Source organism: Nicotiana tabacum, chromosome 20 (genome assembly GCF_000715075.1).
Source record: "Nicotiana tabacum cultivar K326 chromosome 20, ASM71507v2, whole genome shotgun sequence".
In the NCBI taxonomy this organism is placed as follows: Eukaryota; Viridiplantae; Streptophyta; class Magnoliopsida; order Solanales; family Solanaceae; genus Nicotiana; species Nicotiana tabacum.
Window position 1 is genome coordinate 86,606,767 of NC_134099.1, and position 288,358 is coordinate 86,895,124.

Here is a 288,358-nt window from a genome sequence, read left to right on the forward strand (position 1 = left end):
TTATCCCGCCACAGCTAGACTTCGTTTCTTCTGCACAAATAATACAGCTGAATATGAAGCCTGCATTATAGGCATACATATGGCAATCGATCAGGATGTCAAAGACTTACTGATTAGGGGAGATTCTGACCTGATCATCCGGCAAGTTCAAGGCGAGTGGAAAACTCGGGATGTCAAGCTTATCCCATACCGACAACATGTAGAGGACCTCAGCAAGCGCTTTACCTCAATAGAGTTCAGGTATATTCCGAGGTGTCACAATGAACTGGCAGATGCACTTGCTACTCTGGCTTCTATGCTACCCTACCCGGGCAACGCCCACGTCGATCCTTTGGAAATCCAAATCAAGGAAAGACACGGTTACTGCAGTGTAATCGAGGCGGGATCAAATACGCAGCCTTGGTACCATGACATCAAGAAATTCCTGAAGACACAAGAATACCCCGAGCACGCAACTGGAGATCAAAAGAGGACCATTAGGCGACATGCAAGTGGTTTCTTTTTGAGCGGTGAATTGTTATATAAGAGGACTCCGGACCTCAATCTCCTAAGATGTGTCGATATCGAGGAAGCGAGAAAGATCATGCACGAAGTACACGCAGGTGTGTGCGGACCTCACATGAACGAGTATGTCTTAGCGAAGAAGATCCTTAGAGCGGGTTATTACTGGATGACCATGGAAAAGGATTGCTTTAGCTTTGTCCGGAAGTGTCATCAGTGTCAGGTGCACGGTAATTTGATTCATGCACCTCCCACGGAGCTGCATCCCATGTCCGCACCTTGGCCATTTGTCGCTTGGGGCATGGACGTCATTGGACCAATTGAACCAAAGGCTTCGAATGGACACAGGTTTATACTGGTTGCCATCGATTACTTCACAAAATGGGTAGAAGCTGTCACTCTCAAATCGGTCACCAAGAAAGCTGTAGTGGATTTTGTACACTCAAATCTTATCTGTCGCTTCGGTATTCCTGCGACCATCATTACAGATAATGCAGCAAACTTGAACAGTCACTTGATGGGAGATGTGTGCAAGCAATTCAAGATAACACACAGGAATTCCACTCCTTATCGGCCAAAAGCCAATGGTGCTGTGGAAGCTGCAAATAAAAACATCAAGAAGATTTTGAGGAAAACAATACAAAGTTCCCGACAGTGGCATGAGCAGTTACCTTTTGCATTATTGGGGTATCGCACTACGGTACGCACATCGGTGGGAGAAACTCCTTATATTTTGGTTTATGGGACCGAAGCTGTAATACCGGCAGAGGTGGAAATTCCTTCGCTTCGAATCATTGTCGAGGCAGAAATCGAGGACAGCGAGTGGGTTAAGACTCGGTTAGAGAAATTGACGTTGATTAATGAAAAGCGGATGGCTGCAGTTTGTCACGGACAGTTATACCAACGAAGGATGGCCCGTGCTTACAACAAGAAAGTCCGACCCCGGAATTTCGAATAGGTCAGCTGGTACTAAGGCGTATTCTGCCGCATCATGAAGAAGCAAAAGGAAAGTTCGCTCCAAATTGGAAAGGCCCATACATCGTAAGGAAGATATTGCCGAGAGGAGCACTGTATTTAGGCGATATCGAAGGAAATGACCCCGACACAGCAGTAAATGCAGATGCAGTTAAGAGGTATTACGTCTAAATCATACTCCAGTGGTCCTGACACGTTGAAAATGGCGAAGGCGTTTGTTCCCCACTACTTCCCAAAACACTACCCAATCCTCTCCACCAACTTTTGAGCCACTTACAAAACAAAAAAAAACAAAAAAAAGAAAAAGAAAAGAAAAGAGAAAACAAAACAAAATTTGATTGAGGCCTGAACTACGTTTGACTTGATTCCGAAAGGATACGTAGGCAGCCTCTCCATGAGGTTCAATCACACCAACAATAAAATCCCATCCACCCTGAAATTGAAAACCGGGGCACATCGAGTAGTTGAGAAGTTAGTATCACTACCCCTCTTTACCAAGCACGAGCCTTCAAATCAATTACCAAATATGGTGGGGAATCAATAAGCGTCACAAACGAAGACCGTCACACTCTGAATGGAGAGAGATAAAATGAGAGAGTCTCGGCGGTGAAAACCTTCGGGCACCACGAGGCGACGGGAGTAGAGAAACCAAAATGAGAGAGCTTGTTTAGTAAAAACTCGCAAAGAGTGCTATCAAGCGATGACAGGAAGAGAAATGAGAGAGGTCAACCAGCGAAAACCCGCAAAGGGCGCTGTTGGCCGAAAAGGAATGACGCCACCCCAAGAAGGTCTCGGCAAAGTTCCACCAGTTTTGGAATCACAGATCTGTTCTGGTTCAGGAAAACACAAGTTCATGGAAGGTCGGACGTCCAGTCCAAAGAGCATGTCATGTCATTTAAAGCCAGCGTTATCTTCCTCAGATAAGTCTTTCTCGTCCCGAAAAGGGTATTCCTTTTCTGATTTGTTTTCCCCTTCTTTGTTTCTTTTCAAATCCCTTTTGCATTTTAACCCCGAGTTCAGGACACACCGGAAAGAGCAGGTGGCAGGTTTGTTTGCACGGAATCCCGTCTCATGAAGGAAAGCACCTCATCTCGTTGATATGATTACCCAAGCATGATGAATCATGACGTCCCGGAGTAGAGGAAAAAGAGAGAAATCTTGAAATCTTCCCCAGCAAGTCCACCTTCGGACAAATCCCCACAGAGTCTCCCCCTGTACAAAACCCCACAGAGTCTCTCTTTTTGTACAATCTCCCACAAAGTATCCCCAGTAAAAAAAAAAAAAAAATCCCTGTTGGAATTTCATCAGCACATCCCCAGCGAGTTCTTTTGTAAATATTCCCCAACAAGCTTACCCCAACAAACCCTGGGAAACCCGTTTTGAAACCAAAACCCAGCATACCCCATTGTACAGAATCCGCACAAAGAATCCACTTTGTAAATATTTCTCCCACATAGCTTCCTCTTGTACAAGTTCCCACAGAACACCTCCAATAAAATCCCCGTTGAGAACCTTCAATCAAAACGGGACAAAAAGAAAAAAAGGGCCTTACGAGGCAAATCATCACAGAATCCGGAAATACAAGCCTGAGCAGTCTAAAGGTTTCGCCGTTCAATTCGAATCAATGGCGGGATTTCGCAACAGAAGTAAAGACGCAACGAAGCAATTGGGAACGATCAAGGTCACCAAACCGACCGTCATTTTCGAACTAACAATTGTTCTTTGTCTGAGAAATTGAAACAGGTGTTAATCCAAGACAACCGTGCAAGAAGCAGGTGTCGCCCAAAGAAGAAGGTACACGGGTACAAGAAACATTTTGGCAATAAGGAATTCACTCGAAAGGTAGGTTTCCACGAAACTCCCTTTTATCTTCTACTAAAACAAGAAAATTCAAAAAAAGAGGTCGCTTAACTTTGTCCCCAGCCAATCAGTATTAGGGTTTTAAACCCTAAACTGAATTTTCCTTTTAGTCAGCATTAGGGTTTTAAACCCTAAACTGAACTTTTCCCTTTCAGCCAGCATTAGAGTTTTAAACTCTAAACTGAGCTTTTCCATGCAATCAGCATTAGGGTTTTAAACCCTAAACTGAATTTTCCTTTTGGTCAGCATTAGGGTTTTAAACCCTAAACTGAACTTTTCCCTTTCAGCCAGCATTAGAGTTTTAAACTCTAAACTGAGCTTTTCCATGCAATCAGTATTAGGGTTTTAAACCCTAAACTGAATTTTCCTTTTAGTCAGCATTAGGGTTTTAAACCCTAAACTGAACTTTTCCCTTTCAGCCAGCATTAGAGTTTTAAACTCTAAACTGAGCTTTTCCATGCAATCAGCATTAGGGTTTTAAACCCTAAACTGAATTTTCCTTTTAGTCAGCATTAGGGTTTTAAACCCTAAACTGAACTTTTCCCTTTCAGCCAGCATTAGAGTTTTAAACTCTAAACTGAGCTTTTCCATGCAATCAACATTAGGGTTTTAAACCCTAAACTGAATTTTCCTTTTAGTCAGCATTAGGGTTTTAAACCCTAAACTGAACTTTTCCCTTTCAGCCAGCATTAGAGTTTTAAACTCTAAACTGAGCTTTTCCATGCAATCAGCATTAGGGTTTTAAACCCTAAACTGAATTTTCCTTTTAGTCAGCATTAGGGTTTTAAACCCTAAACTGAACTTTTCCCTTTCAGCCAGCATTAGAGTTTTAAACTCTAAACTGAGCTTTTCCATGCAATCAGCATTAGGGTTTTAAACCCTAAACTGAATTTTCCTTTTAGTCAGCATTAGTGTTTTAAACCCTAAACTGAACTTTTTCCTTTCAGCCAGCATTAGAGTTTTAAACTCTAAACTGAGCTTTTCCATGCAATCAGCATTAGGGTTCTAAACCCTAAACTAAATTCTCCTTTTAGTCAGCATTAGGGTTTTAAACCCTAAACTGAACTTTTTCCTTTCAAGCCAGCATTAGAGTTTTAAACTCTAAACTGAGCTCTTCCATGCAATCAGCATTAGGGTTTCAAACCCTAAACTGAATTCTCCTCTTAGTCAGCATTAGGGTTTTAAACCCTAAACTGAACTTTTCCTTCCAGCCAGCATTAGAGTTTTAAACTCTAAACTGAGCTTTTCCATGCAATCGGCATTAGGGTTTTAAACCCTAAACTGAATTCTCCTTTTAGTCAGCATTAGGGTTTTAAACCCTAAACTGAACTTTTTCCTTTTTAGCCAGCATTAGAGTTTTAAACTCTAAACTGAGCTTTCCCATGCAATCAACATTAGGGTTTTAAACCTTAAACTGAATTCTTCCTTTGTTTGGCGTTAGGGTTTTAAACCCCAAACCGAACCTCTCCCCAGCTAGCCGGTGTTAGGGCTCCAGCCCTGAAGTGAGCATGCATATCCTCTTTCATCAATTTTATGAACTTCCTGGTGAATAATTAACGAAATTTACCTAGTGAAACTGGGGCAAAAATTTCGTTCGTTTGTTTGTTTTTTCCCGCAGGTCTAACCTCGAGCCACACGGATCGAAATGACCCACGAGATGAGTCTCAACTCAAAATCAAAGAAGAAAAAGAGGTGTCCCAAGATTCGGATTAAATGGAAGGCGGATTGACTCCAGCATTTAATTAAGGTCCTGAACCCTGCCAGTCGCGCCTCACTCAGTATCCCAGAGATTAAACAGGTCACCACAACTCGCAAGCATCAAGATTCAGATCGGAGTCTGCAAGCAGAATCAGCTAAGACCCAAGATCAAGTCGTAAAAGAATCATAGATAGGAATCTTGTAACTAGTAGTTGACATACACACAAGTAGTTAGCTCAATTTCCAATTTCCATTTGGTTGTAATAAGGCAGTCAGTAACGTAGCAGTGACAACAGCAGCAGCAGTAGCAGCAAGCATTGCAATCCCATGGTAGTCCCAGCTACCAAAACCTCCCGAACTACATTGACCTGATTCCTGTTTAGCCCAGGATATGTAGGAAATCTTTGAAGCAAGATTCGGTCAGATCTTTCAAAAAATGCTTCATACGGAGTGGTCTATAGGCAAAAATCGCTCATACACGCTCACTTTATCTTTGCACGAAAACCCTTCGTGTTTCCGAACAAAGAGGGGCAGCTGTGAGCACGTGATTTTTGTTTTCGCACGACAATTGCTCCAAAAAGAAATAAAAAAATATAATTGGCCCTGCTGTACAAATTTTGGTTTCCTGTGCGGCACCTTGTTGATTTATTTGTGACTTCGGCCCATTTTTATTTATTTACTTTATTAAAACAAAATTCAAAAAATATATGTGTCCTGCATAATTCGAACCGTAATCCGGTCGTTGAATAGAAAATCACGAATGGGCATCTTCGTCCGTGATTTTATTTTGTTTAACTTTACCTGTTTTGAAATATGTTAGTGTGTGTGCAAATAATTGTATTGAGTGTGTGTTTAATTTTAATTTGATTTTTTGGCTTAGTTTTGTTTTAAAATAAATAAGAAAAAAAAATATATTGAAAGGACCCCTTCCCTCCCGGACTTGGGCCAATTTTAACAAAATTGGCCCAAACAAACAGCCCAAAACCCAGGCCTGCCCGGTCCAACACCACCTGATGCCCAGGGAATCCAAACGACGTCGTTTTGGTACAGGTTGATCTGGGCCGTTGATCTCAAATTGATCAACGGCCAAGATCAATTCCTCATAACCCACCAATAAACCCGACCCGTCTCACCCGGACCGACCCCAACCCTTTACCCTTGAAACGACACCGTTCCACTTAAGCTATCAGATCCAGACCGTAGATCTAGATTGATCTAACGGTCGAGATCAGCCGCCTATTCCATATATAAGCCTATAACCTTACCCTGCCCCCCATCAGATACCCCAGCTCCCGTCTTCAACCTCATCCCCATCAAACCCTAGAGCCGCCCCTGTATCCTCCACCATGAAAACCGGCGGCATGGACGCCGGTGACCTTCCCCTTAACACCCTAGAACCCCCTTGCCATCCTGAGCATGAATCCATTAACCCTGTAGTTCGAATCCCTCCCCACCTTCTCGAATCTTCATTTGAAGGTTCGAGTCGAAACTCGATCTACACGGTTCAACCCTAGCTTCACACCAGATACTCCCCAGACCCCCTCGTGACCAAACCATACTTGGTTTGGTCCGAATCTGATCAGGGAAGCCTGAATCCCAGATCTAAGTTTGAAAGGTTTTGTGTCCTTCGTCACTGGTTCATACCGGTTCAACCGAAGAGATTAAGGTCTAATGGACTTCAATCAAAGTGTTTCTCATCTGAGAAACACTTCGATTAAAGTCCATTCAGCCTTAAGAAAGTTTGTCCAAATCCAAGTTCAAACTGTTAAACTTTTCAAGTTTTAAGGTAAGTCTGCTTTCTTTTCCTTTATTTGTTTTTAGTCCGTATGATTTGTTTTAAAAGACTGTTCATATTTGTTTTAATTTTTATCAACTTTTGTTTGTCCACTTTGTTTGAACATCTGTGTTTGTCTGAATCCCTCTCCTCCTATTCTGATACGGCATGCGTATTGGTTGTATTCCAATTTGTACTGACTAACTGATTCCTCGAAGTACCATTCTATTTTAATCAGTATAAGTCGAGTCATGTGTCCCATACTTCTGAATGTCTGATTTTCGGCTACGATTGTGTACGTTAATGCTAATATAGTCGAGTCGACATGAGTCGTCAATTAGTTTCAACTGTCTGAGCATAGCAAATCGATTTGCTTCTGTCGAACATTTTTTGAATCAATTGAGAAACAATTTTGTTTACTTATAGCTGTTGATTTAGATCAGTAATGTAAAAGGGATGTTTGGTTTAAATGCTGAATTGGAGGGCATGTGCACTCTTGCACAGCATTTGCATTGGTGCACCTCATGTGCATTGGTGCACCTCATGTGCTTTGTGCACAACCTGTGGCCTGCATAAAGGTCCTTGTTTAATTTTAAAATGGTTTGACAGCATATGCTGTCAACATATCCTACTGCCCATACTTGCTTTTAGTTAAATAAAATGGAAAAGCTAAATCTGCCAGGGAATGATGGGGTTTTTTATACCTAATTAACTAAAGTGGAACTGAAAAAGTTTAAAGGCACATGGGAGGGGTATGGTAATAGTCTGAACAGGCTGTTTAAAAGGGATAGTGTTGAGGCCTATAAGAGGGGCAGGTGAGGAGTTTAAGAGGGACGGGGATTTTTCTGAAGGGAGGAGAGACAAAAAAGGGGACTGACTTTTGAAGGTTTAAAAAGAAAAACACACTGTGAAGAGTTTAGGGAGGAGAGCTGGAAATACATACAAATAGATACACATAGACAGAGAGAGTTGAAGGGATAGAGGGGATACAACCAACAATCAGAAGCTTTTTCCTCCTATTATTACTGGATTTCAGTTGTTCAACTTGTTTCAAATCAATTCTGATTCTTTGAAATTCCAGTTGTGTCTATTAGTCGAGTGTTTTCATTGGTTTACTACTGGTCTGGTCTGTTTGGATTTCTGTTTCTATTCCACTGGGTGTTGCTGCTATTTGGCTATTACTTTCTATTGGCCATATTTGCATCTCTGCCCTCGAGCCTGTTTCTTGCTGTATTGTTTTGCCTGCTGCTATTCTGCCCTGTTGCTGTTGGTGCTGTTACTGCTGCTGCATTTGTTCATTGTTACTCTACTGATTGCCCTTTTTCTTCAATTGCAAATATTCCCAGGTACACAACCTTTGAACCTTGTATTGTTGAAAGTTTGAAGTTGAAGCAGAAATAAAGAAATGAACACCATTTTATGTTATAGCATTGGTGTAAAAAGATAGTTCGAATGTTGGTTGGGCCTGTATTCTTACTGTGAACTGCAAATATTCTGTATAAACTAGCATACGTTCTGTTTAAGATGAACTGTTAGATAGCATGGCTCAATAGTAATGACAGTATGACATAGACAGCATGTTTTGATTTAGTATACATTCAGTTCAGTATAACACTTGTTTGATTTAGTATGACTGTATAACATAGAGTCATGGTAAGCATTGTATGTATTTTGCCTAGACCACTGAATTGACAAAACTGTGATACTGGGTCCGGGATAAATGTATCCCCAAACAAACTCCCATACAGTCACACTAAGAGTATGGCTATGAATGACAATTCTCTTGTCAGTTTATTCGTTCCAATACAAGTTCGATACTGGGTTTCGGTACAGATTTCTATTTCGAAATGATGTAATGATTGCTGAGAAAAACTAATAATCATTTTTGAGTTCAATTAGTAGTAATTTTTCCTAATAAAACAGCCGATTTCTTTTATCAATTTCAAATAGGTTAGAGTGTTAAGAATAGAACTTGGAGGTCGTTAAACATAACTCAATATATGTTGTTAGTTTGTTTGCAATCTCACTTAGCGAATCAATAAGCATATTCACTTGTTGAAGACAAAGCATGCCATAGCTCTCATCTCATGAACAATCAATCAGGTAATCAAACAAGTTTAGGTTCGGCAAACATAATAAGGATTCAGTCCGTATTTGTCTAAACCAGCAAAATTCGGCATCATCCTTCTCTTTAAAGATGAATGTAGTAAAAATGTAGTCCTTGTAGGGTACCCTTCTAAAATAATGAGACGAGTCTCGCCGAATCAAAAGGCAAATTGCGGGGCCCTCAATAATTGGTCATAATAAATACTTATAATTTGGGACGGGCTGTTTAGTGAATTCCACTGCCCTCCCCGAAGACAATAACGCGTTAGATTCTCTAGGCGCGACTTAATCAAATTACATTTTTAAATTCGAGTGCGCATTTATGTGACCCAAATTCAAATCTCAACGGAGTCGAAATGTGTTAACAACTACGGGTGCATTGATTGTGACGTGGTTCGAGATACATTTTCACGACGTTGCAATTCTATAAAAAATAAAAAATGATAATAATAAAAGCGGTTAAAACTCAATAAAAGCACATAAGTCACAACATATATTTAAATCAGATATTTAGCCATTATAACAACTTAAGCGACCGTGCTAGAACCACGGGATTCGAGGGTGCCTAACACCTTCCCTCGGGTCAACAGAATTCCTTACTCAGAATTTCTGGTTCGCAGACTTCATTTGGAAAAGTCGAAAATTTCCTCGATTTGGGATTCAAGATAAACCGGTGACTTGGGACACCAAAAGCCAAACCTTTCCCAAGTGGCGACTCTGAATTAAATAAATAATCCCATTTCGAATATTGTCACTTAAATTGGAAAAACTCCACCCGCGCATTTTAACCCTTCGGGGCGGGGCGCGCAAAAAGGAGGTGTGACAAGGATATGCCAAGGCCTGCGGACGCCTGCAGGACTACCTCGGGTCTCCAAATGGACTGAAGGCAGCAACCCCAAGCTAAGGTCTGTATGCTCCAGTACCAGGATCTACACAAAAAAGTGCAGAGTGTAGTATTAGCACAACTGACCCCATGTGCTGGTAAGTGCCTAGCCTAACCTCGGCGAAGTAGTGATGAGGCTAGGACCAGACTACCAAATAAATATGTGCAGTTAAATAATATACAACGAAAAATAAAGGCAGAACTTTACAATTAAAGATAGGACAGGGGAATTATGCTGCGGAGAAACAACAAGTAACAACAGAAAGCCAAAAGTTAAATGTAAAGAATACCATAACTCAATTGTCAGTGAAAATCAGGAAATTAAAGACAAGTGCACGGCATCACCCTTCGTGCTTTTACCTCACAAAATCATGGCACAGAATGATCCTTCATGCATTATCACTCATATAAAGACACGAAATTGTACATCATGCGGCACGACATCATCCTTCATGCTTTAACCTCACAATATCGGCACGACATCACCCTTAGTGCATTAACACTCTCTCACAAATATCATGCACGACATCACCCTTCGTGCTTTAACACTCTTCCTTACCCAAACAACAATCACAAAGCAATAAGGGCAAGTGAATCAATAAAATCACAATAAAATCCCGGCAAGGGAACAATAGTACAACAATCATATCCCGACAAGGGAAACAATATCAAAAGCAATAACATCCCGGCAAGGAGATAACATTAAAAGCAACAACATCCCGGCAAGGGGGACAATATCATAAACCTCTTCTCTTTTTCACATTTACTTCACAACTTTAGCCAATGCTCTAAAATGTTCAATTGCCAATAATACTTCCACAAATCATTTTACAACTTGAGCCAACGCTCTTCAATGTTCAATTACCAATATTACTTCCACAGGCCTTGTTCAACAATAGAAATCATCACATAAGGTATGCACAATACAAAACAGAGTCACATTAATCATAGTATAAGACTCACATACATGCTTGACACCAATGTATAGATACTCGTCACCATGCCTATACGTCGTACTCAACAACTAACACATAGCAACTGGGAGGACATAACTCTTAATCCCTCAAGCTAAGGTTAGACCAAACACTTACCTCGATGCCACGAACACAATTCAAGCCTCAACTACCGTTTACCTCTTGATTTCACCACCAATTCGCTTGTATCTAGCCACAAGATACTTAACTATATCAATAAAAGCTAAATGAATCAATTCTAATGCATGAAAATAGGTTTTCTAAAGTTTTTCCCAAAAAGTCAAAAATCGACCCCGGACCCACATGGTCAAAACCCGAGGTTCGAACCAAAACCCATTCACCCATGAACTCAAATATATAATTTGTTTTGAAATCGGACCTCAAACCGAGGTCCAAATCCCCAAAATTTGAAATCCTAAGTTCTACCCAAAACACCCAAGTTCCCCCATGATAATGTCACGACCCCGGTTCGCCCTCTGTGAACTGTCGTGACGGCACCTAGTCTCTACGACTAGGTAAGCCTAACAAATGCGGAACATAAATGAAACTTGCAGAAGAAATAATCAAAACCAAAATAACTAAATGGAAACAATAGTTATAATGTCGCTCGGCATATACAACGCAACATTCTCAAAACCAAGTACACTATCCCGAAACCCGAAAATTCACGGAAATACAAGACTTTGGAATGTCTAACAGTCTAACTCCAGAATATCTAACAAGAAAGAAAATACAAAGGGGCAATGTTTAACAACTAGAATAGAAAGGGACTTCTTGGTCTGCGGACGCGGCAGATGTACCTCGAAGTCTCTAAAGTAGTCGCCTCCCTCAAGGATGGTAGGCCTGAGTAGCGGTACCTGGATCTGCACATGAAAAAACATACGCAAGAGAGGCATGAGTACACCACAACGGTACTCAGTAAGTGTCAAGCCTAACCTCGGTTGGATTGTGACGAGGAAAGGTCAGGGCCCTACTGAGGTTAAATAAAATATAAAGATCAACAGTATAGAACGGAACAGTATAAATAAGTACAACAGTAAAATAACACAGGATGAACAGAATAACAACAACTATACAAAACAAGGTAAACATGGAAAGGAAATACAGCTCAGCACCAATAGTAACAATCGGGGATCTCCTAGGATACCGTCCTATAGTCCCATCTTTACATATCCAGTAAATCTCCCGGGATATCGTCCCGTAGTCCATCATATACATATGTCCGAAGGATCTCCTGGGATCCCGTCCTGTAGTCCAACTCATAATGCGCGGGGATCTACCGAAATCCCGTTCCGTAGTCCCAAATGTAAATACCTAGTACTGGGGGAATCTACCGGGTGCATTCCCGTAGTTCCATATAATTGTGCAGGGGGATCTACCGGGAATCTAACTCGTAGTCCCAAAGTAAATGTGCAAGGGGATCTACCGAGAATCGAACCCGTAGTCCCAAAGTAAGCAGACAAGGGGGAGCTACCGGAATCCCACATTCGCAGTCCCAAAATAAATACACAGCAGCAGGAAGATGTACAGAAATGGCAAAAGTTCATATTAAGGCAAAAAGTGATTCTAGCCTAGCAGCTGCACAGAATTCAAGTAAGGCAGGTTGAGTCAAATAAAGCAAATTATGTCACTTAGACATGCTTTCCTAAGCTAACAACAGGCTTAATAGTGCAAGAAATAGAAACAGGAAAGGAAACATACTAGTAATTACTTAAGAAAATCGGATTTCCAACAATTAGCACAAGTACGCACTCGTCACCTCACGTACAGGGCATTTCAATTACCAAATATACCAATCCTAAGGGGAAGGTACCCTACACAAGGTTAGACAAGCCACTTACCTTTAACCGGCTCAAAATCAATCCAACACCACGTCTTTGCCACGAGTACTCGACTCCAAGTGGTCCAAATCTATTCAATTCAATTGCATAGTGTAAATAACACTTCAAGTAACTGATTCTACAATTAAATTCTAAGCTAATACGCGAAATTATGTAAAATGATCAAAATGCCTTTCGGGCCCATGTCTCGGAATCAGGTAAAATTTATATTTTCAGAATCCTCATACCCTCACGAGTCTAACCATACCAAAATTATCCAATTCTGATACCATTTGGTCCTTCAAATCATCATTTTACATTTTTGAAAGATTTCACAAGTTTTCTTCCCAAATTCCATCCCAAATCACGAAGTAAATGATGAATTCAATGATGGATTCATGTACTCAAGCCAAATGTGAGTTAGAATCACTTACCCCGATGAATTTCTTGAAAAACCTTTGAAAAATTGCCAAAATCCGAGCTTTCTAGGTCAAAATATGAAATAAAACCCAAAACCTCATATTTATAGAGCACCCCCCGGATTTCCACCACTGCAGACCGCATAAAAACGAGTGTTTTCCGCACAAAACCAGTGCAGTCCGCAAAAAAACGAGTACTGTCCGCACAAGTTTTGACTGCAGAGATAAGCTTTAGTATTTTGGCCATAACTTTCTCTACAGATGTCAAAATTGTTATTTCTTTACTTTTGTGAAAACTAGACACGAAGGGCTACAACTTTTGTTTTTTAGTCATCCCAAAATTCCTTGTAGATCACAAGATATGAGCTTCCGAAGTAGGACTAGTGAAATTTTCCTCACCGCGGACCGCACTGCATTTTGTGCGGCCGCACAGCCCCCACCGCGGATGCACTGGATTTTGTGCGGACTGCACTGGTGGGTTCCGAGGCCTGCAACTCTTCTGGTCCTGCAACAGCTATGATTTTCGACCTAAAACATCCCGGAACCTACCCGAAACACACCCGAGTCCCCGGGGCTTCAAACCAATTGTACCAACACGTCCCATCACATCGTTCAAACTTGTTCAAAACTTCGGAATGCCCACAACAACATCAAATCACCAATTTAATATAGTATTCAAGCCTAAGAACTCTAAGAACTCTTAACTTATGCTTTCGATCAAAAAGTCTATCAAATCTTGTCCGAATGACCTGAAATTTGGCAAGCACGTCACATTTAACACTACGGAGCTACTCCAATTTTCGAAATTCCATTCCGATCCTTAGATCAAAATCTCACTATCAGACTGGAAACTTCAAAAATTCGACTCTTGCCATTTCAAGCCTAAATTAGCTACGGACCTCCAAAACACAATCCGATCATGCCACTAAGCCCCAAATCACCCAACGGAGCTAACAGAACCATTGGATTTGTATTCCGAGGCCGTCTTCACACTGTTCCGACTACGGTCAACTTCCCAACACTTAATCTCTCATTCTTGGACTAAGTGTCCCAAAACTCCCCGAAACTCAAAACCGAACATCTCGGCAAACCAAAATAGCAGAAATAAACTCGGGAAAGCAATTAATAGGGGATTAGGGCGTTAATTCTTAAGACGACCGGCCGGGTCGTCACATCCTCCTACACTTAAACATTCGTTCATCCTCGACGAGCATAGAGACATACCTGAAGTAGTGAAAAGATGAGGGTAACAGCTGTGCATATCCTGCTCGGTCTCCCAGGTCGTCTCTTCGACCGGATGGCCTCGCTATTGAACCTTCACCGATGCAATGTTCTTTGACCTTAGTTTTCTGACCTGCCTGTCCAATATTGCCACTGGCTCCTCAACATAAGATAGATCCTTGTCCAACTGGACTAAACTAAAATCTAACACGTGCGACGGATCACCGTGATACCTCTGGAGCATCAAAACGTGAAATACGGGATGAACTCCTACCAAGCTGGGAGGTAAGACAAGCTTATAAGCAACCTCCCCAACTCGCCTCAATATCTCAAAAGGGATAATAAACCTCGGACTCAACTTCCCTTTCTTCCCGAATCTTATAACGCCCTTCATAGGTGAAACCCGAAGCAGAATCCGCTCTCCAACCATATAGGAAACATCACGAACCTTCCAGTCCACGTAACTCTTCTGTCTTGACTGGGTTATGCGGAGTCTATCCTGAACCACCTTAACTTTCTCCAAAGTATCCTGAACTAGGTTTGTGCCCAACAATCTGGCCTCACCCGGCTCAAACCAACCCACCGGGGATCTACACCGCCTCCCATATAAAGCCTCATACGGTGCTATCTGAATACTGGACTGGTAGCTATTGTTGTAAGCAAACTCCGCCAATGGCAAGAACTGATCCTAAGACCCTCCAAACTCAATCACACACGCACAGAGCATATCCTCAAGAATCTGAATAGTGCGCTCGGACTGTCCATCTATCTGAGGGTAAAATGCTGTACTCAACTCCACCCGAGTACCCAACTCATGCTGAACGGCTCTCCAGAATCGTGATGTGAACTGAGTGCCTCTATCTGAAATGATGGACACTAGAATACCATGCAGACGAACAATCTCCCGGATGTAGATCTCCGCCAGCCGCTCCGAGGAATAAGTAGTACACACAGGAATAAAATGAGCGGACTTGGTCATCCGATCCACAATCACCCAAATATCATCGAACTTTCTCAAAGTCCGTGGGAGCCCAACTACAAAGTCCATTGTGATCCGCTCCCACTTCCACTTCGAAATCTTTATCTGCTAAAGTAACCCACCCGGTCTCTGGTGCTCATACTTCACCTGCTGACAGTTGAGACACTGAGCTACGAATATAACTATATCTTTCTTCATCCGCCTACACCAATAGTGCTGTCTCAAATAAGTATAGCAGTAAAATAACACAGGATGAACAAAACAACAATAACTATATAGAACAAGGTAAACATGGAAAGGAAATACAGCTCAACACCAATAGTAACATTCAGGGATCTCCCAGGATACCGTCCTGTAGTCCCATCTTTACATATCCAGTGAATCTCCCGGGATACCATCTCATAGTCCATCATATACATATGTCTGAAGGATCTCCCGGGATCGCGTCCTGAAGTCCAACTCATAATGTGCGGGGATCTACCGAAATCCCGTTCAGTAGTCCCAAATGTAAATAACTAGTACTGGGGGAATCTACCAGGTGCATTCCCGTAGTTCCATATAACTGTGCAGGGGGGTCTACCGGGAATCTAACCCGTAGTCCCAAAGTAAATGTGCAGGGGGATCTACCGGGAATCGAACCCGTAGTCCCAAAGTAAGCAGACAAGGGGGAGCTACCGGAATCCCACATCCGTAGTCCCAAAATAAATACACAGCAGCAACAGGAAGATATACAGAAATGGCAAAATTTCATATTAAGGCAATAAGTGATTCTAGCCTAGCATGCTGCACAGAATTCAAGTAAGGCAGGTTGAATCTAATAAAGCAAATTAAGTCACTTAGACATGCTTTCCTAAGCTAACAATAGGCTTAATAGTGCAAGAAATAGAAACAGGAAAAGAAACATACTAGTAATTACTTAAGAAAATCGGATTTCCAACAATTAGCATAAGTACGCACTCATCACCTCACGTACAAGACATTTCAATTACCAAATATACCAATCCTAAGGGGAAGTTCCCCCACACAAGGTTAGACAAGCCACTTACCTCGAACCGGTTCAAAATCAACCCAACACCACGTCTTTGCCACGAGTTTTAAATAATCATTTTACATTTTTTGAAAGATTTCACAAGTTTTCTTCCCAAATTCCATCCCAAATCACGAAGTAAATGATGAATTCAATGATGGATTCATGTACTCAAGCCAAATCTGAGTTAGAATCACTTACCCCGATGAATTTCTTGAAAAAACTTTGAAAAATCGCAAAAATCCGAGCACTCTAGGTCAAAATATGAAATAAAACCCAAAACCTCATATTTATAGAGAACCCCCCGGATTTCCACCACTGCAGACCGCACAAAAACGAGTGTTGTCCGCACAAAACCAGTGCGGTCCGCACAAAAACGAGTGTTGTCCGCACAGGTTTTGACTGCAGTGATAGACTTTAGTATTTTGGCCATAACTTTCTCTACGGATGTCCAAATTGTGAATTATTTATCTTTCTAGAAACTAGACACGAAGATCTACAACTTTTGTTTTTTAATCATCCAAAAATTCCTTGTAGATCAAAAGATATGAGCTTCCAAAGTAGGACCAGTGAAATTTTCCTCACCGCGGACCGCACTGCATTTTGTGTGGCCGCACAGCCCCCACCACGGAAGCACTAGATTTTGTGCGGACTGCACTGGTGGGTTCCGAGGCCTACAACTCTTCTGGACCTGCAACAACTATGATTTTCGGCCTAAACATCCCGGAACCTACCCAGAACTCACCCGAGTCCCTGGGGCTTCAAACTAATTGTACCAACACATCCCATGACATTGTTCAAACTTGTTCAAAATTTCGGAATGCTCACAACAACATCAAATCACCAATTTAACATAGGATTCAAGCCTAAGAACTCCATGAACTCGTAACTTATGCTTTCGATCAAAAAGTTGATCAAATCTCGTCCGAATGACCTAAAATTTTGCAAGCACGTCACATTCAACACTACGGAGCTACTCCGATTTTCGGAATTCCATTCCGACCCTTAGATCAAAATCTCCCCATCGGACCGGAAACTTCAAAAATTTGACTCTCGCCATTTCAAGCCTAAATTAGCTACGGACCTCCAAAACACAATCCGATCACGCCACTAAGCCCGAAATCACCCAACGAAGCTAACAAAACCGTCAGATTTGCATTCCGAGGCCGTCTTCACACTGTTTCGACTACGATCAACTTTCCAACACGTAAGCTCTCATTCTGGGACTAAGTGTCCCAATACTCCCCGAAACTCAAAACCGAACATCCCGACAAATTAAAATAGCAGAAATAAACTTGGAAAAGTAATTGATAGGGGATCGGGGTGTTAATTCTTAAGACGACCGCCGAGTCGTCACAGAAAACCCTTGATTTTGGATTGAAATCATATGAAAGCAAAATCACTGCTATTCAGGAATCAAAAAATATTGCTACCCTCAAGTTGGATGAACTGATTGGAAACCTCACTGCCTATGAACTGAGAAGGCAAACCATGAAAATGGATGTATCCAAGAAGGAAAGAAGTCTAGATCTCAGAATAGCTGAAGATTCAGATATGGAGGATGATGAAATGGCTATGATCACAAGAGATTTCAAAAAGTACCTGATGAGAGGAAAGGGTTCTTCAAGAGGTACAACCTTCAACCAACCAAGGGCTCCTGAGAAACAGACCAACGAGGGCTGCTACAAATGTGGTAAGACTAATCATATGATCAAGAACTATCCTCAATGGGAAATTGAGTGGAAGAAGGAAAGGGCTGAACGAAGGAACAGGAAGAAGAAACAAGTTCAACCAAAAAGGAACAAAGGATCAACAAAGGCTATGGTTACTGCTTGGGGAGAAACATCAGATGAGGACTCAAAAGATGAAGCTGAAGATGAACAAGCAATTTTGGCCATCGGAGAATTAGATAATGAACAAGAGGTAAGTATCCTTCATCCCAAAGACAAGATTAAATTTCTGTCTAAATAAAGGTTGTCTGAGATATTGCTAGACTTCATTGATGAGTCTGAGATAATTAACAATGAGAAGGAAGATCTGTCTAGGGAATGTGTGATCCTAAAATCCAAGTGCAAAAATCTAGAGTCTAGGGCTAATGAGAGTGATAGTAAAAATGCTGAGTTGAAGAACCAGGTTCTTAAACTTGACACCAGTGTCCTAGAACTTAGGTCTGAGAACTTAAAACTGAACCTAGGAACAGGTAAGAAGAAGTTGATCACACATATCTCACTCTAGAATAAAACTTAGGAAAAATGAAAGATGAGTTGTACAGGAAGGATGAGCAGATAAAAGTCTTAAAAGAAGATCTAGGGAAGGTAAAACATGAACTAGACAGAACTTGCAAATGGAACAAGGCTTCTGATGCACTTTCCTGGCTACAAGAACATCACAGTAGCAACAAAAGAGGACTTGGCTATGGGACTCAAGCACCTAAGTGGGACCCTAAAAGCAAGTACCTCACTCTTCTTGAAAACAAAATCTGCACACACTGGGGCAAGACTGGCCATTACAAAAATGAATGTAATGCAAAAGAAAAGGCCAGTCAAAAGAACAAAGCTTTTGTTCAAGAGAAAAATAGGCTGCCTGGGTGGGCTAAAAGGAATTTGATTTATCTCTTTGCATATAGAAAGGGACCCAAACTAGTTTGGGTTCCTAAGACTAACCCTTAATTTCTTTTTGCAGGTCCAAGTGAAGGGAAGTAGCCAAATATGGTACATGGATAGTGGTTGCTCAATAAATATGACTGGAATCAAGAACCGTTCCTTTCACTTAAGGACCTAAAGAGAGGTAATGTCTCCTTTGGAAATGGGAAGAAATGTGAGATTATTGGGGTTGGAAAGGTAGGTAATATAGATTCTCACTCTATTGAGAATGTCTACTTGATAGATGGCTTAAAATACAGCTTGGTCAGTGTGTCACAACTGTGTGACAGAGGTAACATTGTAGCATTTACCTCTACTAAATGCTTTGTGATTAACCTTACCACTGACAAGATTGTTTTGCAAGGAAAAAGAGTTAACAATATTTACATTGTAGATTTGTCTCCTCTTTCAGAAAATGAACTCACCTGTCTAAGTGTGTTGGATAATGATCCCCTTCTGTGGCACAAAAGACTTGGTCATGCTAGTCTGAATCAGCTAAACAAATTAGTCTCTAAGGACTTGGTGATAGGGTTACCTAGCATCAAGTTCAAGGAAGACAAAGTTTGTGAGGCCTGTGCAAGGGGGAAGCAGGTAAGATCATCCTTCAAAAGCAAGAAAATGGTAAGCACAACCAAGTCATTGGAACTGGTCCATATGGATCTCTGTGGTCCAATGAGAACCATAAGCAGAGGTGGAAAGAAATATGTAATGGTACTTGTTGACGACTATTCTAGATTTACCTGGGTACTATTTCTAACATCTAAGGATTAAGCATTTGACATGTTTACTGCTTTTGTTAGGAAAACTCAGAAACAATTAGGAAATCAACTTGCATCTATTAGGTCTGATTATAGAACTGAATTTGAAAATGCTAAGTTTGCTGAATTCTATGATGAGAATGGTATAGATCATAACTTCTCTGCTCGTAGGACTCCTCAACAAAATGTATTAGTTGAAAGAAAGAACAAGACTCTTGGAGATATGGCTAGGACTATGCTTCTTTCTAGTAAACTGCCCCACAGCTTCTGGGCAGAGGCTGTAAACACTGCATGTTACATTATCAATAGATGCATGACTAGACCTCTTGTAGAGAAGACTCCCTATGAGTTACTTAAAGGGAGAAAACCAAATATATTCCATCTTAGGGCATTTGGATGCAAGTGTTTTGTGCACAATAATGAAAAAAACTCCCTAGGTAAGTTTGATCCCAGAAGTGATGAGGGAGTATTCTTGGGATATTATTCACATAGCAAAGCATATAAAGTGTTTAATAAAAGAACTTTGTGTGTAGAAGAAAGTGTGCATGTAGTGTTTGATGAAACTAACATTCTTTCTGAGAGACAGGAACATGAAGATGAAGCCATTGGATTGGTAAAGGATTTGACTGAAGCCTCATCACAAGTTAAAGTGGCACCAAAAGAAGGAACATGTGATGGAACGGGTTCTTCCATTCAGGGCAACCTGACAGGGGGAACTGATCGAAGAGGAATTGAAACAAACCCTCTAAAAGAACATGTTCATGACCCTGTTCCTCAGCAACAGAACATGGGAGAAACATCTAGCAGAAACCAGTTGGTTATGAAACCTCACAAGTATCAAAGTTCTCATCCTATTGAGAACATTATCACTGATTCAACATCTGGAGTCAAAACTAGATCACAATTAAAGAATCTATGTGCTTTTGATGCCTTTTTATTTTTTATTGAACCTAAAAATATTGTTGAGGCTTTACAGGATGCAGATTGGGTGAATGCAATGCAAGATGAACTCAATCAGTTCGAGAGAAGTCAAGTTTGACATCTAGTTCCAAGACCCAAAGACAGATCAGTTATTGGTACAAAATGGGTCTTCAAAAACAAACTTGACGAAGATGGAACAGTTACAAGAAATAAGGCAAGACTGGTGGTCCAAAGTTACAGCCAAGAGGAGGGCATAGATTATGATGAGACTTTTGCTCCAGTTGCAAGAATAGAGGTAATACGACTCCTCATAGCCTTTGCAGCACACATGGAATTCACTCTTCATCATATGAATGTCAAAAGTGCCTTCCTGAATGGTTACCTGAAAGAAGAAGTGTTTGTGAAACAACCTTCAGGGTTTGAGAGCAAGGAATGTCCTGAGCATGTGTACAAATTAGACAAGGCTCTCTATGGACTCAAGCAGGCTCCAAGAGCATGGTATGAACGATTGTCCAAATTTCTGCTTGAACATGGGTACAAAAGAGGTAAAATCGACAGTACCTTATTCTTAAGGGAAAAAGGTAAGGATCTCCTTGTGGTACAAATATATGTTGATGATATAATCTTTGGGGCCACCACTGATAAGCTAAGTAAGGATTTTGCAAAATTAATGGGGAGTGAGTTTGAAATGAGTATGATGGGTGAGCTTAACTTCTTCTTAGGCTTACAGATCAAACAAAGCCCAAATGGAACCATGATCCATCAGCAGAAGTATGCAAAAGAGCTTATCAAAAAGTTTAAAATGGAGGAATCAAAGGAAATAGACACACCCATTGCAACTGCCACAAAATTAGACATTGATGAACCTGGTTCATCAGTTGATCAAAAGTTATATAGGGGTATGATTGGTTCACTCTTGTATCTTACCGCTAGCAGACCTGACATAGTCTTTAGTGTAGGGCTTTGTGCTCGCTTCCAGGCCAATCCAAAAGAGTCTCACTTGACTGCTGTCAAAATGATACTAAGATACTTGAAAGGCACCACCGATCTGTGTCTTTGGTATCCCATAGGTAGTAATTTCAATCTAGTAGGATATGCTGATGCTGATTATGCAGGTTTCCTTGTGGATAGGAAAAACACCTCAGGTATGGCTTACTTTCTTGGTTCATGTCTTGTATCCTGGGTCACTAAAAAGCAAAATTCAGTGGCATTATCCACTGCTGAGGCTGAATATGTTGCTGCTGCATCTTGTTGTGCTCAATTGTTATGGATCAAACAACACCTGGTAGATTTTTGCATTGAAGTTGGTTTCACTCCTATATTTTGCGATAACACTAGTGCTATAAGTATGACAAAGAACCATGTTCATCATAAGAGGACTAAGCACATAGATGTTAGACACTACTTCTTAAGAGATAACTATGAGAAAGGATTGATCTCCATAGAATTCTGTGCTACTGATAAGCAAATTGCTGAAATCTTCACTAAAACACTGAGTAGAGAAAACTTTGAGAGGAACAAGTTGGAATTAGGGATGATTAAGATCACCTAATAGGTCCAGCTCATAATGCACAATGAAAAAAAATTGGCTAGGAATTCTGAACTTGTGTAATTATCTAGATTAATTCTTACTCTGCTTCATACTTTAATTAGTATACTCCTATGACATGTGTTTATATGACTCATTGATCTCTTACAAAATTTTCTCTATTATGGCATTTGAGGCATGTTCAAGAAAGTTCTAAATGAAGAACCTGGTTCATCAGTATGGGCTCATATGAAAGCTCAGGTATGTTTTCTATACTCTGCACAATTAAAAAGATTAATAATTCAATCATGAGCAGAAGTCATATACTTGTCAAATTCCTAAAAAATTCTATCTGTTAGCATTGAACTAGTTTCGTCCACCTAGAACTCTAAACCGTAGTTTTTGCCTAATATCTAGGGAAGCCAAATCGATCATTCAAAATCAGAATTTCAGGTTGATTAGACCTCTAATTGACCACTACAAAAGGCTGTCGTTACTTATCAAATGTGTATTTGTCTTTAAATACACATCAACTCTCCTACCTTCATCATAATTTTAAACCGTCAAAAACTTTTCTTCAATTTCACTTGCCCTCTTCTCCAAAATTCCCAAATTCTCTCAAAAAACCTACAATCATGTCTAACCCACAAGACAATCCTGGAACTCCTCCACCTCCATCTCCTTCCAATTCATCCTCAACTACTCCTCCCAATGCATCTCCAAAACCTAGACTACGAAGGGTAAAAATGGTTACTCGAAAGACTGTAGATTTGGGGCTATGAGGAAGGCTTTAAATGAAAGGTTAAAAGCAAGCCATGTGAAAGAAAGCCAAGCTCCAAATTTCGACTCCAGCTCTGAGTCTGAATCCTATAAATCCTCTACTGAGGGGGAAGGACATGGGTCTTCTGACTCTGAAAAGATTCAAGAATCTCCTTCTGAAGTAAGTTCATCTGTGATTGAAAATCAAGAGACTAGGTTTATTCTAGTTGGAACAATTAGGGATGTCGAATTGCTTGGGATACGTAGGAGTGGAGGTAAAAAGAATTTTGAAATAGAAAGAGAGAGAGAGAGAGAGAGGGTGCATGTGGTGAAGAGAGGGCAATTGGGAAAGGTGTAGTGCCTGCTATCTGTGGGTTTGAACATGAAAGGGTAGAAAAGAGTGGCATGAAGTCAGGGGGAAGTGGTTCTGGGGAAGCTGCTAAGGGGTTGGTTCATCTGAGCACATAAAGAGATGAACCTGTTCCATTTACTAAAGAGACCATATTTGATATACTGAAAAAGGTTGGGGCAAGCTATGACCCAAAGAAATGCAGAACTCCTACAACAAAAGCCCCAAATGTTCCTAAGCCTTCTAAGAAAAGAAAGGCTTCATCCCCAACACCTACTGCCTCCTCATTGCCAAGGGGTAGAGCCACAAGAAGCAAGGTGAAATAGAGTGAAGCTGATCTACAAAGGGCCTTAGAAGAAAGTAAGAAAAAGAGAAAGGATAAAGGAAAGGGAAAGATTGCAGAATCCTCAGAGGTTGTTGAGGAAGAAGATATGGAACTGGTCCATCAAAAAAGGGGTACAACAGTGGAGGTTTCTACACCCAAGCCTAAAAATCCCAAGACCTCTTCCAAGAAGTCTTCCTCTGTGCTTGTGACTGATGAACCCACACTAGACAAGAGGACAAGATCTGCAGTGAAAACCAAACAATCAAAAGTTTTTGATGATGATGACTGGAATGGAGAAGAAGAAGAAAACGATTCTGAGAAGGAACAGTACAAGCTTGCCATTTTTGGTAGAAGAAATATTTTAAAGGGTAGACTGTTGAAGGACCTAGTGGAACCAGGAATGATGAGATTGGTGGATGCCTTAGCTGCTCAGGGATGGAAGGACATGGTCCTTCAGATGGATGGTTAGCTAGCCAGAAATGAGTTGATTGAATTTATGGCTAATGTTGTTGTTAAGGATGGAGTTGTCAGTAGCCTGGTGAAAGAAGTCCAAGTGCAGTTTGATGCAGAAAAACTGGGAGAGATCCTGGACATACCCTATGAAGGGTTTGATGACTATACAAGGCAAAGGTGGCCATGACTGGACTCCCTCCCTACTGCCCTTGCAATCACCAAGAGGTTTTGTGATTCAGAAGAGGTGAATGAAGCCAGGGCTGTGCAGAAAAGTCAGATAAGGCCTGAGCACAAGGTTGTGTTTGAATTTGTCAACAAGGGCTTATTGCCCAGACATGAGAGAAGGCACACTGCTAACTACATGGATCTAGTTCTTATAGAGTGCCTGGAGAGAGGAAAGCAAATCAACTAGCCTGCCTTCATTATCAAACTGCTAGACAGGGTCATAAATGGCTCCAAGGCTCATGCTACTCCATATGGCTTTATACTAACCACAATTGTGGACAGGTTAAATGTGCCTATGAAGAAATGGGAAATGGCCTCTAGCAAGGAACACTTTGGCATCAAAACCCTTCTTGCCTGTGATTATCCAGTCAATGCCATCCCAATTGAACCTGGTTCATCCCAGAAGACACCCATCAACAGCAAAGTTAAGACTCTAGTTCAGGAATGTGCAGCCAAGGATGCTGAAATTGCTAGGCTCAAGGCTCGTGTGGTGGAAGTGGAAATTGAGAGGGATGGTCTCAGAACTGAGCTTGCCAAACAAAAAGGAGAATAATTATGGAATTCTTCAGGACAAGCTGAATCTTCTCCAAACTCAAACCTAACCCTCCAGTTCCTCCAAGCCTTAGGACTAATAGCTTCTGTCTCCTGAACTTGTTCAGTACCCCCAGTGACCCAGATTAGGGATTTTTCTATTTTTTCTCATGGTTTGAATGTTTTTCTTTCTTTTTGTGGATTATAGGTGGCAACATATCTTTATCAATGATAACTATTGTTTCTCTCTTGATCAATGATTAATCTGTCCTTGATAGTTTAAATATGTTTGTTGATTACTGATGATTGCACTTGCAGTTGCCCCAGTGGCCATGAGTATTTATTAAAATATGGTATCACACATCGTATGCAACTTTTCGATGATGCCAAAAGTGGGAAGAGATATTGTGATTTACATATTCTGAAAATATGTGATATGTATAACCTAATTAACCTGGTCCTTGATGATAAGTTAATTTTCTAAGTTTAGTGTTGATGGTTATGCTGAGTTCCTACAGGTTCCAAATAAGTAAAAAGTACAGAGTTTGTCATCATCAAAAATGGGGAATTTGTTGGCCCAAGAACAGGTGAAGTTTTGTAGAATTACAAATGAACTCAGTCATGGACCATGTCCATCTTGTGAAGCACAGTCATGATCAACCTATACATGTGAGATGCACGTGAAGAAGATAAGTCGTACTGATCAAGCACCAATATCTCCTGATCTGATCGAAAATGTTGCATATTAGATAAGGGGAGAAAGTCTCCTTATATGAGATAGTGTTAGAGTTTGAGATCTTCATGAACTCTTCTACGATAGAAGATCAGCAATTGAGTCCCAATCAAACTCTGATTACTAACCTATTAAATAACAGTGATTGTTCTCTTTTACAAGTAATGCACATATGCAAAAGTTAAACTAAATTGAGAGCAGAAGAGCGAGGCAATTTTGCAAGCAATTTATGTGTGATTTGAGTGTGCACTCCTGAAGCTACTTGAACGAGATAGAAGAATCAGTTCCATTGTGTCTATCTTTTATTCTAGTTCAATTGTAGTAGGTGGTTTAAAGTTGTACCTTTCAGCTTTCATAGAAGCAATTGTATTAGGTACCTAGAGTGTTCAAGTTATAGCTAACTTGAAGTTGTCGCAACAGTTGAGGCTGTGTGCCACAACGGGATTAGAGTTAATCCTTAGTTTTACAAAGAGTTTTTGTAAATGCTGTTTTGGCTCAGTGATTTTAGTGGAAGTTTGGGAAAATCCTACTAAGTAGTAGGTCGTGATTTTTTTCACCTTTTGAGTCAGGTGTTTTTCACGTAAAATTGTTGTGTTCTTTATTTTCTATATTTATTATTCCGCAAATAGTAGTAGTTAATATCTCAGAACAATACCAGCCCCTCGGGCTATATCTCACATCACAATGGGTACCCACGCTCACTGGAGGTGTGCAGACTCCTGGAGGGGCCCCTTACGTCCCAAGCGCAATATCAAGCCATCTCGTGGCATCATCACTAGGCTTTCGGCTTCATATCAACAAGCCACCTCGTGGCGTACAATCTCAAGTCATCGGCCTCATAATCAATATCAAATGTTTCCTCACAACATAGGCCCTCGGCCTTAGTTAGTCAAAATCCTCACAAGCCACTCAGGCAATAGTAAAACATGATTCTCATCCCAAAATATCATTTAAAAGGTTATTTAAGTGTTAAAATAGAGTAAACATGGCTGAGTATGAAAACAATGAAATATAACATGACTGAGTTCAAGTATAAAGTCAAAACAGTGAGGAAATATCAATAAAAGTCACTTAAGGGTTCAAATAGTTGGCATTCAGCCCAAATGTGGGATTCAACCCAAAAAATGATGATAGAAAATAGATTTCAGTCAAATACGCGGTAAAATAGTCATTCGGGATGGACTAAGTCACAATCCCCAACAATGCATGACCCCACGCTCGTCATCTAACGTGTGCGTCACTTCAATATAGCACAACGATGTGCAATCCAGGGTTTTATACCCTCAGAACATCATTTATAATCATTATTCACCTCAATCCGGTCAAATCTCTAGCGCGTGGCGACTTTGCCCCTCGAATCGGCCTCCACTCGCGCCGAATCTATCCAAATCAGAAACATGGCGTCAAAATATGCTAAGGGAATGAAGCCCAAGTGAAAATAATCAATTTACAACATAAATCCCAAAATTACCAAAACCCGACCCCTGGGGCCACGTCTTGGAATTCTATAATTTTTACATCAATAGATTCTTTATCTCCCCACGAGTTCATACATATCAAAAGTTCTGAAATCCGACCTCAAATAGTCCTTCAAATCCTCAATCAAAAGTCTAAGTTTCCAAGCCCTAGTTTCCCCAAACTTTGATCCTTAAATTCCATTACAAGCCTAATCCATGAAATAATACCATAGAAATGAGTTTTAGGTCCAAAATCCTTACCTCAATGAAGTTCCCCTGAAATCCCTCTACAAAATCGTCCAAAATGCTCCTAAGCCGAATTAGAAATGGTGAAAATAGCTCAAAATCACGAAGGACACAATTTATACCTTCTGCCCAGGCATTTTTGCATCTGCGGCCATATACCCACTTCTGCGGTACCGCATTTGCGGTTCTTGAACCACTTCTACGGAAATCACTTAAACGGCCAACTCCGCATCTGCGGTCAACACTCCGCACCTACGCCTTCGCAGGTGCGGTCCCACAACCACATCTGCGGTTCCTGCCATCTTCCCAACTTCCACTTATGCGACCGCTTTTCCACACATATAGCATCGCACCTGTGGTCCCCAATCCGCAGGTGCAGAAATACCAGAAGCAGCAAAAAATCTGCAATTTCACCAAGTCTCAAACTCCTCCGTCAACCATCCGAAATCACCCCGAGGCCCCCGGGACTTCATCCAAAAGCACAAACATATCCCATAACCTTATTCAAACTTGTACCAATTTTCAAAACACCTCAAACAACACCGAATCAACCAAAACACATCGGATTCAAGCCTAAGTTTCCAAAATCTTCCGAATTCCACTTTTGATAAAAAAACCAACCAAAACACGTCCGAATGGCCTGAAATTTTGCACACACATCCCAAATGATACAACATATTTACTGCAAATGTCGAAATTCCATTCCGACCCCTATATCAAAATCTCGCCTACCAACCGAAAATCGCCAAAATCTCAACTTCGCCAATTCAAGCCTAAATATACTCCGAACCTCCAAAACTCATTCTGATCACGCTTCTAAGTCCCAAATCACCTTCCGAAGCTAACAGAACCATCAAAACTTACATCCGAGCCCTCTAACACATAAGTCAACATCCAATTGACTTTTCCAACTTAAGCTTCCTCAAAAGAGACTAAGTGTCTCAAACCTTCTCAAAACCTTTCCGAACCCGATCCAACTAACCCGATCACTCATAGAACCTATAGACAAAGCAGTAAGAAGTAGAAATGGGGGAAATGGAGCGGTAACTCATGAGACGACTGGACGGGTCGTCACATCCTCCCCAACTTAAACAAATGTTCGTCCTCGAACGAGTCAAGAAACATACCTGAAGCCTCAAACAGGTGAGGATATTTGCTCCGCATCTTCCGCTCGGTCTCCCAGGTAGCCTCCTCTACGGACCGACCTCTCCACTGCACTTTCACTGAAGCTATATCCTTTGACCTCAACTTTCGAACCCGACGACCTAAAATGGCTACTCACTCCACATCATAGGTCAAATCATTATCCAACTGAATTGTGCTGAAATCCAGAACATGAGACGGATCCCCAATATACTTCCAGAGCATAAAAACATGATATACCGGATGCACGCTCGACAAGCTGGGTGGCAAGGCAAGCTCATAATCCACCTCCCCAATCCTCTGAAGCACCTCAAAAGGACCAATGAACCGCGGACTCAATTTCCCTTTCTTCCCAAATCTCATAACACCCTTTATGGGCGAAACCTTCAACAGAACCTTTTTACCAACCATGTAGGACACATCTCGAACCTTCATGTCAGCATAACTCTTTTGCCTCGACTGCACTGTATGAAGCCTCTCCTGAATCACCTTCACCTTTTCTAAAGCATCCTACATCAAGTCTGTCCCCAATAGCCTAGCCTCACCCGACTCGAACCAACCAACTGGAGATCTACACCGCCTCCCGTACAAAGCCTCATATGGAGCCATCTGAATACTCGACTGGTAGCTGTTGTTATAAGCAAACTCTACAAGTGGTAGAAACTGATCCCATGACCCTCCGAAATCAATGACACAAGCACGTAACATGTCCTCCAATCTCTAAATAGCGCGCTTGGACTGCGCATTCATCTGAGGGTGAAAAGTTGTGCTCAACTCAACCTGAGTACCCAACTCTCACTGCACAGACCTCCAAAAATGTGAAGTAAACTGAATGCCCCTATCTGAAATGATGGAAACTGGGACGCCATGCAAACGAACAATCTCCTAGATATAGATCTCTGCCAACCGCTCTGAAGAATAGGTAGTACACACAGGAATGAAGTTAATGGTGTACTGTGGGTCGGGCCTGAACTGGACTGGACCGGGCTCGCGGTCCTAACGGGCCGGTCCTCGTGGGCCGGTCTTAACGGGTATTTAAAGCCCGTGGCGGGCCGGTCTTCCTAGAAAGCACACGAGCCCGGGACCGGCTGGTGGGCCTGGGCCGGGCCTAACGGCCAGTTTTTTTTAAAAAAAAAAATTTAAAAAAAATTCCAACGGTTAAAATTTAAAAAGTAGCCGTTTGGGCTACAATTTTGACCGTTTGGATGTTTAGAAAATAGCCATTTGGCCCCCAAACTTTATATAATTACACTTTTTTCCAATTCTCAACTATAAATACCCCCTCATTCTTTCATTTTTACTCACCAATTCATCAATCTCTCTCAATCTCTCTACTATAATTGCTTATTTTATTGTTGAAATTTCGTGAAAAATTGTGAAGTTGGTGAATTGAAGTATTCAAGTCTTCAACGATTTTCAATTTTCAAGAAGTTGTTCGGCAATTCGGTAAACGCGTTCCAACTCTTAAGTTTTAATATTATAGTTTTGTTAGTTTTATTTAGTATAATTATAATTAATATGGCATTTTCTTTGAAAAATATTTTTGATGGTAAGGGTAAAGCTAAAATTGGTGAAAGTAGTGGCCAACGTACTACCCTTCCCCCGGCTCCCCGACCCAGACCTGGTAGACGTCTTGCTGTTCCTATTATTCTTGATATTGATAACCCCTGTTTTCAATTTTCCGATAGTCAATTTTGTCATAATGTTGCACCAAGTCAAAATCTAGATGATGAAACTATGAATGCTCTTTATCCTAATGAAAATATCTTTGAAAATGATGATTTAAATGAGGATGAAGATGAAACCCAACCGGATTTAGATATTACACCTACTAGTCCTGTTAATAACCCAACTGATGTACCGTCCGACCCACCTATAGAAACCCCTAGTTTTAATAGACAACCTTCTAAACGCCTAGAAACATCATTAGTTTGGAATTTTTTTACTCAAGTAAGAGAACAAAATAAGGCTAAGTGTAAAACATGTGGGAAATTACTGGCGCATAAATATACTGGAGACCGTAGCGGCACGGGTAGTTTGACTAGGCACATAAAAACACACCCTAGAGATAAAGCTAGATATTTACAAATGAAAGCGCAGCTAGAGGGAACACATGTAGATTCTGATGTTAACCCTAGTACAGGTTCAAATCTAGTTCAACCAGGAATTAACACTGTGACCGGAGGTATTTTATATTACGATCCAAATAGAGATCGTGAAGAATTAGCAAAGATGGTTACCGTTATGTGCTTACCCTATTCTTTTCCCTCTAATCCTAATTGGGTGCATTATATTAGAAGAGTTTTTAATCCTACTTATAAAGGTTGGCCTCGCACAATAGTTAAGAGCGATATTTATAAATATAAACATGAATATGAACAATATTTACGGTATTTGTTTACTCATATAAGTAATCGGATTTCTATTACTACTGATATTGGTAGAAGTGGCAGTGATTGTGATTATCTAACTATTACAAGTCATTGGATAGATGAGGAGTGGACAATGCAAAAACGCATTATTGCGTATAGAATAATTAATTCATGTCACACAGGTAAGTTTATAGCTAACATTGTTGCACATATTTGTAGATATTTTTGCTTTAGAGATAAAATAATGTCAATTTCTATGGATAATGCTTCTAGTAACACTAGTGCTATAGGCATACTTACAACAACACTAAATCCCGCATTTAGAAATATATTCCATGTTAGATGTATTTGTCATATTTATCATTTAATTGTCGGTGATGGTATGCGAATTTTAAATTTAGAAATTGAAAAGGTTAGAATGGCTCTTAATTGGCTTTTTTATTCAAACCGTAGAAGTAGACTAAGAGAATATTTTAAAAAATGTGATGAATATGGCCTTAGAGAAAGAAAAGTTCCTAAACCTTGCCCGACTAGATGGAATTATATGTACGAAAGTTTAGTAGTTGCATGTGAATATAGAAACCCAATTAATGCAATGTTTAATGCTCGGGTAGGTGGTGAGGATGATGATAAAATGCTTACTACTCAAGATTGGACGAATGTTAAAATTCTTATAGATTTTTTAGAACACTTTCAAATTGCTACAAATGCATTTTCTGGGCAATATTATCCGACTATTTCAAACTGTTTAGTTTATATTGCAGCACTATGTGATTTGTAAGAAAGATATGCCATTTTTGGTAATAAAAATTATAAGACATGCCCTTGAATATCTTTTTGCAATATTTTTTTGTCTTTAACTTGCAATTATTTATAAGCTATAATATATATACATAACATACAATATATACTACAAGAAAATATATAAGGTAATATATATACATAATTATAAGCTATAATATATATACATAACATACAATATATACTACAAGAAAATATATAAGGGAATATATATACATAACATACAATATATACTACAAGAAAATATATAAGGGAATATATATACATAACATACAATATATACTACAAGAAAATATATAAGGTAATATATATACATAACATACAATATATACTACAAGAAAATATATAAGGTATATACACATAACATACAATATATACTACAAGAAAATATATATATATATATATATATATATATATATATATATATATATATATATATATATATACATAACATACAATATATACTACAAGAAAATTTATAAGATAATATATATACATAACATACAATATATACTACAAGAAAATATATAAGGTAATATATATACATAACATACAATATATACTACAAGAAAATCTATCTATCTATCTATATATATATATATATTATATACTATACTAGTATACTATATATACTACAAAACAAGATTTTTCAAAATTCAAAATGGGGGCCCCACCCCCAATGACCACCAAGGCACCAACGGCCATATTGCACAAATAGCCATTTTTTTTTCAATTTACAAAACTAACCTTCTCTAACACTATAAATACCACCTCTTCTTCATTTCAATACTCAATACTCATTTCTCAATCTAAATTTCTCTCAATCTCTCAATCTCCAATTTTTAAGACTTCAAGTCTCAATCTTAATTTTCAAGTTACATCATGCCTCGTTCGGAAAGAGTGCGCTTATTTGTTTCGCACTACTATGAAGTGCTTGAAGAAAATGAAGAAGGCCAAATATTAAAATGCAAGAACTGTGGAAGAGTCTTAAATTTTCGTTCAGGGTGTACCACAAGCATTTTAAGGAGGCATATAACGTATTGTGTTGATGGTATTTATCCGCAAATTCGTCTTTAAGATATTTCAACAATTTGTGTTATTTTAAAATTATTAGATGTATTTATGCTTCATGTTGTACTTTCTTAATAATTTATTATGCATGGTAATTTAGTTTTACTATTGTTTTGGTATTTTACTTTTTCGTCAAGCACTTTAATAATTTGATTTCTACATATATATTACATATATATTATTTATATAGTCATGATATGGTTTACAAGAAATTGCCTTAAAAAAAATAAACCGGAAATAAAAAAGCCCGTTAGGCCCGCTAAGCCCACGAGCCCGACCCGTTTAGCCCAGGACCATATGGGCTTAGGCCCGTCACGGGTTGGTTCCACCCGTTGAGCCCACGAAGCCCGTGACCGTGAGGCCTGGGACCGCTAAGCCCAGGCCCGTTAAGTCCGACCCGTTTGGCCCATTTAGGCCCGAGCCCGGCCCAGAATACAGCACTAAATGAAGTGCACGAACTTGGTCAACCGATCCACAACCACCCAAATAGCATCCAACTTCTTCAAAGTCCGTGGAAGTCCAACTACAAAGTCCATAGTGATTCTCTCCCACTTCCACTCTGGAATATCCATCCGCTGAAGCAAGCCACCCGGTCTTTGATGCTCATATTTCACCTGCTGACAATTAAGACACCGAGCTACAATTTCCACAATGTCTTTCTTCATTCTCCTACACCAATAGTGCTGCCTCAAATCCTGATACATCTTTGCGGCACCCGAATGAATGGAATACCGCGAGCTATGTGCCTCCTCCAGAATCAACTTCCGAAGCCCATCCACATTGGGCACACATATCCGACCCTGTATCCTCAACACCCCATCATAACCAATGGTCACATTTCTGGCATCATCATGCTGAACTCTATCCTTAAGGACAAGCAAATACGGATCATCATACTGGCGCTCTTTGATGCGATCATATAAGGAAGACCGAGAAACCACACAAGCTAATACCCGACTGGGCTCCGAAGTATCCAACCTCACGAACCAATTGGCCAATGCCTGAACATCAACTGCAAGAGGTCTCTCCCCAACTGGAATATATGTCAAACTCCCCATACTCACCGCATTTTGTCTCAAAGCATCTGCCACCACATTGGCCTTTCCCGGATGGTACAATATAGTGATATCATAACCCTTTAGCAACTCCAACCATCTCCGCTGCCTCAAATTAAGATCCTTTTATTGAACAAGTGCTAGAGGCTACGATGATCAGTAAACACCTCACAAGACACACCATACAAGTAATGCCTCCAAATCTTCAACGCATGAACTATGGCGGTCAACTCCAAATCATGAACAGGGTAGTTCTTCTCATGGGGCTTCAATTGACAAGAAGTATAACCAATAACTCTACCCTCCTACATCAACATACACCCAATACCAACTCTCGAAGCATCATAATACACAGTATATAAACCTAAAGCTGATGGCAGAACCAACACTAGAGCTGTGGTCAAGGCTGTCTTGAGCTTCTAAAAGCCCTCATCACACTCGTCTGACCATACAAATGAAGCACCCTTCTAAGTCAACTTGGTCAAGGGCGATACGATAGATGAGAATCCCTGAACAAACCGGCGATAATAGCCTGCCAAACCAAGAAAGCTGCGAATCTCTATGGCTGAGGACGGTCTAGGCCAACTCTGAACTGCCTCTATCTTCTTCGGATCAACCTGAATACCCTCGCTGGACACCACGTGCCCCAAGAAAGTCACTAAATTGAGCTAAACTCACATTTGGAGAATTTTGCATAAAGCTTCTTCTCCCTCAATCTCTGCAACACAACTCTCAAATGCTCCGCATGCTCCTCCTGGCTACGCGAGTACACCAGAATATCATCAATGAAAACTATGACAAATGAGTCGAGATAAGGCTGGAACACGCTGTTCATCAGATGCATGAACGTTGCTGGGGCATTGGTCAGCCCAAAAGACATCACCAAGAACTCATAATGATCGGGTCTTGAAAGCCATCTTAAGAATATCTGAGTCCCTGATCTTCAACTAGTGATAACCTGAACGAAGATCAATCTTGGAGAACACTCTCGCTCCCTGAAGCTGGTCGAATAAATCATCAATGCGAGGCAAAGGACACTTCTTCTTAAATGTTAATTTGTTCAATTGCCTATAATCAATGCACATCCTTATAGTGCCATCCTTCTTCTTCACAAATAGAACCGGCGCACCCCAAGGTGACACACTAGGCCGAATGAACCCCTTATCAAGGAGTTCCTGAAGCTGCTCTTTTAACTCTTTCAACTCCGCTGGTGCCATACGATATTGTGGAATAGAAATGGGATGACTGCCCGACACCAAGTCAATACCAAAATCAATATCCTTGTCCGGTGGCATACCCGACAGGTCTGCAGGAAACACATCGGGAAAATCCCTCACAACTGGAACAAAATCAATATTGGGAGTCTCAGCACCGACATCCCTCACAAAGGATAGATACGAAAGACAAACCTTCCCAACCATCCGCTGGGCTTTCAAGAATGAGATCACTCTACTGGGAACATAATCAGTCACACCTCGCCACTTAGTCTGTGGCACAGCCGGTATAGACAATGTAACTGTCTTAGCATGACAGTCCAGAATAGCACGACACAGAAATATCCAATCCATGCCCAAAATGACATCGAAATCCACCATACAGAATAATAAAAGATCCACATGGGTCTCCAAACCCCTAATAGTCACCACACATGACCGGTACACACGGTCTACAACAATAGCATCGCCCACTGGGTAGATACATGAACAGGTGAAGCAAGAAACTCACGGGGCGTACCCAAATAACGAGCAAAATATGATGACACATAAGAAAAGATGGAACCAGGATTAAATAATACAGAGGCATCTCTGTGGCAGACTGAAACAATACCTATAATAACAACATCTGAAGTAATAGCATCAGGTCTACCTAGAAGTGCATAGAAACGGGCCTGACGGCCACCTGATTGACCTCCCCCTTCTGGGGAGGCCCCTAGCTAACTGACCCCCACCTCTAGATGGCTGGGCGGGTGATGGTGAAGTAACTGGCGCTAAAGCCGATGACTGACCCCTCTATTGAGATGAACTCGTAAGACGATGAGGGCACTGCCTCCATATATGACCCATCTCACCATACTCATAACAACTCCTAGGTGTTGGAGAAGGGGACTGAAGGGAACCCCTCACGCCAGAGTGACTAGCAGATACACCTGACATAGAAGAGCCCTGAACTGATGGAGCACGAGACGAACTCTAAGTTGGAAGGGCATTAAGTGATGACTGGCCCTGATGAGAATTGTGAGAACCATGACCCGTTGACGCCCCACGATAACCTGGGCGAGCTGGCTGAGCATGCCTGAATGGACGGCCTCTATTGTGCTGAAACTAACCTCTCGAAGGAGTACTACTATAACTACCAGATCCTCGAGGCCTCTTGGCCTCCCTCTTCTCGCGCTCCTGACGACGAACAGACTAAATCTCCCGAGTAATGTCTACAACCTCCTTAAAGGTAGCACCAATCACCCTCTCCCTGGTCATGAGAATACGAAGCTGATAAGTGAGGCCATCAACAAACCCTCTTAATCCTCTCTCTATCCATCGGAACCAACCAAATAGAATGACGAGCTAACTCGGAAAACTTCATCTCATACTGCATCACAGTAATCTCTCCCTGACGCAACCACTCAAACTCCATACGCAGCTCCTCTCTACGAGACTGCGACACATACTTCTCCAGAAAGAGAACAGAGAATTGCTGCCAGGTAAGGGGTGCTGCACTAATAGGCCTACGCCTCTCAAAAGCCTCCCACCAAGTGAAGGCAGCTCTAGAAAACTGATAAGTAGTGAAACCAACCCCGCTGGTCTCTAGAATACCCGCTGTATGAAGCATCCTCTGATACTTATCCAAGAAGCCCTGGGAATCCTCACCCTCAGCACCACTAAAGGTCAGAGGCTGAAGCCTACCAAACCTCTCCAATATACGCAGCTCATCCTCTGGCATGGTAGGAACTACATAGTCTTGAGCATTTGCAACCGGCTGGGGATGCGCCCCCGGCATCTGAAGTCCCTGAACGACCTGCTCAGGTGTGCGAGCGGTGGGAATCTGATTGTCTCCCCCGGCCTCAGAAGTAGCTGCGGCTGTAGTGACTGAAACTGCCTGAGCTAGGCTAGTGCAAACTGATAGAATCTGAGCCAAGGCCTCCTGAAGACCCGGAATCATAATGGGCACAACTGGTGCCTAAGCTGGTGCTGCCGGAGCGTCCATAGCTGGGACCTGATCCTAAACTGGAGCGACTGGTGGATCTGCAAGTGCTACCCTAGCTGCTATGCGGGCCACATCTCTACCCCTACTGCGACCACGACCGCGTCCTCGGCCTCTAGTGGCCACGGTTGGTGGTACCGGTGGTCGTCCATCCTAACCGGTAGTGCATGTCCTCACCATCTGTAAGAGAATAGAATAACAGAAGTTTAGCACTCGGATCAACAAATTCGCACGACAAGAATTTCAAGAATATGAAGTTTTTCCTAAAGGATCTGCAGCCTCTCGAGGATAAATACAGACGTCTCTGTATCGATCCGCAAGACTCTACTAAACCTGCTCATGACTCGTGAGACCTATGTAACCTAGGCTTTGATACCAACTTGTCACTACCCTAAACCCGAACCTGGTCGTGATGGAGCCTCTCGTGAAGACAAGGCCAGTCGACACTTCCCATTTTGGTATTTAACAGTTAAACAGTAAGAAACAGTCTAGGCATGATAAAATAATCCAAAGTTTAAGCAGATAATAGCATAATTTGCGGAATACAACCCAACGCAGCCCGATACCGGGGTGTCACTAGTCATGAGCATCTAAACAATTCAGAATACTCAGAGAAATCTACAGAGTTTAATACAGTAATTAAGAACGTGGAGAATAAGATAAGGAAGAAGCTCCGAGCTGCGAACGCCGACAGCTACCTAGAGTCTCCTCGGATCCGCCTAAACTGGAAAGATCAGCACTCGGGAGAGGGACCAGATGCGCCTGAATCTGCACACGGGGTGCAGGGATTAAAGTGAGTACTCCAACTCAGTGAGTAATAATCATAAATAAGGACTGAAAGCAGAAAATCATGTAAAGCACATTTGCAGACTATAATGAAGCAGTAAAAATAGTGAAAGATATGTGAAAGTCATTTAACTCGAATTAAACTTCACGAAAACTTTTTTCAACAATTTAAGTAGGTAAATGACAGGCAATTAAGGAAAATAAACACATAAAGTTTCGCCCCTCGAGTACAATATCAACAAATCCACCTCTCGGGCAATATCTCAAAACAATATTAGCTCCTCGGACTATATCTCACATCACAATGGGTACCCGCACTCACTGGGGGTGTGCAGACTCATGGAGGGGCCCCTTACGGCCCAAGCGCAATATCAAGCCATCTCGTGGCATCATCACTAGGCCCTCTGCCTCATATCAACAAGCCACCTCGTGGGATACATATCTCAGGCCCTCAGCCTTATAATCAATATCAAATGTTTCCTCACAACATAGGCCCTCAGCCTTACTCAGTCAAAATCCTCACAAGCCACTCGGGCAATAGTAAAACATTATTCTCAGCCCAAAATATCATTTAAAAGATCATTTAAGTGTTAAAATAGAGTAAACATGGCTGAGTACGAAAACAGTGAAATATAACATGATTGAGTTCAAGTATAAAAGCAAAGCAGTAAGGAAATATCACTAAAAGTCCCCTAAGGGTTAAAATAGTTGGCATTCAGCCCAATGTGACATTCAACCCAAATAATGATGATAGAAAATAGATTTTAGTCAAATACAAGGTAAAATAGTCATTCGGGACGGACTAAGTCACAATCCCCAATAATGCACGACCCCACACTCATCATCTAGCATGTGCGTCACTTCAATATAGCACAACGATGTGCAATTCGGGGTTTCATACCCTCAGAACATCATTTGCAATCATTACTCACCTCAATCCGATCAAATCTCTAGCTCGCAACGAGTTTGCCCCTCGAATCGGCCTCCACTCACGTCGAATCTATCCAAAATCAGAATCACGACGTCAAAATATGCTAAGGGAACGAAGCCCAAGCGAAAATAATCAATTTACAACACAAATCCCAAAATTACCAAAACTTGACCCCGGGCCCATGTCTTGAAATTCAATAATTTGTACATCAATAGATTCCTTATCTCTCCACGAGTTCATACATATCAAAAGTTCTGAAATCCGACCTCAAATAGTCCTTCAAATCCTCAATCAAAGGTCTAAGTTTCCAAGCCCTATTTTCCCCAAACTTTGATCCTTAAATTACATAAATTACAAGCCTAATCCGTGAAATAATACCATAGAAACGAGTTTTAGGTCCAAAATCCTTACCTCAATGAAGTTCCCCTGAAATTCCTCTTCAAAATCGTCCAAAATGCTTCCAAGCCGAATTAGAAATGGTGAAAATAGCTCAAAATCGCGAAGGACATAATTTATACCTTCTGCCCAGGCATTTTCGCATCTGCGGCCATATACCCACTTTTGTGGTACCGCATTTGTGGTCCTTGAACTGCTTCTGCGGAAATCACTTAAACGACCAACTCCGTATCTGCGGTCAACACTCCGCACCTGCGCCTTCGCAGGTGCGGTCCCACAACCGCATCTGCGGTTCCTGCCATCTTCCCAGCTTCTGCTTCTGCGACCATTTTTCCGAACATGTAGCGTCGCACCTGCGGTCCCCAATCCGCAGGTGCGAAAATACCAGAAGCAACAAAAAATCTACAATTTCACCAAGTCTCAAACTCCTCCGTCAATCATCCGGAATCACCCCGAGGCCCCCGGGACCTCATCCAAAAGCACAAAAATATCTTATAACTTTATAAAAACTTGTACCAATCTTCAAAACACCTCAAATAACACCGAATCAACCAAAACACATCGGATTCAAGCCTAAGTTTCCAAAATCTTTCGAATTCCACTTTTGATAAAAAAACCCAACCAAAACACGTCCGACTGACCTGAAATTTTGCACACACATCCCAAATGACACAGCGGAACTACTGCAACTGTCGAAATTCCATTCCGACCCCTATATCAAAATCTCGCCTACCAACCGAAAATCGCCAAAATCTCAACTTCGCCAATTCAAACCTAAATCTACTCCGGACCTCCAAAACTCATTCCGATTACGCTCCTAAGTCCCAAATCACCTCCCGAAGCTAACCAAACCATCGGGACTCATATCCGAGCCCTCTAACACATAAGTCAATATCCGGTTGACTTTTCCAACTTAAGCTTCCTCAAAAGAGACTAAGTATCTCAAACCTTCTCAAAACCTTTCTGAACCCGAGCTAACCAACCCGATCACTCATAGAACCGATAGACAAAGTTGTAAGAAGCATAATTGGGGGAAACAAAGCGGTAACTCATGAGACGACTGGCCGGGTAGTCACACTTTTAGGTATGAGTTGAACTTTTAGGATATAAATTGAACTTTTAGTTTATGTTTAAACTCGTAAGATATAAATTGAACTTTTAATTTATTTTTAAACTCGTAGGATATGAATTGAATTTTTAGTTTTTAAGTTTTGTTCTTGTGAATTGAACTTTTAAGATATGAATTGAACTTGTAGGATATAAATTGAACTTTTAGTTTATGTTTAAACTCGTAAGATATAAATTGAACTTTTACTTTATATTTAATATAATTTAATTTTTGGTGTAGTTAGGAAAAAATAATTATTTTGAATTAACTAAAAAATATTTAATTAATTTATAATTGTAGAATAAATTATAAATGTTCTTGTTTTAATTTGTATAGATGGAACATCATACTTGGATGTACAATAGGAATTATCCTAATCGGCGGGGATTGCGAGATTTTGTAGAAGGGGTTGATGACTTTATTAGACATGCATTGTCACTTCCACCATACCAAAGTAAAGGAGTAATTAGGTGCCCTTGTGTTAGGTGCGACTTTATGAAGTTTGAAAAACCGGAGAAAGTTAAGCTTCATATTTATAGGAAGGGGTTTATAGAGAATTACTTTGTGTGGACTAATCATGGAGAGATCGATGGTAGCCGTGGAATATTTCATAACATGGTTGTTGGTAAAAGTAGTAGGTCGGTGGAGAATACAAATCGTGATTCTAGAATTCATGATTTGGTTACGGATGCTTTTGGGATGCACTTCGGGGGTGAGCCCAATAAAAATGTTGCACAAACTCCTAATGATGACGCAACATAGTTTTATGAACAGTTAGAGGAAGCTAGTCGTCCACTACGTAAAGGAAGTCCGTACTCTGAGTTGTCTGTTGCAGTTAGATTACTAAGTATAAAATCTGATTGGAAAGCCATGGACTCTTTCATTGACCTTATGAGTGAATTAGTTGACCCTAATATCAAGTTACCTGGTGATTTCTATAAGGCAAAGAGACTGGTTTCTAAGTTAGGACTTTCGTCAATGAGAATTGATTGTTGTGAAGATGGTTGCATGTTATATTATGAATACGATGTAACTTTTGACAATTGTAACTTTTGCGAAAAGCCTCGTTTCAAGAGGCTTTCCATTGGGAATATTGTCGCTATCAAAGAGATGCATTATTTACCTCTTATACCTAGGTTAAAGAGGTTATATGCGTCGATGAGTTCTGCTCCTCATATGAGATGACACTTTAAAAATAGAAGACCACCTGGTGTTATGTGTCATCCTTCAGATGGAGAAGCTTGGAAGCACTTTGATAGGACATATCCAGATTTTGCTAGTGAACCGAGGAACATTTGGTTAGGTCTATGTGCGGATGGCTTCACGCCTTTTTCTGTATCTATGACACCATATTCATGTTGGCCTGTCTTTCTTATACCTTATAATCTACCACTCGAGTTGTGCATGACTAGTCCATATATATTCTTAAATTGTATTATCCCCGGTCCACATAATCCGAAAAGTTTGATTGATGTATATTTGCAACCTTTGATTGATGAGCTAAAACAATTGTGATGTGATGGTGTTGAAACATATGACATTTCAACCAAGCAGAATTTCAATTTGCGTGCTAATTTAATGTGGACTATTAATGATTTTTCTACGTATGGAATGTTGTCTAGGTGGATGACTGCTGGGAAGCTAGCCTGTCCTTACTGCATGGAAAATAGTAAAACGTTCACTGTGAAACATAGCCGAAAGCAATCATGATTTGATTGTCATCATCAATTCTTGCCTCATGATCATGAGTTTAGAAGGATGAAAAATGCATTCGAAAAGAATAAAATGTAATATGATTCTCCACCTCCGATACTTTCAGGAGAGGAAATTTGGGAGAGGGTCCAGAACTTTAGTAAAGTTACTGAAGCTCTACCTTATAGATTCCTCGGATACGGTGTTACTCATAATTAGACGAAACAAAGTATATTTTGGGAGTTGCCTTATTGGAAGGATAATCTTCTCCATCACAACCTTGATATCATGCATATTGAGAAGAATTATTTTGATAATTTGTTCAACACAATGATGGATGTTAAAGGTAAGATAAAGGATAACCCGAAGGCTAGAATGGACTTACAAGAAAATTGCAGGCGGCCTGAATTATACTTGCAGACAACAAACAATGGTAAGGTGTTCAAACCCAAAGCAAGTTACACATTCATTTTGGAGGAAAGACGGCAAATTTGTAATTGGATTACGAAATTGAAGATGCCTGAGGGTTATGCGTCAAATCTTAAAAAAAAAGTAGATATGGAGGTAGGGAAGTTGAGCCATTTGAAAAGGCACGACTGTCATGTTTTCATAGAGACTTTAGTGCCTATTACATTTTGTGGTTTGCCTGAAAGAATATGGAAACTCATCACAGAGATTAGTTTGTTTTTCAAAGACTTGTGTTCTACCACATTAAGGGAAGAAAACCTACTCCGGATGGATCAGAACATTCATGTAACTTCTAGTAAGATGGAAAAGATATTTCCATGTGGTTTTCTTGATGTAATGGAACACCTTCCAATCCACCTTGTACACGAGGCACGACTTGGAGGGCCTGTTCAATGCAGATGGATGTATCCCTTTGAGAGGTAATATTATAAGTTTGATGTAATTTTCTATTTTATTTGAATGTTCTTGACTAACATGATATTGTGTAGGACAATTGACAAATGCAAACATTTTGTTAAGCAGAAGAATAAGATTGAAGGATCTATATGCGAAGCTTATCTTGCAAAGGAAACTGCTCATTTTTGTTCTTATTATTTTGAGAGTAACGTGCTATGTTCTAGGAATAGGCCCAATATGCACACGGTCGAATGTGTGAATAATCCATTATATCCGCCAATGTCCATATTCAATCAACCAGGCCGATGTTCTAAGGATGTTAGAAAGAGAAGTTTGAGTGATATCACTACTAGAAAAAGGCGGATTACCTAGGGATATTTACCTGGGGATAAAATCCCTAGATTTACTTGCGGATTTTCTTGCCGAAATTTAAAATTCTTAAATTGTAAAATATTATAAATGGGAATTTAATTTCCCCCGATAAATCCGTAGGTAGTTTTGGCGCCATTAGGCGCAAACATATTACCTGGGGAAATAATCGGCAAGTCCTCTATCCATAGGTAAATTCGCAGGTAAATTTTATTTTTTTCGTTTATGAGTCGGCAGATACTTACCTAGGTAACTGTCATGCGGAGTTTGCTGCGGACTATATCATGAGGATGTACCTGGGGATTTAGTTTTCCAAGGGAATTACCTGGGGTTATCTTTTTGCGATTTTACATGGGAAATATTTCCTGGGGAATTACCAACGGATTTATGTACCTAGGGAAATACCTCGAATTTATTGTTTGGGTTTTGCCTGCGAATATTTTCATGAGGATTTATGTGGGGACTTATATATCTGGAAAATTACCTGGGGATTGTCTATTGCGGTATTACTTGGGAGTTGGGAATTCTTTTATAGGGATTTGCCTGTTGTTTTAGTTACGTAGGAATTTCTTTTGGGGATTTGCCTGCGTATTTATTTACCCGGAAAAATTAACTGGGAATATCTTGAAGCGGTTTCACCTAAATTTCTCTATGGCGAAATATCCGAGGATTTAATTTCTTGTGTTATTAGCTGGAGATTTTTTTTATTGCGAATTTAGCTAGAATATATTTTAATTTTTTTTTTCTTGCATAGGGATATTTTACTTGCTCCGAGCTTGAGTCAGAATATTGTCTTTGAAAATCACAGATGTTCGTATTGAGAATTTTATAACTCACTGAATTTTTTTTGATATGATTTAGCTGAAAATTTATTATCTCTTTGTGGTTAGGTTTATTATATAACTGCGAATAAAAAAAAGGTACCATAGCATTATTTGTTAAATTTTGTGTGAGACAAACAATGAAATAAACATAAATATTGACATAAAATGTAGAGATCATCGTTGATAAGTTTCCAATATAAATGGGCATGGGAATAATTAAGTTACAAGTAATACTAAAGAATTATTTTACCTTAATTAACAGTAAGATAAATTAAAATTTATGCTTGGAAGAACATATTAAAGAAGGTCGATAGTAGAGAAAGTGTATAAGTTTATTCTATGTACATATTTTCTATATACACATCCCCATTCTTCTTTATTAGGACCCTAGATAGATCATATTAACTAGTATGAACAATAAATGATCATCGTTGTGTAGGTAATGAACGTGAGGAAGATAGCAACTGTATAAATATAGCGATTTCGAGAAAATCATGGAGTACACACAAATTTAAGAAACATTTCAATTTGATTTCATAGAGTCTACAAAAAATTGTTTTGTGGGAAGAAGTTACTAATGACTTAATTATGTTGAAAAAGTAATATTTTTGAAATATAGTTATACCAAGCTTAGTGAAATTGTTTTGGTTTGAAGAAAATTTGATATGACATTCCCACAAAAAAAAATTCATTATTATCGGGATAAAATATTTTTATTCAAACAATTGAATTCATTTTCTAAGAAATATAAATTATCTTTTGTTATGTTCAAATGACATATATGATCATATTTAAAATTTTAAAATTACAAAAGTAATTTTTGAAAGTTTATGGTTATAATCAACTTTTAAAAATTTATTCATAATTTACTTCCAAAATAATAAAAGCTTTAGTATATACATATTTCTTTACAACTGAAAATAAAAGAGAGAACATAAGGGGGGAAATTTTCGCCGGTGCTTTTGCTCTGTCTGCCTCCTCCACTCGCTAAGCTCTGTCACCTCCATTTTTTCTAAACCCGTAAGCCTCTCTCCTTTTCTCTATCTCTTTATCTTTTTTATGGAATCATAAATATTGGTCAATTTTGTTTTTTATTTTGATGTTCAATTACTGCTTTGGCCAATCGTCTATGTTTTGTTCATCCCATTCTTTGGCTAAGTGAGTATGAATTTCTAGGTTTTTTCATCACCCTTGATTATTTTATATATATATATTTAGGGATTGAAATTTCTAATTTACGAAAGAAAAGACTGAGAATTTTAGGATACAATCTAGAAAACTTTAGTTTTCAAAAGATGCATAATCTAAAGTTATGCATCATCAATTCTGAGTTAGGAAATCATCAAGTACATCGAGTTTGTAGGATTCAGATACTAGTGGCACATTATCTTCTCCGTGGCCAACAACAAAGTTGAATTAGAAGCCAGATTTTGAGGCAATTTCTGCTGTAGCAATTACCAAACCAATCTTTGATAGCCCTCAAAACCAATTATTGTGTGAAAAAGCAAGACTGCTGTTGATTAGCAATTATTTTTGCATATCTTGTTATCCAACACATAGAAACTGAATATTAGAACTATAAAAGTAAAACACTAATGCTTACTTAGTCCTAGAACTTTATCTTTTCTTCTATTTATTTTGGTTAGAGGATGCTCATATTTTCCATTGCTAAAATGTGAAGTTTATCCTTGGAGTTAAGAATTTTTAGTAGTGCAGCAAAGATACTTTGTAATAGAATTTTTTTTTGCATGGTAATGCTTCATGAACCTTACACATCCTATGTAGATTACATATTTAGGTATATTTATCTATAATTGGGGAACAAAATATTGGTTAATAATATATTAGATATTCTTTCTGCATATCTTAATTCACATGATTTTAGTTTATCCAAGGTAGACCAATCTTCTGCCACAATGCTTCTAGACTAGAGAGTGAAAATAATTTACATTGCTTTGGTCATTTGTTGCCTAAAAATGCTGAAAGCAGACCATGCTTGCCATGTGCACTATATTTTGATTAATTTTTGACCGATATGTTAGATATGCAGTTGTGCTTTTTTCTTATTGGATTAAATAACAGATAGAAGAAGCAAATATGAATTGTGGTGATATTTTTAGTGGTAATTGAAGTGTTAAGTGCCACATGGCTTATTTTTTCTTCAAAAGTTTTTGCTATATTACATTTTACTCTTCATCTTTTGCCCACCTGGTTAGCTCTTTTTATTTTTTATTTTTATTATACTCACATTGATCTTACACACACATATTTGTGGTGTTTATATTTCTCTAAAAAACTCGTGTTGCCTGACTAGAGGATGCATTTTCTGTGCAAACCATACAATCTTTTAAAAGCACAACAGGGAGTAAAAGTAGATTAAGTGGACTGCCAGAACTAGGTTGTGATGTACGCATGTCAGTACATGTAAATTTCATGAGACTGGGCCTGTTTTTTGGGCAGCCAAGAATTCCAACACTAACTGCTTTATGTCTAGTGCCTAAATGCTATTATCTATATTTTTAACTATATTTGTCTTTTGGTTCAGAAAATGAAAATTCCCGAGCATCGAAAATGGATGGAAAGTAGACTTCTTCCCCGTCGAGCGGGATATACAGATGAATTTTTAAGTGGCATGGATGAGTTTATTAAATTTGCTTGTAGTCAACCTAAGTACTTGTCCGAGGGAGTCATAAGGTGCCCTTGTAAGCGTTGTAAAAATATGAAGCACCTAAAATGCGATGAAGTTATTGTGCATGTTTTTCAAAAAGGGTTCACGCCAGGATATTGGTATTGGATATCGCACGGAGAGGAAGCACCTCCAGTTGATTTGAATGAACATATCTATTCAGGTGCTTCGAGTAGTCATCAAGGGTATAACTTTGACATACCTTCAAGCAGTCAAAGTAATATTCCTGGGGAAGACTATGAACATGTAAATAGATATCAAAGTATGATTTATGATGCTGCTGGTGTACAATTTGGGCATCAATTTGAACCCAATATAGAAGAGTCCCCGACTATGGATGCTACCAGGTTTTACAAAATGTTGAATTCAGCTCAACAACCTTTATGGCCTGGATGTAAATATTCGGAGTTGTCACTGGATCTATTCCTCCCATAATACTACCACGACCGCGCCTATCTCATACTGGTCCACTTCATATAAATGACACTTCTCTGCCTCATCCTATTCTTGAAGTCAGTCAATCCCAGCCTCATAACACTACATCTCAACCTCAATCTAATGAATCTCAACTTGTAAATCAAGAAACTGAACCGATGATGTCTCCACCGGCCAATATGACTCCAGCCACCTCATCTAGTACGGTTGGCAATGACGATGATGAGCATCGAATGTGGATTAAACCTGAAGCGGATGGGTAATTATACTAACTTGTATTTTTATTATTATATAAAAGAGTGAAAGATTCGACATTTTTATTCATGACTTATACACTGTTTTGTGTGTGTATAATATATATATATTGGATTCACGTGAACCCATATGTCATACTATAGAACAGCCTTTGCATTGGAAGATTGATTATGTATATATTCCCAGATGCTCCTCGAGTTTTATTGGTGAGCTGAGTTGAATTGATGTTATTCTATCTGATAAATGCATACTGTATATCTGTATGAATTATTTGCTAGCCAGAGGGATTCTAACTGAGGTTTTGAGTTGATAATTGTGTTACTAGTTCTGCATGCTGGAAAAACTTAATTGCAGAATTTCTGTATTTACTTGCATTCAGTGGATTGAGTGGGTATTAAAGTTAGATATTGATGATTATCTTTATATTGGAGTTCAATATCATAGCTCGAGGAGTTGGGTGTCAGCTCAAGTGTTAAACCGGCAAAATTCTAGTGCTGCTTCTTTTTATGGTTGTTGATATAGATCACGCTGTGTCTTAAACTTCAGTTCTTTAATTTTTGTTCGGTAGTAAGTGTCAGTTGCATATGTACTACTATTAATATGTTACTGTGCTCTATTCTATGTGAATTCCAGTCTGAAAAGCTAACAAATGATAACATATGCTGGAAACTTAATACTGTACTAGTGGAGTTTGCTGTCAGATAACTCCTTTAATTATCTGCTGGTATAACTACTATACTTTATGTAGGTTTGATCCTCATAAGCCAGTTATTGAAGGTATTGCTATTTGCATTCGTAGTAAATTTGAGCTAGCTAAACCTTCTTGGAAGAAGTTCTCACAATCTATTCGCGATATGTGGTTTGAGGAATTCAGGTTAAGGAAATTTATAATCTGGTTCATATTCAAATATTGTTGGTATGATATTGTATGGCTAATGCAATTTTAATTTGATACATGCAGAAGAAATTCAAATGGCTACCTCAGTATAATGTAGCTATACTGGACAATTTTGAGAAAAGAGCAGCGGCAAGAATGACCCAACTTTTTCAAGATATTAGAAAAACTTGCCTGTGAAACCAAATTGGATGGGGGATGATGTATTCAAAGAGATGAAGGAGTATTGGGAGTCTCCTGAATTTAAGTCAAAGTCCGAACATAACAAAAAGAATCGTAATTCAAATGACGGCGCCTCAATTCATACAGGTGGTTGTATATCTCATCGAGTGGTGATTTGGAAGAGAATGGTAATATATATATATATATATATATATATATATCTTTTTAAATTTATTTCTTCAAGAAAATAACATCATATTCAGTGTTGATAATATTGTATTTTCCTTTATTTCCAGAAAGAAGCCACCGGAAAAGAACCTTCAATTGCGAATTTTATTTTCAGACTCATCACACAAAAAATGAAAAATGTTGGGTAAATGAGAAAGCTGAAGCTGCTTATGTAAGTGTTCCTTCTTTTACTTTTTTCCGTAGCATTACCTCAGTGACAACATTATGATACAAACAGATATGCCAAGGGTTTAAAATTGAACTACCTTAGTGCCATTATGAAACTAGATAGTAAGTTTAAAGTCCGTTATATCTTAAAATAGAGTTCAATTTTCAGATCAAACAATTGCTCAACTAAACCTCAACAAGAGCACACGTTATTTCTGAATTCTGTGTAAACTTGAATCCGCTGCTCGTTAGATGCTGGCCTGCTGCTCGTTAGAAATTTAAAATGATTTCCTTTTAATGAATTCTGTTGCTGACCTACTGTTGCAAACTTGCAATTGCAATTGTACTGGTGGTTGTTCATTCTTCCTTATCAAACTTTTTGGCCTTCTTGCTTAGATTAAGTATATTTCCTAAGGCTTACTTCATGTACTATCGTTATGGACATAACTTTTTAAGTTATGGATGATGAGAATTGAGAAAGGAACTTTATTTACATAGAACAAAATACAACAGTGCTTTACCGTGGAGAAAGTGCCGCTTAATATTCTTCTTTAATTGCCTGGTTCCATATATTTCACGCACAATACTCATCTGTGAAATGCTTTATACAGAGTGCTAGCTTAGCACAGCGTGTCCAATGTCCACTCTCTATCTACATCATCTATTTACATTTGTAAAACATTTCCTTTTATTGGCATTATATAATTTCTCAAATAACTTACTTTGATGCAGAATAATTTTGAAAGAACGAAACAAGAACTATCAGCTTCTCAAAGTGCATCAACTGAGGTAGGTGACACTAATTCAGCAAGCCAATTAAGTGAAATGGATATTTGGGTGCAATCAGTTGGTGGAAAGAAAAAAGGAAGGGTTGCGGGCCTTGGCTCCTTGGGTCGATCTGTAAAAGCACTTAAGCATTCAACATCTACTTTACCCGGAGAAATTGACGAGATGATTAAATCTCAGGTGCATGCTTCCAATGCTAACTTATATGCTCAGTTGCAAGAAGAGCGGCGCAAAAACAAAAAGATGAGGAAAGAATTAGACTTATTGAAGAAGTACGTGAATTTCAATGCATCTTCTTCAAATGAGTTATCATCTCAAGAAGACAATCAAGGATCTGAGGATGAAAGTGACAATGACTTTGATAATGTGAATGAAAGTGGTTCTAACCTTGGTAACGTGAATGAAAGTGATTATAATTAGGATTGAGATGCTCATTAGACTATTAAGTTTTATATTTGGGATATTTTGCTTTTTGATGAAGGATTATATGTTATTAATATTAATGTTATGAATTATGTTTTTTTCTTTGTTATAATTATATTAGACATGTGTGGAATGATTGTGATAATATAGGTGAATTGTAAGAATATAAGCTAGATTAAATAAAAAAAATATTTTAAAAATGTATAGATTACTTGCGAATTTTTATGGGAAAATATTTTGAAACGCGTTAATTTTATATGCAATATTACATACGAATTTTCCTACGATATCACTTATGGATTTTTTTGGGGATTTCAAATAATTCTTTTGTTTCGTTGGAAATTTTACATGGTGATTTACCTATGAATTATTACTTGGGAATTTTACTGGGATTTTACATGCAAATATTTCATGGGAATTTTCTTGCGAAAATATACTCCTGCGGATTTTACTTGGGATTTTTAAAGGAATTTTCCTGCGGAATATTTTTCATAAATATTCACAAGAAAATCCCTTTCGTCCATAAATTTTCACCTCAAAATTTCCTACGGACTTACTTGAGGATCTTCATGGGGAATTACCTGTGGATTTCTTCCTACATAATTTCCTAAGAAAAATCCTTTTGTTTACGAATTTTTACCAAAATACGCCTGCGATTTTTTTGATATGTTTCGCTGATAAATCCGCAAGTAAGTTACACGGGGACACAAAATCCCCAGGTAATATACCTGGGGAAATTTTAATTCGTAGGTAATAATTACCTACGAAGGTTTTTCCAACGGATTTATTTTGGTAGGAAATTCCGCAGCAAATCATATTTCCTGCGGATATTTTTATATTATCCTTAGGAAAATCCCCATGTAATCGACATTTTTCTTCTAGTGTATGGAGTACAAGTCAGCTACACTTCATCTGTTGCTAAATTGTCCCGAAGTTGTACCATTTCTCAAGTAAGTATTGATTTATTAGTTATTAAAATATAAAATTTACTGTGATTACATCTCGATGCAACTACTAAAAATATTTGATGTGTCATAGTCACTTCGTGGGTCAATTTGGCCATGATGCTGTATATACGAGATTTGATACGTGGGTCAAACAATTTGTAAGTTTATCCTGATAATGTTCTAACACTATGTAGGTAACTAATGTTTGTAAGTTATGCTAACTTATGAATTTTTTTAACACTATGTAGGTAAATGATCCAAATAATGGTGTAAATCAATTTTTGATAGATATATCTTGGGGACCTGGGCTTGAGGTCACAACAATGTCTAAGTACGTAGTGAATGGTTATAAGTTCCATACAGAGTATTGATCTAAGAATAAAAATAGCAACAACAACGGGGTGTGGGTTCAAGGTGGTGATGGCAACCAAGTTGGAGATATTAATTATTATGGTGTTGTAATAACCCGAAATATTTTGATATACTTATTAATTGTGAGATTGAAGAATTAACTTCTTTTCTTTTAATATAGTTATTAGGCCTAAGCTAGTGGAAGAGAATTTACTATTATATATAATATAGTATATTAAATAAGTGGCTAGTGGGTCAATTACATATTATAAATAAGGTAAGTAACTTAATTTATTAAGTAATATGTAAAAGTTTATCAAGTGGTTCAAGCCCAATAGGTTAATGCCAGCATATGGGATTGTAGTAGGAGTTAAGTACATTAGGGCTTATAATTGACAAGGGATTATCAGCTCATAGAGACGGGTTTCCCGGGAGTTGCTGCGGCAATAGTGAACTGACAACGTAAGAATTTATAGACTCAGGTATTTATTTTGATTCAATAGCATAGATTTTGACTCTACATGTATGTATTGCAGTGATGTTCTTTTGTTAATGATAGTAAAAATAATGAGTCAATTATATATATTAAAGATTAGGAAATATAATGAGTAGGCAATGATGGGTAATATGGGATTGGAAATAAAAATAAGATTTCAATGGAGAAATCAGCAAAGTTGATGTGCAAATTTAGAACTGATCGAACCTAAACCATACATATACTGTCGATTTTCTAATTTCTTTTGCATACCTCATAATTATGATTTTTGGACTTGAATGTCGATATATTGGACTTGTATATTAAACATTGAGTTTAGATTGAGATATTAGGATATGTCTTTACCTATAAAAATATGGTATTTAATAGGCTGAATATTCAGATTCAACTCTAACCTTGAATGTTAGGGATATTGAGATTTGACCCGATTAGCATAATTGATCTTGTTAATTAATATTTTATATAGATTGAGGTCATTGAGGCTGATTGATTGGTGTTCTAGACGTTGCAAGATTGGGAAACTTCCCGTTAGAAAGGTAAATGAGACTTTAAGCTTTGATACTTGCTTTTCTAAAATTCGTTTTGAAAGTGTGTTTTCTCTGCCCGGCCCATGTGTTGGGACAAGCGTGCGCTTGGCAGAATCGGTGGTCGTTGACCAGCCACAAATATATATTATTTTGTAAAATGATAAAATTATTTAATGAGTGATTTGTGATGTGGCATAGCCTCGTGCAATGTCATTGGGGCATTAGAATTTATTCCTTCGCTGCCGTAACATATTTTGAGACATTGTGTATGCCGCCGTTATAAATTTGGGGCATTGTGTATGCTGTCGTGGACTCGTCAAAGTGTTTGGTTAATTTCCTGCACTGCCGTTAATGACTAGTCCTTAATATAGATTGTGTTGAGATATAAATAGTGTTGTTATTGAATAATTGTTTAGACCTTATAGAGTAATTATATGGTGAAATTTTTTTTGTGCATATTATTTTTGTGCTCTTTGTGTGTTTGTATTTTGTAACACTTGTTCCACATGTATTTAGAGTGGCGAGTCGATGATCTTACTGGGTTATATTTACGTATAACTCTCTCCTTACATGCGTATCCATGCAGATACTATTGGTGAAGTCGGAGCTTGTAGCCGACGAGTTTGCTAGAGTTGATTCAGTCATTAAGGTGAGCCGCCACATTGTACGTGTAAGCTGCCCAAAGTGTCTTTATCATTTATTCATATGAGGTTTTTTGTAATTCTCTTAGATGCTCCACGGTCTAGTGTGGGATTTGGGGTTAGAGTGTTAATCTTATATTTTGAGATATTAATTGTCCGTAATAGTAATCAGATTATTTGGATACTCAATTTAATTAATCAAATGCTGTAAATTAATGGCTAAGGTAAGAAAGTATGGTTCGCCCGACAGGTGGTGTTAGCTGGGTGCCAGTCACGTCTAGGGGGTAGTTTGGGATGTGACAGGTGTGCTCAAAGAATTAATAGAACTAGAATATATAGGTTGGCCATATAAGAAGTTGATACTCTTTAGATGCAGGTGGTTTGACCTAAATCCAACAAGAGGTACAAGAGTGCACAACCAATACAACATAATTGAGGTTAATCATACGAGGAAGTATGATCGCTATGATCCTTTCATAATTGCACATAATGTCAGGCAAATGTATTATGCTCTTTATCCATTGCGACAGAATAAGTCTGATTGGTGGGTTGTAATAAAAACTAAGCCTGTAGGTAGGGTGGAGGCAGAGAATGTGTTAGATGTTGCATATCAAAACGATATCTCTAGTATTCACCAAATAGTGGACGATCAACTAGAAAATGATTTGGAACATCCTGAACACATATTGGAAGAAGTTGATAGAAATGAAGTAACAATTATAGAAAATGAGGACGAAGAATCAACTGATGAAGCTCAAACAAGTGAGGACGAAGAATTCTCGGATGAGGAACAATACATCGATGAGCTTTAAAAAGTTGGTTTTTTAAATAATTCTCATTTTATAGCTAGTTTCTTATATGTTTCAATCTAAATATATATTATATTATGCAGATGGCAGGCAAGGGTCAAGGTAACAATGAACCTACTGATTCTCGGGGTCGAGAAAAGGCTAGGAAGGAAAAGAGAAGGGTAGAAAATAATACTCCATCTGCTCCACCCTCTTCAGAGATGCCTATGCCTATGTCTTATCCTCCACCCCACGGCTATACTGAGCTGCCACAACATCACGAGCCTTACATCTTTGTGCAGACACCAAGTCTTTCATCACATGGCCATAGGACTATATGTCCGACATGCAGTCCAGCTGCCTCACAACCACGTGGATCGCATTCATCCATGTCACAGCCACATGGATCACAGCCGCTCGGGTCACAACCATCAGTATCACAACCACTTGGGGTCCATCCAGCTATGTCGCAGTCACAAAGATCGCATCCATCTTCATCATCGACTCCATCTATTTCAAGCCTCTGCCTGCGAGGTAGTAGCTCTGACCCCCTACACCGTTCACACATGCCTTTGATATACATACTTCGGACGATGATGCTGATGATGACGAGGATGTGCAGTATGATCGACATGGCAGGATCATCATAGTCCCTGAGGGTGATGGGTAAGAGTTATTTGTTATTTTTGCGTCTATTGTTTTGTAAAGTTTTTACTAAGATATTAATGTGTTTTTATTGTTAAATTGCGGGTTCATACCGAGTAATAGGACTACGAGGATAATCACCAAAGCCATCAGAAAGCTTTATGATGTCCCTTATGCGACTTGGACTGATTTTCCATTCTCGCTGAAGGAGCAAATTTTCAATCAATTTAAGGTATAAATGTTCTTTTAAGCAGTTTAATAATTTATATTTATGATATTTTTCATACAATATTTAACTTTTGAAATACACAGCAACTGTGTATGGGAACACCGCTATAGCGCGGAAGTGGATGCAAATTTCCATCACAAAGCTCGCAAGCGATTGTCGCATACTTTCTTCAAAGCTAGAAAGAAGAACAAGAAGCCTAACTGGTTACTTCAAAATTTATGGGATGATTTGCAAAGGCAATGGCTTACCTCAAAGTTCGTAGAGAAGAGCGAAAAAGGAAAGAAAGCTCGCGCCTCTGAGAAGAAAGGCTCCTTGCATACTAGAGGTGCGATCAACGTAGGGACAATAAAAAGAAGATTGGTACGTAATTGCTTAAATTATTTTAATTTTCAAAGTATATCTATTCTATTTATTAACTAAATTAATTTGTTTTCAGGAAGAAGTTGGGGCATCCATTGAATCATGATGAGCTATTCAAGGAGACACATATTGTAAAGAAGAAGAAAGAGACGGATCAAGAAAGGTGGCTCCAGGACCAGGCCTCGACTGTATATGTAAGCTTTCACTTTTCTTTAAGTATTTTAATTTACTTTTATATAAATTTTGAAATACTAATTCAATTTAAATTTTCGTATAGGGTCGCTACCAAACTAATGTGGAGGAATTCATCCGCACTCAGTCAGCTGGTGAATCGGGCGAGCCAACCCAACCTTCGGACGAGGATGCTGAAAGAATATGGATGGAGTCTGCTGGCGGTCCAAAATGGGAGAAGGTATACGGGCTTCCTACTAAGAAATTCCATCGATATAAGTGTGAAATGAAAGGAATAGGGACTTCCTCGCAAGGCGATCAACTTGATGGGGAGAGCCTCTCCGCTATGCGGGTGACTATGACAAAGCTCACATCCGAGCTAGAAGCGGCCAAGGAAAGAGAAAGTGTTAGAGATGCTAAGTTCCTTGGCATGCAAGCTTAGATCAGAACTCTCCTATCTACTGAAGCTTTTCCGTTGCCTCGGTCTCGTGAGTCATCGCCAGAGGATCAACTTGAACGTGAGCGTTCCTTCCATCCTTCCCATGATCGTCCTCCCGTCCTTCCCGTGGTCGTTCTTCCTGTCCTCCACAAGACCCTTTCCGATACCGTCTTTTAGATGAAAGTTCATCAGACGGTGATGATGTTGTTGTACAAAACACTCCTTGACTTTTATATACTTTGCACTAGACAAATAGAATCGGTTTTGAACTAGTTGTAATAAGTTTTAACTTGTTTTTGGATTTTTTAGTTCTATTGAACTTTAATTTGTTAGTTTTAATGTATTTATTGAATTGTGTTGTTGTTGTTGTTGTTGTTGTTGTTGTTGTTGTTGTTGTTGTTGTTGTTGTTGTTGTTGTTGTTGTTGTTGTTGTTGTTGTTGTTGTTGTTGTTGTTGTTGTTGTTGTTGTTGTTGTGTTGTTGTTGTTATTGTGTTGTTGTTTATGGATTTGGTATGCTAGCAGGTGGTGCCAAAACAGGTATTTTATGCCAAAATTAAAACCTAGAAAACCGACCAAAGTTGGTCGGTTCCTAATTAAAACAAAATTCTGCTGATTAGCAACCAACCTTGGTCGCTTAAGTTTTAAAAAAAATTAAAAGTTACCGATCAAAGTTGGTCGGTTAATGAACAAGGATTACCTAGATTTCAACTTTACCGACCAACTTTGGTCGGTATGGTTAATTTTTTTTTTTTTAAAAAATATATATTTTACTTTACCGACCAACTTTGGTCGCTAATTTTTAAATTTTAATAATTAATAAAATAACGTAATTTAACTATACCGACCAACTTTGGTCAGTAAAATTAAATTATTAAAATATGTTACCGACCAAAGTTGGTCGGTATGTGCTTTAAATTGCACAGTTGGTCCTTTTACCTTAGCGACCAACCTTGGACGGTATACTAAAACGACCACCAAAATAGCGACCAAGTGTGTTTGGACGAGTTTTGGTCGGTAATTTACCAAAACCGACCAACGTTGGTCGCGTTTTTGGGTCGCTAATTACCGAATTTCTAGTAGTGTTAATTATGGTAGAAGAAACTTTTTCATCATCCCCATATTGATTCCTGCTATCTTCATCAAAACAAGAGGTAGATTAGATTGTCAAGTTGCGCTAGAATAGCGCCAAGATCTCTTCTCTAACGTATTGTAAATATACACGTCCAAGGAAAACTTGACGAAAAGAGTCTGCAAGCACCATAGAAATAAATATATCATTTAACTCACATCATAGTTGTTCTTTGATGAGATGTTCAATAATATCTATAAAAAAAGGCTAACTGTAACCAATATTACAGACTTACACAAAAATTCTGTCCATCGTGAGCAGCTATGGAACCTAAATACATCCTTCGTGAATTGTCCTAGTTGCCTTTGAAAGATGCCAAAGAGTTAGTAGAATGTAGCCAAGAAGATCTATTATCCTCGAGATAATAACTTGAATATTCTGCTGCGTTTTGTCTCAATCAATCAAGAATGCCTCAAATTCACTTATTTCACACAATTCTTCTGGTTATGCCTTTTCCTCTTTACTTTCTATAATGGTAGTGACTGCATTTTTCGGAAAGAAAGATAGTGTCAAAATGATGTTAATCAAGAACTGACGTCTCATGCCAACCCCGTCTGCAGTTGCTACTACACTGTTACATCGAATAAAAGTTAGGATTTGGCAAAAGCATCTTTTTGGATCGAATAGGCTTTTGTGATAAATTGCGGAATTTGATATATGGATGTTTATGTAATGAGGACTTTGGAGTGCGGATCGCTCGCCAGCTAGGTCAGATTGGAGCAAGATTCCATTGGCAGGCAATCGTATTTTTCACAGGATTTTTCGTTACTCACATCATTCTCACTTCTGATATCTCTGGGTCTTGTCACCAAAAACCTTCTCCGATTGACATAGCGTTCTGCTACTAACACTTGAAAAAGCAGTTTTCAAGGTCTCGTCTCTGTTTATTTTATTTGATTCTTTGGTCGCAGAAAACGAGTTAAAACTCCATTTAAAGCCATTGAAAGCTCGCTTATAATTGGATTTGATAATTGGAGTTTTCGAAATTGAAATCTATTCTAAGTAGCTGTAATTGGAATAGATTAGGAAATTGAAATATATTCTATGTAGGTGTTATTGGAATAGATTAGGAATATCTCAAGCAGTTTGAATCTCAATTATGGAAAATTTGGTGGAGTTTTGAGGTGATAAGAATTAAATTTTGAGCCAAATTCGAAGTAGAAGATGAAAATAAAAGAAAATGAGATATGAATCTGTGTATTGTCGAGTATCATTTGTGTACCATATATATTAGAGGAAAAATACATAAGATGCACCCCGAACTTATCCTGAAAAGTCATTTTTTCCACACAACCTTCACGGAAAACTTTCTCACTCAATACTGATCCAGACTGAATTGAAAACCCCTTAATGGTAATATAGCAGAGAAGGTGGTTTCACTATACCAAACTCGAGTAGAATCAAGAAAAGAATGTTAATCACATACTAAATTTTACATATATTATATTTTTTGACATTACATATTTAAATTAACTTAATTATTTGTGGGATCCCACTTTCTTTTTCTCCTTCTTTATCTTATTTTTTCTTTCTCTTTTGTTGTTTTTTTAGCAAACAGGAAATAGATATATTAATAACTAAGGAACGTCTAGTACATGATTAATATAAGATGCATCACGAAGGATGCATTGATTCTCTATGCTTGCTAATTGTTGGCAAACTTCATTGCATAGCAGTTTTTTATGGGTAGTAGTTTCTAGTCTCACTTTCCACAAAATCTATTACATCAAAGGGTGGTTCAGCAAAAACTTTTTCTGGTCTTCTAAGCATTACTTCTTCCTGCTACTCCAAAAACTTGATTATCCCTTCCTAGGCTCCTTTTTGCCAGTTGGTGAGCACTCATATTCCCCTGCCTGAAAGTGTATTGGAGAGTAACCCTCTGCTGGTGCATTAAGGACCTGGATTACCTCTGAGCAGTCTGTCTTTATTTCAAGTGGGAAGAGATTCCACTCCTTTGCTGTCCTTAGACCTTCTCATAGAGCTTTCAATTCTGCTGCTAATGAGCCATTTGCATGGGATAACTTTGTAAAACCAACTACCCAGCTACCATTTGCGTTTCTAAAAATACCACCTAAACCACAATTTTGGTTATAGCTGTGAAAACTGGCATCCACATTCAGTTTGAACCAACCCCTAGAGGGTTTGAACCGGTTGATTTTTATTAGTAATTTGGGAGGGTGAATAGAGATTTTTTTCGTGAATAATTTAAACTCCATAGCCCTTTGAATGATTTGGTAACCACTGATTTGGTTGGAAGTGTTATTGTGATTATTACTGTTTCTATTAACCCAGATATGCCAAATGATGAAGAGAAAGTGTTCCATTTTAGGAAATCATGTTTAAGAGGAAAGTTGAAGTCCTTTATTTGGATAAGCTAATGCGTCCCATTTTGGTTAGGAAGGTGGCTCCATTGAAGGTCGGTCCAGAGTTTTTTGACAGCTTTGCATTCTAGGAAGATATGCTCGATTGATTCCTCATAAGAGCTTTTACAGATGGGACAATTAGGGTCAATGTTTAGTCCAATTTGTGAAAGGTATTTTTTGCAAAGGATTCGATTGTGAAGGCATTGCCATAGGAAAAATCTGATTTTATTGGGACAGTCCAATTTCCAAATCTACTCGAAGTCTAGGTTAGTATTATTAGGAGATTCGATAAGCGTATAACAAGATTTAGTAGTAAAAATCCCCTTAGTGGTGAGAGACCAAATAGGTAAGTCGATTGAGGGGCTCTTAAGACGAACTTTTATTTTAGTGATATTAGCTAATAAGTCCGTAGGAAGAGACAGGGTTAAGCAGTCTAAATTCCAATTGGAACCATCAAAGATATCTCTGATTTTTGTGGAAATATCCTTGGCCGAAGATGGGCCTATTGCATGGTTCCTTAGCCCAAAATTTGGTATCCAATCGGTCTCCCATAGGTTAAGATTGGATTGAAGGTGGGGGACCATATGATGCCTTTGGAGCATATGTCCCACCCTTTGCAAATGCTTTTCCAAATGTAGGAGGATCTATTCGTAAAGGAACTATCACAATAGTAAGATATGATAAGCTTTGCCCATGGAATTAGAATATTTGTGAGAAGTCTTCAACTTAAGTTAGCTAGAGTGTAAAGATTTTTATTAAGAGCATTATGGATGCCTAATCTACCATATTTTTTGGGTTGGCATATGGTGGGCCAGTTCACCATGTGAATTTTCCTTCTCTCTATAGTGCTACCCCATATGAAGTCCCTTTGGACTTTTTATCATGCTCTTTTAGGGTTTTCCTGGGGAGGAGGATGTATTACATGTAATGGTTTGAGATGGAATTAAGGCATGATGCTGCAAGAGTTGTTCTTCCTGCCAAACTAAAGAATTTCATTTTCCATGAGGTAAGTTTAATTCTCATCTTATCAATTAGGAATTGATAGTCCCTAGGTTTTGGGCTATGGTGTAAGATAGGAAAACCTAGGTATATGCCAAAACTGTTACTTTTTTAATTCCTAACATAGTGGAAATGTCTCTGATAATAGTATGGTTGCAATTTTTTGAGAAAAGTAATTTTGACTTTGCAGTGTTAATACTTTGACCTGATAGAGAGCAAAACTGGTCAAGGCCATTTTTAATAGCTTGGCAATATTTAGCATTAGCTCTAGCCATTAGTGTAAGGTCGTCAGCAAATAGTAAATGAGAGATTTTTGAACAATTATAACCTAAAGATATAGGGTCCCAATTCTTGATGTCCAATTGATGTTTTATATATCTAGTAAGCATTTCTAGACAGAGGATAAAGATATAGGGTGAGATGGGATCTCCTTGTCTAATACCTCTACTTAGTTGAAAGTAATTTGTAACAGATCCGTTGACTAAGATTGCTATTTTACTAGAAGAAATGCAATTTAGTAATAATTTGGAGAATTTTGGAGGGAAATTAAAGTAATCCAGGGTGTGGCGAACAAAAGACCATTCTAAACGATCAAAAGCCTTTTCTAAGTCAATTTTAAGAATCATATGGCCCTGCTTTCCTTTTAGTTTGTTGAACTTATAAATCATTTCCTGGATGATGATAGCATTATCAGACGCTCTTCTATTTTTCATGAAGCTAGCCTGATATGGACTAATCAATTGATCTAGGAAAGGTTTAAGACGGTTGGCTAGAATCTTGGTGATTAGTTTATAGATAGTATTACACAAGCCAATGAGTCTGAAATTTTTAATATTATTGGCATTATGGATTTTGGGAATGAGGCAGAGAAAAGTTTTGTTAATTTCCGGAGGGATTTCCTGATTTTTAAAAGTATCATGGCAAAGATTACTAACTGAATGCCCTATGTGATACCAATATTTCTGAAAAAAGAAGGGGTGTAAACTGTCTAGACTACGAGACTTAAAAGGTTTGAACGAGAAGATAGCACTTTTAATCTCATTATCTAGAAGGGGGGTATCCAGATTGTCTAGGTTAATCTTATTACATCTGAATTGGGGATTTAGGGGGTTTACCCGAATAGAATGAGAGTGAGAAGAAGTAAATGTAGAGGTAAAGTAATTTTGAACATGAGACATAATTTGGCTATGATCATTTATCCAATTACATGCCTCATCTTTGAAATAATTAATTTTGTTTCTTCTTTTCCTATTAGTGGTTGAGACATGGAAGAATTTTGTATTTGAATCACCATCATTAAGCCACATGATCCTAGACCTAAGTTTCCAGTAATCTTCCTCTATTTTAGAATATCATTGAACTCATTTTGAAGGTATAATTCTAATTTTCTAAGGAAAGAACTGGTAGCATAGCTATTACAAGATTGGATACCTTGGAGTCTGGCTAACAATTTTCTCTTCCTTCCCATGATATTACCAAAGGTACTATCTTTCTAAGGTTTTAACTTATCAACAAAATTGAGGCTAGCTTTAAAGTAATCACTATCATTCCAATTATTTTTAACAATTATCTGAAACTTCGGATGTTTATACCAAAAGGTTTCTTGTCTAAAAGGAACCTTATGGAGAGACATATTCCTTGGAATCAATTCAATATGGATAGGATTATGGTCAAAGTGAGTTCTAGGCAAGTGAATAATAGAGATTTTAGAAAAGAGTTCAATCCATTCCTCATTTCCAAAGACTTTGTCAAGTCTTTCTAAAATAAGACCCTTCTTGTTACGTCTATTATTTGTCCAAGTATATTTGCTTCCTTTGAAGCCTAGATCAACCAAGTTACATTTGTTGATTTTGGACCAAATATATCTAGCTCTACTATCCTTAATAGGTTTGCCACCAAATTTCTCACTAGCGGTTAAAATGTCATTAAAGTCACCACCAACTAACCAAGGTCCTTTATAAGAATTGTTAATTCTTTCTAGGTGATCCCACGTAATATTTCTATTATGAATACAGTACTAGCATATATGGAAGTAAAAAGCCAATGTTTACGTATAGGAATTACATCTATGGTTGCATGGATCTCTTGACCCCTACGAACAACATTTTGAACGTTGATTATGTCGTCCTTCCACATCATTACCATACCACCAGACTGCCCTTCTGATGGAACTTCAATCATCTCAGTGAACCCAAACTCATTAAGCATGGTTACCCATCCTTGTTTCCAACAACGTCACCATACACGACCTATGTGTGTCTAACATCTCCCTAAAGTTTCTCCTGAAATTGTCATTATTCCCTCCCCGTATATTCTATATTATGAAATTTTGGGCTGATTCATGACTAAATTAGATTTAGGGTTGACCATCTCTCCATTCTCCCTTATCCCTCCCACTTGGACAAGATTGCTTCTCATCGACGGAACTAGAATCATCGTCTTGTTGCCCACTGTTGGGTCGTGAGGAGGATGTATATCCATCGAACACTTGTATAGGGCCAACTGGTAGCTAAATACATGCCTCTTCTTGTGCCTCTCCATGAAGAGAAAATATTTTATTCTGTCTAGGTTTGAGAGTTCTAGGGTTGGCCCTAAGTGTAAGTTTAGAGGGACATCGTCCTCCTCTATTTTTGCATCCATTGGATTGGGTATGGGGTCGTCTTGTTATTGAGCTGGGGGTACTGGAGGGGGTGGAGGGGGGTTCTATCTCTTGGTTCCCCTGGTTGATGTACCAAGGGAGAAAGATGGGGTTGAGTTGAGTATACATCTCTGTTGGAAAGAAGGGAAGATACATTGGGGCATTTTAAGGATTTATGGGGTTGAGCCGGGGTGGCATGCTCCATTGTTCTCTCATAGTTTGAGCCATTTGAGGATTTATTGATGGAGCCATCAGGTGGATAATATTGTTGAGCCATACTTGATTGAGATAGTTGTTCATGGCCAAACTCATTCCCTCCGTGATGAGTTGTGCTAGATATTGGGTGTTGTGGAGGATCACAATAGCCTCTTGGCTATTGATTGGGACCGTGAATGATAGTGCATAGCCCATAAGACCTAGTTCCATCCAACTCGTGGGTTAGTAGTCTTGGGATTGGGGTGATTGAGCGTAAATTATCTGGGGTTGTTCTTGAGGATGGAGAATGTTTTCCATGTTGAGAGGACGGTGTTATCTTAGGATTTGGATTAGGCGAGTTCTTCTTCTTAGGGTTGAAGGAACTCTTGGCATTTTGGGTAAGGGAAGAAGTAATAATAAACTGGAAGTAGGCATGGGATTTTGGGTAGGAGAAGGGGTTGGCAGATTGGTTGGAGAAACAATGATTGTTTCTTTCAAGTTTCTGTCTTTTGGTTGTTCTAGGTCTTGATATATAGGGCACTTAATAGCTTTGTTTGAGTTTTCTAAGAGAATGTCCATTTGGCTACTCCCATCTACAACCATTGCATTTGGCCAACATGCATGGTGGGAGGGATCTTGCCATATCTTAAGGGAGGATCTTGTGGAGATCCTTTGGATAACAAAATATTTTGGGTAGATTTTTGATTAAGGGGTGGGCATAGGGCAGTAGGGGTAGGATTTGAGGGAGGTTAGAAACGCCCATGCTAGGGCCAATTTGCATGGCATTGATATTATCTATTTGGTTAGTAACAGTAGAAGCCACAGGTAAGTCACTCATACATGTGTCAATATTTTCTAGTGCCAAATCATCATTTAAATGAGTAAATTTATTATTACTAAGAAAATTATTATTAGCCATGGTGGGTTTTGGCAAAACCATTTGCTTATTATCTATGTAGTGGTTTTTAGAAGGAGAGTTGTTTTGTTCATTAGGATTGTTAGGTTGATCGGTGGCTTTTGTGGGTTGTTAGGGGAAGGGTGATCTTTATATTGAAGCAGTTGGGTGTCCAAGTATTTACCTGTATTAGCATTGAAAAGTTTAACAGAAATACTTGGACCATGGTTGCCTTTAACCTGGTTGATGGAAGGTTGAAGAGGAAGTTTTCTGCCTTGATTTTTCTTTTTGTTGAATGAAACAGTGATCTATTCATCCACTTCCACTTCATTTGTAGCCATAGGTTGATGAGTTTATCCCGGGGAGATTCAGTGCATTGTTTCTTGATGTAACTGCATTGCCTCATTGTGTGACCAAAGCGACCATAATTTTTGCAAAGAAAGTCTCCCCCTTCATGATGAATATTTTGCTTATGTTGTCCAACAAAAAGGTTGGGTTGGACTGGAACTTCCAAAGGAATTTCAACACAAATTCTTGCATATTAACCTCTAAGGGTAGTTGATGTACATATGTAAATTTTTAGTAGGCATCCTATTGCATTGCCGATTTTTTCCAAGATTTTTCCATCGTAAAACTCTATTGGCAACTGAGGAAGCCTAATACAAATAGCTGAGGTGGTTAATTTTTTCAGCCACAAAGTTTGGTTTCCATCTGGAGATGGACAGGAAGTGGTCATTTATGAACCATGGACCTAAGTGGATGGCTTTATCCATGTTCTCCTTCTTCTTGAATTTGATAATACAATAGTCTTCTCCAAGATCAATGAGAGAGAAGTCTTCTATTGGATTCCATAGAGCTTGAATTTTCTTTTTTAAATAATGATGTAACATACGTTTTCCTACTAATTTGATAATGATGGAAAATTTCCACGGTTCATAAATACGTTGTCTATCTTCCGTTGAGAGGGGAATTTCTATCACACCATTCTTTTTGCCTTCTGGATTGTGCACAATTTTCTTCTCATCCATTGATTTGGTAGTGAGGAGTATGTATTCTTGTTCAATTGTAGGAGCAAAATCCATTGGGTTTGATTCCATCAATTTGTCCTTGAAGGATGTTGGATTTTTCAAAACATCTTGAGGTAGGTTGTGATGGATTATGTCAGGGGGTTTAGGCATGGTACAGTAAAACAATTGTTGAAACATGGTGTTATTTCCTTGGAATATATAAGATCCGAAAGAAATTTGGCGGATCCTTTAACAAAGGGTTTGGCAAGGAGAATTATCCTTGAAATGTCGAGGGGGATGGGGCTAAAGCCCATAGATTGAGGAAGTATGGTGGATACCCGTTTGTGGTCAAACGAAGCCATATAAGACATCAATATGCACTACATTTCCTATCCCTATGGCGTGTGGTAATGCTTTATAAGGTTGAACTTATTTTGCTCTTAATGATTCCATAGCCTTAAGGTAGTCTATATGTAGATAGACTTGATGGAATCATTTACGTGAGTGTAAAGGTGCGGTCGCCTTTTATGAAAGACTTGGGATGTCTTTCTATAGCACTCATGAGACCCAAGGTATATGCATGACCATAAAAGCACTTTGTTAGTATCGCAGAGTTTGCATAAAATTAAGGATATAGTATGTGTTGTGGGGGTCTAAATTAATGTCCATTCAGTTCAAAAGTACTTCATTTTGTGGATGTTAGTTGTTGCCTCATTTCACTACGTGTCAATTCAAATCGAAAGATATTGACACTTAAGTACATGTTCATTCCTTTGCCCAGAATTGTTCTATTTTTAACTTTGCATTAGTGGGAGATTGTTGGCATTATTCATAATGCAAATTCAAAAAATTTCTTTTTGAAATTCCATTTACAACCAATAGCCATGAGTTTTTTATTTATGTCCTATCTATTTCCAAGTGGCCTCTTGCATGAAGCCTTAAAGCCAAGTGTTGAATGGCTTTGACAAATGGCTATGCAAATCTACCATATGTCTTCATGCATGGAAGACAAAATACACTTGTCAATATTGGAGCCAAGTGGACTAATATAATGGGACAAGTGTCAAAAGTCTCTCAACACATGTCATACATGCAACCTCCTTAATTGCCTATAAATAGGTTATGGATTATCCATCATAATCACTCAATTCTTAACCAAGAATTCATCTAGCTAATCATTACTTTCTTCCTAGTCTACTTTGTAAATTATCCAACACATAAAATACCTTCATCTTCTCTTCTTTCTGGACAACTGTTTTGTGCAAATTCTAAACTTTCAGCCACGAGTACACGTGTTTGGAGATGTGAGCACGTGATTTTTGCCCTATATGAAATACTCCTATAAAATCCCAAGAAAATAGATTTTTGTTAATTATTTACCATTTTAGGAATTTTGTAGAATTTTATTTAATTGTTTGCATTTTTGTGCACGTTTAAGTTTTATTTAAATCATGAAAAATACCAAAATATCACGCATTGCATTTAAGATTTAATTTTATATTTTTAGATTAATTAGTAAATTAGTGTTTTATAAAAATTAAAAATCACAAAAAAATAACTTATTTTTGCATTCTTTATTGTTTAATTTCAAATTTTGGTAATTTTATTTTAATTTGGCACTTAATTAGTTGTGGTAATTATCATTAAGAGTTAATTAATTTAATTTTGTAGGATAATCTAGTTTTGATATTTTAATTTAGGTTTTTATTTGGAAAAAAGGAATTAAAAGAATTTGAAAATAAAAAGAAAATGAAGAAGAAATGAGAAGATTCGGATTTTTGGGCCAAAATGTTGAAATCCCTAGCCCAAATCAATTCTACCCGTACAAACCTGTTAATCCGACCCAGACCACCCCATACCCGGTCTGCACCACTCAATGACCAAATGACGTCATTTCCATTACCCTTTGATCAGGACCGTCGATCTTAATTGATCGGACGGTCCGGAACTGAGCCTTATCTCATATAAAATTGTTCGAACACTGCCCCCTAACTCATCTCCTCCGTCTCTTTCACTTTTAGAACACTCCCCTAACCCTAAAGCGCCGCCCTAAAATTCCACCATCTCAGGCCGGCGGCGTCACCCCCAATCCATCCCCGATTTACACCATAAGAACCTCACTGTTCCCTCTTTCCATGGCTTAAAGGCATTTCCTTCGAATCCTCCTACATCTCGTCGAATTTCAAATCAAAGTTGGGGCCCTAAACCCCAAATCGCTTTGCCCTCAGATCTGTGGCATGCATGACCTAGGCCTCCGTTTCATTGTGTTCAGAAGTCGGATTTAACGCAAAATTAATGCTGTTCATTTGTTCTTCATAAAGAACAAGCGATTAGCATCAGTTTTGTTTAACTCAAGGAGTCCAGTGTTGGTTACGAGTTTAGTCGGTAAGTTTTCTTTATTTTTTCTGTCCATTTTTGTTGTTTTACCTCTTATTCTTCTTCTTTTCCTCCCTGTGTATTTGAGTCTATCTTCTGACCGAAATTCTGAATGGTTTCGAACCTGGTTTTTCCTTTTAAGTTAATTTGTTTGGTCGTATTTATTTCCGTTCATTTTTTTAGTTTTCTTTCAATCTTTAAAAGCTGCGCTTGATTTTGCTTGTTCACTCGTTTAGTTTTAGGTTTATACTTCTGATTTTGCCTTGTTATTTTGGTATCATAGTTTAGTTAATTATGTTTATTTCAATTGGTTAGCTTAGTTAATTCCATATTAAGTAGTCAATTAGTGTAGGTTTTAGTCTTCGAAATCCTTAAGTATCTTCCGTGTGTTTGTTTACTGATTTAATTTAGTTTAGCTTTGCTGCTTGGGCTTTGAGGCCGGTTTGGACTTTACCTCAAGGGGTTTGTTTGGTTTCTTGGGTCGGATCTGAGCCCAGGTCTGGTTGAGCTATTGAGTCAATTCGACCCATTTGGTTTCCTAAGGTAAAAACAGAGGGTCTGGGGGTTAATTTAGGAAATCTAAGTTGGGGAATCTGATGTAAATAACTTGGGAAGCTTCCTAGAAGCTAGCCTTTGGGACTATTCTGAAAATTTGAGTTTTAACCTAGGGATTTCTAAGCAAAAACCAAAATTCCAAGAGGGTCTAAATGCAAATTTGATTTCTTTTAGGCTGCCCTAATAGCCTGTCTATAAAGGCATTGCTACTTGAAGCTCAAGTCAGATTAGAATTTAGAGACTGATCCCAAAAATTGTAATGGCTAAGTTCTTTGAAAAAGTCTGAATTCCATTGCTGAAAACTACTAAAATTCTGTTTTGGTTTTGGATTCTTGAGTCTTCTGTTAGCTAGAACTTATGAAGAATTTCATAATCATATTGCTGGGATTAAGAAACGGTTTGAATCTAGTTTGAGGTTGGATTTTTGGTCTACTGGATATCACTGTACCATTGCTGGATTGAGCTGGGTTTTTGCTGGTTGTTTCTTGTTGCTGGGTTTTGTTCTACTGTTGTTGTCTATTGATCTCTTACTTCTTTCATTTCCTTTCTTATTTCCAGGTATTTCTCATTTCCTTTATATGTAAATTGGAAGAACATGGAGTTGTGTGATTGAGCTGAGATCTATAGAATATCAATTTGTTCAATGTTGTTCCCGCATTCTTGAAAATCGTCAGATTTTTTAGTTAGTTTTGATTTTCCTTTGTCATGTTTACTCTTTGATGTTTAGTTTTAAGTCTGTTGTTTTTTGTAATATTGGGTGAACCATGAACTTTAGCCATTTAATGAGTTTGAATTCGTGTTAAGGGGTCATTAAGGTTATGGTTGCAGAAGTTTCAGTCAATTTGTTATAGGTTTTAGACTTTGTTTAAGTTCTGGTTGAAACCAGTGCTGTTGTCTAGTGTGAAATTCTATTTAAGCTTGTTGAAAACCACAAGTTTTCTTTTGCTTGCATAGAGTTTGAAGCATAATTCAATGATTTCTAAGTTTGTCTTTAGTTTTACCGTTGGTCATGTAATGAGCACTTCGAACCTTTTAAAGGGACTAAGAATGGAAATTGAGTTTGATTTGAGTTAACTCTCTACTGGGGGTTTTCTTTAAAGTTTCAAGTTATATGATTTTGTTTAAATATGTTAGGCTGAAATCAGAGGGTAGTAGGAAGGTTAATCTTTAAACCTTTTATGTTAAATGAAGAGTAAAAGCTGCCAGTTGTTTTGTTTCCTTTTGAGATCCTTCATTTAGCGTGCCTCGATTAGTGGAAAATAATCTTAATTGGGCCTTCAGCATAGGCCCAGTCGTGCAAACAATTCCCTCTGTTGATGCTGCTTGTATATTGGGTTTCATGAGAGCCCAGTAGTGCCCAAAGCATTTCTGGCTCGCTACAATGTGATCCCTCTAAGCTGAGCTTGGGTTGTGGAGTTCAAAATACCAAGGGTTCACCTCTGAAGGGATTCGAATTCCTGCTCCCTCAGCATTGGACCTGAATCAGATTTGGGCTCATTTTGGGTTTGAGCCCGAAAACATTTGCAACAAATGGGATTGTTTACGTTTATCATTTAGGCGTGTTTGCTTTGTCGGTTCAGTGCTTTCGTTTGGTGTTCGTTATGGATGTAATGTTCTTCTTTAGATACTTGCCTGTTTGATGTGATGCCTATTGGCAGTTAATTGAGCTCGAACTTTCAGCATAGAGTGTTAATTAGAATTCTGTAGGGCTTGCCTTAATTTAACTAGCCTCTTTAAAAATGGGTTTGAGGTGTGCTATAGTAAATGACATCAATAGTCTATGTCCCTCATGGTTTTAAAAATAAGGAATTTTGGATAATTAGTCAAGGAGCGCTATATTAAGCAAAATATAGTTATGGCCCTCAAGAGCTTAGTTTGAATTCCCTTTAAAATTGGAATTGAGGTGCGCCGTGCCAAATAAAATCCCAAAATGCATGGCCCTCGCTTAATTACTATTTTAATCCTTATAAATCGAGGTGTGCCATTTAGTTAAATTTCCATGGCCCTTGAAACTTGAAAGTGTGTAGTTGCTTTAGGCACGCTATTTTAAAAATTACCTTTCCTAAACTCGGGTGTGCATTTCATGTGACCCAAATCCAAATCTCAACAATGTTAAATAAAATATGACGTGGATCACGGGTGCATTTCATGTGGCGCGGTCCAAAGACATGTTTTAGATAACGTTGAATCTTCCTAAAATGATTAAAAATGGTTAATAAGTTTAAAATATACCATAGGCTAAAACATGTATTAAATTCAGATAATATGTCAATTATAATGGTTTAAGAGACCGTGCTAGAACCATGGAATCCGGGGGTTCGTAACACTTTCCCTCGGGTTAACAAAATTCCTTATTCAGAATTTCTAGTTCGCAGACTTCAAAAGAAAAGTCGAATTTTTCTCGATTTGGGATTTTAAAATAAACCGGTGACTTGGGACACCAGAAAACAAACCATCCCAAGTGGAGACTCTAAATAAAAGTGAATAAATAATCTCATTTCGAATAATATCACTTTAATTGGAAAAACTCCCTATATATACCCTCGGGTGGGTAAAAAGAAGGTGTGACAGCTCTGGCGACTCTGCTGGGGAGCATACCCAGAATCTCTAGTTCAGGGTTCAAGAATTCGAGCTTAGAATAGCTGTTATGATTGGCTTTATATGTTATCTGATTTTCCTACATATTTGAGCCTAATGTGCTAAATGTTTTTACCGCTTTGATATTCTGTGAACTGTTTATAAATTGCTACGAAACCCTTCCTCTCTCTGAGTCTTCTAAATCATGGAGAAGGGTGCACTTCGTGTGACTTATCTTCTGTCTAGAGTCTTATCCCATTTTAGAACAAGGTTTGGACAAGTTGCTAAGCCGGTGAAGCTTCTGTATTTCCGGTACGCTGCCCTCCCCCTCGGCTCGAGTTGTCCGCTCGGGTAAGCCAGGTCTAGAACAATAAACCCAGGTTTTTAACCTAGTATAACAAAGCCTCATGTCGGATACCTAGTAGGAACGTTTGTTTGCATCACGTGCATTTGACTTAGGAGACTCAACACAAGGGTTGGGTCTGTCTAGGACAGGTGTACCTGAAATGAAAAGACCATCCTGATGCATTCTACTTGCTACTTGTGCATTTATTTGCTTCGGATTTGCATGTTGACTAGCTTATGGATAATAGAATAAATTAGGAAAAGAAAATAATAGTGTGAAGGCTTAGAGAGATAGTTACTTGTTTTGAAAAATCAGTGTCCAAAATATACTGAAACTCTGCCAAAATTTTGAAAAAAAAAGAAAAAAAAGAAAAAGAAAGTTTTGTCTTTAAAATTAGTTGGTTTTCATTTTTGTCAAATCTGCCCAAACTACGCCAGTTTGATTCTCACCGGATGTGGGATACGTAGGCAACCCACATCGGGTCCAACTTCCCTATTGCAAAAATAGCCCAAAAACAACAAAATTTTATTTTTGTCACAAATAAGTAGGGTGATGCCATTCTTGTTTAAAATAAGCCGAATGTCCCCAAAAGGGCGCAGGAAGGTTGTTTTTACAAGAACAACCACCTTTGGTCATTTTTTTTATTTTTTTGACCGGTTAGCAGGCGCAGTCTTAAAAGCTTCTTCCTCGAAGTGCTGAAAGGCCGTATCTGCAAAATCGAGTTTTATTTTATTTTTTTTAAGTAAAATTTTGAAAAAATGGTGTTATTCTTTTGGGCCAAAATGAGTTAGTAAATCACCTTAATAAATGTGCAGGATGAGCACAAATGAAATTGAACCCTTCACAGCCTTTAAAGAGATCCCTTTACAGCTCCACATGTGGTGGAATGATCTAGGAAAAGGCAGTAGAGAAACCATGGTAAAAGTTATGGGAGGTCTCGTCGGACTATTGAACGTCAAGCCAAGGTTGGACGTAATTGAAGCATTAATACCTTTTTGGGACCCAACTCGCAATGTGTTCCATTTCTCTGACTTTGAGCTCACACCCACACTGGAGGAAGTTGCAGGTTATGCGGACCTTAATGGAAACTTTAGAAGTCGATATCCATTGTCACCAAGACTAGTATCTCCCCACAGATTTCTGGATTTGTTGAGTATTAGTCGGGATATCCAGGATGGAAATTTATCTGAAGGTTATTGCACTCTCCAGTTCTTGTATCAATGCTATGGTAACTCCCGAGATTTCAAAGAGTCGAACATTGGTCTGACCCATGACGGGAATAAAGACAAATGTGAGACAACGCGGGGTTTGGCTTTTATAGTAGCCTTTTTGGGTGTTATAGTCTGTCCGCGAAAAGATGGTAATATAGAGGTGGGTCTCGTAGGAATGATCGATGTTGCAATCAAGAAAGTTAGCGGCACTGTGGTTACCCTGATCTTATCCGAAATCTACCGAGCCTTGACTATCTGTCGGGAAGGGGAAAAGTTCTTCCAAGGTTGCAATTTGTTACTACAATTATGGATGCAGGAGCATCTCTGCCACCGGGTTGGGTATATAAATTACGGTATGACCGGTTTTAGTTGCATTGTAGAATTTGAAAGCCGAGTAGTGGGTATTGAATTCCCTGAGGGTACTGAATCTTGGCTTGAACATTTGAGCTCCTTGATTGCCGATAAAATTGAGTGGGCATTCGGATGGCTTCCTGTCACTGAAGCAGTATACATGTCAACTGAAGTGTGTTATTTCCTCCTGATGGGCATCTGGAGCATCCAGCTCTATGCTCCCCATAGGAAGATTTCAAACCGTCTCCCATGACGAAGATTTGAGTAAACATGTCATTGAATTGGGCCCAAAAGCCGTATTTTCAGAAGGGAGAATTCACCAGGTGTGGAATGAATGTAGATTTCTTGAACCTAAGACTATGGTGCGGGATCTAGCTAGAGGTGAAGTAGATCCCAAGTACATTATTTGGTTCGGTAAAAGGTTCCAGATTCCGGAGAGACCTTCTAAGAAAGCTCATGTTCAGCAATTCACCAACGACTCGCAAGAGCAGTGGGGTTGGTTGGAAAAAGAAGAAAGCTATAAGGCCAAAATAAGTAAATTAGAGGGACAAATCAGTGACCTCAAGTTTGGCAACAGTATCTAGGTTGCCGCAGATGAAGGGGAAAAGAAAAAACTAACTCAGGAAAACGAAGCCCTCAAAGCTCAAATCCGGAAGATGAAAATAGCTGCTAGAAACCCGGAAAGAAGTCGAGTGGATAAAAGTCTTATAAGCATTCTGAAAAAGAAAGCCCTTGAGTATCAAGATGACTTAGAAAAGTCTGAGGCCAGTCTATCAAAAGCCCAGGCTCAATTAGCGGAAAATGCAAAAGGTCGGACACAGTTTGTGCAACAACTGAAGAGAAAGTATGAAGGGACAATCACCAGCCTGAGAAGAAAGGTAACTACTCTTGAGAATGAGGCAGCCAAGCAGGCTAAAGACTTCAAAGCTGACAGGGAACACTGTTATGATTTGATGGCTCAGATGGAGGAAGGAATACAATAGTTGCAAAATCAACACCTTCACGACTCTGAGGTATTAGAAGCCAAGAATCAGCAGATAGGGTGATTGCTTCAGGAAAAGGGCAGAATCCGAAAGAGGATCAAAGCCATTGCTGATTACATTACCGTGAAGTGCCAAGCGTGAGAGGACATGACTCGTACCACCTTCTTCGCTGCAGTGATAACTTTCGTTCGCCAGATAATGAGTGATTTAGAGCGGCTGCAAGGGGATCTCGCATATAGGCCCGCGACGAGACAGAATGATGTCCCGAGGGCCCTAGGAGCATTAATGTATTTCTCATTTTCACTTTAGTCTGTTTCTGTTGGAGTCTGTCAGTTTATTTTCGAGTCTATATTTTCTTTCTGTCAGAGTCTGTTAGTCGGTTCTTGAGTCTGTATTGTCATCTTGCTATTAGAGTCTGTTGATTTCCTTTTCAAGTCTATTAGTTTTGAGTCATTGTAATTAAATCATTTTCTTTTTATGAAAAATTTAAAAATCCCAAAATATTTTGTCATTTTTTTACATTTATTATCCCCAGAACTACGCCCGGTCTGATTCATGCAGGGTCATGATACGTAGGAAATCTACATAGGATTCGACCATAACCAAAAAAAAGGAAAGAGTGGGAGCGGAAATAAGAAAATGGGAAAGAAAAAGAAAAGCCGGAATGAAGCATGTTGCGAAACATGTAGAAATACATTTAACTGTATAGGTGCATCACACCCCAATGTGCGATTATCTGTCTGTTATTTGTTCCAAACTAACCATTTGCTGATATTACATCCAGTCTAGGTTTCATAGAAAGGTGGTTGGTTTTGTGTTAGTCTGGCTTCGCATCCATACTTCACGAGGTCGAAGGGAAGCATTGAAATGTCTTCAGAAATGACTCTGAAAACAGTTCCTATTGCAGATGAGATCTTGGGCATCCCAACCTCAGAATCGACAATTGCCGAGGAAAATAGGTTACTGCGTCTTCACCTGATGGAAATGTGGGACGCTTGGGCAAATGGAAGAGTGCCACCAAGTGCAATCCCAGGATTCCCCGAACTCTTTCCTAGAGCAAGCGGTACCTCCACTGTCCAGATCAGTCACCCAAACACACCATTAGGACATCCAACTATCTCGCCCCATTTTGTGAGAACACCTTCTGAGGTTCGCCCCCAGGTGTTAATGTTCGGTGCAACCTCAAATATCTTCACTGCTCCACCTTGCTCGGCCACGACATAACCTACACTGCCCAGGCCTGGTTTTGACCCCTCAACTTTCACCTTCCAAACACCCACATTCCCAATGGAACCTCCTCAGTTTCCCACTTATACTTACTCTCAACCACCCCGATATGAATTCACTGTGGGGAAAGAAAAGATCACCAAAACCCCTAAGCAAGAAGAGATTACGAAGAAGATGAGGAGTGTGGAACATAGTCTCAAAATCATATACGGCTTGAGTGGACAGAAAAGTGTATCATATGCCGACTTATGTATATTCCCTCATGTGCATCTTCCATTGGGATTCAAAACCCCAAAATTTGAGAAGTATGATGGACACGGTGATCCTATTACTCATCTCAAGAGATATTGCAACTAGCTGCGAGGAGCCGGTGGGAAAGAAGAAATCCTCATGGCCTATTTCGGAGAAAGTCTGGTCGGTATCGCATCTGAGTGGTACATGGACCAAGATATATCCCGCTGGCACATTTGGGATGACTTGGCTAGAGATTTCGTTAGGCAGTTCCAGTACAACATTGATATTGCTCCAGATATGAACTCATTGACAAACTTGAAGAAGAAATCCTCGGAAAGCTTCCGAGAGTACGCAGTTAAATGGTGTGAACATGCCTCCAGGGTAAAGCCTCCAATGGATGAGATTGAAATGGTCATGGTTTTCCTACAAGCTCAAGAGGCTGACTACTTCCAAAATATGATGTCCGCAATGGGTAAACCGTTCGCTGAAGCTATCAAGATTGGCAAAATAGTGGAAAATGGGTTGAAAACGGGTCGAATTCTAAGCCAATCCGCCATCAGAGCTACCTCCCAATCCATTCAACGTGGGTCTGGAGGAGTGGCGAAGGGAAAGAAAAAGGAAGAAACATCCATGGCAACATCAGGTGCAAGAAAACACCGTACTCCCAGATCCTTTTTCTCAGAAAGGATCCCGCAACACTACTACCCCCACCAAGACTTAGCTTATGCTCCTCAGCCATACCCGGTCATGAATTCTCAACCTTATGTCCGGCCACAACAACAAGCCAACCAAAACCAAGCTCCATTTCCTAGAAACCAGCCTCCTTACCAAAACCACTACAACCCCTGGCCTCCACAAAACAATTTCCACCCTCGTGAACCACCCCAGAGGCCAAATTTTACACCAATTGGCGAACCCTACTCCAGTATGTTACCAATGCTTGTTCAAATGGGTCTGCTACAACCTGTTCCTCAAACCAGGCAAAACCCAGCATCACCCGCTTACAGAGCCGGTACCCGATGTGCCTATCACTCAGAGGCAGAAGGGCACGACACGGATGACTGTTGGACTCTAAAGAGAGCCATAGAAAACTTGATAGAACAAAGGAAGATAGTGCTAAGGGATGAAGATATTCCCAATGTGACTAACAACTCGCTGCCGGCCCACAACAATGGGCTAGTAATCAGAATGATTTGTGAGGACAAGGAATTTGACCCAGCATTGAAGGCCATCATTGCCATCGCTGATGTACAAAAGAAACCAAATGCTGCCCCGAAGCAAGACAAAGGGGAGAAAAAGAACAAAACCACCCCTCCAAAGTCAGAAAAGAAAGTTGAAGTGGAAATTGGGGCAATGCCTCCCAAAGATGTTGTTCTCTATGTCCCTCGAGGCCGCAAAGAAAAGCAGATGGCTTTGAGTCCTCCCAGGAGATTCGAACTAAATAAGACAACCCAAATGTATATGCCCAAAGGAGTTTATGTGATGCGGGGGCCAATTAATCTACCAAGGCTGAGTGAGCCCATGGTTATTGGCCGCGCACCACAAAAGCCCATGACGGATTCTACCGCTATGCCCTGGAATTACAACAAATCAGTGGTGACTTATAAAGGCAAAGAAATCTCGAGAGAAGTTCAAGAAAATAACCCGTCAGAAAAGTATTTCAATCTGGAAGAGGTGAACAATGCCACTAGAAAGCGTTTCCCATATAAGAAGCCCGTAAGTGCCGAAGAAGCGGATGCCTTCTTTCAAAAGATGAAAATGACGGATTATGAAGTGATCAACCAGCTTCAAAAATTTCCCGCACAAGTTTCCTTGTTATCTCTATTGATGAATTCCACCGAACATCAAAAGGTATTGATCAAGACCCTTAACGAAGCATATGTGCCTGTTGAGACTTTTGTAGATCAGTTGGAGAGAATGGTTGAAGGATTTTTCACAATTAACCAGATCTCCTTCAGCAAAAATGACTTGCCCTCAAAAGGGGCCGCACATAACAAAGCCCTGCACCTGACAGTCAAATGCGAAGGGTACTACGTGAAAAGGGTTATGTTGGACGGAGGCTCTGGGGTAGACATTTGCCCACTCTCAACTTTGCAGTGTATGAAAATTGGTACCGAGAGAATCGACCCAACAATGTCTGTATACGTGCCTTCGATGGTATCAAAAGGGACACAATTGGAGAGATTGATCTTTTTCTGACCATCGGCCCAGTAGAGTTTGAAGTAACCTTCCAGGTTCTGGACATAGACACGTCCTACAATTTTCTGTTGGGAAGGCCGTGGATTCACGCAGCGGGGGCTGTGCCTTCTACTCTCCACCAGATGGTGAAGTTAGAACATGAGGATCAGGAGATTGTGATTCACGGGGAAGATAAGCAATCGATTTATCGAGACCTGTCAGTCCCATGTCTTGAAGCAAGAGAAGGAAGTGAGCACATAGTCTATCAGGCCTTTGAAATCGTGGTCGTTGATCAGTGTGAAGAAGGAAAACCTTGTCCATAACCCTTCCTTTCTAATGCATCAATCATGGTGGCCAAAGAAATGATCAGGCACGCTACAAACCTAGGAAAGGGCTTAGGAAATCGTTGAAAGGAATAGCTGAACCTATTACCCCGACCGCTAGTGAAAGTTCTTTGGGGTAGGCTTCTGGCCTACTCCAGCTGATGTAAGATGGGCAGATGATAAAAAGAATGATGGTTGGGTCTTGCCTCAACCAGTGCCGCATCTATACAGAACATTTGTCAAGCCGAAATACAATGAAGAAGAGGAGGATAAGGCCTTTACGGTCGAAGAAATCGATGAAATCTGTGGGGCCATGAGGAAGATACTATATGAAGCCCACATGGTTCAACCAGGGGAAGGCTCAAGCACCGCTGAGGTGCTGCATATGGGACCTAATGCCAAACTGCAGAATTGGAAGGCTACGCCATTCCCAATCAGGAGGGAGTCCCGGTAGACCTGTCGTGCCACTTTTTCTGCATCACGAGTTATTCCAGGGTGTAACTCAGATGTTTTCTTTAGTTTCCTATCTTTTAATTTCCAATGTAAACCCTGTTATCTTCAAATTCAATGAAATGAAATCAATATTTCATCTTTCATCTTTCTTTATTCTTTCTGATTTGGTTATTTTTCTTTTTTATTTCTTCTTTCAGTTCTAATAATGTGGCTTTAAATAACATGACATGCTTGCGGACTTCATGCCCAAATCCAAACACGCTGTCTAACTGTGAAGTAATGAACCAAGAACCAGAATATGACGAAGAACAGGCTTTTAGGGAAATAAATCGAGAATTGGAACAATTTGAGAATAAACCTAAGCCGAACTTAAATGATACTGAGCCGGTTAATTTGGGTACTTCTGAAGAAATCAGGAAAACCAAGATAAGCATTCACACAAATGAGAAAACTCGGGATGCATTGATCCAACTTTTGTTTGAGTTCAAAGATGTGTTTACTTTATCATACGATGACATGCCAGGACTAAGTATTGATTTGGTGGTTCATAAGTTGCCAACTTACCCCTATTGTCCCCCTGTACAGCAAAAGCAAAGAAAGTTTAAAACCGATATCAGTGACAAGATTAAAGAAAAGGTCACAAAATAGTTGAAAGCGGGGGTGATCCGAGTGGTTCGATACACCACATGGTTAGCCAATGTAGTTCCAGTGCCAAAGAAGGACGGGAAAATTCGAGTGTGTGTGGATTATAGAGATTTAAACAAGGCAAGTCCCAAAGATAACTTCCCTTTGCCGAACATCCACATCCTTGTTGATAACTGCGCCAAATATGAGATACAGTCCTTCGTGGATTGTTACGCAGGATATCACCAGGTGTTGATGGATGAAGAAGATGCAGAAAAGATAGTTTTTACCACACATTGGGGTACATACTGTTACAGAGTCATGCCATTTGGTCTGAAGAATGCCGAGGCAACCTACATGAGAGCCATGACTGCCATTTTTCATGATATGATGCACCAAGAAATAGAGGTGTATGTGGACGATGTAATCATCAAATCCAAAACTCAGGACAACCACGTTCGGGACTTGAGAAATTTTTTTGAGCGATTGCGCAAATATGATTTGAAGCTGAACCCAGCCAAATGTGCATTTGAGGTACCATCCGGCAAACATTTGGGATTCATAGTCAGTCGGAGGGGCATCGAGTTGGACCCAGTAAAGATAAAGTCTATTCGAGATTTGCCTCCTCCAAGAACCAAGAAAGATGTTATGAGTTTGTTGGGAAGATTGAACTACATCAGCCGATTCATTGCTCAGTTGACATCCACGTGTGAACCCATATTCAAATTGCTGAAGAAAGATGCGGAAATCAAATGGACAAATAAGTGCTAAGAGGCTTTTGATTTAATCAAAGAATATTTGTCGAATCCGCCGGTATTGGTCCCACCTGAGCTAGGGAGGCCTCTGTTCTTGTATCTGACAGTCTTGGAAAATTCTTTCGGTTGTGTCCTCGGGAACATGATGTGACCGGAAAGAAAGAGCAGGCCATTTACTATCTGAGCAAGAAGTTCACCAGTTATGAAGCCAAGTACACTTTATTTGAGAGAACTTGATGTGCTTTAACTTGGGTCGCTCAGAAGCTGAGGCATTATTTGCAAGCTTACACCACTTACCTCATAACCAGGTTGGATCTTTTAAAATACATATTTCAGAAACAAATGCCCACTGGGAGATTAGCAAAGTGGCAGATCTTGCTCACGGAGTTTGACATAGTCTACGTCACTCGCACGACAATGAACGCCCAGGCATTAGCAGATCATTTGGCTGAGAACTCGGTTGATGATAAATACCAACCTTTGAGCACTTACTTCCCAGATGAAGAGGTAAATTCAATTGAGTCAATATCTGAAGACACCCATACTTGGAAAATGTTCTTTGATGGGGTGGTAAACGCAAAAGGTGTTGGAATTGGGGCAATCTTGATCTCACCCACCGGCCGGCATTATCCAGCCATAGCCCAGCTTCGATTTTTCTGCACAAACAACATCGACGAGTATGAAGCCTGCATTATGGGTATGAACATGGCAATCGACCAAGATGTCAAAGAGGTTTTAATCACGGGAGACTCAGATCTGATTATCCGACAAGCTCAAGGAGAATGGGAAACCCGAGATGTCAAGCTTATTCCTTATAGACAACATATGGAAGATCTTGGCAAGTGATTCAAGTCAATAGAGTTCAGGTACATCCCTCGTTGCCATAATGAACTGGCCGATGCGCTTGCTACTTTGGCCTCGATGCTGCCAAACCCAGGCAATGCCTATATTGATCCCTTGGAAATCCAAATTAGGGAAAGGCATGGCTACTGTAATACAGTTGAGGCAGATCCAAATATTCAGCCATGGTATCATGACATCAAAAGATTTTTGAAAACCAAAGAATACCCCGAGCAAGCTAGTGGGGACCAAAAGAGAACCATTAGACGACATGCAAGTGGTTTCTTTTTGAGTGGTGATGTCTTGTACAAAAGGACCCCAGACCTCAACTTGTTAAGATGTGTTGGCGCCGAAGAGGCTGGAAGAATCATGTATGAAGTACACGCAGGAGTGTGCGGACCCCACATGAATGGGTAGGTTTTGGAAAAGAAAATCCTCCGAGCGGGTTATTATTGGATGACTATGGAAAAAGACTATTTTAGTTTTGTTCGGAAGTGCCATCAGTGTCAGGTGCATGGGTATTTGATTCATGCACCGCCCACAGAACTGCATCCCATGTCAGCACCTTAGCCATTCGTCGCCTGGGGCATGGACGTCATTGGGCCAATCTAGCCAAAAGCCTCAAATGGGCATAGATTCATATTGGTCGCCATCGACTATTTCACGAAGTGGGTTGAAGCAATTACTCTCAAATCTGTCACCAAGAAAGTTGTGGTAGACTTCGTGCACTCTAACCTCATCTGCCATTTTGGTATTCCTGCAACTATCATTACGGATAATGCTGCAAATTTGAATAGTCATTTGATGAGGGAGATATGTGAACAGTTCAATATAACATATCGGAACTCTACTCCTTATCGTCCCAAAAGCAACGGTGCTGTTGAAGCAGCAAATAAGAACATCAAAAAGATTTTGAGAAAGGTGATTCAAAGTTCCAGACAGTGGCATGAAAAGTTGCCTTTTGCATTGTTGGGATATCACACTACGGTGCGCACATCGATCAGAGCAACCCCGTATCTTTTGGTTTATGGCACTGAAGCCGTAATACCTGCGGAGGTCAAAATCCCCTCCCTCTGGATCATTGTAGAAGCTGAAATTGAAGACAGTGAGTGGGTCAAAACCCGTTTGGAACAACTGACCCTGATCGATGAAAAGCGGATGGCCACAGTCTACCACGGGCAGTTGTACCAATAAAGAATGGCCCGTGCTTACAACAAGAAAGTGCGGCCTAGAAATTTTGAAGTGGGGCAACTCGTTCTAAGGCGTATTCTTCGCCATCATCAGGAAGCAAAAGGGAAATTTGCTCCCAATTGGAAAGGCCCATACATCATCAGAAAGATATTGCCCAGAGGAGCATTGTACTTGGGAGATATCGAAGGAAATGATCCCGAGGCAGCTTTGAACGCAGACACGGTCAAAAGGTACTATGTCTAGTCTTTCTGTAGCCATAGCACTATCTGATTGGGATGACAAAGGCTTTCATTCTCGCTATCCCAAACACTCCAATCCTTTGCTAACCCATTGAGCTGTTTATTTTTCTTTCATTACCCTCTTTGGAACTTGAAGATGTTTCGATAAAAACAAAACATAAAAAAACAAAATATTTTCCTGAACTATGTTCAACGTGATTCCGAAAGGATACGTAGGCAGCCTCTCTCTGGGGTTCAGTCACACCAAAATAAAAATTCAAAGTTCCCCAAAAAGTGAAACTGGGGCAGATTTTATAATGGTTCGGCGATGATCCCGCCCGAATGGCTCCAAAGTTGTAATTCAATCCAAATTCTTTTTACCCCAAACCTTGTTCAAGTCCTTCCGATCAATCGGCGAAAGGTTTTCAAAATTGGAAAACGCAGTTGTTTGGATCAAATGCAATCAAAATGAGAGAAATAAAATGAGAGAGTCTTATTGGTGAAAATCCACACGGGCACCATGAGGCGATGGTAAGCAAATAAATGAAAAATGGGAGATCCTTAGGTCTGCTACGTGGTCCTCCTGATGCTTGGATTTTATGATCACATCGTCCACGTATACCTCAACTCTTTATGTATCATGTCATGAAACACAGTAGTCATTGCTCTCATGTACGTTGCCCCAGCATTCTTCAAACCAAATGGCATTACCCGGTAGCAATAAGTCCCCCACAGCCTAATGAAGGTCGGCATTTTCCGCATCTTCTTCATCCATCAGAATCTGATGATACCCAGCATAGCAATCCATAAAAGACCCGATCTCATGTCCGGCACAATTATCGATCAAGATATGGATGTTGGGTAATGGAAAGTTGTCCTTGGGGCTTGCCCTGTTCAAATTGCGGTAATCAATACACACTCTGATCTTCCCATCTTTCTTCGGCACTGGCACCACGTTAGCCAACCAATCAGGATATCGAGAATAAAATAGATGGATCTACCATTTTTTAGTTATACAAGGAAATTATGTTTGTGAGCTAGAACATTAACTATATCTCAATCTATTTTTTAAATCGTGTATATTGTGGGATAAATTTGATAGCTTAGCTCCTGCTCCTGGATGCTATTGCGGGAAATCTAGAGAGTGTGTTGAGTCATGCAAAGAAAAAAGTTGCAAGAAAATATTATTTTTGTTATAAGTAATATTTTATTTATGGTGAATGTCTATATTTTAGAGAGCTTTTAGGGAATGTCTATAAATAGAGGAGTTCTATTCTATTGTAATTCATCCCAAAATTAATAGGAATTCTCTCTCTCTCTTCTTTGATTGTTTCATAACACGTTATCAACATGAGACTTTAACCAATTGAGTAGAGGCACCTGTTTTGGTCACCATGCTTTGGGATAAGTGCATGGTGCTCAACTTGTACATAATATTGAGCATAATGATTGTCAATTGATCCATGAACTTCCTTCGAAAATAATTCTGGATTTAATGTAAGTATTTTACCTTACTTTTCTCTGTTAAATTCTTGAAATTCTATAATTTGATTTTAAATACAAGCAAAGACAATAAATTTTGATTATAACTCTAATAGAGTTTGTGAGAAATTATAACCACCCGAAGTGGTAAAATTTCTATATCTTTCCATGATCAAATTCATGTATGATTATGAGCAAAAGAAGTGGAAACTCGTCCCATTGAATTTGCTTCATTCTCATTTCCTTAAGAAGAATGTTGTAGCAATATGTGATAAGTCTTAAACAAGACAAAATTATTACCGTGAAGGTATCAATGGATGTGGACGTGGCAACGGACGTAATTATAATCGCCATCATTTTGGTAATGAGAATAATAAGGATTCTCAAAATTATCCTTCACTTTGTGAAAGTATTGTTTGTCATCGGTTTGACATGAGATTTTGTAAATCACATATAGATGATTATAGTATATTAATGATGTGAATGTGACAAAATGTGATTTATGAATATATATTCATTTTTGGAAGAATATGAACGTGCTAGTGGTGGTGAATATATCACACCCACATCTAGAAAGAGGTTTGAGATGAAATAAGAAAATAATTTCATTATTATGGCATGAATGGTCATTGATCATGTAACTATTGTGGTTATGCCAAAATATTATGGCAATGTGATTATTATAGGACAAAAGTAATAAAAGCAACATATCTTGCCTATAATGATTTTGATCATGACCATAATGATATAACTTTCTCCTTGAAAGAGATATTCACCATATAGATATTGATGAATATGTGGTAGTACAAAATTAATTGAGAGCTCTGGAAGAGCCAATTATACTATTTTGGAGAAATAAATTGATTTTAAATAAGGTATTGTGTCGTAGTTAGTTTCAAAGAAACTTATTCAATTTCTAATGTATTCGCGGAAACGGTTGGTTATATTGAGACTATAAATAGAGGAAAAACTTAATATCTTCTATTACTACAACTTGTAGCAGGATAATATGTATGTGAAAAGCTACCCGCTTTATTCTCCAATTTATACTACACAACGATAATTAGAAGTTTATTGATTTAAAACCCTTATCATAATAAATTTAGAGTTTATTGATAATTGCACATGCCATGGTGTAAACCTGAAGTTTAGATAATTTATGCAGTTGTCACGACCCCAGTTTGCCCTCCGTGATCTATCGTGACGACACCTAGTCTTTATGACTAGGTAAGCCTAACAATTTGCGGAAAAAAGAAAACAACAGATAAAACTAATAGAAATTGCGGATAAACATAATGAAAACGTTTAAGATGTTACTTGGCATAGATAAATACACACTCTCCACTGAAAAGATCTCCCAAAACCCAGAATCTCATGAAATCACAAGCTATGGATACTACATAGTATTCTAACCCCGAAATGTCTAAATCAAAGTAAATACAGAAGGGCTATAAATACAAGAGAGAATGGAGAGGGACTCCTTGGTCTGCGGACGCAAAAAATATACGTCAAAGTCTCTGAAGAATTGCCGCACCTCAAGGATGGTAGGGCTGAGACGCAGAACCTGGATCTGCACATGAAAAATATACGCAGGAAGGGCATGATTACACCACAGCAGTACTCAGTAAGTGCCAAGCCTAACCTCGGTCGGGTAGTGACGAGGAAAGTCAGGGCCCTACTGATTATATATGAAAAACAAGGTAAAACAATATAGAATACGACAATATAATTAAAGTGCTAACAGTCTATAAAGAATAAGAACACAGAAAGAATCTAACTCAGTACACAGAAATAGCAACAGGGGATCTCGCGGGATACCATCCCGTAGTTCCAAACATAAATGTCTAGAGGATCTCCCGGGATACCGGCCCGTAGTCCGAATGATAAAGATATAGGGGAAACTCCCGGAATACCAATCTGTAGTCCCAAAGTAAATATCCAGTACAGGGGATCTACCGGGTGATGTCTCGTAGTCCCAAATATAAAGGTGCAGGGGGATCTACCGGAATACCGATTCGTAGTCCCAAAGTAAACAAACAGGGGGATCTCCCGGGATATCATATTGTAGTCCCAAAGTAAACACATAGCAGCAACACGAAGAATGTTCAGTTCAATCCAACTTCATACCAAGGTAAAATAGCTATTTCTAACCTAGCATGCTGCATATAATTCAAATAAAGTAGTTTGAACAAGTAAGACAATTAAGTCACTTAGACATGCTTCCCTAAACTAACAGTAGGCTTAAATTACAAGTAATGTACAACAAGGAAGAAAAACACAATTATAGTTACTTAATTAAAATAGGATTTTCAACAATTAGCATATGTACGCACTCGTCACCTCACGTGCAAGGCATTTCATATATCAACAATACCAAATCCTAAGGGGAGTTCCCCCACACAAGGTTAGGCAAGCCACTTACCTCAAACCAGCTCAATCAACTCGATATCACGTTCTTGCCACGAGTACCCGACTCCAAATGGCCCAAATATATTCAAAGTAATTGCATAAGGTAAATATAACTTCAAGTAACTGATTCCACTAATTAATTCGAAGCTAACACGTGAAATTAGGAAAATCGCCCAAAAGGTCCCCAGGGCCCACATCTCAGAATCGGATAAAATTTGCAAAATTAGAATCCTCACACTCTCACGAGTTCATATATACCAAATACACAAAAATTGGACCACAAACAACCCCTCGAATCCCTAATTCCAAATTTCCATTTTCAAACCCTAAACCCCAAATTTAACCCGTATTTTCCATAAATTTCTTGCCAAATTAGTAGAATAAAACCATAATAACGAGTTTGGGTTCCAAAAATCTTACCTCCTCAAAGCTCCCTTGAATTCCCTCTCAAAAACCTCCCAAAAAGCTCAAATCTCGGATAAAAATGGTGAAAGAATGGAAAAAAATCGAGACTGAAACCTTATATAGGTTCTGGCCCAGGGTTTCTACACTTGCGGCCTTTTCCTCGCACCTGCGGACCAGCACATGCAGTCCCAAGTGCGCATCTACGAAATTCCACTTAAAGTACTGGGCCGCATCTGTGCTTCTTCTACCGTACTTGTGGTCTCGCAGGTGCGCTCCAGCTCCCGCACCTGCGACTTCAGAACTCCAAACGCCCACCCGCATCAACAACTTCTCCGTCACTTCTGCGGGCCCGCACCTGCAGTCTTATGCACGCAGGTGCGGTTATGATAGATCCAACCAACTTCAGATTTCTCCTAAGTCCAATTCTACTTCCGTTAAGCACCCGAAACTCACCCGAGGCCCTCGGGACCTCAACCAAACATGCCAACCAATCCTAAAACATCATACGAACTTATTCCAACCCTCGAATCACATCAAACAACGCTAAAACCACAAATCACTCTCCAATCCAAGCCTAAGGATTTCCGAAACTTCTAATTTCCGCTTTCGATCAAAAGGTCTATCAAACCACGTCCGAATGACCCGAAATTTTGCACACACGTCACATTCAACACTACAGAGCTACTCCAACTCTCGAAATTCCATTTCGATCCCTAGATCAAAATCTCACTATCGAACCAAAAACTTCAAAAATTCAACTTTCAGCATTTCAAGCCTAAATAAGCTATGGACCTCCAAAACATAATACGAACACGCCCCTAAGACCAAAATCACCCTATGGAGCTAACGGAACTCTCAGAATTCCATTCCGAGGCCGTCTTCATATTGTTCTGACTACGTTCCAAATTCTAAAGCTTAAGCTTTCATTTAGGGACTAAGTGTCCCAAGACACTCCGAAACTCCAAATGAATCCTCCCGGTAACTCACAATAGCAGAAATAAACACGGGAAAAGTAGTTAATAGGAGATCGGGGCGTTAATTGTTAAAATGACCGGTCGGGTTGTTACATCTTCCCCCTCTTAAAACATTCATTGGTCCTCGAACGAGCATAGAGACATACCTGAAGTGGTGAAAAAATGAGGGTAATGGCTGCACATATCCTGCTTGGTCCCCCAGCTCGCCTCCTCGACCGGCTGACCCCACCACTGAACCTTTACTGATGCAATGTTCTTTGACTTCAACTTCTGAACTTGCCTGTCCAATATTGCCACTGGCTTCTCAACATAAGATAGATCCTTGTCCAACTGGACTGAACTAAAATCCAATACATGTGACGGATCGCCGTGATAATTTCGGAGCATCGAAACATGAAATACTGGATGAACTCCTGCCAAGTTGGGAGGTAAGGCAAGCTCATAAGCAACCTCCCCAACACGTCTCAATATCTAAAAAGGAACAATAAACCTTGGACTCAACTTCCATCTCTTCCCAAATCTCATAATGCCCTTCATAGGTGAAACCCGAAGCAGAACCCGCTCTCCAACCATATAGGAAACATCACGAACCTTCCGGTCCGCGTAACTCTTCTGTCTGGACTAGGCTATACAGAGTCTATCCTGAATCACCTTAACCTTCTCCAAAGTATCCTGAACCAAGTCTACGCCCAATAATCTAGCCTCACCCAACTCAAACCAACCCATCGGGGATCTATACAGCATACCATACAAGGCCTCACATGGTGCCATCTGAATGCTGGACTGATAGCTATGTTGTAGGCAAACTCTACCAGTGGCAAGAATTGATCCCAAGAACCTCCAAACTCAATCACACACGCATGGAGCATATCCTCAAGAATCTAACTAGTGCACTCGGACTGTCCGACCATCTGGGGGTGAAATGACATGCTCAACTCCACCCAATTACCTAACTTATGTTGTACGGCCCTCCAGAACTGTGATGTGAAGTGAGTACCTCTATCTAAAATGATGGAAACTGGAATACCATGCATGAGAACAATCTCCCGGATATAAAACTCTACCAACCGCTCCGAAGAATAGGTAGTACACACATGAATGAAGTGTGTGGACTTGGTTAGCCGATCCACAATCACCCAAATGGCATTGATCTTCTTCCAAGTCTGTGGGAGCCCAACTACAAAGTCCATGGTGATTCCCTCCCACTTCCACTCCGGAATCTCTATCTGCTGAAGCAGCCCACCCGCCCTTTGGTGCTCATACTTCACCTGCTAGCAATTGAGGCACCAAGCTACAAACCCAACTATATCTTTCTTCATCCGCCTCCACCAATAGTGTTGCCTCAAATCCTAGTACATCTTTGCGGCACTTGGATGGATAGAATACCGCGAACTATGGGACACCTCTAGAAGAAACTCCTGAAGCCTATCAACATTGGGTACATATACCCAACCCTGCATCCTCAATACCCTGTCATCACCAATAGTCACATCTCTAGCATCACCGTGCAGAACTTGTCCTTGAGGACGAGCAAATGAGGGTCATCATATTAACACTCCATGATACGATCAAATAAGGAAGATCGAGAGACCATGCAAGCTAGAACCCGACTAGGCTCCGAAAGATCCAATCTCACAAACTGGCTAGCTAAGGCCTGAACATCCATCGCCATGGGCCTCTCCGCTGCTGGTAAATAAACAAAACTCCCCAAACTCTCCGCCTGGCGAGTCGAAGCATTGGCCGCTATATTGGCCTTGCCCGAGTGATACAAGATAGTGATATCATAGTCCTTCAGTAGCTCTAACCATCTCCTCTAGCGCAAATTAAGGTCCTTCTGCTTGAACAGATGCTGTGAACTCTGGTGATCAGTATAGATCTCACAAGGAACACCGTACGAATAATGACGCTAGATCTTTAAGGCGTGAATAATAGCAGCTAACTCCAGATCATGGATAGGATAATTCTTCCTATGTACCTTCAACTGTCTGGATGCATAGGCAATCACTCTACCATCCTGAATCAATACCGCTCCAAGGCCAATCCTCAAGGCATCACAATAGACGGCATAAGACCCCAAACCTATAGGCAATATCGAAATTGTGGTTGTAGTCAAAGCTAACTTGAGCTTCTGGAAGCTCGCCGCACACTCTTCCGTCCACTGGAATGGAGAACCCTTCTGGGTCAGCCTGGTGATAGGTGCTGTAATAGATGAAAACCCCTCAACAAATCGATGGTAATAACCCGCCAAGCTAAGAAAACTGCGGATCTCTGTAGCTGAGGATGGTCTGGGCCAACTTTGTACTGCTTCCGCTTTCTTCGAATCCACCTGTATACCCTCACTCGATACCACGTGGCCCAAGAATGCCACGGAATCCAACCAAAACTCACATTTTGAGAACTTTGCATATAACCTCCTTTCCCTCAAAGTCTGAAACACTATCCTCAGGTGCTGCTCATGAGCCTCCCAGCTCCGGGAGTATACCAGAATGTCATCAATAAAGACAATGACGAACGAGTCAAGATATGTCCGGAACACACTGTGCATCAAATGCATGAAGGTTGTAGGGGAATTGGTCAGCCCAAATAACATAATAAGGAACTCGTAATGACCATACCGAGTCCTGAAAGCAGTCTTCGGGATGTCTGTCTCCCGAATCTTCCACTGATGGTAACCAAAACGCAAGTCAATCTTAGAAAACAATCGTGCACCCTGTAGCTGGTCAAACAAATCATCAATACGAGGACAAAGATACCGGTTCTTCATTGTAACTTTGTTCAACTGACGATAATCAATGCACATACGCATTGAACCATTCTTTTTCTTCACAAACAATACATGAGCACCCTAAGATGATACACTAGACCGAATAAAATCCTTATCAAGCAATTCCTGTAACTACTCCTTCAACTCTTTCAACTCATGAGGAGCCATACGATATAGAGGAATAGAAATTGGCTGAATGACTAGCAACAGATCAATGCCAAAATCAATATCTTTTTCGGGTGGCATACTCGGAAAATCAGCTGGAAACACATCAGAGAAGTCCTGTACTACTGGGACTGAATCAACTGTAGGGGTATCAACACTAACATCCCTCACATAGGCCAGATACGCGTCACACCCCTTCTCAACCATTCACTGAGCTTTAAAAAAGGAAATAACTCTACTGGGAGTGTGATCTAAAGTACCCCTTCACTCTACTCGCGGTACACTTGGCATAGCCAGTATCACGGTTTTAGCATGACAATCAAGAATAGAAAAATGGGGCGACAACTAGTCCATGCCCAAGATAACATCAAAATCTACCATGCTAAGCAATAACAAATCGACTCTGGTCTCAAAACCATTAAGATCAACCAAACACGACCGATAAACGCGGTTCACAATAAGAGAATCTCCCACAGGAGTAGAAACATGAATAGGGGAACTCAAAGAATCCCGAGATACGCCTAAATGTGGGGCAAAATAAGAAGACACGTAAGAATAAGTGGAGCCTGGACCGAATAAAATCGATGCATCCCTATGATAAACTAGGATAATGCCTGTGATTATAGAATCAGAGGCGACAGCCTCGGTACGGGCAGGAATGGCATAATATCTAGCCTGGCCTCCCCCTTTAGGGTGACCTCTACCTCCCCGACCTCCACCTCTAGCTGGCTGAGAGGGTGGGGTAGCAATTGGTGCTGGAACCATAGCTTGAGAACTCTATGGGTAACGTTGCGGCTGAGGAGGCTGTGAAAGTGCACCCCTCCTATGTCTGGGGCAATCCCTCACCATATGGCATGTGTCAACGCACTCAATACAAGCTCTAGGATGACATGGTAGCTATGACTGGCTCGGGCCAAGTCTGCTAGACTGACAACTAAAAGCACCCCGTGCAGGAGGCGCACTAGATACTAGAGGTACATAATAAGGATCTTGAGGTCTAGGAGGAGATGGAATACCACTGGCTGCTGGAAGAGCTGAATGAACGGGGTGACTCATATAACCCTTACCATGACGAATTGTAGCTGGAACACGCGCACCAAAATAATGGTCTGACTCTCGAGACCTTTTGGCCTCCCTCTCCTCTCGATCCCGAGCATACATACCCTCCACTCTTCTAGAAATGCTCTACTACCTTCTGATAAGAAATATCCATCTCCAACTCACGATCCATGCTAGACCTGATGCTGGGAATGAGCCCCTCAATAAACCGGCGAACCCTCTCACAAACTGTAGCAACCAAGGCTGGTGCATGCCTAGACAAGTCATTTAAATGGACAGCATACTCTGAAACAGTCATAGTACCCTGGCACAAATGCTCAAACTCTACACGCCATGCATCCCTAAGGCTCTGAGAACAAACTCTCTCAGGAACATATCTGAAAACTGAGTCCAAGTAAGGGATGCTACCTCAACTAGACCGTCCAACTCAAAAGTACGCCTCCACTAGTAGGAGGCTCCTCGAAGCTGAAAGGCAGTGAAAAAAACCTCACTCGATCCTAATATACCCATAGTGCGGAGGATACGGTGACACTCCTCCAAAAATCCCAAGGTATAAACTGATGCTAAACCACTCAATATAGGAGGCATATACTTCTTGAACCTCTCAAGCCTCTATTGCTCATCCTCTGAAGTCGCTGCCAAGTTCTCGTGCTGATCTGGGACTGTAGGCGGTGCCGGTATAAGCTCTAGGATCTGATCAACCTGGACCCGCTTCTCAGGAGTGCGGGCGGCAGGAGTCTATGCTCCTCCCCCAGTCTTGGATGTGGCTGCAACAAGGGGAATCAACCCTACCTGAGCTAGAGTGGTATACATGCTCACGAACTGTGTAAGAGTCTCTTGAAGAGCTGGAATAGTAGTAGCAGTAGGCGTATCAGGTGCTTGTACTCTGGCTGGAGTTGCTGGTGGCTCCTCTATGGTAGCTCATGTGGGTGCTCTAGCTGCATCACGGGCGCGTCCTCAGCCTCTACCCCGACCCCTACCTCTGACGGCTCTAGAAGGGGGTGCGGGTGCCTGGTCATCTCTGGTGGCACGTGTCCTCACCATCTGTGAGAGAATAGAAGACAGAAGTTTACAATTGTAATATCAAAAATCTCGCACGACAAGAAAATCAAATGAAGTGAAATTTTCCTAACAGTTACATAGCCTCTCGTAGATAAGAACAGACGTCTCTATACCGATCTGCGAGACTCTAATAAACCGGCTTGTGATTCATGACTCTTATAAACATAGAGCTCTAATACCAACTTTTCAGGACCCCAGTTCTCCCTCCGTGAACAATTATGACAGCACCTAGTCTCTGCGACATGGTAAGCCTAACAATTTGCGAAAGAAGAAAACAATAGATAAAACTAATTGAAAATGCAGATAAACATAATGAAAACATTTAAGATGCCGCTCGGCATATACAAATACACACTCTCCACTGAAAAGATCTCCTAAACCCGAAATCTCATGAAATCACAAGCAATGGATACTACATAGTGCTCAAATTCCAGAATGTCTAAATCAAAGTAAATACATAATGGCTATAACTATAAGAGAGAATGGAGAGGGACTCCTCGGTGTGCGGATGCGGCAGATATACCCCAAAGTCTCTGAAAAATTGTCTCGCCTCAAAGATGGCAGGGATGAGCCGAAGAACCTAGATCTGCACATGAAAAACATGCGCATGAAGGGCATGAGTACACCACAGTAGTACTCAGTAAGTGCCAATCCTAACCTCGGTCGGGTAGTGACGAGGAAAGTGAGGGTCCTACTGATTATAGATGAAAAACAAGGTAAAACAATATACAATACGACAATATAATTAAAGTGCTAACAGTCTATAATGAATAAGAACATATAAAGAATCTAACTCAATACACAGAAATAGCAACAGGGGATCTCCCGGGATACCATCCTGTAGTCCCAAACGTAAATGTCCAAAGGATCTCCCGGGATACCGTCCCGTAGTCTAAATCATAAAGATGCAGGGGAAACTCCTGAAGGACCAATCCGAAGTCCCAAAGTAAATATCCAGTATATGGGATCTACCGGGAGATGTCCCATAGTACCAAGTATAAAGGTGCAGGGGGATCTATCGGAATACCGATCCGTAGTCCTAAAGTAAACAAACAGGGGATCTCCCAGGATATCGTCTCGTAGTCCCAAAGTAAACACATAGCAGCAACACAAAGAATGTTCAGTTCAATCCAACTTCATACCAAGGTAAGACAGGTATTTCTAACCTAGCATGCTACACAGAATTCAAATAAAGCAGTTTGAATAAGTAAGGCTATTAAGTCACTTAGACATGCTTCCCTAAACAAACAGTAGGCTTAAATTGCAAGTAATGTACAACAAGAAAGAAAAACACAATTTTAGTTACTTAATGAAAACATGATTTCCACCAATTAGCACATGTACGCACTCGTCACCTCACGTACAAGGCATTTCATATATCAACAATACCAAATCCTAAGGGGAGTTCCCCCACGCAAGGTTGGGCAAGCCACTTACCTCGAACCAGCTCAATCAACTTGATATCACGTTCTTGCCATGAGTACCTGACTTCAAATGGCCCAAATCCATTCAAAGTAATTGCATAAGGTAAATATAACTTCAAGTAACTGATTCCACTAATTAATTCAAAGCTAACACACGAAATTAGGAAAATCGCCCAAAAGGTCCCCTAGGCCCACGTCTTAGAATATGATAAAATATGCAAAATTAGAATCCTCACACTCTCACGAGTTCATACATACCAAATACACGAAAATTTGACCAAAAACAACCCCTTAAATCCCCAATTCCAAGTCTCCAATTTCAAACACTAAACCCCCAAATTTAACCTTTATTTTCCATAAATTTCTTGCCAAATCAGTAGAATAATACCATAATAACAAGTTTGGGTTCCAAAAATCTTACCTCCTCGAAGTTCCCTTGAATTCCCTCTCAAAAACCTCCCAAAAAGCTCAAATCCAAGGTGAAAATGGTGAAAGAATGGGCAAAAATTGCGACTGAAACCTTATATAGGTTCTGGCCCAGGGTTTCCGCAGTTGCGACCTTTTTCTCGCGCCCGAGGACCCGCACATGCGGTACCAGGTGCGCATCTGCGAAATTCCACTTAAAGTACTAGGTCGCACCTATGCTTCTTCTACCACACCTGTGATATCACATGTGCCAGCTCTCGCACCTGTGACTTCAGAACTCCAAACGCCCCGCCGCATCTTCATCTTCTCCATCGCTTCTGCGGGCCCACACTTGCGGTCCCATGCATGCAGGTGCGGTTATAATAGATCCAGCCAACTTTAGATTTCTCCTATGTCCAATTCTACTTCCATTAAGAACCCGAAACTCACATAAGGCCTCCGGGACCTCAACCAAACATGCCAACCAATCCTAAAACATCATACGAACTTATTCCAACCCTTAAATTCCACTTTCGATCAAAAAGTCTATCAAACATCTGAATGACCTGAAATTATGCACACACGTCACATTCAACACTATGGAGCTACTCCAACTATCGGAATTCCATTCCGACCCCTAGATCAAAATCTCACTATCGAACCGGAAACTTAAAAAATTTAACTTTCGGCGTTTCAAGCTTAAATAAGCTACGGACCTCCCAAACACAATCCGAACATGCCCCTAAGCCCGAAATTACCTAACAGAGCTAACGAAACTCTCAGAATTCCATTCTGATGCCGTCTTCACATTGTTCTGACTACGGTCCAATTTCTAAATCTTAAGCTTTCATTTAGGGACTAAGTGTCCCAAGACACTCCGTAACTCCAAATGAGTCCTCCTGTCAACTCACAATAGTAGAAATAAACATGTGAAAAGCAGTTAATGGGGGATCGGGGCGTTAATTCTTAAAACGACTGGCCGGTTCGTTACACTAGTTGGCATAATTGGTTTAGCCATATTAATTTAAGTATGGTGTGCAAAAACAAAAGAGAATTCACATAGGTAAATATTAAAGAACTAAAAAGTTCTTTATGAATTCTCTTATGTTGCTTGTTCTGATTAAGTAATAGACCAACTGAAATTGGGATTGAATCTCATGAATGCTGGAAATATCAAAGGTGAATATGGACTCATTCACCTGCCATGTATACCACATAAGATGCATCTATGAGATAGTTACATGTGTGATTATTAATTCACAACCTGTATTTGCAAGGTAACTTGCTCAATAATTTAATTTATAGTATAATTTTCATATTTTCTATTCAAAAACATTCATCTTGATAAGTTGGTTTGCATAAAAATTAGTTTAGCAAAATAATTTAGTGAGTGTCTCCACTTAATATCTAAACTATTTCTTATGAGAACAAATTTATCTATATCAGTTTTATATATATTATATACAAAAGTATATTATATTCTCCCCTCACAAGTGGTTCAGGATCATGAACCAAAATTATTGATGCGCAGTGTATATTTTGATTAACACCATAATGCACAAAGGTGGATTTTCAAAGTTGAAGAAGCAAGTTAGATTTTATAACATGAGGAGAAGACATGATAAACAATTGAGAAAAAGTTACGTGAAATAAATTATCATTTGTACATCTAGATCCTCGAATAAGATAATATGAATTTGAAGTTCATAGAAAGATAATTCATCTGTAGTATGTTGTAAAGCATGCCAGATGCATTTGCTGAACAAAAAAAGTAACTATATTCTCACGACAAATACTCCTATTAGAATAAGTCCTAGAAGGAGAAAGTCTATGATACGCTTAAAGCATACAGACAAATCGGTTTCAAATAAAATTCTTGATAAAGAAGATGAGAAAATGATCATAATAAGGAAGCAAGTGATCTAGAAGATCACATGACATAGTATTTCATAAAACCTCAGGAGAAGTTCAGGTACCTCAAATGAATGAAGAGATTTATATGTTATGTCTTTATGGAAAAATATTGGAACTAATATAATATGTTCGTCGATGACATCGATGATAACACTAAGTATAGATGAGGATCTTAATTGGCTAAATGGAAGAGATACAATTCAAATAGAATTGTTTTCATATGAAAGACATGTAGTTTGGAACATGTAGCTCAAGTACTTGAAAGTATAAAGGCAACAAAGTGTGCAATCACTTTTATCTATCTTATTTGTCTAGCATGACATGAAAACTCGATATGCATCTAAACTCTATTTATATGGGTTATATGACTTAACCTATATAACAATCCCTAAAGGATTTAAATCGGTTAAGGCATATACAACTCTCGGTACTTAAGTACCACATTTTAAGTGCAATTTGTCCATATATGTATCTTGCTAGTTGCTATAACTATAAGCATTATAATGTGATAGCGATAAGTTTTACCCTATGGAGATATTGAAGGTCATTCCACAACATTATATGAATACATTAAATATCTATAAAGAATGTTAATTTCAAGGTGCAACATATTCATTCAAGTTGATATGGCTTACTTGTTTATCAAATCTCTACCAATGATCTTTTGTAGATGATGCACAAGATTGGAATGGGAAGGCTCAAGGATGTGAATTGATGCTCTCATCAAGGGGAGTTAATACGCGTTGTACTTTGTTTTTCCTTACAAGGTTTTGTCCCACTGTATTTTTTTGCAAGGTTTTTAACGAGACAACCAAAAGGCATATTTTTAAACATGTGTTCTCTTTTTCGTTCTCTAAAAATTTTTCCCACTAGGTTAAGGTTTTAATGAGGCACATTATCTAGTGAATAGACATTCAAGGGAGAGTGTTGTAAATAATATTTTATTTATGGTGAATGTTTATATTTTAGAGAGATTATAGAGTTTGTTACTTGGTGGCTAAGACATTTTTCTGTCACGACCCAAATTCCGTATAAGGACATGATGACGCCCAATATCGTTGTTAGGCAAGCCAACACTAATCAACTAGTAAATCCTCATTTGAATAATTAATACGTGATAACTTTCCCTTATCGATTAAGAAATTTGGAGTTTAAAATTTAAGCACAATTAAATGGAAGTAATAAATACAAAATGAAACCATGAAAGCAAACCAAAAATCATAAGTCTACTATAATGGGTGTGTCAAGACCTGGTGGCACAAGTGTGTGCGAAATATAGTAGAATATATAAAATCATACTATCCTACTATCTGGAAAAGAAATAGACAGAACATAAAGACAAAAGAGAGACTCCAACTGCTGCAGAATGGCTCAAAAGGGTAGCTCACCGAGAAGTCTCAAGCTGAGGAGTCAAAAACTACGCGTCGGACTGATGACCAGATGCACATGCCTCAAATCCTATACATTCAAGTACATATGTGTAGAGTGAGTACATAAAAATATGTATCGAGTAAGTATCTTGTCTAACCTCGAAGAAGTAGTGATGAGGGGTCGACTCCGACACTTACTAGGGTCAGTAATATAATAATATGAAGTTCAATATTATAATTCACAATGTATGTAGATAGCAACAAGCTCGAACAAGAATAATAATGAAAAATCTTTTCATCAAATTAAGAAATCAAGGAACTTTCTTCAATTAAAAACAAGTGACCTTTCAAGCAACAAATCATATGAATTATAAGGAGTTCCGGTTCTATTATCACACACAAATACCATCAAGTACGTGCAACCTGATCCAACATAAAAGTAACTGCCGAGGGTCGAACGGCCTGAACCATATATACATTTATTAACCTATTGAGGCGAACGACCCGCTCCCATGAGAGTAGTGAAAATAATCACCCCGCTCATGGAATATACTTGCGACGCGGTTAAATATAAATATTACGTAATGTTTCCTCAATTCTTTTCAAAATAATAATCTACTTGAAATCTTTGAAATCGTGATATCTTTAACTTAGTTCTATTCAATGCAAATCAACAAATATAATCATATAGCGGTGCCCATAAAGCATGATGTAAGCCTAGAACTAGCAGTACATAACAAGAATAGTAGCTACGTACGGACTCTTATCACTTCGTGCGTAGCTCCCACAATTAATCATATATTAATTAAGTTCACCTATGGGGAAATTTCTCTCTTGCAAGATTAGAAAAGAGACTTACCTTGTTTCGAGCCTACTAGTAACTCAAGAATGCGCTCAAACCTTCAAACCGAAGCCACACAATTCGAAACTATTCAAATAGTGTAAAACCAATCATTATAGGATTACAAGTTCATATTCTAGCTATTAAAGTGATTATCCAACCCAAAGGTAAGATTTCTAAAATTCACCCCTTGGCCCACGTGCCTGGATTCCGGAAATATTTGAAGGAAGTTGTTACCCATAACCTAAGGATTAAGAATATATAATTTTTACTTCATTCCATAATGAATTTCGTGAATAAATCTTGTTTTTATCAAAAATCTAGGTTTTACTCGAATCCCATTATTTTCACTAATCTTTACATGTTAATCCACCCACAGTCCAAGTATTTAACTCACATATAGTAGGAATTACTTACCTCCAAAATCTTGGTGAAAATTCCCTCTCAAGAAGCTCAAAATCGCCCAACAATGGAGTGAAATGAGCCAAAAATGTCTAAGGCCCGTATTAAATGAAGGCTACTGCTTTCAATGATTTCTGCACCTACGGTCCTGGGCCGCACCTGTGCCCCCGCATCTGTAGACAATGGTCCACTTCTGCGGAACTCCACCTGGGCCGCTTCTGCGGAAGGCCCAGCGCTTCAGCAATTCTGCTTCTGCGGATAAATGGCTACATCTGCAGTTTCTGGGTTGCCCACCCCTGGCCACATCTGTGAGTCAAGGCCCGCACCTACAAGCTCGCATCTGGGGGGCCCCGCCCAAACACACCCACAAGTATAAAATGATAAAACGGACTCGCTCGAACCCTCAGAACACCCGAAATAACATTAAAACTAGGAACACACTCTAAAACCAATTGATTCAAACTTATGAACTTCAAGTTCTTCAATTTACCTCAAATGTGTCGAAACATACTTATACTACTCGGATTGACACCAAATTTTGCATGCAAGTCTTAAATGACATTACAAATGTGATGACTCGGCCGGTTGTCTTAAGAATTAATTCCCTGATCCCCTATTAACTACTTTCCCCAAGTTTATTTCTGCTAATGTGATTTGCCGGAATGTTCGGTTTTGAGTTTTGGGGAGTTTTGGGACACTTAGTCCCTAATTGAGAGCTTAAGTGTTGGAAAATTAACTGTAGTCGGAACAGTGTAGATACGGCCTCATAACGGAAATTCAATGGTTTCGTTAGCTCTGCTGGGTGATTTCGAGGTTAGGAGCGTGTTTGGATTGTGTTTTGGAGGTTCGTAGCTAATTTAGGCTTGAAATGCCGAAAGTTGAATTTTGGAAGTTTCCGGTTCGATAGTGATCTTTTGATCTGAGGATTGAAATGGAATTCCAAGAGTTTCAGTAGTTTCTTTATGTTATTTGGGATGTGTGTGCAAAATTTCAGGTCATTCGGACATGGTTTGGTTGGGTTTTTGATCAAAAGCTGAATTCGGAAGATTTTTGAAACTTAGGCTTGAATCCAATGTGTTTTGGTTGTTTTGTTGTTGTTTAAAGTGTTTTGAAGATCGGTACAAGTTTGAATAAGGTTTTAGGATATGTTGATGCCTTTTGTTGGGGTTCCGGGGGCCTCGGGTGTGTTTCGGATGCTCAACGGATCATTTCAAGTTGTTAAAAAGTTACAGGTTTTTGTTCAGCTATTGCAGAGGGATTTTACTGTTCGCGTTCGCGATGAAGTCTCTGCGTTCATAGAGGGTGGTGATGTCTGAGCATCGCATTAGCAGGAAGGGTATTGCGTTCACGTAGAAGGAAGTGGTCAGCTGGGTTCGAGGCGAAATTGCTCTTCGCGTTTGCGAGAGGCGTAACGCGTTCGCGAAGGGTTGGCCAGTGGAAGCATCGCGTTCGCGAGAGCAGTGTTGCATTCGCATAAGAGGACTTTTGGTCAACGACTTTATGTGCTTCGAGAACGCAAGGCCTTGACCGCGTTCGCGAAGAAGAAATTAAAATACCTAGGCAGAATGTTTAAAAAGGATTATTTTGCGAATTTTAGCCTAGTTTCCTCCATTGTTAGGCGATTTTGAAACTTTTTGAAGAGGGTTGAAAAGGGATTCAAGGGGAATCACTTGGAGGTAACATTTTTGACTTCATAACTAATTTTTATATGATTAACGACCTAATTAGTGGTGAGAAATTTGGGGAAAATGGGTAATTAGGGCTTGAGTTTAAGAAACATTTAATTGAGGATTTGAGGGGTCATTTGGACTCCGATTTCAGTGTTCTTATTATGTATAGACTCGTGAGAGTACAAGGTTTCTGAAAATATAAATTTTACCAATTTCGAGACGTGGGCCCAAGGGGCGTTTTGGTCATTTTACATAATTTCACGTATTAGCTTAGAATTTAATTATAGAATCAGTTACTTGAAGTGTTATTTACATTATACAATTAAATTGAATAGATTTGGGCCATTTGGAGTCGAGTACTCATGGAAAAGATGTGGCGTTGGGTTGATTTTGAGTCGGTTCGAGGTAAGTGGTTTGTCTAACCTTGTGTGGGGGACCTTCCCCTTAGGATTCGTATATTTGGTAATTGAAATTCTTTGTACGTGAGGTGACGAGTGCGTACTTGTGCTAATTGTTGGAAATCCGGTTTTGTTTAAGTACTTACTAGTATGTTTCGTTTCTTGTTTCTATTACTTGCACTATTAAGCATGTTGTAAGCTTAGGAAATCATGTCTAAGTGACTTAATTGCTTCATTTGATTTAACCGCCTTGCTTGAATTCTGTGCAGCATGCTAGGCTAGAATCACTTAATGCCTTAATATGAATTTTGCTATTTCTTTATCTTCCAGCTGCTGCAGTGTATTTATTTTGGGACTACGAATGCGGGATTCCGGTAGCTCCCCCCTGTCTGTTTACTTTGGGACTACGGGTTAGATTCGCAGTAGATCCCCCTACACATTTACTTTAGGACTATGGGTTAGATTCCCGGTAGATCCCCCTACACAATTATATGGAACTACGGGAATGCACCCGGTAGATTCCCCCAGTACTGGATATTTACATTTGGGACTACAGAATGGGATTCCGGTAGATTCCCATGCACTATGAGTTGGACTACGGGACGGGATCCTAGGAGATCCTTCGGACATATATATGATGGAATACGGGATGGTATCTCGGGATATTTACTAGATATGTAAAGATGGGACTACAGGACGGTATCCTGGGAGATCCCCGATTGTTACTATTGGTGCTAAGCTGTATTTCCTTTCCATGTTTACCGTGTTCTGTATAATTGTTGTTGTTCTGTATATCCTGTGTTATTTTACTGCCATACTTATTTATATTGTTCTGTCCTATATTGTTGACCTTTATACTTGTTTAACCTCATTAGAGCCCTGACCTTCTTCATCACTACCCAACTGAGGTTAGGCTTGACACTTACTGAGTACCGTTGTGGTGTACTCATTCCCCTTCTACGCATGTTTTTCATGTGCAGATCCAGATATCGCTGATCAGGCCTACTATCCTTGAGGGAGGCGACTGCTCTAGATACTTCGAGGTACATCTGTCGCGTCTGCAGACCGAAGTCCGTTTCTATTCTTGCTTTTAGTATTTAGCCCTTCTATACTATCTGTTCTTATTAGACAAATTCCGGAGTTAGAGCTATGTAGTATTTCCTTTTTCTTAGCTTGTGATTCATGAGTTTCGGGGTCTTGAATTTAGATATTGGTTTTGAGATCTATTTAAATATGGTGTATGCCGAGTGGCACAATTAACATTGTTATTGTCTTATTTTTGTTTTTAAATTGTTTTACTTCCGCAAGTTTTGGTTATCTTCCACAAGTTTAGGCTTACCTAGTCGTACAGACTAGGTGCTGTCACAATGGTTCACGGAGGGCAAACCGGGGTCGTAACAACAAAACTATTCCCGATCTCGGAATCCCGTTCGGACCTCAATATCATCAAAACCCGCTCTAAACCAAATTTAAAGAACTTTTAGAAATCTTCAAGAACCAACTTTCACTATTATGCGCTAAAATGATCCTGGGTCATCCAAAACCCAATACGAACATACGTCCAAGTATGAAATCATCATACGAACCTATTGGAATCGTCAAATCCTGATTCCGAAGTCGATTACTCAAAATGTTGACCGAAGTCAAATCTGGCTTTTTAAGCCAACCTTAAGGAACCAAGTGCTCCGATTTCAACACAAACTCTTCCAAATCTCGAACCAACCATCTCCACAAGTCATAAATCAGTAAAAGCAAGCACGAGAAGTCTTATTTAGGAAAACAGGGTTCTAGAAAGCAAAACGACCTGTCGGGTTGTCACATTTTTCCTATAAATAAAGAAGTTCTATTCCATTGTAATTCATTCCAAAATCAATAAGAGTTCTCTCTTTTATTTTATTGTTTCATAAAAAATTTTAAATTTACTATTATATTTTACAGCCGCATGAATGCCCAAATAAATTCACCAGTATCATAATAAATTCCTATGACAGTCGCATGTCATAGGATTATGATGTGGGTTTTTACCTAAAATTAATTAAAGGAGGTCAAAATATACTAGAATAAAGTGTATATGACTTTACACATTTAAAGTGTAAAGTATGACGACAATTAACATTTTAAGTCCATATACTTTAGGGGTCGTTTGGTAGGATGCGTTGGATAAAATAATATATGCATTAGCTTTCTGGGTTATTAATACCTTATTTGGTACACTTTAAGCATTAGTTATACACCCTATTTGGTGTTATCCCATGCATAATTAAATGAATAAGAAACCATGGTATTAATAATGCAATAAATTTTAATACATGCATTAATTTAGTTAAAGACAAAATTGCCCTGCAAAAATTTTGCTTTATTAAAATATGCTATTATATTATTGCAAGTTTGATATAAAGTTTGATATAGAAACTGCTCCCGCTATTTATATCTATACTCTGCCAATTTCTTAATTGTAAATTTATAAATATGTAATCTACTACTACGCACTAGAATGTACTTGTAATCAATTTATTTTCTTTTTATTTTCTTAATTCAAACTTTTTTTGCCTAATAATGCGATGACCCAAAAGGTCATCACTTGTTGTAGAAATAAATTATGTGTTCCGAGGCCTTAAAACCTCCTTTTTATCTAACCTCGATTTGCGTGCGCAATCCGGACGTGTATCCGAAAAGCCATTATGTGAAAATCTGTAAAAAAATGGTAAATTTTGCTTTTAAAATGAAATTAGGTTGACTTCGGTCAATATTTTAGGTAAACGGACCCGGACCCATAATCTAACGGTCTCGGAGGGCCTGTAGGAAAATATGGACTTGGGCGTATGCCTGGAATCGCATTCTGAGGTTCCAAGCCCGAGAAATGAATTTTTAAAGAAAATTATTTTCTAGAATATATATGTATTTTTGGAAATGAAATATGTTTGAATTTGATGGTATCAGACCCGTATTTTAGTTTCGGAGCCCGGTACAGGTCTTATGTGTGATTTGAGCCTGTAAAATTTGGTAAGAAACAGACTTAAAATGACATGAATCGGACCTTCGGTTGTTAAAATTTGAACTTAAGAGTTCATGAGATTTTTCTTTGATTTTGATGCTAAATTCATAGTTATTGATGTTATCTTGATGATTTGATCGCACGAGCAAGTCTGTTTGATGTTTTTGGATTTGCGTGCATGTTTGGTTTGGAGCCCCGAGGGCTCGGGTGAGTTTTGGATAGGCCACGAAGTAAAATTTGGACTTAGAAAATTGCAGGTATGTTGCAGGTCTGCAGGCTTTGCAAATGCGAAGCCTGGCTCGCAAATGCGAAGAATGATCGCAAATGCGAAGAAGGCCTGGGCAGGCCTTGATCGCAAATGCAACCACTGGATCGCAAATGCGGAGGGCCATAGTCACAAATGCGACGTATGCCCTTGTCACGACCCCAGTTCGCCCTCTGTGAACTGTCGTGACGGCACCTAGTCTCTACGACTAGGTAATCCTAACAAATGCGGAAAATAACAAAAACTTGCGGAAGAAATAATTAAAAGCCAAAATAACCGAATGAAACGGTATTTAAAATGTTGCTCGGCATATACAATACAACTTCTCGAAAACTAACAACATTTTCCAAAACCCGGAATCTCATGAAAAAACAAGCCTTGGAATGTCTACCAGTGTTTAACTCCAAATTATCTAATAGGGAACAGAAAATACAGAAGGGCTAATACAATAGGGAGAGTAGAAATGGACTCCTCCGTCTACGGACATGGCAGATATACCTCGAACTCTAGAACAGTCGCCTCACCTCAAGGGTGATAGGACTGAGTCAAAATACCTGGATTTGCACATGAAAAATATGCACAGAAAGGGCATGAGTACACCACAACAGTACTCAGTAAGTGCCAAGCCTAACCTCGGTCGGATAGTGACGAGGAAGGTCACGACCCTACGGAGGTTAAATAAAATATAAAGTTCGACAGTGTAGAACAGAACAGTGTAATTAAGTACAACAGTAAAAGTAACACATGATATAGAGGACAACAACAACTATTACAGAGGCAAGGTAAACACAGAAAGAAATGCAGCTCAGCACCAAAATAACAATCGGGGATCTCCCAGGATACCGTCCTGTAGTCCCAAATATACATATCCAATGGATCTCCCGGGATCCCGTCCCGTAGTCCAACTCATAGTGCGCGGGGATCTATAGAAATTTCGTTCCGTATTCCCAAATGTAAATACCCAATACTAGGGGAATCTACCGGGTGCATTCCCGTAGTTCCATATAACCGTGCAGGGGGATCTACCGGAATTCCACATCTGTAGTCCCAAATGTAAACAAACAAGGGGGGAGCTACCAGAATCCCACATCCGTAGTCCCAATGTAAATGCGCAACAGCAATAGAAAGATATTCAGAAATGTCAAATTTCATATTAAGGCAAACAAGTAATTTTAGCCTAGCATGCTGCACAGAATTCAGGTAAGGCAGTTTGAGCAAATACAACAATTAAACTTAGACATGCTTTCTAAAGCTAAAAACAGGCTTAATAGTGCAAGTAGTAAAAACAGAAAAGGAAACATACTAATAATTACTTAATAAAAAAATCGAATTTCCAACAATTAGCACAAGTGCACATTCATCACCTCATGTACAAGGCATCTCAATTACCAAATATACCAAATCCTAAGGGGGAAGTCCCCCACACAAGGTTATGCAAGCCACTTACCTCGAACCAGCTCAAATCAATCCGAAACCACGCTCTTGCCACGAGTACTCGACTCCAAATGGCCCAAATCTATTCAATTAAATTTTATAATGTAAATAACACTTCAAGTAACTAATTATACAAAGCAATTCTAAGCTAATACGCGAAATTAGGTAAAATGACCAAAACACCCCACGGGCCCATGTCTCGAAATCAGGTAAAATTTACAATTCAGAATCCTCACACTCTCACGAGTTCAGTCATATCAAAAGTACCAAAATCAGACCTCAAATGGTCCCTCAAATCATCACTCAAAGGCCTCTAATTAATCAAGCCCTAACCCACAAATTACCACTAATTTTCCTTAATTTTTCATGCTTAAATTGATAAAAATCATTCCAATAACGATTTTAGGGACCAAATACCTTACCCCAATGAATTCCTTTAAAAATCCCCCTTGAAAAGTGCTCCCCAAGCTTCTTCTCGTTTGAAAAGAAGTGAAAAATGGCTAAATTTCGCGAAGGCAAGAATTTATATGTTTCTGCTCAGTTATTCCTCTTCTGCGGTCCCGCTTCTATAAGGACATGGTCGCATCTATGACTTTTCACTTAAAGCCCAGCTTCCGCATCTGCGGTTAACTCTTCGCAGATGCAGGGTCGCTTCTACGGTCCCTGCTGGCTTCTCTCTTTTCCGTTTCTGAGATCTCGCTACTGCTTCTACGGATCCACACCTGCGTAGTGTTGGCTCAACACTACGGAGCTACTCCAACTTCCGGAATTCCATTCCGACCCTCGGATCAAAATCTCACTATCGAACCGGAAACTTCAAAAATTTGACTTTCGGCATTCCAAGCCTATGGACCCCCAAAACACAGTCTGATCACGCCCCTAAGCCCAAAATCACCCAACGGAGCTAACGGAACCATCGGAATTCCATTCTCAGGTCGTCTTTATGCTGTTCCAACTACAATCAACTTTGCAACACTTAAGCTTACATTTAGGGACTAAGTGTCCCAAAACTCTCCGAAACTCAAAGCCGAACATCCCGACAAATCAAAATAGTAGAAATAAATACGAGGAAAGTAGTTAATAGGGGATCGGGATGTTAATTCTTAAGATGAGCGGTCGGTTCGTCACAGCCTCACAAATGCGAAGCCCTCATAAATTTTTGGGTGGTCGCAAATGCGATAATATGTGACGACCCGGCCGATCGTCTAAAGAATTTACGTCTCGATCCTCTATTAACTACTTTCCCCAAGATTAATTATGCTATTTGATTTGCCGAGATGTTCGATTTTGAGTTTTAGAGAGTTTTGGGACACTTAGTCCCTAAATGAGAGCATAAGTGTTGGAAAGTTGACCGTAGCCAAAACAGTGTGAAGACGGCCTCGGAATAGAAATCCGATGGTTCTGTTAGCTCTGTTGGGTGATTTCAGGGTTAGGGACGTAATCGGATTGTGTTTTGGAGGTCCGTAGCTAAATTAGGCTTGAAATGCCGGAAGTTGAATTTTTGAAGTTTCAGGCCCGATAGTGAGATTTTGATCCGAGGGTCGAAATGGAATTCCGTAAGTTGGAGTAACTCCATAGTATTGAATGTGATGTCTGTGCAGAATTTTAGGTCATTCAGATGAGGTTTGATAGAATTTTTGATCGAAATTGTATTTTGAGAATTTTAGAGTTCTTAGGCTTAAATCAATGGTTAATTCGAGGTTTCGATGTTGTTTTAGGTGTTTTAAGGATTGGTACAAGTTTGGATAGTGGTTTGTGACTTTTTGGTGCCATTGGTTGAGGTCCCGGAGGCCTCGGGATGATTTCGGATGGTTGACGAAAATATTTTGGAAATTAAGTTGCAACTTCAGCTACTGGTTCTGTCATAACCGCACCTGCGGTATGGGTTCCTCATGTGCGGCGCCACAGAAGCGGCTAACAGGCCGCAAAATCGAAATTTATGGAGGTCAGCAGGTTCCGCAGATGCGGGGGATTTTCCGCTGAAGCGAAAATTGGGGACTTTTTCAGGAACCGCAGAAGCGGTTATAATTCCGCAGAAGCGGTACCGCATCTGTGGATTGAGAGTTCGCAGATGCGGATTGGCCATTAAGTAAAAAGTCGCATATGCAACATTAGTTCTGTAGAAGTGGGATTACAGAAGCGGTCCTAGGGCCGCAGATGCGGAAGTCGCTGGCCAGAACATATAAATAGTTGACTTCGCGAATTTGAGCTATTCTTTCACCATTTTCATCCGGGTTTGAAGCTTTTGAGAGAGATTTTTGAGGAAAACAAAGGGGAATCACTTGGAGGTAACACACTTGACTTCATAACTCATTTTTATGTGATTAAAGACCTAATTAGTGGTGAAAGATTTGGGAAAAAATGGGTAATTAGGGCTTGAGTTTAAGAGACCTTTGAATTGGAGATTTGAGGGGTTATTTGGACTCCGATTTCAGTGCTCTTATTATGTATAGACTCGTGAGAGTACGAGATTTCTGAAAATATAAATTTCACCTGATTTCGAGATGTGGGCCCGAGGGGCATTTTGGTCATTTTACCTAATTTCACGTATTAGCTTAGAATTTAATTGTAGAATTAGTTACTTGAAGTGTTATTTACATTATGAAATTGAATTGAATAGATTTGGGCCATTTGGAGTTGAGTACTCCTGGCAAGAGCGTGGTTTTGGATTGATTTTTGAGCCGGTTCGAGGTAAGTGGCTTGTCTAACATCGTGTGGGGGACCTTCCACTTAGGATTGATATATTTGGTAATTGAAATGCCTTGTATGTGAGGTGACGAGTGCGTACTTGTGCTAATTGTTGGAAATCCGGTTTTTCTTTAAGTAATTATTAGCATGTTTCCTTTCCTGTTTCTGTTACTTGCACTATTAAGCCGGTTGTTAGCTTAGGAAAGCATGTCTAAGTGACTTAATTGTTTTATTTGTTCAACCTGCCTTACTTGAATTCTGTGCAGCATGCTAGGCTAGAATCACTTGTTGCCTTCATATGAAGTATTGCCATTTCTGTATATTTTTCTGTTGCTGTTGTATATTTATTTTGGGACTACGGATGTGGGATTCCGGTAGCTCCCCCTTGTCTGTTTATTTTGGAACTACGGATGTGGGATTCCGGTAGATCCCCCTGCACAGTTAGATGGAACTACCGGAATGCACCTGGTAGATTCCCCCAGTACTGGATGTTTACATTTGGAACTACGGAACGAGATTCTGGTAGATCCCCTCACACTATGAGTTGGACTATGGGACGGGATCTCGGCAGTTCCACTGGATATGTACATATGGGACTACAGGACGGTATCCTTGGAGATCCCCGATTGTTATTATTGGTGTTGAGTTGTATTTCCTTTCCATGTTTACCTGATTTCTATAGAGTTGTTGCTGTCTTCTACATCCTGTGTTATTTTACTGCCATACTTATTTATATTGTTTTGTTCTATACTGTTGATCTTTATATTTTATTTAACCTCAGTAGGGCTCTGACCTTCCTTGTCACTACCCAACCGAGGTTAGGCTTGGCACTTACTGAGTACCGGTATAGTGTACTCATGCCCCTTCAGCGCGTGTTTTTCATTTGCAGATTCAGGTACTGCTACTCAGGCCTACCATCATTGAGGGAGGCGACTGCTCTAGAGATTTCGAGGTACATCTGTCATGTGCGCAGACCGAGAAGTCCCTCTGTATTCTAGTTGTTAAACATTGACCTTCTGTATTTTTCTTTCTTGTTAGATATTCTGGAGTTAGAGCTATGTAGTATTGATCTTAGCTTGTGATTCGTGGCTTTTCGAGTCTTGGATTTACGTTTTGGTTTTGAGAGTTGAATATGGTGTATGCCGAGTAGCATATTTAAACACTGTTATTACTTTATTACTGTTTAAAGTCGTTTTACTTCCGCAAATTTTGGTTTTTTCTTCCACAATTTAAGCTTACCAAGTCGTAGAGACTACGTGTCGTCACAATGGTTCACGGAGGGCGAACTGGGTCATGCCATAATTCCGTTGTTTACATAATGTTGGTTCTTAATTGTTAAAGGATTAAAATGGGAAAAGGTAAACAATACAAATGGTTGGCTTGCCTAGCTTTCACTAGTAGGCGCCATCATCACTCCTGAGGGTGAGAAATCCGGGTCGTGACAAATAATCCAAGAAAGTGGAAAATAAAATTATATCACTAGTAGATAAATAAATACTTAGCATATTTCCTTTTTATAAATAAATATTCAATTTAATACTAAAATAGGTAGATAAATCAAATAATTTTCTTAAAACTTTTTTCATATAAAAGTATTGCTTATTTTTTTATTTTAAAAGATAAAGTAATTGACTGGGTATGAGGGTATTTTTGTAAACAAACAATCCTTTTAGAAATTGTGCAATGTTTTAACCAAATAATAGATAAGAAATATGTCAGTGTAATCAATGTCAGTATAAATAATAACAATATTACTAATACACCATATTTAGCATTATTCTTATGCACTCTATGAAACGAGCCCTTACTGTACAAAGAGGATGGCACCTCACTTAACTTATTTGACGTGGAATTGGCCAATCATTGTTGATAGAAGATTCTTAAACAACAATAATTGACTATTCAATGAAGTTAATTATTTCCTCCGGTGCACTTTAATTAATATTTTGGTTATTTTTGGTAGTTCATAATATTTTATTTTTTCAGAAATCAAGAAGTAATTAATTTTTTTTTCAAAGCTGCCCTTGAAATAAAGAGTCTGGAAGTATTTGTTACATTTCCAATGAACAAATTAAAGTTAATAGTCAATTTTATTATTAATTAATATTAAAAGATGAATCACTTGTGTGAAATGTTTAAGAAGTTGATTAGTTCAATCATTGATGATGCTTTAATACATAAGATAAGCAGTATTTTTCAGCTATGCTTTTATAATCAGTAATGGACAACTTATAATTGATATTATCTAACCTCTATTTTGTGTCTGGGCAAACCTTTCAATTTTGGCGAGTAGATCTCCCGAGAGGAGCTTTTAGAATTAGAGAAGTTGTCAATTAGGTGTTTGAATTTGTTGTCTAGGGGCATATCAAAAGCAGAAAAGGGAAGAAAAAGAAGAAGAAGAGAAGTATATGGTGTGCCATTTATGTTTTTGAAGTACTTTCAACCACATCTTTTTCAACATTTAACTTCATTTTCTCTCTAAAGTTTTTTACCATTTTAGTTTCACATTAGCTGGACAAAAGATAATAGTGACACCATTTGCTCTCCAGCCTTTTTTTTATAACAGTAGTGTCCGAGCCATTTTGTGCTCCAACTTTCCTCTCTTTCTTTTGTTTTTCTTTTTCTGTGTAAGTTGGGAACATCAATCTTCAGATTTGTAAATTGGGAATTTGTATTCTCTTTATCTATCACAATATGGAATTTCCACCATCGAGACTGTGATGACGCCTAACATTTTACTTGCTAGGCAAGTCAGCATTAGAACAATTTATCCATTTTCAACAGTTTAAATTAAATAATGAGAAAGAACTGAAATAACTGTAATAATCCAACGTAAAGTGCGAAACCTATAACAACAAAAATAAATGATACAACCTTGGACCTAGTGTCACAAGTGCACAAGCTAAGACAATGGTACAAATAAAGAACTGAATAAAACATAAAGTTGTCTGAAGAAAAGTACACAGCTAAATAGAAAGGAAAGGGTACTTTAGGAGCTACGGACTTTAAGCAGTTCTACCTCAATTCTCCAAAAGCTGGCCAATCAGAGCACACTAATAACCGTCGCTGAGACCGACTCCAAAATCTGCACAAGAAGTGCAGAATGTAGTATGAGTACAATCGACCCCATGTACTCTGTAAGTGCCGAGCCTATCCTCGACGAAGTAGTGACGAGGCTAAGGCAGGTCACCTACACTATAACCTGTACGTAGTATATAATAAAGACAGGAAAGGAAAAAATACAAAACGAAATAAGGAAATTAACTAAATAAAATAGATAAATCCTCAAAGAAGAACCAGTGTCAATCAAAATTACCAATCCTTAAAGTTCCGTAAGAAAATACCGAAAACCAACACAGCTCAAGGAAAAAGAAACACATAGATTGTTGCGGCGCGCAACCCAATCCCACCATACAACATAGAATCCTCCCTTATTCCACTGTAACAATATCAACAATCATAAATAAATATATATGTTGCGGCGCGTAACCCGATCCCACCATACAACAAAATTGGTATCATAATTCATCCTTATTTTACCGTATCAATCCACCCTTATTTCACCTGTTGCGGCGTTCATCCCGATCCCACCGTATAAATATAAATTCACCCTTATTCCACCATATCAATCTACTCTTATTCTACCTATTACAGTGTGCAACCCAATTTTGTCACGACCCGAATTTTTTACCTTCGGGACTGGGATGACGCCTAACATTGTACTTTCCAGGCAAGCCAACGTTATAGATTATTACACCTCTTCCCTTTATCCTTTTATAATTAAAGTTTAACAAAACGAAATCAACGGAAGTACATAATTTAATTAATTACTCATATACTATTAACGAAAGCTGAATAGATACCACCCAGAAACTGGTATCACACCTCACAAACATTCTATGAATACTACATGTAATGATTTGAAAGAAAATACATCTGTATCGAAGAAAGTAAAATAGAAATGAAGTAAAGATAGAAGGGGACGTTAGGGCCTTCGGACGCCTGCAGGTCTACCTTGGGTATCCTGAATGTAGAATCGGCAGCCGACCTCTCGATTAGCCATTACCAGCTCTGAAATTTGCACAAAAAGTGTAGAGTGTAGCATCAGTACAACCGACCCCATGTACTGGTAAGTGCCGAGCCTAACCTCGATAAAGTAGTGATGAGGTTACGGTGGGGCATAACAGTATATAACCTGCAACAGTTTATACTAAGACAGAAATGAATCGCAGAATGAAATATGATAGTAACTTGCATTAAATAAATACGGAAACCAGGCCTTCTACCGGTACTCAGCTATAACCAATTCTTAAGAGATTTTCAACACTACAATAATGAATTTCAGCAGAAAAGAATATATAGATAACACTTGATGCACCGCACATCCCAATCCTACCATATAATCGACAGAAGTGTAAACATTCACCCTTATTGCTCCTTGTTGCGGTGTGCAACCCGATCCCACCAGTCTACCCTTATTGCTCCTCAATACTTATCACCTTTATTCCTCCTGTTGCTGCGTACAACATGATCCCACCTGTCCACCTTTATTACGCCTTGTTGCACCGTACAACCCGATCCCACCAGACAATCACATTTCATCATTATTCCTCATGTTGCGGCGTGCAACCCGATCCCAACATTTTTGTACCAATAACAACATAAGAACAGGTATTTCACAATTTAACTTAGAATCTTCCACAATATTTATACCTCAAATCATAACAACAGGAGGTCTATGCTATTATGAAACTTCAACAGTTAATACTACACAGCGAGACCAACCAAAGTATACCATGAAGCACCAACAAACCAACTTCAACCAACAAGGTAATAAAATGAAACTATGAAATAATAAATACTTCAATAGAGAAAACAATAGTTAATATGAAGCAATTAGACATGGAAACATTTATGATCAAGTAGCAATTAAGACAAGAAACAATATATTAGGAACCAGGAAAGGGAACATGATAAAATGATAATTTGGTGGCGCATAGGTACTCGTCACCACACCTATATGTCACACACATGGAATTTCACATAGCAAATAAGTTGGGGATCCCTAATCCCTCAAGTCAAGCTTAGACCAAATACTTACCTCAAGTCAACGGGTATTTTAAAGCTCAATTACCACTTCACTTCTCGATTTCACCTCCAAACCACTCGTATCTAGTCATAATTAACTTAATAACATTAATAAATGCTAAAGAAAATAATTCACATGCATAATTATAGGTTTCCCAACATTTTCCAAAAAGTCAAAACCCGACCTCGGGCCCGCTTGATCCAAACTCGAAATTCGGACCAAAACCCGATTACCCATTCTCCTCCGAGCCCGGATATATAATTGGTTTTGGAATCCAACCCCAAATCAAGGTCTAACTCCCCAATTTATAAAAATTCTGAGTTCTACTCAAACCCCCAATTTCTAACATAGAAATGTTATATTTTTGGTTGGAAATTCAAGAAATGTGATGGAAAAGTGAAAGAAAGTGGGTTAGGATCACTTACCAAAGTTTGGGGAAGATTTGGTCTTGGGAGAATCGCCGCTAGGGTTCTAGGATTTGAAAATGTGAAGAATGGGTGAAAATCCCATCTAAGTTATGTTTTGAACAGTTGCAGATGTCGCATTTGTGACACGAGCTTCCCAATTGCAAAGCTCGCAAATGCGAGACTAGCATCGCAAATACGAACCTGTCGTATTTCTGCTACCGTCACTATTGCAAACAATTGGTCGCAATTGCAATAATCCCCCTCCCCCTCCCTTCCCCGACTACTTCGCAAATGCGAAGGTTGTTCGCAATTACGAACATAGGCTGGCCAGCTTCCTTCGCATTTGCGATGGAAGCCTCGCAAATGCGACCTCCACAGTGATTGCAAATGCGAACCATGACCTCGCATTTGCGAGGTCTGAGGCCTGCAACACAGCTGAACATACCAGCTATTTTTCTATGTTCCAATTCAATCTGTAAGCTATCCAAAACTCAGCCGATCCCTCGGGGCTCCAAACCAAACATGCACATAAGTCTGAAAACATCATATGAACTTGCTCGCGTGATCAAATCGCCAAAATAATATCTAGAACTATGAATTCAACACCAAAACTCATGAAATTTTCAAGATAGTTTGAAAATTTCTATTTTCTCAACCAAAGGTCTGAATTACATCTAATCACTTCCGTGTTTCACCAAATTTCACAGATAAGGTCTAAATAAAATAACGGACATGTACCAGGCTTCAAAATGAAAATACGGGCCCGATACCAACAAGATCAAATCTTTTAAACTATTACATTTTCAGTCTTATCAATTTCTTTCAAAAATTTATTTCTCGGGCTAGGGACCTCGGAATTCGATTCCGGGCATACGCACATGTCCCATATTTTACTATGGACCCTCCGTGACAGTCGGAATATAGGTCTGGGTCCGTTTACCCAAAATATTGACTGAAGTCAACAAAAATCATCTTTTTAAGCTAAAAATCATCATTTCTTAATTTTTTTCACATAAAGGCTTTCCGGATACACGCCCGGATGGAGCACGCAAATCGATGAGGGATAAAATGAGGTTTTCAAGGCCTCGGAACATGGAATCATATTCTAAAACAGAAGATGACCTTTTGGGTCATCACAGATTCTACCATATCAGTACCTAATATTCAATAAGTACAGTTAAATCAACAACTCAAATCGCAATAACCTTTACGATTGACGAATAAGAAGTCGAATCAGAAAAGAAGGTCCATACCAAATTGAGGACTCACATATTTAATATTTCACAATAACACAAGTCCGGCAAATGACAATTAAAAGGAGTAAGTAAGTCAATTAAGGCAATAACAGCGAGTCATGAAAGCATGAAAAGGTCTAATATTTTTAAAGGGAGAAACAATGATTAGCAAGTAGAAAATAAAGCATGGAAGGCACTTAGAGCACATAACAGTTAAGGCATGGAAGGAAATAATTAAGTAAAAGCAGAAAATCAGGGAAACAAGTAATTCGGTAGCGTATAGGCACTCGTCACCTCGCATATACGCCGCAAGACATGAAATTCACATAGCACATAGTCCGAGGGTTCCGAATTCCCTCAAATCAAGGTTAAACTCAACACTTACCTTGCTCCAAAATCGACTCAAAGTTCAACCATGGCTTTGCCTTTCGAACAAGCCTCCTAACCAACCAAATCTAGCAAATTATCAACCAAAATTCAACATAAGCCTTAGGAACTACCAACAAATGCAAAAGATTCAATTTAGGTCTTTATTTAAAAAGTCAACAAAAGTAACTCTCGGGTCTGCTTGGTCCAAACCCAAAATTCAGACCAAAACCCGATTACCCATTCACCCCGAGCCCGGTTAAGTAATTTATTTCAAAATCCGACCTGAATTTAAGGTCTAAATTCCAATCTTACAAAAATTTCTAATTCTACCCAAATCCCCAATTACTACCATGAAAATCTTATATTTTAGGTTGAAATCTCATGAAATGTAATGGGTAATTGAAAGAAAGTAGGTTAGAATCACTTACCAATGAATTGGGGAAGAAGGGCTCATTGGAAAATTGCGAACCTGAGGAGATCGCAAATGCAACCCCAGATCTCCCAATTGCGAAAGTCTACCCCCAGCCCCTGCTCGCAAATGCGAAGCTTCCTTCACAAATGTGAGGCTTGCATTTACGATCCAGGCCTCACAAATGCGAGATCTGCATCAGACACCAGAAACCAGTAATTGTTTCTAAGTTATAACCATCCGTAGCTTATCTGAAACTCACCTGAGCCCTCGGGACTCCAAACCTATCACGACCCCAGTTCGCCCTACGTGAACTATCGTGACGGCACCTAGTCTCTACGACTAGGTAATCCTAAAACAATTGCGGAAAGGAAATAATTAAAAATCGAGATAAAAAAATGAAACAATGTTTATGATGTCGTCTGGCATATAAAAATATAAGAATCTCAACCTAACACCCCCAAAATCCGGAAGCCCATGAATCACAAGATAAGAGATACATAAAAAGCTCTACTCCAGGAATGTCTATCAAAAGGAAAATACATAAGGGCTATATTAGTACAGAAAAATAGAAAGGGGCTCCTCGGTCTGGGGACGTGGCAGATATACCTCGAAATCTGTACAAAAGCGCCTTGCCTCAAGGATGATAAAACTGAGTGGAAGTACCTGGATCTGCACATGAAAAATATGTGCAGAAAGGGCATAAGTACACCACAGCGATACTCAGTAAGTGCCAAGCCTAACCTCGGTCGGGTAGTGACGAGATAGGTCAGGGCCCTACTAAGGTTAAATGAAATATAAGGTATAACCGTGTAGAATAAGATGACATAATTAAGTACAATAGTAAGAAATAACACAGGAGAAAAAGAACAACAGCTAACACAGAGACAAAATAATCACAAAAGTTATACAGCTCAACACAGAGATAACAACCGCTGATTTCCCAGGATACCATCCTATATCCCCAAATATAAATATCCGGTGGATCTCCCGGGATACCGTCCCGTAGTCCAACTCATAATGCGCGGGGATCTCCCGGAGTACCGATCCGTAGTCCCAATGTAAATACTAAGTACATGGGGAATCTACCGGGTGTAGTCCCATAGTTCCAATATAAAAGTGCAAGGGGATCTCCCGGAATACCGATTTGTAGTCCCAAAGTAAACATGCAGGGGGATCTCTCGGGATACCGTCTCGTAGTCCCAAAGTAAACACACAGCAACAACAAGAAGAATACACAGTTCAATTTAAATTCCATTCCAAGGTAAAATAGGTATTTCTATCCTAGCATGCTACACATAATTCAAATAAGGCAGTTTGAGCAAGTAAAGAAATTAAGTCAATTAAACATGCTTCCCTAAGCTAACAACATGCTTAAATTGCAAGTAGTATAAACAGGAAAAGAAACACAATTATAATTACTTAATAAAAAATCGGATTTTCAACAATTAACACAAGTATACACTTGTTACCTCACGTACAAGGCATTTCAAATATCAATAATACAAAATCTTAAGGGGAGTTCCCCCACACAAGGTTAGGCAAGCCACTTACCTCGAACCATCTCCAAATCAACCCGAAACCACGTTCTTTCCATGAGTACTCGACTCCAAATAGCCCAAATCTATTCAATTCAATTGCATAATGTAAATAACACTTCAAGTAACTGATTCAACAAATAAGTTCTAAGCTAATACAAAAAATTTGATAACATGACCAAAACTCCCCTCGGGCCCATATCTCGGAATCGGGTAAAATATACATTTTTAGAATCCTTGTACTCTCACGAGTCTAACCAAACCAAAATTATCCTAATCCAATATCAAATTCCCAATCAAAACTCGCAATTTAGGTCTAAGAAATTTCCCCAAATTTCTCCCAATTTTCATCCCAAATCCAAAATTGAATGACAAAACTAAGATTAGATTATAGGAATACAACTAGAAAGGGATTAGGAATCATTACCCACTGATTTTCTCTTCAAAATCCTCCCAAAATCGCCCTCTCCCGAGCTCCAAATCAATTTTCTAACTTTTGAAACTAAACCCTCAAAATTCTTATTTCTGCCCAGCCAATCCGCATCTGTGGTCCAATTTCTGCATTTGGGAGACCGCTTTTGTGATCTAGGGAACCGCTTCTGCGATTTCCACTTAAATCCCATTCGTCGCACCTAAGACCCAGAATCCGCATCTGTGGTCCAGCAGGTGCGGTACCTCTTCTGCTTCTGCCGTTTCAGCTCTTCTTCCTCCTGGCCGCTTCTGCGGCTTGATTCCGTATCTGCGGGAGTTGCACCTACGACCTCTCAACCGCAGATGCTGTTATGACAGCAGCCATAAACTTCAGTTGCAACTCCAAATTCCTAACTTTCCGTCAATCATCTGAAATCATCCCGAGGCCCCCGGGGCCTCAACCAAAAGAACAAATAAGTCATATACCACTATCCAAATTTATACCAATACTTAAAACACCTAAAACAAAATTGAAACATCGAATTAACCATGGATTCAAGCCTAAGAACTCCAAAAACTCTCAATTTACGCTTTCGATCAAAAAGTCTAACAAACCTCATCTGAATGACCTGAAATTTCACACACACGTCACATTCAACACTACAGAGCTACTTCAACTTCCGGAATTCCATTCCTACCCCGATATCAAAATCTCATCGAACCGGAAACTTCAAAAATTCAACTTTCGGCATTTCAAAGCTAAATTAGCTACGAACTTCTCAAACATAATTCGAACACGCCCCTAAGCCCGAAATCACCGAACAGAGCTAACGGAACTGTCGGAATTACATTCTGAGATCGTCTTCACACTGATCCAACTACAGCGCAAATTCTACGACTTAAACTCTCACTTAGGGACTAAGTATCCCAAAACTCTCCCAAACTCCAAATAAACCCTCCCGACAACTCACAATAGCAGAAACAAACACGGGGAATGCAGTTAATAGGGGATCGGGGCATTAATTCTTAAAACAACCGGCCAGGTCATTACATCCTCCTACACTTAAACATTCATTCATCCTTTAACGAGCATAGAGACATACCTAAAGTAGTGAAAAGATGAGGTTAACGGCTGCGCATATCCTGCTCGGTCTCCCAGGTCGCCTCCTCGACCGGCTGACCCTGCCACTGAACCTTTACTGATTCAATATTCTTTAACATCAGCTTTCAAACTTGTCTGTCCAATATCTCCACTGGCTCCTCAACATAACATATATCCTTGTCCAACTGGACTGAACTGAAATCTAACACATGCGACGGATCACCGTGATACCTCCGGAGCATCCAAACATGAAATATCGGATGAACTCCTGCCAAGCTGGGAAGTAAGGCAAGCTCATAAGCAACCTCCCCAACATGCCGCAATATCTCAAAAGGACCAATAAACCTTGGGCTTAACTTTCCTTTCTTCCCGAATCTCATAATGCCCTTCATAGGTGAAACCCGAAGCAGAACCCGCTCTCCAACCATATAAGAAACATCATGAACCTTCCGGTCCGCATAACTCTTTTGTCTGGACTAGGCTGTACGGAGTCTATCCTAAATCACCTTAACCTTCTGCAAAGCATCCTGAACTAAGTCTATGCCCAGTAATTGTCACGCCCCGAACTTGGGGGGCGAGACCGGTACCCAGTGCCTCACCTATCTTTGCGTACCAACTTGCAACTAAGGGACTCTAAACATATGATGTCATACTTTGGCCATGGGCCACATACAAGACGACTACGAATGCTGACTAAATGTTAATATAAAACTGGGCCTACAAGGCCGTCATAGTTATTACAGCTGACAAACCAACCAAATATACATACAAGGCCTAAAAGCCCAACATACTGCACCAACTGACAGGATATGTCTACAAGCCTCTACTAATGGATATACTGTGATCGGAACAGCTCTCTGACCTACTCATAACATATATACGTATATATACAATATGTACATAAGGTTCTATACCCAGAAACTCCGAAAGGCATGAAGCTTACCGATCAAGCTGAACTTGGGCAACACTTAATGAAGAGGCCAACCCGTCTATCTGTCTGAACCTGCACGCATGAAATGTAGCGCCCCCAAAAAAGGGACGTCAAATAATGTATCGAGTATGTAAAGCAATATACTGAAAGCTTAAACTGAACTGATAATATAATAACTACAAGTAGCTAGAAGTCAAAGATAATCTGAAGATATGCCTACCTGCTAATATTGACTCATCTCTCAGAATATAGTAAGTATAATAGTTGTCCGGGCCTATAAGGCTCGGTATATATATAACTGCTTTGTTGTAGTAGGCTGACTCATAGACGCTCGGCCATACTAGGCTCTGTATCTTGATCAATTGGTCTCGCTCATAGGCGCTCGACCATAGTAGGATCGGTATATAACTTACCATCTGATCAGAGGTTGCCCAATAGGGGCTTGCCCATCGATTATAGCTTGATGGTAATAAAATTACTTTAATACTGTATATATAAATTCTATTCTCTCTTGACTGGAAGAAGAAAAATACTCAATTGAATATGAAGTCCCGAAAAAGAGAATATTGTAACTTACAAAACTAGAAAAATATACATAATTTGCGAGACTAGCAAAATATACGTAAATTCCGGGATATGAATTTTTCTTTATGCCTCGTTATCAAACTTGTGTAATTACGAGATCATGCAAAATGAAAGAAGAGCTTAGCCTTAACATACCTGGGGTAAATAAAAATCCGTATGATATTCTTGAAAAAGGTTGCACTATATTCCTTTAGAATCGCAAAATCTCACATTGCTATGGAGCTAAGAAATCCAGTTGGAATTGTTTCGTTTAAAAATTAATGTCGTTCTTTGTTGGAATAAAATTTCCTGTTCTTTCTAATCAAATGGAGACGACAATCCATTCTTGAATTTGTTTGGATTTAGAAAGAAGTATTCTAATCAATGAAGACTACAATCCATTCTTGAATTGATTTGGACTTTGTACGTAAGTGTCATTGCAAATGACACTTAGATGCCACCTTTTAAATTGTGAGCTAAGTCATTCCAATTGCATGGTGGGCTACCACATCATGTAATTTAAAACTTATCCAATATATCCTCAATTAATTAGGTAATGTCCTGTTACCCGGTAATTAATCAATTACCCGTAAAATTGGTCATCTAGTACCTTTTATAATACTAGTCCATAAATATTGGGTATTTTAGCTCGGGCCGTATTTTATCCCAAAATGCCAAACTTGGACAAAATATATTTTCTTTGACTTGCTCCCCCTTTCACCTTCATGAATTTAGTAATCGCTTGTGAAATAGCATAATCCTTATAATCTCCAATTAATCTTTTACTTGGACTGAAGACAATTACCTTATGACAAATTTAACATAAAATACTTCAGGGTGCAACATCGTCGTAACTTAATACTGCGAAGCATGACATCACCGTAATGTAATACTGCTGGGTGCAACACTGTCGTAACTTAATACTGCGAAGCGTAACATCACCGTAATGTAATACTGCTAGGTGCAATCCTTTCGTAACTTAATACTGCAAAGCATAACATCATCGTAATGTAATACTGCAAGGCATAATATCATCGTAATATAATACTGCAGGACATAACATTATCGTTATATTGCGGGGTGTAACATCATTCACCCCTTTGGAACATCATCGAATGTTGACTGATGCACTTATCATTTTCATAACCTATATCTTCCGAATACTTTAGAACTTCCCTTGCCATCTAGGCGACTATTCTGTGAATGAGTCCAAAGTCTAGGGCATTCCCCCCCCTTTTGGCCTCCTTCTCACACCACAACTTGAAGTCGGAATCCTTCCAATCTCGTAACTATTGTTACCTTTCATCATGCAGCCTGTAAAATTTTGACCTTGTAAGTGTGCCCAATCTCTAGGCTTCATATGTAGAGCTTGATAAGATGTCCCTTTGGGCATCTATGAGTATACTGAAGTTCTTCGCTTGGTACTTTGTTGAATTCACGAATATTTATCTCATTGCATAGGTCCGTTTAGCCATCCGTATGAATTTACTGCCATAACTCTTATTTTAATTTATCATTGCTGAGGTATGCTGCCAAATGCCAACTTACTCTCGTTGCTTATTCCATATGTATAAATTTAAGTCCTTTAATGCTTCCTTATTACTGCTCATCTTTTGAATGACGACCTAATCTCATCTCATACTTTATGATTTTTGTCCATCCATTGTTGATTCACCTAAATATTGATCTACAATATACCACTGATAACTTGAAACTTTTTACGTAATATTTTGCCCCTAGAGCTTACGTTACATCAAGGAATATTCGAAGTGATTCCCATAATCGTATTTCATAGTGTCTCAATGTGATTCACCTTATGGGGGGTATCCTAATTTCGTGTCGCCAGCAAAATATTTTCTCCTTCTCGTCTTTTTTTTTATTTTTCAAATCATTATTCAAACGAAGGCCCAAAACATCATCCTTTAGCTGTCACAATTATACCCTCAATTTATTACCAAGTCAGCATTTCATTCCTTGTAAATGCTATTAATCTTAGACTCCTTTGAGTTCACTTAGGCTATACTGAACTTTCAATAACTTAGAGAAACCATTATCTCTCTTGTTTTCATGGACTTAATCCTGAGGACTTATCCATTCTCGTCACCTTTTTACTTGCCTTTCTTCATCCTTACTCATATTTCCTTAAAATATTGTCGCTTTGCCATACTTTAGCTTGCGACCTATACATATCCATTTATACTACTCGCACCTTTCCTTTAACTTGCTTGCACCATAGATTTCCTTATGTTATTCTGGAACGTCAAGCGAAACATTATATCGTCTCCAACTTTTCTCTATTCTCTTAGCTAGATCTCTCAGTACTTATAAACCATAGGCTAGAAGACATGCCGCCGATGATGCCGCTATCCTTCCCGGTTATTGGTTCCCCAGGCTTATAGCCTTTTATCTTAAGTATGGACTATTCATAATCTTCTGCCTTTGAGTATCTCGTACGTTGTTCACCTTTACCTTACTTACCTTAAAATCTCGCATCATATCTTCTATCTCTTTCCCGACCTCCCTTTCACCTAGGTGTAATTCACGTCCATAACTTAAAGCTCTATTATAATGCTCACACCTCTGGTACATACACAATTTGGTGGGAGCTTCGTACTAACTTCTTATGAGGCTGGTACTTCTTCTAACTGGATTCCTTGTATAGCCATTATAGATTATGGTTGTTGTGTTATTTCTCTTGTACATCTGATATTAAGAGTGATTCTGTCATGTTCTCAAGCACAACTTCTATAATTTCTCTAGGTCCAATAATCAGACTCCTGATTTACTGAGGTTATGTAATTCTTTAGTTTCTTTTTCTTCTAATTAGGCTTTATGTAGGCTCAACCTATCTTCCGATCTGTGGCTCATGGCATTTAGTTATTACTTTCGCCTTTTATGGATGCTATAGAAAACCATGATATAGTCTTCTAATGATTCATTCCTTTGTCTATGAGCTAGACCGAATTCCTTTTTTTTGCTTATACCGGAGTCTTCTACGGCTGATCCTTAATCGAATAATTCCTTTCGTTCCATTTCAGCTTTCTTCAAATTTAGGCAATTGCTTCTCTTGGTCCTTTTGCCCCCTTTTGCGTGCATACTTAGCTTATCTGAGTTATCTCGCATGCTGAAGTTTTTATGCAACTCATATGACCTCGAATATTGCTTTTAATTTTACTTCCCATTCATTAGTCGCGGTAGGTGCCACTTTCTTTTAGAGTGCATACAATTTGTAGTTAAACTGTTGTTACACAATCCTTTCCTCCTTAGGTCACTGTGCTTTGGTTGAAACCTTCTTCCTTATTTTCTTAGCTAGTCTTTTGTTGTAGTACTTAGGGAGAACCCTTGACTCTCGTAAAGATGTGAGCTTATTACATTGTATACTCGTTGGACCTCCTGATGTCCTTCCTTGCCTATACTTATCCGTAGTTACTTACCTCCATGCCTTGGAGCTTGTGGGTTGCTTCTGAACTGATATTTTGATTGTCCTCCCAGTGGAACTCTATTTTATTTTCGTAGCACTCATACGGTACCTTTTTAACGTCCCCATATGAATATATCTCAAGTATTATAATGTAATATTGTGAGGCTGAATTCCCCATGTTGAGGTTCACTCTGTTTATCTTGCATGATCTATTGATTAGTCTGTAACCTCTTGTCTTGTAATGACTAGGCTCATCCTGAATCAACAACTAACTATTCGTTGGCCTATTATCATATCCATATTCCACGTAATCTTTTTTTTTGGGTATTTCCATGTCTTAACTTACCTTACGTACTGGCTCCTTATCTATGAATAATATCCCGTGCAGGAACCCTTACTTACTTTTGGATAAGTGCAACCTCTTCCCTTTCTCATTTTTTTTCATTCTTCCTTTATTATTCCATATTCCACCCTTTAGGGGAGTACTAAGACTTGGAGCTATGACGGCCTACTTATAGATGTTTTTTTCTTCTTCATCTTTAGTGTCCTTTCACATTATCAATGGCCCTTACTCACCTTGCGGTAATCCTTCTGGACCAAGGATAACAAAATCTCTCATGCCCGATAGTGACACTTAGTGTGACTGGCACATACAGTCTCTTAAACTTAACTTTGCTCACCTTGCTTGCTTTAGGGAAGCGTCTCCTTGAATGACCATTTTATGAATTCATCATGGATCTTCTTCTGTTGTCCATTCTATTATTGCCGAAATGCAATCTGAAATTCTCATGATGCTGACTATTATCAAATCACTCAGTCCCTTGCTCATGTTTAGTTTATCTTATTCACTAGTCCATACTGATTTCTATTACTCTAGGGTCTAACTTTTCCTTTTATTAATCACGTTAGAGTCGCGAACTTATTTCTCGTAATGAGGATGTGAGTGTATACTCTTTTGTTGTCTTAAGGTCCATCACCTTTCGTCTCTTTCTTCATTTGACTATAGGTTCTGTAACACTCTACCGTTATCATCCATGTATCACACCTTATTCATAATGCTTCCTTATATCTCTTCTCATTACTCTGCTATTATTTCTGCATATCCCTTTACTTGTGAAAACTTCAACACGACATTCTTTCGCTTTTAGCTCTCCTTGCTTCATTCATCGGCTCTTCGGGTTGCTCAACGTTCTCTCCCTACTAGGAACGAGGGTCACGCTAAGGTTATATTTATCCCTTCCAAGCTTTCAGTGCCTATAATCTGAATTTTTTTCTTGATCATGCCAGTATTCACATCTAGTTGTAATATTCTAGAGTGCACCATCTGGGTTTCTTACAAGGAGGTCTATTAGCACATTTGCAATATCCTTCAGCAATGTCAACCAACGCAAGCAATCCATTCACCAATTTGGGTTACCCTAACCCCAGACGGATCTCGATATCCCGTCCTTCTCTTAACTATACCTGTTAGCCCCTACATGGCATAACTGAAATGGGTGTGACAAATTGTACATACCTCTGTTACTGTTGAATATAACTCAAAAAGCTTATGTTCCTCTACCTGAATTATAAACACTGTTAACCTTCATTAACTGGTGCCTCGTACCCTTCTTTATCTTTCTTCTTTTGCTTGTTGAAACTTGTATTTATCTTGTTAATCTCTCATTGACTTTTACCATAAAGGTGAATAGGCATTCTTGCCTTACGACTTCTTATCAGGAAGCTTACATCTTTCAGTACACCCATGATCTGCTAAAGACCTCATATTTACTAATCGTAAGCATCATACAGAAATCGAATTCCTCTGACTCAGCTCTTCCACAACTATCTCTTTTTCCAACCATCTTTCTGGATATAGGTATCGTTTTATTATAATAAAAAATAGAAGTTTGGAATTTGAATTCTTATAAGTGAGCTCTAACACACGATCTAGAGTAAGAAGAAAGGGCGACAATCCTAAATGCCATGTAGCCTCCTACTTATAAGTGTGGTCCACGACACACCCACAAACAAGACTCTACTAGACACGGCTTGTAGACTCCCTAGGACAGAACTGCTCTGATACCACTTTTGTCACACCCCGAACTTGGGGGGCGAGACCGGCACCCAGTGCCTCACCTATCCTTGCGTACCAACTTGCAACTAAGGGACTCTGAACATATAATGTCATACTTTGGCCATGGGCCACATTGCAAGATGACTGCGAATGCTGACTAAATGTCAATATAAAACTGGGTCGACAAGGCCGTCATAATTATTAGAGCTGACAAACCAACCAAATATACAACAAGGCCTAAAAGCCCAACACACTACACTAACTAATAGGATATGTCTACAAACCTCTACTGATGGATATACTGTGATAGGAATAGCTCTCCGACCTACTCATAACATATATACGTATATATAAAAGATGTACATAAGACTCTAGACCCGGAAACTCCGAAAGACATGGAGATTACCGATCAAGCTTAACTCGGGCAACACTTAATGAGGAGGCCTACCCGTTTGTCTATCTGAACCTGCACGCATGAAATGCAGCGCCCCCAGAAAAGGGACGTCAGTACGAAATAATGTACCGAGTATGTAAGGCAATATACTTAAAGCTGAAGCTGAACTGATAATATAATAACTACAAGTAGTTGGAGGTCAAAGATAATCTGAAGATATGCTTACCTGCTGATACTGACTCAATATATATATATATATATATATATATATATATATATATATATATATATATATATATATATATATATATATATATATATATATATATATATATATATATATATATATATATATATATATATATATATATATATATATATATATATATATATATATATACCATAGTAGGCTCACTCATAGGCGCTCGGCCATACTAGGCTCTGTATCTCGACCAACTGGGCTCACACATAGGCACTCGGCCACAGTAGGATCGGTATATAACTTACCATCTAATCAGAGGTTGCCCAATAGGGGCCTGCCCATCGATTATAGCTCGATGGTAATAAAAATACTTTAATACTGTATATATAAATTCTCTACTCTCTTGACTGGAAGAAGTAAACTACTCAATTGAATATGAAGTCCCGATAAGGAGAATATTGTAACTTACAAAACTAGAAAAATATACGTAATTTGCGACATTAGCAAAATATACATAAATTCCGGGATATGAATTTTTCTTTACGCCTCATTATCAAACTCGGGTAACTATGAGATCATGCAAAATAAAAGAAGAGCTTAGCCTTAACATACTTTGGGTAAGGAAAAATCCATATGATATTCTTGAAAAAGGTTATACCGTATTCCTTTAAAATCACAAAATCTCACGTTGCTATGGTGCAAAGAAATCCCGTTGGAATTGTTTTATTTCAAAATTAATGTCGTTCTTTGTTGGAATGAAATTTCCTGTTCTTTATAATCAAATGAAGACTACACCCCATTCTTGAATTTGTTTGGATTTAGAAAGAAGTATTCTAATCAATGAAGACTACAATCCATTCTTGAATTGATTTGGGCTTTGTACGTAAGTGTCATTGCAAATGACACATAGATGCCACCTTTCAAATTGTGAGGTGAGTCATTCCAATTGCATAGGGGTTGCCACCTCATGCAATTTAATACTTATCCATTATATCCTCAATTAATTAGGTAATGTCCCGTTACCTGATAATTAATCAATTACCCGCAAAATTGAGAATTATTCCTACTTACTTAAAATTTTACTCACTTTATACATACCGTAACACCTTACTAGCATGGTCATGTAGTACCTTGTATGACATTAGTTCATAAATACCGAGTATTTTAGCTAGGGTCGTATTTTACCTCAAAATGCCAAACTTGGAAAAAAATTATTTTCTTTGACTCGCCTTTCACCTTCATGAATTTACTAATCGCTTGTGAAATAACATAATCCTTATAATATCCAATTAATCTTTTACTTGGACTGATATCAATTACCTTACGATAAATTTAACGTACAATACTTCAGGGTGCAACATCGTCATAACTTAATACTATGAAGCGTGACATCACCGTAATGTAATATTGTTGGGTGCAACACTGTCATAACTTAATACTGCGAAGCGTAACATCACCGTAATGTAATGTTGTTGGGTGCAATACTGGCATAACTTAATACTGCAATGCGTAACATCATCGTAATGTAATACTGCAAGGCATAATATCATCGTAATGTAATACTATAGGACGTAACATTGTCGTAATATTGCTGGGTGTAACAATAATCTAGCCTCACCCGGCTCAAACCAACCCACCGGGGATCTACACCACCTACCATATATAGCCTCATATGGTGCCACCTGAATGCTGGACTGATAGTTGTTGTTGTAAGCAAACTCCGCCAATGGAAAGAACTGATCCCAAGGCCATCCAAACTCAATCACACACGCACGGAGCATATCCTCAAGAATCTGAATAGTGCGCTTGGACTGTCCGTCCGTCTGAGGGTGAAATGTTGTACTCAACTCCACCTGAGTACCCAACTCATATTGTACAGCCCTCCAGATTCGTGATGTGAACTTAGTACCTCTATCTAAAATGATGGAAACTGGAATACCATGCAGATGAACAATCTCCCGGATATAAATCTCCACCAACCGCTCCGAAGAATAGGTAGTACACACAGGAATGAAGTGTACAGACTTGGTCAGCCGATCCACAATCACCCAAATAGCATCGAACTTCCTCAAAGTTCATGGGAGCCCAACTACAAAGTCCATGGTGATCTGCTCCCACTTCCACTTCGGAATCTATATCTGCTGAAGCAACCCACCCGGTCTCTGGTGCAGATACTTCACCTACTGATAATTGAGGCACCGAGCTACAAACCCAACTATATCTTTCTTCATCCGCCTCCACCAATAGTGATGCCTCAAATCCTGGTACATCTTTGCGGCACCCGGATGAATGGAATATCGCGAATTGTGGGCCTCCTCTAAAATCAACTCCCGAAGCCCATCAACATTGGGTACACATATCCGACCCTACATCCTCAATACCCCATCATCACCAATAGTCACATCTCTGGCATCACTATGCTGAACCTTGTCCTTGAGTACAAGCAAATGAAGGTCATCAAACTGACACTCCCTGATACGATCAAATAAGTAAGACCGAGAATTCACGTAAGCTAGAACCCAACTGGGCTCCAAAAGATCCAATCTCACAAACTAGCTGGCTAAGCTCTGAACATCCATTGCCATGGGCCTCTCCGCTACTGGTAAATAATCCAAACTCCCCAAACTCTCTGCCTGATGACTCAAAGCATCGGTTAACACATTGGCCTTGCCCGGGTGATACAAAATAGTGATATCATAGTCTTTCAGCAGCTCTAACCACCTCCTTTAGCGCAAATTAAGATCCTTTTTCTTGAAAAGATTCTGCAAACTCCGGTGATCAGTATAAATCTCATAAGGCACACCGTACAAATAATGACTCCAGATCTTCAAGGCGTGAACAATAGCACCTAACTCAAGATAATGGACATGATAATTCTTCTCATGTACCTTCAATTGTCTGGACGTGTAGGCAATCACCCTACTGTCGTGCATCAATACTGCTCCAAGGCCAATCCTCAAGGCATCATAATAGACAGTATAACACCTCGAACCTATAAGCAATATCAAAATTGGGGTTGTAGTCAAAGCTGTCTTGAGCTTCTGAAAGCTCGCCTCATACTCTTCCATCCACTGGAACGGAGCACCCTTCTGGGTCAGCCTGGTCATATGGGCTACAATCGATGAAAACCCCTCAACAAAATGATGGTAGTAACCCGCCAAGCCAAGAAAACTGCGGATCTCTGTAGCTGAGGATGGTCTGGGCCAACTCTACACTGCCTCCACTTTCTTCGGATCCACCTGAATACCCTCACTCGATACCACGTGGCCTAAGGATGCCACGGAATCCAACCAAAACTCACATTTTGAGAACTTTGCATATAACTTCTTTTCCCTCAAAGTTTGAAGCACAGTCCTCAGGTGTTGCTCATGATCTTCCCGACTTCGGTAATATACCAGAATATCATCAATAAAGACAATGAGGAATGAGTCAAGATATGGCCGGAACACACTGTGCATCAAATGCATAAAGGCTGCTAGGGCATTGGTCAACCCAAATGACATAACAAGGAACTCGTAATGGCCATACTGAGTCCTGAAAGCAGTCTTTGGGATATCTAGCTCCCGAATCTTCAACTGATGGTAACCTGAACGCAAGTCAATCTTAGAGAACACTCGTGCACCCTGTAGCTGGTCAAACAAATCACTAATACGAGATAAAGGATAACGGTTCTTCACTGTAACTTTGTTCAACTGGCGATAATCAATGCACATACGCATAGAACCATCATTTTTCTTCACAAACAAGACAAGATCACCCCAAGGTGATACACTAGGCCGAATGAAACCCTTATCAAGCAATTCCTGTAACTGATCCTTCAACTCAAGAGGGGCCATACGATACGGCCTGGCAACAGATGAATGCCAAAATCAATATCTCTATTGGGCGGCATGCCCAGAAAAATAGCTGGAAACACATCAAGAAAATCACGTACTACTGGGACTGAATCAATTGTAGGGGTATCAATACTGACATATCTCACATAAGCTATATATGCATCATACCTCTTCTCAACCATACGCTGAGCCTTAAGGAAAGAAATAACTCTACTGGAAATATGATCTAAGGTACCCCTCCACTCTACTCGCGGTACACTTGTCATAGCCAGAATCATGATTTTGGCGTGACAACCAAGAATAGCATAATGGGGCAACAACCAGTCCATGCCCAATATAACATCAAAATCTATCATGCTGAGCAATAATAAATCGGCTCTGGTCTCAAAACCACTAAGAGAAACCACACACGAACAATAAACACTGTCCACAACAAGAGAATCTCCCACAGGAGTAGAAACATAAATAGGGGAACTCAAATAATCCCGAGATACACCCAAATGCGGAGCAAAATAAGAAGACACATAAGAATAGGTGGATCCTAGATCGAATAAAATCGATGCATCTCTATGACATACCAGGACAATACCCGTGATGACAGAATCGGAGGCGACAGCCTCGGTACGGGCAGAAAGGGCATAATATCTAACATGGCCTCCCCCTATAGGAAGACCTCCACCTCTAGTTGGCTGAGCAGGTGGGGTAGCAACTAGAGCTGTAACCATAGCCTAATAACTCTGCGGGGCACATTGTGGATGAGAAGTCTGTGGACGTGCACCCCTCCTAAGTCTGTGGCAATCCCTCATCATATGGCATGTTTCACCACACTCAAAACAAGCTCCGGGAGGACATGGCAGCTGTGACTGGCTGGGTCCAGGTCTGCAGGACTGACCACTGAAAGCACCCTGCACAGGAGGTGTACTAGATACTGGAGGTGCATAATAAGGCTCCTGATGCCTAGGAGGACCTACAATACCACTGACTGCTGGAAGAGCTGAATGAACAGGGTAACTCATATAACCCCTACCATGACGACCTGCAGCTGGGGCACGAGCACCAGAATAATGGCCCGACTCTCGAAACCTCTTGGTCTCCCTCTCCTCCCTCTCCCTAGCATGCATACCCTCAATCCTTCTAGCAATTCTCACCACCTGCTGATAAGAAATATCCATCTCCAACTAACGAGCCATGCTAGACCTGATGCTAGGAATAAGGCCCTCAATAAACTGGCAACCCTCTAGCAAACAGTAGAAACCAAGGCTGGGGCATGTCTAGCCTAGCTAGTATAACGGACATCATACTCCGAGACAGTCATAGTACCCTAGCGCAAATGCTCAAACTCTACGCGCCATGCATCCCGAGGCTCTAAGGGACATATTCCCTCAAGAACATATCTAAAAACTAAGTCTAAGTCAGGGAAGCAGCCTCATCCGAACTGTCTAACTCATAGGTGTGCCACCACTCATAGGCGGCTCCTCGAAGCTGGAAGGTAGTGAAGGAAACCCCGCTCGATCCTGATATACCCATGGTACGGAGAATACGGTGGCAATCATCTAGAAATCCCATAGCATCATCTGATGCTAGACCACTGAATACAGGAGGCTTGTACTTCTTGAACCTCTCAAGCCTCAGCTGCTCATCCTCGAAAACTGTTGCCCTGTCCTCTGGCTGATTTGGAACTGCAGGCTGTACAGGAATGATCTCTGGAACCTGATCAACATGCACTTGCTGCTTAGGAGTGCGGGCGGTAGGAGTCTGTGCTCCTCCTCCGGCCTGAGATGTAGTTGTAGCAAGAGGAAGCAACCCTGCCTAAGCCAGAGTGGTGTACATGCTCATGAACTGCGCAAGAGTCTCCTGGAGCGCTGGAGTAGTAGTAGCAGTAGGCGTATTAGGTGCCTGGACTCCGGCTGGAACTGCTGGTGGTACCTCGGTGGCAGCTCACACAGGTGCTCTAGATGCACCGTGTGTGCGTCCTCGGCCTCTACCTCGGCCCCAGCCTCTAACGGCTCCAGTAGGGGGCGCGGGTGCCTGATCATCTCTGGTAGCACGTGTCCTCACCATCTATGAGAGAATAGAAGACAGAAGTTTAGAATTGTAATATCAAAATCTCACACGACAAGGAAATCAAATGAAGTGGAATTTTCCTAACAGTTACATAGCCTCTTGTAGATAAGTACAAACGTCTCCGTACCGATCTGCAAGACTCTAATAAACCGGCTTGTAATTCATGACTCCTATGAACCTAGAGATTTGATACCAACTTGTCACGACCCCAGTTCGCCCTCCGTGAGCTATCGTGATGGAACCTAGTCTCTATGACTAGGTAAGCCTAAAAAATGCGGAAAAAGATTAATTGCGGAAAGAAAATAATTAAAAATCGAGATAACAAAATAAAATAGTGTTGAAGATGCCGCATGGCATATAACAATATAAGAATATCAACCTAACAACCCCAAAATCCGAAACCCCATGAATCACAAGCTAAGAGATATATAAAAAGCTCTAACTCTAGGAATGTCTATCAAAAGGAAAATATAAAAGGGCTATACTAGTATAGAAAAATAAAAAGGGACTCATCGGTCTGCAGACGCGGCAGATATACCTCAAAGTCTCTACAAAAGTGCTTTGCCTCAAGGATGATAAGACTGAGTGGAAGTAACTGGATTTGCACATGAAAAAATGCGCAGAAAGGGCATGAGTACACCACAGCGGTACTCAGTAAGTGCCAAGCCTAACCTCGGTCGGGTAATGACAAGGAATGTCAGGGACATACTAAGGCTAAATGAAATACAAGGTATAACAGTGTAGAATAAGATTGCATAATTAAGTACAATAGTAAGAAATAACACGGGAGAAAAAGAACAACAACAGTTACCACAGAGACAAAATAATCACAGAAGGTATATAGCTCAACACAGAGATAACAATCGAGGATCTCCAAGGATACCATCCTGTAGCCCTAAATATAAATATCCGATGGATCTCCCGAGATACCATCCCGTAGTCCAACTCATAATGCGCGGGGATCTTCCGGAGTACCGATCCGTAGTCCCAATGTAAATACTCAGAACAGGGGGAATCTACCAGGTGCTGTCCCGTAGTTCTAATACAAAAGTGAAGGGGGAGCTCCCAGAATACTGATCCGTAGTCCCAAAGTAAATATGCATGGGGATCTCCCGGGATACCGTCCTGTAGTCCCAAAGTAAACACACAACAACAACAATAAGAATATACAGTTCAATTTAAATTCCATACCAAGGTAAAACAGGTATTTCTAGCCTAGCATGCTGCACATAATTCAAATAAGGCAGTTTGAGCAAGTAAAGCAATTAAGTCGATTAGACATGCTTCCCTAAGCTAACAATATGCTTAAATTGCAAGTAGTATAAACAGGAAAAGAAACACAATTATAATTACATAATGAAAAACCGGATTTTCCACAATTAGCACAAGTACGCACTCGTCACCTTACGTACAAGGCATTTCAAATATCAATAATACCAAATCCTAAGAGGAATTCCCCCACACAAGGTTAGGCAAGCCATTTACCTCGAACCGGCTCCAAATCAACCTGAAACCATGTTCTTGCCACCGATTACCCAACTCCAAATGGCCCAAATCTATTCAATTCAATTGCATAATGTAAATAACACTTCAAGTAACTAATTCTACAAAGAAATTCTAAGCTAATATGCGAAATTAGGTAAAATAACCAAAATGCCCCTCGGGTCCACGTCTTGGAATCGGGTAAAATTTACATTTTCAGAATCCTCATACTCCCAAGAGTCTAACCATACCAAAATTATCCAAATCTAATGTTAAATTCCTAATAAAAACTTGAAATTTAGGTCTAAGAACTTTCTCCAAATTTCCCCAATTTTCATCTCAAATCCGAAATTGAATGATAAAACTAAGATTAGATTATATGAATACAACTAGAAAAGGATTAGGAATCGTTTCCCACTGATTTGCTCTTCAAAATCCTCCCAAAATCGCCCTCTTCCGAGCTCCAAATCAATTTTCTAACTTTTGAAGCTAAACCCTCGAAATTCTTATTTCTACCCAGCAAATCCGCATATGTGGTCCAATTTTTTATCTACGAGACCGCTTCTGCGGTCAAGAGAACTGCTTTTGCGGTTTCCCCTTAAATCCCCTTCGCCGCACCAGCGACCCACAATCCATATCTATGGTCCCGCAGGTGCGGTACCCCTTCCGCTTCTGCGGTTTCAGCACTTCTTCCTCCTGGCCACTTCTGCGGCTTGATTCCGCATCTTTGGGAGTCGCACCTGCGGCCTCTTAACCGTAGATGTGGTTATGACAGCAACCATAAACTTCAGCTGCAACTCCAAATTCCTAACTTTCCGCCAATCATCTGAAATCATCCTGAGGCCCCCGGGGCCTCAACCAAAAGCACAAACAAGTCATATATCACAATCCAAACTTATACCAATCCTTAAAACACCTAAAATAACATCAAAACGTCGAATTAACCATGGATTCAAGCCTAAGAACTCTACAAACTCTCAATTTACGTTTTCGATCAAAAAGTCTAATAAACCTCATCCGAATGACCTGAAATTTTGCACACACGTCACATTCAACACTACGGAGCTACTCCAACTTCCGGAATTCCATTCCGACCCCGATATCAAAATCTCACTATCGAACCAGAAACTTCAAAAATTCAACTTTTGGCATTTCAAGCCTAAATTAGCTACGAACTTCCAAAACACAATCCTAACACGCTCCTAAGCCCGAAATCACCCAACGGAGCTAACGGAACCGTCAAAATTCCATTCCCATGTCGTCTTCATACTGCTCCAACTACGGCCCAAATTCTACGACTTAAACTCTCATTTAAGGACTAAGTGTCCCAAAACTCACCGAAACTCCAAATAAATCCTCCCGGCAACTCACAATAGCAGAAACAAACACGTGGAATGCAGTTAATAGGGGATCGGGGCGTTAATTCATAAACCGACCGAACGGGTCGCTACAAAACCAAACGTGCACACAGGTCCAAAAAAATCATACAAACTTGCTCTCACGATCAAAACATCGAAATAACACCTAGAACTACGAATCCGATACCAAATCAAATTAATTTTTAATGAAACTTTAGAATTACTATTTTAACAACCGGACGTTCGATTCACGTCAAACTAACTCTGTTTCTCACCAAATTTGGCAGACAAGTCCTAAAATAGAAATGGACCGATTCCGAGTTTTAGAACTAAAATACGGACCCGATATAAAAAAAAGTCAAACATTGGTCAAACCTTTAAACTCATTAAATCTTTAAACTTTCAATTTTCGACAAAAATCAATAACTCGAGCTAGGAACTTTCAAATTCAATTTCGGGCATACACTCAGGGTCTAAATCACGATACAGACCTACCGGGACCGTCAAAACACGGATCCAGGTTCATTTGCTCTAAATGTTGACCGAAGTCAACTCATATGGATTTTTAAGGCAAAATTTCATATTTTATTAATTTTTAACATAAAAGCCCTCCGAAAAATACCCGAACTGTGCACACAAATCTAGGAAGGCTAAAATGAGATGTTGGAGGTTTTAAAACATAGAATTAGGGTTTAAAACTCTATATGACCTATCGGGTCATCACATTCTCCACCTTTAAAATAACTATTTTTTCCTCGAACAGACATAGAAAAGTACTTGGGCTCGTGAAAATGTGTGGATATCTACTCTGCATCTCTAACTCGAACTCCCAAGTAGTTGCTTTGATCGACTGACCTCTCCACTGCACTCGAACTGAAGGATAACTCTTTGACCTCAACTGTCGAACCTGCTGGGCTAGAATAGCCACCGGCTCCTCCTCATAAGTCAAATCATTGTCTAGCTGGACTGAGCTGAAATCTAGCACATGGGACGGATCACCGTGATGCTTCCGGAGCATAGACACATGGAACACCTGAGGGACTGCTTATGAACTAGGTGGCAATTCGAGCCTATAAGTCACCTCTCCCACTCTCTCAAGAATCTAAAAAGGTCTGATATACCTAGGGATCAACTTGCCCTTCTTTCTGAACCTCGTCACGCCTTTCATGAGCGAAAATCGGAGAAATACCCTCTCTCCAACCATTAATGCAACATCACGAACCCTACGGTCGGCATAACTCTTCTGCCTAGACTGAGCTATGCAAAGTCAATTCTGAATAATCTTGACCTTATCCAAGGCATCCTATACCAAATCTATACCCAACAACCGAGCCTCCCCCGACTCGAACCAACCAACTAGCGATAGGCACTGCCTCCCGTATAATGCCTTATAGGGAGCCATCTAAATGCTCGACTGATAGTTGTTGTTATTGTAGGCAAACTCTGCAAGTGGAAAGAACTAATCCCAAGAACCCCCGAAATCTACAACACAAGCGCTGAGTATATCCTCCAATATCCAAATAGTGCGCTCGGACTGTCCGTCCATCTGAGGATGAAATGTTGTGCTCAACTCAACCTGATTGACCAACTTGCATTGTACTGCCCTATAGAAGTGCGAGGTGAAATGCGTACCTCGATCAAAAATGATATACATGGGCACACCGTGAAGTCAGACGATCTCGCAGATGTAAATCTCAGCCAACCACTCTGAAGAATAGGTAACTGCCACACGAATGAAATGCGCTGACTTGGTCAACTTGTCCATAATAACCTATACCGCGTTGAACTTACTCTAAGTCTATGGGAGTCCAACAACAAAATCCATAGTGATACGCTCCCACTTCCACTCAAGAATCTCTAACTTCTAAAGCAAATCACCAGGTCTCTGATGCTTATACTTTACTTGCTGACAATTTAGACACCGAGATACATATGCAACTATGTCCTTCTTCATCCTTTTCCACCAATAATGATGTCGCAATTCCTGATACATCTTGGCGGCACCCAGATAAATAGAATACCGGGAACTGTAGACCTCCTCAAGAATCAACTCACAAAGTTTATCTACATTGGGCACACAAATACGACCATGCATCCTCAAAACTCCATCATCTCCAACAATATTGCTTGGCACCACCATGTTGCACTATGTCCCTAAGGACAAGCAAATGAGGGTCATCATATGCCGCCCTCTGATGCGCTCAAACAAGGATGACTGAGCGACTGCACAAGCTAGAACACGATTGGGCTCTGAAACATCCAACCTTACGAACTGATTGGACAAAGCCTGAACATCTGATTCAAGCGGTCTCTCACCGACTGGAATGTACAAAAGGCTACCCATACTCACTGTCTTTCTACTCAAGGCATCGGCCACCACATTGGCCTTCCCGGGATGATACAAGATGGTGATATCATAGTCTTTCAATAGCTCAAACCACCTCATCTGCCTCAAATTGAGATCCTTTTGTTTGAACATATACTACAAGCTTCGATGATCCGTGAATACCTCACACAACACGTCATAGAGATAATGCCTCCAAATCTTCAGCGCATGAATAATGGTTGTCAACTCCAAGTGATGAACATGGTAATTCTTCTCATGGACCTTCAACTACCGCGACACATATGCGATCACCTTGCTATCCTGCATCAATACTATATCGAGCCCAATGCGAGATGCATCACATTACCCCATGTAAGATCTTGAACCTGTGGGCAACACCAACATTGGCACAGTAGTCAAAGCAGTCTTGAGCTTCTAAAAGCTCGCCTCACATTCATCTGACCATCTGAACGGGGCACCTTTCTGAGTCAACCTAGTCAACGGGGTTGCTATAGATGTAAATCCCTCCATAACACCGATGGTAATAACCCTCCAAACCCAAGAAACTTCAGATCTCCGTAGCCGAAGTGGGTGTAGGCCAGTTCTGAACTACTTCAATCTTCTTAGGATCCACTTGAATGCCCTCTGTCAATACTACGTGCCCCAAGAAATTGACCTAGTCCAACTAAAACTTGAACTTTGAAAACTTGGCATATAGTTGGCTATCTCTCAGAGTCTAAAGTATAATCCGAAGATGCTGCTCGTGTTCCTCTCAACTGCGGAAGTAGATCAAGATATCATCAATGAGCACAATCACAAAAGAATCAAAATAGGGTTTGAACACCTGGTTCATCAAATCCATAAATACTGATGGGGCATTTGTCAACCCAAATGACATCACTAGGAACTCATAATGCACGTACCGAGTCCGAAAAATGCTCTTAGGGACATCGAATGCCCTAATACGCAACTGATGGCAGCCAGACCTCAAATCAATCTTCGAAAATACCTTAGCAACCTCAAACTGATAAAATAAGTCATCAATCCTCGGCAATGGATACTTGTTCTTGATAGTGACTTTTTTAATTGTCGGTAATCTATGCACATCGTTATCAACCCATCTTTCTTCTTCACAAATAACACAGGTGCTCCCCAAGGTGAGATACTAGGTCTAATGAACCCCTTATCAAGTAAATCTTGCAACTGCTCTTTCAATTCTTTCAACTCTGGTGGGGCCATATGGTATGGCAGAATAGAAATGGGTTGAGTGCCCGGAGCCAAATCGACATAGAAGTCAATATCTCTAGCAGGTGGCATCCCCGGCAGATCTGCATGAAACACCTCTGGAAATTCACTAACAACTAGCACTAAATGCATGAAAGGCACTTCCACAGCAGAATCGTGTACATAAGCCAAATAAGCTAGACACCCCTTCTCGACCATATGTGGAGCCTTCACATAAGAGATAACCCTGCTGGTAGAATGGCCAGGAGTCCCCCTCCACTCTAATCCAGGCAACCCCGGCAAGGATAAGGTCACCGTCTTGGCGTGATAATCTAATATAGAATGTTAAGGTGACATCCAATCCATCCCCAAGATGACATCAAAAAATACCATATCGAGAAGTAGGAGATTTACGCTAGTCTCAACACTCCCAATAGTAACCACATATGAGTTGTTACACCTCGTAATATTACGATAATGTTACGTCCTACAGTATTATATTATGATGATGTTATGCTTCGCAGTAATAAGTTACGACAATGTTTCACCCTGCAGTATTTTACGTTGAATTTGTCGTATGGTAATTGACATCAGTCCAAGCAAAAGATTATTTAGAGATTATAAGGACTATGTTATATCAAACAAGTGATGAGTAAATTCATGAAGGTGGGAGGGGAAGCAAGTCAAAGAAAATAAATTTACATCCAAATTTGGCATGTTGGGAAAAAATATGGCCCGAGCTAAACTACTCGGTATTTATGGACTAGTGCTATACAAGGTACCCCATGGCCATGATAGTAAGGTGTATAAAGTGTATTAAAAATGAGTATCATTTTATGTATTTGAGATAATTCCTAATTATGTGAATAATTGTTTAATTGTTGGGATAATTGTGGAATTAAGTGGATGATGATCATTTTAGGGGCTGCCACTTGGCATTAAACTAAGCCAAAGTGGCACCAATATGAATGATGAGTCACAAGACACACCAAGGCTTGCTTACACATGGAAGTGTCTTTGGATAAAGACATTAATTTGGCTTCTTAAGTAGTAACATATATATATATATATATATATATATATATATATATATATATATATATATAGAAAGAGAGTAAAATTAGTGAAAGGAAAGAATATTATCACTACCTCTTGAATAAATTCATAAACATACTACTGTTAACTATATTACGCATATTGGGGGTCAAAGGAGATGAAGAACTAATGGATTCCAAAAGCTCATAAGAAAGAAAATATACTTAAACCGTAACTAGGCTTGACTAAGGCAGACTCCTCCATTTTTTTATTGCGCCCAATTCCACACTCCAAAAGCCATTATCAAGGAATTAAAGGTGTTCTGGTTTGTGGAATCATTCCAATAAGGATGTAAGCTACTCACATTCTTCGTCACTCCAAAAGGAAACTTGTTGCGTCAAAATTGAAGATGGATTTTTCACAACTCTGATCTTGTTGTTATGTGTTGTTGCAATTGACGTGTGTTAAGTGGATTGTCAAAAGAATCGCCTCAGGTATGTTAAGGCTATCCCTTCTTTCTTTTGGCATGATCCATACGATACGAACGAAACGTGCAAATGCACAAATTCCATTAATGACTATATTCATAGAAGTATTAGAGATATCTATGTTCTTGAATTTTCACGTGCTATAATATTTTATCATCTGTTCATGAGCCTCAGAAAAATACGAAAGTTGAAAAGAGTTTACTTTATGATATTACTCAGAGGAAAAATGGTCTTATGACATTCCGAATGATTTTATTGACGTGCTTTTCATGCATTGCATTCATGTGCATTGACCCATGACCAGATGGCGTTATATACGCATATGTATATAAATATATGTATATGGGATATGGGAAAAGGTTACGGCATTATATACGCACCACCACCTGATTAGTTGGTATATGATGATGATGTTGCCCATAGTGGCTGAAATATGATTCAAACGGCGTTATATACGCATATATATGTATGTACTCAAACGGCGTTATATACGCGTATATATGTATGTATATATATGTATATGGGATATGGGAAAGGTTATGGCGTTATATACGCACCACCACCTGATCAGCTGGTATACGATGATGATTTTGCCCACAGTGGCCGATATGATATGATGGGATGCCCTCAGAGGCTGATGATGTTATGAAACATGTACCTCTGTGCGATATGACATTCATATGCATATGCATGACGCTAAAAGTAATTTATGATTTACAAAGTTATTCAGACTTGTAGGTTGAGTCATGTACTCTATATTTCTTCCATGTTTCTTATGTACTTATTTATGTGCCTTATATACTCGGTACATTATTCGTACTGACGTCCTATTTGCCTGGGGATGCTGTGTTTCATGCCCACAGGTCCCGATAGACAGGTTGAGAGCCCTCCAAGTAGGCTATCAGCTCACTGGAAGATGTTGGTGCGCTCCATTTGCTTCGGAGTTGCTCGTTTAGTTAGTATGATTTAGACGTGTATTGTTTGGTATGGCGGGACTCTATCCCAACCTTTATGACATTCATGTACTCTTAGAGGCTTGTAGACATATGTCGTGTACGTGAAAGATTGTACGGCCTTATCGGTCTATGTTTTGAGTTTATAAATGATAATATTGGCCTATTACGCTCTTATATCATATGTATATGGTAATGTAATAAGAAAGATACATTATATTGGTACTCGGTCGAGTAAGGTACCTTGTGCCCATCGCGGCCCATCGGTTTGGGTCGTGACAAAAGTGGTATCAGAACAGTTCTGTCCTAGGGAGTCTACAAGCCATGTCTAGTAGAGTCTTGTTTATGGGTGTGTCGTGTATCACACTTATAAGCAGGAGGCTACAGTGAATTTAGGATTGTCACTCTTTCTTCTTACTCTAGATTGTGTGGTAGAGCTCACTTATAAGAAACTCAAATTCTGAAATTCATTTTTTTTCTATTATTCATAATAAGACGATACCTACATCGAGAAAGAAGGATTGGAAAGAGAGATAGTTGTGGAAGAGCTGAGTCAGAGGAATTGGATTTTTGTATAATGCCTACGATAAGTAAATGTGAGGTCTTTAGCAGATCATGGGTGTACGTAAAGGTGCAAGCTTCCTTATAAGAAGACTTATGGCAAGAATGTGTATCCATATTTATGGTAAAAGACAATGAAAGATTAAGATACAAGTTTCAACAAGCAAAAGAAGCAAGATGAAGAAGGGTACGAGGCGCCCAATTAATGAAGGTTAACGACGTTCATAATTGAGGCAGAGGAACATAAGCTTTTTGAGTTATATTCAATAGTAATAGAGGTATATACAATTGGTCGCACCCATTCCAGATATGCCCTATGGGGGTTAACAGAAGTAGTATAAGAAGATATGATGGATGAATTGTTTGTGTCAGTTGACATTTCCGAAGGATATTGCAAATGTACTAGTAGATCTCTTTATGAGACACCCAGATGGTGCACTCTAAAATAGTACAGCCACATATGAGTACTACAAAGATAGGCACTAGAAGCCTTAAAGGGATAAATATTACCTTAGTATGGCTCCCATCCCAAGTAGAACGAGAATGCTTGGCAACCCGAAGAGCCAAGGGGTGGAGCAAGGGGAGCCAAAAGCAAAAGAATGTTTTGTTCAAGTTTTCAAAATAAAGCAATAGACCTAGATGATTAGCGAAAAATAAGAAGAGAGTTAATGAAGCATTATTAGTAAGATATGATACATGGATGACAAAGGTAGGTAAAAAAAAATGATGACAGTATTACGGAGTCTACAATCAAGTGAAGGAAAAGACGAAAGATGACAGGCCTTGAGACAATAAAAAAAATATAGGCCATAAAGTCATATCCTCATTTTGAGAAATAAGTTCACAACTCTAACGCGATTAACAAAAGGAAAAGTTAGACCCCATATTAATAGAAATTAATATGGACTGGTGAACAAGATAAACTAAACATGAATTAGGGACTAAGTGATTAGATAATAGTCAGCATCATGAGAATTTTAGATTGTGTTTCGGCAATAATAGAATGGAAAACAGAAGAAGATCTATGACGAATTCAGAGGATGGTCATTCAGGAAAACGCTTCCCTAAAGCAAGCAATGTGAGCAAAGTTAAGCTTAAGGGACTATATGTTCCACTTACACTAAGTGCCACCATTGTGATTGGGGAATTTTTTTATCCTTGGTACATAAGGATTACCGCAAGGCGTGTAAGGGTCATTGATGATGCAAAAGGATGCCAAAGATGGAGAGGAAAAACATCTATAGGCAGGTCGTCATAGCTCCAAGTCTTAGTACTCCCCTAAAGGGGGGAATATGGAATGATAAAGGAAGAATGAGATAAAAATGAGAAAGGGATGAGACTGCACTTATCAGAATCCTACAGTTATGCTATGATTCCATAACGTTACGTAAGCACAATGTCAGAAAAAGGAAGTAAGGTTTCTTGCTCGGAAGGTTATTGATAAATAAGGAGTCAGTGCAAGAGGTAAGTTTGACAAAGGAAATAACCTAAGAGAGATTACGCGAAATATGGATATGAGAATGGGTCGATGAGTAGTTAGTAGTTGATTTAGGAAGAGCCTAGTCATAGCTAGACAAGGAGTTACAGACAAATCAGCAAATCATGCAAGATAAATGTAGTAAACCCCAACATGGAGATTTCATCCTCGCAGTAATGTTATTATAATACCTAAGATATAATCAAATAGGAATCGGGGTAGTTAAAGATACCGTATGAGTGTTACGGGGATAAAAGAAAGTGCCACTGGGAAGGCAATCAAAACATCAGTTGAAGCAACCCTATAAGCACAAGGGCGCGGAAGTAAGCAACTACGGATAATTATAGGCAAGGAAGGACATCAAAAGGTTCGTAATAAGCTCACAGCTTTACGAGGGTCAAGGGTTCTACCTACGTACAATAATGAAAGACTAGCTGAGGAAATAAGGAAGAAGGCTTCAACTTAAGCACAACGACCTAAAGAGGAAATAGTCGTGTAACAATAGTCTCACAACAAAATTATAAGCACTCCAAATGAAAGTGGCACCTACCATGACTAATGAACGGGAAGTAAAATTAAAAGCAATATTTGAGATTATATGAGTTGCATGAAAACTCTGGCATGTATGGGCACTAAGATGAGCTAAGTATGGACGCAACAAGGGGGCAGAAGGACCAGGAAAAGTAATGGCTTATGTTAAAAGAAAACTAAAATGGAATGAATGAAATTATTCGATCAATGATCCAGAGTTGGTTATGTTATGAACTCATTTAAGGGTTCAGAGTTTAATACATGCATCAAATACAGCCATAGAAGATTCTGGTATACGTTAAACGAAAGAATTGAGCCAGGTCATAAATGAAGGATTAAATTATTAAAGGGTTGTATCATGCATATTTCTCAAGCCCATAACTAGTACCATGAACCACAGATCGGAAGATAGATTAAGCCTACATAAAGGTTGATCAGAGTGAAGAGGAAACTAAAGAGTGATAGCAACTAAGTAAATCAAGAGTCTGATTACTGGACCCGGAATATTATAGACCTAGTGATTGAGAACATTGTAGGATCACTCTTAATATCAGAGGTACAAGAGATAAAGTACACCAACCATAGTCTATAACGGCTCTACAATAAAGCCAGTTAAAAAATAACAGCCTTATAAGAAGTTAGTATGAAGCTCCCACCGGATTGTAGTATTATAATAGAGCTTCAATTTGTGGTGTGAATCATACTTATGTGGAAGGGAAATTATGAAAGAGATAGAAGATATGATGCGATATTTTAAGTAAATAAGGTAAAGGTGAATAACGTATGAAATACACAAATGCAGAAGGTTGTGAATAGCCAATACTTCGGGTAAAAGACTAGAAGCGCGGAGATTCAATATTCAGGAATGATAGCGGCATCATCAATGGCATATCTCATAACCTATGATTTCTAGGTATAGAGGAGGCTAATTAAGACAGTAAAGAAGATTTAGAGACGATGTGATGTCTCGCTTGATGTTCCAGAGTGACATAAGGAAACCTATGATACAAGCAACTTGAAGGAAGGTTGCGAGTAATATAAATAAATATGGGTAGGTCGCGGGCTTAAGTATGGAAAAACGGCAAGGTTTTAGGAAGGCAAGAGTAAGGATACGAGAGGGAGAGTGAGAAGGTGACGAGAATGGATAAGTCCTCGGGATTAAACCCATGAAAACAAGCGAGCTAATGGTTTCTCTAAGCCATAGAAAGCTCAGTATAGCCTGAATAAACTCAAAGGAGTCTAAGACTAATATCATTTGAAAGAGATGAGGGTGTAATTGTGGTAGATAAAGAATGACATTTGGACCTTCGTTTGAATAATGATTTTAAAGAAAAAAAGGAAGAGAAGGAGGAAATATTTCACTAACGGCACGAGATTAGGATACCCCCCATAAGGTGAATTACATTGAGACACTATGAAATACGATTATGGAAATCACTTCAAATATTCCTCAATGCAACGTAAGCCCTAGCGGCAATGTATTACGTAAGAACTTTCAAGTCTTCAAGTAGAGGATTGAAGATCAACATTGAGGTGAATCAACAATGGACAGGTACAAGTTACAAAGTATGACATGAGATTAGGCCATGATTCTTAAGACGAACGGTAATGAAGAAGCATTAAAGGACTGAGATTTAAACCTAAATAATAGGCAACAAAAGTAACTGGGAGCTTGGTAAGCATACCTCAGTAACGATAAATTGAAGTAAAAAAATTATGGTATAGTATAACCCATGTAGATGTAGTAAACTCATACGAATGGTTAGCTAGATCTATGGAATAAGATATGACCATATTTGCAAGTTCTACAAAGTATCGAGCAAAGAACTTCAGTACACCTATAGATGCCCAGAGAGGAATCCTATTAAGCCTTGTATATGATTACAAAGTAAGGTCTAGAGATTTACTAAAAGATAAAAGGAAAAAGGAAAGATGAATCGCATTAGTGCACTTACAAAGCCAGGGTTATACAGGCTGTATGACAGGAGATAACAGTAGTTGCAAGATTAGAAAGTCATGATATGAGCAAAAAGACTAAAGGGGGGAATACCCTAAACTTTGGATTTATTCACAAAGTAACTGCTTAAATGGTAAGGAAGGTATTAAGGTATTCACAAGAGCTATAAGTTATAAAAATGATAAGAGCATCAGTCAATATTCGAGGACGAATGTTCCAAGGGGGGAATGATGTTACACCTCGCAATATTACGATAATGTTACGTCATGCTGTCACACCTCCTTTTTGCGCGCCCCGCCCCGAGGGGTAAGATGCGCGGGTGGAGTTTTTCCAATTTAAGTGACAATATTCGAAATGGGATTATTTATTTAATTCAGAGTCGCCACTTGGGAAAGGTTTGGCTTTTGGTGTCCCAAGTCACCGGTTTATCTTGAATCCCAAGTCGAGGAAAATTTTCGACTTTTCCAAATGAAGTCTGCGAACCAGAAATTCTAAGTAAGGAATTATGTTGACCCGAGGGAAGGTGTTAGGCACCCTCGAATCCCGTGGTTCTAGCACGGTCACTTAAATTGTTATAATGGCTAAATATCTGATTTAAATAACATGTTATGACTTATGTGCTTTTATTAAGTTTAAACCGCTTTTATTATTATTATTTATTTTGTAGAATTGCAACGTCGTGAAAATGCATCTTGAACCACGTCACAATCAATGTGCCCGTGATCGTCGACACATTTTGACTTCGTTGAGATTTGGATTTGGGTCACATCAATGTGCACCCTGAATTTTAAGAATATAATTTAGCTTAAAGTCGTGCCTAAAGAATCTAAACGCGTTGTTATTTGGGGAAGGCAGTGGAATTCTCTAAACAGTCCCTCCCAAATTCTAAGTATTTATCATGATCAATTATTGAGGGCCCCGCAGTTTGCATTTTTATTCGGCGAGGCTCGTCTCATTATTTTAGAAGGGTACCCTACTAATGACTACATTTCTACTACATTTATCTTTAAAGGGAAAGATGATGCCGAATTTTGCGGGTTTGGACAAATACGGACTGAATCCTTATTATGTTTGCCGAAACTAAACTTGTTTGATTACCTAATTGATTGTTCATGAGGTGAGGGTTACCGCATGCTTTGTCTTCGTCGAGTGAATATGTTTATTAATTCGCTAAGTGAGATTGCAAACAAACTAACAACATATATTAAGTTATGTTTAACGACCTCCAAGTTCTATTTTTAACACTTCAACCTATTTGAAATTGATAAACGAAATCGGCTGTTTATTAGGAAAATTACTACTAATTGAACTCAAAATGACTATTAGTTTTTCTCAACAATCATCACATTGTTTTTGAAACGAAGAATCTGTACCGAAACCTGATATCAAACCGGCATTGGAACAAATAAACTGACAAGCGAAACTGGCATTCATAGCCGGACTTTTAATATGACTGCATGAGAGTTTGTTTGGGATACATCTATCCCAGACCTAATACCACAGATTTGTCGATTCAGTGGTCTAGGCAAAATACATACAAGTGTTTGCCATGACTCTATGTTATACAGTCGTAACTAAACCAGACAGTATTATACTGAACTGAACGTATCCCAAATCAAACATGTTGCCTATCATATTGTTATTGCTATTGAACAGTGCTATCTAACAGCCCATCTCAGCAGAATGTATGCTAGTTTTATACAAAGTGTTTGCAGTTTGCAGTAAAATACAATCCCACTAACGTTCGACCTATTTTTAACACCAATGTTATAACATGAACAGCTGTTCTTTTCTTTATTTCTGCTTCAACTTCAAACTTTCAACAATACAAAGTTTCAGAGGTTGTGTACCTGGAAATATTTGACAATTGAAGGAAAGGGGGAGTCAGCAGAGTATAATGACAACAAAATGCAGCAGCAATCACAGCACTATCAGTAGCAGCAGGGCAGAAATAGCAGCAGACAAAGCAATACAGCAAGAACCCAGCTCGAGTGCAGAGATGCAACTATGGCCAATAGAAAGCAATAGCCAAATAACAGCAACACCCAGTGGAGTAGAATCAGAACTCCAGATAGTAGTAAACCAATGAAAGCACTCAACTAATAGACACAACTGAGATTTCAAAGGATCAGAATTGGCTTGAACAAATTGAAACAACTGAAAACCCAATAACAATAGGAGGAAGAAGGTTTCTGATTGTTGGTTGTATAGCTTCTATCCCTTAACCTCTCTCTATCTCTGTTTGTGTTTTTCCTATTCAGCTCTTAAGGTTCAATGTTTATCCTTCTGTGTGTGTGTGTATGTATTTCTATCTCTCAATCATGTCTCTAATTCTGTCTGTATCTCCAGAACTTCAACTCTCCTCTATCTATGTTCTCTCTGACCTCTATTATCAGATGGTATCCTTTTCCTCTCCTCCCTTTTTTGTCTGTCTGTCTCCGTCCATTCTCTTATCCCAATCCCCCCTTTTATATCAGCCTCCCATCATCAATCAGAACATCCTCCCATGTGCTCCCTTATTTTCAGATTCCACTTACTATTTAAATAAGAACACCAGCCCATGATATTCCCTGGAAGACTTACTTTTAGGCAAGGTTTAATATTTTTGAACTAAAGCAAGGTAATGGGCAGCAGAATGTAGTCTGACAGCACATGCTGTCAAACTATTTAATTCAAAAACATTTAGGCAGGGCACAGGCTGTGCACAAAATGCACATGTTGTGCATAAGTGCACATGCTCTCCAATTTCAGAACTGTGACTAAACAGAACATTGCTCTTTTACACTTCTGATTCAAATTACTAATTATAAGCACTAAACTCAGTTCCTAAGTGATTCAAGCCATGCTTATCAAAAGTACATTGATTTGTTATCGTTCGGACAACTGAAACTAATTGACGACATATGTCGACTCGACTATACTAGTTATAACACATACAATCGTAACCAAAAATCAGACATTTAACAGTATCGACACATGATTTGAATTACACTGACTAAGCAAAGTGGTACCCGAGGAATCAATTAGTCAGTCCAAATTTGAAAATCAGCTAGTTGCCCAACACTTACATACACATTATCAAAACAAATGGAAAGACTCAATCAAACAGCAGAGGTTCAAGCAAAGTGGTCAAGGCACAGTTGCTAAAAGTCAAGGACACAAACAAAACATGAAAAGACCTTTACCACAATCAGATGAACCAACACAAATAAGAAAAGAAAGAACTCACCTTAAACCTTGAAAAATCAAAACCTCAAACCGGACTCGGACAGACCTTTCTTAAGGCTGAACGGACTTTAATCGAAGTGTTTCTCAAGTGAGAAACACTTTGATTAAAGTCCATTAGACCTTAACCTCTTCGGTTCGAACGGATATGGACCAGTGACGAAGAACCAACAAATTCCAAAACTCAGATCTGGGATTCATGCTTCCCTGATCAGATTCGGACCAAACCAAGTATGGTTTGGTCACGAGGGGGGTCTGGGGAGTGTCTGGTATGAAACTGGGGTTAAACTGAATAGATCGAGTTTTGACTCGAATCTTCAAATGAAGATTCGAGAAGGTGGGGAGGGATTCGAACTACATGGTTGATAGATTTGGGTTCAGGATGGCAAGGGCGTTCTAGGGTGTTAAGGGGAAGTCACCGGCGTTCATGCCGCCGGCTTCCATGGTGAAGGATACAGGGGCGGCTCTAGGGTTTGATGGGGGATGAGGTTGAAGACGGAGGTCGGGGTATTGGATAGGGGGGGTAGGGTATGTTAAGGGCTTATATATGGAATGAGTAGGCGGATCTCGACCGTTAGATCAATTTAGATCTACGGTCTGGATCTGATGGCTTAAGTGGAACGGTGTCGTTTCGAGGGTAAGGGGTTTGGGTTGGTCCGGGTGGAAACGGGTCGGGTTCCTCAGTGGGTTGTGGGGAAATGATCTTGGCCGTTGATCAATCTGAGATCAACGACCCAGACCACACTGGATTAAAACGGTGTCGTTTAGACACCCTGGGCATCCACTGGTGTTGGACCGGGCAGGCCTGGGTTTGGGCTGAGTTTGTTTGGGCCAATTTGTTTAAAATTGGCCCAAGTTCGAAAAGATTTCTTTCTTTCTTTATTTATTTATTTCTTTTTTTATTTATTTGTTTCCTTTTTCTTATTTATTTTAAAACAAAACTAAGCCAAAAAATCAAATTAAAATTAAATACACACTCAATACAATTATTTGCACAAACACTAAAATATTTCAAAATAGGTAAAGTCAAACCAAATAAAATCACGGACGAAAATGCCTATTCATGATTTTCTATTTAACGACCGGATTACGGTTTGAATTATGCAGGACACATATTTTTTTTGAATTTTATTTTAATAAAGTAAATAAAGAAAATGGGCCAAAGTCACAAATAAATCAACAAAGTGCTGCACAGAAATCCGAAATTGTACAGCAGGGCCAATTATATTTGTTTTTTTATTTCTTTTTGGAGAGATTGTCGTGTGAGAACAAAAATCACGTGCTCACAGCTGCCCCTCTTTGTTCGGAAACACGAAGGGTTTTCATGCAAAGATAAAGTGAGCGTGTATGAGCGATTTTTGCCTATAGACCACTCCGTATGAAGCATTTTTTTTTTGAAAGATCTGACCGAATCTTGCTTCAAAGATTTCCTACATATCCTGGGCTAAACAGGAATCGGGTCAATGTAGTTCGGGAAGTTTTGGTAGCTGGGACTACCATGGGATTGCAATGCTTGCTGCTACTGCTGCTGCTGTTGTCACTGCTACGTTACTGACCGCCTTATTACAACCAAATGGAAATTGAAAACTGAGCTAACTACTTATGTGTATGTCAACTGCTAGTTACATGATTCCTATCTATGATTCTTTTACGACTTGATCTTGGGTCTTAGCTGATTCTGCTTGTAGACTCCGATCTGAATCTTGATGCTTGCGAGTTGTGGTGACCTGTTTAATCTCTGGGATACTGAGTGAGGCGCGACTGGCAGGGTTCAGTACCTTAATTACATGCTGGAGTCAATCCGCCTTCCATTTACTCCGAACCTTGGGACACCTCTTTTCTTCTTTGATTTTGAGTTGAGACTCATCTCGCGGGTCATTTCGAACCGTGTGGCTCGAGGGTAGACCTGCGGGAGAAAACAAACAAACGAACGAAATTTTATGCCCCAGTTTCACTAGGAAAATTTCGTTAATTATTCACCAGGAAGTTCATAAAATTGATGAAAGAGGATATGCATGCTTAGTTCAGGGCTGGAGCCCTAACACCGGCTAGCTGGGGAGAGGTTCGGTTTGGGGTTTAACACCTTAACGCCGAACAAAGGAAAATTCAATTTAGGGTTTAAAACCCTAATGCTGATTGCATGGGAAAGCTCAGTTTAGGGTTTAAAACTCTAATACTGGCTGAAAGAAAAAGTTCAGTTTAGGGTTTAAAACCCTAACGCCGAACAAAGGAAAAAGTTCAGTTTAGGGTTTAAAACCCTAATGCTGATTGCATGGAAAAGCTCGGTTTAGAGTTTAAAACTCTAATGCTGGCTGAAAGGAAAAAGTTCAGTTTAGGGTTTTAAAACCCTAATGCTGGCTGAAAGGAAAAAGCTCAGTTTAGGGTTTAAAACCCTAATGCTGATTGCATGGAAAAGCTCAGTTTAGAGTTTAAAACTCTAATGCTGGCTGAAAGGAAAAAGTTCAGTTTAGGGTTTTAAAACCCTAATGCTGGCTGAAAGGAAAAAGTTCAATTTAGGGTTTAAAACCCTAATGCTGATTGCATGGAAAAGCTCAGTTTAGAGTTTAAAACTCTAATGCTGGCTGAAAGGAAAAAGTTCAGTTTAGGGTTTAAAACCCTAATGCTGACTAAAAGGAAAATTCAGTTTAGGGTTTAAAACCCTAATGCTGATTGCATGGAAAAGCTCAGTTTAGAGTTTAAAACTCTAATGCTGGCTGAAAGGGAAAAGTTCAGTTTAGGGTTTAAAACCCTAATGCTGATTGCATGGAAAAGCTCAGTTTAGAGTTTAAAACTCTAATGCTGGCTGAAAGGAAAATTCAGTTTAGGGTTTAAAACCCTAATGCTGATTGCATGGAAAAGCTTAGTTTAGAGTTTAAAACTCTAATGCTGGCTGAAAGGAAAAAGTTCAGTTTAGGGTTTAAAACCCTAATGCTGACTAAAAGGAAAAGCTCAGTTTAGAGTTTAAAACTCTAATGCTGGCTGAAAAGAAAAAGTTCAGTTTAGGGTTTAAAACCCTAACGCTGACTAAAAGGAAAATTCAGTTTAGGGTTTAAAACCCTAATGCTGATTGCATGGAAAAGCTCAGTTTAGAGTTTAAAACTCTAATGCTGGCTGAAAGGAAAAAGTTCAGTTTAGGGTTTAAAACCCTAATGCTGATTGCATGGAAAAGCTCAGTTTAGAGTTTAAAACTCTAATGCTGGCTGAAAGGAAAAAGTTCAGTTTAGGGTTTAAAACCCTAATGCTGATTGCATGGAAAAGCTCAGTTTAGAGTTTAAAACTCTAATGCTGGCTGAAAGGAAAAAGTTCAGTTTAGGGTTTAAAACCCTAATGCTGACTGCATGGAAAAGCTCAGTTTAGAGTTTAAAACTCTAATGCTGGCTGAAAGGAAAAAGTTCAGTTTAGGGTTTAAAACCCTAATGCTGATTGCATGGAAAAGCTCAGTTTAGAGTTTAAAACTCTAATGCTGGTTGAAAGGAAAAAGTTCAGTTTAGGGTTTAAAACCCTAATGCTGATTGGCTGGGGATAAAGCTCTAGAATGCTACACGATCTATTTTTTGAGTTTTCTTGTTTTAATAGAAAATAAAAGGGAGTTTTGCGGAAACTTACCTTTTGAGTGAATTCCTTATTGCCAAAATGTTTCTTGTACCCGTGTACCTTCCTCTTTGGGCAACACCTGCTTCTTGCACGGTTGTCTTGGATTAATACCTGTTTCAACTTAAAGAACAATTGTTAGTTCGGAAATGACGGTCGGTTCAGTGACCTTGATCGTTTCCAATTGCTTTGTTGTGTCTCTATTTATGTTGCGAAGTCCCGCCATTGATTTGATTCGAACGGCGAAACCTTTAGACTGCTCAGGCTTGTATTTCCGGATTCTGTGATGACTTGCTTCGTAAGGCTCTTTTTTTTTTGTCCCGTTTTGCTTGGAGGTTCACAACGGGGATTTTATTGGAGGTATTTTGTGGGAATTTGTACAAAAGGGAAGCTCTGTGGGGAATATTTACAAAGTGGATTCTTTGTGTGGATTTTTGTACAATGGGGCATACTGGGGATTTATTTCAAAGCGGGATTTCTAGGATTTGTTGGGGTAAGCTTTTTGGGGAATGTCTACCAAAGGACTTGCTGGGATGTGCTGGGGAGATTCCATTTTTTTTTTTATTGGGGAGACTCTGTGGGAGATTGTACAATAGAGACTCTGTTGGGATTTGTACAGGGGAAAACTTTGTGGGGATTTGTCCGAAGGTGGACTTGCTGGGGATGATTTCAAGATTTTTCTCTTTTTCCTTTACTCCGGAACACCATCAAACGTCATGACTCATCATGCTTGGGTAATCATATCAACGAGATGAGGCGCTTTCCTTCACGAGACGGGATCCCGCGCAAACAAACCTGCCACCCGTCCTTTCCGGTGTGTCCTGAACTCGGGGTTAAAATGCGAAAGGGATTCGAAAAGAAACAAAGAAAAGAGAAAACAAATCAGAAAGGGAGTAACCTTTTTGGGATAAGAAAGACTTATCTGAGGAAGATAATGCTGGCTTTCAGTGACATGACATGCTTTTTGGACTGGACGTCTGACCTTCTAAGAGCTTGCGTTTTCCTGAACCAGAACGGACCTGTGATTCCAAACTGGTGGCATTCTGCCGAAACTTTCTTGGGATGGCGTCATTCTTTTCGGCCAACAGCGCCCTTTGCGGGTTTTCGCTGGCTGACCTCTCTCATTTCTCTCCCTGTCATCGCTTGATAGCACTCTTTGCGAGTTTTTACTAACAAACTCTCTCATTTTGGTTTCTCTACTCCCGTCGTCTCGTGGTGCCCGAAGGTTTTCACCGCCGAGACTCTCTCATTTTATCTCTCTCAATTCAGAGTGTGATGGTCTTCTTTTGTAACGCTTATTGATTCCCCACCATATTTGGTAATTGATTTGAAGGCTTGTGCTTGGTAAAGAAAAGGTAGATGATACTAACTTCTGAACTGCTCGACGTGCCCCGGTTTTCAATTTCAGGGTGAATGGGATTTTATTGTTGGTGTGACTGAACCTCAGGGAGAGGCTGCCTACGTATCCTTTCGGAATCAAGTCAAACGTAGTTCAGGCCTCAATCAAATTTTGTTTTGTTTTCTTTTTTTCTTTTTTTTTTTTTTTTTGTTTTGTTTTGTAAGCGGCTCAAAAGTTGGTGGAGAGGATCGAGTAGTGTTTGAGGAGTAGTGGGGAACAAACGCCTTCGCCATTTTCAACGTGTCAGGACCACTGGAGTATGCTTTAGACGTAATACCTCTTGACTGCATCTGCATTTACTGCTGTGTCGGGGTCATTTCCTTCGATATCACCCAAATACAGTGCTCCTCTCGGCAATATCTTCCTTACGATGTATGGGCCTCTCCAATTTGGGGCAAACTTTCCTTTCGCTTCTTCATGATGTGGCAAAATATGCCTTAGTACCAGCTGACCTACTTCGAAATTCCGGGGTCGGACTTTCTTGTTGTAAGCACGGGCCATCCTTCATTGGTATAACTGTCCGTGACAAACTGCAGCCATCCGCTTTTCGTCAATCAGCGTCAATTGCTCTAACCGAGTCTTAACCCACTCGCTATCCTCGATTTCTGCTTCGACAATGATTCGAAGCGAAGGAATTTCTACCTCTGCCGGTATTACAGCCTCGGTCCCATAAACCAAAAGATAAGGAGTTGCTCCCACCGATGTGCGTACCGTAGTGCGATACCCCAATAATACAAAAGGTAACTGCTCATGCCACTGTCGGGAACTTTGTATCGTTTTCCTCAAAATCTTCTTGATGTTTTTATTTGCAGCTTCCACAGCACCATTGGCTTTTGGCCGATAAGGAGTGGAATTCCTGAGTGTTATCTTGAATTGCTCGCACACATCTCCCATCAAGTGACTGTTCAAGTTTGCTGCATTATCTGTAATGATGGTCGCAGGAATACCGAAGCGACAGATAAGATTTGAGTGTACAAAATCTACCACAGCTTTCTTAGTGACCGACTTGAGTGTGACGGCTTCTACCCATTTTGTGAAGTAATCGATGGCAACCAGTATAAACCTGTGTCCATTCGAAGCCTTTGGTTCAATTGGTCCAATGACGTCCATGCCCCAAGCGACAAATGGCCAAGGTGCGGACATGGGATGCAGTTCCGTGGGAGGTGCATGAATCAAATTACCGTGCACCTGACACTGATGACACTTCCGAACAAAGCTAAAGAAATCCTTTTCCATGGTCATCCAGTAATAACCTGCTCTAAGGATCTTCTTTGCTAAGACATACCCGTTCATGTGAGGTCTGCACACACCTGCGTGTACTTCGTGCATGATCTTTCTCGCTTCCTCGATATCGACACATCTTAAGAGATTGAGGTCCGGAGTCCTCTTATATAACAATTCACTGCTCAAAAAGAAACCACTTGCATGTCGCCTAATGGTCCTCTTTTGATCTCCAGTTGCATGCTCGGGGTATTCTTGTGTCTTCAGGAATTTCTTGATGTCATGGTACCAAGGCTGCGTATTTGATCCCGCCTCGATTACACTGCAGTAACCGTGTCTTTCCTTGATTTGGATTTCCAAAGGATCGACGTGGGCGTCGCCCGGGTAGGGTAGCATAGAAGCCAGAGTTGCAAGTGCATCTGCTAGTTTATTGTGACACCTCGGAATATACCTGAATTCTATTGAGGTAAAGCGCTTGCTGAGGTCCTCCACATGTTGTCGGTATGGGATAAGTTTGACATCCCGAGTTTCCCATTCACCTTGGACTTGCCGGATGATCAGGTCAGAATCTCCCATAATCAGTAAGTCTTCGACATCCTGATCGATTGCCATATGCATGCCCATAATGCAGGCTTCATACTCAGCTGTATTATTTGTGCAGAAGAAACGAAGTCTAGCTGTGGCGGGATAATGCTGACCGGAAGGCGAGATCAAAATCGCCCCAATCCCTACACCCTTGGCGTTCACGGCTCCGTCGAAGAACATCTTCCATACATGAGCTTCCTCCGAGATCACTTCTACGGTGTTTACCTCTTCATCTGGAAAGTAGGTATCCAATGGCTGGTATTCCTCATCGACCGGGTTTTCGGCCAAATGATCTGCTAACGCCTGGGCTTTCATTGCCGTGCGGGTGACATAAACTATGTCGAATTCCGTAAGCAAGATTTGCCATTTAGCCAGTCTCCCAGTAGGCATTGGTTTCTGAAATATATACTTCAAGGGATCCAACCTGCTTATGAGGAACGTAGTGTGGGCTTGGAGATAATGCCTCAGCTTTTGAGCAACCCATGTGAGAGCGCAACATGTCCTTTCCAACAGTGTGTATTTGGCCTCGTAGCCGGTGAATTTCTTGCTCAGGTAGTAGATTGCTTGCTCCTTTTTTCCGGTTACGTCGTGTTGCCCGAGGACACAGCCGAAAGAGTTCTCTAAGACTGTCAGATACAAGAAAAGTGGCCTTCCCGGTTGTGGAGGGACCAAGACTGGGGGATTCGAAAGGTATTCTTTGACTTTATCGAAGGCTTCTTGACACTCAGGTGTCCATCTGATCGCCGCATCTTTCCTTAACAGCTTGAATATGGGCTCACACGTGCTTGTCAGCTGGGCGATGAACCGACTGATGTAGTTCAACCTGCCCAACAGACTCATCACGTCTTTCTTTGTTCTTGGAGGAGGCAAATCTCTGATGGATTTTATCTTAGTTGGATCTAGCTCGATACCTCTCATGCTTACGATGAAACCCAAAGGTTTGCCCGACGGAACTCCGAAAGAGCATTTGGCTGGATTTAGCTTCAAGTCATACTTCCTTAGCCTCTCGAAGAATTTCCTCAAGTCTTGGATGTGATTATCCTGCGTCCTGGATTTGACTATCACATCGTCCACGTACACCTCTATTTCCTGGTGCATCATGTCATGGAAAATGGCAGTCATGGCCCTCATGTAAGTAGCCCCAGCATTCTTCAGACCAAATGGCATGACCCGGTAACAGTAGGTGCCCCAAGGCGTGGTGAAGGCAGTTTTCTCTGCGTCCTCCTCATCCATCAGTACCTGATGATACCCGGCATAACAATCTACAAAAGACTGTATCTCGTGCTTGGCGCAATTATCAACGAGGATGTGGATGTTGGGCAGCGGGAAATTATCCTTAGGACTTGCTCTGTTCAAATCTCGGTAATCTACACATACTCGAGTTTTCCCGTCCTTTTTTGGTACTGGAACCACATTCGCCAACCATGTTGTATATTGGACTACCCGAATCACTCCCGTTTTCAGTTGTTTGGTGATCTCCTCTTTAATCTTGTCACTGACCTCAGTTTTGAACTTTTGTTGCTTCTGTTGGACTGGAGGACAGTCAGGATGAATCGGCAATTTATGAACCACCAGATCAACACCTAGTCCCGGCATGTCATCATATGAACAAGCAAACACATCTTTGAATTCAAAAAGAAGTTGAATTATCGCCTCTCGCGTTTTCTTGTCCGTGTGAATGCTTATCTTGGTCTCCCGGATTTCTTCCGGGGTTCCTAAATTTACCGGTTCAGTGTCATTTAGATTTGGCTTAGGTTTATTCTCGAAATATTCCAACTCTCGGTTTATCTCCCTAAAAGCCTCTTCCGCATCATATTCTGGTTCTGGGTTCATTAATTCGCAGTTAAATAGCTCATTGTGATCTGGGCGTGAAGTCCGCAAGCATGTCATATTCAAAGCCGTGTTATTAGGACTGAAAAGGAAGATAAAAGGAAAACTAATAAAAAATCAAAGCAAAAGAAAGAATAGGAAAGCAATGATGATTTTTTTGTATATTTTCTTTGGAAAGTTGGAAGACAACAATGTTTACAACTGGGAATTCAAAACAACAATTGAAAAGAAGAAAACGTTCAAGTTAAGTCCCGGAGATGACTTGTGATACAGGAAAGGTGGCAGGGCAGATCTACCCGGACTTCCGTCTAGTCGGGAATGGCGTGGCCTCCCAGTTTTGAAGTTGGGCGTTCGGTCCCATGTACAACATCTCAGCAGTGCTTGTGCCTTCACCCGGTTGAACCATGTGGACCTCGTAGAGCATTTCTCTCATCGCCTCACATATTTCCTCGATTTCCTCGGCTGTGAAGACCTCATCATCTTCTTCTTCGACGTACCTTGGCCTGACGAAAGTCGCATATAAATCTGGCAGTGGTTGAGGCAACTCCCAACCCTCATTTCTCCTTTTCTTTGCCCATTTTTCGTCTGTTGGAGTAGGTTTGAAACCTAGTCCAAAAGGTTTCTTGATGACTGGCAAAGTAACGGGTTCTGTTATTCCCTGAAGGGTTCGCCCAAGTCCCTTCCCTGGCCTGAATCCGTGTCGGATCATCTCTTTGGCTACCATGACCGAAGCGTTAGACAAGAAAGGCTGGGGGCAAGGTACTCCCTCTTCGTGCCGCTCGGCCAGTACCACCTCGAAAGCTTGATAGACCGTATGTTCGCTCCCTTCTCTCGGTTCAAGATACGGAATGGATGGGTCCCGGTAAATGGCATGTTCATCTTCCCCATGGACCACGATTCTTGGTCTTCGTACTCGAATTTCACCATCTGGTGAAGAGTGGAAGGCACGGCTCCTGCCGCATGGATCCAAGGTCTGCCAAGGAGGAAATTATAGGATGTGTCCATGTCGATCACCTGGAAGGTTACTCGAAATTCGACTGGTCCTATGACCAACAACAGGTCTATTTCTCCCATGGTATCTCTCTTGATGCCATCGAAAGCTCTCACGCAGACGTTATTGGGTCGGATTCTTCCTGCCCCAATTTCCATTCTTTGTAGCGTGGAGAGCGGGCAAATGTCAACACCTGATCCCCCATCCAGCATTACTCGCTTGACATAGTAGTCCTCGCATTTCACTGTTAAGTGTAAGGCTTTGTTGTGTGTTGCTCCTTCCGGGGGTAAATCATTCTTATTGAAAGAGATTTGGTTGACAGCGAAGAATCTTTCTGTCATCTGCTCTAGTTGCTCCACCGAGGTTTCGACCGGTACATATGCTTCATTCAGGGTTTTCAGCAGGATCTTTTGATGCTCGTTTGACTTCATTAATAACGACATCATGGATACTTGCTCAGGGTGCTTGCGCAGCTGATCTATCACTTCGTAATCCGGCATCTTCATCTGTTGGAAGAACACTTCCGCTTCTTCAACACTCACGGGCTCCTTTGGAGGGAAGCGCCTTTGTGTGGCGTTGTTCAATTCTTGGGTATTTGAGTACCCTCCAACGAAAGTATTTTCTGGAAGTTCTTCCATGACCTCCTTACCTTTGTATGTTACCAAAGTCTTTTGATAATTCCACGGCACTGTGGACGGGTTGGTCATTGGCTTTTGTGGCACGCGTCCGATAACCACTGGCTCATTCAGCCGAGGTGGTTGAATCGTCCCCCGGACCACATAGGCCCCTTTTGGCACGTACATAGGTTTTGTCTTTTTGATCCCGAAGTTCTGCGTCTTCTTGGCTTGACCCCGCGGTATGTAAAGAACTCCACCCTTTGCTGGTACCACTTTCTTCTCCACCTTCTTTTCAGGCTTGCTTTCTGCAGCCTTGACCTCCTCCCCCCTTTCTGATTTCTGGTCTATTTCAGGCCTCCTCCCCGTGTCGACAATGGCAATTATGGCTTTCAAGGCAGGGTCGAACTCTTTGTCTTCACAAATCATGCCGACCAGCAGCCCATTATTGTGAGCGGGCAATGGATTGTTAGTCACATTTGGGATCTCTTCGTCCCTTAGCACTATTTTTCCCTGCTCTATCAAATTTTCGACCACTCTTTTCAATGACCAGCAGTCGTTTGTATCATGTCCTTCGGCCCCTGAATGATAGGCGCATCTGACTCCGGCTTTATAAGAAGGAGATGTCGGGTTTTGCCTCGTTTGGGGAATTGGTTGCAAGAAACCCAACTGGACTAGCTTAGGGAACAATGTAGAGTATTGTTCACCGATGGGCGTGAAAGTCCGCCGTCGAGGTGGCTCCTGGGGGCGGTAGTTATTCTGCGGGGGTTGTGGGTTATAGTGGTTGCGGTAAGGAGGCTGATTTCTGGGAGGTGGAGCTGGGCCTCGGTTGGCTTGTTGTGGTGGATGGTTATAAGGTTGGGCATTCATGACCATATAAGGTTGATGAGCATATGCCACATTTGAGTGGGGGTAGTAGTGTTGTGGGGCCCTTTCCGGAAAATGGGGCCTGGGATGACGATACTCCCTTGCTTCAGAGGCTGCCATAGCCGTTTCTTCCTTCTTCTTCCCCCTTGTCGTCCCTCCAGACCCGCTTTGGACGGCCTGGGAGGTTGCCCTTAGGGCTGCTTGACTCAGAATCCGACCCGTTTTCAGCCCATTCTCTACCATCTCTCCTATCTTGATTGCTTCCGCGAATGGCTTACCCATGGCCGACATCATGTTTTGGAAATAGTCAGACTCTTGAGCCTGGAGAAAGGTAGTGACCATTTCCACTTCATCCATGGGAGGCTTCACTCTCGACGCCTGTTCACGCCACTTAATAGCATACTCTCTAAAGCTTTCCGAAGGCTTCTTCTTCAAATTCGATAGAGAGTTTCGGTCTGGCGCAATGTCGATGTTATACTGGAATTGCTTTACAAAATCTCTGGCGAGATCATCCCATATATGCCATCGGGACATTTCCTGATCCATATACCATTCCGAAGCTATCCCTACTAAGCTTTCCCCAAAATACGCCATTAGCAGTTCTTCTTTTCCGCCGGCTCCCCGCAATTGGTTGCAGTATTTCTTAAGATGTGCGATGGGGTCACCGTGCCCATCGTATTTCTCGAACTTGGGGGTCTTGAAACCCGTTGGCAGGTGCACGTGAGGGAACATGCACAGGTCGGCATAAGAGACGCTCTTTTGTCCGCTCAACCCTTGCATATTCTTCAAACTTTGTTCAAGGCTTCTCATTCTCTTAGCAATCTCATTTTGTTCTGCAATCCTGGGGTTCTGATCCTGTCCCGGTGCGAGTTCGCACTGAGGCGGTAGAGGATTATTGTTGGTAGCGAACCTGGTTGGTTCCATTGAGAACGATGGTGCTTGGAATGTAAAAGAGGATGAGTCAAAGCTTGGCTTGTATGTGGCAGGCTGTGCCGTAGCTGGGCAAGGCGATGCAGTAAAGATGTTCATGCTTGCATCAGTGGCCGATATTCGGGGATGAGGCTCAGAAGGTGATCCTGCGGAGAAGGCGGAGTTGGCTGGGTACCCGAATGGGGTAGCAGGGTAATTTATGGGGACATTAGAAGTCCCACCTGACCTGGAGAATAACTCAGGGAATCCGGGGACGACACTTGGCGGCTCTTTCCCATTGTTCCAGACATCCAGCATTTCCAACATGCGGAGCCGTAGGATTCTATTTTCTTCCGCAGTTGCGGATTCAGGCGTGAGGACGGCTGAGATTGAGCTCTCCTCAGAGACGGGGACTGTTTGCAATGTAATTTCCGAAGACATTTCCACACTTCCTTTTGACCTGGTGAAGTAAGTGTGAGTACTGCTTCTAGTCCTAACAACAGGTAGTTGAACACCTCTCCTTGATCTCGTGAAGTATGAATGCGAGGCCAGACTTTCACCAAACCAACCGTCTTTTCAAAAACCCTGGAAAAATGCTCAATGACAAGTGCACGGTTAATTTGCAGCAAATAACAGATAGTTAATCTCACGTTGGGCATGATGCACCTATACAGTTAAGTGGATTACTATATGTCTGCTACGAGAGCATGCGTCATTCCGGTATTTTTCCTCTTATTTCCCCCTTTTTTTTCTTTTCTTTTCTTTTGTTTTCCTTTTATTTTATTTACATTTATTTTTTCTTTTATATTTTTTTTTGTAGTAAAAGAAAATGCGATCGGATCCGAGGAGGATTGCCTACGTATCACGATGCTCACGTGAATCAGACCATTACGTAGTTCGAAAACACAAATGAGCGTGAAAGAAGCAAACTCTTTATTATTGAAGCAGTCTATTACAAACTACATTTTGCAAAAGAAAAAGCAAACTTTGAAAATAAACCTAGACTCAAAAAATAGACTAAAAATCACCCTGATGAAAAAACAGGCAGAAGATGCTAAGATACAGATTTGACCTATGAATGCATTATGGTTTTAAAAATTGGTTTCCGCGGGGCGTCGTTCGGCCTCGCCGCGGTCCTAGGCGTGAGATCCCTCTCAAGTTGCTCTAGCTCGTGCATAGTCTGCTTGACATAAACCATTACTGCCGAGAGGAAGGTAACACTGGACATGTTCTCACATCGTAGACATCGTCTGGTGATGGCGTGGGCAACGGCTTTGATCCTATCTCTGGTTTGCTTCTTCTCTACAAGAAGGTGCTTTATCTGATCGCTGCATATCTTGAAGACTTGAACATCTTGCACGTGTTGATGCTTCAATCGCCGTACTTCCAATTTCATCTGGGCTATTGTGTCATACCAGTATCTGCTTTCCATTTGGAAATCCTTGGCCTGACTAGCTGCTTTGATTTCAAGTGCTGCCATCTCTCTCTTTATTTTAGCAACAGTCTTCTTGTGGTCGCCTTCCAATTGATTCAGGTGTCTGCGATGCTTATCTGCTCTTGTATCCCACTGTGCCTTGAACTCTGCTATGATGTTTTCAGATTTCTCCAAACCATCTCGCCATTCCCTGATTTCACCTTTTAGCCCTTTTATCAGCTGCTCGTCCGATCGACGCCTTGGTTGTCTATCTGCGTCCAACCTTATTTGTTTGATCTGAGCTCTGAGCATCTCATTTTCTTGAGTTAACCTGTTCCGCTCTCCCAAATCGGTAGCAATTTGCACGTTGTGCTCGTATTTCATGCCTTCTACTTGTTGTTTTAATCTACTGATTTCGGCACAATAACCTTTTTCCTTTGCTAACCAATCCCAATGCCTTTGTGATGACTCGGTGAAATCCCGGATGTGGGGTCTCTTAGCTGGCCTTTCATGCTCGAGTTCCCTTCTATACCATGCAAGGTAACCTGGCGCCGTTTCTCCCTTGGCTCGATCCCGCACGCAAGTATCTGATTTCAAATATTGACCCTCATTCCAGATTTGGCGAATCTTCGCTTCTGGGAATTGTCCGTTAGGACTTATCTCAACTGTTTGAGTGCTAAGATCTTCCTCATGAGGTACTGTCTGGCACCTTCCGAACTGTCTCAAAACTCGGCAGGGTGCGTAAGGTTGAATGCTCTTAAGCCCCATCAGTAAGAAATGAGTTTTAGCCGCCGACATATATAAGATCTCATCAACAGGTAACCATCCCAACGCCCATTGTATTTGGCTGGCAGTAAGAGCTTGCAAGAACGAGGTCCATGCCAGGACTCCTTTAGGCCAAGTGATCTCTCTGGTTCTCGTGTAAGATTCTTCTATGCGGGTTTTTTCCGGGGAACCATGGCTCAATACCCCGGAATGATGGCAGAGGTGCTCGGTCATCCATATCTGTAGGAGCAAGTTACAACCTTCGAAGAAATTTCCCCCAGCTTTACAAGTTGTGAGAGCTCGAAAGATGTCAGATACCACCATTGGCGCGAGAGTGCTGCCACTTTGCGTGAGTAAAGTGCTGGCGACCCCAGATATCTTCAAATCAATGTTTCCATCTTTTCTCGGAAATACCAGAAGACCCAGAAACGTTATCATGAACGCCACCCGTCTGTGCTCGTCCCACTTCTGACGAACTCCTTTGCTGCACAGTTTGTTGATTGGATTATTGAATCCCCCCTCGTGACCGTATCTATCATATATGAAGCATGGAGTACAGAATCCGGCTGCTAGATCCGGGTTGTGGACTGTTCTAGGTATTTTCAATGAATCCAGGAACCGATGTACCGTGACGACTCTTGGGGCGACCAAGTATTTTTCCCTCAACGGAAGTTCAGTATTCCCGATGTATCCGGCCATTTCTTCAAAAGTTGGGGTGAGCTCAAAATCAGAGAAATGGAAAACATTGTGCGCCGGGTCCCAATAGGTAACCAAAGCTCTTATGATATCTCCCCGAGGCTGGATTTCCAACAGACCCACAAGACCTTTCAAATATTTCTTAACCTCATTTTGTCCTTCAATACCTAGATCATTCCACCATAGCCGTAACTTGACAGGGATTTTGGTCATTATTGAAAAATGTTCATTTTGCATCGTGCTCATCCTGCACATTTATTAAGGTGATTTTAACAAAACGACTTGACTCAAAATATTTTAAACAGAGGGGGTCAAGTTTTGAACACGGCCTTTAAACACTTCGGGGACGAAGAGTTTATGGTTGTGCGGGTCAACTGGACAAAAATGCTAAACAAGACCCAAAGGTGGCTATTTATGCAAAGTCAGCCTTCCGGCGTCCCTTTCGGGAACATTCGGCTTTTTATGATAAAACAACGTCACCTGACTTATTTACGACTCTTTTTAAAAATTTGACACATCTTTTATTTATTTATTTACTGATTTTTGGCTATTTAAAAAAAATGGGGTTGAACCCGACGAGGGTTGCCTACGTATCTCACATCCGGTGAGAATCAAACCGGCGTAGTTCGGGCATATCATGAATAGAGAAAACCTAGAAATCAAGAATAAGTATTATTATTTTGAAAAAAGATAAAGGCTAAAGAAAAAAAAATATTTTTTTTTTTGCAATATTTGGACCATTAGTCTGAATTTATAAAAGGGGTACTACAAAAGAAACAACACACTTTTTGAATTATGGATTTTCCATTTTTTTTTACTTTTAAAATAAATACTTTTTTTTTTTTGATTTTGCAAGTGATAAAAGAAATTTTATTTTATTTTTATTTTTTTTAATAACTCTCAATAAAAGACAGTTTTTTTTTTTTAGAAAAAAACAATTCCGGCGAGGTTTTGACACTACTTGGACATTGGTTTTATTTTCCAAAAATAAGTAATTATCTCCCCTACGCTGCTATTTTCCCCTTTTTAGGAACCGGTCGACATGCGGAACCGAAGCAAATAAATGCACAACACAAATAGGATGCACCAGGGTGGTCTTTTTCGTTTCAGGCTGCCTGTCCTAGACGGACCCAACCCCTGTGTTGAGTCCCCTAAGTCAAATGCAACATGATGCAGATAAGCGTTCCTACTAGGGATCCGGCATGAAGTCAAGTTATTCTAGGTTCGTAACCTGGGTATTTGTTCTAGACTGTGCACCCGAGCGGACAACTCGAGTCGAGGAGGGGGCTACGTACCGGGGACCCGCGAGATCGTCCGGCTTTGTAACTTGCCCGTCCTCTTTCTTATTTTAGGTATTGACATTAACAGAATAGGGAGTCCCGACCAGCGAGCTTCTCCCCGGAAGTAAGAAGAGAAAGGTTTCGGCACAGTTTATATACAGTTCAGATAATATCAAAGCGGTAAAAGACAACATTTAGCATGTTACGCAAAAACATGTAATAAAGATCAGATAATAAAGCCAAATATAACAATTATTCTAAGCTCGAATTCTTGAACCCTGAACCAGCGGTTCTGGGTTTTGTGTCCCCGGCAGAGTCGCCAGAGCTGTCACACCTCCTTTTTGCGCGCCCCGCCCCGAGGGGTAAGATGCGCGGGTGGAGTTTTTCCAATTTAAGTGACAATATTCGAAATGAGATTATTTATTTAATTCAGAGTCGCCACTTGGGAAAGGTTTGGCTTTTGGTGTCCCAAGTCACCGGTTTATCTTGAATCCCAAGTCGAGGAAAATTTTCGACTTTTCCAAATGAAGTCTGCGAACCAGAAATTCTAAGTAAGGAATTCTGTTGACCCGAGGGAAGGTGTTAGGCACCCTCGAATCCCGTGGTTCTAGCACGGTCGCTTAAATTGTTATAATGGCTAAATATCTGATTTAAATAACATGTTATGACTTATGTGCTTTTATTAAGTTTAAACCGCTTTTATTATTATTATTTATTTTGTAGAATTGCAACGTCGTGAAAATGCATCTTGAACCACGTCACAATCAATGTGCCCGTGATCGTCGACACATTTTGACTTCGTTGAGATTTGGATTTGGGTCACATCAATGTGCACCCTGAATTTTAAGAATATAATTTAGCTTAAAGTCGCGCCTAAAGAATCTAAACGCGTTGTTATTTGGGGAAGGCAGTGGAATTCTCTAAACAGTCTCTCCCAAATTCTAAGTATTTATCATGATCAATTATTGAGGGCCCCGCAGTTTGCATTTTTATTCGGCGAGGCTCGTCTCATTATTTTAGAAGGGTACCCTACTAATGACTACATTTCTACTACATTTATCTTTAAAGGGAAAGATGATGCCGAATTTTGCGGGTTTGGACAAATACGGACTGAATCCTTATTATGTTTGCCGAAACTAAACTTGTTTGATTACCTGATTGATTGTTCATGAGGTGAGGGTTACCGCATGCTTTGTCTTCGTCGAGTGAATATGTTTATTAATTCGCTAAGTGAGATTGCAAACAAACTAACAACATATATTAAGTTATGTTTAACGACCTCCAAGTTCTATTTTTAACACTTCAACCTATTTGAAATTGATAAACGAAATCGGCTGTTTATTAGGAAAATTACTACTAATTGAACTCAAAATGACTATTAGTTTTTCTCAACAATCATCACATTGTTTTTGAAACGAAGAATCTGTACCGAAACCTGATATCAAACCGGCATTGGAACAAATAAACTGACAAGCGAAACTGGCATTCATAGCCGGACTTTTAATATGACTGCATGAGAGTTTGTTTGGGATACATCTATCCCAGACCTAATACCACAGATTTGTCGATTCAGTGGTCTAGGCAAAATACATACAAGTGTTTGCCATGACTCTATGTTATACAGTCGTAACTAAACCAGACAGTATTATACTGAACTGAACGTATCCCAAATCAAACATGCTGTCTATCATATTGTTATTGCTATTGAACAGTGCTATCTAACAGTCCATCTCAGCAGAATGTATGCTAGTTTTATACAAAGTGTTTGCAGTTTGCAGTAAAATACAATCCCACTAACGTTCGACCTATTTTTAACACCAATGTTATAACATGAACAGCTGTTCTTTTCTTTATTTCTGCTTCAACTTCAAACTTTCAACAATACAAAGTTTCAGAGGTTGTGTACCTGGAAATATTTGACAATTGAAGGAAAGGGGGAGTCAGCAGAGTATAATGACAACAAAATGCAGCAGCAATCACAGCACTATCAGTAGCAGCAGGGCAGAAATAGCAGCAGACAAAGCAATACAGCAAGAACCCAGCTCGAGTGCAGAGATGCAACTATGGCCAATAGAAAGCAATAGCCAAATAACAGCAACACCCAGTGGAGTAGAATCAGAACTCCAGATAGTAGTAAACCAATGAAAGCACTCAACTAATAGACACAACTGAGATTTCAAAGGATCAGAATTGGCTTGAACAAATTGAAACAACTGAAAACCCAATAACAATAGGAGGAAGAAGGTTTCTGATTGTTGGTTGTATAGCTTCTATCCCTTAACCTCTCTCTATCTCTGTTTGTGTTTTTCCTATTCAGCTCTTAAGGTTCAATGTTTATCCTTCTGTGTGTGTGTGTATGTATTTCTATCTCTCAATCATGTCTCTAATTCTGTCTGTATCTCCAGAACTTCAACTCTCCTCTATCTATGTTCTCTCTGACCTCTATTATCAGATGGTATCCTTTTCCTCTCCTCCCTTTTTTGTCTGTCTGTCTCCGTCCATTCTCTTATCCCAATCCCCCCTTTTATATCAGCCTCCCATCATCAATCAGAACATCCTCCCATGTGCTCCCTTATTTTCAGATTCCACTTACTATTTAAATAAGAACACCAGCCCATGATATTCCCTGGAAGACTTACTTTTAGGCAAGGTTTAATATTTTTGAACTAAAGCAAGGTAATGGGCAGCAGAATGTAGTCTGACAGCACATGCTGTCAAACTATTTAATTCAAAAACATTTAGGCAGGGCACAGGCTGTGCACAAAATGCACATGTTGTGCATAAGTGCACATGCTCTCCAATTTCAGAACTGTGACTAAACAGAACATTGCTCTTTTACACTTCTGATTCAAATTACTAATTATAAGCACTAAACTCAGTTCCTAAGTGATTCAAGCCATGCTTATCAAAAGTACATTGATTTGTTATCGTTCGGACAACTGAAACTAATTGACGACATATGTCGACTCGACTATACTAGTTATAACACATACAATCGTAACCAAAAATCAGACATTTAACAGTATCGACACATGATTTGAATTACACTGACTAAGCAAAGTGGTACCCGAGGAATCAATTAGTCAGTCCAAATTTGAAAATCAGCTAGTTGCCCAACACTTACATACACATTATCAAAACAAATGGAAAGACTCAATCAAACAGCAGAGGTTCAAGCAAAGTGGTCAAGGCACAGTTGCTAAAAGTCAAGGACACAAACAAAACATGAACAGACCTTTACCACAATCAGATGAACCAACACAAATAAGAAAAGAAAGAACTCACCTTAAACCTTGAAAAATCAAAACCTCAAACCGGACTCGGACAGACCTTTCTTAAGGCTGAACGGACTTTAATCGAAGTGTTTCTCAAGTGAGAAACACTTTGATTAAAGTCCATTAGACCTTAACCTCTTCGGTTCGAACGGATATGGACCAGTGACGAAGAACCAACAAATTCCAAAACTCAGATCTGGGATTCATGCTTCCCTGATCAGATTCGGACCAAACCAAGTATGGTTTGGTCACGAGGGGGGTCTGGGGAGTGTCTGGTATGAAACTGGGGTTAAACTGAATAGATCGAGTTTTGACTCGAATCTTCAAATGAAGATTCGAGAAGGTGGGGAGGGATTCGAACTACATGGTTGATAGATTTGGGTTCAGGATGGCAAGGGCGTTCTAGGGTGTTAAGGGGAAGGTCACCGGCGTTCATGCCGCCGGCTTCCATGGTGAAGGATACAGGGGCGGCTCTAGGGTTTGATGGGGGATGAGGTTGAAGACGGAGGTCGGGGTATTGGATAGGGGGGGTAGGGTATGTTAAGGGCTTATATATGGAATGAGTAGGCGGATCTCGATCGTTAGATCAATTTAGATCTACGGTCTGGATCTGATGGCTTAAGTGGAACGGTGTCGTTTCGAGGGTAAGGGGTTTGGGTTGGTCCGGGTGGAAACGGGTCGGGTTCCTCAGTGGGTTGTGGGGAAATGATCTTGGCCGTTGATCAATCTGAGATCAACGGCCCAGACCACACTGGATTAAAACGGTGTCGTTTAGACACCCTGGGCATCCACTGGTGTTGGACCGGGCAGGCCTGGGTTTGGGCTGAGTTTGTTTGGGCCAATTTGTTTAAAATTGGCCCAAGTTCGAAAAGATTTCTTTCTTTTTTTATTTTATTTATTTTATTTATTTGTTTCCTTTTTCTTATTTATTTTAAAACAAAACTAAGCCAAAAAATCAAATTAAAATTAAATACACACTCAATACAATTATTTGCACAAACACTAAAATATTTCAAAACAGGTAAAGTCAAACCAAATAAAATCACGGACGAAAATGCCTATTCATGATTTTCTATTTAACGACCGGATTACGGTTTGAATTATGCAGGACACATATTTTTTTTGAATTTTATTTTAATGAAGTAAATAAATAAAAATGGGTCAAAGTCACAAATAAATCAATAAGGTGCCGCACAGAAATCCGAAAATTATACAGCAGGGCCAATTATATTTTTTTTTAATTCTTTTTGGAGCGATTGTCGTGTGAGAACAAAAATCATGTGCTCACACCTGCAGTATTATATTACGATGATGTTACGCTTTGCAGTAATAAGTTACGACAATGTTTCACCCTGCAGTATTTTACGTTGAATTTGTCGTAAGGTAATTGACATCGGTCCAAGGAAAGATTATTTGGAGATTATAACGATTATGTTATATCAAACAAGTGATGAGTAAATTCATGAAGGTGGGAGGGGAAGCAAGTCAAAGAAAATAAATTTTCGTCCAAATTTGGCATGTTGGGAAAAAATATGGATCGGGCTAAAATACTCGGTATTTATGGACTAGTGCCATAGAAGGTACCCCATGGCCATGATAGTAAGGTGTATAAAGTGTATTAAAAGTGAGTATCATTTTATGTATTTGAGATAATTCCTAATTATATGAATAATTGATTAATTGTGGGGATAATTGTGGAATTAAGTGGATAATGATCCTTTTAGGGGATGCCACTTGGCATTAAACTAAGCCAAAGTGGCACCCATATGAATGATGAGTCACAAGACACATCAAGACTTGCTTACACATGGAAGTGTCTTTGGATAAAGACATTAATTTGGCTTCTTAAGTAGTAACATATTATATATGAAAGAGAGTAAAATTAGTGAAAAGAAAGAATATTATCACTACCTCTTGAACAAATTCATAAATGTACTACTGTTAACTATATTATGCATATTGGGGGTCAAAGGAGATGAAGAACTAATGGATTCCAAAAGCTCATAAGAAAGCAAATATACTTAAACCGTAACTAGGCTTGACTAATGCAGACTCCTCCATTTTTGTGGCATGGTGCCCAATAATCTCGGATAGATCCTCCTCATATGCCCAAAACCACCACACTCAAAACATCCATCCTGGTGATGTAGCTGCTGAAATTGAGAGTGAACCGAACGGGCCGGATAACCATGATGATAACTCTGAATCAGAGGCACACTGAAAGGAGCTAATGGTGCACTGTAGGTTGGTGACCCAGAATAAGGCACATAAGCACTACGGCTCCCTGAAGCATTGTGGGATGCTCGAAGTGTCGACTGGAATAGCCTGGGAGGATGAACCCTACAAAAAGTACCCCTGCCTCCAGATGAGACACCACTAAAACCACTGAAATGACGAGGCCTCTTATCAGACCCCTGCCCTCTCTCTAATGCAAGAACCATCTCGATCCGCATAGCAACATTAGCAGCCATCTGAAAGGAAATCTCACCCCTGGTCTCCTTGGCCATCTGTAGCCTGATAAGATGAATGAGTCCATTAATAAACCTCCTTACCCTCTCCTAATCAGTAGAAAACAAGATATGGTCATGACGAGATAGATCCACAAAACAGGTCTCGTATTGAGTGACTGACATACTGCTCTACTAGAGACACTAAAACTGCTTGCGGTAATCCTCCCTCAGTGTGAAAGGAAGGAACTTCTCTAGAAATAGCTGAGAGAACTGGTTCCAAGTAAGAGTAGGCGATCCAGCTGGTTTGGTCAACATATAATCCCTCCACCACCTCTTGGCAAAACTAGTCATCTGAAATACAGTAAAATCGACCCCATTAGTCTCAACTATACCCATGTTTCGCAGCACCTCATGGCAGCAGTCAAGATATTCATATGGGTCCTCAAAAGGTGCACCACTAAAGTTAATTTTGAAGAGCTTGGTAAACTTTTCCAATCACAATAAGCCCTCAGAAGACATGGCTGGCCCATCACCGGCCTGTGCCGGAATAACCGGCTGAACTACCCCAACTGGCGGGGATGTTGGAGTCTGATACTAGGGAGCCATCTGCTCCACAGTGTCAGTAGCGGGAGTTTGTGCTCCTCCCCCAGCCTGAAAGACAGCTGGTGTTATAGGAGATGTGCCGATCTAGGCCACACTCTCCATAAGGCCCACCAAACAGACTAGAGCATCCTAAATCACTGGGGTGGCGATGAACCCCTCTGGGATCTGAGCTGGTCCAGCAGGTACGGTCTGAGCTGGAACCTCCTTATCAAAATCCACCTGAGTCTCTATTGTTAGTGTTGTTGCTCGAGCTCTAGGCTGATCTCGGCCTCTGGAACGACCTCGGCCTCGTCCTCTACTCCTAGTAGGAGCTGCCATTGGGGGATCTAGTTGTTGTCCAGTTGAAGATACAGTGCATGTTCTCACCATCTGCGATAGGACAAGAGTAGAAGAGTTCAATTATGAATGAGAGAAAAAAATCGCACGACAGAGAATAACATAAGTGAAATTTGTTCCTAAATAGCGTTTAGAAGGTAAGTATAGACGTCTCTGTACCGATCCTCCAGACTCTACTAAGCCTACTCGTGACTCGTGAGACCTATGTAACCTAGTGATCTGATACCAACTTGTCATGATCCGGAATTTCCACCGTCGGGACCATGATTGCGCCTAACATTTCACTTGTTAGGCAAGCCAACGTTAGAACAATTTATCCATTTTCAACAATTTAAATTAAATAATTAGAAAGAACTGAAATAACTAAAATAATCCAAAGTAAAGTGCAGAAGCAATAACAACAAAAATATCTAATACAACTCTGTACCCAGTGTCACAAGTGCACGAGCTACTAGAATGGTACAAATAAAGGTCTGAATAAAACATAAAGTTGTCTGAAGAAAAGCACACAACTAAATAGAAAGGAAAGGTGACTCTAGGAGCTGCGGACGCTAAGTAGTTGTACCTTAAGTCTCCACAAACTGGTCAATCCGAGCACGCTAATAACCGCCGTTGGGATCAACTCCAAAATCTGCACAAGAAGTACAAAGTGTAGTATGAGTACAACTGACCCCATGTACTCCGTAAGTGGCGAGCCTAACCTTGACGAAGTAGTGATGAGGCTAAGGTGGATCACCTACACTATAACCTGTATGCAGTATATAATAAAGGCAGGAAAGGAAAATATATGAAACAAAATAAGGCAATTAACTAAAAAAATAGCTAAATCCTCAAAGAAGAACCAGTGTCAATCATAAATGCCAATCCTTAAAGTTCCGTAAGAAAATACCAAAAATAATTACAGCTAAAGGAAATAGAAACTCATAGATTGTTGCGGCGCGAGGCCGATACCACCGTACAACACAAAATCCTCCCTTATTCCACCGTAACAATATCAACAATCATAAATAAATATATATGTTGTGGCACGCAACCCGATCCTACCATATAATAAAATCAGCATCATAATTCACCTTTATTTCATTGTATCAATCCACTTTTATTTTACCTGTTGCGGCGTGTAACCCGATATCACCGTATAAATACAAATTCACCATTATTATTCCATATCAATCCACCATTATTTCACCTGTTGTTGCATGCAACTCGATCCCACCATATAAGTACCAAATATTCAATGAGTACAACCAAATCAACAACTCAAATCACAAGAACCTCTTCGATTAACGAATAAGAAGCTGAATCAGAAAAGAAGGTCCGTACCAAATTGAGGACTCACATATTTAAGATTTCACGGCAAGACAAGTCCGGTAAATAATAATTAAAATGTGTAAGTAAGTCAATTAAGGCAACAACAGCGAGTCATGAAATCATGAAAAGGTCTAACATTTTTAATGGGAGAAACAATGATTAGCAAGTAGCAAATAAAGCATGGAAGGCAGTTAGAGCATATAACAGTTAAGGCATGGAAGGAAATAATTAAGGAAAAGCAGAAAATTAGGGAAACAAGTAATTCGGCGGCGTATAGGCACTCGTCACCTTGCATATACGCCGCAAACATGAAATTCACATAGAACATAGTCTGAGGGTTCCTAATTCCCTCAAATCAAGGTTAAACTCAACACTTACCTCGCTCCAAAATCGACTCAAAACTCAACCAAGGCTTTGCATTTCGAACAAGCCTCCGAACCAACCAAATCTAGCAAATTATCAACCAAATGATTCAACTTAAGCCATAGGAACTATCCACGAATGCGAAAGATTCAATTTAGGTCTTTATTGAAAAAGACAAGAAAAGTCAACTCCCGGGTCCGCTTTGTCCAAACCCAAAATTTGAACCAAAACCCAATTACTCATTCACCCCCGAGCTCGGTTATGTAATTTGTTTCGAAATTCGATCTCAATTTGAGGCCTAAATTCCAATTTTACAAAAATTTCTAATTCTACCCAAATTCCCAATTTCTACCATGAAAATCTTAGATTTTAGGTTGAAATCTCATGAAACATAATGGGTAATTGAAAGAAAATAGGTTAGAATCACCTACCAATGAATTGGGCAAGAAGATCTCTTTGGAAAATCGCCAACCTGAGGGGATCGCAAATGCGACCCCAAATCTTGCAATTGCGAAAGTCCACCCCCAGCCCCTGTACGGAAATGCGAAGCTTCCTTCGCAAATGCGAGGCTCGCATTTGCAAGCCAGACCTTGCAAATGTGAGATCTGCAACAGACACCAAAAACCAACAATTTTTTCTAAGTTTTAACCGTCCGTAACCTATCCAACACTCACCCGAGTCCTCGGGGCTCCAAACCAAACATGCACACAAGTTCAAAAACATCATACGGACTTGCTCGCGTGATCAAAATACCAAAATAATACATAGAACTACGAATCGGACATCAAATCAAATGAAATGAAACTTTAGAATTTCTATTATAACAACCGGACGTCCGATTCACGTCAAACCAACTCTGTTGTACACCAAATTTGGCAGACAAAGTCATAAACATAGAATGGACTTATTCCGAGTTCCAGAACTAAAAGACGGACCCAGTATCAACAAAGTCAAACAATGGTCAAACCTTTAAATTCTCAATTTTCGACAAAAAGCGATAATTCGAGTTAGCGACCTCCAAATTCGATTACGGAAATACACCCAGGTCCCAAATTACGATTTTAACTGTTCTGCGTGAAGTAATTGGAAGTTGCGAGTATAACAATTTTTTCTTTAAATCGTAGGAAAAGCTTCAGCTAGCGTTATTCCAAACTCCACATGGGGAACGAAAAAAACTTATCCGGACCCGATGTATATACCAAGCCAATAAGCCACATGGGGAGAACCTTTTCTTAGACAGGGTAAGTGCTCTAACATTTTATATTTCTTACTTCGTCTCGTATTATGTCTTGAAAAATATACCGATTACTGATTAGCAAACATTGAAGTAGAAAACAAAGAAATAGTCATCTACGTCTCTGGTAGCTAATAACAATGATCGCATATAACATAACTGTTTTTTGATGCAATTAAATTTCCTATACGCCATTGCATTTGTACTTTAATGCTTCAGCAGGAAAAAACACCTTAAGTCATATAATAATGAAGCTGAACTACTACCCCCGGGGTTTCACATATATAAAATTTTTGCAGAATAAAAAAAAGGCTTTTCATGATCCTTCGGTTTTCCCTTGTATGGAACTAGAACCAGGTCCTACATCCGTATCTAAATAGGTACTCTTGTTAACCTAGTAATTGCATTTATTTTTTCCCAAGTTCATCACATTGCAAATACTTAAAGGATAAGTTAATCATTTTATATCTTGTTGTTTTCCTTAATGTATGTGGAACTTAATTTTTACCTTATTTTTTGTCACTGATGTGATAATAGTACATTAACTTAGGTGATGCTGCATCATGATCCAGGAAGAAGTTCTCCAGAGATATAGGTTAGGACTTGGAGAAAGATGTGAAATTGTTCCAGAAACTATTTTGATTGGAATTTTCTTAATCAAAATTACCTCAAAAATTATTCTGTGTACTTAGTAATAGGAAATAAGGAAGCCCCACGCGGCGCGAATTCGGATGGATCCAATGCGGGTACCGGACACCGGGTGGAAAACAAAAAAAAATAAAAAAGAGAGAAAGAAGAAAGCAACGAGGGAAAGAAGTGGAGAGAGCCCCAACACATGATATGAATTTTTTGGGGGGGAAGTTACACATTTGGCCACTTGACCAAAAGTATTTACACCTCTTAGCCAATATATATTTATTATACACTAATTATACCTAACATATATATCTTCCAGCTATTATTTTGAACGGACGACTATTTAAGTTAATTTCTCAAAAACTAAATCTCCCGTAATTCATTAAACTGAAGTAATTTAAAATATTTTATAGCTGATACATGTGATGATGTGAAGGATGAGACTTCAAATGGAGATTTAGTTACCAACATTTAAGAAGCAACTTCTTGATTGCATGATATATTTGAAACTCTAGTTTCTTTTCTAAGATTGCCTGGACTTGTTAGGCTCCCATTTGAGGTGATTAAATTCCTATTTGATATGGTGATAACTTGTTGAATCCTTGCCTATCAGTAACATCTGCTTCTTTACTGAACACATTAATTTTGTTGCAATAAGTCCTTAATTAGCCTTCGGTTTTATGGTGATTGATCAGATTGAACATTTTATCTTCGGTTGATTTGTAATATCTGATTATGATTATGTGATCAAATCAAATCAGATATGTTGATTTATATTATCTGATCATTTAGGAAAGTTTATGTCACGACCCAAGTTCTCCCTCTGTGAACTGTCATGACAGCACCTAGTCTCCATGACTAGGTAAGCCTAACAAAACCTCAAAAATGAAATAAAAATGCAAAACTATCAATTAACAAAAAAATATAGTAAAGGAGTTTAAAATACCGCTCAACATATACAATAACACTCTCTCAAACTGAACACAAAACACTCCCAAAACCCGGAATCTCATGAAATTACAAGCTACAGAAGTACATGGTGTATCTAATCTCCAGAAAGTCTACCAACGAAGAAAAAATACAGGAAGTCTATAACTAAAAGAGGAACAGAGAGGGACTTCTAGGTCTGTGGACGCGGTAGATATACCTCGAAGTCTCTCGATCGCCTCGCCTCACTAGAAGTAGGGCTGAGAAGTAGAACCTGGATCTGCACACGAAAAACATGTGCAGTAAAGGGCATGAGTACACCATAGCGGTACCCAATAAATGACATGCCTAACTTCGGTCGAGTAGTGACGAGGAAGGTCATATATATATATATATATATATATATATATATATATATATATATATATATATATATATATATATATATATATATATATATATATATATATATATATATAAACAGAATATCAAGAGAATTATAAAGGAATTAATAAACAATCGATAAAGAATAAAATCACAGAAAGAATATGACTCAGTACACAGAGATAACAATAGTGGATCTCCCAGGATATCGTCCCGTAGTCCCAAACGTAAGTGTGCAGATGATCTTCCGGGATATCGTCCCGTAGTCCAAATCATAAATATATAGGGGGATCCCCCGAAATACCGATCCGTAGTTCCAAAGTAAATATCCAGTACAGGGGGAATCTCTCGGGATATCGTCACGTAGTTCAAATTCTAAATGTGCAGGGGGGATCTCCCAGAATACCGATCTATTGTCCCAAAGTAAACACACAACAGTCTCAAGAAAGAATCCTACAATTTTATTCAAGTTCGTATCAGGAAAACAGGGAATTTCTACTCTAGACATGCTACACAAAAATTCAGGTAAGCAATTAAAGCAGGTAAGACAGTTAAGTCACATAAGCATGCTTTCCTAAGCTAAACAGGAGGCTTCATATACTAGTGTTGCTCAGTTAAAAGAAAACATAGATATTTGTTTAATGAAAACAGGATTTTTCAACAATTAGCACATGTATGCACTCGTCACCTCATGTACACAACATTCATAAAATAACAGTACCAAAATCCTAAGGGGAATTCCCTCACACAATGTTAGGCAAGCCACTTACCTCGAACCAGCTCAAAATTAATCTGATATCATGCTCTTGCCATGAGTATCCAACTCCGAGCGGCTCAAATCTAACCAAATCAATTACATAACGTAAATAAAACTACAAGCAACTAATTTAGCTAATGAATTAAAATCTACAGTGAGAAATTAGAAAATGCCAAAAATCCTTCCCGGAATCACATCTCAGAATCGGGTAAAAGTTACCAATTTAGAACACCCATTCACTCACGAGATCACTCATCCAAAAATCACTCAATTCCGACAACTAAAACCCAATCAAAACCCAAAAACATGGTTGAGGAACTTTTCCCCCAAATCCACATTCTTCCACTCAAATTCTTAGATTAAATAAGGAAAATAACAATCGATTAGTGTATTAGAATCAAATTAGAGTTAGAATTCATTACCCAATCTTTCTGTAACGACCCGATCGGTCGTTTTGAGCTTTTGTACTTCGCTCGCCAGTTCTTGGGCATGACTAGCCCCATGTGATGTATTATGACTTATGTAAATTCTCGGTTTTGGTTTTCAGGGTAATCGAAATGAATTTGGAAGAACAATTCTCAATTTGAGGCTTAAAATTTGAAAGGTTTGACCAAGTTTTGACTTGTTAGTATATGATCTTAGATTTAAATTTTGATGATTTGGTTAGCTCCGTTAGGTGATTTGGGACTTAAGAATGTGATCGGAATGTTGTTTGGAGGTCCGTGGAAGGTTTCGGCTTGAATTGGCGAAATTGGGATTTTGGCATTATCTGGTTGATAGGTGAGATTTTGATATAGGGGTCGGAATGGAATTCCGGAAGTTGGAGTGGGTCCGTTGTACCATTTGTGACGTGTGTGCAAAATTTCAGGTCATTCGGACAAGGTTTGATAGGTTTTTTGATCGAAAGCGGAATTCGAAAGTTTTTGAAATTCTTAGGCTTGAATCCGATGCATATTTGGTGTTTTAATGTTGTTTTGAGCGTTTCGAAGGTTGGAAGAAGTTTGAATGATGTTATGGGATATGTTGGCATGTTTGATTGAGGTCCCGAGGGCCTCGGGTGTGTTTCGGGTGGTTAACGGATCAATTTTTGGACTTTGGACTTGGCAGATTTTCTGGTATTTTCTTGCAGAGAAATCCTTCTTCACGTTTGCGAGAGGTTCTCACGTTCGCGAAGGGTTAATGAGAGGGGCAGTCAAGTTGTTCTTCGCGTTCACGATGTAGGTCCCGTGTTTGCGATGGTGTGTGAGTTAAGGCTACGCGTTCGTGTTGGTGCTCCGCGTTCGCGTAGGGTCGAGCGGTGTGGTCATTCGTTCGCGTGTGGCCCTCACGTTCGCGAAGGAGAGATTTTGTTCAGTGAAGCTTTGAGCTTCGCGAACACAAGGGTGATGCCACGTTCGCGATGAAGAATACCTGGGCAGTCAGTTTATATTTTTAAAATCGAGGGTTTGGTCCATAATTTCGAAATTTCATTAGAGAGCTCGGGAGAATGTGAACTTTGAGGAAAATTTCAGTGGAGCTATCGGGGTAAGTATTCTTCACTCATATTTAGTTTAATTTCATGATTTAGTCTTGAATTTCATCATTTAATTTGAGAAATTAGTGTGAAAATTGGGGGAAAATGGAAGAAAAGTTTGAGAATTCTTTTGGGGATTTGAATGGGCATTTGATATCAGATTTTGATGATTTTGGTATGTATAGACTCGTGAGACGATAAGGATTCTATTAATGTGATTTTTACCGGATTCCAAGACGTGGGCCCTGGGGTCAGGTTTGGCCAATTTCGGGATTTTTGGTATAAATTGGATATTTTTCGAATGGGCTTCGTTCCCTTAGCTTATTTTGATGGTATGAATCTGTTTTTGGCTAGATTTGGAGCATTCAGAGGCCGAGTCGAGAAGCGAAGGCATCGCGGGCTAGAGTTTGGACCGGATCGAGGTAAGTAATGACTGTAAATGTTGTCCTGAGGGTATGAAACCCCGGATTTTACATCGTTATGCTACTTTGAGGTGATGCACACGCTAGATGACGAGCATGGAGTCGTTCACCAATGGGGATTGTGACTTGGTTCATCCCGTGCGACTGTTAAGTCGCGTATTTGATTGAAAATTATTTGATATCATTGTATTTTGAAAAGTATTGCTATGTTTTTGGGCGGAATGCCATATTTGGGCCTCGTGCCAACTGTTTTGGACCCTTATGGGACTTTTACTACTTTTCCTCACTATTTTGACTTAATAATTGAACTCAGTTATGCTGTATTTTAGTAATTTCCTAACTCAGCCTTATTTACTCAATTTTTACACTATAAATGATATTTGAGTCGAACCCCCTATTTTACTAATAGTCCGAGTGACTTGTGAGGTTGATGGCTGAGAGAGGCCGAAAGCCTGATTGTGAGGTTGATGACTGAGATAGACCGAGGGTATTGTTGTGAGGATTATATATTTATGGATATATATATATATATATATATATATATATGTATGTATGTATGTATATTGATCGGGCTGCATGCCGCAGCGGTTATTATATGGTACTTATTGAGCGTAAGTGCTGAGTGTGAATGCTGATTGATATGAGTTGAGTCATGAGTGACTGAGAGGCTTTCCCGAGGGGCTATATATATATATACGAGTGATGTTTTGCCCGAGGGGCCTGTTTATGAACTTACTGGTTTCACTCCTCCTTAAAGTGAGTTTCTATTGAATATGCTGATTTAATTATTGCTTTCACTCATCTTTAGACTGAGCCTCTATTGAAAATGTTAAACAAATATTTTAACAACTTACCTTTAAACTGAAGTTTTACAAGGTGTTCGAAATTTAGTCACTAATTTGGCTTTGTTACTTCCACTGAGATTTTTAAGTTACGAGATGGTTATGAATTTCTGTTTACCCGAGGGGCTGTATACTAATTATGTTGGGGCCGATTAAGATTTGTATCACTTATATATATATTTCATTAAACCTCTATTAAAAAGGTTGGAAAGATATTTTCTAAAGGATGTTTACTGAAGTTGGAAATTTAACGAAATGATTTGATTTGTATCATGTTTTGGGAACATGCGGTACTCGCTGTGGTGCTATGACGTGGTTTACGTGATTTCTTACTACTCAGTCTTCATCACTTTTATTACTTACTAAGTTGGCATACTCACATTACCCCCTGCACTTTGTGTGCAGATTCAGGTATTTTTGAGCTCGGTGGCAGGTTCATCGGAGTTAGCAAGGTAGCTGCCTGGCGATCGCGGCCCTGCTTTTCTCCCTCCTTATTCTTCCTTAATATACTCTTGTGATTTTCCCGACCATGTTGGTCTTTACGTTGTTAGACAGTTGTAGTAGATGCTCATGACTAGTGACACCCCGATGTCAGGCTTGTGTATTTATGCCGCACTATTCATTTAAACTTACATCACGAGATTATTAATTAATAAATGGTATAAAATTAAATTTTACTAAATAATGGTAGATTCGGGTGTTGTGTTGGTTGGCCTAGTTTCGCAATAGGCGCCATCAAGACCGGGTCGATTTTTGGGTCGTGACACTTTCTCCTTCAAAATCTCTCCAGAAATCGCCCTCCACCGAGCTCCAATTCGATTTTAGAAGTTATGAATTTCAAACCTTCGATTTCTCTTTTTCTGCCAAGTGAATTCCGCTTCTGCGAGGGGTCCACCTCACCTGCGTTCTTGTTCCTACGGCTCCTACTCTGTACCTGCGAAATTTTGTTAAACGACCAGATTTCCGCACCTGCACCCCTTTACTCGCAGATGCGGTTCTATTTCTACGGTCCTTGAGCTGCATCTGCGACCTCTGATCTCCAAGCCTCAGACCGCATCTGCGTTCACCAACCTGCTTCTACGGCACCGCACCTGTGGTCCAAACTCCGCAGGTTCAGCAAGTTCATAAATTGCCTAAGTCAAATTCAACTTCCGTTAAGCATCTGAAACTCACCCGAGGCCCCTGGGACCTCAACCAAACATACCAACCAATCCTAAAACATCATACGGACTCAGTCGACCCCTCAAATCACATGAAACAATGCTAAAACCACGAATCACCCCCCAATTCAAGCCTAATGAACTTGAAATCTCAAGAATTCTACAACCGATGTCGAAACCAACCAAACCATGTCTGATTGACCCCAAATTTTGCACACAAGTTACATTCAACACTACGGAACTATTTCAACTTTCGAAAGCAGATTCTGAACCCGATATCAAAATCTCACTATCGATCCAAAAACTTTAAAATTTTAACTTTCGGCATTTCAAGCCTAAATAAGCTGCGGACCTCCAAAACACAATCCCGACAAGCCCCTAAGTCCGAAATCACCCAACAGAGCTAATAGAATTGACAGAATTCCATTTTGAAGCCGTCTTCATACAGTTCCGACTATGGTCCAAATTCTAAACCTTAAGCTCTCATTTAGGGACTAAGTGTCCCAAAACACTCCGAAACTCAAAACGAATCTTCCCGGCAAATCATAATAGTAGAAATAAATACGGAGAAAGCAATTAATAAGGGATCAGGGTGTTAATTCTCAAATCAACCGGCTGGGTCGTTACATCCTCCCCATCTTAAAACATTCGTTCGTCCTCGAACGAGCATAGAGACATACCTGAAGTGGTGAAAAGATGAGGGATTAGATTAGATTAGATTAGATTAGATTAGATTAGAAATACCCCTTTGTCTGCAATCAGGGGATTATTTCCTTTTTATTGATTTATTTTCTCCTATAAATTATGTATTCTTTGACAGAAAAAATATACTATTTCAATACCAAAACTAATATGGTATCAGAGCAGTAGCCTCTTTCAACCTTTTTCTTTTCCTTTTGTTCATGGCTAAAACAACCTTTACTGGGCAAAGAATCCCAATGGCAACAATAGAAGCCGAGAGTGATTCATATCATTATCCTTTCAACTAACGTCTCATAGGTTGAATGGAAAAAATTATCTAGAGTGGGCACAATCTGTCCAGTTAGCAATGGATGGCAGAGAAAAACTTGGGCACTTGACTGGTGAAATCAAAAAACCTGAAGCTGGAGATCCAAAAATGAAGGCATGGAGGTCCGAGAACTCATTAGTAATCGCGTGCCTTCTAAACTCTATGGAACCAGCAATAGGTAAACCATATTTATTTTTGCCCACTGTTAGGGATGTATGGGAGGCTGTTAAAGAAACCTATTCAGATGTTGAAAATGTTTCTCAAATGTTTTGAATTAAAAATTAAGCTTTGGAAGGCTAGACAAGGAGAGAGAAATGACCATCTATTACAATAAAATGGTTTCATTATGGCAAGAGTTAGATCAATGCTACTATGATGAGTAGGAGTGTCCGGCAGATAGTGTGAAAACAATGAAAAAAGAAGAAAGGAGAGAGTTTATCTATTTCTAGCAGGATTAAATCGAGAATTTGATGAAGTAAGATCTCGGATTCTTGGGAAAATATCTTTGCCATCTTTGCGTGAGACTTTCTTAGAAATAAGAAGAGAAGAAACCAGAAGTAATGTCATATTGAAATTAGATTCTAGTCTAGATTCAAAAGTAATATATTCTTCTGCACTGGTAGTTGCAAAAGGAGATGATGACAAGAAGAAGAAACCTTGGTGTGATTTACGTAAAAAGCACTGGCACACTCTCAAAACATGTTGTAAATTCATGGGAAGCCTCCTAACTGGAAGAAAAATGGAGTTGACAACCGTGGCAGCCATGCATTCCAAAATATTAATGAAGAGTAGGGGCAACAATCTTATTCAGAGGAATCTCCATTCACTAAGGAGCAATTAGAGTTCTTGCACAAGCTTCTTCAGAATCAACTCCAAAATAATAAACCAAGTCATTCCAATCCTTCTTGTTCTTTTACGCAATTAGGTATTGCACGGTTCGTTTATCTGAGTACAAACTCAAATGGTGTGAACTTCTGGATCATCAATTCAGGAGCTAGTGACCATATGACAGGAAATTCCCATTTGTTCTCTACTTACTTACCTTGTGCAGGGAACAAGTTCGCATTGCTGATGGATCTTTTTCAGCAATTGCTGGAAAGGAAACTATCAAACTTACTCCTTCTTTGAACCTCTTTAATATCCTTCATGTACCAAATTTAACATGCAATCTTGTGTATGTTACCAGATTAACCCAATCACTCAATTGTCGTGCAATATTTGACTCATTTTCTTGTGAATTTTAGAACAAGGTCACAGGGAGGATGATTGGCATTGCTAAAGAGCCTGGAGGTCTCTATTTCCTGAAGGATAGAAATAATTCAGTTAATAAAAATTCTATTTGTTTGAACTACATTTTTATTGAGAATAAGGTTATGATTTGTGTCACACCTCCTTTTTAGCTACACCCCCGGAAAGGCGTATATAAGGGAGTTTTTTTCAACTTAAAGTGACAATCGAAAAGGGATTATTTTATTAAAAATTTAGAGTCGTCACTTGGGATAATTTATGGTGTCCCAAGTCACCTGTCCAAATCCCAAATCGAGGAAAAGATTGACTCTGTATTACAGTCCGCGAACCAGAAATCTAGGTAAGGAATTCTGTTAACCCGGGAGAAGGTGTTAGGCATTCCCGAATTCCGTGGTTCTAGAACGGTCGCTCAACTATTATAATTGGCCTACTATCTGATTTTAATACATGTTTTAGCCTATGGTTCATTTTTAACTTAAACCACTTTTATTCATTTTTTAAAGAAAATTGCAACGTTATTAGAACACGTCTCGAACCACGTCACATAATTGCACCCGTGCTTTTTGACATATTTTAACATCGTTGAGATTTGGATTTGGGTCACATAAATACGCACCTGAATTTAGGAATGTAATATTATTAAACTAACGTGCCTAAGCAATTACGATTTTGCAACTTTGCGAGGGCCATGGAAATTTGCTAAATGGTGCACCTCGAATTCTAGGGGTCAAAACGAAGTTAGTCAAAACGAGGGCCATGCAATTGTTATTTGTTCGCACACCTCGACTTCCAATTTTAAAAGGGCATTTCAACTATACTTAGAGGGCCATAAAATATTTGATTTCGAATGGCACGTTTCCACTAATTAAATTAACTAAATAAGATTTAAGGGAATTATAGCTACTTGTTAAAACATAGCTGAATTTAAATTGTGAATCTAAAGGGGCTAAGACTAAGTGAAAATTACTTCATTTTGTTTCAGAACTTGGGCTTGGCCTAACGTGAGTCCCAGTGACCCAGTAAGCCCAAACAAGAAGCGCCCTTTGAAGCATGCTCAAGTCAAGTGTCACATGGGTCGCGAATCGAACCCATGTAACAGCAAAAACGACAGATTCAGAGTATGGTCCGCAAGATAAGATTGTCAGTTAATTGAATACAACGAGGAGGAAAGTATTAACCAATGAAGTAAACAAAACTGAGATGGGCATAGAAATGAAAGTGCAAACAAAAGAGAAAAGGGGGATTTCACATTTGCAAATCATAAACTACTGGGAGTATTCAATACGATACATTAAGGTAATCATTTGGTTGAACAATTTCAGAAATCATCACATGGTTACGCACTCACAGACTAAGCTGGTTCGACCAAAACTCAACAGACACGCATTAGCAAGCGTTTCTTTTCAACTCATTCTTCATACTTTGAACCTTTATTCCAAATGATCCTAAATTGAAAAATAACTTATAAAGCAACTAGAGAATATCATGTTCATACCCACATTCTGCATACAGAACTCAGCTAAAAGTCATTTGGCAAACTTAACTTAACTTACTGCACTAATACAGGCGAGACTCAAAGAAGAAACAGATGAACCACTAAGGGAAATCCAACACTAATTATGGAAATACTAAAAATAAAAACTAGCATGGTCTAATTCTCAATTGCAAGCCATTCTTTGACAAATACACTAATCAGAACATTTAAAGCTACATAGTAATTATAAAACTGAAAGAAGAAGAGGTAAAGTCCATCAACAATATCATATCCCTCTAATTCTCAACTCATACTTTAAGTTACACATCGAAGACACCCATAAAGATCGAAATGTACCTGGGAAAAGAGAAGAAACAAAGAAGAAATGAGTGTCAGTAGCTCAGCAACAGCAGTAGCAGAACCCAGCAACCAGGACTCCGACAAAACCAAACTCAAAACCAAGAAGGAAGTGCAGCAATCCAGAAAAACAGTTTCAATCGAGTGGTAACTCAGCAGAATTCAAACCAAGCTTAAAACCAAATTCAATCCATCTCAAACACTCAATGAATCAAAGATTGCTTTAGAAGGTTGGAAATTTTTTTTAAAAAAATATCAGAGAAGGAAATCAATGAAACAGTAAAATTCAGTCATTTGGTATTTTCCAAGATTTTTATCTCTTAGACTCTCCCTTGAAAGGCAAGAAAAGCTGTCTTTATAGGCAAGGCAAGTAGGGCAGCCTTAAGGAAATAAATTCTGCCCTTAGGCCCTTCTCAAATTTCCATTTTAGCCTAGATACCACTAGTTGAAAATTCAGAAGTTCAAATAAGTTCCCTTCCCCAGCTTCGTAGAAGCTTCCCATTCAGTTACACAAATATTCCCTTGCCCAATTTCCTAAACTACCCCTCGAGCCCTGATTATTTACCCTCCCAGCCTAATCCAACTATGGCTCAGGCCAAACCGAACAACCAGAACTCTAAGGCTATTGTTGGGATGGGTCACAATAAATCGAGGGCCCAAAAAATTCACCCAGCCCATGAATTTTCTGAGACCCAAAACTCTGACCCCAAACATTATCATTTAAATGATGGACCCAAAAGAATCCAATCAATACTAAAAAATCGAATTAGTTCTATCCCTTTAGCAAAATTAATTAAAGTTAACTCATGGCTATGAATTCAAACAGAAACAAAAGGAAAAATGAAAAGAAAAAGGCAAAATGAAGATGGAAGAGAAACACCAGAAACAAAGTTAAATAATGAAACTGACGAGGAAGACGACGGAGAAGAGACGGAAAGAATACCTTTAAGGTCGCCCGGACAAAGCTTGATGAACTCTACGACTTTGATTTGATTCAAAACAAACATTAACCGTATGTTCTCAAAGAAAACAAATGGTCAATACCCGTTCAAACCCTATCGTTCAAGGGAATTTGAAGGCTTGACGGATTCTTTTCTTCTTTGTTTTCAGATTCAAAACTGGACTGATTCGGTGAGGACTTGGGAAGAAATGGTGGTGGATTGGGGTTGAGGAAAGGGCGATGGTTGCATGGATGAAATTTGGGTGGTGTTCGAGTTCCAACGCCAGCCGGAAATGGCGAAGGGATGAAGGGCGGCATTAGGGTTTGGCAAGGAAATGAGAGGCAGGGGTAATGAACAGAAGGGGGTTCTGAGGGGGGTGGGGTTATTCGGACACTTAAATACACATGAAACTTCAGTTCTGAGCCATTTGATCAAAGGGAGATCAATGGCTCAGATTCCACAATCCAAAACGGCGTCGTATTTTTGGAGGGGATGGACCAGGTATCAGGGGCGGGTTTGGGCTAGACTCGAGCTGTTTTTGGGAGGGGGAATTTACGTGGGCGGTTACAATTTGGCCCAAAACAGCCCTTACTTCTTTTCTTTTCCTTTTCCAAATTCAATTTTCCTTTGTTTTTTCTCTTTTTTTTAATTAATTTAAATCCTAAATCAACTCTTGAGCTAAATTAAATTACCAAATTAAGCTAATTACTCAACACGGTATTTTCAATAATTAACTAAATTCTAAATTACCAAAAAACTAAAAATTTCAAAATTAAAAGTTAAAAATGCAAAATGAGTTATCTTTGTGATTTTTCTATTTGTAATACAACTAAACTACTAATTAATTGAAAATTGCAAAATTAAATCCTAAATGCAAATGCAATGTATTTTTTTATATTTTCATGAATTAAATAAAATAAACGTGCACAGACAAATGCAAGCAATTAATCAAAAAATGCTACAAAAATCCATGAAATTGCAAACAATGGGAAAAATTTATTTTGTTTGAATTTATGGGAAGAATTCATATAGGGCAAAAATCACGTGCTCACAATTTGACATTATAGGCTCGGTCATGCTCTCCAGGCGGGCTCCTGACTTCTAACTTGAACTGTATTCCCTGCTCTCCAGGAGGGCTCCTGATTGCCGACTTGAATGTATTCCCTACTCTCCAGGCGGACTCCTGACTGCTGAACTTGAATGTATTCCCTACTCTCCAGGCGGGCTCCTGACTGCTAAACTTGAATGTATTCTCTGCTCTCCAGGCGGGCTCCTGACTGCTAACTTGAAATGTATTCCCTGCTCTCCAGGCGGGCTCCTGACTTCAATGAAATAGACAAAACAAAGAAAATTTTCTGCCCCAATTTGGAGGTTGGGCACAGATGTAAGTGTAAGACGGATCACATTACCAAATATCAATAAAAACTTGAAAGCTAAAACTTTGAATTGTACTCCCTTGTTCTTCAGGCAGGCTCCTGATTGCTGACTTGAAATGTATTCCCTGCTTTTTAGGTGGGCTCCTGACTACTGACTTGAAATGTATTCCCTTCTCTCCAGGCGGGCTCCTAACTGCTGAACTCGAATGTATTCCCTGCTCTCCAGGCGGGCTCCTGACTTCAATGAAATGGCAAAAACAGAGGAAATTTCCTACCCCAGTTTGGTAGTTGGGCACATATGTGAGTGTTAAACTGAATTATATTACCAAATATTACTAAGAATTTGAAAGCTAGGTCCCATTATTCGGGGGGGTCCTGATAATTCTTAACTAAACAACAATTTTAAATCTAAGCTATATCTTTTAAAGACATGACTTCCGCTACATCTTGCTATCTAAGAAGGTCTTTAAACTACTCCCCATTATACAAGAGGGTCCTGAAAATCAAAAGTCAAGTTTTATCTTAAGAGTGACAACTTTTATGGCTGAATTATACTACCCTACAGCAAAATTTACGCTAAATGTTGCTATCTAATTGAAATTTTAAAGCTAAGTCCCATTATCCATGAGGGTCCTGAAAACCCCTAATTGAATCCTATCTCAAACATGCAAACTTCTAAGCCAACTTATATTCTTTTGGAATGCATTTATGCTAGATTATGCTATTTCTGAACATTTAAACTAGGTCCCATTTTCCAGGAGGGTCCTGAAAATCAAAAATCAAACCTGTTTGTTGAATGCCTTTCTCCACGGAGGGTTTCTCTGAAACAACCGAAATTTTCTGCCCCTGTTTAATCAAAGAAACGTTCGTCAGTTTATAATGTGGTGGTTAGTTAATGGCATTCTTTGATAAAGGTCTCTCCGCTGCATTGTTTTGTTTTTGACTGGCTTCCCCGAACTGGCCCTGAACCGCCTGACTTTCCGACTGACTTTCAAAACCCCATGACTTTGGATGACCCGAGTGTTTTATACCCAAACCGTTGTTTCACACCTCTGACCCCTTTAACTGAAACTCTGCATCTCCCATGAAATTACTAAATCATTCTGTCGATGAAACTTGTGCTGGCACTTACCCCACTTTACATCATGCCATCTTTGGTATGCTCTGACCGCACTGTGCTTTGTCATCTTGAAGCTGGTAGTGATCTTTGAAATTCCTTCTTATTCGCTTAAATATAACTGACATCGGGAACATCTTAGAGAAATAAACCCAAAATAAATGAAATGCAATGACTTTCAGAGTTAAGATAAAGAAATCCAAAACTGGAAGACTATGAAGAGAAAAAGAAAAGAGACTTATCTGAGTGGAACAGCTGGTACCAATGATCATGACATGCATTTTAGATTAATCAGCCCAATCTGTCCAAACAATCAACATCCATTTGCCACACTGTGTTGACTCGAAATTCCCATAACTTGATTTCTTCACCCAAATCCCGACCTTGTTCATCCTGCGGTGCCTTGAAAGGTTTTTACTAGCAGACCTCTCTCATTCATTCATCTATCAACTTACTTTTGCCTTAAGGTGCCCGTGAGGGTTTTCACCAATAAGACTCTCTCATTTTTATTTTTCTCTGCTCCCATCGCCTTACGGTGCCCGTGAGGGTTTTCACCAATAAGACTCTCTCATTTTTTATTTCTTTTCCCTGTTTGGACCAGAGTGTTGCCTCGGACATGAATCACTTCTACCTGTTCGACTTGGCATTTCCCGAAGACTGATCGGAAGGTTTTTTTTTGGACCGTAATGTGGCTTTTGGATGGGTTTAGAAAGGAAGGGTATAAAAAGCTCAACACAATTTGATTGGGTTCAAACTTACAACCTTCGGAATCAGATTTCTGATAACAACCGCAACTTTTTGCCCCAGTTTCTGGTTTGGCGACTTTTGGATTCTTACTTTGATGGACCGAACCATGAGGCTGCCTACGTATCCTTAAAAGGAATTAGGTCAAACGTAGTTCATGACACAGGAATTACTTTGTTTGTTGTGATTTTTCTTCTCTTTTTCTTTCCCTTCTTTTCTTATTTTGTTTTTCCTTTTGTTGTTTTGTTTTTTTTTCTCTTTTTTTCTTTTTCTTTTCTTTTTCTTTTCATTCTTTTCTTTCTCTTTCCATTCTTTTCTTTCTCTTTTCATTCTTTCTTTCTCTTTTCTTATTCCTTTCTCTTTTTCTCTCCTTCCTTTACTTATCTTTACGCTTGTGTTTCCGATATTTGCTATTGATTCTGAAGGAGGGGTATGAAAGAAAATAAATGAGGCTCAAAGGTGTAACGAGGGATAAAGTGTTTAGATAGCAGAACAGAATGCCTTCGTCATTTCAATATTCGATACATGCTAAATATAAACAAATACAATCGAAGAAAGAAATCATACATAATATCTCTTGACTGCATCAGAATTGATAGCCATTTCTACACATTTGCCTTCTACATCTGTCAAATACAATGCACCATTGGACAACACTCTAGTCATAACGAACGGCCCCTGCCAATTTGGGGCGAATTTTCCTTTTGCTTCAACCGGATGAGGAAGAATGTGTTTCAATACTAACTGCCCCACTTCAAACTTCTGTGGACGCACCTTCTTGTTGTATGCTCTTGCCATTCTCTGTTGATACAACTGGCCATGACACACTATTGTCAGTTGCTTCTCATCGATCAAACTCAATTGTTCCAAGCGGGTTTTGACCCACTCCTCGTCATCGATCTCAGCCTCTGCGACAATTCTAAGGGATGGAATTTCCACTTCTACGGGTATCACTGCTTCAGTTCCATACACCAACAAATAAGGAGTCGCCCCTACTAAAGTACGGACAGTAGTGCGGTAACCCAGCAATGCAAACGGCAGTTTTTAATGCCACTGCCTAGAACCTTCCACCATTTTCTGAAGTATTTTCTTTATGTTCTTGTTGGTCGCCTCAACTACTTCGTTTGCCTTAGGGCCATATGGGGTAGAATTGCGATGTGTAATCTTAAACTGCTGACATACCTCTTTCATCTGATGACTATTGAGATTAGCCCCATTGTCTATAATGATCACCTTCGGTATCCCGAACCGGCAAATGATATTTGAATGCACAAAATCGACCACCGCCTTCTTGGTTAGAGACTTGAATGTTTTATCCTCTACCCACTTGGTGAAATAATCGATGGCCACCAGAATAAACCTGTGACCGTTGGACGTTGTTGGCTCGAATGGCCCAATGACATCCATTCCCCAAGCAACAAAAGCGCATGGTGCAGACATTGTATGTAATTCAGATGGTAGAGAATGAATCAAATCTCCATGCACTTGGCATTGATGACATTTACGCACGAAACTGATACAGTCTCGCTCCATAGTGAGCCAATAATAACTTGCTCGGAGAATCTTCTTTGCCAACACGTACCCACTCATGTGTGTTCCACAGACTCCAGAATGTACTTCGGTCATGATATGGTCGCGGCCTATCTAGCATCTACACATCTTAATAACCCGAGATCTGGAGTTCTTTTGTACAGAACTCCTCCACTGAAGAAAAATCCACTTGCCAAGCGATGAATTGTTCTCTTTTGATCACCTGTGGCTTGTACCGGATATACTCCCCTTCGGATGTATTCCTTGATATCGTGAAACCAAGGTTTGCTATCGAGCTCTTCCTCCACCATGTTACAATAGGCATACTGATCACGGACCTGAATATTCAACGGGTCAACATAAGCCTTATCCGGATGATGTAACATTGATGTCAGGGTAGCCAAAGCATCGGCGACCTCATTGTGGATCCTCAAAATATGTCTGAACTCTATTGATAAAAACCGTTGACAAAGATCATGCAAACATTGCCGGTACGGTATGAGTTTTAAATCCCGTATTTCCCATTCTCCCTGAATCTGGTGTACCAAAAGGTTCGAGTCACCCAAGACCAAGACTTCCTGGACACCCATATCCACAGCCATCCTCAAACCCAAAATGCATGCCTCGTATTCTGCCATGTTGTTAGTACAGTAGAACCAAAGCTGTGCTGTAACAGGGTAATGATGCCCTGTTTCAGAAACAAGTATTGCTCCTATTCCAATGCCTTTCATGTTAGCAGCACCATCAAAGAAAAAATTCCATCCTGGCCTTTCAATCTGTTCCAACTCATCAATGTGCATTACATCTTCATCAGGGAAGTAGGTCTTCAAAGGTTCATATTCTTCATCCACGGGATTCTCAGGCAAATAGTCGGCCAATGCTTGTGCTTTCATTGCGGTCCTAGTCACATAGGTAATGTCAAATTCTGTGAGCAAGATCTGCCACTTTGTGAGCCTTCCCGTGGGCATAAGCTTCTGGAAGATATACTTTAACGGATCCAAGCGAGAAATGAGGTAAGTACTATAAGATGACAAATAATGTTTCAGCTTCTGGGCTACCCAAGTTAGGGCGTAACACGTCCTCTCAAGCTGAGTGTACTTAACCTCGTAAGATGTGAACTTCTTGCCGAGATAATATATGGCCTGCTCCTTCCTGCCAGTGATGTCATGCTGTCCCAACACACATCCAAATGAATTGTCCAAGACTGTCAAATACAGAATCAAAGCTCTCCCTAGTTCTGGCGGGACCGACACAGGTGGGTTTGACAAGTATCCCTTTATCTTATCAAATGCTTCCTGACATTCATCTGTCCACTTGACTGCAGCATCTTTCTTTAACAATTTGAAGATAGTCTCATAAGTTGTCGTGAACTGAGCAATAAACCGGCTGATGTAATTCAATCTTCCCAACAGACTCATCGCCTCAGTCTTGTTCTTTGGAGGTGGCAATTCCTGGATGACTTTGATTTTTGATGGGTCTAACTCAATACCTCGTCGACGGACTATGAATCTCAACAACTTTCCAGACGGAACACCGAACGCGCATTGTGCAAGATTGAGCTTGAGATTGTACCTGCGAAGCCTTTGGAAGAACTTTCTCAAATCTCTGACATGGTCAGACTGCTTTCTAGACTTTACAATCACATCATCCACATAAACCTCGATCTCCATGTGTATCATATCGTGGAATATGGTCGTCATTTCCCTCATGTAGGTTGCCCCAGCATTTTTCAAACCAAATGGTATGACCCGATAATAGTACGTTCCCCAGGGCATGATGAATGTTGTCTTTTCCGCGTCTTCTTCATCCATTAAGATCTGGTGGTAGCCCGCATAACAATCCACAAAAGAATCAATCTCATGTTTGGCACAATTATCGATCAATATATGTATGTTCGGCAATGGGAAGTTATCTTTGGGACTTGCCTTGTTGAGATCTCGATAATCAACACACACCCTGGTCTTGCCATCCTTCTTCGGCACAGGCACTACATTGGCTAACCAAGTGGGATACCGAGTGACCCGAATGACCTTGGCCTCAAACTGTTTGGTGACCTCTTCCTTCATTTTCACACTCATATCAGTTTTAAATTTCCTCAGCTTCTGCTTGACAGGGGGAAATGCCGGATCAGTGGGCAATTTGTGAACCACCAAGCTAGTGCTTAGACCTGACATGTCGTCATAGGACCATACAAAAACATCTTTATACTCGAATAGTGTTTTAATTATCTCCTCTCTGAGTTGTGGTTCAAGATGGACACTTATTTTAGTTTCTCAGACATATCTTGGTCCCCTAAATTGATTTCTTCTGTATCACTCAGGTTAGGCTTGGTTTTTCTTCAAAATGGATTAATTCTTTACTAATCTCTTCAAAGGCTTCATCCTCGTCATTTTCCGATTCAACATCACATTCTATTTCTTGAATTACTATTTTAGAACTAGATTGGCTTTTAAGACTGGGCCGGAGATTCCGCATGCATGTCATATCATTGAGGCCAACATAAAAAGAACTGTACAAGAAAGAAAGGAAAACAAAAATAAAACTATCCGGAAGAAAGGAAAAGAGAAATTGCATTTCATTGAAATTAAAGATAACGGGGTTTATACATCCAAATGGACGAAACATAGAATCTGAATTACAACCATGGAATAATCCAGATAAATTGAAAGAAAATCAAAGCAAACTACCAAAACTCCCTCCTGATGGGGAGAGGAGTAGCTTCCCAATTGTTAATCTTTGCACCAGGCCCAACAAATTACACATCCGCCTTGCTAGAACCCTCTCCAGCTTCCAACACGTTCAAATCGGCGAATATCCTCCCGAACCTTTCCATCAAATCTCCATCCACATCAACCACCGAAATGGGAAGTGACGTTACTGGGCGCTTTCTGGTACCAGGCCTGACAAATGATCGGGATAGATACGGGACTGGCTTTGGAAGGGCCCATGCTCTCTGTTTCATTTTTCTAGCTTTTCTCACATCTGCGGCTGTGGGCTTGAACCCCAGACCAAATGCATCCAAGTTTTTAGGAAGAGAAACAGGTTGTATGAAATCTTGCAGAGATGCGCCCAAACCTTTGCCCGGTACAAAACCATATTTCAACATTTCAACGGCTACCATGACTGATGCAGCAGCTACCCTTGGAGTCGGCATGCACTTCCCTTCAGGAATTTTCTCTACCGATATAGTGTTAAAAACCTGATAAATCCACGGCCCCTTGTCGTTTTCAAACTCTATGAATGGAAAAATGGCATCACTGGGAACACACAAATTGTCTTCGCCATGCAAAACAATTTCCTGTCTATCTCATTCAATCTTAACCATTTGATGTAGAGTGGACGGGACCACTTTGGCAGCATGAATTCAGGGTCGACTTAACAACAGATTGTAAGAAACAGCCACATCGAGCACCTAGAATTCCATAGTAAATTCAATTCGCCCTATTGTAAGCTCGAGCACTATATCCCCGACTGAATCTTTCCCTCCCCCGTCGAATCCCCGAACGTAGATACTATTCTTGTGAATTCTTTCACCATCCACCTTCAACTTGTTCAGAGTGGAAAGAGGGCAAATATTTGCACTGGAACCGTTGTCAACCAGTACCCGAGTAACCATGAAATCTTCACATTTCACTATCAGATAGAGGGCTCTATTGTGCTCGGTACCCTCTATGGGCAACTCATTATCAGAAAACATGACTCTGTTTACCTCAAATATCTTGTTAGCTATCTTTTCCAAGTGGTTTACTGAGATTTTGTCAGGAACGTGGGCTTCATTCAAGATCTTCATCAAAGCTCGATGGTGTTCGTCTGAATGGATCAATAATGACCAGAGCGAGATCTGAGCTGGTGTCTTCCTTAACTACTCTACAATGGAATAGTCCTGTACTTTCATCTTTCTCAGAAATTCTTCTGTTTCTTTCTCAGTCACCGCTTTCTTCACCAACACTGGGTTATCTTTTGAGGTCTTGGCTTTTCTCAACTCTTCGGGGGCGAAGCATCTCCCCGATCGAGTCAAACCATGGGTCTCACACACTTCTTCTTTAACCTATTTCTCCTTGTAAGTCACTGTCACTCGTTCAAAATTCCATAGGACTGCCTTGCTGTTGACTATCGGTAATTGAGTTACCGGTTTGATAACGACAGGATCTGTGCGGGCGCCCTTCACAATTACCACAGGCTTATTCGTGACTCCTGGCACAACCACTTTTTCTCTTTCATGTTTTCCTGCAACATCACTTGAGGACCCCTTCTTGACCTCCACAGATGGTTCATTATTTTCCCCGTTTAACTTTATCACAAACTTCTCATTTGTTGACTTTTCAAATGGCTTGGCTTCACCAGCCCGAATCATCATGACGGTTTGTGAAGGCTTCTTAGGCTCCCCTCCCTTATTCACTATCTCAATCATATTAGTCTCATGATGGGCCGGCAACGGGTTCTGGTTGATGTAGGGTGCCTCCGGGGCTTGGACCTCAATCTGATTAGTATCAATGAGCTCTTGAATAGCTGTTTTCAATTTCCAGCATTTCCCTGTATCGTGACTCAGGGTCCTTGAACAATACTCACAACTCACCGAGCGGTCAAGATTTCTGGAAGGGGGATTCGGCAGTTTAGCCTCGATCGGATTCAACATACCCAACTATCTCAGTCGGTGGAATAGACTAGCATATGATTCTCCCAATGAAGTGAAAGTTTTCTGCTTCTGCAACCTCTCATTCTTAAAGGCTTGATTTGGCCGAAAACCTGTTCTAGGGGGATTTCTGTAGGCTCTTGGGGGTGGATGGGCATTTTGTGGAGCTAGGTATGAACTTTTTGGAGTCGGCGCACGCCATTGTGCGTGAGCAGAAGGTTGGGTATAGGTTTGTGTGTGATGAACAGAAAAATGGGAATCTGGCGGTAGGTAGTAGTGTTGCGGTGGGCTATATGGAGTGTGGGGTAAGTTTGGTGGTAGGGTCGAGGTGGGTTGTAGTAACATGGAAGGTTCCTAGAACCGACCAAGCTCCCGACTCAATTGTCGTAACGTCCTCTTTCTTCTTTTTCCCGAGTACACCTCCAGAACCGTTTTGAATGGACTGGGTGGCCGCTTTGATTGCTGAATAACTCATGATCTTGTTGGACTTGAGTCCCTCCTCAACCATGCCTCCCATTTTTACAACTTCATTAAAAGACTTGCCTACTGCTGACACCAAGTGACCAAAATAAGTGGGTTTCAAAGCCTGCAAGAAATAATCAACCATCTCACTTTCTTTCATCGGAGGGTCAACCCTCGCGGCTTGCTCTCTCCAACGGAATCCATATTCCCTGAAACTCTCACCGGGCTTCTTCTCAATCTTTGTTAATGACAGACGGTCTGGGATAATTTCGAGATTGTACTGAAAATGGCAGGCAAAAGCTTGGGCCAAATCATCCTATGTGTACCACCTGTTGTGATCTTGTCTGGTATACCATTCTAATGCCGATCCACTCAAACTTTGGCTGAAATATGCCATCAACAATTCATCTCTTCCACCTGCTTCTCTCATCTTGCTACAAAATTCTCTTAAGTGTGCTACTGGGTTACCATGCCCGTCGTACAGATCAAACTTGAGCATTTTGAACCCTGCTAGCAACTGAACATCTGGGAACAGACATAAATATTTATAGGCCACACTTACTTGACCTCCCAACCCCCTCATATTTCTGAACGATTGTTCCAAGCTTTTGACCTTTCTGATCATCTCTTCATGCTCGCAATTTTTGGGTGGCTTCTCGGTCTCTGCCGGGAGATCAAGATGAGGGGTGTAAGAATATGGTTCTGGAACTTTGAAGGTGGGTTTAGGGGGATAGTATTGGTTGTCATGAGTTTGGAACAGAGGTTCACTGGAGGATCGGTGTAATGTAGCAGGTGGAGGTGCCACAAAAATGGGTGTAATTGGTGGGGGAGGGTATGGGACCTGTTTGGGTGGTGGAGCTTGAGAAGTATGGGAAGTGGCGCCATAGCATTGTTGGTAGAGGGGAAAGGCTGGAGATGAGTTCACAGTGGGAGGCTCCTGAGGTTGGGCCGCTGGTGGGATATAAGCAGGGTTGGCAGGATAAACCGGTGGTGGATGCCCTTTTGCCCAGGCTTGGTACATTTCAGCCATCTGCTACTTTAACTTATACATCTCTTCCTTCATTGCATTAACATCCAGTTCTTCCACCTCTTTTGACGGGTCAATAATACTTATCTCCGGTTTTTGGTTGGCCATATTCAGCCTGTCTTTTGATCGGGTGTTGTATGAGTGAGTTGCCAGAATGCCAATCAACTAACCACCTGGCTGAACTCAATGCATCAACAACAACCTTGTTAGTGGTTAGGGCTTTAACAAATTAATAACTGCACATTTGGGGAATGAATGCACCTAAGCAGTTAACCGTTTCTATTATGCATTTGATCGGCTGCTTGCGTCATCCCGGCTTTTCCATTTGAAACTTCTTTCTTCCTTTTTTCCATTCTGGCCTTTTCTTTTGTTTTTATCCTCTCATTTCTCTCTTGTTTTTCCATTGCTTCTTCCTATTATATTTCTCCCTTTTTTCTTCTTCTTCTTTTTTCTTCTTTTTTTTTTTGCTCTCTTGTTTTCCTCTCTCTTTTTTTCCTTCTTCTTTTTTTTTTCTCTTTTGGTTATGGTCGAATCCTATGGAGATTGCCTACATATCATGACCCCGCATAAATCAGACCGAGCGTAGTTCTAGGAGATAAGTGTGAAAATAAATAATAAAACAATTTTTGGGATTTTCAATTTCATAAAAAGCAAACGCTTTGATTACAAAGACTCAACACTAATGGACTCCAAGAGAAACTAGCAGACACTGATGAAAAGATGAAATAGAGACTCCAAAAATAAACTATCATACTCCGACAGAAGAAAATGCAGACTCGACAACAAACGACAGACTCCAGCAGAAAGAAAATACAAACTCAACACAACTGATAGACTCCATCGAAAAAGGAAATACAGACTCAAATGAAAAATCATGAATACATCAATGCTCCTAGTGCCCGCGGGACATCATTCGGTCTCGTCGCGGGCCTATATGCGAGATCCCTTTAAAGTCGATCCAAGTCACTCATTATCTGCTTAACGAATGTCATCACTACCGCGAAGAAGGTAGTGCGAGTCATATCCTCACATATTTGGCACTTCATAACGATGTAATCGGCGATGTTTCTAATTCTCTCTCTTATGACACCTTTTTCTTGTAACAAACGCCCAATTTGCTGGGCCCTAGCCTCCAAAGTTTGCTCGGCCGCTTGATTCTGCTCCTGAAGTTGTTGCAAATTTATTTCTAATTGTGCTAATGCTGTATAACAATGCTCTCTTTCAACTTTGAAGTCATTAGCCTGTTTGATCATTTTGTTTTCCGTGGTGGTAACCCTTTTCTTTAAACCTGCGACCTCATCATCATACTTTTGTTTCAACTGCTTAGCCAGGCGTACTCGTTCATCTGCATTTTTAGCCAATTATTTTCGAGCCTTGGCTAGTTCACTTTCTGCTTTGTTCAAATCAAAACTATAATCACTCACTTTCTGCCTCAAGTTAGCTATGAGTTTCTCATCTTTGGCACTTCGGGCTGGGTTTTCTGCTGCTATTTTCATTTTCTGAATCTGGGCTCGAAGGGCCTCATTTTCTATTTTCGTTCGCCGCGGATTGCAAGCTATTTTCAAACTAAAGGTCCCTGACTTGTTTTTTCCAATTTGCTTATGGTAGCCCTATACTCGCTTTCTTTGGCCAACCAGTCCCATTGTTCCTGTGATGCCTCGACGAATTCCTGAAGATGGGGTCTTTTAGCCGGCCTCCCAAACTCATTTTCTCTCCTATACCAAGCAAGGTACCCTGGTGAAACCTCACCTTTGGATCGATCACGCACACAGGTATTGGTTGTTAAGTATTGACATTCGCTCCAGATTTGGCGAACTGCTGCTTCATGAAATTGACCGTTACGTCCGGTCACAACTACTTGGGCACTAAGATATTCATCTTTCAGAACTATCTGGCATCTCCCCAGCTGCCTCAAAACCCGATATGGAGCATAAGGCTGGATACTCCTGAGTCCCATCAAGAGGAAATGAGGCCCGGTGGCTGGCATGTATATGACCTCATCCACAGACAGCCATCCAAATGTCCACTCTATTTGGTTTGCAGTGATGGAACGGAGGCACGCTTCCCACTCTATAACCCCCTCCGGCAGGCTGATCCCGTTAACCCTTGTGTAAAATTCTTCTACGCATGTCTTCTCTGTTGACCCATAGCTCATAAATTGAGGACGATGGCATAAGTGTTCGATCATCCACATCTGCAACAACACATTGCACCCCTCAAAAAAGTCTCCTCCAGCTTTGCAGGTTGTGAGATCGCGGAAGATTTCAGCTACTATCATGGGTGCGAGGGTGATGTTGGCCTGAGTAAGCAAAGTGCTAACAACTCCGGCTATTCGTATGTCACTATTCCCATCTTTTCTAGGAAACACCAAAGTCCCAAGAAGACCACCATAAATGCGAAACACCTGTGTTCTTCCCATTTTAGGCGGTTTCCTTTGCTGCAGATTTTATTTTCCGGCTTGTTGAACCCTCCTACATAACCATATCTGTTGTATATAAACTGCAAAGTACAAAAATCAGCTGCCAAGTCTGGGTTGTGGACCCCCCTGCTTATTTTCAAAAAGTCTAAGAACTTGTGGACGGCTACGGCCCTTAGAGCAATCAGGTACTAGTGTCTCAGGGGAACTTTGGGATTCCCAATATATCCGGCTATTTCTTACAATGTTGGGTAAGTTCAAAATCTGAGAAATGAAATACGTTGTGGGCCGGGTCCCAAAATATAATCAACGCCTTTATGATGTCCCCCCTAGGATTAATCTTCAACAACCCAGTGAGGCCTCCCAAATATTGATTGACCGTGTCTTGTCCCGATTTACCCAAATCATCCCACCATATATGCAACTCCAAAGGGATCTTGTTCACGACTGTTATTTGCAAATTCCGACTTGTGCTCATTTTGCACATTTATTAGGTTGGTTAAGCAAAAATCACAATTCAATTGATTCAAAAACAAATTGACACTTTTTCATTTAAAAATAAAATCCGGTTTTGCAAATACGGCCTTTCAGCACCTCGGAGTCGAAGATTTTAAGGCTGTGTTGGCTAACCGGTGAAAACAAATGACCGCAGGTGGCTGTTCTTGCAAAAACAACCTTCTGGCGCCCTTTTAGGGACATTCAGCTATTTCTGACAAGAATGGCGTCACCCTAATTATTTTCAAACAAAAGTAAAATATTTGTTTTTTTGGGCTATTTTTGCAAAAAAAAAAGTTGGACCCGATGGAGGTTGCCTACGTATCCCACATCCGGTGGGATTCAAACTGGTGTAGTTCGGGTAAATTTGTCAAAATAAAACCAACTATTTTTCCTTTCTAAAACACAAAGATTTTCCCTCTTTTTTCTTTTCTTTGAAAACTACAAAATTCTCTCTTTTTTTCAAAATTTCAGCAAAGTTTCGGTATGTTTGAGACATTGGTTTTTCAAAACAGACACTTATCCCTCTCAACCATATCATTAACCCTTCTAATTTTTCCTTACAAGCCGGTCAACATGAAAATCCGAAGCAAATGAATACACAAGTAGCAAATAAAATGCATCATAATGGTCTTTACATTTCGGGTACACCTGTCCTAGACAGACCCAACCCCTGTGTTGAGTCTCCAAAGTCAAAATGCACATGATGCAAACAAACGTTCCTACTAGGGATCCGGCATGAGGCTGAGTTATTCTAGGTTCAAAACCTGGGTATATGTTCTAGACTGTGTACCCGAACGGACAACTCGAGCCGAGGAGGGGGCTACGTACCGGGAACCAAAAGGCCATCCGGCTTAGTAACTTGTCCGAGCCTCTTTCTTATTTCAAGGTATGACACTAATAGAATAGGGAGTCTCAACCAGCGAGAACATCCCCGAAGATGAGAAGAGAAGGTTTTCGTAACAGTTTATATACAGTTCAGATAATATCAAAGCGGTAAAAGCATCACTAAGCACATTAGGCCTAAACATGTAACAAAATCAGATAAAGCCAAATATAACAATTTATCTAAGCTCGAATTCTGAACCCTGAACCAGATATTCTGGGTTCGATCCCCAGCAGAGTTGCCAGAGCTATCACACCTCCTTTTTACCTACACCCCCGAAAAAGCGTATATAAGGGAGTTTTTTTTAACTTAAAGTGACAATCGAAAAAGGATTATTTTATTAAAAAATTCAGAGTTGCCACTTGGGATAATTTATGGTCTCCCAAGTCACCGGTCCAAATTCCAAATCGAGGAAAAAATTGACTCTGTATTACAGTCCGCGAACCAGAAATCTGGGTAAGGAATTCTGTTAACCCGGGAGAAGGTGTTAGGCATTCCCAAGTTCCGTGGTTCTAGCACGGTCGCTCAACTGTTATATTTGGCTTAAATTATCTGATTTTAACAATTATGAACCTATGTGCAAATTTTAACCTTAACCGCTTTTATTCATTTTTAAAGAAAATTGCAACGTCATTAAAACAAGTCTTGAACCACGTCACATAAATGCACCCGTGGTTTTTGGACATACTTTAACATCGTTGGGATTTGGATTTGGGTCACATAAATGCGCACCCGAATTTAGGAATGTAATATTATTAAACTAACGCGCCTAAGCAATTACGATTTTGCAACTTTGCGAGGGCCATGGAAATTTGCTAAATGGCGCACCTCGAATTCTAGGGGTCAAAATGAAGTTAGTCAAAACGAGGGCCATGCAATTGTTATTTGTTCGCACACCTCGACTTCCAATTTTAAAAGGGAATTTCAACTATACTTAGAGGGCCATAAACTATTTGATTTCGAATGGCATGTTTCCACTAATTAAATTAACTAAATAAGATTTAAGGGAATTATAGCTACTTGTTAAAACACAGCTGAATTTAAATTGTGAATCTAAAGGGGCTAAGACTAAGTAAAAATTACTTCATTTTGTTTTAGAACTTGGGCTTGGCCTAACGTGAGGCCCAGTGACCCAGCGAGCCCAAACAAGAAGCGCCCTTTGAAGCATGCTCAAGTCAAGTGTCACATAGGTCGCGAATCGAACCCATGTAACAGCAAAAACTACAGATTCAGAGTGTGGTCCGCAAGATAAGATTGTCAGTTAATTGAATACAACGAGGAGGAAAGTATTAACCAATGAAGCAAATAAAACTGAGATGGGCATAGAAACGAGAGTGCAAACAAAAGAGAAAAAGGGGGATTTCACATTCGCAAATCATAAACTACTGGGAGTATTCAATACGATACATTAAGGCAATCATTTGGTTGAACAATTTCAGAAATCATCACATGGTTACGCACTCACAGACTAAGCTGGTTCAACCAAAACTCAACAGACACGCATTAGCAAGCGTTTCTTTTCAACTCATTCTTCATACTTTGAACCTTTATTCCAAATGATCCTAAATTGAAAACTAACTTATAAAGCAACTAGAGAATATCATGTTCATGCCCACATTCTGGATACAGAACTCAACTAAAAGTCATTTGAAAAACTTAGCTTAACTTATTGCACTAATACAGGCGAGACTCAAAGAATAAATAGATGAACCACAAAGGGAAATCCAACACTAATTATGGAAACACTAAAAAGAAAAACTAGCATGGTCTAATTCTCAATTACAAGCCATTCTTTGACAAATATACTAATCAGAACATTTAAAGCTACATGGTGATTATAAAACTGAAAGAAGAAGAGGTAAAGTCCATCAACAATATCATATCCCTCTCATTCTCAACTCATACTTCAAGTTACACATCGAATGACACCTATAAAGATCGAAATGTACATGGTAAAAGAGAAGAAACAAAGAAGAAATGAGTGTCAGTAGCTCAGCAACAACAGTAGCAGAACCCAGCAACCAGGACTCCGACAAAACCAAACTCAAAACCAAGAAGGAAGTGCAGCAGTTCAGAAAAACAGTTTCAATCGAGTGGTAACTCAGCAGAATTTAGCTGTTTTGTATTTTCCTAGATTTTTATCTCTTACACTCTCCCTTGAAAGGCAAGAAAAGCTGCCTTTATAGGCAAGGTAAGTAGGGCAGCCTTAAGGAAATAAATTCTGCCCTTAGGCCCTTCTCAAATTTTCATTTTAGCCTAGATACCCCTGGTTGTAAATTCAGAAGTTCAAATAAGTTACCTTCCCCAGCTTCCTAGAAGCTTCCCATTCAGTTACACAAATATTCCCTTCCCCAATTTCCTAAATTACCCCTCGAGCCCTAATTATTTACCCTCCCAACCTAATCCAACTATGGGTCAGGCCAAACCAAACAACCAGAACTCTAAGGTTGTTGTTGGGATGGGTCACAATAAATCGAGGGCCCAAGAAATTCACCCAGCCCATGAATCTTCTAAGACCCAAAACTCTGACCCCAAACATTATCATTTAAATTATGGCCCCAAAAGAATCCAATCAATACTAACAAACCGAATTAGTTCTATACCTTTACCAAAATTAATTAAAGTTAACTCATGGCTATTAATTCAAATAGAAACAAAAGGAAAAATGAAAAAAAAAAGGCAAAATGAAGATGGAGGAGAAACACCAGAAACAGAGTTAAATAATGAAACTGACGAGGAAGACGACGGAGAAGAGATGGAAAGAATACCTTTAAGGTCGCCCGGACAAAGCTTGATAAACTCTACGACTTCGATTTGATTCGAAACAAACATTAACTGTATGTTCTCAAAGAAAACAAACGGTCAATATCCGTTTTAAACCATATCGTTCAAGGGAATTTGAAGGCTTGACGGATTCTTTTCTTCTTTGTTTTCAGATTCAAAACTGGACTGATTCGGTGAGGACTTGGGAAGAAATGGTGGTGGATTGGGGTTGAGGGAAGGGCGATGGTTGCATGGATGAAATTTGGGTGGTGTTCGAGCTCCAACGCCGGCCAGAAATGGCGAAGGGATGAAGGGCGGCGTTAGGGTTTGGCAAGGAGATGAGAGGCAGGGGTGATGAACATAAGGGGGTTCTGAGGGGGTGGGGTTATTCAGACACTTAAATACATATGAAGCTTCAGTTCTGAGTCATTTGATCAAGGGGAGATCAATGGCTCAGATTCCACAATCCAAAACGGCGTCATTTTTTGGGGGGGATGGACCGGGTATTAGGGGCGGGTTTGGGTTGGACTTGAGCGAGTTTTGGGAGGGGGAATTTACTTGGGCCGTTACAATTTGGCCCAAAACAACCCTTACTTCTTTTCTTTTCCTTTTCCAAATTCAATTTTCCTTTGTTTTTTCTCTTTTTTTTAATTAATTTAAATCCTAAATCAACTCTTGAGCTAAATTAAATTACCAAATTAAGCTAATTACTCAACACAGTATTTTCAATAATTATCTAAATCCTAAATTACCAAAAAACTAAAAATTTCAAAATTAAAAGTTAAAAATGCAAAACGAGTTATCTTTGTGATTTTTCTATTTGTAAGACAACTAAACTACTTATTAATTAAAAAATGCAAAATTAAATCCTAAATGCAATGTATTTTTTTATATTTTCATGAATTAAATAAAATAAACGTGCACAGACAAATGCAAGCAATTAATCAAAAAATGCTACAAAAATCCATGAAATTGCAAACAATGGGAAAATTTTATTTTGTTTGAATTTATGGGAAGAATTCATATAGGGCAAAAATCACGTGCTCGCAATTTGACATTATAGGCTCGGTCATCCTAGTTTTTATTATTTAAAACTTTTGTTACCTCAATTGTTCATGAATAAGGGTCCTTCTATTTTGCAGTGTGAATTCAGTGAAATGGAAAAACATCGATGTTCTATTTTTTCCTCTCATAAATATCATGCCTCAAAACTATTTAAGTTTATCCATAGTGATATTTGGGGACCATTTAGGGTCTTGACAAATAGTGAAAATGATGGTTTGTGAGTTTTATTAATAATCTCACTAGGTAAGATGGGTTTATCTTTTAAAAGATAAAACATAGGTAAAAAATATGTTCGAGATTTTTTGTGCTATCATTTAAACACAATTTCAAGAGAAAATCTAGATTTTTAGGAGTAACAATGGTCGGGAGTTTTTAAATGAGCAATTAGGAATTATTTTTAAAATAAAGGAATAATCCATCAAAGTTCATGCCTTGATACACCCCAACAAAATGGGGTTACCGAGAGAAAGAATAGATATTTATTGGAAGTAACTAGAGCCTTATTGTTTACTAGTAGAGCACCACAATATTTATGGGGAGAAAATCTTTTGACTACTACCTATTTGATAAATAGGATGTCATTTAAAGCTCTTAGTTTTAGACTCTCTTTAGTCTATTCAAAGAGAAATTTACTATATTTAGGCTAACTATTGATTTGCCATTAAAAGTATTTGGGTGTAGTGCTTTTGTTCATAACCATGATCATAATAAGAGCAAACTTGAATCTCGTGCAAGAAAGTGTCTTTTTATAGGCTATACTCCAAATAAAAAAGGGTATAAGTGTTATGATCAGAATACAAAAAAGATTGTAGTTACTATGGATGTTACTTTTTTTGAATCTCAACCTTTTTTTGGTACTCAGCTTAGGGGGAAGGAGTTTGTAGAAGAAGAGTTGTTTTGCAATAACGAGGGTATGAGTCAAAATAAAAAAGAACCGAGTTACATGATAAACATCGATGAGCTAAATATTTGTGATAAATGATCTAGGAAAGATAAGGAATGAAATATTATAGATAATAAATGCTATGATTATGAACTTGTAAAATCAAAGCATGGTCTGATTAACAATAAAAACGGTGAACAAACAAAGGAGTTGTGCGTTTACACGAGGAGAAACCAGAATCTTGGAAAAGTGACTGAAAATTCTCAACATGGTAAGTCATCCACTCAACAAGACCAGAATGAAATTCCAGGTAATGAGATTCCAAGTAGTACCTCAAACGAGTCTGTTTCTGATACATCTCTTGTTCCTTCATATCTTGATCTTCCTATAGCTAAAAGAAAAGGTGTGAGAAACTTCACTAAACACCCCATGTCAAACTTTATGTCATAAAAAATTGTCCCCTTACTATTCAACTTTTCTTTCTTAATTAACTGTCTTGGAGATACCAAAGAATGTGCAGATTGCTTTAAATGTTCTTAAATGAAGGGAGACAATTCTAGAGGAGATGAAAGCCCTAGAGCAAATGAAACTTGGGAAATCATGGATCTACCATGAGGAAATAAAACAATGGGTTGTAAGTGGGTTTTCACCATCAAATTCAAGTCAGATAGGTCATTGGAAAGATATTAGGCATGTCTTGTAGCTGAAGGGTTTACTCAAACCTACGACATCGACAACCTTAAAACATTTGCTCCCGTAGCCAAACTGAATTCTATTAGAGTCCTCCTTACTGTTGCCGCTAATCTTTATTGGCCCCTTCAACAGTTAGATGTAAAGAATGCATTCCTCAATGGGAAACTTGAAAAGTAGGTCTACGTGGATCCTCCACCGGGCTTTGAAAACTGATTTAGGACAAAGGTATGTAGACTTAAAAGGTCTCTCTATGGTTTAAAGCAATCTCTTCGAGCTTGGTTTGAAGATTTATAAGGGTTGGGTTTGTTGCAAGGACAAGTAGATCACACAATGCTCATTCAGTATTCACTACAATGAAAAGTAACAATCCTTATAGTGTATATTGATGATATTATACTTATAGTAGACGACTCAATTGAGATGAAGAATCTAAAGGATCAGTTAGCATCAGAATTCGAAATCAAAGACTTTGGACCCTTGAGGTATTTTCTTGGCATGGATGTGGCTCGATCGAAGGTGGGAGTAATGGTATCTCAAAGAAAATATGTGTTGGATTTGTTGAAAGAAATAGGTATGAGCGGTTGTCGACCAACAAAAACTCCTCTTGACCTAAACATAAAGCTTGGGAATAAAGAAGGAGATCTGATTGAAAAAGGTCAATATCAGAGATTGGTAGGAAAGCTTATCTACCTATTGAACCCTCTTCCTGACATATCTTTTGCAGTGAGCTTGGTTAGTCAATTTATTCATTCTCCTCAAAAAGAACATAAGGAGGTTGTGTATTGAAATTTGAGGTACTTGAAAAGCTCACCAGGAGAAGGGTTGTTGTTCAAGAAAAGTAATAAAAGGAGCATTGAGGCATACATAGATGCAGATTGGGCAGGACCGAAGTCAACTTATGGGTATTGTACATTTATTTGGGAAAATCTTCTAACATGGAGAAGTAAGAAACAAAGTGTTGTGGCATGAAGCAGTGCTGAAACAGAATACAGATCTATGGCTCATGGAATCTGTGAGATGATTAGGCTTAAGAAAAATGATGGAGAAATTTAGAAGACCTATAACTTTACCAATGAATCTATACTATGACAATAAAGTTGTCATAAGCATTGTCCACAATTCAGTTCAATATGATAGAACAAAATTTATTGAGGTGGATAGGCATTCCATCAAAGAGAAGCTCGAAGAAGGAAGTGTGTGCTTTCCATTTGTGCCAACAGATCGGCAAACCACATATATTTTTACTAAGGGGTTGTTTAAACCAAGATTGAAAGTCTTGTAAGAAAGTTAGGCATGTCATATATCTACATGCCAACTTGAGGGGGAGTGTTGATTTGTAATATCTGATTATGATTATGTGATCAAATCAAATTAGATATGTTGATTTGTATTATCTGATCATATAGGAAAGTTTCAGATTCTTAGGGATGTGATTAGATCAGAAATACCCCTTTGTCAGTAATCAGGGGATTATTTTCTTTTTTATTAATTTATTTTCTCCTATAAATTGTGTATTCTTTGACAAAATAAAACATACTATTCTGATGCCAATACTAACATCCTCCTTAGGCCTGCTTTACGTATAATTATTTATTTTTTGTTATGCGTCCAACTTAACCAATATAGCTCAGTCGATCTTTTGTAATACCTTTGATCCCGCTCTGTTTACTAAAGTTGAAATCTTATTGGAACAACTTCTTATCTAGCTTAAGCAAATGGTGATTGCAATTTTGAGGGAATCTGGTATTAAATTGTCGGAAGAACCGCTGGAGGAAATTATCGATAGGGTATGAGTTTGTCCAACAAAAGTCGTTTTGTTTAAGCCATATCTATATATCATAACATTTTGTGTCCTCATTCTGTTGACTAACATTTGTTGATGCCGATGGGGATGGTAAGATCAATAAAGAACATGACACTTCCTTATTTGAAGTATGCCACTTATATTTGTCTTCTCTATTGTTTACTTTTGTTAATTCTACCAGCTGCAGGCTCCCACATATTAGTTATGAATTCTGAATATAGTCTTCCTTTTCAGCTTTCCCTTCTTTATTCTTTTCCATTTTTCTCCGCCTCAAGCTTGGTTTGTTGATTAAGGAATAAAGTGAGTGAGAAGGAAGTGAAAATTAAAGGATCTGTAATGAAGGATATGTGAGCGTAACTGTGTTAAAACAAAAATCAGAAAACTGTTAGAAGAATAAAGAAATGTATAAAATAGTAAAAAATCAGAAATATTCCGAGTCGACAATTTTTCTTGTGCGTCCTTAAGGAATTTTAACCCCCTCACACGTTGCCAAGGTAATGGATTAAATCCTCCCAGGATAAAACGGAATAAACCTTCCTGCAACAGTGGCAATACAAACTGCAGGATACCAACGAACTCAAAGAACGGAGCAAAATCACACTTACGAATTTGAGAGAGAGAGACTGCGAATTAGGATGCAGTATATTCAGAAAGAAAAAAGTTCTGGAGTGTTTTTCATGTGTAGAAGATGCAGCCTTGCCTCAGAATTTATAGGCAAATATCAGAAGAGGTGTCTGGAAAGGTGCCTTTTCAGAAAATACCGCGGTTCTACCACGATCGCGGCAGAACCGCGGCTAGAGAGGCTCTCTGAATCTGACCGCCGCGATTCTACCGCGGTCGCGGCAGAACCGCGGCCAGCGAGGCCCTCTGAACTTTCAGCAGGGTTCTGGCGTAGTTTCAGCAGTGATTTGGCATTTAATTAATTATTAAATAATTAAATAAATTTTGTCCAAAAAATAATCTTATCGATCATTTTCCAAATCCAAATCCGAATCCGAATCCGAATCCGAAGCCGAAGTCGAAGCCGAGCGAGCGACGACGACGGCGCGAGGGTTCATTATCTTCAACTCCTTTTAAGAGCTTTAAGAAGTGAATCTATATATAAGCACACAAATGTGATTGTCCCTCACCAATGAGGGACAAAGTGCAAGACAAAAGTTCACTTCTTCAAATTTTTATTTTCCCTCCATTTTATTTCCCTCCATTTCCAATTCACACTTCTTCTACTTTAAAGCCCAATGGCTTAAAGTCCAACAATCCCCCACATGAATGGGAATGGTTGTATCAAGAAAGATCATAGATGAAAGCTATGTGATTTTGCAAGTAAGGATTAATTGCATCTGGATAAGTAGGTTTCCCTTTGAACTTTCCGTAGTGAACATATGTCGGATATACTCGGTCAATCGGTAGATTTGATATCTTTGAACCGTCGAACTTTAGTGTATACCTAGACAGCCATATGCCACACAACCAACCCTTAACCGTCTTTTGGTTCTCATTGTTGTGTTCGTTTTAGCCATGAACACCGCCTGGTCTCATAAGTGCGTAGAGAATTGGCCTTACAGAATTCTCCTTGAAGCGGCTTACACTTCACACTTACGTAGGTGATTCCTAAACGTGTAATCCTTTAGATTGACACTATTTGATAGATACCTCATCAAACTTTGGTAATCATTAAAGAACGTGTAAAGTTCTATCCTTGTTACTGAACATTGTCTTCATCACGAGAATGGACCAAAGATTTTGTTTTGACAATGTTGAACAGGTCAATCACAACTTTGTTTGAGCTCCTTGAACCTAGATCTTGGAATATCCAAAATTCTAGGTAGACTTACCGCCATGTTGACTTGTCCTCGGCCATAGTCCCATTCCCTTAGATGATTTCTCAACTCCCTCTCTAGTTAAGCCTTTTGTAAGTGGATCCGCAACATTATCCTTTGATCTTACATAATCAATAGTGATAATTCCACTAGAAAGTAGTTGTCTAACGGTATTATGTCTTCGTCGTATATGACGAGACTTTCCGTTATACATAACGCTCCCTGCCCGTCCTATTGCAGCCTCACTATCGCAATGTATGCAAATAGGAGCCAAAGGTTTTGGCCAGAACGGAATGTCTTCTAAAAAATTCTGAAGCCATTCAGCTTCTTCACCGGCTTTATCCAATGCTATAAACTCTGATTCCATTGTAGAGCGAGCGATACATGTCTGTTTGGAAGACTTCCAAGATACTGCTCCTCCACCAACAGTAAACACATATCCACTTGTGGACTTTGTTTCTGATGAGCCGGTTATCCAATTAGCATCACTATATCCTTCAATAACCGCAGGATATTTATTGTAGTGCAAAGCGTAGTCTTGGGTATACTCCATATATCCCAGAACTCGTTTCATAGCCACCCAGTGAAGCTTGTTGGGATTACTTGTGAATCGACTAAGTTTACTTATTGCACAAGCTATATCGGGTCGTGTACAGTTCATGATGTACATTAGACTTCCCAACACATGAGCATACTCCAATTGAGACGTATTTTCGCCTTTATTCTTCATAAGATGATGGTTTAAGTCAATTGGAGTCCTTGCACTTCTAAATTCCAAGTGTTTGAATTTTTCAAGTACCATTTTCACGTAATGTGATTGAGACAAAGCTAGACCTTGAGGAGCCCTCTGGATTTTAATTCCTAGAATTACATCGGCAACTCCTAAGTCTTTCATATCAAACTTACTAGCAAGCATACGCTTAGTAGCTTGAATGTCGGCAATGTCTTTGCTCATTATTAGCATATCATCAACATATAAGCAAACAATGACTACATGATTTTGAACGTTCTTAATGTAAACACACTTATCACATTCATTAATCTTAAAACCATTTGATAACATTGTTTGGTCAAATTTCGCATGTCATTGTTTGGGTGCTTGTTTTAGTCCATAAGAGACTTAACAAGTCTACACACCTTCTTTTCTTTTCCCGGAACCACAAACCCTTCAGGTTGGTTCATGTAAATTTCTTCCTCAAGATCACCATTTAAGAAGGCTGTTTTTACATCCATTTGATGGATTTAAAGACCATACAAGGCGGCTAACGCTATTAGCATCCGAATAGATGTAATTCTTGTTACCGGCGAGTATGTGTCAAAATAGTCAAGACCTTCTCGTTGTCTAAATCCTTTGACAACAAATCATGCCTTGTATTTGTCAATAGTACCATCATCTTTCATTTTCTTCTTGAAAATCCATTTAGAACCCAACGTTTTGTTACCCGGAGGAAGATCAACCAATTCTCAAGTATGGTTGCTCAATATGGATTCTATTTCACTATTGACAGCTTCTTTCCAATATTGTGCTTCTGAGGAAGACATTGCTTCCTTGAAGGTACGGGGCTCATTTTCTAACAGAAAAGTCCGAAAATCTAGGCCGAATGAAGTAGATATCCTTTGACGTTTACTTCTTCTTGGATTTTCTTCATTAGGCATACCATATGTTATTTCCTCCCGAGGTCGTTTTGACTTTTGGCAGGTCACTTCACTTTCCTTTTTATACGGATAAATAGTTTCAAAGAATTCAGCATTATCTGATTCTATTATCGTATTAATGTGAATCTCAGGATTTTCTGATTTATGAACCAGAAAACGATATGTCTTGCTATTGGTTACATATCCAATAAACACACAATCAACCGTTTTTGGACCTATCTTAACCCTTTTAGGTTTAGGAACTTGTACCTTAGCTAAACACCCCCACACTTTGAAGTATTTCAAGCTAGGCTTCCTTCTTTTCCACTTTTCATAAGGAATGGACTGTGTTTTACTATGAGGTACACGGTTGATTATCCGGTTAGCTGTAAGTATAGCTTCCCCCCACAAGTTTTGTGGTAAGCTAGAACTTATTAGCAATGCATTCATCATCTCCTTCAATGTTCGATTCTTCCTCTCCGCAATTCCATTAGATTGTAGAGAGTAAGTTGCAGTTGTTTGGTGAATAATTCCATTTTCCAAACAAATTTCTTCAAAAGGAGATTCATATTCGCCACCCCTATCATTTCTTATCATTTTGATCTTTTTGTTTAGTTGTGTTTCAACTTCATTCTTGTATTGCTTGAAAGCATCAATTGCCTCATCTTTACTATTAAGTAAATAAACATAGAAGTATCTCGTGCTATCGTCAATAAAAGTAATAAAATACTTTTTCCCACCGCGAGATGGTGTTGACTTCATGTCGCAAATATCTGTGTGAATTAAGTCTAAAGGACTTGAATTCCTTTCAACGGACTTATAAGAATGCTTAGCATACTTTGATTCCACACATATTTGACATTTGGAATTAATGCAATCAAATTTTGGCAATACTTCTAGATTTATCATCTTCCGCAATGTTTTGAAGTTTACGTGACCTAAACGCGAATGCCATAAAGTGTTTGACTCAAGTAAGTAAGAAGAAACATTCACTTTATTGATAGGAACTGCTATTACATTTAGCTTAAAAAGGGCCCTCATTTAGGTAACCTTTTCCTACATATACATCTTTCTTACTAAGTACAACACTATTAGAAACAAAAATACATTTGAATCCATTCTTGACAAGAAGTGAGGTAGACACAAGATTCTTGCGAATTTCTGGAACATGGAGGACTTGATTTAGAGTCACTATTTTTCCTGACGTCATCTTCAACGCAATCTTGCCAACTCCTTCAATTTTGGCCGTAGATGAATTTCCCATGAAGATTGTCTCGTTGGGTCCTGCGGGGGCATAAGAAGAAAATAACTCCTTGTTAGCACAAACATGGCGGGTGGCTCCAGAATCTATCCACCATTCTTTTGGATTTCCTACCAAATTGCATTCAGACAACATGGCACATAAGTCCTCCATTTCATCTTCAACCATGTTAGCTTGATTCTTTTTCTTCTTATCATTCTTGGGCGCACGACAATCCACGGCCTTATGCCCAGATCTTCCACAGTTGTGGCAATTACCCTTGAACTTTTTCTTGCTTGGGTAATTCTTTGGTCCGGAAGCCTTCTTCCTCTTTTTATTTTGTGGCGCCTCCTCAACAACGTTTTCCCCCATCATTGTCGAGTTTCTACGTGACTTCTTTTCAGCATTTTTATTGTCTTCTTCTATCCTCAAACGAACAATCAAGTCTTCTAGTGTCATCTCCTTCCGCTTGTGTTAAAGATAGTTCTTAAAATCCTTCTACAACGGAGGTAACTTTTCAATGAAAGCAGTGACTTGAAAGGCCTCATTTATGACCATACCTTCAATAACAAATTCATAATTAATAATAAGATAAATCTTATTAATAAAATTATTGATTCGGGTTATAGCTTCAGCAAGGAGGTCATGCACAATGACTTGTAATTCTTGGACTTGAGTTATGACGGACCTAGTGTCAATCATCTTGAAATCCAAAAACCTTGCAGCCACGAACTTCTTAAGTCCGACATCCTCAGTCTTGTACTTCTTCTCAAGTGCATTCCATAACACTTTTGAAGTTTCCATGACACTATAGACATTATACAAGCCATCTTCCAAACAACTCAATATGTAGTTTTTGCACAAGAAATCAGAATGTTTCCATGCTTCAGTTACAACAAGTCGTTCATCATGCGGAGTATTCTTACCATGACCGGAGGATCCTCCTTGATGAAACGTTGCAAACTCAACGTAGTAAGATAGAAGAGCATCTTCATTTGCCAGCGTTTGAAGTCAATACCAGAAAACTTTCCGGGTTTTTCTGTCGGTGCCATAGCATGAGCAGGAGTAGAACGGCTTGACGAGGAAGCAGCACTCGTAACAGTAGCACCCGTTCTCGCAACACTTCCATTAGTTTGGTTTTCATTCGTCATATTTCTGTAAAGTTGAAAACAATACAGAACTTGTTAAATCAGTGAAGTTTTGATATCTTCAAACTGAATACCAAACCAAACATAGAACACGTAACAATGGTGAAGTTTTTATATACTTCAAATCCGTACGTTTATTATTCCAGCAAAGTTTTTATGTACTTTAAACCGGACAGAAACAATTATAGGAGTAGAAAGCAACAAGGCTTTAGTCTCCAACAAAGTATATAGAAAACAGTTTAATAATCAACACAGAAACGTTAGTAAAATAAAATTCCTTAAGCTTGTGAGCGTAACTGTGTTAAAACAAAAATCAGAAAACTGTTAGAAGAATAAAGAAATGTATAAAATAGTAAAGAATCAGAAATATTCCGAGTCCACAATTTTTCTTGTGCGTCCTTAAGGAATTTTAACCCCCTCACACGTTGCCAAGGTAATGGATTAAATCCTCCCAGGATAAAACGGAATAAACCTTCCTGCAACAGTGGCAATACAAACTGCAGGATACCAACGAACTCAAAGAACGGAGCAAAATCACACTTACGAATTTGAGAGAGAGAGACTGCGAATTAGGATGCAGTATATTCAGAAAGAAAGAAGTTCTGGAGTATTTTTCGTGTGTAGAAGATGCAGCCTTGCCTCAGAATTTATAGGCAAATATCAGAAGAGGTGTCTGGAAAGGTGCCTTTTCAGAAAATACGCGGCCTGCCGCGGTTCTACCGCGATCGCGGCAGAACCGCGGCTAGAGAGGCTCTCTGAATCTGATTGCCGCGATTCTACCGCGGTCGCGGCAGAACCGCGGCCAGCGAGGCCCTCTGAACTTTCAGCAGGGTTCTGGCGTAGTTTCAGCAGTGATTTGGCATTTAATTAATTATTAAATAATTAAATAAATTTTGTCCAAAAAATAATCTTATCAATCATTTGACAAATCCGAAGCCGAAGCCGAAGCCGAAGCCGAAGCCGAGCGAGCGACGACGACGGCGCGAGGGTTCATTCTCTTCAACTCCTTTTAAGAGCTTTAAGAAGTGAATCTATATATAAGTACACAAATGTGATTGTCCCTCACCAATGAGGGACAAAGTGCAAGACAAAAGTTCACTTCTTCAAATTTTCATTTTCCCTCCATTTCCAATTCACACTTCTTCTACTTTAAAGCCCAATGGCTTAAAGTCCAACAGGATAAACTAAAAACCACAAAAAGAAAAATCTTCTCTATTTGGTTTTGGGACAGAGAAATAAAGGTTAAAAGGAATATTGTTTTCCTACCAAGCTTTGCATCTTATTGATCAGTGAAAACCTTCACCTAGGAATGATTTTTTGTGTGTGATCCATCATCTTACCGGGACTTCACTGCTGCGTTCCCAAGTTTTGTTTTCAATACACAGGTTGAGGACTAGGGTAGGCACTAATACTTGCATTAGGGTAATTGTCTAAATCACATCTCTTGGAATGCGGCCCTTCCAGGGACCTGGGTGAACGGGGATGCTTTGTGCACAGGGCTGCCCTTTACGCAGGTTGAGGACTACGATAAAAGCCATTTCTTCTGAAGTTTTTCTGTACTTAAAAGTTCCATTCTTCAGGTAAATGCTTTCAATATTTGCTGAGAACCACAGCAGCTTCCTTCAGATCTTGTGGTAGAGTTTAATCAGTTGTAGGCATTTCTTAATTTTTCAACAACAATATGAACCCTTTTTGGTACTATGGTCTTTAGGAAGATTGATATTGGGAAATATCAATATCTGCCAAAGATAGTAGTAGTGTCTAGTAAAATTAGCTTATGTTTTAGGCTTCTTTAGTTTTACAGCGTAATGCTCACTTTTATTTTCTATTTTATTGACATACATGGATATTTCTTGCACCTCTTTTTTTATTTTTGGTCTTCTAACTTACGAAGCATATGATACAAGGAGAATACAAGTAAAGAACATAACAGACTAGGAAAGGTCACGAAGGATTCGGCTATTACCTATAGTACGAAGAAAAGAATAGAATATAGATTAGGAATTAAAATTATCAAGTTCAAATTTTGGATTGCCTCTGCAAGTACTATAGAGTGCTAATAAGTTTTAAATTCATAGTATATAAGAAAGATTTGTAGGGAAGGTTATTTGTATAATATCAAAATCACATGAGTCAAAAATATCTCCAAACCATAGAAAGAGAATACAGTATAGCTTTAATCCTATTTCTCGAGATATACATTTAAAATAAACACTCAATTTCACCTTTAAAAAAAATAAGAAGTTAAATATGTTATTCAAAGTTTTAGGTATGTGACTTCAATTCATGTACATTTATTACATTTGGTAGGAGAAATTTTTGGTATAAGGAGAACTTCTGCGTAGTTATTATGATTTCCCAACATCTTCCATCATCAATGGGTGTAATAAAAAGCACGCAAAACGTAGGAAAACATTAGATAAACAATGGGTAATTAATATGAGATTGTCGGACGTTGGAGTCAAGAAGTATCCCAAGTCTATAAGTGTGTGACTACTGACTAGAAGTATTTATGTTATGAAGAATAATTTTTTTTATTATTTTATGTAAAGTTCGTTTACTTTAGCAGAGTTACCTATAATTATATTTTAAATGGTTGATCGTGTAAATAATTTTTTGGCATCAATGTGCGTTTACCCGTAAAATGGTACAGTTAAATTTATACGTGGTTTATAGACAAGTGAATCGATTTGATTCCAAAAATAATAGATAAGTTAAGACGTAGCGTTGAAATTAAGATAAGACAATTGAAATCCTATTTCTGGGAGTAGAGCTTCCAGAGGCAGCAGTAATCATACTCCCTTCGGTCCAAAATAAGTGATTTTTTGGTTGTTTTCACACATATTAAGAAATTCACCTTTTAACATTAATTAGCAATAAAATTGACCATATTAACCTTTATTGTCTCTTCACATAAACACTCCTAACACATACTCTAATATTAATTACTCCAAGGGCAATGTAGGAAAAAAAATAATTAATTCATTTTTGAAATCTGGAAATCTAGAAAAATCACTTATTTTGGACCACAAGAAAGAAGGCAAAAAAATACTTATTTTGGACCGGAGGGAGTACTATATTATAAGTATGAAGACTTTTCAGGTGAAGTTACTTTACCAAAATATCCTTCAAAATCTAATTGACCAAATTATCCTTCACCTAAAGTCTTTCTCCTTAGCTATCATTATTTATTCTTTAAACCACTTTAATTTGTAGATATATGCACCAAAATATAATTAACAATTTAGTTATGTAATCTCAATGTGATTACGTGAGAAAAAAATGAAGAGACTAATTAATTGCATTAATAGTTGTCCAATTAGTATTATTTTAATGGGGATGTATGTAAAGCGTATACGTTACTGATTATTTAACTTCTTATTTCCTAACAGCTTGTTTGGATGGTTGTTACCTATTGTATTGCATCGTATTGTTACTTTTAATACGATGTTTGTTTTGGTTGTTACTTAAATTTTATTGTATCATATCGTTAAATCTGTCGTTACGTAACGACGAAATGTGATACTTTATGTAATGACCGATTTGGTGTGGTTGCATCTTTATCTTGTCTTTTTCTCTCATCTCACACTTCATTATTATTAAATAATTTTATTTTATCATTTACCCTACATTTTTGTATAATAATTTTACCCTGTATCATAATTTTTTTAATAATATTCCAAGTTTATTCTTCATATTGCTGGTGCATGATATCATGAAATAACAGCGAACAATACAATCTATCTAGTGTATTCATCAAGCGATACAGTACAATACAATACAATATAATATGATACATTATGAAATAATGTATAACAACCATCAAAACAAGCTGTAAAGCTTAACTGTTTAATTTCTTAGATTACTTTAGATGTGATTCTTGGCCAATAAATATATTTTTTTTTAGAGATAAATGCCTTGGTAACTTGAAAAGTTATGTCGTTTAATGGTTGGAGATGTGCACGAAGACGGTAAGTTATAGTAAAGTTCCTCTCAACTATAATTTAAGATCAATCAACCTTTATCTAGTATCGTAAATGGATTGGCATCTCCAGTATAGCATATTTGTAGGGTATAAAACCTTTTATTTTTATCTTTCCGTCAGATTAACAACTTGCAGGCTTAAGTTTGGCAGCATACATTCAAGCTGCTCACTGTCGTTTTTCTCCTTTTTTGTAATTATTGTCATTTCAATTTTGAATTGTTCTCATGGTCTATTCTATTGTTGAAGCCTTATGCTACTATTTCCTTGTCTAAGTTTTTAATGGATCTTTTTCACATGTATTCATGATTTTGAACTTGTGTGAATTTCCAGAATGCACCATCAATTGTTTTGCTTTTTTTTTTTGTTGTAACTTCTTTATGTTACAAACTGAATTCATTTGTTTTATTATACAAGAATTTCTAAAATTCTGAAATTTTTTTAGTATTTTTACACAAGATTATATTTCAAGAATAACATGCTCTGGCAGTTGAAGTCTAAGCTGCAATTGCAATGTGAATTCAGCATTAGTTGTGGGGATCTATTACTCATCTCTATCATCTTCCTTTATATATTTAGCTAAATAGGATCCATATTAATAGTGCTTATAATTTCTCCTTGAATTTTTATTTTATGACTCAAATATGTTTTTAATAATATTTATGCAATATTTTTAAAATTATATACTAATTGATATGGATGCACGCGCAACACGCGTATCCAAAGACTATTAATATTAATAAGCAAGAAGATAAAATATTATTGAGATTAACAATATATAGTATAAGTTTTTCAGAAAATTCCTCCCCATACAATGGATGTTGAGCTCACTATTTATAGTTGCACCTAGGGAACAAGATCCTAGGATCAAGCTCCTCTTAAATGACAATTATCAAGGCCATTGAAGAATGTATAACGGTAGGCAGTGAATGTCATATTCTCTATAACATACCATGTATTTAATGCTATAAAATATTCCCCATTAAATGCTACGGGGTGGCAGGCATTTATTTCTCCTTTATTAACATCACTCTTGTCGGGAACAAACAAGATTGTTGCCTTCAGACCTGATTGTCTTCTGCCTTCGGCTCTACGTATTGCTTTATTATGCGAGCATTAAATATGAATATATTTTACCCTATACAATGTGTAGATAATAGGATCCAGGTCCCCTATGCACAAATGCATTTTGTATTTGTAATTTATTTTATGTTAACAATTAATGCTTATCAAATAAAATTACCTATAACTATATAATAAGTAAATTAGGCAAAATACCTTAAACACCCCCCCCCCCTAAACTTGACACGGATTATTGGTTATAGCCTTAAACTATTCGTGGTCTTAATTATCCCTCAACTTGGCCTTTTGAGAGTCATTACCCCCTGAACGCTGATGTGACAAAAAGTATGGATGCACTCGCCTGCCACGTGGATTTTGCTGTATATGTGGCATTTTTTGAAAAAATAAAATATATTTTTACCTTTTTAAGAATGTTACTTTTTTGATAAATTTTTTTGAATACAATTTATAATAAAACTTAGTTAGTTAAATTTTTTTTTTTGCAGAAAAAACGTAAGTTTGGAACTTCAATGTGTTTCTTTTTTACTTTTGGAACTTCGTTTGCTTTATTTTTAAGTTAGTTAGGTTTTTTATAAAGAAAAAGTAACAGAAAAACGTTTGTTTTATTTCTTAGTTAGTTAGGTTTTTTCTTTTAAAAGAAAAAGTAGTAGAAAGATGCGGTGCTTTCAAAGGGACGAACCCAAGCATTTTCGCTGGAACCAAAACCTTTGCCGCTGAGAGGAATTTACTCAAGGTTGTTCAAGCTTGAAAGAAATGAAAAATATTATCCGAGAAAGAGTGTTCAATATATGTCATATACTTTTAAAATCTAATATTTTACCTATATACACAGTGTAATTTTTCGAAGAAGGGTGGTCAACTGACCACCCTTTATAACATGTAGCTTCGCCCATGCCCAAACCCCTTTGGTTACTGGGTTCGGCGTGCTTTATGAATATACATAAACGAATTTTTTCAACACAAATATAAGGTCCAGGAAAAAGTCACTAAATTTGTCCGAACCTGCACACCCTATTGTAGCTCGGCCCCGAGCATCAATCCATATATACTTAATACTAAGAGTCTGGGTCCTTAATGCGCAAGTTTATCTTATTATCAGGGGCTTAACGCCGAAGAAGATCGATCACATCTTTCTTGTGTTACACTATTCCCATGGGTTAGATTCCATGAAAGTTGTGCCAGTGCTGCATCTCATCACAATCAACATGCATCACGTTCACATTTTACAGGGGTTCTAGAATTTAAATTTTAAGGGTTCAACCTTTAAGGTTCAATTAAAAATACCAAAAAGAGTTTTAACTTTAATTTTTATATATAATTAAAAACTTGTTAAAATATATATATATATATATATATATATATATATATATATATGTATATTAAGCCGAAGTTATTATGTTCTGTCGAATCGATATCACGAAGGCTACTTCCGACCCTGATCCCAAAGCGTCCATACATGACAAAAGTAATACTCACCCTGTTACATATTAAACGATACTATTGTATTAGTTTTGAATCACTCAGTTCAATTATATCAGTCTAAACTTCATACAACACGTGTATTTCACACCGCTCAAAGTGTATGATTCGCTTTAAAAGTTCTTCAAATAAATTAACTTTGATAAAACCAAAAGGGGGAAGCAGAGAGAAAAAAGGATGAACGCGAAGGAAAAGAACTGAAAAGAGAAAGAATAAGGCAAAGCAACCGAAGCCAAGTTAGCTAAAGAGATTCCCAACTTCTTAGCAACTTGTGAAGGTGTAAGTATCCATTTCCTTTGTGATTACATATATAGCTCTTTCACCATCCTCTTATGCCAAAAACCTATTGATGTTAATTGTTTATACCAAATTAATAAATATATGAGAATATATATATATATATATATGGTAATTATTAAATAACAATTACTATTATATATTTTATCTTAATTTATTACTTAATCATGATAAGTTCTCTTTGACTATTCTTTCACTAGCCCCTCGCTCTCATTGGTTTCGAACCAATTCAAGGAAAACCTAAGAAAATAGACGTTGACGCTTTGCTTTGCCTTTAATTCACAATTTTCATTCCCTCCCCCAACAACCTAAGCTTCTAAAACCCCTTTCTACATTACATCCTCCTTTTGTATCAACCAAGTTCCTATTCAATTAGTTTTATTTTTATTTTATGTGACTTTTTTTCCTTTTTAATCTATTATAAAGATAACATATTTTTATATGTAAATATTTAACTTTAAACTTTATATTTTACCTTTAAATATATAATAATTTAATAGCTATAAAAATATCATAATATATTTAAGAGCAAGAGTTTAAAAAAAAAACAATTCTTTCATTAATTTCCTACCTAACTAATTTAATAATATTTTTACTGTGCAACCTTTATATACATACCGAACTAATTCAGATTTGTGTGATGCTAAGACTCATTTTGGCGAAAAAACTCTCTATTAAAATTTTTGTTTTTCTCCTCGGAGAGACTAAAAAATTAAAATGAATATAGATCCTACCTATCTATTGCACGCATCCCTCAATGGTGAGAATTCGAAACCTTTTTTATGCTTTTTTGGACAAAAAATACATTTTTAATGCTAAAAAAAAAGTTACATAACTAGGTAATTCGCAGTACAGTACTGCAAATTATTTTTAAAAAAAAATTACCTAATTCGCAGTACAATATTGCGAATTACTAAAAAAAAAAAAAATTACCTAACTTAATCGCAGTACTGTACTGCGATTTCTTTATTAATTTGGCCCCATCATTTCTGTATTGCGAATTCCTTAAAAGGAAGAAATGATAGAGTAGCAAACCTGAAAGCTTAAGATTTGAAAAGGAAAAAAAGGATCTTTCCCATTATTATATATGACTTAGAGGGAAGATTATAATATGAGTTTAAAAGGTATTATCCTTTCACAGTAATGCTCATGTTAATGGGATAGAATTTGAAATAGATTTGGTTTGAGGAAAGTAGGAAAAATAATTTGTGAGAAAATTTCTAATGAGATTTGGAGAACATCTATTTTTATTTTTCTAGTCAAAATCTAGACTTTGATTGTTTCCTTTTTTATTTTCATAAAACATGGTGAAAGGGTGACCCCCCCCCCCCCCCTATTTTTGGGATTTTATTTACTGTATAGCTACCTACCAAGAAAAAATAGCCGACAAATTAATAATATATATATATATATACAAACTATCAAATATAAATATTTTTAACGGAACAGTCAATTGTATAATGTACTAACTATACAATATTGGGAACAGTTCCCAATAATGAATACGTTCCCAATAAAGAGGTGGAAGATTGTGCCATTTAGGTAAAAAAAAAACAATAGTAATTCGCAGTATTGTATTGCGAATTAGGTAAAAAATAAATTTAATAATTCATAGTTCTGTACTGCGAATTACTTTAACGGCCAAATTTTCGTTCCTTATTATAAAAATGAAAGCTAAGAGCAGTATATATTCTGTTTTTCTTCTGCTAAATCTAAGCTCATTCCACTCTCTAAAATGACTGACAGAGTTCATCCTTCAGCCAAATCCAATGGTACTACCACTGCCACCAATCCCACTGCTACTATAGCAAAACCACCTCAATTCCGTCCGGTCAAAAACCAAATGTACAACCCAAATCGCATTCCTTACAGACCTACTCCAACCGCCTACCACCGACACAACCGTCGCCGCTGCAGCTGCCGCCGCTGCTTCTGCCTTAGTTGCTTCTGGTCACTCCTCATCATCTGCACCCTCCTCCTCCTCGCTGCCATCGCCGGCGCCTCCTTCTACTTCCTCTTCCGCCCTAAACCTCCAACGTTCTCCGTCTCCTCCCTCAAAATCACGCAATTCAAACTCATAACCAGCTCCGACGACGCCACGCGCCTCAGTACAAAACTCAACCTCACGCTCTCCGCGAAAAACCCTAATAAGAAGCTCATTTACAACTACGACGATATTTCCATGACTCTACAGTCAAATAACGTCGTACTTGCGAACGGATCATTCCACGGATTTAGTAATGGTCCGAATAATGTTACTATTATTCACTCGACTTTGTCAATGGCATCTGAAGTCCTCGATGCGGATTCTGTTACGTCTTTAAAACCAGATCTGAAGAGAAAACATGGATTACCGTTGAAGATATTTTTGGATACAACTGTGGTAGCGAAAATGGATAAGTTGAAAAGTAAAAGAGTTGGGATCAGAGTTACTTGTGAAGGCATTCATGGAGTAATTCCAAAGGGAAAAGCTCCGACGGTGGCTTCAATTACGAATGCTAAATGTAAAGCTGATCTGAGAATGAAGATCTTCAAATGGTACTTTTGATTTCTTCGCATTTTGTTTTGGACAATCTACTTCATTTTTTTTCTGGATATTACATTTTGTATATTAAAGAGGGAAAATTTGGATGGGGAATATTATTTATTTTATAATTATGAAGAAGCAGGGAGTTTGATATTTTGCAAGTTTTGGTTTTCTTTTGCTCCTCAAATCAGCTGAAATTTAAGTATGCCTTTTTATCTATACAAATACAAAAATTGTGAATAATTCAAATAACGAAATACATTATTGCATGCGTACTAATTGAGAACTGAGGGTGAATTATCATTTGAATATTTCTTCTAAAAATAGATAACCAAAATTTATATTGATCTTCATGTCTTTAGTTCTATGTCTTTCAAAATTATTCTAATTTTTTATTTTAGTATTTAAAAATAATTTTATATTTACTCATGAAGGAGTAATATTTTAAATTATAGTTTTTGAAAAATTTATTGTGTATTTACTTTTAAAGAGGTAAAATATACCGTTTGATAATATTTTTTAAGAAATTATAATTTTTAATTGTTTGAAAGTTAAGATGTTGGAGTTAATTTATATTTTATAGTAGTAAAACATGCTAAATATTTTATTTTATATGAGTTTCTTTAATTCTTTTTAGTTTTCTTGAACTTTTAATGCATCTCTTTATATTTTATTGTGTTATAATGTTATATTATTTATTCATAAATTTAAAAAATTAAAGATCCGTGGGCTTACGCCTTATGTCTCGAAGCTTTCGCCTCACCCCGTATTAAGTAAAACGCCCCACTTCACGCCCTCGCCTTTAAAAATACTGCTTTTTCCGTTGCGATTCAAATAAATTACATTGAAGAAAAGTTGGATAAATACCAGAAATGAGCCTTGGAAAATGGACTTAAGATGCAAGTGTTTCAGTTCTATCTCCTTTTTTTAGTTTTGCTAGCTGGTTCGCTCTACGTGTTCATGGTTCGATTGGATCGGTTTTTTCCTAAAAAGAAACCAAATCAAGTAAGTCGGTTTTTCAAATATTAGAACCAAACCAAATCAATTAAGTCGGTTTTTTCTCGATTCGGTTTATGTCGGTTTTTCGATTTTTTCGGTTATTTATTAGTTTTTTCTTAGATATAAGACATACACTACCAAACACACATTTCGGCGACCATATTTTCAACGTAACATTATCAAATCAATTGCTCTTTGAGAAATCTATTATTTACCAAGATATATTGATGATAATTGAATCAAATAGTGATGAATAATTTAAGGACTCGATTAAAAATATATTATTTTTAACATGAAATAGATTCTTGCACTTAACAAAAGAAAACTATCAATTAAACTAGAATGTAAAGGTAAAGAACTGTACTAAAAGTGCAAACGATTAATATTTACTATAAAAAATTTAAAACTTTGTATAAAAGTATACATATATATATGTGTAATAATAAATTTAAAATAGATACTCCTATATTCGGTTTGGTTCGGTTTTTTTTAATTAAAACCAATACCAAACCAAATTTGATCGGTTTTTAAATATTAAAATCAAAACCAAACCAAACCAAAAAGTATCGGTTTTTTTGGTCGGTTTGGTTTGGTTTTCGGTTTGGTTCGAATTTTCGGATTTTTATGAACACCCCTAATCCCACATAATGGGATCTGGGAGGGTAGTGTGTATACAGCCTTACCTTTACCTTATAGAGATATAGAGGTTTTTTCTAATAGACCTTTGGCTCATAGAAACATAAGCACCACATTAAAGGAAAAAAACAAAAAGCGCAACGGTAAAAAGCCATGTAAAAGTAGCTCAAATAACAATCAGATAATCAGATGACCGCAATGAGAGATATGACAGGTAATCATATAAATCTAATGCCAACATAATACTATATTGGTAGATCTATCATTTTTAACCTCTCCCCTTTTGGAGTAACTTGAAGTTTTTGAGGAGTCACTGATAATGGTTTCCCTTGCTGCGATAAGGTGTGTAAGTTCTATGTAATAACTGGATTAAAAACATTTATACAATGAGGTTACTTATTAGTTACTCTTTCCATCTTAATTTATGTGAAAGTTTTGAATTTTAAAAGTCAAATGGCTTATTCTTTTACCGCAATTTGTTCACATGCCTTTTAGATAGTATGAACTATTAATATTTGTTATTTATAGTACCTTTTCTGTAGCTTCTATATATATATATATATATATATATATATAAATTTATATTTGAAAAACTTAAAAAATTTATATACAAATACACGATCAAAATTAAAATTTGAATCTTAAAAAGCGAAAAGTATCATGTAAGTTAGGACAAAAGGAATGAGTAATTAAAAGGGAATTTCTTGACAAACATTAATAAGTAAACTGATAAAGCAATATGTTATCTTAACGTTGTCGTATAACTTAAATTCGTGAAAAAATGCTAATAATACCGCATCACCAAGGCTTTCTTGCAGTTAGACAGCACTCTGCTGTGCTATTCACGCGTTGTTCGGGAAAGTGTTGTTCTATGGCATCTCTAAGGTTTTCCTGCCCATTACTTTTTTTTCCTCGACAAGTCTTGAATGTAAGGAGAGTACTTTCCTATCGCGTGCCGTGCAAGATAGTGTTGTCCGTACCACTTTTATTTATGAAAATTTTAAGCATTTCACATATTGCCAGTATATCAAACACATTAATTTCCCTTGGCTTCGATCTAGAGATAGCACAACACATGATGTGTGCATTAGGCGTATGCCGCATGTTTGAACCCGGGGAATGTTAGAAGGGCCTGTTATCCTTTGAATTGTGAACCATACGCCATCTAGCTCTCGAGATTTCTCGATTATTTATAAATTAAAAAAAAAATATTGTACAATAGATCCTTGTGATCCGGCTCTTCCCTGGACCTCGCGCATAGCCGGGGCTTAGTGCACCAGGCTGCCCTTTTTTTCAATGCCTAGGCAAAAATGCATCCCCCTAACCAGAACAAAAGAGACAAGTGCAAAAACGATGCATCAACAGTTTAACATGCAGCTAGAGCAGAAAACAACGAAAGAATCTGCAATCTGTAGGGCTAATATAGAGATAATATATTTACTTGAAACCAAGCAACTAAATGACTTGTTCTCACCAGCATCTGGATCACATACACGTAATGAAGCCTTAAAAAAGGACATAAATACAAATTTTCTTTTCTTGACATAACAATGCATCCCCAGCAAAACCAAGATCAAACTAATCATTGCTTAGAACAGATCAGGAATATCTCAACAGTCAACCATGAGTATTAACAGCTTCCCATACTCGATTTTTCAGAATAGGCTTCGTTAAATCCCGCACTTGCAAAGCTGCAGTGTTAAGTGTCTTGAATGTCAATGCATTAGCCTTCAAGAATAGTGCCCCGGTTAGAGTATCTCGCCTGGTATGCTCAGCAATCAGTTCATCCTCTACTGAATCTTGGTTTGATGGTCCACACATCTTGGAAGATTAAGGATGAAGATCCTCATCTCCTAGTCCTTTGGGAAAAAATCCTTCTTGTTATCCTGCCTGGCACCATCCATCTCCAAATAGTAAATGCGATATGAGCTCAGATGTCCGCTCGTCTGGCAAGTTGACAGCAAGCATTTCCTCCCCTCTTTTTGTGGAAAAGCTTCTGAAAGCCTATTAGTGCATAAGTATAAGTTAACCTTTATCAGTACATGACCTACAAACTACGTCATGTACTGATTTGTGAGTTCGAGTCCCCACAAGAGCAAGGTGGGGAATTCTTGGAGGGAAGAAGCTGAGGGTCTATCGGAAACAGCCTCTCTACCCTAGGATAGGGGTAAGGTCTGCGTACAAACTACCCTCCCCAGACCCCACTAGTGGGATTATACTGGGTTGTTGTTGTAGTACAGTCAGGCGTATGTTACGGGTTCGAACACTGCCCTAGACAACATATAATGGTTAACTTGAAACCAATACATCCAACTTGGACATGCTATATCAAGAGTGCCACTAGTTTGCTTCTCAAACCAATAATTTCCTTTTGGTGGTCCAACATAAATCTCGGATGAAAAATGGTTCAAACAGAATTGAACATGCTCAATTCCTGTCATAGTGAAACTAGCAACAACAAACATGATTCTTTCACCCCAACTAGGCAAACAAATAAACAAGCAATGGATACCAAATCCGAAAAACAAGCAGCCCGAGAAGCTCCTGAATTCGATTAGGCACGTTTTACTTGGACTTGGACAACAACAATATGAATCATGGTGCAAACAACATTGCCATAAACAGACCCATGGAGAATAAAACACCATGGCCTTTCTTTTCAAACAAACCCAACTTGGAGAACTCCGACACAAACTTTGGATAATCTTTGGACGCCTCAGAAACAGAGTAATCATTGTAATATCCATTATTAAGATAGTGCCAAGCAGTAGCTGGATGGTATGCTACAAAAGCATCAGGGGAATTCACCACCAGGATGTTTTTTAACCCAATTTGATACATCATACACTTAACCCTGAATGGATATCTACAAATCTCCTAGTTTGTGTGGTTCTTGAGCTCATCAGTTGTAATGTACTTCCTGGTTTCTTCTACCATAGATCTATGAAGACCCTTTTCAGTTTTCTATGTTCTCTGTTTCAACACAAGAAAAGACTCGAGATTTATTAGAAAAGTAGGTGAAGAAGGAAGTAAGGAAATTCTGAGCTGTCTCGCAAGATTTTGTTGGAAGCCTTTATGTGATTATTGGAGGTAGAGTAATCAAAAATATTTGCTAGGACGTGTGCAAATTTACCAGTACTACTTTGTAACTTGTTAGTAAATTTCGATGGTTCAAATGGTCCAGAAAATAATACTCTAAGATTGTCTCAAGAAATCTGAAAAATCCAGCAAATGACCTCCTGTCAACATTTATATAATATTCTTCTGCGGGAATGGGGAGGACACTAACATCAAAAGCAAACTACATAAAGAGCTGGACTGTGAATATAGCATTAAAAATGAGCCAAGAAATCAAAAAGCTTTCCCTTCCCAGAGAAAAATGGCTCTGTTAAACCCAAAATAGTCAATTCAAACAACAAAATTTTAAGTCATTAGATGCTTAAACATACAAACTGATAAACCAAACAAAATTTGCAATAGTCGACTCAAAGTTCTACTAAATTGGGAAAGCAGCTGGTGCTTTGGCAAAATCAAGGAACCAGCAATCCAATTCCAATACAAAGTCCAGCGCAAAGTGAAACTAAGCCTAAGAATAAATATATTATACTTCATGTAATGAAAAATTCCCCGCACCATAACCAAAATCACATCAAAGGAGATCAGCAACATTGGCTGGCAGCTCCTCAATCACGACATTATAAAACTTTTGTATGTCAAAAAGCATCCTTTCGTCATCCTTGGTGACAAAGTTGATAGAAACACCCTTCCTTCCAAATCGGCCACTACGACCAATACGATGCAAGTAGTTTTCTGGTTGAGTCGGCAGATCGTAGTTAATAACAAGGGAGACTTGCTGAACATCAATACCACGAGCAAGGAGATCAGTAGTGATAAGCACACGAGATGAGCCAGATCGGAACTCCCTCATAATGATATCTCTTGTGTTCTGATCCATGTCTCCATGAGTTGCAGATACTGTGTGATCACGGCCACGCATTTTATCAGTGAGCCAATCAACCTTTCGCCTAGTGTTAACAAAGATGACACTCTGGGTGATGGCCAAGGTCTCATAAAGATCACAGAGTGTTTCAAGCTTCCACTCTTCCTTGTCAACATTGACATAAAATTGCTTAATACCTTCAAGAGTGAGCTCATCACGCTTCACAAGAATCCTCACAGGCTTGTTCATGAACTTTCTAGTAATCTCCAGGGCCTCTGGTGGCATAGTGGCAGAGAAAACACCCACTTGGATTTTTGGTGGCAAAAGTTGGAATATATCATAAATCTGGAAAAAAATAAAAAGAAGCTTACACATAATATACTATTTGTGTGTCAAAGGACAAGCTAAATCATCAAACCAAAGAAGGAAAAGACCAGCAAAATCCGTCAGCAATTCTTAAAAGAATTTAGAGCACAACAAGGACGCAAAGAGAGGAGGAGAAGAAGATTCACCAATAAACTGATCAATAACACATAGCAGTACATACTTTCAAGCAAATCAAACTTAATGAAAGAAAGAGTGAGACCTACACAACCTCTTGAAATCAATGCGAACTTAGCCATGAGAATGAATGCTGGGCCTCTAAGACCCAACATATCCACAAAATGAGTGTCGTGGAGATCCAAAGGTTATCAGATGTGCACTCATATATTAATTGACAAGAATCAAGATTACACATGATCACATATGACGGATAATATAAATAGCACACATATAAGATAATTTCATAAAAATCGCCAGATATGGTTTTCTCATGTCTTATGCAGACCTTCAAATGTTCTGGTTCATAGGCACAGGAATATGATAATTGAAGATGGAAAGAGGGAATAAGGTAGACCTAAAATATCATGGAAGACTAATTAGTTCACTATCTAATAAGTAACCACAGTTAAGAAGTGAATTCCACTTTACTTTAGCACAAAAAGAAAAGGTGAATTCTACTTTGCTAGTAAAGAAGAACAGGCAATAATCGAATTCTAATTTGTTATTTAACCTTCAAACACAGAAACATCACTGAGTAACAAAACAAAAAAGTAAATCCTACAACTAAAAAAAATAAAACAACAAAAATTAAAGCAAAAGGGCAACCTGATCCTTGAAACCTCTAGAGAGCATTTCATCGGCTTCATCCAAAACAAACATCTTGATGTTGTCAGGGCGAAGAGACTGCCTGCGCAGCATGTCAAAGACACGGCCTGGAGTACCAACCACGACATGAACACCGCTCTGAAGGATACGCTGATCCTCACGGACACTAGTACCCCCAACACAAGCATGAACCTTCACGCCTAGATAGTCACCAAGTGCCCGCATAACCTTCTCAATCTGTTGAGCTAGCTCACGGGTTGGTGCAAGAACCAGAGCCTGACATTCAACTAAACTGTAATCAAGTTGCTGGAGAATTCCAGAGCAGAAAGTTGCTGTCTTTCCAGTCCCAGATTGTGCCTGCTGGATAACGTCAAGGCCCTTGCAAAAGGGAACAATGCCCCTTTGCTGAATAGCAGATGGTTTCTCGAAACCTTCAAGAAATTCAAATCAATGTTCAGTGCCCTGCTAAAGCTGGGAAGGGAAAAAAGAACACCAGAATTATAAGGAGATGTGAATTTACCATAGGCATAAATGCCCCTCAGAAGGTTTTCTTGCAAACCCATGGCATCAAAACTTTCGTAAACCTCATCGTATGATGTGAAGAATTCTTGCTGTTCAGTACCAAGCCTGTTTTTGGCATATCAACACAACCACAAAAGTCTCAATGAGCAAAGGCTAAGGGCCAAAGAACAGCATAAAGAGATAATCAAAGAACTATTAAGAAAAAGAGCAGGAAGGTTTTCTGCAACCAGATTACGATGACTACAATATAGGACAGAGAAGAGATAACTTACAGCTCTGTCATTTTGGCGTCATACTGACGAGCATCAAATTGAGAACCCTCTGGTGCCAAGCCTGCCATAACTGCAGGAAATAAAACAACAAATACATCAATTAATTAGTGGTATCAGCAATTTTTTTGATGCCGTTCCCAAAACTATTTTCAATTAAAGAAAAACAAATCTTATCAGTCACATAGCTGTTCATTGAACATCTTATAGATGATAAAAAGGAAAGGTCGAAGCTTAACCCATGACATATAAAATAATATGTAAGGTAGCTGTACATATAAAACACTTCAATAAATCACAAATAAAATTTTATTCACACAGTATCAATAACATTATTTGTTTTTCCTTCATTTGTTAGAAGGCAAGCACAGGCATCAAGATGCATCCTTGCTCATTTTCTTTTTTGAAAAAGTAAAAAAAGCGGAATACAGATAGAAATAACTGTTTGAAACTGGCTAGACAGCAGAACCAATATCTATAGCTATGACACTTGATCAAGGGAACAAGGGCGGGGAATGAGGAAGTGTTGGAGGAGGTGAGATGGCCCTAAACAAACAATGGGTACTCACTGTTGGTTCAATAAGGTATCAACAAGTGCAGAAGGGATTCCAAGTCAGACACACATCACTCGTCAAGAGGATATAGTCTCAAGCTTAGATAGAAGAGTCTAATGAGTCCACCAGTCCATCAATGGAATTTTGACAGAAAGCTCAAGTGAGAAAGTCACAATCTGTTGAATAAGATCAGCTCAAGCTGAGAGCTCAAAAAAGAAGGAAAACTCATCGCTTTTAAGGCCTACTAGCTAGAACGGATAGGAATTAACTCGTCCTACATTCAGTGGCTGGTGTGGGTTTGCAAAACGCAAGAATGTTAAGTTTTACAAGGCATATAAAGCACAGATGGCACATCTAGACATTATATTCTCCTTGCATGTGCTTCCAAAACTACCCCACCTCTAATCTTTGCAAAGCTAACCCCTTTAGTAGGCCACTCAACTACTTCGATCATTCTTGTTTATGTGAAATTTTTACGTTTTTCGGGGGTCAAGTTGACTAATATTTGAAGCTAAATTAGATAAGATTAACTCAATATTTTAAAGTCAAAATTTAGATTCTCAAAACACTATACGAAAAGTATTATAAGTTGCAATTCTTGTCATAACAATATGATGAAAAAATGTATTTCAAAGTGTTGGTCAAAGTTTACATAATTTGAATCTCGAAAAACAAATAGGTTCACATAAACTGGAATGGAGTACTAATTCCAAGCTAGTTGGGGCCAGCTTTATAAATCCTCAATTGTGATAAAAAATTATGAATCGTCAATATCCATTTCGCTTTATAGGAACTGTTTCATTCCAATACTCAGTAATTTTGCACACTACTCCAAAACACAAAAATAAAAGAAGAATAAATAGATCGCTCGTTTTCCAATAAATTAAATCACAAATCTAATTAAACCCACATTAGAGAAGAGCAAACACGTCAAAACAACAACACCCAGTTGCAGAAAAGTATTATTCAACACCGACGAATCATAAAAACTCAAACTTTTAATTAAACCAAAAGTTAGCGATACGAAACCCTAGGAAATAGATGTAAAATCAACAGACAAACAAACAAGGAAAAAGGAAGGAGAATAGAGTTACCTGATAACGATATGAAGTGTGTTAAAGGGAGATCTGAAGATTTGAGAGGGATTTTTGAGGATTAGGGTTTTTCAAAGACTACTGCTTTTTTTCCAAAAACTCCTCGGATCTACGCCGCGGAGTTCAGGAAACACAATATCTGTGAGAGAGAGTGAGTTATATATGACACTCTTGTCTTTTTTATGTTTTCCACGAATTTGTAAAATATTTTTCTTTTACCTGTTACAACAGGTAATTTAGTAGTTTTAATATTATAAATTGTTTTTTATACAAAATTATAGTATGTAAATATTATGATAGTATAATATCTAAGTTAAATTAAAAACAGGTTGTGTATTTTGGGGCCTTGGACCGCTTCAACAGGGCTTGTAGTCTCTCGTGATATATTCCAACTTTGCATTGCCAATTTGGTTAGTATTTACCGACGTGGATTCCACAAACTGAACTGAAAAAGAAAAAGAATACTTTATCAAGAAAAAAGAAAGGAAAACAAGAAAAGAAAAGACAGAAACAGACAATGAGACTTAGGTTTCCTTCTCAAACATTAAGTGTGTTTGTTTTTAAAATTTAAATTTTAATTATTCAGATCTTAATCATTATATGTGCTTATTTTTTTAACTTCACAACTACTTAATAGGTCTGAGTATGTCTGTATGATTAAGATCTATAACAGAGACTTAATTTCATTAAGATGCTATCATCCATATTCATTATTAACTACCGCCACTGCCTACCATTATCAACTACCGCCACGCCACCACCACCACCATACTCAACCACCACCACCACTATTACCACCACCGCCATTATCGACTCTCACCACTCACCATCCTCACCACTCTCACCACAATCATTCTCAACCACAATCAACACTCATATTCACCTCAACTACCATAACTAACCACCCACCACCATCAACAACCACAGCCGACACTGCCCATCATTATAACCTACCACCACCCGTCATTATTAACTATCACCACCAACTACCACCATCCTCAATCATAATCGCCACCACTAGCTACTACCTTGATCCACCACCATCAACCAAAACTATCACCAATTACTGCCTCTAGTTGGCATTCACCTGTTAGTCATCACCGCCAACATCTATTATATTTTTAAAAACTATATATTTTAATGATAAAATATTTTATTAATTAGTATTTCATTTGAAGTTTATGTTTATTAATTTTCAAATAAAGATAAATTTTATATATTCAGATGTTAAAAATCTAATAGTATTAATCATTTAGTATTCAGATCTTAATATACATCTTAATATTTTAATGTGTATTCATATTCAGATGTCTTAATCTTAATACACATCTTGATATTCAAATGTGTATTCAGATTCAAACGTCTTAATCTTAAAAAATAATAAATGAGGCCTTAGAGCATGTTTGGCCAAGCTTCTAGGATGCCAAAATTACTTTTTTCCCCATAAAAAGTACTCTTTAAAAAATTTAAGTTGTTTGGCCAAGACGGAGAAGTACTTTTGGCCAGTAGCAGAAGCAGAAAATTCTAGCTTCTTCCAATAATTAAATTTATATTTTTCAAATTATCCTCACCATAAATTTATATTTTTCAATCTTACTGATTTAAGCTTTTTTTTAAAATATTTTTGTTTCTAGTTTTTACCATTCTTTTAAATTTAAAAATATCATATACATGAATCATATTGTAACTTTCCAAATTCTTTATTGATTGTTTTTGTATTTGATTTTTTTTTGTGTAATGTCGTGTTGTAACTTTCCAAATTATTTTCTATGTCCTGTAACTTTCCAAATTATCTTATTTTTTCACACTAAAGCAAATTATCCACATCCTTATTTGAATTATCAACTCTTCCTACAAATAATTATTTATAATTTCTTCTATTATAGGCTATTGATTAAAGAATCTCTAACACAGTTTATCAAATCTAATTTTTGAAATTGCATCGCATAATCTATATATTATTAAAAGAAGAAGAAGAAGCCTTCACATTAAGCAAAGAGATAGCCTCGTAATAGGCAACTTGGCAATTTAGGATAAAGTTAGTTAGGTTAACTAATAATTATATTTTTTTTGAATTTAAATTTATAAATAAATAAATTAACATTATGTGTTATTAATACTTAGTTATTCTTTTTGAATTTGAATTTAAACATACTTAATTAACTATTTTTTTTTACGAAGGCATGACATACAATATACTTATGAAATTATATTAAAGTTGTATGAAAATTGTATTTAAGTTGTATTCTGTTGTAATATATATTTTTATTTAAATATTGTATGAAAGTAAAAAAAATAATTATATAATATATGAATCGTTGTATGAAATTGTTATAAATACTATTTTTTTTTACATAAAGTTATTGATGTATCAAAATTATTTTAAAAGAGGAAATATTGATTGGAATTTCAGAGAGGAAGAAAAACATACCACTTACAAAATATATATAAATTATATATAAAATACATACAAAAGACATATTGTATAAAATTTGTATGAAAATTGTATTTAAGTTGTATGATGTTAAGTTGTATTAAAATTTGGAACTGTTGATGTCTGGTATCTGGTTTCCTTCTTCGTGTACACGAATAGAGTCCCCCATTTGCGAAGAGGTGTTTTGAGGCCGCTGGGTTTGGGCCTTTGCAAACGCGAGGTGGAGGTCGTGAATGCGGAGGGATTGCCTGAGGAAACTATGCGAGTGCGAAGGGTCAATTGCGAACACGTAGAAGAAATAGGGGACTGGGTCTGGAGCCATTTAGCCTTCATGAACGCGGAGCTCCAACCACGAACGCAAAGCAGTGGAGCCTGGAGCCTTCGCAAATATGAGGCTTTGATCGCGAACGTGAAGAGGGAAATTGAAGGCAGTGCAAGTTTGGCCTTCGCGAATGCGAAGGGATTTCTGCATTCGCGAAGGAGGGTCTCCTGGGCAGTGATGTTTTATAAACGGGGGTTTTACTCATTTCTCCCATTTTTCATTTGGTTGGATGAGTTATGGAGTTCTTGGAAGGGATATTTTCATCATCTATGTCAAGGTAAGTGATTTCCACCTATTGCAAGTTAAATACTTGGATATGGATTTAGACATGAAAATTTGTAGAAATTTGGGATTTTGAAGAAAAACCTAGAAATTGGTATTTTTGGATTTTGACCACGAATTTGGGCATAGAATTGGAAATAATTTATGTATTTGAGTTTGTGAGGTTATATGTAAAGTTTATCTTTGAAATTTTTTGGAATCTGGGCATGTGGGCCTGAGGGTGATTTTATCAACTTTTCGAGCGGAGTTGAGAAATTTTTTAAATCGAATTGTCGCGAGTATTTGAGTATATTTTTTATGTGTTTGCACATTTATTGAATGGTTTTGGAGCATTGGGCACTGGCTTGAATTGTTGGAAAGGCTTGAGAGCCGGTTATGGAACTTCAGAGCGAGGTAAGTCTCTTTTCTAACCTTATAAGAGGGAATTTACCCCATAGGTGAAATAATTCAATATGTGCTTCTATTTGTGGGGACTACATACGCACGAGGTGATGAGAGTCCATACGTAGCTACTATTCCTATTTATGTCTGGGTAGCTTTAGGTTTATACCATGCTTTGTGGATACTGTTACTTGGTTATATTTGTTAATTGTATCAAATTGAACTAAGTTGGGGATTTTTAAGGATTTAAAAGCTTCAAGTTGAGTTGTCTTCATTTTTAAAAGAATCAAGAAAGGATTATGATTTAATGATAAATTTATATTTGATCGCTTCGCATGTATGATCTACGAGCGGGATAATTTCTTAAATTTATATTTGACCGCGTCGCATGTATGATTCACGAGCCGGGTAAATAGATGCATTTATGGTTCGCGCCGTTCGGCCTTCGGCAATGCATAGTTTAAATATTATGTTGGATCGGGCCATACGACCACGACATGATTTGTGCATGACTTAATTGGTTGTTTTGGAATTATTGATAATTGATGTGGCCTCATTGGATGGAGATATAAATTGTTAGAAGATGAAAATAAATTTGGAAATCCCCTATTAACAAAATTTTTTTTACCTGCTTCATGTTATTGAGTTTATAGTTGCCTTATAAAATCCATAACTTATCAAATTATCGGGATATTATTGTTGGCCATAGTAAGTGTCGGAGTCGACCTCTCGTCACTACTTCTTCGAGGTTAGACTGGATATTTACTGTGTACGTGTTATTTTCATACTCATACTACACTTGTTGTACATTTTGTTGTACATGCACATGTATCGCTAGTGGCCTTGTGGGCGCAGCGGTGTGGTTGATACAGGAACTTAGGTGAGTTGCATCTTATGAGACGATCCGCAACCAGTAGAGTCTCCTTCAAAGTACTTGCATTTTCTTTTCTGTCCAAATTTGTATTCCAGATAGTTATTGTATTGTATTTTAAATTCCTAGTAAATGCTCATGCACTTGTAACACCAGATTTTGGGATGATTGTGGGATAATTCAGTATTGAAATTTGCTAAAAACATTATTATTTACTCTGTGAAGTTCAGCATTTATTATTTAATTTAAGGAAATTATGATTTCAAAAATACTAAAATGAGAACTAAATTAACTATTTGGTGTTGTCTTGCTTAACGGTGGTGTCTGGCGACATCATGACCTTTAGTGGATTTTGGATCGTGACATAATGTATCAAATCGCCGCCCTGTCCAGATTCATCTCAAGGTCTTCCAACAGGTGCAACAAATTCTTTAATGTACTCAAAAAGGATAACGACCTCGAATGGACGACCGAGTGTAAATAAGCGCTGAAGGAGCTCGAGGAATACCTGTCATCACTACCCCTACTCTCAAATCCTAAGCCTGGAGAATGCCTCTTCGTTTACCTCGCCGTCTTAGAAGTAGCGGTAAGTGCAGTCCTGGTTCGAGAAGACAAAGGTACACAATCTCCAATCTATTATATCAGTAAAACACTTATCAACGCCGAGATGAAGTATCCTCACCTTGAGAAATTGGCTCTGGCCCTTATCATAGCTTCAAGAAAGATAAGGTCATACTTCCAATGCCATCCAATATCGGTCGTCACAACATTTCCTTTGAGGAGCATATTGCACAAACCCGAATTGCTGGGGAGGCTGGCCAAATGGGCAATAGAGCTAAGTGAGCATGACATCACTTACCAGCCTTGCACAACCATAAAGTCGCAAATGCTCGACAGCTTTATCACATACTTTAGCGCCAAGGTGATGACCGAGGCCGAGAAGGAAGTCACACAAGCTTTTAGCCTAATGCAGGACCTTTGGGTATTGCACACTGACGACACATTCAATGCATGTGGATCCAGACTGGGACTCATGCTCGAAGTCCCACCGGCGAAATAACTCGCCCATCTATAAGGTGCCCAGATATGACTAATAATGAGGCTGAGTATGAGGCCGTAATAGCAAGACTAAGGCTAGAACTCGAATATGAGGTGAGGCACCTAAGACTATGCGGCGACTCCCAGCTCATTGTCAACAAAGTTACTAGGACTTTCCAGATCAAAGAGCAGAAATTACAGACTTACCAGACCGAGATCTGCAAATTGTTGCCCAAATTCGATGAATGTGAGCTCGACCAGATTCCACGAACTCCAATTGTTAAAGTGGTCGGCCTCGTAAAACTGGTCGCTGCAACAAAAAGCATAACCCCTGGGCACAAAAATGTGGTACATCTCCTTAGCTCAGCCTTAGATCACGTCGAGGTAAAATCTGTTAACTTAACCTGGGACTGGAACAATTGCATTATAAATTACTTGTGAGACGGTGTTCTCCCAAATGATAAAAGGAAGCTAGGAAGTTGATGTTGCAAGAGGCGAGATACAACCCCCTTAATAACAAATTTTATAAAAGGACGTACGGGGGCCCCCTTGGAAAAGTATTTGGGCCCAAAACAAACTCAACGACATACGGGGGGCCCTTGAAAACTTTATTTACGTGTTTGACCCGATTAACGACAATATTATATTTGCAGACTGTGAAGTGTCAACCTAACTCCAAAAGGTCGAGGTCGGATGCGGAAAATAAGTCGTTGTCGAAAGTCGAAATGATTCAATAGAAGACCAGGATGAAGACGAACATCCACTTTCAATACAAGGTGGTGACCAGTTTTAGGATTTTGATTCCCTAGAGAATATTCTAATGAATATTCCTTTCTGTTGTACTATCTAGGGTTTAGAAGCACATGTGCTTTTATAAATAGAAAGAGATGTAGAGGGGGGGGGATCAGACCATTTGAAAAGAATATCAACAACATTCTCTGTGCAAAATTCTGACTTTATTAAATAAATAAAAACTTCACTTAACACTTCCTTTCTTTCACCCATCTCTCCCGATCAAAGAAGAATCGGAATATCCAGTTGCTTCATAATCCATCATCGTCAGAAAGTAGATCTGAAGATTTTAGTCAAGTGATCTTTATCTCATCTACTATTTAAAAGCCATTTATTATCATTTATTGCTATCTTTGTCATTTATAAATATTTTGTCATGACCCGGAATTTCCACTTTCAGGATCATGATGGCGCCTAACATTTCACTTGCCAGGCAAACCAACGTTAGAGTAATTCTTTACCAATTTTAACCACTTTGAACCATTTAACCAATTAAACAGAAATGAAGTCCAAAATAAAATACGAAATAGCGTAATAATCCAATATCTAGTATAACTCGGATCTGGAGTCACAAGTACACGAGCTTCTAGAGTTTCTACAAATAGGGTTTAAAATAAGTACAACTGTCTCGGATGAAAGGAACAGTAAATAGGGAATGAGGAAGGGGACTTCAAGGTCTGCGGATGCTAGCAGATCTACCTCGAGTCTCCAAATGCTAATCTGAGCTGATGCACCTCACGTACAGCTGGGACTAGTACCAAAATCTGCATAAGAAATGCAAACTGTAGTATGAGTACAACTGACCAAATGTACTCCGTAAGTATCGAGCCTAACCTCGATGAGGTAGTGACGAGGTTATGACAGGACACCCACGTAATTAAACCTGTGCGGATGAAAATGTACATGCAACATAACAACAAATAAACTATTAATATGTACTATTGGGAAGGGACATGCGAAAGGGATACAAGATACGGTAACTACAACAGGGAATGATAACAAGAAATAGTCAATAAACCTTCAACCAACAAAAGGAATAAACATAATGAATAAAACTGCACGGCATCACCCATCGTGCTTTTACTCTCAGCCTCACTATGAAACAGTAATAATGGCACGACATCACCCTTCATTCTTTTACTCTCAATCTTTCCATAAAATGAAAAATATGGCACGACATCACCCTTCGTGATTTTACTCTCAATTTCATCATGAAACAATAGATATGGCACGACATCACCCTTCATGCTTTAACTCTCAAATACATCAAGACCTCACCATTCGTGCTTTAATACTCAAATACGGCATGGCATCACCCTTCGTGCTTTAACACTCTCACTTACCATGTAATAATGAACATATAACAATAGGGATATAGAATAAGCAAGATCAAGTCTTACGTCAACAATGGTTCCACAATACCAACCTCAACTTCAGAAACAATACTCAATTATCACAAATAGCTCATAAATGCGGAAAGGACGATCAGTTAAATAATTAACTAGTCTAAGAATTGATATCATTATCAAAGAAAAAAAAATTACAAGAATAAGTCCCACCTCATGCTTTGACCAAACAACAACACATACGTACTCATTATCTCACATATACGTTGTAGCCAACATTTTGACATGTGGCAAATAGGAAAACAAGTCCTAATTCCTCAAGTCAAGGTTAACCATGACACTTACCTCGCTCAAAAAATTAACTCAATGCTCAACCACAGCTTTGCCTTTCGAACAAGCCTCCGAACCAGCCAAATCTAGCAAATTAGTAACCAAACGATTCAAAATAAGCCTTAGGAACTACCCACGAATGAAAAAGGTTCAATTTAGTTCATTACTAAAAAGTCAACAAAAGTCAACTCCCAGGCCCACTTGATCCAAACCCGAAATTTGGACCAAAACCCGATTACCCATTCACCCCCAGCCCGATTATGTAATTTGTTTTGAAATTTGACCTCAATTTGAGGTCTAAATTCCAATTTTACAAAAATTCCTAATTCTACCCATACCCCCAATTTCTACCATGAAAATCTAAGATTTTAGGTTGAAATGTTATGAAATGTAATGGTAATTGAAATAAAGTAGGTTATAATCACTTACCAATGAATTGGGGAAGAAGAGCTCTTGGGAAAATCGCCTCTAGGGTTTCTAGGTTTGAAAATTTGAAAGAATGAGGAAAATCCCGTCTAGCTCAACTTTTACCCAGCTACAAATGTCGCAATTGCGATATCTTGTTCGCAGTTGCAAGAAATAGGTCGCAATTGTGAACTCCTCTCAGAATCCCAATAATCGAAATTGCGATAAAATGGTTGCAAATACGAACCCTGATGCCCTCGCAAATGCGGACCTTTCTTCGCAAATGTGAAAATCATAAAAATATTTTGAGTCACAAATGCGACTCTGCCTTTGCAAAAGCGAAAATGGAAAGTTTACAATTGCAAACTTTACCTCGCAAATGCGAGTACCCCTAGCCATGCCCAGGCTAGCAAATACGAGATCTGCAACAGACACCAGAAACACAATGCACCAACTAAGAATTCTTAGTCCAAATTCACTCCAAGGCCTATTCAAAACTCACCTGAGCCCTCGGGGCTCCAAACAAAATATGCACACAAGTCCAAAAACATCATACAAACTTTCTTGTGCGATCAAATCACCAAAATAACACCTAGAGTTATGAATCGGACACCAAATCAAATGGAATTTTCAATGAAACTTAAAAATTTCTATTTTGACAACCGGGCGTCCGAATTACATCAAACCAACTCCGTTTCTCACTTAATTTTGTAGACAGGTGATAAATATAGTAATCGACCTATACCGAGTTTCAAAACCAAAATACGGACCCATTATCCACAAAGTCAAACATTGGTCAAATCAAGTATAGGTCGGACTGGTGAAAAGGTGTGGATATCTACTCCACATGTCCGAATCGGACTCTCAAGTAGCTGCCTTGACCTGGCTGACTCTCCATTGCACTCAAACGTAAGGATAACTCTTTGACCTCAACTACTGAACCTGTTGGGCTAGAATAGCCACTAGATTCTCCTCATAAGTCAAATCCTTGTCCAACTAGACTGAGCTGAATTCTAACACATGGAATGGATCACCCTGATACTTCCGGAGCATATACACGTGGAACACCAGATGGAGTGCTGATAAACTATATGGCAATGCGAACTGTAAGCCACCTCACCCACTCTCTCAAGAATATCAAAAGGTCTGATATACCTTGGGCTCAACTTGCCCTTTTTTCGAACCTCATCACACCCTTCATGGGTGAAACCTAGAGCAATACCCTCTCTTCGACTATGAATACAACACATGAACCCTACATTCGGCATAACTCTTCTTCCTAGATTGAGCTGTGCGAAGTCGATCCTGAATAATCTTGACCTTATCCAAGGCATCCTATACCAGATCTGTACCCAACAACTGAGCCTCCCCCGGCTCGAACCATCCAACTAGCGAACGACACTGCCTACCATACAATGCCTCATAAGGACCTATCTAAATGCTCGAATGGTAGTTGTTGTTGTAAGCAAACTCCACAAATGGCAAGAACTGATCCCAAGAACCCCCGAAATCTATAACGCAAGTGCAGAGCATACCCTCCAATATCTGAATAGTACAATCAGACTGTTCATCTATCTAAGGATGAAATGCTCCACTCAACTCACCTGCATGCCTAACTCACGCTGTACTACCCTCTAGATGTGCGAGGTGAATTGCGTACCTCAATTAGAAATGATAGACACGGGCACATTGTGAAGATGGACGATCTCGCGGATGTAGATCTCAGCCAACTACTCTGAAGAGTAGGCAACTGCCATAGGAATGAAGTGCGTTGACTTGGTCAGCCTGTCCACAATGACCCATACTGCATCGAACTTCCTCTAAGTACGTGGGAGTCTAATAACAAAATCCATAGTCATATGCTCCCACTTCCACTCAGGAATCTCTAACTTCTGAAACAAACCATCAGGCCTCTAATGCTCGTACTTTACTTGCTGACAATTTAGACACTGAGCTACATATGCAACTATATCCTTCTTCATCCTTCTCTACCAATAATGCTGCCGCAAGTCTTGATACATCTTGGTGGCACCCGGATGAATAAATTACTGGGAACTGTGGACTTCCTCAAGAATCAACTCACGAAGTCCATCTACATTGGGCACACAAATACAACCCTACATCCTCAAAACTCTATCATCTCCAATAGTAACCTGCTTGGCACCACCGTGCCGCACTGTGGCCCTAAGGATAAAAAAATAAAGGTCAACATACTGTCGTTCCCTAATGTGCTCAAACAAGGAAGACCAAGTGACTGTACAAGCTAGAACATGATTGGGCTCTTAAACATCCAATCTCACGAACTGATTGGCCAAAGCCTGAACATTTGATGCAAGCGGTCTCTCACCGACTAGAATGTATGCAAGGCTGCCCATAATCACTGACTTTCTACTCAAGGCATTGGCCACCACATTGGCCTTCGTGGGATGATACATGATGGTAATATTATAGTCTTTCAATAGCTTCAACCATCTCCTCTGCCTCAAATTGAGATTCTTTTTGTTTGAACAAATACTATAGACTCCGATGATCCGTGAATACCTCGCACAACACACCATAATGATAGTGCCTCCAAATCTTCAGTGCATGAACAATGGCTTCCAACTCTAAGTCATGAACAGGGTAATTCTTCTCATGAACCTTCAAATGCCACGATGCATATGCAATCACCCTGCCATACTGTATTAATACTGAACCCATCCCAATACGAGATGCATCATAATACACCATGTAAGATCCTAAACCTGTGGGCAACACCAACACTGGCACCTTAGTCAAAGCAGCCTTTAGCTTCTGAAAGCTTGCCTCACACTCGTCTGACCATCTAATCAGTGCACCCTTCTAGGTCAACCTGGTCAATGGGGCTGCTATAGATAAAAACCTCTCCACAAACCGACGGTAATAACCCGCCAAACCCAAGAAACTTCGAATCTCCGTAGTTGAAGTGGGTCTAGGCCAGTTCTGAACTAGCTCAATCTTCTTAGGATCCACCTGAGTGCCCTCTGCCAATACGACGTTCCCCAAGAAAGCAAATAAGTCCAACAAAAACTCGCACTTTGAAAACTTGGCATATAGCTGGCTATCTCTTAGAGCATGAAGTACGATCTGAAGATGCTGCTCGTGCTCCTCCCGACTACGGGTGTAGATCAAGATATCATCAATAAACACAATCACAAAGGAATCCAAATAGGGCTTGAACACCTGGTTCATCAAATCCATAAATATTGTTGGGGCATTAGTCAACCCAAATGACATTACTAGGAACTTATAATGCCGGTATCGAGTCCGAAAAGCTATCTTAGAGACATCGGATGCCCTAATCCTTAACTGATGGTAGCCATACCTCAAATCAATCTTCAAAAACACCTTGGCACCCTGAAGCTGATCAAAATAAATCATCAATCCTCGGCAATGGATACTTGTTCTTGATGGTGGTTTTGTTCAACTACCGATAATCTATGCACATCATCATTGATATATCTTTCTACTTCACAAACAACACAGGCGCATCTCAGGGTGAGACACTGGGTCTAATGAATCTCTGATCAAGCAAGTCTTGTAACTGCTCTTTCAATTCTTTCAACTCTGGCGGGGCCATACGGTATGGTGGAATAGAAATGGGCTGAGTTCCCGGAGCCAAATCAATACAGAAGTTAATATCTCTATCGGGTGTCATCCCCGACAAATCTGCAGGAAACACCTATGGAAACTGTCGAATAACTGGTGTTGAATCCATGGAAGAAACCTCTGCACTAGAATCATGGACATAAGCCAAATAAGCTAGACATGCCTTCTATATGCCGAGCCTTCATATAAGAGATAACCCTGCTAGTAGAATGGCCAGGAGTCCCCCTCCACTCTAATCGAGGCAACTTCGACAATGCTAAGGTCACCGTCTTGGCGTGACAATTTAATATAGCATAATAGGGTGACAACCAGTCCATACCCAAGGTGACATCAAAATCTACCATATCAAGAAGTATGAGATCTACGCTAGTCTCAAGACTCCCAATAGTAAACACACACGAACGATAGACACGATCTATAGTAGTAGAATCTACCACAGGTGTGAACACATACATAGGAGCACTTAAAGAATCATGAGGCACAACTAGATATGAAGCAAAATAGGATGACACGTAGGAATAAGTAGAGCCCGGATAAAATAGAACTGAATCATATCTATGGCAAACTGGAACAATACCTGTGATAATAGAATCAGATGACTCAACCTCAAGCCTAGCTGGAATAGCATAAAATTGGGGCGAGGTCCCCCAACTCTAAACTACATCTCTTGGACGGGCCCTAGCTGTCTGGACTCCACCTATAGCAACCTGACCTCCACCTCTAATGGCCTGACCTCCATCTTTGGCTAGCTGAGCGGGCGGTAAAGCAACCGATGCCAGGACCATGGCACGAGAACCCTACTACTGTGAGGTGCCCGATGCCCATCAGCAAAATCTAGCAATGTACCTCAAACCATGGACCTTCGTTGTTTTGAATGCTGACCTTGAAAATGACCCTGTCGACCTGAGTAACCATCCTAAAAACTTTGGAGCGGAGGTGCACTAATAGGAGCTGGTGGTGCACTGCAGGCTAGCTAGTCGAAATGAGACATATGAGGGCCGCGACTACCTGAAGCACTATGAGATGCCTGGAGCGCTGAGTGACTCCCTGAAGCACTCTACCAAAAGTACCTCTGCCTCCAGATGAGGCACCACTGAACCCACCAAAATGACGAGGCCTCTTATCAGACCCCTGCCCTCTCTCCTATGCAAGAACCATCTCGATCCACCTGGCGACATTAGCAATCGTCTGAAAGGAAATCTCACCCCCGGTCTTCTTGGCCATATGTAGCCTAATAGGGTGAGTGAGTACATCAATAAACCTCCAACCCCTCTCTAGTCCATACAAAACCCTTCCACCACCTCCTGGATGAAGCCATCATTTGTAACACAGCAAAATCGACCCCATTGGTCTCAACTATACCTATGTTCTGCAGCACCTCATGGTATCGATCAGGATAATCCCGTGGGTCCTCAGTAGTGCACCATTAAAGTGAACTGGGAAGAGCTTTGTAAACTTGTCCAATCTCAATAATCCCTCAGAAGACATGGCAGGCCTATCACCGCCCTGTGCCATAACAACCGGTTGAACTACCCCAGCTTGCGGGGCTGCTGATGTCTGATACTGGGGATCCATCTTTTCCGAAATATGGGTGTGGGAGTCTTTGCTCCTCTTTAGCTTGAGAGACGGTTGGTGCCAGAGGAAATGTACCGGCTTGGGCCACACTCTCCATAAGGCCCATCAAATGGACTAGAGCATCCTGAAGCACTAGGGTGGCGATGAACCCTTCTAGGACTTGAGCTGGTCCAACAGGTATAGTATGAGCTGAAACCTCCTCCTCAAAATCCACCTAAGGCTCTACTACTAGTGTTGCTGCTCGAGCTCTAGGCTGGGCTCTGCCTCTGCCTCGACCTCTAGAGCGACCTCTACCTCGGCCTCAACCCTTAGTAGGAGATGCCACTAGGGGCTCCGGCTGCTGTCCAGCTGAAGATGCAATACATGTTCATGCCATCTACGAGAGAACAAGTTTAGAAGAGTTCAATTATCAATAAGAGAATAAAATCGCACGACAGAGAAGAATAGAAGTGAAATTTGTCCTTGGACTTCATAGCCTCTGGAAGATAAGTACAGACGTCTCCGTACCGATCCTCCAGACTCTACTAAGCCTGCTCGTGACTTGTGAGACCTAGGCAACCTAGTGCTCTGATACCAACTTGTCACGACCCGAAATTTCCACCTTTACGATCATGATGGCGCCTATCATTTCACTTGCTAGGCAAGCCAACATTAGAGTAATTCTTTACCAATTTTAACCACTTTAAACAATTTAACCTATTAAATAGAAATGGAGTCCAAAATAAAATACGAAATAGCATAATAATTGATTATCTAATACAACCCGGATCTAGAGTCACAAGAATACGAGTTTCTACAAACAGGGTTTGAAACAAGTACAACTGTCTCGAATGAAAGGAAGAGTAAATAGGGAATGAGGAAGGGGACTTCAAGGTCTGCATACACCAGCAGATCTACCTCGAGTCTCCAAATACTAATCCGAGCTGATGCACCTTATGTACAACTGGGACTAGTACCAAAATCTGCACAAGAAGTGCAAAGTGTAGTATGAGTACAATCGACCCAATGTACTCCGTAAGTGTCGAGCCTAACATCGACGAGGTAGTGATGAGGCTATGATTGGACACCCATGTAATTAAACCTATGCGGACAAAAATGTACATATAACATAATAACAAATAAAGAATTAAGATGTACTATTAGGAGGGGACATGCGAAAGGGGTACAAGATACGGTAACTACAACAGGGAATGATAACAAGAAACAGTCAATAAACCTTCAACCAACAAAATGAATAAACATAATGAATAAAATTGTACGGCATCACCCTTTGTGCTTTTGCTATTAACCTCACCATGAAACAGTAATAATGGCACGACATCACTCTTCGTGTTTTTCCTCTCAATCTCTTCAAAAAATGAAAAATATGGCATGACATCACCATTCGTGCTTTTAATCTCAATTTTATCATGAAATAATAGATACGACACGACATCACACTTTGTGCTTTAAGTCACAAATACATCACGACATCACCCTTCCTGCTTTAACACTCGAATACGACATGGCATCACCTTTTGTGTTTTAACACTCTCACTTACCATGTAACAATGGGGATATAAAATAAGCAAGATCAAGTCTTACCTCAACAACGATTACACAATACCAACCTCAACTGCAGAAAAAATACTCAATTATCACAAATAGCCCATAAAGGCGGAAAGGACGATCAATTAAATAATTAACTAGTCTAAGCATAGATATCATGATCAAAGAAAGAAAAAAATTACAAGAACAAGTCTCACCCGCATGCTTTGACCAAACAACAACGCATAAGTACTCGTCACCTCACATATACGTTGTGCCAACATTTAGACATGTAGCAAAAAGGCAAACAACTCCTAATCTCTCAAGTCAAGGTTAACCATGACATTTATCTCGCTCCAAAAATCAACTCAAAGCTCAACAGCCTTTCGAACAAGCCTCCGAACCAACCAAATCTAGCAAATTATCAACCAAACGATTCAAAATAAGCCTTAGGAACTACCCACGAATGAAAAAGGTTCAATTTATGTCATTATAGAAAAAGTCAACAAAAGTCAACTCCCGAGCCCGCTTGGTCCAAACTCAAAATTCGGACCAAACCCCGATTACCCATTCACCCCGAGCCTGGTTATGTAATTTGTTTGGAAATTCGACCTCAATTTGAGGTCTAAATTCCAATTTACAAAATCCCTAATTCTACCCAAACTCCCAATTTCTACCATGAAAATTCAAGATTTTAGATTGAAATCTTATGAAATGTAATGGGTAATTGAAATAAAGTAGGTTAGAATCACTTACTAATGAATTGGGGATAAAGAGCTCTTGAGATAATCGCCTCTAGGGTTTCTAGGTTTGAAAATTTGAAAGAATGAGGAAAATCTCATCTAACTCAGCTTTTACCCAGCTGCAGATGCCGCAATTGCGATATCTTGTTCGCAATTGCAAGAAAGAGGTCGCAATTGCGAACTCCTCCCAGAATCCCAATGATCGCAATTATGATAAAATGGTCGCAAATGCGAGCCCTGATGCCCTTTCAAATGCGGACCTTTCTTCGCAAATGCGAAGATTATAAAAAATGTGCTGAGTCGCAAATGCGAGGACCCCCCAGCCATGCCCAGCCTCGCAAATGTGAGCTAGATCTCGAAAATGCGATATCCACAACAAACACCAGAAATAATGCACTAGATTTGAATTCTAATTCCAAATTCACTTCGTAGCCTATCTGAAACTCACCCGAGCCCTCGGGGCTCCAAATTAAATTTGCACACAAGTCCAAAAATATCATACGAACTTGCTCGCGTGATCAAATCGCCAAAATAACACCTAGAACTATGAATCGGATACCAAATCAAATAGAATTTTCAATGAAACTTCAAAATTTCTATTTTAACAACCGGGCGTCCGAATTACGTCAAACTAACTCCGTTTCTCACTAAATTTGGCAGACTACGGACCCGGTATCAACAAAGTCAAACATTGGTCGAATCTTTAATTTAATTAAACCTTTAAACCTTCAATTTTTGACAAAAAGCGATAACTCAAGCTAGGGACCTCCGAATTTGACTCCGGGCATATGCCCAGGTCCCAAATCACGATACGGACCCGCCGGGACTATCAAAATACAGATCCGAGTCTGTTTGCTCAAAACTTTGACCAAGTCAACTCAAATGGATTTTTAAGAAAATTTTTATATTTTATCAATTTTTAACATAAAAGCCTCCCAAAAAAGATACGGACTGCACACGCACATCGAGGAAGGCTAAAATGAGATATTTGAGGTTTCAAAATACAAAATTAAGGTTTAAAACTCTAGTTGACCTATCAGGTCATCACATCTTTATTGCTCCATTATTGCTTCATGATAGTCCTACCTAGTATTACATATTAAATATTCACTCCAAAGTGCTAGATCCATTATTGAATATTGATATTAACTATGATGTCACGACCCGAAATTTCCATTCTCGAGATCGTGATGATGCCTAACATTTTACTTGCTAGGCAAGCTAACATTAGAAATAGATTCTATCCATTCTTAACATTTCAAATTAAATATTAACTTAGCAACTTAAATAACTGAAATCGAGTGAGGAAATCATAATAACAACGATATTTGAATACAATACTAGAACTAGTGTCACAAGTGCACGGGCAACTAGAAATATACAAATAATGATCTGAATGAAAGTAAAACTGTCTGAAATAAATTAAACATCTAGGATAAGGTAGAAGGGGACTTCAGGGTTGCGAACGTCGAGCAACTATACTTCAAGTCTCCATTGGCTATCAATCCAATTAATCTACTGACCGCCGCTAGGACCGACTACAAAATCTGAACAAGAAGTGTAGAGTGTAGTATGAGTACAACCGACCCTATGTACTCTGTAAGTGTCGAGCCTAACCTCGATAAAGTAGTAACGAGGCTAAGGCAGGTCACTTACAATAACCTGTATGATGTATGATAATAATAACAACAACAACAACAATAACAGGAAGGGAATGCAGGAAAAGTAAGGCAGTTAACTGATGAAAATAAACTCAATCCTCAAAACCTGTAAAACTAAGAAAATACTGAAAGCTAATACAATACAACAATGAATACAAGACACACAATCCATTGCGATGTCACACCCCATATTTTCGTACATGAAAATATACCATAAATAAATTAATGAGAGCCCGAAAGTGAGATGTCACGTCCCACAGTACTACATTACGACGATGTTGTACCTTGTAGTATTGTACGTTAAATTTTCGTAAGGTAATTAACATTAGTCCAAGGAAAAAGATTATTTGGAGATTATAAAGATTATGTTATTTTTAAACAAATGATGACTAAATTTGTGATGGTGAGAGAGGAAACAGATCAAAGAAAATGAATTTTTCGTCCAAGATTGGCATATTGGGATAAAATATGGGCTGAACATTAATACCCGATATTTATAGACTAGTTCCATACAAAGTACTACATGACCATGATAGTAAGGTGTACAAGGTATACTAAAAGCAAATAGTATTTTAAGTAAGTTGAGATAATTTCTAATTATGCAGGTAATTGGTTAATTACCGGGTAACGAGACATTACCTAATTAATTGAGGATAATTATGATTAAATGGATAAAGATCTTTTTGGGGCTACCACTTGGCATCAATCTAAGCCAAAGTGGCACTAATGAAATAATGAGTCATAAAGCATGAGATACTATCTTTACACATATGAAATTCTTGCTTTGAAAAGCTAAGGGAAGCCATTCTTGGTCTCATTATTTGATAAGTAACGTGATCTTGACCAATTCACAAAGATACGTGTTGAAACATTACTATTTCAGCAAGGAAAGCTATGCGGAATTGTGATCAAATTCACAAAAATATGGAAATGTTAACAATCTTCAGCTTCATGCGAGGTTATACGACGTAATAGTAACGAGATTTGCAATTTTAAGGGAGCCCGATATAATCTTTCTCAAGAACATCATATGGATTTTCTCTACTTCGATCCGCCGTCACATGTTTTGTCATAACCAACGTGTGTTGGAGGGATTGTCAATAGAATCGGATAAGGTATGTTAAGGCTATCCCTTCTTTCTTTTGGCATGATTCATACGATACGAACGAAATATGCAAATGCATAAATTCCATAAATGACTCTATTCATAGAAGTATTAGAGATATCTATGTTCTTGAATTTCTATGTGTCATAATATTTTATCATCTGTTCATGGATATCAGAAAAATTCAAAAGTTGAAAAGAGTTTACTTTATGATATTACTCAAAGGCAAAATGGTCTTATGACATTCCGAAAGATTTTATTAACGTACTTTTCATGCATTGCATTCATGTACATTGACCCGTGACCAGATGGATTTATATATATATATATATATATATATATATATATATATATATATATATATATATATATATATATATATATATATATATATATATATGGGATATGAGAAAGGTTATGGCGTTATATACGCACCACCACCTGATCAGGTAGAATACGTTGATGATTTTGCCCACAATGGCCGATATGATATGATGGGATGCCCTCAGAGGCTGATGATGTTATGAAACATGTACCTATATACGACATGACATTCATACACATATGCATGACGCTAACACTAATATATGATTTACAGAGTTATCCAGACTTATAGGTTGAGTCAATTACTCTATATTTCTTCCATGTCTGTTACGTACTTATTTATGTGCCTTACATACTCGGTACATTTTTCGTACTGATGTCCCTTTTGCCTGGGGACGCTGCGTTTCATGCCCGTAGGTCCTGATAGACAGGTCGAGAGCCCTCCAAGTAGGCTAGCAGCTCAGCGGAAGAGGTTGATGCGCTCCATTTGCTTCGGAGTTTCTTATTTGGTTAGTATGATTTAGACGTGTATTGTTTGGTATGGAAAGACTCTGTCCCGACCTTTATGACATTTATGTACTCTTAGAGGCTTGTAGACATATGTCGTGTACGTGAAAGATTGTATCGCCTTGTCAGCCTATGTCTTGAGTTTATAAACGATTATGTTGGCTTATTAAGCCCGTATGTCACTTGTATAAGATGATGTAATAAGAAAGATACGTTATGTTGGTACTCGGTTGAGTAAGATACCGGCCCGTCGTGGCCCATCGGTTTGGGTCGTGATAGATGCGCAACCCGATCCCACCATACAACTCAATATCCTCCCTTATTTCACTATTTCAATATCAAGAATAACAAGTAAAAAAAATGGTTGCGGCGCGCAACCCAATCCCACCATATAATCAAAATCAATATCACAATCCTCCCTTATTTCACCATATTAAAATCACATGTAAAATCCGTTGCGTCGTGCAATCCGGTCCCACCATATCAATATCAATTCTCCATTATTCCACCCATTGCGGCTTGCAACCCGATCCATAAACAAAATAATAAATGAAATCAACTCAAAAACTCAATTCTCAATAATTGCTACGACTAAAGATTATAAAAGCAAAGCCATAAAGGAACCTCGTACCAAATTAAGGAATGCTACAATTAATACAAAGCAACAAGACAAGCTAAATACAAGACAATTAAAGTGTACAAGTAGGACAATTAAGGCAAGTAACAATTAATCATGGAAGCATGGGAGAAACAAACATTCTAATACGAGAATAATAAAGGACAAGTAGCAAGTGAAGGCATAAGAAGCAATTTAGAGCATGCAACAGTTAAGACATAGAATAAAATAATTGATGAAATATGGGAAAGCATGGAAATAATAACTTTGGCGGCGTATATACATTCGTCACCTCACATATACACCACTACATATGTAATTCACATATCACATAGTTCAATGGTTCCTAATTCCCTCAAGTCAAGGTTAGACCCAACACTTACTTTGCTTTCCAAGCAAATTAAAGCTCAACCGGGGTCTTTCCTCTAAAATTCGCCTCCGAACCAACTGAATTTAACCAAAACTGACTGAATATCATCAAGCAATGCTAGGGAAATCAATTACAATGCATAAGGTTAAGATCTTTACACTTTTCCCAAAAGTCACAAAAGTCAACCTTGGTCAAAATCTGAGATTCGGACCAAAACCCGACTACCCGTTCATCCTCGAGCCCGATTATGTAATTTGTTTCGAAATCCCACCTCAATTCGAGGTGTAAATCCCAAATTTACAAAAATCCCTAATTCTAACCAAATCGCTAATTTCTACCATGAAAATCCAGATTTAATATTGAAAACACTTGGAAAGTAATGGGTAACTTAAAAGAAATAGATTAAAAGTTGCTTACCGATAAATTTAGGAAGAAACCTCTTGGAAAAATTGCCTCTAGGGTGTTTAGGGATGAGAGTTTGAAAGAAATGAGCAAAATACCATTTCCCCCCTCTTTTACCAGATGCGGATGTCGCAATTGCGATATCTTGTTCGCAATTGCGAACACTGCAAATGCGAGAAAGAGGTCGCAAATGCAAACCCTTCTTAGAAGGCCACTCATCGCAAATGCGACATTTTGGTTGCAAATGTGAACCCATATCACTCGCAAATGCAGACCATTCCTTCACATATGCGAAGGTAGCCCAGGAACACGCCGAGTCACAAATGCGACTCTGCCTTCCCAAAAGCGGCAACTGCAAGTTTGCAAATGTGAAGGCATCGACTATTCTTCTAAGTCCAAAATCACTTCGTAGCCTATCTGAAACTCACCCGAGCCTCTCGGCCTCCACACCAAACATGCACAGAAGTGTAATAACATCATAGAAACTCGCTTGCGCGATCCAAAACACCAAAATAACACCTAGAACTATGAATCAGACACCAAAATAAATGAAATTTTCAAAGAAACTTAAGAACTATCAATTTTTCAACCGGACGTCCGAATCACGTCAAATCAACTCCGTTTTGCACCAAATTTTGCAGACAAGTAATAAATACATAAATGAACCTATATCAAGGTTCTAAAACCGAAATCCGAACCTGGTAGCAACAAAGTCAACTTACGGTTACACTTGGGAATTCTTTAAACCTTTAAATTGCTAGTTTTCAACAAAGTACGTTAAATCAAGTTAGGGATTTCCGAATTCGATTTCAGGCGTATGCCCAAGTCTCAAATCACGATACGGAGCCAACCAGGACCGTTAAAACACTAATACAGGTCTGTTTACACAAAACATTGATTGTAGTCAATTCAACTAGTTCTAAGGCACAATTTTACATTTTCATTAATTTTCTCATAAAAACTTTCTAAAAAAAGGACATGGATTGTACACGCAAATCGAGAAAGGCTAAACGGAGCTATTAGAGGTCTCAAAAGACAAAAATGAAGGGTAAAACTATAAATGACCTATCGGGTCATCACATTCTTTACCTCTAAAACAAATGTTTGTCCTCGAACGGACATAGAAATGTACCTAGACGGGTAAAAAGGTGTAGATATCTACTTCGCATGTCCTGCTCGGACTCCCGTGTGGCTTCCTCGATCAACTGACCTCTCCACTACACTCGAACTGAAGGATAACTCTTAGACCTCAACTACTTAAACTACCGGACTAGAATAGCCACTGGCTCCTCCTCATAAGTCAAATCCTTATCTAATTGGACTGAGCTGAAATCTAACACATGTGTAGATCATCGTGATACTTCTGAAGAACGGACACATGGAACACTGGATGGACTGCTGATAAACTAGGTGGCAATGCTATCTTGTAGGCCACCTAACCCACTCCCTCAAGAATCTCAAAGGGTCCGATTTACCTAGGGCTCAACTTTCCCTTCTTTCTGAACCTCATCACACCCTTCATGGGTGAAATCCAAAGCAATATCCCCTCTCCAACCATGAATGCAACATCATGAACTCTACGGTCAGCATAACTCTTTTACCAAGACTGAGTTGTGCAAAGTCGATCCTGAATAATCTTGACCTTATCCAAGGGATCCTGAACCAAATCGGTACCTAACAATCGAGCCTCTCCCTGCTCAAACCAACCAACTGGCGAACGACACTGCCTCCCATACAATGCCTCATAGGGAGCCATTTGAATACTTAACTGGTAGATGCTGATGTAGGAAAACTCTACAAGCGGCAAGAACTGATACCAAGAACCCCCAAAATCCATAACGCAAATGCGAAGCATATTCTCCAATATTTGAATAGTGTGCTCAGACTGTGCATCCATCTGGGGATGAAATGCTGTACTGAACTCAACCCGTGGGCATAACTCATGCTGTACGACCCTCCAAAAGTGCAAGGTGAACTACGTACCTCGATCCAAAATGAATGACACGGGCACACCGTGAAGACGGATGATCTCACGGATGTAGATCTCAGCTAACTGCTCTGAAGAATAGGAAACTGCCACTGGAATGAAATGTGCCGACTTGGTCAACCTGTCCACAATGACCCATACCACGTCGAACTTCTTCTGAGTCCATGGGAGTCCAACAATAAAATCCATGGTGATACGCTCTTACTTCCACTCAGGAATCTCTAGCCTCTGAAGTAAATCGCCCGGCCTCTGATGCTCGTACTTAACTTCCTGTTAATTTAGACACTGAGCTACATATGCAACTATATCCTTCTTTACCTTCCTCCACAAATAATGCTGCCATAAGTTCTAATACATCTTGGTGGCACCTGGATGAATAGAATATCGGGAACTGTGGGCCTCCTCAAGAATCAACTCACTAAGCCCATCCACATTAGGCACACAAATACGACCTTGCATCTGGAAAACCCATCATCCCCATCAATAACCTGCATGGCACCACCATATCGCACCATGTCCTTAAGGACAAGAAAATGAGGGTCATCATACTAACGCTCCTTGATGTACTCATACAAGGAATATCGAGAAATTGTGCAAGCTAAAACACGACTGGGCTCCAAAATATCTATCCTCACAAACTGATTGGCCAAAGCCTGAACATCTGCTGCAAGTGGCCTCTCCCCAACTGGAATATATGCAAGGCTACCCAAACTTAAAGTTTTTCTACTCAAGGCATCGGCCAACACATTGGCCTTCCCGGGATGATACAAAATGGTGATATCATAGTCTTTAAACAGATCCAACCACCTTCTCTGCCTCAAGTTGAGGTCCTTTTGCTTGAACTAATACTGTAGACTCCAATGATCCGTAAATACCTCACACGTCACGCCATAAAGATAGTGCCTCTAAATCTTCAGTGCATGAACAATGGCTACCAACTCTAAGTCATGAACATGGTAATTGTTCTCATGAATCTTCAACTGCCACGATGCGTATGCAATCACCCTGCCATACTGTATTAATATTGCACTGAGCCCAATACGAGATGCATCACAATACACCATGTAGGATCTTGAACTTGTGGGATACACCAATACTAGCACCATAGTCAAAGCAGTCTTGAGCTTCTGAAATATCACTCACACTCATTCGACCATTCGAATGAGGCAACCTTCTAGGTCAATCTAGTTAATAAGGCTGCTATGGATGAAAACCCCTCCACAAACCGGTGATAATAACCTGCCAAATCCAGGAAAATCTGAATCTCTATAGCTAAAGTAGGCCTAGGCTAGTTTTGAATTGCCTCAATATTCGTAGGATCCACATTTATGCCCTTTGTCGATATAACATGCCCCCCAAAAGGCGACTGAGTCTAACCAAAACTCACACTTTGAAAACTTGGCATATAACTAACTATCCCTTAGAGTCTGAAGTACAATCGGAATATGTTGTTCGTGCTCCTCTCGACTGCGGGAGTAGATCAAGATATCATCAATGAATAAAATTACAAAAGAATCCAAATAGGGCTTGAACATCCGGTTCATCAAATCCATAAATGATGTTGGGGCATTTGTCAACTCAAATGACATCACTAGGAATTCGTAATGCCATACCGAGTCTGAAAAACCGTCTTAGGGACATCGGATGCCCTAATCTTCAACTGATGGTAGCCAGACCTCAAATTAATCTTCGAAAATACCTTGGCACCCTGAAGCTGATCAAATAAATTATCAATCCTCGGCAACAGATACTTATTCTTGATAGTGACTTTGTTCAACTGGTGATAATCTATACACATCCTCATCGACCCATCTTTCTTCTTCACAAACAACACGGGTGCAAGGTCGAGACACTGGTCTAATGAATCCTTTATCTAGAAAATATTGTATCTGCTCCTTCAATTCCTTTAACTCTGGTGGGGCCCTACGGTATGGTGGAATAGAAATGGGCTAAGTGCCCGGAGCCTAATCAATATAGAATTCAATATATCTATTGGGTAGCATCCCCAATAGATCTGTATGAAGTACCTCTAGAAACTCACAAACAACTAGTACTAAATCCTTAGAAGGAACCTCCGCACTAGAATAACGAATATAAGCTAAATAAGCTAGACACCCCTTCTCGACCATACATCGAGCCTTCATATAAGAAATAACCCTGTTGGTAGAATGGCCAGGAGTCCCCCTTCACTCTAATCGAGGCAACCTCGGTATGGCTAAGGTCACCGTCTTGGCGTGACAATCCAATATAGCATAATAAGGTGAGAGCCAATCCATACCCAAGATAACATCAAAATCTACCATATTAAGAAGTAAGAGATTTATGATAGTCTTAAGACTCCCAATAGTAATCACACACGAGCGATAAACGTGATATACAATAATAGAATCTCCCATAGGAATGGACACACACACAGGAGCACTCAAAGAATCATAAGGCACAAACAGACATGAAGCAAAGTAGGATGACACCTAGGAATAAGTAGAGCCTAGATCAAATAGAACTGAAGCATCTCTATGGAAAACTGGAACAATACCTATGATAACGGTGTTAGATGACTCAGACTCAAGCCTAGCTGGGAAAGCATAAAATCAGGATTGGGCCCCACCACTCTGAAATACGTCTCTAGGATAGCCTCTAACTGGTTGGCCTCCATCTCTAATGGCCTGACCTCTACCTACAACGGCCTAAACTATACCTCTGGTTGTCTAACCCTTGCATCTAGCTAGAGAAACAGGCGATGGAGCAATCGGTGCCGAGACCATGGCACGAGAACTTTATTATGGCATGCCGCCCAACAATCTCGGACAAAACCTCTTGATGTGACCAGTACCTCTATACTCAAAACATCCATCCTGCTAATGTGGCTGCTGTAGCTGAAGCTAACCCGAATGGGCTAGATAACCACAGTGATAGCTCTGAATCGGAGGCGCACTAATAGGAGCTGATGGTGCATTGTAGGCTGGCTACCCAGAGTAAGGCACATAAGGACCACGACTCCCTAAAGCACTGTGAGATGCCTAAAACGCTGACTCAAATGGCTTGGCAGGATGGCCTCTACTAAAAGTACACCTACCTCTAGATGAGGCACCATTAAAACCACCGAAATGACGAGGCCTCTTATCAGATATCGTCCCCCTCTCTTGAGCATGAACCATCTCAATCTGTCTAGCAATATCTACAACCGTCTAGACAGAAATATCACTTTTGGCCTCCTTGGCCATCTGTAAACTGATAGTAAAAGTGAGCCCATCAATAAATCTCCTCACTCTCTGCCTCTCAGTAGGGAGCAAGATAATGGCATGGCGATCTAGGTCCACAAAAGGAGTCTCGTACTAGGTAACAATAATACTACCCTGTTGAAGATGCTCAAATTGCCCGCGGTAATCCTCTCTCAGAATGACAGGAATGAACTTTTCTAGAAGTAGTTGTGAAAACTGATCCCAAGTAAGTGCAAACGACCTATACGGTCTAGTCAACATATAATTCTCCACCATCTATTGGCGGTACCAGTCATCTGAACCACTGCAAAATTGACTCCATTGGTCTCAAGTATAACCATGTTCCACAATACCTCGTGGTAATGATCTAGATAATCTTGGGGGTCCTTAGAAGATGCACCGCTGAAATGAATAAGAAAAAGCTTGGTTAACTTATCCAACCTCAACAGGGCCTCAAAAGACATAGTGGGCCTATCACAGGCCTGCCCGTAACAACCGGTCGAATCACCCCAACTGGCGAGGATGCCAGAGTCTGATACTGGGAGCCACCTATTTTGGGGTGTGAGTAGCGGGTGTTTGTGCTTCTTCCTCAGCCCGGGAGAGGGCTGGTGCCACCAAGAACGTATCGGTCTGGGCCATACTCTCCATAAGGTCCACCAAACGAACTAGAGCACCCTGAAGCACTGGAGTGGCTATGAACCCCTTCGGAATCTGAGTTGGTCCGATAGGTTCAGTTTGAGCTGGAACCTCATTCTCAAAACCTACCTGAGGCTTCACTGCGGGTGATGCTGCTCGAGCTCTAAGCTAAGCTCTGCCTCTTGATGAGCGCAAAAAACCACTTAAATTATGCTCTCTAATCAAATATAGTATAGTAAAATATCGTATCCACATGGATATGAGTTAAACAGTATTATTGTATTTTGTAGCTAGATTGCTATCCAAGATGATCCACAATTGAGATTTATATTATTAAGAATCTAGGGCTAATTGACTAATGAAAATCAAAGCAAGGAATAAGCAAAAAAATATATTAATGGGAGAAGGTAGGGTTTTGATAGGATAGGTGCAAGATAATTGTCTGGGATTTAACTCTAGATAATTCACTTCTAATGGTAAAGTGATTCTCTCGAATTCAGTTAATTATTAGTTCAATTGTTTAGTAGAAACTCCTCTCTCGATTAAGTCTCAACCTCACAAGATGAATCAATTTAAGCATTGTGAAGATATGCAAGAATGCGTAGTGGATTGGTCTTTAGGAGAACCTTTCCTGATTATCCTCCTAACTAGGTTTAATCAATGATTCAACTAGCTTCTTTTGATTACTAAGAAGAATTAATGAACTCAACCAACAATATAATGCAGAGATATCACAAGTTATGCCTCTCTCTATTACATGAACAAGTGAATATAAATGCAACAATTAAATCATCCAAAAATACTTCAATACATAAAACTAGAGTTATAATCCACAAACAATATAAATACACCAAATCCATCAAGACCTAAAGGAAACTACTCCATAGACATGGAGTAATTCATCATAAATATAATTAAAAGATATAGGAAAACATAAATTCAATCCAAACTAGGGTCTTGAGTGAGCAAGGGATAATGAAATCCATGTGCTTTTGCTCCTCCAACTCTTCCTTAGCCTCCTTAGGTCGATTATGTGTAAAAAGTCCAGAAAATAATATTTTTCATGTATTTATACCAAGTAGGGTCGGGACCAGACGAAACCACCTTCTTCTAGTCGAATTAGGACATTGGATCTGTAACAATTGCACATGCATGCCGCATGGGGCGACGTGCCATGCGGGGCTGTAGTAGGGATATCCAGAGAGCTAACAATTCATCAGGTAGCAGGAAATGGCCAGCCGCGGCGCCCCATGCACCGCGGCTGTGGAGGTTTCTTAGAGTACAACTTTTTCCTTGCTTTTTGATATCCAGAAGTGGTTCTCGGCCCCCGAACGCGATCCCAGCTTAATCCTTTGGGCTTTTACTCAGATTTCAAAGCTCCAAATAGCTCGAATTAGTTCCATAACATCTACATCACTCGGAATCATTCCTACAAGGCATAAAGCACACAATAAGTACAAAACACTAGCGATTAAAGCTCAAACACAATTAAAGTGCAGTGAATTAGAATGCAGCAAGTGACTAAAACACGAGACTATAGCCTACCATCAACACCCCAAACATAAACCATTGCTCATCCTTGAGCAATCAAACTACACTTTATAAAGATACGACATTTTAAAACAACTCTCCTAATTCATCATTCCAAGAATTATTAAAATAGATTAAGTACAATAACATAACACCCTCGCCTCAAATTTGACTCAAAAGCACCACACATTTTTCACAACCCGCTCACTTACTCTAACATAACGGTCAACGACATTACCTTTCCTTCATGAATCAAGTGCCCTCACACAACAATAAAGAGTTGTTCCACACACAATAAAATTTAAGAACAATCAGAACATAAGATAGAAAGAATTCACTCACTCTTAGAAACAACATGCGTATGCCGCAAAAGATGCACCATAGACTTGCCCGTAGTGTACTACTCTACTAATTTAGTTCATTCAGTCAACGATCAAGTAGGACTTTCATTGGTTATAATGTAAGCTGCGGGAACGGGTAGGATACATTTAGTTATAAGAGTGACTACACCTCCCTAAGCACTTTAATACATACAATTTAATATTTAAACCCCACACTTATGTCAAACCATGACTCCACCTTCACATCAATATACATTAACTTCCTACTTCTTTAAGCACAATTGCATCAAGATTTACCATTGTCAAGGAATAATTGCACAACAATACATATATTTATTTTCTTTTCTTTTTTAATTCAATTCAAGTGACTTACTTTTTCAAAACATTGCACCTTTTATCCTTATTTCAATAGTTCCACTCAAAAGCCAAACCATCACCCCACACTTTAACTTTTATAAAGTTCATAACAATTCAAGTGCTCACGAGAGGTGAAAATGTTCAAATAGAAGGTCAATTCAAAAAAATGGGTAAAGCTTGTAATGTGGTTGTCAAAGAAATAAAATTACATTCTCAAAGGGGTTAACTAAGATTAGGTGGGTAATCGCATATAGTTGGCTAAAAAAAATGCCTATGTCACTTCCAAGACTAAATAAAACTTCTATTTTGCTTTGCAAACACACAAGGCTAGTTCTAGACATCAAATGCAATGCATAGAATAACCAAAACCTCACATACACGTGGCACATAACTCACTCAGGATTGGACTCATCAAGACACTTTAGTCAAAGCAGTTAAGCAAAGTTAAGACCATATAATTTAAGGTACTTATACAAGAGTCAAAAACTGAGCCTAAGCGTCACAACTAAAACACTCACTATTCTCAAGGCATAATAAAGTCAAGAGATATTGCTTTCAATTCGAATCATAACACAAGGTTTCCTACTCCTACAAAAAATAAAAACTACTTACACCCAGTTCAAACAAAACCCTTGAAAAGAACCGCGACAAAAAAAAAATCAAGGGGTAATTGTTACACTACCTATAAAAGAAAATCTTTTTGTTCTTTTTCTTTCGACTTTAATTCCTTAAGAAACTTGTCGATGATATTCATCGTCGTAAAAAATCAAAAATTTTAAAATTTCAAATTTTTATGTTTTTTCCATATTTTTTCCTATCTTTAACTACTAAAACTAATAAACAAAAACTAAGACTAATATACATAAAACATACAAGTATCCCCCACTCCACACTTTAAGTTATGGCATATCCCCATGGAACACAATTAAAAAGCATAAGGTAGATAAAACTTCCCTGAATATCTAATCGGCGTCTGAGTCAAAGTCGGGCTCCATTCCTCACGCCCGAACTAATGCACACATCCATGCAGATAATTTCTTCTCAGCCTTCTTGGAGTACACCAAATACTTATTTTTCACTGATTGTAGCCTTCTCTTTTGAGCCCTTTACTTTCCACTCAACACTTGCAGCTGGTTTATCCTTTTTCACCCCCGCTTCTACATCCATCTTGAAAGTCACAGTCTCCTCATCCATTCTAACCATGAATTTTCTCTCATGTATAACTAATATTGCTCTTCCCATTGCTAACAATGGTCTTTCTAGATGAGGGGGATCTCTTTGTTCTTCTCCATCTTTACCAACATAAAATCTACAGGAAATACAAACTTATCCACTCGAACTAAGACATTTTCCACTATCCCCTCGGGAATCAAAGTCGTTTGGTCTTCCAGCTGCAAAGATATTGGTGCTGACCTTATCTTTCCAATCTCATTCTCCAGTTTCCTGTAAATAGACAAAGGCATTAGATTAATTTAGGCACCAGAATCACATAAAGACTTATCAAAGTTAATAGAGCCAAAAGAGCAAGGTATAGTAAAACTCCCTGGATCTCTGCACTCTTGCCATCATATTCTCTCATGAGTTGTGAAAGAAGCATGTCAGAAGCTTCAATTCTCTTCTGAAACCTCTACACATGTCTCGGCTTAACTTGCTTTCCCTCTCCTTTATGTTTTCTGGTTTGTTCGAACTAGGGCTTTATTTCAAAGACCCCTTAACTCTTTCACACTGGTTTTGAACCTCTGAATGAGTTTGATATCTTTGTTTTCATACAATGTTGAACCTTTTCTTTCTACTGATTTTACAAAGGCATAACAAGTTTCTTTCATGTTTAACATGTCTGTATGCTTTTATATGTGATGAATCTTTCTTCAAAAAGGTTTTTAAACTTATGATTGATTCAAAATTCCTTTTTAATAGGTCTAATTGATTGTTTGCTGATTTTTCTTAAGTTAAAATCTTTCCCATCCTTCTAACTTGGTCCATTCATACCAAATCTCGGACCTTGTGATTTACTGGCTATTAATTGATTCCCTTACCTTATTTGCACAACAGTGTATTTCAAAGACCTTGTCCTTAAATAACGTTTATGTATTTGCCCCTAATTTGCTACTTTGCACAATGAGTTTGATTAATTTCTTTCCTTAATTAGCTTATACCCGTTTGAATCTGAAACCCTTAATTAAGGAAAGTTTTGTGTAATTGATTAGCAATCAGATTTCAAATTATTTCTTACCTTATTCCTGCCTGCTTTCTACACTATAAAAGGCATGACCTCTTTTTCACAAGCACACACTTGTCAATTCAGAACACTACACTTCACAATTCACAACTCTTTCTGAACTCTTACTCACACTTATAGTATTTTGTCTTTCTGTACTTTGGCTCTTACAAGACTACTGCTTTCTCTTTGTTTGTTTTCTCTGAAACTGGTATGTCCTACTTTAAGTTTTAGCATCACCCCAATGTGTTTACTTACAATTTTATATCCATGGCTACCTTACTGTTTATGTAGAGTTCAATATTTAATTTAATATGCCCATGTTCTACTATCTGATTCTACTGTGAATCTTTGCTCCCTATCCCATTACCCCTATGTGTTTGTAAGTGGTGACTTAGGGCATGGCAACATGAGTTGTTGCCCATGACCTAAGTTCTGAATCAGTGAGGTCCTAACCTCTAACAGGTTGGAGGGTGTGCCAACATATCCTATTGTTGAGTATGCCCATCAGCCTACTTTTCTTGTGTTCTTGCAAATTCCCTACTCCCCTATACCCCTATGTGCACTGATTTCAAGTTATTCCCCTCTTCCCTTTCCCCTCTCAGAATTTCACTTTTGCACTCGCACTCTTTCTTAGCTTCTAAGTTCTGCCCCCCTCTTGTGAGCTTTGCCTTGGGACCTTAGGTTCCCTCTGAACTTGGACACTTGAGGGCTGACCCTTCCACACTGCACTATATCCTAATCTGGTTACACATTTGGGTGTGAGCACTACCCGGAGTCCATTTGAGGCTCTTAGGGAACTCTAACACATCCAAATGAGAGAAATGCTTTGGTTCATGATCGCTTGAAGCTCGTTCATCTCATACTTCAGACATGGAGTCTGAATTAGGCTCCTCTTAGTTGTACTTTAATTTCTAATGTAATTTTGCTTTTCTTATCCATTCTGGGCTATAATAATTTGTAATAACTATTGGGGCCGTTAGTGAAAAAGGGAGGGTCAATCATGCATGCAAAGGGATAGATACCATGTTCGTAGGGGATTACTATACTTCTGCATCCGCGTATCCTGCTTTCAGCTTTCGCATTTGCATTTCATATAGACACCATGTCTATAGGTTTCTGCACTTCTGCATTATATAGAGACCATGTCTATAGGTTTCTGCACTTCTGCATTATCGTATAGATAATATGCCTATAGGACTTGCTGTATTTTGCACCTGCATCTGTCACTAGGCAAATGAGTTTATAGGATCGACTGCATACAGATGACCTGCCTATAGGATTCCTGTACGCCAATGACAGTGTTTTAAATTAACAACGCCTAGAAAATATGCCTATAGGAACTATCAATCAAATCTGAATCGCCTCGCTCGTTTTAAGTTTAATCTGTCAGTAGTAATGCATTATCAATCGCAGAACTTGTTTTATTCTGTTAAAACTGGCGACCTTTCTATAATCAGTTTACATCTTTGTTTCTGAAACCAGTAGATATCATGCCTATAGGTTTCGCCTAACGCCTAGGCAAGCTTTAGGGTAAAAGCTATAACTACGCTAGTCTTTGATAATTACAACCAGCGGGCAGGCCTAATTCGGACTTCTTATCTGAAAATATGTGATAAATCAGCCTGCTTTAACCTTTAAGTTTAATCAGACCCTAATCAATACGTGTAAGACATGCTAAAACTATATGCTTTCTTTGGTTTAAGGATGTTTATTTGAGTCGTATTTGTTTACATGATTTCCCAATACTTGCTATATATGTTTTGATTGTCGCCTTAGAATTTTGTCCTTTAAAACTGCGAAACCTCATACCCATTCCCTTTTAGGATTAGTAGTCCCAAGTACCTCCGGGACTGATAAGAATGGGGTGGGTAATAGCATGCAATAAGTAACGAAATCATTCTGCGCTTTAATACCTTAACGGGGTGGGAAAAGGTAGATATGGATATGATGACCACACGATAACATCTCGTGTAGCCCCTCTTTGAGGAGTGATTACTGGATGTTGTGTGGGGTGATCCATATTATTTGTAAACCTAGGACCCTTTCTCCCTTTACTTGTTTATTTTTCAGAATTTTCAAACTGTTTTCCTCAAAAATTCAGCTTCCTTTTGTTTTCTTTAAACTTTAATCTATTTGCAACCATTACGTGAAAACCCCCTTATATTTGAAACTTCTATTTGCCTACTTGTTACTTAAAGTCGCAATTGTAGCATAGCCGGAACTACACTAGTGGATCCTGAGGGGTGCCTAACACCTTCCCCTCGGGATAATTTCTAGCCCTTACCCAATCTCTGGTTTTCTAGATCAACTCCTTCCTAGTGTCCTAATGCACTTTAATCATTAGGTGGCGACTCTTCAATTTAAACCCAATTCCCAAAAGGGAACGAGTTGTCCTCCCAAATGTCATAAACCCGATTTCGCGAGAAAAAGGGGGCGTGACTCTCAACAGCCTCAACACTTTCGTCATTTTGATCCCTTAAGAAATATTGTTCTCTCCTTGCTTCCTGAAGAATGGGTAGATAAAATAATAGGGTTAGGGACTTAGGGTAAAGACAAGGGTATTATAGAATAATGGTATATTTGTCTTTTTAGTATATCTTATTGGTTTATCGATAAACTGATAATCGAAGAGGACTAAATCGATAGGGAAAATTTCGAAATCGAAATCAAATCGATAAATCGATAAATCGATAACAAATAATCGATTCGATTTATTGATAAACCGATTCGAATGCATACCCCTAAGTGTTGCAAATCAACAGTATGTACTTCAGTTTTACAAATCATAATAATTTTAAATAACATTAACTCACAATTAAAGCCCATTGGAAATGATTCTCACTTGTTCATTACTCAGGAGAACACATCCTAAAGCTTGTGGAGAAATCGCCTACACCCCTCACTCAAGGACCACCGATTTAGGCGTATATAATGAAAGTATTCAACCATAGTATTCAAAATTCTCGAATGGCAAGACAATTCAGGTTATTTTCTCACAATTTTATCTACCTTCCAAACCACTATTTCCATAAAGCTCTACAATATTGAGTCAAGACTACACCGGTTGCATAGACATTCAAAAGGGATAGCCAGTATCATATTTACATTACGTTTTAAAACTTATTTTAGACCAAAATTGGCTAACTCTTCTTTAGTCATTCTACATCTATTCTAATCCAATGAGAAACAAATGTCTTCCTCAAAACTTTATCTGTCTTGATTTTGCTAAGCTCAATAAGAAGATGGAATAACGAAAATATGTTTGTGTTCCGCTTCCAAAGTAAGCCATATTTTCACAAGTGTGGCAACAGATGACAATCCAATGATCCTATTAATTCCTTCTTACTAAAACAAATTGCTCTTCACTGGTAATTATAAAATCAAAATAAGAACAAAGCAAAGATAATGAAGGGTTCACACAAACTAACAGTCCAATAATCTCCAAATAAAGAGGATTTAAGTGAACTGGCAGCCAATAATAGAACACTCTTGTACTAGAACATTATGTATTCTTTCGATAATTTTTCTTTACTTCACTGTTTTGCCACCCTCATTGCGAAAATCGAAGTGTAGATTGTTAGATGAATAGGAAAACTTTCTGATTAGTAAAACCAACAACCTAGTGCGGAGAAACAGTTAGAGAAAAATGATCAAATCAGTCAAACCGAGCACATGCTTATTTCGTACAGAGACATTAGATTTATGAAAATCAGAAAAGCTCGTATCAATTAACAAAAATAAAAAGCAGTATAAATGTCGACTAGTGAATTCATATCTCAACTACTGGTAGATTTAATGAAAACATCAATATGCATCGACGACACTTAGAAAAATATCTAAATAGTCACAAGAATAACAGTAGCCTTCGAAAATATATAGAGGAACCAATTCATAATACAGTAGAGGAACATAGGAGGAATAAACTCAACCAATCGCACATTAATTTAATAGCAGCCAGTTATCACAAACGACTTAGCATATGCCGAAAAACTATACTTTCACAAATCCCAAAACGCAATAGTTGGATATCAAAAATTACAAATTTGTACCTAGTAAGCAGGTTTTTTGCCGATAAAGACAAGAAAGTGAAGGAGAAGAATGATTTATGCAACAATCTTGAACCTACACGAAAAGAGAAGTTGGATATGAACGAAAGGGAGAATACTGACGACGAAGATTGAGCATAAACGAGCAACATCAATCCAAAATCAATTGTAAATCTCACTTGCTGGATAAGAAGAGAAGTTATACCTGGGGAAGAAGAGGATTATCTCTGAAAAAAGATGACTAAGACCTGATCGATGTAGGCTTGCAGAGGAGTTGTCGTTCGATGTAGGTTGGGGCGCGATTCTGTATTTGTTCAATAAAGGGAATAGGGTTTCCTATTATTTTCTAATTGGAGGGAATAATTCATTGTTGTCCAAAAAAAAAGAGGGAAAGATTATAATTTTTCAGGTGCGGAGGGAAAGTTAAAATATTAAAAATTAATTTTAATTAGTAATTTTTAGTGGCAATTTTATTTTATTGTCGGTAAAAGGATATTTTTTACCGGCTAATGGTCATGTACCGCTAATATTTCAACTTAAATAATCTATTAGCGGCAATTGCCTTATTCCCACAAAATAATTGCCACCAAAGGCCCTTTTTGTAGTAGTGGAGGGAGTTTCACGCTCGGATAGATCATATTTCGAGCACACCACTATTACTAAAAGGCCGAGATTAAAAATAATACACGCAATTGCCATTTAAGCGAATCGCTGTAGTAGAGTTAATTTCAGAGAGGTTTAACATACCAGACATACCAAAATACGATGGGACTTCGGATCCATAGGAGCACATCATGACCTATTCCACAGCTATGCAAGGGAACGTTTTGTCTCAACATGAGATCGAGTCAGTCTTGTTGAAGAAGTTTGGTGAAACCCTCACGAAGAGGGGGCCTGACATGGTATTTTATCTTACCCGAGCATTCAATTGACTCTTTTGAGATACTTGCAGACATGTCCATTAAGGCCCATGCCAGAGCAAGGAAGTTTAGGCCAGAAAGGCGGACATATTCATGATTGCATAAGGTGAATCCGAACTGCTGCAGGAATTCGTAATTCGGTTCCAGTCATCGGTCTCTTTTTACCGTACGAGAAGGAAGATGGCATAGCAGCAGAAGGTTTCAGTCATCGGATAGGTTTTCTCTTAGTAGAAACGCCGATCGGGATCGGAACAGCAAGTCATTACAGGAGAATGAGGTGACCGGGGCTAGAGATTCCACATACCCCAGGTTGTCAGATTACAACATTAATATCAATTTAGTAGAGTTGGTATCGGCAATGCAAAATATCAAAGAAGCACAGTTCCCGAAGCAAATTTGATCAGACACTAGCTAGAGGGATAACAGTTTATGGTGAGCATTCCATAGGACTCACAGCCATAGAACTAGGGACTGTCGGCATCTTCGCGAAAAGGTGGCGACATTGTTGAAGAATGGCCATATTAGGAAATTCTTAAGTGACCGAGCAAAGAACAATTACGGTACAAGCTGGGACAATGCAGAGCCTTTGAAAAGTAGCAGAAGGGTCACCTCGGATGACTATCAACATGATCTTTAGTGGAAACGAGGTCAATAGTGTAACCTTTTCAGCAGCAAAGGAAACAAAGATATTAGTAACTCATAATAAGAGACTCTGGGAAGTCGTAGAGGATGATATCACCTTCGCGGAGGAAGACTAACAGACTCATCTTGCCTCATAATGACGCTTTGGTAATCTCTCTCAATGTTTTAGATTTTAAAATTAAGGGTGTTTGTATTGATCCAGGAAGTTCAGCCAACATCATTCAATGGAGAGTTCTGGAGCAAGCGAAGTTGACCGGAACATTATTCTGGCAACAAAACTCTTAGATGGCTTCAACTTGACAAGCTTGAGAACCCAAGGAGAGAATTTGTTGCCCACTCACGCCGATGGATTAATGAAGACCACTCTATTGGAAGTGGTGGGCGGAGATATGGGTTACAATGTAATCCTCGGAAGGCCATGGATACACAAGATGAAGGCTGTGTCCTCAACATATCACCAATTGTTGAAATTTCCCACGCCGAAAGGAATCAAGCAAATAAGAGGAGACCAACCGGCGCCGAAGGAGATGAACACGGTAACCTTTTTGGCAGCAAGGGAAAAGAGTCTGATAAATAGCAATTACAGGAACCGATGCATTCCCCCTTTCCGAATGAAGAAGGTAAGGGCGAAGAGTCATCAGAATCCTATCAGGTTCCGATATTTTTTCAGATACCAGAGGAAACGGATGCAACTAAGTCAACCGTAGAGGAGCTCGATCAAGTGGCTTTGTTCGAGGAGTTTTTGGAAAGGAAGTTCTATTTGGGAACGAGTTTAAATCCCGAGCTCAAGTTAGGATTTATTAATTTTCTCAAAGCTAATGTAGACTGCTTTATTTGGTCGCATTCGTATATATGACAGGTATCCCATTGGAGGTGGCAGTCCCCAAACTGAGTCTGAATCTAAACTTCTTACCGATAAGGCAAAAATAATGCCCAATGTCAGGAACATATTTGTTAAAGAGGATGTAACCCGACTACTTAATATTGGTTCGATCCGGGAGGTAAAATATCTGAAATGGTTAGCTAACATAGTCTTAGTACCCAAAAATAATAACAAATTTAGGTTGTACATAGACTATAAGAATTTAAAGAATGCCCTAAAGATTTGTTCCCATTTCCAAATTGATCAAATGATTGATGCAATAACCAAACACGAGCTAATGATTTCCTAGATGCTTACTCTGGGTACAATCAGATTAGGATGAACCCGAAAGATCACGAAAACATTTCCTTCGTAATGAAATTTGGTATATATTGCTACAATGTGACGCCTTACAGGCTTAAGAACGCCAGAGCCACTTATCAAAGGCTCATTAATAAAATGTTTGAGAATCAAATAGGCAAAACACTGGAGGTATACATTGATGACTTGTGAGTGAAGTCTTTAAATGCAGGAGATCACTTGAAACATCTTCAAGAAACTTTCGACATTCTAAGGAAGTACAATATGAAACTTAACCCCAAAAAGTGTGCCTTCGTGGTCAGCTTCAAAAAATTCTTGGGGTTACTCAATTCACAAAGGGGGATTGAATTTAACCCCGACAAAATCAAAGCCATCGAAGACACCCCGAACCAACTAACGAGCGTGAAGGAAGTGCAGAGATTAACCGGAAGGTTGGCGGCTTTTAGCAGGTTCATCTCAAGATCCGCAGAAAGGTGCCATCACTTCTGAAAAAGAAGAACAATTTTGAGTGGACTCCGGAATTCCAACTAGAACTGAAAGATCTAAAAAGATACATGTCCAGCCTCCCGTACTATCAAAATCGGTGGAAGGCGAGTAGCTGCTAATATACCTAGCGGTCTCAGAAGTAGCGGTATGTGTCATTTTGTTCGAGAAGAGGAAGGTACACAATTTCCTATTTATTATGTTACTAAAATATTGTCAGAAGCACAAACCCATTATCCACACCTCAAAAAGATGGCCTTAGCTCTCGTAGTTGTCTCTCAGAAGTTTAGGCCTTATTTTCAGTGCCATCCGGTATCCGTTTTGACAACCTTTCCACTTAAGGAATGTTCTTCACAAGCCTGATTTGTCAGGCTATTTGGATAAATGGGCAGTCAAAATTAGTGAATTCGACATTGAGTACAAATCCATGACTGCGATCAAGTCACAAGTTTTGGCCGACTTTGCGGCCGATTTTAGTCCAGGTTTAATGCCCTTGGCTACTAAGGAAGTAGTGGTGGTGTTGGAAATGGCATCGAGAGCTTGGACCTTATTTACGGATGGAGCATCATATGTAAAAAGGTCCGATCTTGGGATAGTTCTAATCACGCCCTTGGGGGAAACCCTGAGGTAGGCCATTAAAATTGTTATGTTAACTAACAATAAAGCTGGGTATGATTCTTTGGTTGCAGGACTAGAGCTAGCACGACGACTAGGCTCCAAGGCCATCGAAGATAAATATGACTCCCAACTGGTAATAAACCAAGTGCCTGGGATTTTTGACACAAAGGAAGAATATCTGAACAAGGTCCAGGCATTGCTCGCATGGTTCAGAGAATGGTAAATAATCCACATTCCAAGGGAAGAAAATATGGAAGCAGATGCATTGGCTAATTTAGGGTCATCCACGGAGATGAAAGGATCTGATTCTGGTATAGTCTTCCAACTTCTGTACTTAGTGTTAGACGTGGATGGCTACTACAAGGTAAATTTGACAAACTTGGTCTAGGACTGGAGGAATGAGTTCATTGAGTATCTTCGGCATGGTAAATTACCCGAGGATCCAAAGGCATCCCAGACACTAAAGACCAAAGCAGCTTGCTACTACTTCATAGATGGGCAGTTATACAAAAGGTCATACCAAGGACCACTAGCCTGGTGTCTGGGAGCCTCAGAGGCGGACTACGTGATGAGGGAAGTCCTCGAAGGATTTTGTGGGAACCATTCTAGTGCAGACTCATTAGTTGTAAAGTTGATCAAGGCAGGTTACTATTGGCCCCGGATGGAACTAGGGGTGTGTATTATTTGTTATCGGTTTATCGATTTATCGATTTCGATTTTGATTTCGAATTTTTTCTTATCGAGTTATCGATTTTGATTTTGTCCTCTTCGGTTATCGGTTTATCGATAAACCGATAAGACTGATTCTGACCACTACACTTCACCTTCCAAATTTTTTCTTTTTTTTTCTTCTTCTAATATTTCAGTTTGAATTATTGTTTTTGCTACTATATTTTCATGCACAACATTACTCCCATTTCCAACTTGACATTCAATTTATTACACTAATGGTGGAGACTCTAACACCATCGTCTACATGGCGGTGGACTCAATTCCACCATCCACGTCGATGGATCCCTCCACTATTCTCCAACCAAAAAACCCTTTTCATTGCTCTTTGGATCGTCTTTATATTTTCTATTTTATATTGGCAAAGGTATGTTACTACCAGACTCTTATTTTTTCGGCGGGATTTTCCGGTAAGGCAGATGCCTAAGCTCCGTCCAATGGCATTTAACTTAACGGACTTTGGTGGGGTTGGTGATGGCGTTACATTAAATACAACAGCGTTTGATAGGGAAGTGTTAGTTATTTCTAAACTTGGTAAGAAAGTTGATGGGCAGCTCAATGTGCCAGTTATACTAAAAAGACAAATATATCCTTATTCCATAATACCCTTTCCTTTATCCTAAGTCCCTAACCCTATTATTTCCTCTACCCATGCTTGCTGACATAATTTTTATGTTATAAACAGTGTTCGTCTTATTTTAGCTTCTTTTTGTCCATATTAGTTAGGCGTGTTTATAGCGATATACTTTCCGCGGAATCCCGAAAATGATTTATTGGTGTAATCGATAACCGAATCGATAAGTCCAAAAAATCGATAAATCGAAATCGAAACCTTATTGAAACGATAACAATAAGCATATGTACAAATAGATAATCGATAAGTAATTATCGATAATGGTCAAAATCGAATCGATAAATCGAATGCACACCCCTAGATGGAACAGGACGCAAAGGCATTCATTCAGAAGTGTGACAAATGTCAATGTCATGCACAATTGGTGCACCAACCAATAGAACATATGTTTTTGGTGTTGTCTCCGTGGCCATTCATGAAATAGGGGATGGATATAGTTAGTCCTCTACTACCGGGTCCCGGAAAGGTAAGATTTCTTTTAGTTTTAACTCGCTACTTCACTAAATAGATTGAAGCAGGTCCTTACCAAACGATCGGTGAACACAAAGTGGTTGACTTCATATGGGACCACACAATCTACTGATTTGGAATACCAAAGGACATTTCTTGTGACAACGGGCTGTAGTTCATATGTTCAAAAGTCGCAAAATTTTTAGGAGGATTGAAAATCAAGAGAATTACCTCTTCATTGTACACTCCAAGTGCTAACGAATAGGCGGAATCAACCAACAAGGTAATTATTTAGAACTTTAAAAATAAGTTAGATGATGCTAAGGGCAAATGGCCCGATGAGCTACCGGTTGTGCTACGGGCATACCAGATAATGGCAAAGTCGAGCACGAGAGAAACACCTTTCTCTCTCGCGTATGGTGCAAAAGCTCTGATACTGGTGGAAGTGGGGGAGCAGACTTTAAGGTTTTCAAGAACAAACGAAGAACCAAATAATGAGGCGCTACTGGTGTGGCTGGACTTGCTCGACGAACATAGGGACTTGGCGTACGTATGGATGATGGCTCAAAAGCAAAGGTTAGAAAGATATAATAATTGTAGGGCCAATCTCCGTTACTTCAAGGTAAGAGACTTAATTTTGAGAAAGATGACTCAAAGCACTCGGGAAGTCAATACCGGGAAGACATGGGAAGGCCCTTACCGGGTTTCAGCTATCACCGACAAAGGGTCGTATGAGTTGAAAAACCAAGATGGAGTTAAATTACCTAGCAATTGGAACTTGACCCACCTCAAAAGGTATTATTGCTGATGGATCCTACCAATACAGAAAGTATGTGCTACATTATTTTTCCCTTTGACCAATTTTTGTCCTAATCGGGTTTTCTAGCAAGGTTTTTAACGAGGCATCAATGAAAAACATACTATGAAGGGAGCGGTAAGGGCTTTTCATAACCCTTAAATTTTTCCCGTCATCGGAAAAGGAATGACCTTTAAATATCAAGTCAGTTAAACTTTTCATATCGATGGTAAACAACTATGTGGATGGTTAAATAATCTTTGACTCGATGGAAAGCCTTGTCTTCCGTGATTAACAAAGATTATTTAACTAATCACAAGTTATTTTCATCGGTGAAGAAGCAATGTGGGTACATGACTTCCAGTGTTTGAATTCGCATGCTTCACATTCGAGCACTGGGGGAGATTATGGTATATGATACGACACCAAGAATGCCACGAAAATTGGGGATTGCTAGATGTCTCATGAGGGCCGGAGACTGTATGATCAGCCCCATAGAAATAAGTTGTACAAGTTGTCCACATGTATTGGCAACTTTATTTATTTAAAAAAACGAATGCCTATGTACTTTTAAAAATAGAGAGAATAAAACAAAGTCCTTTTATTTTTATCTTATTTCTTGTTCAAATGATGAGTTAATTTTATCGTTTGAAAGTTAACAAAAATTTCAAATACATGTGCTAGAATGAAGACGAGACGTCCTCTTCAAGAGCACTGTAAACATAAGGGTACTCTCTTATGAAACCTTCATAGTAAAGGGTAGATTCTGGAAGAGTTTATGCCAGAATCAAAAGCCATCGGATGAAAACATACCTAAAGCTTTAATTAACTAAATATAAAAAGAATATTCTTGCACAACCCTTAAGCAAAAAATTATTTATTTATCAAGTGCCAAACTCGATGAATGGTTTGGTATATTTACAAAGTACAAAAAAAAGTTATACATCATTGCCGCCAGAACCCGAAGGGAGAGACGGATCTACGTTTCACCCGGTAGAGGAAGGCGGATTCACTACCCGTTCGTGACCTTTATCTTCTTCAGTCTCCATTTCGGTTACAAGTAGTCAGAACTAGTACTCAAGGAGTCAGTCGCAACGGGCTGGGTAGGAAGATTTTCACGAGCAAACAACTCCATTCCTCGGGCCTGGTCAATACAATTTTCTATGTTGGCGATGCCTACTTTGGCCTCCTCCAATGTCTTCCTCTTTATATGATATATAGCATAGGTTTTCTTAAAGACAAGGAAATCTTCTTGATACTGGATTTGAGCTCAGAGTTTATTAATATCAGCCTGAAGACTGTCCCTTTTAGATCTCATGACATTGAGGCGAGAGTCAAGCTCAATAGTTGTAGTTAAGTGGATCCGATTTTGCTCCATGACTCTCTTAAACCTCTCTTCCATTTTGGCCCTCTTCTCCTTGGCAGTATAGGCCTCCTTGGTTTAGGAGCATAATTCGATCTTCAATTTATTAATTTGCTCCTCGAAGGTAGACTCACGCTCGGCAACAGTGATTAAAGAATCATGAAGCTCAGCCAACTTAGCCTTAGTTTCTTGAAGATTTTCATGTAATTGAGTGGCTTCTTGGTTGTTGGCCATTCTATCTGTTACATCTTGCGTTTCTCGTACGTTAAAGTTTCATCTTTAGTTAATTGACATAGACTCGAGGATGAGATTATCGTGAGGTTAGCATATATATGCTATTTATAACAAGCGATAAGTAAGTGCCATGAAGGATAAAAGATACACGAATTAAAGAAAATGAGTTTCGTTTAAGGTTGTCGATTTGGGATAAAATACGATCCGAGCTATAATACTCGATATTTATGGACTAGTACCATAAAAGGTACTATATGACAGTGATAGTATAATGTATAAAGTATATTAAAAAATGAGTACAATTTTAAATAATTTGAGACATTCTTAATTATGCGGGTAATAGGTTAATTACCAGGTAACGGGACATTATCTAATTAACTAATAAGTTAGATAAAGATTAAAAATCCCCCCCCCCCAACCGTCACGTGGCAGCAAGCCACTTTTAAAGCAAATGACTCTTAGTCATTTCTTATTAGGTGGCAACTTAATACACTAATTACAAGACACCTCAGTTTCAAGACTTTCAATACAAACCATACCATAATCAGATGTGAAGTTTTACACATTAGCAACGTGAATCCTTATTAACTTCCTACACATTCCTACAAAAACACTACAATTAGAAGTGAGAACATTAGCAATTCGTATAAAGTTTCAACAAATTTCATTCCCAAAATACTTCAATCAGATTATAAATACTATATTAGCAACGTGATTCTTCAACCAATTCCTACATAAAAAATCCAACGAGAATTATTAGAACCTTAACAACGTAAAATTTTGCGGTTCTACAGTAGTACGGTGCAACCTTTTCTAAGAACATCATACGGATTTTTTCCTACTTCGGGTGTGTTAAGGCTAAGCCCTTCTTTAATTTTGGCATGATCTCGTAATTACACGAGTTTGATTATGAGGCATAAAGAAAAATTCTTATCCCGGAATTTACGTATATTTTCCTAGTCTTGTAAGTTACAATATTCTCTATATCGGGACTTCATATTCGATTAAGTATTTTCATTTTCCAGTCAAGAGAGTAGAGAGAATTTATATGTATTATTACAGTATTTTCATTACCATCAAGCTATAGTCGATGGGCAGGCCCCATATTGGGCAACCTCTGATCAGATGGTAAGTTATATACCAAGCCTACTATAGCCGAACGCATATGAGCGAGCCCAGCATGGCCGAGATATAGAGCCTAGTATGGCCGAACGCCTAGGAACGAGCCTACTATGGCAGAGCATATATATATATACCGAGCCTTATAAGATCGGACAACTATTTCACTCACTATATTGAGATAATAGAGTCAGTATCAGCAGGTGAGCATATCTTCAGATTATCTTTGGCCCCCAATTGCTTTCAGTTATTATATTATTAGTTCAGTTTCAGCTTTTAGTATATTTCCTTACATACTCGGTACATTATTTCGTACTGACGTCCCTTTTTGGGGGCGCTGCATTTCATGCGTGCAGGTTCAGATAGACAAACGGGTAGACCTCCTTAGTAGGTGTTGCCCGAGTTCAGCTTTATCGGTAAGCTCCCCGTCCTTCGGAGTTGCCCAGTCTAGAAGTTTTGTGTACATCTTGTGTATATATGTAGATAGGTTATAGGTAGGTCGGGTCCCTATTCCGATCACAGTACATACATCAGTAGAGGCTTGTAGACATATCCTGTCAGTTAGTGCAGTATGTTAGGCTTGTAGGACGTGTACGTATATTTTGTTGGCCTGTCATTTATAGTAGTTATGACGGCCTTGCCGGCTCAGCTTTATGTTGACATTTTGTCAGCGTCAATCTCTATTCAGTTTTATGTTTTGCTTTGCACATTATCTTGTAATGTGGCCCATGACCAAAGTATGACATTACATGTTCAGAGTATCTTAGTCGCAAGTGGTACGCAAGGATAGGTGAGACACCGGGTGCCAGTCTCGCCCCAGGCTCGGGGCATGACAAAAGTGGTATCAGAGCAGTTCTGTCCTGGGGAGTCTACAGGCCATGTCTAGTAGGTTCTTATTTATAGATGTGTGGCGCACCACATTATATAAGCAGGGGACTACAAGGCATTTAGGAGTTGGTTACCCTTCTTTTAAATCTAAATCGTGTTGTAGAACTGAGTTATAGGAAATTTGAGTTAAACTTATGTGTTGGCATTTGCATGCACAAATGACGGTAACTAGAAAGACTACAGCTAGCCAGAGGAGAGAAATAACTGTAGGTGAGGGGACTAGCAGTGTACCCCTAGTAGATGGGGCCCAATATAAGACCTAGGGAGATACCCCTACCCAACCATTACCGACTCCTCCGTCACCTGAGGAGATTCCTAGGGAAACCACACGTCTAGTTCCCCTCCAATTCCGTAAGATCAGGACTTGAGGAGTGCGGTGCATTTGTTGACACATTAGGTAGCTACCCAGCAATAGGCTAGGGCATCCGCTAGTACAGGACCTTCTGAGGGGTCTGGGAGTTCAAGGGTCCGAGAGTTTATTGCTTTGAGTCCCCCAGATTTCACAAGGATAGATTAGAGGGAGGACCCGCATGATTTCATAGATCAGCTTCACAGGATCTTTCGGGTTATGCATGGCACGGAGAAACAGGCAGTTGAGCTAGCAGCTCTTCAACTTTGATATATAGCCATCCTTTGGTACGAGGGGTGGGAAAGGTCCAAGGGACGTGATGCACCTCCATCTATTTGGGAGAATTTTTCAGATGCCTTCCTTGACCAGTACTTACCGCAGGAGATCCGACAGGCTCGAGTCGATCAATTTCTAGCCCTCAAGCAGGGCAATATGAGTGTTCGAGAGTATAGTCTCTATTTTGACTCATTTGCCAGATATGCACCATCCATAGTGCTACTATGCGGGACAGGATCCACAGGTTTATAGCAGGGTTGGCCCCAGAGTTGACCGAGGTATGTGCCATCGCTACGTTGTAGGATAGTATGGATATCTCTCGGATTCATGCATTCGCCTAGAATATAGAAAGGGGTAGGTGTCAGCAGTAGGGTATGGAGAGGACCGAGTTAGAGCAACGTAAAAGGATGATATTTGCCAGGTCTCAGGAGCAGTCTCAGGGTAGTTAAAAGCCCCAGTACTTCGAATGGCCACCTAGACCTCTGCCGCCTCAGTTATAGGGTTACGGGTATGACTGTTATACTCAGTCAGGACCAGGTGAAAGCTCTCAAGTGTCAAGTTTGCAGCGACAGTAAGGTTCGGGGCAGACATGGCCATTTCTGCCGCGGTGTGCCATATGCGGTAGAGGACACTTGGGCCAATGCCGAGCCAGTTCTAATGCTTGTTATACATATGGACGTTCGGGGCATATGATATGAGATTGCCTAAATAGAGATTCTGGGTTATGGCACAACCAGCGAATTCAGCAATATGATCATCTATGTTCGTGCGTCCTTCAGGGAGCGAATCTCAATCTTCAGCTGGTAAAGGTCGAGGCAGAGGTAGAGGTTCCAGTTCAGGTGGTAACTAGAATCGTAGCTATGCGTTAGCGGGTCGGCAGGACTAGGAATCCTCACCAGATGTTGTGACAGATATGTTGACCATTTGCTCTCACGATGCTTATGCCTTGATAGACCCAGGATCTACTTTATCATGTATTACCCCATTTGTCGCAGGGAAGTTTGGTATAGTGCCTAAAATACTAAGTGATCCTTTTGCAGTATCTACACCGGTCGGAGAATCGATTATTGCTAGACGGGTTTACTGAGGTTGTACGGTGTTTGTTTGTGGTCGTCAGACCTCAACCGACCTAGTTGAGATAGAGATGTTGGATTTTGATGCTATCATGGTCATGAACTGGTTAGCAGCTTGCTATGCCACAGTTGATTGTCGAGCAAAGATAAACATATTTTATTTTCTGGGTGTGTCAGTCCTTGAATGGGTAGGTAATACAGCAACACCCAGAGGTAGGTTTATTTCTTATCTGAAGGCGAGGAAAATGATCGCAAAAGGGTGCATCTATCATATTGTGCGAGTTAGAGATGTAGATGCTGAGATACCTACACTTCAGTTTATTCCAGTAGTAAAAGAGTACGCAGATGTATTTCCAGATGAACTTCCAGGTATTCCTCCAAAGCGAGAGATTGATTTTGGCATCGATTTGCTTCCGGGAACACAACCAATATCCATCCCTCCATATAGAATGACACCTTCCGAATTGAAGGAGTTAAAGGAGCAGTTAAAAGATTTGCTGGAGAAAGGTTTCATCAGACCTAGTAATTCACCTTGGGGGCCACCGGTACTGTTTGTACGGAAGAAAGACGACTCGTTGAGGATGTGTATCGATTTTAGGAAACTAAACAAGGTAACTATTAAGAATAAGTATCCATTTCCAAGGATAGATGACTTGTTTGATCAGTTGCAGGGAGCTAGACGCTTTTCAAAGATAGATTTGAAGCCGGGGTACCACCAAGTCAGAGTTCGGGAGAAAGATATTCCCAAGACAGCCTTTAGGACCCGATATGGCCACTTTGAGTTCCTTGTCATGTCCTTCGGGTTGACGAATGCACTTGCCATATTTATAGACTTGATGAATAGCCTATTCCGGCCATATTTAGATCTGTTCATGATACTCTTTATTGATGATATTATGGTTTATTCACATTCAGAGGATGAGAATGTGGACCACTTGCGAGCGGTACTCCAAACCTTCCATGATAAAAAATTGTAAGCTAAGTTTTATAAATGTGAGTTCTAGTTGAAGTCTGTAGCATTCTTGAGGAACATTGTATCCGATAGAGGTATAAATGTAGACACTCAGAAGATTGAGGCTGTGAAATCCTGGCCTAGACCTACCACTCCGGTAGAGATTCATAGTTTTCTAGGCTTAGAAGATACTACCGGAGGTTAGTAGAGGGTTTTTCTTCTCTTTCAGCACCATTAACGAAGTTGATGCAGAAAGCAACTAAGTTTCAGTGGACAGAGGCATGTGAACAAAGTTTCCCGGAGCTTAAGACCAGGTTGACCTCAGCGCCAGTTCTAGCACTTCCAGAGGGCCCAGATGGTTATGCCATGTATTACTATGCCTCGGGTGTCGGGTTAGGATGTGTCCTGATGCAATATGGAAAAGTAATTACATATGCTTCAAGGTAGTAAAGGAAGCATGAGCGGAATTATCTGACCCACGACTTCGAATTAGTTGTGGTTATCTATGCACTTAAAATATGACGACATTATTTATATGGTGTTCATGTTGATGTATTCACAGATCATAAAAGCATGTAATATATCTTCAAGCAAGAAGAGTTGAATTTGCGACAGAGGCGATGGCTTGAGTTATTGAAAGATTACGATATTAACATTCTTTACTATTCATGGAAAGCTAATGTTGTAGCAGACACCTTAAGTCGCCGATCTATGGGTAGCTTAGCACATGTAGAGACCAAAAAAGACAATTAACTAGAGAGATTCATCAATTGTCTTGTTTGGGGTTTCAGTTAGTAGACTCTGGCAATGGTGGAGTTGTACTCCAAAATATTGCAAAATCATCTCTCATAGCTGAAGTAAAGGAGAGGCAATACGAGGACCCAGAGTTGGTCAAGTTGAGAGAGCGAGTTCCGCAGTAGAAGAAGACGTTGTTAGAGCTCAAGGGAGATGGGGTTGTCAAATACAGGGGTCGTTTGTGTGTTCCAGACGTAGCAGAGCTACAAGACAAGATTATGTCAGAGGCACATTATTTGTGGTACTCCATTCACCCTGGGTCAATGAAGATGTATCATGACAACAAGGATGTGTACTGGTGGAACGATATGAATGAGAACATTGCTGAATGTCGCTCACTGTCCAGTTGCCAGCAGGTGAAAATAGAGCACCAGAAGCCCGGAAGGCTAATGCAAACTATAGAGATCCATATGAGCACCTAATTGTTTTACTATATTTGAGTTTTTCATCACATTTTAGTATGTAAATATATTTTAAGTTTAATCTACATATTTTAGCTCTTATTTTTCCTTTTATATATTTTACTTAAGAAAATTGAAAACAATTAAAAAAGAGTCACATTTTAATATAAGCTTTATTTTCATTTACAAATAAAGAAAATGTTTTTCAAAAAATATATTAGTTTGATAAATAAATTTTGAGCAATTAGTATTTTATCTTGCTATTCAAGTTTAGGAGTAGTACTTTTATTTTCATCTATTAATCAATAAAATAAAAACAAAATCACAAAAAAAAAAGTTTTAATTTGGACTAGTTCTCCTAAAGTATCGCTTTGTCCGAATATCCAAGTCATGACCCAAATTGGACCAAATCTGAGCCCATATCCGCTCCCCATTTGACCTAAGCTAATTGCTACTTGACATACACAAAAGAAGAGGGATAGATCTGGCGGGAGAGGAAAAGGGGAAGATCAGAAAGAATAAAAAAAAAAACGGAACCTCTTTCTTCTCCAAGCAAAAAACGCATCAAACCTCCATTAACACTCACCCCCAAAATCAGCGATCAAACACCTTATCCATTTTCCTCTAGATCTCAGTTTTCAAACACCATGAAACACAGCTAAATAGACAACAATTTCAGCCATGAAAGCACCTCTATTTTCTCACGTCAAAGGAACCTTTCAGCCAAAGTTCAGCCCGAAAACACCCGTAAGCACCCAAAAAAATCAGCTGAAATCACTCCTTAAACCCAGCCCAAAAAGGCTACAAAACAGCCCTCAAATAGAGCCAATAACCAGCCGAAAAGCAGTCCAAAAGGAGCCTAAAAAATAGCCCCAAAAATCTGCACAAAAACAGTCCATTAACGAGTTCCGAACAGCCATGAAAACCAGCGAAAAGAGCTTCAATTTCATCAAAATCAGCTCAAAACCCATCAAAATAACTTCAAAAATAAGTGTAAAAATCAGTCCCTAAACTCCACCTGAAATAACCACCCAAAACTAGCTGAAACGCAGCACCAAACCACCCCAAAAATAGTAGCCATCGCATCATGTTTGCCGACGAACAGAGGTTCGTTTCAACTGTGTAAAGACACCCAAGTTCAGTCGATTTTTTGAGATGGGTTCAAGATTTCCGGTGTCGGCGTGGGTTTCGAACGGATCGTTGTTTGTTTGCTACTGTTTCGCTTCATTTGTAACCGAATTTGTGGCTGTTCTTAGCCTTTATTTGGTCCTGCAAGGTTTGTTTCTTGCTGTTGAGGTATGTAGCTCAGTTTAGACAATGTAATAATTAATTAAATGTCATGATATTATTCAATTTGATCACTTATGTGTCTGTTATATGTTAGATTAGTTCACTTATGTATTTGCTGACTTTAAATTACTACAATTTTGGTTTGGGAAATATGAGAAGCATTTGGCAAATAAATGATTTTGTAAAGTTGGAAGTGGGTTTTGTTTAATTCTGTTTATTAGTAGCTAGATGATAATTGTGTTAGTTTTGGACATATGAGTATAATGTAAAAATGATGAAGTTTTGGGCCTTAAGGCACTCTTATCTTTGTCGTCTTATTTGACCATTAACATTTGGTCTAAAACAAGGGAACTGGGTCACGTTACTTTTGTAACAAAAAGATATCGAATGTGACGTACTTAGGCCGAATATACAAGCTGGCAAGTAGGCAAATTAGCGATAACCATAATCCCTCTCTCACCATCTTTTCCATAATTCATGGCCTTACAAGAAATCTCAAAGATAGTTTAGGTAGAATAATTTAATATCGTAGCTTGTTTTAGGCATGTTTAATATTGTAAATTATCGTAGCTATGGGTACGGTTCCCGTGGCATAGTCATGACACGTAATCTCCACTTCGAGTGTGGATTTCACGTGACTCGACCCTAACTTCAAACAATAATAAAATAAATATATTGTAGATCGTGGGTACGATTCCCTGTGACGTGATTCGCAATATGTACAAAAATAAACGAGTGCGCGACATCGCGACTTGTCCAAACAAATTCAATAAATGTTAAAAGCGGTTAAAATGAATAAAATGCACATAGGTTTTGAATATTTCATAAATCAGATAATTACGCCAATTATTAATAGTTCAGCGACCGTGCTAAAATCACGGAACTCGGGAGTGCCTCACACCTTTTCCCGGGTTAACAAAATTCCTTACCCGGTCTTCTATGTTTGCAGACCATAAATAAGAGTCAATTTCCTCGATTTGGGATTTAAAATAAACTGGTGACTTGGACACCATAAATTATTCCAAGTGGCGACTCTGATTAAATAATCCCATTTCGATTAATGTCACTTTAATTCGAAAAATTCCCTATCCCCCTCGGAAAAAGAAGGTGTGACATTCCCGACATGGAAATGGGAGGCGATAAACATGGACTTTATCATGAGTTTACCTCGTTCCCATCGTAAGTTCGATTCCATATGGGTGATAGTCGACAGGCTCACAAAATCAGTACATTTCCTATTTATACAGCAGGAGATTATGCAAAATTATATATTAAGGAGATAGTGCGACTACAAGGAGTACCAATATCTATTATATCTGACCGTGGGGCCTAGTTTACAACGCATTTTTGGAGGTCATTTCAGAAAGGTCTAGGGACTCAGGTGAATCTCAGTACAACTTTTCATCCACATACTGATGGACAAGCCGAGCGCACAATTCAGACGCTCGAGTATATGTTACGAGCATGTATATTGGATTTTAAAAGAAGTTTGGATGAACATCTATCTCTTATCGAGTTTGCATATAATAACAGTTACCATTCCAGTATTCAGATGGCTCCGTACGAGGTTTTGTATGGGCGTAAGTGCAGATCTCCTATATGGTGGTTTGATGTTGGAGAATCTGGGTTATATGGGCTGGACCTGGTTCAGCAGGCCATACAAAAGTAAAGCTTATCCGGGAGCGACCGTTGATAGCTCAGAGTCGTAAGAAGTCATATTCTGACGTGCTGCGATGAGATTTAGAGTTCGAGGTTAATGACTGGGTATTCTTAAAGGTGTCACCTATGAAGGGTGAGATGAAGTTTGGGAAGAAAGGCAAACTTAGCCCACTGTATATTGGGCCATATAGGATCATTCAGAGGGTGGGCCAAGTAGCTTTTGAGTTAGAATTGCCCTTGGAATTGGAGTCTGTCCATCCGGTTTTTCACGTATCTATATTACGGAAGTGCATTGGCGATACTACCCGAGTGGTGCCCACGGATGATGTACAGATTACAGAGGACTTGTCATATAAGGAAATTTCGGTTGCCATCCTAGACCGACAAATCCGCAAGCTTCGGAATAAGGAGGTGGCCTCCGTTAAGGTCTTATGGAGAAGCAAGAATGTGGAAGACATGACGTGGGAAGCGAAGGAAGAAATGAAGTCTAAATACCCCCACCTATTTCAAACTGAAGATATGGCTCGAGATGGGATACCTCAGCACAACCCTATTCAGTCTAGTAGGTCCTCAGGTAAGCTCTTATATTTGACTTTCCGAATTTATAATAGACAGCTGTGTGAGGCCAAGTGTAGCAGGTATAGTATGTTTTCTGGTTGCGTGCAGGGTGGTTTTAGTCTAGTGTACGGAGGAGACTCTCGCAAAATTTTTCCAAGGTATCTAAGAGTAAACATTTGAGGACGAATGTTTCTAGGGGGGAGGGGTATTACATCTCACGTTTTTCGCACGTTAAAGTTTCGTCTTTAGTTAATTGACATAGACTCGGGGATGGGATTATATTGAGGTTAGCCTATTTGTGCTATTTATAACAAGCGATAAGTAAGTGCCATAAAGGGTACACGAATCAAGGAAAATGAGTTTCGTTGAAGGTTGTCGATTTGGAATAAAATATGATCCGAGCTATAATACCCGATGTTTATGGACTAGTACCATACAAGGTACCATATAATCGTGATAGTATGATGTATAAAGTATATTAAAAATGAGTAGAATTCTAAGTAATTTGAGACAATTCTTAATTATGCGGGTAACTAGTTAATTACCGAGCAACGGGACATTACCTAATTAACTAATAAGTTAAATAAAGATTAAAAATCCACCCCCACCCCCACGTGGCAGCAAGCCACTTCTCAAGCAAATGACTCTTAGTCATTTCTTATTAGGTGGCAACCTAATGCACTAATTATAAGACACCTCAATTTCAAGACTTTCAATACAATCCATACCATTATCAGATGTGAAGTTTTACACATTAGCAACGTGAATCCTTACCAACTTCCTACACATTCCTACAAAAACACTACAATCAGAAGTGAGAACACTAGCAATTCTTATAAGTTTTCAACAAATTTCATTCTCAAAACACTTCATTCAGATTCCAAATACTACATTAGCAACGTGATTCTTCAACCAATTCCTACACAAAAATCCAACGAGAATTATTAGAACCTTAGCAACATAAATTTTGCGGTTCTAAAGGTTTACGGTGCAACCTTTTCCAAGAATATCATACGGATTTTTCCCTACTCCAGCTGTGTTAAGTCTAAGCCTTTCTTTCATTTTGGCATGATCTTGTAATTACACGAGTTTGATAACGATGCATAAAACAAATTCTTATCCTAGAAGTTACATATATTTTCCTAGTCTTGTAAGTTACATTAGTCTTCGTATCGGGACTTCATATTCAATTGAGTATTTTCTTTCTTCCAGTCAAGAGTGTAGAGAGCCTATATATACAGTATTACAGTATTTTCATTACCATCGAGCTATAATCGATCGGCAGGCCCCTATTGGGCAACCTCTAATCAGATGGTAAGTTATATACCGAGCCTACTGCTGACGAGCGCCTATGAGCGAGCCAAGCATGGCCGAGATACAGAGCCTAGTATGGCCGAGCACCTATGAGTGAGCCTACTACTGCGGAGCAGTTACATGTTCCGAGACTTATAGGGCTGGACATCTATTTTATTTTCTATATTGAGAAAGTTGAGTCGGTATCAGCAGGTATGTATGTCTCCAGATCATCTTTGACTCCTAGTTGCTTTCAGTTATTATATTATCAGTTCAGTTTTAGCTTTCAGTATATTTCCTTACATACTCGGTATATTATTTCGTATTGACGTCCCTTTCTGGGGGCGCTGCATTTCATACGTGCAAGTTCAGACAGACAGACAGGTAGACCTCCTTAGTAGGTGTTGCCCGAGTTCAGCTTTATCGGTAAGCTCCCCGTCCTTCGGAGTTACCGAGTCTAGAAGTTTTGTGTAAATCTTGTGTATATATGTAGATAGGTTATGGGGGTAGGTCGGGGCCCTGTTCCGATCATAGTACATCCATCAGTATAGGCTTGTAGACATATCCTGTCAGTTAGTGCAATATGTTGGGCTTGTAGGCCCTGTACGTATATTTTGCTGGTTTGTCAGTTATAGTAGTTATAACGGCCTTGCCGACCCAGCTTTATGTTGATATTTAGTCAGCATCAGTCTCTATTCAGTTTAATGTTTTGCTTCGCATATTATCTTGTAATGTGGTCCATGACCAAAGTATGACATTACATGTTCAGAGTCTCTTAGTTGCAAGTGGTACGCAATGATAAGTGAGGCACCGGGTGCCAGTTTCGCCCCAGGCTCGGGGTGTGACACTATCTTGTTTGGTTTGTTGTAACCGAGCTTCAAGCTCATCCATTTGAGCAGCTTTTGCTTACAGCATCGGGAGGCGAGCAACAAGCTAGTTCTTATCAGCTAAGAGTTGATATCGCTCGAAAGCAAGTCCTCGCTTATCAAGGATCAACCTTTGCAGGCCTTCGGAAGCAAGAAAGTTGGTCTGTAAAGAGAAAGGTGAAGTTTGGATTACCATTACAACATGTAAGTAGAAAAGAAGATATGCGAAACTAGTATGATACCTGTGATGTACCATGCATAGCATTGTTTATCAGACACTTTCCAGAAAGGGAGCACATTTTCTTCCAATCCTTCTCCGAAGCTAGCGGCTTCAGATAATTCGAAAGCTTTACTGGCTTGGATAAAAGATAACACTCTTTCGAAACCAAAAGAGTGGCACTTCTCCTCCCTCGAGCATCCAGGGAAGGGGTTGAATAATTGTGCCCCAAGTTTTCATGGATGGGAGACTGAGAAGGAGAAACATCCCTTTCTCGATCATATATTGCCAGTGGAGGTGATGCAATTGGTGCTGGTATTGAAGGAGCAGCTGGTGTTGATGGACATGAAGTTGTTGGTGTGGAAGGATGAGAAGTTGCTGTGACAGGAGCAGTGCTGGTTGATATTATCTCAATGGGTGGGGGCAGAAGAGGCCTAGGGTCAGAATTCCTTGGACCGGAGACAGCAATGGGTCCGGGAATAGAGCATAGGCATTCTTGACCAAGTTCATCTCACCCCAAAGCACCTAGGTTTCCTCAAATGTTGGGCTTTGAAGCTTTCCCGGTTGAACATCTGGTTGAGCTGACAAAGATTCTTTTCTCATTTGAAGGGTAGCCTCTTCATCACTGGCTGCCCCTTCATTAACAAGGACCACTGTGGCCGGCTCGGATAGTGTTTTCTTTGCCTTTTTCTCTTGAGTCCCAGTCGAGGAGGAGCATCTTCTTTTCGGTTTCTTGCCTTAGGGCTGGGGACTCGAGAGGAGGCACCCTCACTAGTAGCTCGAGCATATCCGCGAGCTCTAATCCAGGCAAGGGCATTTTCCAAAACCCTCCTGGCCTCCTCGGGATCAACTAAGGCATCGACCTCGGGGTAGATGACAGAGACCCTCAAAAGTCCTGTATTGGGCCAAAAATAGAGTTAGTAGTTTGCTCATGAAGATTACTTATGTTCGAACAAGGGTAAAAGAAATGGTGTTTTGACTTACCATGGTGCTTGGCCTTCCACCTGTATTTGGGGGACATTTTTTTCCACCCGCGGGATTCTGGTGTCGTAATTTCCAAAATTTTCTGAACCTACTGGTTCAAGCCTTGAACCCGTGGTAGTTTCCGTCGGGTAGCTGAAACAAAAGAAATAAGAAACTCAGCAACAACGGAAACAATCTTTTCACTAAGGAAGGAAGTGAATGGCCGAAAACTTACGAAAGCGATTCCACGACTCGTGAAAACTTAGAGTTTTGGCTGGGATGATGCCCGCGGTAGCAATGATGATGAATCGTACCATCCATCCACGATCATTGTCATCGTCTATGCTGATGAGGAGAGCGGGGTGGTCATGCTTGCTATAGTTTATTAATCCCCCATGAAAAGTTTTAGGAGAGTAAATGTTTATTATGTGTGCAAGGGTTAGGGTTTTTCGGTCTCCATGCATAGTTGGAGAAATCAGGCCACCGTCCGTCATATAGATGCCTACTTTTTCTAATCAGACCTGATATCGGTGGTAAAACACCAAAATTATTGGATCGAGCCCTTCACTCGACCATAAGGAGAATGGACCCAAGGTAAAGGGATATGTATATGCATACATAAACCATTCCTTGGAGAAGATAACACGCTCTATCATATCCGGAGCGAGGATTTCAAGATTGGGGTAGTTGCAGTCCTCCTTCATAGTTGGAATACTAGAAGGGCGAATGGAGGAAGGATACCTACTAACTGGCCAAGTCTGTGAAGATGCAGAAGGAGCCTTCTCTTGAAAGTTGCTCATGGTGCTGAGATGATGTGGTGTGATGGTGCTAACAGTGGGAACTTTAGAATCGGCATCGACCTCCTTGTCCTTGTTTTCTTTCTGGCCTCTCCCGAAGAGAAGACCAGTGTTTGCGAAGAGAGCAGTGTAAGAAGCCGTGGTAACAAAAGGATAGTAAATTTATTGTTGAGAAAATTGAAGGTTGTGAAAGGTTTCTAAGCAAATACAGAGAAGAAGAAAGACTTGTGAGAGTTTTAAAAGTGAAGAAGTAAAAATGTTGAGTAGCAGGGAAGTATAGACGACGAAAATCGTG

At 39.3% G+C, this 288,358-nt stretch overlaps 5 protein-coding genes and 1 long non-coding RNA gene across 10 annotated transcripts in view; 5 read left to right on the forward strand and 1 right to left on the reverse strand.

The window, feature by feature from the left end:
- Positions 1-44,693: 44,693 nt before the first annotated feature.
- Positions 44,694-49,904, forward strand: LOC142174855 (uncharacterized). 5 transcript variants are annotated; one of them, XM_075241236.1, is made up of 7 exons: positions 44,694-44,794; positions 46,320-47,154; positions 47,899-48,024; positions 48,112-48,354; positions 48,504-48,607; positions 49,336-49,392; positions 49,570-49,904. In XM_075241236.1, the coding sequence occupies exons 4-7, from the start codon at positions 48,237-48,239 to the stop codon at positions 49,807-49,809; spliced, it is 519 nt and encodes a 172-aa protein (XP_075097337.1). In that variant the 5' UTR covers positions 44,694-44,794; positions 46,320-47,154; positions 47,899-48,024; positions 48,112-48,236; the 3' UTR covers positions 49,810-49,904. The 5 variants fall into 5 exon arrangements, with proteins under 5 accessions (XP_075097337.1, XP_075097333.1, XP_075097334.1 ...); XM_075241232.1 differs by having other exon boundaries at positions 49,336-49,904; XM_075241233.1 differs by having other exon boundaries at positions 47,950-48,024; positions 49,336-49,904.
- Positions 49,905-52,716: 2,812 nt separating this feature from the next.
- Positions 52,717-55,662, forward strand: LOC107783998 (uncharacterized). The gene is made up of 5 exons (XR_001647602.2): positions 52,717-52,782; positions 53,667-54,439; positions 54,520-54,796; positions 54,873-54,990; positions 55,074-55,662. It is a non-coding gene; the product is annotated as an uncharacterized LOC107783998 (long non-coding RNA).
- Positions 55,663-74,886: 19,224 nt separating this feature from the next.
- LOC142174449 (uncharacterized) lies at positions 74,887-182,630 on the forward strand. Its single transcript, XM_075240244.1, has 4 exons — positions 74,887-76,628; positions 181,221-181,352; positions 182,282-182,378; positions 182,475-182,630. Exons 1-4 carry the CDS (start codon positions 74,887-74,889, stop codon positions 182,628-182,630), a joined length of 2,127 nt encoding a protein of 708 aa, XP_075096345.1.
- A 38,830-nt stretch (positions 182,631-221,460) lies between these two features.
- Positions 221,461-222,514, forward strand: LOC107804832 (NDR1/HIN1-like protein 6). The gene has a single exon (XM_016628765.2). The coding sequence runs from the start codon at positions 221,564-221,566 to the stop codon at positions 222,374-222,376; it is 813 nt and encodes a 270-aa protein (XP_016484251.1). The 5' UTR covers positions 221,461-221,563; the 3' UTR covers positions 222,377-222,514.
- A 4,887-nt stretch (positions 222,515-227,401) lies between these two features.
- On the reverse strand, positions 227,402-231,870 carry LOC107804833 (eukaryotic initiation factor 4A-11). The gene is made up of 5 exons (NM_001425914.1): positions 231,519-231,870; positions 229,874-229,943; positions 229,600-229,706; positions 229,080-229,510; positions 227,402-228,275 (listed from the first exon to the last, which is right to left on the reverse strand). The coding sequence occupies exons 2-5, from the start codon at positions 229,939-229,941 to the stop codon at positions 227,640-227,642; spliced, it is 1,242 nt and encodes a 413-aa protein (NP_001412843.1). The 5' UTR covers positions 229,942-229,943; positions 231,519-231,870; the 3' UTR covers positions 227,402-227,639.
- A 48,967-nt stretch (positions 231,871-280,837) lies between these two features.
- The window catches only part of LOC107761298 (uncharacterized), a 12,515-nt gene continuing 4,994 nt past the window's right edge, over positions 280,838-288,358 (forward strand). The window contains exon 1 of the mRNA XM_075241280.1: positions 280,838-281,716. Coding sequence (XP_075097381.1) covers positions 281,576-281,716 — 141 coding nt within the window. The 5' untranslated portion in view covers positions 280,838-281,575. The remainder of the gene's footprint in view (positions 281,717-288,358) is intronic.

What these genes read in the sequence shown, in the direction of transcription:
- LOC142174855 (XM_075241232.1), top strand. Translation starts at nt 48,237, where the DNA reads ATGGGGGATGATGTATTCAAAGAGATGAAGGAGTATTGGGAGTCTCCT. An exon ending in CGGCGCCTCAATTCATACAG is followed by an intron (nt 48,355 to 48,503) that starts GTGGTTGTATAT and finishes CTTTATTTCCAG; the next exon opens with AAAGAAGCCACCGGAAAAGA. An exon ending in AGAAAGCTGAAGCTGCTTAT is followed by an intron (nt 48,608 to 49,335) that starts GTAAGTGTTCCT and finishes ACTTTGATGCAG; the next exon opens with AATAATTTTGAAAGAACGAA.
- LOC142174449 (XM_075240244.1), top strand. Translation starts at nt 74,887, where the DNA reads ATGGATGAGATTGAAATGGTCATGGTTTTCCTACAAGCTCAAGAGGCT. An exon ending in GAGAGAATCGACCCAACAAT is followed by an intron (nt 76,629 to 181,220) that starts GTCTGTATACGT and finishes AACGTCTCATAG; the next exon opens with GTTGAATGGAAAAAATTATC. An exon ending in ACCTCTTTAATATCCTTCAT is followed by an intron (nt 182,379 to 182,474) that starts GTACCAAATTTA and finishes TGTGAATTTTAG; the next exon opens with AACAAGGTCACAGGGAGGAT.
- LOC107804832 (XM_016628765.2), top strand. Translation starts at nt 221,564, where the DNA reads ATGACTGACAGAGTTCATCCTTCAGCCAAATCCAATGGTACTACCACT.
- LOC107804833 (NM_001425914.1), bottom strand. Translation starts at nt 229,941, where the DNA reads ATGGCAGGCTTGGCACCAGAGGGTTCTCAATTTGATGCTCGTCAGTAT. An exon ending in GAGGGGCATTTATGCCTATG is followed by an intron (nt 229,511 to 229,599) that starts GTAAATTCACAT and finishes AATTTCTTGAAG; the next exon opens with GTTTCGAGAAACCATCTGCT. An exon ending in CTAGAGGTTTCAAGGATCAG is followed by an intron (nt 228,276 to 229,079) that starts GTTGCCCTTTTG and finishes ATTTTTTTCCAG; the next exon opens with ATTTATGATATATTCCAACT.